The 288,358-nt window shown below is 36.3% G+C and overlaps 2 long non-coding RNA genes across 2 annotated transcripts; both read left to right on the forward strand.

Moving 5' to 3' along the window:
* Positions 1–90,104: 90,104 nt before the first annotated feature.
* Positions 90,105–207,600, forward strand: LOC145544982 (uncharacterized). The gene is made up of 3 exons (XR_014081776.1): positions 90,105–90,205; positions 203,021–203,091; positions 204,880–207,600. It is a non-coding gene; the product is annotated as an uncharacterized LOC145544982 (long non-coding RNA).
* On the forward strand, positions 90,330–124,224 carry LOC145544983 (uncharacterized). Its single transcript, XR_014081777.1, has 2 exons — positions 90,330–90,381; positions 122,544–124,224. It is a non-coding gene; the product is annotated as an uncharacterized LOC145544983 (long non-coding RNA).
* Positions 207,601–288,358: the final 80,758 nt, after the last annotated feature.

Consider the following 288,358-nt stretch of genomic DNA (forward strand, 5'->3'; position numbering starts at 1 on the left):
GCTAAGAGAGCAGCATTACAGAACAATGACCTAATAGGGTTTGCCACCTTAGTTCCACAGACTAATTTGCTAGAAACTCCTTCATATACTGAAGCTGAGACTCTTAAAAGTAAGGATGAGGGCTTTCAAGAAGATCATATGGGGTGGTTCCAAAAGGAGGGACTCCTTTTTCTGCCTGGGAACCTCCAATGGAAGTTGATTAACTCCTTACATGCTACCACTCATTTAGGGGAAAAGGCACTCCAAAGATTACTAGACAGATCCTTCAGAGAAACAGGCCTCCAAATGACTCTAAGGCAAGTGGTCTCCTCTTGTCCAACTTGCCAATTAAACAACCCCCAAGGAGCTCTAAGACCCCAGCTGGCCCAGCCCATCCAACGATGTGGGGCCTACCCAGGAGATGACTGGCAGATGGACTTCACACAGATGCCAGTTCCTCAAGGGTATAAATACCTATTAGTCATGGTAGATACATTCACAGGATGGATTGAAGGCTTTCCCACTGGGAAAGAGAAGGCTGAGGAAGTGGTAAAAAAACCACTCCATGAAATCATTCCACGATTTGGTCTGCCCAAGTCATTACAAAGTGACAATGGGACATCATTTACTTCTAAGGTCATCCAAGAGGTCTCTAAAGCATTGGGCATTACTTATCTCCATTGTGCCTGAAGGCCTCGGTCTTCAGGAAAAGTAGAAAGAGCCAACCAATTCTTAAAATCAGCGATAAAAAAGATAACCCAGGAGAACTCCCTGGGATGGAAGGAGGCTTTGCCAATAGCTCTCCCCCGCACCCGTATTGCCCCTAAGGAACAGGTTGGTCTTAGTCCTTATGAGATGCTATATGGGAGACCTTTTGTTTATGTCAATGACCTTTTCCTAGATCCAGAGGCTCAGACCCTCCAGTCTTATACCATGGCCATTGGGCAATTCCAACAGGATATACGCTTGTGGAGTGTGAACCAGGACCCAAAAGATCCAAGGAATCACCACGATTTGCTCCAGGGACTCAAGTCCTAATTAAAGTCTGGAAAAATGGGTCCCAAAGGCTCAACTCCAGCCCACATGGAAGGGCCCCTACCCTGTAATACTTTCTACCCCCACAGCAGTCGAGGTACCAGGACATGACTTCTGGATTCACTACTCACGAGTCAAGCCATAGAAGAAAACAGAACAGGACATTCAATACACCTGTGAGCTCCTGGGAGATCTCAGATGCCTATTCAGAAGTATAAATGAGTGCCATTCTAATGAACACCCCCAAAATCTAGTTTCTGGGGATAAGATTTCTCAGGATAGCTCTAAAGAGCCAACACAACTTGGCAGGGGTTGTACTCCAAAACAGACAGGAAATAGATATTCTGATCCCTGAACAAGGAGGGACTTCAGCCATCCTGATGATGGGAATTTAGGTTGGCTAATGCTCCTACTAGTCCTTGTTATGCCATATTGATACTGCTTATGATTGCTCTATGTATTATCAATTGTCTAACCTGTTTTGTCTCTGCACAAGTCAACAAGCTACAACATGCAGTGGCAGTTCAACAAACATGTATAAAACTACAGCCGACCACAGAAAATATCACTCACCCTTAGATGGACACTGCTCTAAGGACTCTGTGGCCTGAGACTAGCAAGAGGGGGAGACCCAATACCTCTCACCTTCCCATTTCAGCAGAAAGCAGCCAGAAAGACCTCGATGCCCCTATTCCCAAAGAACTGGGCCTCCCATCTCTTGAGAGGGGAATGTTAGGTAGTTAGAATAGGGAAAAGGAGTCCAGAATGGCGGTAGCTAAAAGACAAGGAAGGGAAAAGCCTGTGAAAACAGAACAAAGGAAGGTCCAAGGACCGGAGTGGGGACCTCAGGTAGAACAAACAGCACTCCTGGCTAGCCCAGTTTACATAGGGCAGACCCAAGGGGAGGAAAAAACATATAAAAAGAGGGGCCAAAGGGATCTCTCTCTCCCGCGTGGGTGCGCTTGTTCTCTCTCTCTCTCTTTCTCTCTCTCCTCTTCACGTCTTTGGGTTGGCATGCCCTCACGCCTCGAGGATGTATTTTCCTATTATTTTCTAAATAACTGAGCTGTAACACGGAGCTGTAACACTGATCTAAGAGCTATAACACGGTCTGTTCGAGACCTGAGAGCTATAACATGGTCTGTCCAAGACCCGAGAGTTATAACACGGTCTGTACAAGCGCTATGACACGTTGAGGGCTCTAACATCAGTCGCTTCAAATCTTTTTGAGACAAGACAGAACTGAGGAGAATACACTCACCTGACAGTTTTACCTTCAGTGACTATTTTGAGGACTCAGTGAAATATGCAATGTATTTAAAAGTATTTTTATGAAGGATTAAACAAACCTTAAATACACTTACTTTTCAAATATAGATAAAATAAAGCTATAATAAATAGTCTCGCAAAGAAAAACTTTTTAAACAAGGCTATGCCTTTGTCAATCACTATCCACTCTATATTAGAGTGAATACATAAAATACATAACACATTTTATACATAACACATGCGTTCTCTGGTTCATTCCTTCTAATGAAAGCCCATCATTGTCTACTATTGAAGAGTAAATTGATGGAGTTAAAAAGAGCTGAATTACAGTTGACATTTTCATGAATTGTTATAACTGTGATGATAATAGTGCTTTCATGAAGAAGAAAGAAATTTCCCCTTCATTGCATCCACATACTGTTCTGTATCTTAAAATTTCCAAAAACCTACTTCAGAAAAGCTCAGAAATATGAAAATTCTTTCTAGTTTCAGTATGACCAAAGCAAAGGCATGTGAATGCATGTCAAGATGATGAATGGAGACATATTACATCTGTTTAATTTATTTCTGCATTTAAATTGTAAGTTAACAACTATTTATGTCGATTTTACTTATCTTGTTCTCATTTGTGTTTATTAATACTTAAGCTGTTTGCAGTACTTAGATTTCATATGCATGTAGTTGATTTCACTAAAGGTCTTTATCAGTTGTTATCTTACATTTTTTTTCCTTGGAGCCCTCCCTTTGTTATACTTACCTGATACCTGATGCATTACTGTATTTATATATATAGTTTATTTGTTTTAGAATATGAATCAGTCCCAAATTGATACAATTAAATTCCTTCTTTAGAATTTTAGTATATAGGGGATTAAGAAATAAAAGGCTCTCCAGTATAAAAAGTCCATGATATAAAACTTTGTTCTTCTTGATAGCTGTGATTCCCACATGTCAAGTATGGGAGGTAATGGAGATATGCCAGAGACAAATAGAGACAAAGATGAAATGGAAAGGCTGTAATGTAAATCTTGATTCTTGAAGCTACCTTCTTTTTTATGATTTGGTTTTCCAACAGTTATACATTTTAAGAGTCAATATACTTGTCTGTTCTCCTTCATTAATTTAGTTTTGTTTCTGTTATTTGCAATGGAATTCTGGTTAATAAACTGTTATAGAGGTAGCAAATGAGCATACGTAATTTAGCTTCCAAGATTGTGCCTTATGTTTTCTCAGTTTACATATTCAGTCTAATGTTTTGGTTTCTTTCTCTAGAATTTTTCAGTTTTATAGCATTGATATCTGTAAGGTTTTGAACAGTTGAAACAGGAGATAATGAGACTAAGCAGATAAAAGGAGGTAAGTCTCCTCTAAGTAATAAGATTTATTTTCTCATAAGATTTATTACCTTAAAGGTCTTCTTCTTTAAATATAATCACACTAAAATGATTCAAATAAGCTGACTAATTTTGTAAAACACATACCCTAATTGCCTTTTTAAATTTCATGCTGCTGGAAGGCAGAGAATGTGCCTTTCCAATTCTTATATGGCTTTATATCAGATATAATAGTCACATAATAAACGTTTGTTGAAGGACAAGAGCCATGTGGATGTGGGAACTTGAGTTTGTGACAAAAGTCACACTTTAGAATCACACCTCATATCTGATGCTTAAAATCCTTTAAATATTGATAAAATAAAAATTCAGTGTTAATTGGAATTCTCTATTTTGACTGTCAGTTCTCTCATTTAAAACATAAAAAGTGGTTAATGTATAATTTATTGAGTAACAGCAAAAGCCATCCCAAAGTGTTATGAATGTGTTTAAACAAGTCCTGGATGAGAGGCTGAGATGTAAAGACTTTTAATTTTGTGGTTTCAAGATCAAATTCAGCAGTGTGCCTGTGGGTTTGACCACTACTCATGCAGGAGCTTTGAGGATTTTTGATGATGCAGAACAATCAGTGGTGAAAGATCAAAGGCTGGAACATTGAGGGCAAATACGGGTTCATGAATTTTAAAGGTGTTCATGCTTTAAATAATTTCAGAATGAAGCTGCTAGGACTGGTGAAATGGGCATTCAAGGAAGCCAATTTACTTAATCTTTAGACAAATAGGAAAAGATAACTATAGCCCAAAATATGGATGGTTTTTCAATTTTTTCAAACTAACTGAAAGACCTTTAACCAGTTCAAGGAATAAAAATGCTTGTAAAGGTTGCTTCTTAATTCCTGATAATTTCACCTTTTAACTTAACACCATGAAAAAATTAATTAGGGAGCATCAAAAAGCAAGAATGTGGTGCAGCCATCTTAAATACAAAATTGTGTTAAACCAGTTTTCTGGGATTGGTGTGATGTTACTGCATTTAATTTCACATAAACTTGAGAAAGTTTTATGTAATGTAGTATGCTCTTACTTTTAGAGAGGGTTTAATATGGTTTTTGTGACAATATCATTGTGTAAGTGGGCAGCTGATCAAATTATAGGTTTAGGTTTCCATTGAAGAAAACTCATCCTTAGGATACTCTTGACTGCACATTTTAACCAAAAGCTGAAGTTTACCAGCTCACTTTCTTTTCCAAGCTCAAGCTATGAATGTTTCAAAGAGATAAAAACAAGTTAGGCCATAGAGTTAAAGGTCACACATACTAGTGAAAGGAAGAAAGAGGTTGTGCTTTCTTTTGTTTTTCCTTTGTGGGTTGCTCTTATTTGTTTATCATCTCTCCTTTGCCTTTCTTGTACTTCCTTCATGAGATGGCCTGGAGGAGTCTCATACTAGGAGGGACAGTTCACTAAGGTCTAAATGATTAGCAACATAGGGCCCACAGACCACATTCATCCTGTTCCACATCAAGTCTGGCTATGCTAATTGGTTTTTGAATCACCTGTGTCTGCTTTCAAGCTACCAAGGCAAAGTTAATGGTTGCAACAGTGTCTTATAGCCCACAAATCTTTGTTTACATTTATTATCTGGACATTTACAGAAAATATTTGTCAACTCAGCAGTGCTGGGTTCAGGTGGAAGAAGTATAAACTGAGAATTTTAAGCTGACTCTGCTCTGGTTATTAGTTTTTTCTATCTTGGATTTTCTGTTGAGACTTCCTTTGCTAATAGGGTGAGAAAGTTTAAATATCCTAGTACAGACTTCAGGAACAGTGAGAAGAGTAGACATGCTTCTAGTCTTGACTTTAAGTTAAACATGCCCAGTAAGGTCTTAAACTAGTTCCACATAATTCAAAACGGTGCACTCTGTAGGGGTAAAACGGAACTCTTCATGTACAACAATAAAATTGAACATTTGCCCAGCATTCTCTCCGTATAAATCCTTCATGGATCTAATGTAGAAGAAGACTCAGAGTCCAGTCACATTCTCTAGCATCAGTGATCTAACAAAACACACTGCTTCAAAATGAATATCAAATGAACCTCACATATCCGATCTTTTGAGCTTGTTCATACATAAGGAACAGAAACAAAAAGGTCAATCTGCTTAGTAGCAGAGCTCTAAAAATAAATCAATTGCAATTGCTTTTTTTTTTTTTATTTGACTTATGTCAGATTGTTTTAGAATGAAATCCCGTTTAAGTTGGAGAACTACCTTTACTTGTGGGATTTTTGGTGTTTGTTGTTTTTTTGTTTGTTTTTCATTTATTATCCCTCTGCACAAAGATTGCAGATAAGTGCTGTTTCAACTTCAGACTCTGTGTCATAATGGTATATTTCCTAACAGCCAATCACAACACATCCATAAAACTTGTCTTAATGAGATTTTGCTTTGAGCATGATCTGTAATTAGGTAGGAGGTTACCATTGCAATTCCATCACTGTGATTTTTAGGTAAGTCTCTTGGGGCTCTTTTGGCCTCTGGGTTTCCAAGCTTCATAGCATACATTGAACATTAGGTAAGCTTCTGCTGATGCTCAGGCGCATGCACACACACACACACACACACACACTATGGTTAATATTCATCAACATTTCTGTAATTAGCAAATGTGTCTGTGCTGAAAGTTTTATTCTTATTTTATTATTATTTCTTTCTTTTTGCACATATTGGCTCTTTTGATGTAAGTACAATCCAATCTAGAGACAGAAGTAAACAGCAGATGCCACACCAGAAGTGAGCTGATGACACCATCTGCTTTTTGCAACTCTCTCTTGGTCACTGATTTCTCTGAGAGGTTTTCTTGAAGATAGTCGGACAATCTAATGGCATGTTGTGTGACATATGGAGCACTATTTCATTAGTGACTTCAGTATGCTGGAATTGAGAAAACAAGGAATGTGGAATCAGATATACAGATTAAGAAGTCTTGGTTGGTTTCTTCACTGGATAAATTCATGTGTTCTTTCTGTCCTTAGTCTCCTAAACTGTACAATAATAACCAATGTCATCGAGCTGCCTAAGAGGTGCTATGATAAATAATTGTTTAATACTGAAAGTGCTAGAAACTATAAGGTGATATTTAAAAATAAATTATAATTATTATTTTTTACAATTATCTTAGTGGAAGTCAAATCATTTCTATTATCAAAAAGGAAACTTTTCACTCCAGCCCTAGTGATATTTACATCACTTCTGTGAGCACTGCTTAAAACTCAATAGACTCTGATTTTTGAGGTGTTAGACTTTTGTTTGAAGAATTTGCCCACATTTGTTTTATATCAGCATCTTATCTCTGTAAGAAAAATTTATAGGATTATGGTACAAAATCAATGAGAAAGAGAGATATAATAGATCCTTTGGAAATAAAAAATTAAATAAAAAATATTAAACTTCTTTATCAATTATAAAGCCCATGTTAAAGTGGTAGCTCCTATATCTATCAAATAAGTATGGAAGCTATTAAACAGAGGTGAGTATTTGCATTCTTGACATTTGTAGAAGCATACACTAATAAATATAAGCAATAATACTTATGGCTCTCAACATTATGTTAAACTCATCTTCTGTAATGAGATGAAAAAAGCATAGCATCGTGGAAAACATTTCCTTATTCTCTCCATAAATTTTTCCTTTGATTTTTAGTCATAATTGTCTCTTTGATTTTTCCCTTGGCAATACCGTTTTTGATTCATGAGTTTGGGAAAAGCTTCCCTGATGTGCCCGTACCTTTTCCTGCATGTATTCTCAGTGTTCTCTCTTTTTCTCAATCTCTTTACTCTCTCGCGCGCTTTTTTTACTTCTCCCTTTCCGAACGCCTGCCAGCTGTCTTATTGATCAAGACAGTCCCTCATAACTCTCAGGGTTGGATGGACAAAATCCAATTGATTGGCTAAGGGCTTGATTTAAGGCTGAAAGTAAACAACAAAACCAAAACCTATTTGCACCTCAGTCTAGGTTTCAGCACTTTCGATAGTCTATATTAACTACACATAAAGCTGATCCTTTGATACCTATCATACTCTCATTCTAGTTTTCCAGTGATATAGAATCATTAAGTGGCAGATTTTAATTAGTACCTTGAAAACTCCAACAAATGATTTCAATATCAAAGTGATTTTCATCAGGTTGAGAGAAAGAAGGATAGCAGGGCAGAGAGGTTGGTAAGTGAAAGAATAGACTAAAGATGCAGAAGTATCTCTGCACAAGATATTTGACTCTGGTTTCGTCTAACCTGGAAATTAGTCAAAATAGTCACAGTGACTATTGTGTTATCCCTTCTTTCCCCTTGTTTAAAGTGAATTTTATTGTGTTTATCCTGCTCATCTTTCATACTGTATATTAACAGACACAGAAACATATATCTTGAGCCATGGGCATTACAACCAAATGTGACCACATCCCAAGTGGTTGGGCTTTGAGCTGGAAACATGAATTAACTGGAACCTTGATGATACTCCCTTCAGGGAGGGAACAAATATGTTCATATATGAGAAGGACTCTCACCACTGTCAGGTGATCAAAGCACAAACTGATGAGAGTTGTCCCCCACTGACAACCATTATTTACTCTTTCCCTTAGTAATAAAATCTCCAACTTATATCTGGACCCATAAAAAAAATATTCCCCTGCCTTTATCACAGGTAGCTGTGACCACTGTACTAAATTGTGACAAATTGTGAGTGGAAGTAGTAGGTGCAAGGAATATCCTAAAAGGAAGGAGAAGCACATCCTTCTTTTGTATTCAGTATGTACTCTGAACTTCATTTGTCTCATTTGTAAATACAAAGGACATTTTCTAGAATAATATCAAAAGTCATTACCAAGTCTAAGAAGTCTGAAGTGAAGTGAAGTCGCTCAGTCGTGTCTGACTCTTTGCAACCCACTGTCTAAAAGTGAAAGTGTTAGTCATTCAGTCGAGTCCGACTTTTTGTGACCCCATGGACTGTAGTCCACCAGGCTCCTCTGTCCTTGGAACTCTCCAGGCAAGAATACTGGAGTGGGTTGCCATTTCCTTCTCCAGGGGATCTTCCCGACCCAGTGATTGAACCTGGGTCTTCCGTCTTGCAGGCAGTCTCTTTACCGACTGTGCCACCAGGGAAGACCTATCACTTTCTGATAAACCTTTAAAATCTACCTCAGAAAGATATAGCCAGAACTTGCCACTGATAAGTTTTGAAGTAGATGAAGATTTTTCAAATTAATTTTTATTGGAGTATAGTTGCTTTACAATGTTGTGTTAGTTTCTACTGTACAGCAAAATAAATCAGCCATACATATACACACATCCCTTCTCTTTTGGATTTCCTTTCTATTGAGGTCACCACAGTGCAGTAAGTAGCATTTCTTGTGCTATACAGTATGTCCTCATTAGTTATCCATTTATAGTATCAATAGCATATACTTGTCAATCCCAACCTCCCAATTCCTCCCATCTCCCCTTCCCAATACCCCCATTTGTTCTCTACATCTGTGTCTCTATTTCTGTTTTGCAAATAAGATCATCTACACCAGCTGTCCCCAACCTCTTTGGCACCAGTGACCAAATTGTGAAAAACAACTTTTTCACAGACAGAGCGAGGATGGTTTTGGGATGATTCAAGTACATTACACTTATCATGCCACCACTGTTCTGACAGGAGGCAGGGCTGAGATGGTAATGCAGGCAACAGGGAGCAGCTGTAAGCACAGAGGAAGCTTCTCTTGCTCACCAGCTGCTCACTTCCTGCAGTGTGGCCCAGTTCATAACAGGTCACAGACCGGTAACCAATGTATGGCCCAGAGGTTTGGGACCCAGATTCCATTTTTCTAGATTCCAGATACATGCATTCATATATAATATTTGTTTTCTGACTTATTTCACTCTGTATGACAATCTCTAGGTCCATCCACCTCTCTACAAATGACCTAATTTCATTCCTTTTTATAGCTGAGTAATATTCCATTGTGTGTGTGTGTATACACATATATATATATATACACATATATATATACACATATATATATATATGTATATACTCACACCACATTTTCTTTATCCATTTCTCTTAAATGTTGGAGAGTGTGTGGAGAAAAGGGAACCCTCATACACTGTTGGTAGAAATGTAAATTCTACTATGGAAAACAATACAGGGGTTCCCTAAAAAACTAAAAGTAAAACTACCATATGACCAAGCCATCCCACTCCTGGGCATATACCCAGAAAAACCATAATTCAAAAAGATACATGCATCCCGATGTTCACTGCAGCACTATTTACAATAGCTAAGACATGGAGACAACTTAAATGTCCATCAACAGAGGAACGGATAAAGAAGATGTGGTAGAGACGAAATTTTTTAAAATTCCAACAACTTTCTTTCTTTGGTTTTATCGTTCTTGTAAAGTGTCACATTCCCGATCAGAAAGGAAGCCTGTTAAGTTATTTCTAAGAGTAGTGATGGTAGAGGAAATAAGTGAATTCACATCAATGTGTTGGTGACATTCTGCATTAATCCTCTAGAGTGTTTGCCTTTTGAGGAAAATTAATACACATAGACATACTACACAGACATCTCCTTCTTTTAGAAAGCTTGCTTTATGCCATTTTGCTTTTACAAAAGAAAAACATTAGTATCTATTTTCACTAGCCAAAACAAATCTGAGAAAAGATTTTCACTTCTATGAAAAGGAAAACTAATTCTTCACTTTAAATCATTTTGGCTTAAAGGTTTTCATAGAAACCTTCTACTTTTGAATACCAGGGGATATACACACACCACACATGTATTGTCTCCCTGTACATATACATATATGCATATGCATACACACATATATAAGACAGGAAAATGTTTGCCTTAAAAATTTAACTTCACATGATATAATTTTACACATTCTATTCACCCGGAATAGTAATTTGAAGTCCACATACAATAGTAATTTGAGGGCTTTCCTGGTGGCTCAATGGTAAAAAAAAAATCTGCCTGCCAATGCAGGAGACATGAGTTTGATTCCTGGTCCAGGAATATCCCACATGCCACAGGGCAACTAAGCCCATGCACCAGAACTACTGAGCCTGTGCTCCACAGCCTGGGAGCTGCAAGAAGAAAAGCCACCACAATGAGAAGCCATTGCACCACAACTAGAGAAAAACCTGCAGATCCAGCACAGGTAAAAATAAGTAAATAATTTTTTTAAAGTAATTTGAGATACCTGTATTTTCTTCAATTCCTCAAATCATAATTTTGTGGTTACAAGCTTTAGTCAATAAGTAGCACTGAATACCACAGTAAGTCAATTTATAACAAATGACAGTAAATGCATCTAAATAGCACACTTTAAAAATCTGTGAAATAACTTCAATTCATTGCATTTGAATTTCATATCAAAGTAATAATTGTGAGTTCAATGAGAAAGATATGCTTTCTCAAGCAATAGAATTGTATGTTATCCCATTCTACTATTGTATACCTGCCAATTACTACATATTAAAAACGTTTTCCTGTATCCAAATATAGGCATTCTTTTTATGCTCACAGTTTTCTATCAATAGCTACTTTTGCAAAGATTTGATCATGTTTCTAGTATTACAGTTAGAATCAAATTTTGCATATTTAACTTCCTATAGTAATTATTGGAGAAGGAAATGGCAACCCACTCCAGTAATCTTGCCGGGAGAATTCTATGGACAGAGGAGCCTGGCAGGCTACAGTCCATGGGGTTACAAAGAGTCAGGCATGACTGAGCAACTGTCACTCACTCACAGTAATTATAGGATGATAAATAGAACTGAAGTCTGTATAAGGAGAGGCGTGCATATTAATTTTTTAGAATTTATTAATAAAATTAGCCTCTGGTATTAATTGCATTCTTTCTAGGATATAGTTTGAAATAAGAATATGCAGGATTTGATCCATTGGTGTACTAGCTGTAGCTATTATATTGATTGAAAGCTTCCAGATGAATCACTCTTCAGTTACAAGGTGTTGACTGGATCAGAGACTGATGATTTAAATAAATAAAGAAGGAGAAATTTCTGAGCACAGAATTAGTGTCAGAATCAATGAATTGTTCCTGCTGAGTATTTGTTAGTGTACCTAGAAATATAAAACTAACTTTAGAGACAGCTGTGATGTTCCAGGGAAAGTTGATGAAAAATTTAATCCTTTGCTCCAAATTTATATTTCCCTCTGTGACTTGATTTGAATATTAGAAGTAGAAATTTAAAGTATATTGGTAATAATCTGCCCTACACAGGTACTGCTATGCTGAGAAATAGCATCTTCATGTTAGTGGCCGAGATGCCAACGACATTCATCTGTTGATTTACCAAATGATCACTTTGCATCAGGACTTCAGTTTCAAAGCAAGATTCTACATTAAAGGAAAATAGAGCACTCTAGGGAAGTTCTAGTGAAAGATGATACTTATCAAAACATTTTGATAACAACTGTCCCTGTATGGCTATGATGGAAAACATGGCAAAGAACCAGTGTGCTGGTCATTCTGATCTTTGGATGGAATTTTCATTTTTTTAACTTGATTTTGTTTATGCATCAAATAATCCTTTTATTTTAATGACAGTACTATGCAAGATAATTGGTGGATATAACTGATTTTATCAAATCACTGCATATTTTAAAAAATACCTAAAACTCTAATACCACTTGAGTAAATCACTGAATCAAAGTATCACATATCACTTGTCAGCAACGAAGGAATGTTGATTTTGTTTAACATTTGGGGTTTTTTAATTGCCTCTGCTTCATTAAGATTCTCCTGTTTTCACTATAAATTTTAAAAATACTCAACAATAAACTTTCATCCCAATTTGTGTTTTTTAAAAATACTTTCTGGTCAAGAAAATTTCTGTTGGCTGCATTTCTTCAGTTCATTTCAACAGATTTTATTTTTTTCCCCTGACATTCCTCAGTTCTAATTCCATCTAATTGGCAAGTCCAGAGAGAGTACAAAGATTAGTTTTGATGTTTTAGATAAATTAAAAATGCTTCATTTGACCCTAGGCACCTGGCAAAGTTATGTATTTGGCAAAGAGCCATACTGATCATATTTTAGAAACTGTGATGAAACTATTATATTTCTTAATTTCAGAGACAAAAGAATATAAATTATTATAAAAAGTGTATCTCAAATTATGATGACAGTTTTAGAACACTTTTCCTGATTACGGATCACATAATTCCATTAGAAAAAGCTTCTTCGTAACTGCTTTATATTGTTTGTAGTTACGTTGTGGGAGATGTGATTTGACACATGGTGCATTTGAATATAGGAATTAGTAAGTTAGATTTTAATGAGCCTCACTGAATAAAATGATATACTATGTTTTGAGTGCCATAGAATTTCCCTCTAATATTTTCCTTTATGTTTAAACAAATTGCTCAAGGAGCTTAAAAGCTGTTCTGCTTGATTGCAGTTATATGCAAGCAGGAAGGCTATTACGGAAAGTTCTTTTTGAAAGGCGTTAGCCTTTTTATAATATTATATTTGAAAAAATTAATAGGAAAATAAATTAAAATGTTTTAAATTATTAGGTTTCATCTATCTCTTTTATGAAATGTCTTATTTTCATTTCGTGTTCTTTTTATGTTTTAAAGTGTGTATTACAATTTTAGTCTTCTCATTTCATTAATCCAACCTATAACACAGAGGATTCCAGAAAAGAAATGTCTAAGGAAGGCAAAGGAGCAACGAAGATTTTAGGTTTCAATTGTTTTTCTTTGCAGCAAAGCTATTCTCTATAGAAACTTCTGTGTTTGTGAAGGCTTGGGGGATCTGTTGGCATCAATATTTATTTAAGCACTCCTTTGACATTCTTATTTGATAAAATTATTTGTGCACAGACCCAACGAGGAAAACACATTTCTATCATGATAATAGTAAAGAGAATACATTACCATCTAAGAAATTTTATTCAAGGAAACTTGGAATCAACCTAAATATTTTTTAACAAGGAAGGTGATGAATAAGATTTCTGTACTCGATTCATTCTCATTGTCCCCTTTCCATCCTCACGCCAGGTAGGAATGACATCTTTGAGGAGCAAAATAATGTATTAAAATTAAGTCACTTGAAAAGTGAAAGTGAAAGTCACTCAGTCGTGTCCGACTTTTCACGATCCCATGGGCTGTAGCCAGACAGGCTCCTCTGTCCATGGAGATTCTTCAGGCAAGAATACTGGAGTGGGTTCCCATGCCTTCCTCCAGGGGATCTTCCCAATTCAGGGATCGAACCCAGGTCTCCCACATTGCAGGCTGATTCTTTACCAGCTAAGCAACCAGAGAAGCCCCCAAATACTGGAGTGGGTAGCCTATCTCTTCTCCAGCTGATCTTCCTCACCCAGGAATCCAAGCAGGATCTCCTGCATTGCAGGCGGATTCTTTACAGGGGAGCTACCTGGGAACATGAACCGTTAATGAGGGAAATATGGTTTTGTCCTAGATGTATGCCTAGACTTAACAATGTACTATCATGATGAAATGGGTCAAGGGTTTACAATTTGTATGAGTCAAGAGTTTGAGCCAAAACTTGAGATTGAAGGAGTGACAGTATGAAATAGAATGAAATGGATAGTGGGACAAAAAGATGAAGCCAATTGCAGGAGTGAATAAGACATGCTGATCAAAGACAAGGGTCAGGGCAATTTTACTGCCCATATTAAACGAACTCAGCTAAGAATACAAAGCAAATACAGAGAAACAGCGTATAAATCTTCTTACTACCCCTTGGACTCCAAGTCGGAGAAGGCAATGGCACCCCACTCCAGTACTCTTGCCTGGAAAATCCCATGGACGGAGGAGCCTGGTAGGCTACAGCCCATGGGGTCGCTAAGAGTCGGACACGACCGAGCAACTTCACTTTCACTCTTTCCGTTCATGCACCGGAGAAGGAAATGGCAACCCACTCCAGTGTTCTTGCCTGGAGAATCCCAGGGACGGCGGAGCCTGGTGGGCTGCCGTCTATGGGGTCGCATAGAGTCGGGCACGACTGAAGCGACTTAGCAGCAGCAGCAGGACTCCAAGTATATTAGTAGTCTAGGATTATCATAGGGTTATTTCTGATAAAGACTGTCATTTGATCTATTCAAATATTTTAGGAGTATTCACATAACTGTCTTCTGTCAGTGATGACATGAACATTCTGAAGTTAAGACATTTCCAAGTCTGTTTGAAAGTTAAAAACAGAAAAAACACAAATTAAATTTACTTACTAAATATATTAATGAAAAAATATTATGCTTTGCTTTATAAAAGCATGTATTCCTAAAACTATCCTCTTGGTATTATAAAAATCAAATTTAGTTGCAATAAATCACTCAAGTAACAGAGGACTCATCTCCCACTTGTCTTCATTGAATTGTGGGATCAAGTAACATATCTGATTTTTATTTATGTGTGTATGGTCAAAGGAATATTAGACTGTGAATATGGAGATCTGGTGACTTTTCATGTATTTGTGACATTACAAAAATATTTAACTTATTTTCCTCAGCTTTTCATATGTTTTTAGATCCCCTAGATGCTCATTTATTAATTTATTTCACTTTGTTTTAACATGGAATTCAAGTAGATCATTTAATTATAATTTTTATTTCACATATAGAATAAATTATTAAATAAGCTTATTTAAATTTTAAATATATATGTGATAGTGTTTATGCAAATTTATTCATGTTTATATATAGAAAATCAAATACTTATACAGATAAGGTAATATTCTCACATATTTTGTGTTAAGACTTCTGGTATTCTCTTATTTAAGCATAAACCTGGAAGAAATGTAAGGCATGATATACCTTCTAAATCAGACTTCATATGTTTTAGACATTGGGGATAGAATACATCTAGCCTCAATTTGCACATGTGGTTCACTGGAAACAATTTATTTGTAACCTTAAATACAGTGTCTAGTACATAAAGAGAACACAAAAGGTATATATATAATGCTATTGATCATCATCATCATCATAACAATAATAATGATACTTATGCTATTCTTTTATTATTATTATTACTGGTTGACTTCTATGAAGAACTCAAGGCTCTTGAACCCTGGTCATTTTATTTCCTGATACCTATCTACTCAAATGTAGAAATGTTAATACACATTTATAGGATCATGGTCAAAGATATTGGTTATATTCCAATTCTAGATGAAGAGCTTTTAAGATCTAGTACAGTTCTAATATATTCAAGCTCTTTGGTTCATTGTCATTCTCTCTGTCCTAGCTGAAATATGGGGTGATCAAAGGGCATGAGCCCCCCTGAGTTCTGGGATATACTTCTTTCCTAAGATCTGTGAGAGATAATTTAGATTAACTCTGTGTTAAACATTAGGGAAAATATGAACTTTTCTTTTCTCCTTAGACTTTTTCTTGCCATCAAAACGGTGAGTTTTATAGACAAAATTTAGAGGGAAAGAGAGGAATCCATTAGATCTATTAGAATAAAAATCTCAGGCCTACTTTCTCAGCAGAAGAGTTTTTGTATCTATGGAGTCCAATTCAGCTCACTCACCTTTGAGATTTAGGCTCACATGGAAATAAGAATAAAATATTCCTTCCTTGCTGTCCTCTGAATCTACATCCCCATAAAGATACATGTGCTGTAATTGTTGTCTTAGGATAAATTTCAGGACCTTCTCTTATAAACATTCCATCAGGCCCAGGATTATAAAACTTCATAGATAACATATTCCCTTACCTATTTCAATCCGGTCAAAAAAGATCCTGCTGTGATTTATGTCAGAATGTTTTGCCTATGTTTTTCTCTAAGAGTTGCATAGTGTTTAGCTTTACATTCAGGTCTTTAACCCATTTTGAGTTTATTTTTGTGTATGGTGTTAGAGAATGTTCTAATTTCATTCTTTTACATGAAACTGTCCAGTTTCCTCAGCACTACTTATTGAAGAGACTGTCTTTTCTCCATTGTGTATTCTTGCCTTGTTTGTGATAGATTAGGTGACCATAGGTGCATGAGTTTATCTCTGGGCTTTCTATCCTATTCTATTGAACTGTATTTCTGTTTTTGTGCCAGTACCATACTGTCTTCATTACTATAGCTTGTTAGTAGAGTCTGAAGTGAGGGAGCCTGATTCCTCCAGCTCTATTCTTCATTCTCAAGATTGCTTTCGCTATTTGAGGTCTTTTGTTTTTCCATACTAATTGTAAGGTATTTTGTTCTAGCTCTGTGAAAAATGCCACTGATAATTTGATAAGGATTGCATTTAATCTTTAGATTGCTTTGGGTAGTACAGTCATTTTCACAATATTGATTATTCCAATCCAAGTACATAGTATATCTCTGCATTTGTTTATATCATCTTTGATTTCTTTAATCAATATTTTAAACTTTTCTGTACATAGGTCTATTGCCTCCTTCTACTTTTAGCTATTTTCTTCTCTTTTTTGCAATGGTAGATAGAATTGTTTCCTTAATTTCTCTTTCAAATCTTGGCTTGTTAAATAAGCAGAAGACCTAAAGAGACATTTCTCCAAAGAAGACATACAGATGGCCAACAAACACAAGAAAACATCCTCAACATCCCTAATTATTAGAGAAATGCAAATCAGAACTAAAAGAGGTCTCACCTCACACCAGTCAGATTGGCCACCACACACACAAAAAATCTGCAAACAATAAATGCTGGAGAGGGCGTGGAGAAAAGGGAATCCTTTTGCACTGTTGGTGGGAATGTAAATTGATATAGCCACTATGAAGAACAGTATGGAGGTTCCTTAAAAAACTAAAAATAGAATTTCCATATGACCTAGCATTTATAGAGATATGAATGGACCTAGACACTGTCATACAGAGTGAAATAAGTCAGAAAGAGAAAAAACAAATATCATATTTAATGCGTATATGTGGAATCTAGAAAAATGTTTTGGATAATCTTATTTACAAAACAAATAGATTACACAGGCATAGAGAAAAATGTATGGACACCAATGGGGTAGGACATGGGTGAGATGAATTGGGAGATTGAGATTAACATACATACACTATTGATGCTTTGTCTAAAATAGATATCTAATGAAAACCTACTGCATAGCTCAGGAAATACCACTTAATGTGCTATTCTGACCTAAATGTGACAGAAATCTAAAAAGGATGGGGTATATTTATATGTATAGCTGGTTCACTTTACTGTAGAAAATGAAACAATATTGTAAAGCAACTACACTGCAATAAAAATTAATAAAATTTCTTTTAAAAAAGAAGGAGATGACAAATTATGAGGTTTCTACAAAATTTACTTGGGAGGTTATTGCAGGAGTTCAGGACTACTATAAGAGGTCATTTAGTTCGTGGAATTTAGAAGTCATACTGTGGAGTCAGGACTGAGATTTAAGGATTTGAAAATCCTAATTCAGGGTTAGGGCAGTTGTGCTTTGTCTAAGGTCATGGGTAGAGTAAATAGCAAGACATTATGACATCTATACCAATGAAATATAATTACTTAAAAGAGAATCTTAACCAAAATAATCACTTGATATTTTCCTTATATCTTTGTAAATAATAAAGGTTAGAATATGCAAATAACTTCAATGCCAAGGTCATTGTTCATAAGATAAAGCAACTAGAATATCTAAATGACACTCTTGATGTTTTCTGAGAAAAGTAGACTCACTTTAATGTATATTTATTGGTCTCAGAGTAACAACTTACTCAGTGAAGAAAAAATTGCTGTGAAAATGTCACCATCATAAAATGTATGATATTTTATTTTAGCAGATTGAAAATGGCCCCAAAAGCATGGGGCGATATTGGTGAAAATGAAGAGTCAACTGCTGTGGCAAATGTGCAGTGCAGTTGGTGGCAGAAAGAGGATCATGGTATATACAGATTGTTAAATACTTTTTCATAGAATTAAAAGCAGCGTTTGATGACAAAGATTTTGTTAACCTATAAGGCACTGAAAAAAAAGATGTGTGTATTTTTAATGCAATTTTTTTAAAAAAGACTTATAATGAACTTCAAAGGCTTCCCTCGTAGCTCAGTTGGTAAAGAATCTGCCTGCAGTGCAGGAGATCTGGGTTCAATTCCTGGGTCAGGAAGGTCCCCTGGAGAAGGGAGTGGCAACCCACTCCAGTATTCTTGCCTGGAGAATCCCATGGACAGAGGAGCCCAGCAGGCTACAGTCCATGGAATCACAAGAGTCAGACACGACTTAGTAACCAAACCACAACCACCACAATGAACTTCAAGAGAAAGAGAACAGGAAAACAATAAAATATTGATTAATATTTGTGGAAAACATTTGAGATAAAAAATGAAACATCTCAAACAATGATATTTTGAGTGAAAAATGTGTATTTTTTCAAAGAAACACTAATAAAGACTGGGTTTTTAAAATAGCAACAGTGAAACTGATTTTTTTACTTTATTTCATTCAAGTATACAACCATCATTGTATCTTCAATTGAGAAATTATGATAAGAAATTCATATATCCTTTCTCATGCTAGTTGTCCACTCAATTTCTTTTAAAAATAAAGGTTTCTCTTAATAATAGTAATAGTAATAATAATAAAACTTAAAACCCTAACCCTATTTGCTGGAAATCTCAATGCAACGTTATTAAAGTACAGCATTTTGCCATGTTTCCTAAATGTAGGCACATTGAGTCTTGACTCTTGGGTAATGAACACCTTAGAAGCTGATTATTTCCTTAGACTTAAATATATTCCTAGAAGATGATTAAAATCATTCTGGAGAGTAAATATTACAAGGAAATCACACTTCTAATTACGTTAAGTGGGACTGGTAAAAGCATATGTTTATAAATTAATACTATTTTTTTTTTAGTTTTGTGTTATCTTTATAACTTGCTACAGACTAGATGTCTGTGTCTTTCAAAATTAGTATGTTGAAACTTAACTCTCCATGTGATAGTATTTGGATGTGGGGCCTTTGGGAAGTGATTAGCTTATGAGGAGGGAGCGTTCATGAATGTAAAATATGCCAGAGAGCTACCTCCCTTCTACCATGTGAGTGTACAGTGAGAAGAGAGTGGTCTATGAACCAGAAAGCAGGTTCTCAACAGACATCAAAGTCTCACTAGACTTTATCTTGAACTTTCTATCTTAAACTTCTTCCAGAACTATGAGAAATTAATTTCTTTTGTTTCTAAGTCACCAATCTACAGTATTTGCTACAGCAGCCCTAACAGATAAAGGTAAAACTATAAAGGCAAATTCAAATTACAATAAATATATGAGGAATAGAAAAACTATTATCATTTGCACGGAAAGAAGATGTCCAGTGTTATTATGCATTTAGAAATAAGGCTATATATAAAAGTACAGGTAAGACTTGAGTTATTTGAAAAAGTCTTAGCAGTAAAGTGCTAAAAACATACATCAAAGAATCATGTACATTGGATAACTCTATCACTTCCTAATATTTAGTGAACTTGGTTGGTTATTATTTCTGAACCTCAACTTTTCTTTAAAATTGAGATAATAATGTATATATTGCTGGCTTCATTGAAGGAATAAATGCAACAGAATACATAAAGCCTGGCCAATTTAAGCAGCATAGTATGCATGTAACAATGCTAAATATTTTGCTCACACATGATATAGAAAAATTTGGTCTTTAATCTGAAAAATTATACAATATAAAAAAGAGAAGTTAATTTTTGCCCTGAAGTTTCATTGAAACTTTTAAATATCACTTGAAACATCATTCAATGTACATGAATTTATGAGTCATTATTTAGAATGCTGAAGCTGAAGCTCCAATATTTTTGCCACCTGATGCAAAGAGCTGACTCATTGGTAAAGACTCTAATGCTGGGAAAGATTGAAGGCAGGAAGAGAAGAGGGCAACAGAGAATGAGATGGATGGATGGCATCACTGAATCAAAGGCCATTAGTTTGAGCAAATTCTGGGAGAAGTGAAGGACAGGGAAGCCTGGTGTGCTGCAGTCTACGGTGTCAAAAATAGTCAGGTACGACTTAGCGACTGAACAACAAGTCAAAACATGTCTTCTCTGACGAATAAGGCACACCTGGCATATACAGGTGAGAAAGAGAACAAAATTCTAAGTCCCTTTCTTTTATTATAATTTAAAAAAATTATTATAATATAACTAGGAAGGCCTGAAAGAAGACATGGTTTGATAATGATAAAATGGTTGGAATGATAAATAAAACAACTTATAAGTGTGATGGTATCAATGGTTTTGTATGAAGGGAGGGAAGATTTTGAATTCTCAAATCTTGGTCTGGAAATTTGAAGAAAATATTGAGATTTTAGATGGAAAAAGTGAAATTTTTTAATATGCTAAGTGTACTTAACTGAAAATCGATCAGGAAGAATAAGATGGTAAGTTGATAATCTAAGGAGCAGCAGAAGTAGAACTAATTGTTATTGAATATATTCAATATTCCTGAGGCTATAGTGAGCTACTTTATACCTTATCTCATTCAAGCTTCATAATAGTATATTATTAATGGCCTTCACCTTGTAGAAATGAGAAAGATATTACATTATATAGGATACACAATTTGCCTTGAAGCCAGATTCTTGAATTGTCATTTTAAATTAAGTATAATAGTGTAGAAATTATACTTTGCTTTGTAAAGCACTAATTTATCAATATCATATCAAAAACATACATGTATGACTTAGTGCCTCACCCATCTTATCTAATTCATGTTTGCACATTCAAGGAATCAATTTACAGATAAAACTGAGCAATGAGACATATTCACCCAGACAGACACATGGATAAATTGATAGACATTTGTACATACCCAGGCATGCAAGCATGCAGAAACACATGCGCACATACAAATATCATTCTAACTTCGACAATTTACTTTAGAAGGCAGCTGCCCCTTAGAGAGGAGTTTCAGTTACAATGACTACAATACAACCACTAATCACAATGTCATTTAAACCTTACTTTGAAAATGTGTATTTTATTCTTAGGATTGAGAGAATAAGCATGTTTTACACTAGCTTCTTAGCAATGACCAAACAAAAGAAAGGTATTTCAATGTGACTCTTCAGATAAAAATAGTTATGAGCTGCCCAAATACCCTGATCTTCTTCCCTCAGGCCCTGTACTGGAGCACCTTTTAAAATTATATACTATTAGTTGACTTCTGCATTTGAAAAAGTTGAACTCATTTTTCAACCAAATTTAGTTGACTTTTTTGCAGTTCCTCAACCTATTTTATTCACTACAGGATAGAGAGGAAGGAAACTTTGACTTAAGACAAAATGATCCCTAAATACTGTCAGAGCTGCAAGCTGCACAGCAACAGCAAGTGACCCCATCACAAATCTATTCAATGACAAGAGGAATAGAGCTGTCTTTTGTTTCTTCCTGCCCTCACTACTTGCTGCTATTGTGAGCAGAAAACTTTACAGATAGAAGGCATGACAAATATACCTTGGGGCTATGATCCTATTGTACCTATAAATCCTTTTCACAATTTAATTAGAGTAGAGATGTGTGTAAACCTACGTGACTAAACTCTCATGGGTTTGTCATCTGACAAACCCTAGTCTATTTTAATCTTATTTCATTAGTCTATTGAACATATTTACAGAGGAAATTTAATAATCTTAAACTATTTAGAAATACTTTATCGTTAGGATTTCTCATCTCTTTTCATTTATCTAATTTCCATTTCCCGTAGAAATTGTCATAGTAATTTCATTTGGAATCAGTTCCTTGGTCTGATTATGATTCTGCAGGTGTTATATAGTAACTTAATAATAGTTCTTAAGCAGTTAAGTCACTGGAGCTAATTTATAGTGGAAATGCAGATGGAATAATATATTGCTGCTCCACTGAATTTCAAAAGAATTCATTATGATTAATAATATTACAACAGCAATAGGAGGAAGTAATGATGATTTGCCACAAATTGTAAGGACTCATTGAATAGTTTTAATCTTGCTATATTTAAACATTGAACTGAAAGTAAATTCAGTAATACTCAGTAATGAGATTTGGGATTCATAATAACGTCATTAATCATAACTAGGTTTTGTAAATTTTATGGCAAAGACTACATGATATCTGGTGGATTTGATTTAAAATATTTTACAGATTTTAAATTAAGCTATCTGTGTGAGATTTGAAGTCTGTGGTGATTAAGTCTTTACAAAAGCCATATTTGTTCTAAGTGATTGATAGGTTTAATTCTCTCTAGTGACTATTCCATATTTACAACCAAATTCAACTATTTCGTACAATTAAGAGAAGTAGAGAGCTTTTGGGAAAAAGAACAGTGTTCTAACAAAAAATACATTGACACCCACTTTTCTGTTTCTTAGGCATCCCTGGCCCTTGGAGTCAATATTAAATTTAGATGCATTTTGAAAAATGAGTTCAAGTAAATGAATAATTGCTAAGTTTCTAGCTCCACATTAAAGACTTGGGATATAAATATAAAGAACTCAGGCTGCTCACTCTCATGGAATTCCCAATAAAGCAGATGCAGAGCCACATACAACTAGATATAACACAATATAAAACCTTCTCTCCTGTAAGCTGGAAAATACTCCAAAGAAAGAACAATTCTTTCTGCTTGAATAGTTCACAGAAACTTCATAGATAAGATAACATTTTTAGGCAGACTTGATGGATGAAAGGAATTCCAGCTGGTGGCATGGAAAAAATGTGCCAAAAATATTAGCAGAGAAATGATAATGCTCAGTGACCACAGCTTTTGGAAAGATCTCAGATTTTTCTTGTATTATGTGTGTTTCAGTTGAGTTGTCCGTAAACTATGTTACTTCTGTGTTATTGTGATAATTTGCACATATCTAACAGAATTATCATCACTGAACATATTGGAATAGTCAAGATCACCTTGTGATATTGTAAACACATTATTTATTTTGATATGAAATACTTATGATGATAAAGTTAGAAAAATAGAGAAAATGGAATAACAGGTTCAACAGAAAAGAGGTAAGATGCTTTATCATTGACTGGTCAAGATTATGGACTAAGTCCCATTATCCAAAATTAAGACATATGGGGAAATAAATAAGTAGGAAAAAATAAGGGATAAATAGGCAATATGTAAAATTGGTAGACAGTAAGAAGTCAGCAGTAAGAGGCTTAAGCTTGACAATAATGAACAGGCCGAGCCTTGGTAGAAGCAAAGAGAAGTGAATTCTCAAGGGATGGAAAGTAAGTAAGAGCGGCAATTCTTGGGAACTAATCAAGCAAGCCTTCCAGATTTATGAGCATTTCGATGACAGTTGAGAAATTCTTAAAGAGCTTCCCCAAGAAAAAAGTAAGAACAATTCATAGTTCTGAAGAATAGCCTAGAAGTATATCATAAAATGTCACCTCAGAGGCCCCTATGGTACCATGTCTTTTTAGAAGGTGATAGTTAAAAAATTCTATTAACCTTCAAAACTGTGAACATGAATGTTGTATTTGAATTTAAAAAGGTTAAAAAAAATGCTAGATCCTTTGCTGGATCAAGGCAATACTGATTAATTTACTTGAAATGATATCTGGTGAGCCAGAACAAATTTCCATCCAAATCTTCAATGATTGTTTTTACAAATAGCTTTTAAAAAAAACCATACAATCTGTACATAGAATGTAAGAGATTAGTGTTCCTATAAGAGTATTTTTAATATATATAAAAAAGGAAATCTTGAGACTTGACCCAATTCTTATAAAAAAATTAAATAAAAATTTTAAGATCAGTTGTAGTTGAAAGAGCTTTCAGGAAGAGGTTCTGTCATAGTTAGATTATAAACTGTACAAAGTCAGGACTTTTATTTTGCTATTCTTTCATTCATTGCCAATAAATGTGTGTTAGTTGAACAAGTGGAAGTGTAAGTAAAACACTATAAGACTAATTATACAGAAAAAAGTAACTTTCAAATAAGACCACAGCCATTATATTCCAAATAAATAAACTCTGAACATTATTCATCCTTTGAAAATGCTAAAAAGACTCTTTCCATTCCAGGATTCCTAAGTTAGATAACAATTGTGCTTTAGAATCAGTTGTCCTTGTATTAAAGCAAATATAAGACAAGCTAATGATTTTAAATTTGTCAATACCAGTCCTTCATAAAATATACCTTCAGTGATAAAACAAAATGATTTCTCCACATCACTGAAAGCTATAGAACATTTATTTATTGCTTCCAAAGTTTATGTTTACGTTTGAATGAAAAATGACAACTATTTCCTAATAGTCATATGCTTGTATCTTTACTAATGTATTCAGAATATAGTTTAGTTCTATTTCTGGATAATTATAAAGTCTATCACAAGGACAAGCAATAAAATTTTCCTGAAAATGTAAGATTTGGATTATTTAATAATAATATTCTCTATGCTATTAATAGTTTATTGATTGCGAATTAATTGATTGCCGTCTGTAAGCACATTAGCCTATGTGAATGAAGGCAACTCTGACTCAAACAGTTACTAAGGTTAGGTTACTTAGTGGCATATTCTTTTGCCTTCCTGGAAAGAGCTTTGTTATCACCATTAATACATAGCACAATTGAGGAGCTGTTTTGCCCAGAATCTAAATGTGCATCATTAATGAACCTAAAATGAACTCAAGTTCCCAGATGTCAGGAAAATCGCATTTTCCTGATAATGTGTCTCCAAATATACCAGGCAGATGCATTCACTTGCAGCCTGTTTTACTTCATTTCAACACTTTGGAGGAGGAATGCATCAATGTGGTTTACCAGTAGATCTACATATTAGTATTTTTCTATTTTAACAAAGAAATAAAATATAATAACTATGCCACATGCTATTTATGATGGTTTTAGTCTAGAAGATTTATACAACAGTCAACAGATATATCTTTAAATAATACCTGAAAAAAAATTACTAAGTGAAAATGTACATAAGAAAATTCTTTTCAATTGTCCCAAAATTTAAAAGTAATCTTACAAGCATTAAGTAATAATAAAACTGGAGTGGAGTGATAAAAGTTAACTAAACTTATAGTTTTGATCACTTTGTAATATATACTAATATTGAATCAGTATGTTGTGCACCTGAAATTAACATGCTGTTACATATCAATTGCACTTCAATTTAAAACATATAAATAAACAAAACACATTTGTGTGATTAACAGACTAGAATCGTCTCTTCTGTGATCCTACTGATCAGTGTGCAGGCAATATGAATGACAAGTGTTTGTAAGTGAAATGATTAGGAGAGAAGTTGATTTGAGTTTTGTTTTCTTCTAGTCTTAAAGTGAAATGAAAGTCGCTCAGTCATGTCCAACTCTTTGCGACTCCATGGACTATACAATCCATGGAATTCTCCAGGCCAGAATACTGGAGTGGTTAGCCGTTTCCTTCTCCAGGGGATCTTCCCAACCCAGGGATTGAACCCAGGTTTCCTGCATTGTAGGAGGATTCTTGACCAGCTGAGCCACTTGGGAAGCCCTCTAGTTTTAAGGGTAACCTCTTTTCCACTTAGATTTTAAGATGTCCATTTTATTCACAAATACATTTCTTTTCAACTTTACTTTTCATAAAGAGAAAATATGTCTTCTCCCTTTATGAGAGAAGAAAACAAATCACTGGACCACATCTTCTTTCTATTCCAAATAATATTTGGGGGAACTTTTTTTCTCACAATAGTGAAACATAATTTAAGAATTATAAGGTTAAAATGTTGTTTTGCTTTCTAAAATAACAAGAAAATGTATTAACTATTCAAAATTTGAATGTAAATTTCACAATTTCAAGAAGGATTATTTTCATTTCCATTATTTAACCTTTAATCCTGGGCAAACTTGGGTTATCATATGTTCTTCCTGATGCATTTAAAGTGATTTTGCAAAATTTTAGTGTCCACTATTGGAAAGTGAATTCTATGAGAAAATGACTAAATTCAACCCACTTTCTATCAACAGGATGAAAAGCTTGAATATGAGGAGTAACAGCCCAAGTCCTTCAAAATGTTACACAGTCATATAATTTTGGAATGACAACTTCTCAAAATAGGATGTTAAAGTAGGTTTCCTTCAAGAGATATAAACCTTTATTTTATTTATTTTGTATTGGAGTATAGTTGTGTTAGGTAGGAAGTTAGGCATGAGCAACGAGGGGTGACCTCGCTGAAAAAGATTTAAGGTAGTCTCTAAACCCCACCCCTGCTGCTGCTGCTAAGTCGCTTCAGTCGTGTCTGACTTTGTGCGACCCCATAGACTGCAGCCCACCAGGCTCTGCCGTCCCTGGGATTCTCCAGGCAAGAACACAGGAGTGGGTTGCCATTTTCTTCTCCGATGCATGAAAGGGAAAAGTGAAAGTGAAGTCGCTCAGTCGTGTCCGACTCTTCGTGACCCCAAGGACTGCAGCCTACCAGGCTCCTCCGTCCATGGGATTTTCCAGGCAAGAGTACTGAAGTGGGTTACCATTGCCTTCTCCAAACCCCACCCCTGCTGCTGCTGCTGCTAAGTCGCTTCAGTCGTCCCCGACTCTGTGCAACCCCATAGACGGCAGCCCACCAGGCTCCGCCATCCCTGGGATTCTCCAGGCAAGAACACTGGAGTGGGTTGCCATTTCCTTCTCCAATGCATGAAAGTGGAAAGTGAAAGTGAAGTCGCTCAGTCGTGTCCGACTCTTCACGACCCCATGGACTGCAGCCTACCAGGCTCCTCCGTCCATGGGATTTTCCAGGCAAGAGTACTGGAGTGGGTTGCCATTGCCTTCTCCGAAACCCCACCTCAGACATGCCAAAATGCAGCCTAGGAGAGCTCACCGATATGCTACAAAATAACCGAGACTTTTCTAACTCCAGCACATGTGCTCTAGGTACACAGGGATACAAACTAACTACAGGGGCTTTTCCAACTCTGACCTATGCACCCTTGATGCATAGTTGTATCCTCAAATGATCTTAGGCAGCAGGACCCCACTAAGGGTTCATGAATATTCTATACATACATACATCTGATTACAACAGACTGAATTATGGGAAAGACATGTGCATAAGAGCCTGTTGTTATTTAAATTGCAACTGTTACTCAAAACTGTCAGTCCACGCCCAGCTAGGTGAATATTTAAAAGCCCTGTCTTGAAAATCTCTGTACTACATCATTCTGGAGCCAGTGCCTCTCTTGGCTTGGCCTACCTCTCTACAGAGGTACTCTTTCTGTTCTTTCTTCAATAAACCTGGGCCAGTGCCTCTCTTGGGCTTCCCTGGAGGCTCAGACAGTAAAGAATCTGCCTGTAATGCAGGAGACCAGGGTTCAATGCCTGGGGCAGGAAGATCTCCTGGAGGGGGAAATGACCACCCACACCAGTAATCTTGCCTGGAGAATTCCATGGAGAGAGGAGCCTGGTGGGTTACAGTCCACGGGGTTGCAAAGAGTTGGACACAACTGAGTGACTAACACATACACATACACACAGACACACACACAGTGCCTCTCTCGGCCAGGCTCACCTCACATTTGAAGTGTTCTTTCTTTTCTTTAAGCAGCTTTGTGGCTCAGACGGTAAAGCATAGACTTGTTTTTGCTATGGGTAAGATCTCAGATTCTTCTTTGTGTCCTTACCAAGAACTGAGGCCTAAAAAGGAGGGTCTCCTTCTACCCTCTCCCTACCTGATAATAGCTGTCTTACAATATGTTAGTTTCTGCTGTACAGCAAAGTGAATCAGTAGATATATACATATATTGACTCTTTTTCAGTTTTCCTTTCCATATAGGCCACCACACAGCACTGAATAGGGTCCTCTGTGCTACACAGTTGTTTCTCATTAGTTATTTTATACTTGGTGGTGTATATATGTCAATCCCATATCTCCCAATTCACTCCACCTTCCCTTCCCACTTGATATCCGTAAGTTGGTTCTCTGCATCTGTGTCTCTATTTCTGTCTTGCAAATAAGTTCATCTTTACCGTTTCTTTAGATTCCACATATAAGCCATATTATATGAAATTTTTCTCTTTCTGACATACATACTTCAATCTGTATGAAAGTCTCCAGATCTATCCATGTCTCTGCAAATGGCATTATTTTATTCCTTTTCATGACTGAGTAATACTCTATTGTATATATGTACCGTATCTTTATCCATTTCACTGTTAATGAACGTTTAGTTTGATTCAACATTCAGCTGTTGTAAACAGTGCTGCAGTGAACTGTTGTATCAGAATATATCTTTTTGAATTGTTTTATTCTCCAAGTACATGCCTAGGAGTGTATTGCTGGGTTATATGGTAAGTCTCCATATAAGATTTCTCCATGAGAAACCTTCATATTGCTCTTCATAGTGACGGTACCAATTTACATTCCTAACATGTAGGAGGCTTCCCATTTCTCCACATCTTCTTCAGCATTTATTGTTTGTAGATATTTTGATGATGGCCATTCTGACTGGTGTGTGGTGATACCCCATTATAGTTTTGATTTGTGTTTCTCTAAAAATTAGTGATATTGAGCATCTTTTTGTGTGTTTTTTTGCCATCTGTATGCCTTCTTTAGAGAAATATCTATTTAGATCTTCTACATATTTCTTCACTGAGTTGTTTGCTTCTTTGATACTGAGCTGCATGAGCTGTTTGTATATTGGAGATTACCCCTTGTTGGTTGCTTTGTTTGCCTCTTGATGAGGGTGAAAGAGGAGAGTAAAAAAACTGGTTTAAAATTCAGCATTGAGAAAACTAAGATCATGGCATCTTGTCCCATCACTTCATGGCAAACAGATGGGGAAACAATGGAAACAGTGGCAGATTTTATTTTCTTGGGCTCTAAAATCACTGCAGATGGTGACTGCAGTCACGAAATTAAGAGATGCTTGCTCCTTGGAAGAAAAGCTATGACAAATCTAGACAGTATATTCAAAAGCAGAGACATTACCTTGCCAACAAAGGCTGATCTAGTCAAAGTTATGTTTTTTTCAGTAGTCAAGTGAATCAGTACAGATGTGAGAGTTGGACCATAAGGAAGTCTGAGCACTGAGGAATTGTTTTCAAATTATGATGCTGGAGAAGATTCTTGAGAGTCCCTTGGACTGCAAGGAGATCAAACCAGTCAATCCTAAAGGAAATCAACCCTGAATATTCATTGGAAATACTGATGCTAAAGGTGAAGTTCCAATACTTTGGCCACCTACTGCAATGAGGTGACTCTTCAATACTGGAAAAGATTAAAGGCAGGACGAAAAGAGGACGGCAGAGGATGAGATGGTTGGATGGCATCACTGACTCAATGGACATGAGTTTGAGCAAACTCTAGAAGATGGTTAAGGACAGGGAAGCCTAGGGTGCTGCAATCCATGGGGCTGCAGAGTCAGACACTACTGAGTGACTGAACAACAACAACAACAAGAACAGGTAACCATAGGTGTGTAGGTTTATCTCTGGGCTTTCTATCATGTCCCATTGATATTTATTTCTGTGCAAGATAGTTGCAGGGGTGTTTATTCATAGTTTTCACACCTGTAATAAGAGATGTCAGATTCATTCCTTAGTTGCATGGCACTTGAGGCTCAGTTGTGGTTTTAGCCCCACCTCTGCATTTGGGCCTCCCATGGGGGTTGGCTCCCAAGGCTGCCCTAGAGCACTCAGTTCTGCTCCACTGAGGACAGGGCATGGAGGTAACACAGATGCCAGAGTCACTGAGCCTCGGGGGAAACAGGTGTGTAGGGATCAGCAGCTGTGAGAAATCCAGCCCCATCAGTGATAACATAGTGGTGACCACGGGAATGAAAGATTAAGCCCTGGTGGGAGCCTGTCATTGGTCCTGCCCAATGGCACCCAATTGCCAGCCCTAGCAGGGGCCTTTTCTATTGTCCAACTATAAGTGCTAAGGGGCTTCCCTGGTGGCTTAGTGGTAAAGTATCCACCTGCAGTGCAGGAGACAGGAGATGAAAGTTCGATCTCTGGGTCAGGAAGATGGCCTGGAGGAAGAAATGGTAATCCACTCCAGTGCATTTGCCTGGGAAATCCCAGGGACATAGGAGCCTGCTACAGCCTATGGGGTTGCAAAGAGTCAGACATGATTGAGCAAATAAGCAGGCATGCAGGCACATAAGGTTAAACCCTGGCAGGGGCCTTTTCTAGAGTTCAGGCTCAGGAGTAAGAGAGCCAGCCCCAGCAGGGGTCTTTTCTAACACTTGGATACAGGTGAGAGAGGGTCAGCCCAGGTAGGGACCTTTTCTAGAGTTCAGCCACAAGTGCAAGAGGGCCATCCCCCTTGGGGGCCTTTCCTAGTGCCTGGGCTGGGGGGGGGTGTGGGTGGGAAGGGGCCAGTATGTGTGTCTGGAGAGGCTAAAATGACACCTCCACTCCTTGTGCTTCACTTAATAATGGTTCCTTGCTTCTATGGCAGTCCGAGTTTCCTCCATAAGCATTCCCAGCTTTGTATTTCCTTACTCCTGGCCCCTCATCCTGTCTCCTCACATCCGACAGCAGTCCTTTTTCAAAGTCTGATCTCCAGACCTCACATTCCAGCACCCAGCACCCTTGTGCACCAACAGACATAAGTCCCAGGCTGGGGTGTGCAGGGCTATGGCACAAACTACTTGTGTAGGTCTTACTCTGTTCTGCCTGCCACAGACTAGCCATTTCACTCTCCTCCAACAGCCCCAGATGCTCCTCTTCTGTCCCAACTGATTTCCACGCTGGTAAAGGAGTTTCCCTGGATACAGAAATCTCTCCACTACTTCACCTGTGGGGGCACAGGTCCCATTCTGCTTCCTGTCCTCTTCTTTTTCACTTCTTCTTTCTTTCATCCTACCCAGTTATGCAGGAATCTTTCTTGTCCTTTCTGGTGTCCAAGGTCATCTACTAGTGTTCAGTTGGTGCTCTGTGAGTATTGCTCTGTATGTAAATGTATATGTATATATATATTCTTGATACATTTGTGGAGAGAGATGGCCCCCAGATCTTCCTAATATCCTGCCATCTTGCTTTTTCTTATACTTTTATTTCATTCAAGCTTAACTATTATATTGTCATTGGTTACAATTTCAGCTATTTTCAGCTGTAAACCTTGGGACCTTTGAGATAATTATATCAGCTTTAACTCTTGATATGACTCACATGGCACCAAAAAGTTGTCTTATTAACTACAAAATTCCAAGGGAGAAAACATTACTCTTTCCCTTAATATGAAATTAAATGTTTATAGAGAAGCTAACCATTTGCATGCAGTGGCAAGGCAGAGGGCCTGTGTGATAATCATAGTGTCAAATTTCCTGTGAAAATCTCTTCCCAGGAGTCCAGAATGAAAATTAGGAACAGTTTTGATAGAATCTCTTGATTGATCAAAATTTCAAGACTAAATCTGTAGCTCTCTGGCATGATGTGCTGATAGATTTTCCAACTCAAAGATGAGCAACTAAGCTCCATAATTATTGGAATGAGCAAACCTTGGAATGTACCCACCCTGACTCAAAGGATGGATGCCCACTCATATCACTTCTATTTAACATGGTATTGGAAGTCCTAGCCATGACAATCAGACAAGAAAAAGAAATAAAATTATGCAAAGTAAAAACAAAGAGATGAAAAGACATGCAAATGATTCTGTACAGAGAACCCTCAAGTCTCTACCCAAAAATTGTTATTAAATGAGTTACAGAAGGCAGCAGGATGCAAGATTAATATATAAAAATTGTTGCATTTCTATACAATAATAATGATATATCAGAAAGAAAAACTTTTTAAAACCTCATTTAGAATTGCATCAAAAATACCTGGGAATAAACTTGTCCAAGGAGGTGAAAAAACCTATATGCTGAAAAGTATGAAACATTGATAATGGAAATTTAAGATGATTCAGAGAAAGAAAAAAAATAGTTGTTCTCTTAAGTGGAAGAAACATTATTTTTAAAATGGCTACACTGTTCAAAGGATTCCACAAATTTAGTGCAATTCCCATCAAAGTATCATGGACATTTTTCACAGAACAAAACAAATAATCATAAAATTTATACAGAACTGCAAAAACTCCAAATTGCCAAAGCGATCCTGAGGAAAAAGGAGAAAGTTGGACATGTAACCATCCCAAGCTTCAGTCTACACTACAGAGTAGATTACAAAACTATAGTAATCAAACCTATGGTAATCAAAACAGCAAGGTTTTGACATAAAAATGGACATATAGACCAAAGGAACAGAATTACAAAGTCCATAAATAAACCCACACACCAATTGTCAACTAATCTATGACAAAGGAGGCAAGAACCTACAATAGAGAAAGACAGTCTTCAACAAGTAGTGCTGAGAGAACTAGACAGGTAGGTGTAAAACGATGAAATTAGAATATTTTGTAAAACCATTCACAAAAATGTTTTAAAGGCCTAAATATAAGACATGACACCATAAACTTCTAGAGAAGAACATAGGCAGAACCCTCTTCAATATATATCATAGCCATATTTTCTTTAATCACTTTCCTGAGGCGTAAGAAATAAAAGAAAAAATAAACAAATTTAATTTAATCAAGCTGAAAGTTTTGGCAAGGCAAAGGAAACCATAAACAAAGCAAAAGCATGGATATGGTAGAAAATATTTGAAAATACTGTAAGCAGCATGAACGGAATGGGATATTATCATACTTAGTGAAATAACTCAGACAAAAACATTACTAAATGATATCATTCATCTGTGGAATCCAAAAAATAATGCCAATGATTCTATGTACAAAATAGAAACATCTTTATAGACATAAAAAACAAGCCTACAGTTATCAAAAGGGAGAAAGAGGGAGAGAGAGACAAATTAGGGCTATGGGATTTATAGACACTAGCCCCTGTATACAAAATACTTTGTAATAAATTATAACCTGAAAAAAAACTGAATCACTATGCACTATACCAGAAACTGACACAACCATTATTATAAATCAACTACATTGAATAAAAATTGCAAATAGTTCATCACACTGTAAATTTTCCCTTAAATATGTATGCATATATGTCACCCTGCTTATTTAACTTATATGCAGAGTACATCATGAAAAACGCTGGGCTGAATGAAACACAAGCTGGAATCAAGATTGCTGGGAGAAATATCAATAACCTCAGATATGCAGATGACACCACCCTTATGGCAGAAAGTGAAGAAGAGCTAAAGAGCCTCTTGAAGAAAGTAAGAGGAGAGTGAAACAGTTGGTTTAAAGCTCAACATTCAGAAAACTAAAATCATGGCATCCAGTTCCATCACTTACAAAGATGCTTACTCCATGGAAGGAAAGTTATGACCAACCTAGACAGCATATTGAAAAGCAGAAACATTACTTTGCCCACAAAGTTCCATCTCGTCAAGGCTATGGTTTTTCTAGTAGTCATGTATGGATGTAAGAGTTGGACTGTAAGGAAAGCTGAGTGCCAAAGAATTGATGCTTTGAACTGTATTGTTGGAGAAGACTCTTAAGAGTCCCTTGGACTGCAAGGAGATCCAACCAGTCCATCCTAAGGAGATCAGTCCTGTGTGTTCATTGGAAGGACTGATGTTGAAGCTGAAACTCCAATCCTTTGGCCACCTGATGTGAAGAACTGACTCATTGGAAAAGACCCTGATGTTGGGAAAGATTGAAGGCAGGAGGAGAAGGGGAAGACAGAGGATGAGATGGGTGGATGGCATCACTGACTCAATGGACATGAGTTTAAACTCTGGGAGTTGGTGATGGACAGGGAGGCCTGGCGTGTTGTGGTCCAGGGGGTTGTGAAGAGTCAGACACGACTGAGCGACTGAACTGAACTGATATGACGTGTGTGTGTGGTGGGGGGTGGGTATATATATTTGCATAGAAAACCCGAGAATTGGACTTACATGAGATTTTTTATTTTTCTATTTTATGATTTTCTATTTTTGAACTTTATAAATAAACTGCACTATTATTGAAAAGACGAGATTTGACAATTTTAATGTATAATCTTTTCCATCTAAGTGAATACTAACACAATATAGACTTGTATGATCTCTTTACTATTAGTCTCAAAAATTAATCATAACATTGCTTTACAGTCAGCAATATGTGGTATCTTTTCACGAATGCTTATATCAGGCTGCACAGACACACACACACACACACGTACACACACACATATGCAGGAACACTACATATCCTTTTCGAACCACAATATATTAAAAACAATTTCCTGAGGATCAAGATAGTAAAAGATTAACAGGACTTTAGAATCATATGATGCTTTAAACTTGACTATTTTCTACACTATTACCTTTTGGAAGTTATTTTTCCTTTTAAAATAAAATCTGTGTGGTTATAATCCAGCCTCTTAAAAATCTGAATTTATACTGTTCTCATGAGGTTTAAATTGAGATATATACTTAAAATGCTTAGTAGAATGTTCAGCATGTTATAAACAATAAATGCTCACCATTTTTGTTGAATAATGACTACACATGCTATACCGTGCTAGGACTGTGGGGGGAATGAAAATAATACCACAAGATGATTTTTTTTTCCAATGTAATGTTGGAACCAACACTTGTAAAAAATTAGAGAGAATATAAAATTCTATTTTAGTGTGCCAATCAGCATGCATGGTGGAAATCTATTAACACATTACATATTTTGTTTCTTAGCTATTATAATAAAAAGATAAAATTGGATATTATAATACACTGACTTTCCTGATCATCTACCACTCTAGAAAGTGATGTTTATTTTCAGGTGACACATTTATCTATTTATGTAATATAATTTGAAATCTTTGGGCAGTGAGGGGATGCTGCCCAAACATGAAAGATTTCTCCACATCATCATTTTCTGAGTCTTGAAATCCCCAACTGCTATAATATGCATTATTTGCAATATCAGAGTTAGAATTTCAAAAAAGTGGAAGTGAAAGCCACTCAGTCATGTCTGACTCTTTGCAACCCTATAGACTGTAGTCTGCCAGGCTTCTCTATCCATGGAATTCTCCAGGCAAGAATACTGGAATGAGTAGCTGTTCCCTTCTCCACAGAATCTTCCCAACCCAGGGATCGAACCTAGGTCTCCTGCATTGCAGGCAGATTCTTTACCATCTGAGTCAACAGGGAAGACTTATCAGGGTTAGAATTTCACAAATACATTAACTTGCCAACATTTCTATACATCAAGAAATTACCTATCATTGTTATTCAGACCTTTGTCTCGGCCAATTTGAAAAACAATTTATCAAAGAATGTCTTCCTTAAGTAATCTTTCAGAATAAAGTTATATATTATCTTTTTATAAAAGAATAACTCTAATATAGCTGAGTGTCATAGGGAAATAGACCTTGACCAGTTTCTTACTGGGATACATTGACTACTTTGTTCTTCTCCAGAGTTTGGAAAAGGAGAGAAGCAGGGTAAGGAGATGGATGAGGTCATGAAATAATGTGTTCCTGTGTAATTTTGTTCTTTGTTGATACATCTCTCTTGTGTCTTGATGACTGTCACAAAATAGAATCAGCTATTTGTGGAAAGCATATCATTATATGTTTTAGAAGATTTTGAGGCAATTCAAGCAAAGAATAAAAAAGTGAATTGGTATATATATTTATATATATGATGGTCAGTGAGATTTTGTCATCTTATCTGAAAGGTTAAGATTATATAAAATTCTACTTTTTTTCTGCTATATGAACTTTATGATATTCTATAAATTCTCTTGACCTCCTCTCTTTTAAATAAGGTTTTAGTTTCCTACCACAGGAAATATTTTGAAAAGCTATCATTATCCTGAAATACATGCAAATACCAGAGTTTCATAAACCAGTTTGAGTCAATTGCAATTATTATTGTATTTAATCTTGGCAGAGTAATCAGCTGTAAGACTCTACAAGATCCCTACACCTCTCAATAAGGAAATTATTCTCATTTGGAAATTCTTAACTGTGAATTAACAGCTTTGAATCATAGAAAAGTAAGTAGATTATGCCAACACATGTGCAAAATCCGAATTAAATATAGGAGTGTGGATAAAAATGGTTCACAATATTTTGCAGTATAAACTTTTAATTAACAACAATAATAGTGAACTTCATCCCATAACAGTTTGAAATAATGAACTGTATTAGCCAGCTCTGAGGACTATGAAATTGACACTGCATCCACCTAGAAACAGTCATCTCCAAGTCTTACTGAATTATTATGAAAGCAGCAATGTGTAGGTGAATCTAAGTATTATTTAGTTGGCAAATTAGCCAACTACTTAAGATATATTTTTACTGAAATTAACTAACCAATGTTTCTATAAAAATAATATAATCTATTATATACTATCTAGCATGGATAGACTATATACTATCTACTATGGATGTGAGAGTTGGACGGTGAAGAAAGCTGAGCGCCGAAGAATTGATGCTTTTGAAGTGTGGTGTTGGAGAAGACTCTTGAGAGTCCCTCAGACTGCCAGAAGATACAACCAGTCTATTCCTAAAGGAGATCAGTCCTGGGTGTTCATTGGAAAGACTGATGTTGAAGCTGAAACTCCAATTCTTTGGCCACCTCATGCAAAGAGTTGACTCATTAGAAAAGACCCTAATGCTGGGAAGGATTGGGGGCTGGAGGAGAAGGGGACGACAGAGGTGAGATGGTTGGATGGCATCACTGACTCGATAGACATGGGTTTGGGTAAACTCCGGACATTGGTAATGGACAGGGAGGCCTGGCGTGCTGCGATTCATGGGGTCGCAAAGAGTCGGACAGGACTGAGTGACTGAACTAAATTAAAATATTTGAAAAGAGCATTTTGTACAAGACATTTGTACAAGATCAGATACTTACAAAGATTATAATACAAAGTATTATACATTGGCGGATAGATGGGTGGTGACATATATAAATAGTGTATATTACTTCCACTCTTGCATCTCTTGGTTTTTATTGGTATATACATCTATCAGTACATAACAATACACTGCCTAGATTAATAAATCAGATATATACAAAGATGTCGAATCAAAATATTTAGAATTTTGCTAATAAGCAACAAAAGTATTTTTCCCTTTCACGAGAGAAACTAGATATGAAATATTGAACTTGTGAGCTGGTGTGGCTTTTATTATTCGCATTTCTTAACCCATGAATGTATCACCTTTCTAAACCCAAACAAGTAAAATAAAACTATGAACAAACACATAGCAATATAACTGAAATTTATAGCATTATATGAAATAAAATGGTTACTAGAATAGGCAAAAAAATCTAAAAAGTGACAAGTAAGAGGAAAAAATCCCAGAAAGTATTATAGGTTGCTTATTCAATACATCAAGACAAATAAATGTAATGCTACTTCAACATTATCAAAGAATTTTTAAAAAATCTAAAATTTCCAACACATTATTAAATGCCAACATGACTCTGAAAACAAAAGTTGATTAAAAGCTAATGTATATATACAAATATACACACATATACATACCCTCAGGGCAATTACAATCATTGATGTAAATGAAAAATCCAGTTTAGAATTCTAACAATATTCTAACAGTACATTAAAATATGACACATAATCAATTTGTTATTATTCTAAGAATGCAAAAATACTTCAGTATAAATATTCTTTAATCAAAGAATGAAAAATTCAACATTATTACCTTACTTTATGTAAAAAGTATACTTAAAAATTAAATTATTCTTAACAGAATTTTAATTAAAGGTAGATTTTTTTAAATATAATTAATTTTAAATTATACATATGACAAATCAGGAGTCAATAGTAAATTAAATGACAAAACACCAGATGCTTTCTTCTGAAGTCAAGGGTATGATGATCTTAGATGTCATTCCTTTGAAAGTCAATTACAATGAATAATAGCATGACAAAGATAGAAGTATAAATTTTGGAAAAGAAGAAAAACTACATACACTCATACATTCACATCTGTACTGACAGAAAAATGATGTGTCACAAAATATATATTTGCTTATTTTTCAATAATTAATGTTTTGTTGAATATTATATCACAGTTATCTTTGGGTAAAACAATCTTTTATAATACAATAAAACTGCACTATAAATATAAATGTTACAACAATAGAATTTTGGATAAAAGAAATTATTTTAGTCAACATATATCAGATAAAATTTCATGGAAGTAGTCAAAATTAATTTGGAATTTAAGAATAAATCCCTGAAAGCAATATAACATGTATGCCTATTGTTGTGACCACAATAGAAATTCAGTTTATTTGAGGATTGAATAGGATAGTAACATTTTGCAGTAAACAATCCAACTAGTCTTACAGTTGTTCTCTAGTGTGTTTCCTTGACTATACACAACATGAGATATTTGAAGGAAATTAATTTATGATAAATGCCAGGTCTACTTTACAGAATATTTCTATAATATCCAAAGTCAGAATATCTGAAATTTCCCTTGATCTTTCTGTATCATCCTTAAGAAAGAGTGCTGAATCTTAACATTTTTCCCTGTGCCTGAATCAAACTCAATATTGCCATAGACATTTGTACCACGTGGTATGTATTTAAATCGTTTGATGTATTTCAGACTTGTTTGACTTATTTCAGTCACCTTCTTTATTTTCATGTTTCAAATTCAGTGAGTCAGAAAGTTTTCCATATTTTATCTCCTAAATATGTCTCCAATGCATTCTTCTCTAGTTGCAGGATCTCTATCAATTCAGACTCTAATAATATCATATAGCATTCCACAAATCCATCCATTCTACAGAACTCAATCGGTTTCATCTTTCAATGTAGCAATTTCAATCATGTCACTCAACAAATTATTATTTCTACTATTGGAATGTGGGCATGGGCTCTTTTTAACATTCCTGCCTACCTCCTTTTTTTAATCTTTTCAATTAACTTTTCATCACTTAACCTACATTAAATCACACAAAATTATTTATAATTCATCAAACTGGCCATGGTTATAAAACTTGCTCCTTTGCCCATGAGAATTCTTAGGATATTCTTTTTTCTTAGCTACATATATTTTTGCCCAATTCCTACTAACTCTCTAGGTTTTACATTATATATCATTTCCTTTGAGAAGCAGACTTCCCTATTTTTTTTAAAATAGCATATTGTAAATACCAATAACACTCATTACATTCTCCCCTGGATTTTAGACTCTATATAAACAGAACCCTATGTCCTATGTGTACCTCTATTTCCAGCAAACAGCTGTGGGATGATGCAGTATAGTGGTTTAACAAATATGAAGACAAATGAAGGTTGACAGGACTGGCATGTTATTGTCAACTATTTATTTGATTAAAAAGTCAATAAGGGATAATTGAAAGATTAAAGACTTAAGTAAGCAAAGTAAAGAAACTCACATGTCAGTTACACCATTCAACTATCTGTCATCAACATTTTGGCACATATTCAGGCATTTATTTATGCAAACCTTATATTAAACATGTAGCTTACAAGGCATATGTAGAAACTGTTTAATTCACTAATGATAATCAAATAAATATAAATCAATACTGCACTGGGAACTCTAAAAGGAAAATCAAATTTGGCAATGGATCTAAAATCTAATAATACATTGTTGTTATTGTTTTAGTCACTAAGTCATGTCTGACTCTTTTGTGACCCCATGGACTGTAGCCCACTAGGCTTTTTTGACCATGGAATTTCCTAGGCAAGAATATTAAAGTGGGTTGCCATTTCTTTTTTCAGAGGATCTTCCCAACTCAGGGTTCAAACCCATGTCTTCTGCATCAGATAATATATAGCATTGGTAAAATGTAAATATAGAAGTATGTAGAGTATACAGAATCAAATTAATCTTTCCCTTTTGCATGTTCTCTGTCTGCTCTCTTTCCCTCTATATCTATCTATCTTTCTATCTTCTCTTGCAAGCATGCATGTATGTATGTGTATGTGTATATACACATACACATATATATGTGTATGTTGTTTGTTGTTTAGTCTCTAAGTCTTGTCCAGCCCGTTTGCAACCCCATAGACTGTAGCTTACCAGAATCCTCTGTCCATGGGATTTTCCAGGCAAGAATAGTGGAGTTGATTGCCATTTCCTACTCCAGGGGATCTTCCCCACCAAGGGACCGAATCTATATCTCCTGTGTCTCCTGCATTTGCAGGTAGATTCTTTACCACTGAGCCACCAGGAAAGCCATATATGCATATATGTGTGTGTGCATATATATAACTTTCAGCCAGTCTATTCTTCCTCAGTAGCTTTCCTTTAGTCTTTAGTTCATTTGGCTTTTCATTCATTTGGGTTGGCCAGAGGAAGAGAATAATAAGTATTTATGATAGAGGGAAAAGGAACATGGAAGGACGAAAAGATAAAAGATGTACACACAGCGCTTGATAATCCACACAATCAGGTAAAGATCCTCACCCTGAGAAAATATGCTTATCCTAGTTTAGGCTTCTGCCCAGCATTCAGAGTTCAAAGGCTTCTACCGAGCAAAGCACTTAAAGTAGATCACCTTACTCATCGATTTGTGGCTTCTTTTTAAAGATCTCACAATCCCAGAGTTTTGTTGTCAATGTAGTAAATCAAAACTGAGCTCCTCCTGTCAGTACCTAGGGAGCTGTCAATTACCTTGCTGTCATTTAGCCTTTGCTAATTGCAAAATAAAGTCTGCTGCCCTTATTGCCCTCCCAAAGGGCTTTCCTCTCATCTATATAGCACATCCAAGGATTTTCTATTGTCTATTTCACTTTTTAAAGTTGAAGGAATCTGATTTTTTTAGAACTTAGAAGCATGGTTAGAGAACAGCTTTGGGTCCTCTTTAAAGGTACCCTTCTTTATGTTAACAGTCTTTATGTAAACAGCTAGCTAGACTCTTGTGAGGATGGGTTAGGTGCTGAAGGAGTAGTACCATAAACCTTCTTCTTACCTAGTCATTCTGCAAGTTAAGCTTTATTCTATTTTGAAGAAGTTCTTGTATATTTTTCTTCTATTTTTTGGTTTCTGCTCTCCCTGTTTCCAGCTGGTGCCAGATACAGAGATGCAAAAATGCAAGGAAAATGATGTTTTTAGTGTTTGCTTCAATCCAGAAGCAGATGTCCTTGAATTCCTCCAAAAAACACAACTCTAGAAAAGCTATCAGTACAGCTTTAAATATAGAGGAAATTTAAGCCATTTCTGGTAAACATGTGCTGTGCTGTTCTTAGTCACTCAGTCATGTCCAACTCTTTGTGACCCATGGACTGTATGTAGCCCAGCAGGTTCCTCTGCCATGGGGATTCTCTAGGCAAGAATACTGGAGCGAGTTGCCATGCCCTCCTCCAGGGGATCTTCCCAACCTAGGAATCAAACCCAGGTCTCCCACATTGTGGGTGGATTCTTTGCAGTCTGAGCCATCAGGGAAGCCCAAGAATACTGGAGTGGGTAACCTATCTCTTCTCGAGGGGATCTTCTGGACTGAGGAATTGAACCAGGGTCTCCTGCGTTGCAGGCAAATTCTATACCAACTGAGCTACCAGGGAAACCTTCAGGTAAACATATGGATAGCTAAATACTGATTACATGCAGAATGAAGCTTTGCATTTTCCATGCAGTTAACAAAATTTTCTAACAGTCATAAAATGCCATGCTGCTGCTGCTGCTGCTAAGTTGCTTCGGTCGTGTCCGACTCTGTGCAACCCCACAGAGGGCAGCCCACAAGGCTCCCCCATCCCTGGGATTCTCCAGGTGAGAACACTGGAGTGGGTTGCCATTTCCTTCTCCAATGTATGAAAGTGAAAAGTGAAAGTGAAGTCGCTCAGTCGTGTCCGACTCTTCGCGACCCCATGGACTGCAGCCCACCAGACTCCTCCATCCACAGGATTTTATGGCAAGAATACTGGAGTGGGGTGCCATTGCCTTCTCCGATAAAATTCCATAACAATGAATTAATAAAAATAGCATCAGTAATAGTATAATAATGATGATGAAAATGATGATATTGGTAATGATTTTGAGTACTTATTGCATTCTCAAACTATATTGTGGACCTTTTGTTAATTGTTTTGGCTACATTGTCCTCATTTCTCAGAACAGCCACAAGAGTTGAAATTGCTCTGTTTTTAAAAATGACAATAAATTGAGGTTTAGAGAAAATTAATAGCTGACCCAAATTCTCAAGTTCATCTTTCCTGGTCTGTGTATTATTCAATATATCTCCATTCTGCTGGAACTTTTAATAACTTTCATGTAATTTCAAATTGGAAACAATTTTAGAGATTGCGCATCCCGTATTCACTCCTTTTAGGGAAAGGAAATTCACAGAGTTAAGTGATGTGGCCATGGTCTGTCAACCAGGAAGTTCAAAGTAGTACACAGCACAGACTTCTTTTCATGACATTTAAAATGGCTCCAAAAATTAGGACTCATAATTTGATAACTGTGAATAAGTATACAGAGTAAAAGTGATAGAATATTTTAAATCTCTGAGAAGCCAGTGTATACATTCAGTGTACACCATGCTACCTTTTTAGTTCATAGACAAAAGCAACATATTTCACAGTATTCAATTCTGAATATTTTTTCTTCTCCTAGTACTCATGACACTAATAGTATTATAAATAGTGAGGAATCAATTTTTATTCTATTGCAAATTCCCAAATGCTCCTTGTTGGCTTCTTTCCTATTTAAATGATAAGCACACTGGTCCTTATTCTACAACTACTCTATTGATTTATGAGAAGTTACATAAATTCAGCAATATTCATGGCATAGTTTACAAATATGATAAATATTATAGAAATAGCTATTATCCTTAGCTCAATAACTTTTGAAAAATAATTGGTTTGTGTTATGAAACCTGTAATTTCTCACCAAAGGAAAATACCCTGAAGTAATTTCACACCATCTTCATATATGTTCTGCCAAAAGTTATATAAAGTCAAACCTCCCAGCGTAAAGCTGTAGCAATGTAATTAGATTTCTATTTTACAACTGAATATACTGATTTCATTGGAAGGTGTTTAATCATATATTTTGCTTATAATGCTAAAATGTCACATTGAGAGGGTGATAAGTTGAATTACAATTAATTACACCATTTAGGGGAATAATTGGGGCAGAAGCAGTATGAAGTTCCCATTGAGATGTAAATGAAGCCCACTAAGTTTTAAGACCACTGATTTATTTGCTCTTTAGAACCAACCCCTTTATTCAAAGACTTGCAGAGTGAAAAATCTGATGACAGTTCAAAGCAGCATGTGAGGGCAGCTAGGCAATTTGATGGTCCAACATTTCAAAGTTCTTGAACTGGAAACAGAAAGCAATGCTATTTGTGGTGGGACTGATGCTAGAGGAGAGAGTAGCTAAGATAGACTCCCAGGAGCACTTCCTTGAAGTCTGTGGTGAGGATGAGTTGTAACTGCTGTGCCTGTATGTTTGCTGAAAGCCAACTTCGTCACTCAACCTACCCAAGTCAGACTATCATGAGTTGGAGTCCTGGAATATGCACCTCTGATAAGCATAAGAGTATGCACCTAGTCAATTCTGAATGCAGAGTGAAAGTCTGACAAGCATTGGTCCCTAGATTTTGATGGCAGGCTATCGATGAGAGAAAACCAGATGATTAACAGGTGCTAAATCCCACAAGGGATATCAATGGAGCTTCATTGGGAAAACAAACCACTGCATCAGGGGAACTGGGAGAGATTCAGATAAGTAATTAGCTTCAGAGGCATCTGTGAAGCAGAATAGGTGCGGGCAGGGCGCTAGTCTCAGGTTTGGGTCGAGTTCTGTTCTCAAGGAAGAAACAGTTATCAGCGTAGCCCCTTGTTTGAGAAATATTGGTCCAAACCTGTGTAGTAAACAAGGAATAAGGAGTCAGCTTGAAATGGAGAACATAGGGCCAGAGTTTAACCATAAGAATTGTTTTTAAATATGTCAACAAATACATTCAATCATTCGATTGTGGACTTTTCAGTTTTCAAACTGACATAACAGAAAAGAACAGAAAATAACATGTCATCCCTCCAGAAATAAGTGGAGAAAACAGAGAACAAAAAATCAATAAGATTTAAATTGTAATGATAAACTTTTTAACAGTTATTTACTTTTCTATAAAGTGAGAACTGATGATTATAGGATAGTGCTATTTCATAGCACAAGCCATACTGTTTTATTGATCCAAGAAGAAACGGAAGTCTTTATCGTTGGGGGTCACCATCATTTTTCTTTCATGGCCTTTATTTAAAATGCAGCACAGAACCTGGCTGTTTTTCTAGCACTTTCCCAGAAGTTAGCCACTAAAGGAAAAACTCAACCGTTCTCAACAGATTTTACCCCAGAAGATTTGTCAGTAAAAGAGGGCCCTAATAGTATTTCCCGGAAAATCCTGGTCAAATCTACTCATCCAATTAGATTAGGGAGGTCTGGGGAGGATGAGGATGAGGGTATAAAAGAAAGTAACAGAGTATGTCAGTGCTGGCACCCACTGTGAGCCTCTCAGCAGAGAGAAAATCTCCTCCTCCTCCTGTTAATATAGCTCCTAATTAATGATACTCTGAAGTAGCCACTCTCTGCTTTATAAATATTGTGTATAATTCATTTATTCACTCAACACTTTTTAAAACCTCCTTCTGTGTGCCATGTGGTAGTTTAGGCACACCCATATATAAGACTGTTGATGTGTCTAACTTCCTGGCATTTAGAATCCTTGATGACAAGCTTTGTTTGAATTATCATGCCACCTCTCAGTGAAAAATATTTACCATATGAAATAATGAAATTAGTATGATGAAAAGATTTGCTAGAGTTAATTCTGTGGTTCCTTTTCCTGCCTTTCCTTTAAATGGTAAGCCAGAATATTGAGTGAGGATTTCTTTGTACCAAAATTTGATGCCTATGTACCATTTGGACCATATCAAAATGAGAATATTTTCTGTGATACTAAAACAAAGAAATCGGGTTTTGACTCCCTCAGGTGGATGACATGTATCTGGTGAGATAAAAGCTAATCTTATTGCATAAATAGTGGTTTATTTTATGGCAGTTGGAAGGAAACTGATAGCTGACAAAGAAAGGGTTGGAAGATCAATGGCATTGAATTAGCCTATGATTTCTATGATCTTAAAATCATAGGATAAATAACTAAATGTCTTGAAAGTACTAATAACAAAGTGTTAACAATTTATTTTATTATGTTTATATAATAGGAGAGTAGCCTGGTGGGCTATAGTCCATGCAGTTGCAGTCGGACATGATTGAGTGACTAACAAAACACAGACCACTTGTCCCTAATTCCAGTTAGATTAAATTGCTGGGTTTATTGATTTTTAAAATATTCTTAAGCAGAAGAAATCTTTTGTCAGAAGTTTTAGCTCTCCAGTGCATAATACAGAAAATATGTATCATATTTGATATCCATATTCTCCTGAAGGTAGATATGCTTTTACTTTTTCCATTGGCTAAAGTTTTCAGATGGAAGGAAGTCTTTACAGGTATTTGGAACACTCTGCCCAAGAAAATACTGCCTTTCCTGTCAGACAGGGAGAATTGCAGACCATCTCACTTCTGATGAGCTCTAATATATATTTTCGAAGGTAATGCTCATTTCTATTCTACCAGTGCTAATACAACCAGATAACCCATTTATGCAATTTTATACTTTCCTACAAGATGGATGAGTAAGCTTAATGTATAAAAGATGACAAAATGAAATATAGAAGTCTGGACAGAACAGAACAACCATACAATTACTAGCATCTGTCAATCTTTCCCTATCATTTGTCATTCACTCTGCTACTAAATCTCACAGTTGAAATTATATGTCATAGAATAAATGTGATAGAAAGCTACTTTCTAGCTTTTCTTAAATGAAGAATCAATGAAACATGCATTGAGAAAAAAAATACAACTGGTATTGCTGAAGATGCTTGTCATGTTCGCATCTTCAGGGTGGAGGAAAATGTACTCTTCAAAGTAGCACTTGTTCAGAACATAGTACATAAGGAGAATAATTTCCAGTTCCTTAGAAAAATGTCTTGTCATCTGTTCAGATAAATGCACTTTCTAATGCCAAATCATATGATTATTAACACATTTGCTCTAGCATATTTGTATTTTTTATTCTGACATACCAGAATATTAACAGTAATTTAGCAGATTTTTAAACATTTTGACATTGTTATTCCTGAAAGTTAATTTTTTTTAAGTTAGAAACATCCTGAGAACACTAGAAAGTTTGAAAATACCAAATAATAGTGTATTATTACAAAATATAGTGTATTTTATAATATTAACCAAACCCTCACTATGTCTATAGGGCTTCCCAGGTGGTTCAGTGGTAAAGAATCTACTTGTCAATGCTGGAGACCCTGGTTTGATTCCTGGGTTGGGAAGATCCCCTATAGTAGGAAATGGCAACCCACTCTAGTATTCTTGCCTGGAAAATTTCACAGGCAGAGGATTCTGGCAGGCTATTGTCTATGGGGTCACAAAGTCAGACATGACTGAACATATGTACACTATGACTATAATCACCTTGGCATGTGTTTTTGAAATATCTTTATATGTATTCTCTATTTTCTAGCATTCAAAATTGATAAATTGATAAACTGAGTGGCACTGTGAAGAATGACCTGTTTTTACAACTATTGCATGAACTACGTACAGATGTATGTTGATAAATATCAAAAAAAACAAACGAACAAACAAAAAACCCTGATTAGTAGCACTAGCTGATTACTGTGATGTATCCTCCCACAATGATGGGTCTCCAGCTATCAATCTAATATCATGATGGCGGAGAGGGAAAGAAATGTGCAATTGGTCCTATCTTTGAGCACACCACTGGACTCATTTAAGAAAAAGTAGCATATCATAGGCTTGGGGAGCTCATCACTTTTTTTAATACTAACCAAATCTCTCTTTCTGGTAGTGATTTCTTAAGTAGGACCCCTATTTGCCATCCATGCGGTGAGAAACAGGCCACTTTGCTTTTAATGCCTAGTTTAGGCAAGGCGGATACATCTCATTTGTTCACTAGGGATTTGAGGACAAAACCTAACAAGAATTTTAAAAGGAGCATTTTCTGACCAATGCTCTGTGATTTTCTAGGGAAGGTCTGGCAGTGGAGGGCAGTTGTTTTCAGAAATTACTAACCAGTGTGAAACAGAACACGTACCTGCCATATTCTTCCTTCCCTTAGTATTCCTTATATTGAGGATTTTATTTAATATCACTACCTTTTAATTTTCATATCTCAAAAAAAGAAAATAATTATACCCACACTAAAAATCAAAAGATGATTTTGAGGTGAATGTTATGAGTTAATTATGGAAGTACACCTCTAAGCAGAAAATATTAAACAGATATGAGGAAGATTTATTATTGGACCATTTTTGGCAGAGTCCTTTATAAAAGACCTTGAAGTATCTTTATAATGATATAAATAACCAGCAAGTTTATAGGAAGCAATGAATCAAATTAGTATCTTCTTCTCATTCATTTGTTTTTATTGTTGTTATTCAATTTCTAAGTCACGTCCAACTCTTTGCAACCCCACGGACTGAAGCACACCACGCTTCCCTGTCCTTTACTGTCTCCTATAGTATGCTCAAACTCATGTCCATTGAGTCGGTGATGCCATCCAACCATTCCGTCCTCTACTGTACCATTTTCCTCCTGCCTTCAATCTTTCCCAACATTAGAGTCTTTTCCAATGAGTTGGCTCTTCTCATCAAGTGGCCAAAGATTGGAACTTGAGCTTCAGCATCAATCCTTCCAATGAATATTCAGGGTTGATTTCTTTTAGGACTAACTGGTTTGATCTCCTTGCTGTCCAAGGGACTCTCAAGATTTTGTAGCTAATCAAATAGCGATTAATGATCTCAGTTCAGTTCAGTCTCTCTGTTGTGTCTGATTCTTTGCAACCCATTGACTGCAGCACGCCCAGCTTCCATCACCACTCTTGGAGCTTGCTCAATTAAGTGATTTAAAAATAATTAAATATAAATTTTAGAGATAAAATAAGTCACAGAAAAATTTAAGAAGAGGTAGCTTCTTATTTTGTTTTTGTTTTGGGGTTTTGTTTTCCTAATAGATTTTGAATTCTTGGTCATTCATGCCATGTTGTATGGATTTTCTTTTTTTATTATCTCTAATTTTGGGGAGGAAATCGTATTTCTTTTATTGAATTATAGTTCTTATTATCATAAATATGATCCTTTTATTGAAAATTTGTTTGTATACCTTTTATATTAAAGAGTAACAAACTTTTATGCAATCTCCAATTCACTTACAGATATACTCTGTTATCTTTTCTGCTTTAAATGAATGAAAGATGTTCTTCTAGAATTTTTTCCTTTGCTTCCTTAGCACACAATTAACCTTGTGAAGAGTCTTTTAATAATAGCAGAATATGTCTATATCAAAATTCATTTTAAGTAATAAAATCAAAAGAACAAATGCAATCAAATTATGACCTAATTAGACCTGGCATCAGTGGAAAGCAAAACATGTTGTTCTCAATTTAAAGAAATCCAGTAAAATATATGAATAATAAGGTTGGATAAACTAATAATTAGTTAAGAGACAAATCATTATTATCTATCAGTAGTTATTCTCTCATTTCTTATATAACTCTATGTAGTCTCTGTTTTTAGGTTTTGTAGCTGTCTCCGCCTTCTCCATAGTTCTCTGCATGTTGGTACGGCTCAGGCTCAGAGAAAATTGTTTCTCTACCCACACATACCATTATTTTTCTCATCCAGCTCTGTGGCACTAAAAGGCATCAATATGCTGATTTCATTGTGTGTGTTTGTGTACATGTGTGAAGTGGGTGCCTGTGTAGATAATTTTCTCAGTGGAAACCTTCCCTTTGAGCTAGCAACTTCGCCATTCCCTTTGGATGTTCCCACATCAATATTAATAAATTCAAAATGGTGCTCTTGATTCAACAACTCTTTTCATTCGTAATGGCACCAGCAAATATCCTTTCTTAAAATAAAATGCACATTCATGTGCATGTATGGCACATGCTGATTCATGTCGATGTATGGCAAAACCCACCACAATATTGTAAAGTAATTATCCTCCAATTAAAATAAATAAATTAATTAGAAAAATAAAATGCCTAGCTGTACTGATTTTCTATACCCACCTTCCAATTTTTTGTGCATGTCTGAAATCTTTTGCTCATCTTCTGTTGGGAATAATGTGTGATTCTTAACTTTTGATCAAGTTAAGTGCAAACACCCATAAACTTACTTGCCTGGTGGCAATCACAATTTCCTGCATAGAATTCACACAGCATGAAGACATGTTATTGCAAACTAATTCTGAAAGATTGCAAATATTGGCTTATTCTCAATTAAAAAAAAAAATCAGCAGGTAGAGTATTAACCAGAGTATTAACCACTGTAGTCATCCACACTTGAATCAGCAGCCTGTTGATAACCAAAATATCTGGGGCTGCATTTCAATGCCCAAGGCATTGAAATATGCAATAACTACAGCAAACTGTTATTGGATTCCTGGGTCCTCACAAACATAACTCATGTAGAGGTTTTTTTCCTTTGGAATATTGATAATGTTGAGACCAGGAAAATATGACATTTCATTTTTCTTAGTATAATGGTTGTCAATTGGTGATTCTTTATTATATTTCATAATGATAGAGCAAAGTAAAGGATAGGCAATATGTTTTCTCTTTCAAAAGTCTATAATAAGAAAACAAATAAGGATTAGAGTAAAAACTTTTTTTTATCCAAATGTACTGAAAACAGTGGGATGCCCTTTTATGCTATGTCTAGGAAAGAATTGAAAGGCTTACTGAGCCAGAAACATAAATGGCCTTGATAGCTCTAGAGTTGAAAACCTTTATTTACATTCACTCAGTGTGAATGTGAGCTTCCATATGGTCAAACCTATGGATTATTAGTCTGTGGGGAGGGTTAATATGTTATCTGGCTTTTCTCACACAAATTATATTCTGATGGTAACCATTAGCTCTCTCATAGTTTTCTTTCTTTTATGAGACTTCCCAAACTTTTCTCCCTCTTGGCCTACAAGCAGATTTCTTCCTCTACTAAGCTAGTTCACCATGATCAACTCTGAACGCAAGGTCCTTTCTTTTCTAATACAGAAAAGTAGTGCTTTGCTAAGGCATTTCTTCAGAAGCATTTAGCTGTTTGAAATTTAGATACGGGAAAGAAAGAACCAAAGCACACGTTTGGCTTAAGTTAGAGGATTTTATTGCTTAGTTATGTTGGTGATGATGAATGATAATAGCTCTAGTCATTTTTCTTATATAACATGAAAATATATTTTTCAATGTCTGCTTTCACATTTATTTCAATAGTCCAAATTCTCGTTTACTAATATGGTCTCAAACTTATGGGCTCTTGTATTCTAAGCAATGGGTCTGAATAAAAGTAAAACTGATGAGATACTACAAAGCACTTAATCATTTCTGTCATTAACTCAGTCATTTATTCAATCAATTCATGTTTCCAGATACCATATCTATAAGGTATACTAACTACTTTCAGCAGAAAGGGAAATTTAAACATGTCTGGGAGTGCCTGGTAAACTGATAAACAGATCTTCCTGTAGTTGGTTTGCATGAAAGCATTTATTTTGAAGATGGTTAAAGAGGAGATTTTATGGATACTGGTATCTGGTGACTGAGCCTAGGAAGGAGTTGGTGCAGAATAGCATATTGTCCTCCCTTACCTTGTGACATGAACTGGGTCTGAGGTCTGAAAAAACAGAGATGAAGAAGAACTGCATAACCTATTTTCATGTAACCTCATATTTGACACTGAGAGACAGACTAAATTCATGTTTTCAGATAATATAAAATGACACAGAGCGGGAGAGAAGGGTTTTGCTCTCTGTTCCACACATGTAATACAGTATTAAGATTATCATAACATGTGTGATTTCATGGTGACTTCCAGTGATTCGAACAGAGTCAGAGACCAGAATGTTCAATGGTCAATGAAGATTCTTGACCTCTACCAAGTACTCAGCAGTTGCTCACCTTAATAATAGCAGTTTCCACCATTATCAGGTATATAATATCAGACATTCCTTGGAGACTCTCAGAAAAGCCTGGATATACTTTCATGTCACTGAGATCCTGCATGAGCAGAGGTAGGAAAGAACAAGTGGAAAATCTGATAATTTAACTCACTTCAATCTGCAGATTGCTGAAGCCTAAAAAAGACAGGTCTCACTTTCTAGAGGTAACTTAGATTTTAGGTATTGAGCAAAGAAAAGGCATACCTACATGACATGAGGCCAAGGTGCACATTTAGTAGGGGCAGAGGGCAGGACAAATATAGAAAGGGTTACAAGTTATTAGGAGATGCTATAATAATTCAGAAAGAGAGAGTGATATGTGAGCACAGAGGATGAATATATAATCCATACTTATATGACAGTTTGGAAAGATATAGGCAAAAAATTAGAGAAAGCATAAAAAGCACTGCAGCAAAAGGATTAGCAAGGCATTCTAAGGTATAGTCATGGATGTGCAAAAGCTTGGTAGTGTATGAAGGAGATTTTTAATTAAGGCATAAGCAATAGATAGGTAAATAGATAGATCAATAAATAGAGCAGAGAGATAGTAAGATAGATAGATAGATAGATGTGAGTTTAGAAGACAAATAAGGCTCATGTCATAAACATATCTTGTATTCTTTACTGGTGTCAGGTCCAACAAGGCTAGGGACCGCATCTCTCCTATTCACTGCTATACTTCAAACAATATCACTGTTACTGGTAAGCAGCAGAAATCTAACAAATAGTTGTTGACTAAATAGATAACTATATAGTAGGGTGATCGAAGTTTATCTTATACCCAATGTAAACCACTGGATAATAGCAGGCAGGGGAGAAGTCCTGTGATGGGAAGAAAATACACAGAGAAACAGTTAAAAGTTTCTTTTATAGGTGATAGAATTGAGCATATTTATGCACTAGAAAGAAAAATCCAATAAGGAGAGAGAAGATGAATATTTAAGACAAGAGACAATTGTTAGAATAAGTATCTAAGAGGAGTGAAGAAATATATCCAAAATAATGGATGGAGGAGTTTGCCCTGGACAGACAGAAGGATACCTCCTCCACTTGAGAGGGAAAAGAAAAAAGGTGACAGTGAGCATGGAGGTTGATCTTATGACTGGAAAGATGAGATTGGGGCAAGACAGGAAGTTGGGAATGAACCCTCCTTATGTATTCTATTTTCTCTATGAAAAAGATGAAATAGTCTTCTCAGAAGTTCAGGAAGAGGCAAAAAAAGAAAAGTCAGAAGATTAACCTGATCAGAACCAGGTTGATGGATGGGGAGAAGTTACTGAATATCTTGGCTAAAGCTAGAAATAAGATCAGTGCTGGAAATTGTCTGAGTGTATTATTTATCTTCTGTAAGTTTTATTTATAAAGAAGTAAATGAAAAGGAAGTGGATCATTGTATAGGGAACACACATAGGATGCAGAACAAGCTTTTTATTTGGAGCTTACTTTGTGTAGATTAGTATGTATAAGACAATGGGAGTTCAAATAGTATAAAGAAATATCTCCCTTGACATTGTACATGAGTATGACTTACACCTCCCCAAGTTAACTTTGAGCTCTTTGAAAAAAAGGGTTTGTAACTTATCTAAAAATCATTGCACCTAGCCTGCAAATTCACTGCTTTGGACATCTGCTCATTTTTGTTTCTAATTCCTTAATAAAGGAAGAAGAGTGATGTAGTAATGGTGGTGGTGGTGGTTTAGCCGCTAAGTCGTGTCCGACTCTTGCGACCCCATGGACTGGAGCCTGCCAGACTCCTCTGTCCATGGGATTCTCCAGGCAAGATACTGGAGTGGGTTGCCATTTCCTTCTCCAGATGTAGTAATAAATGATGTTTAAGATCTCTTTCAGGTCTAGCAATATTCTCAGTCAGGGTGCTTTTCTTCTCGTCTTATTCTTGTTTCTTTTTCTCATTTTTTCCCTTTTTTAGAAGAATAAATGTGTAAAATTAATGATAATGGTATTATAAGGCATTGAGACATGTCTTACTGTGCCTCTATGCAAAAGACTAAGTCAAGGTGACAATGTTTTGTACCACATGATACCATCTTAGCCATTAAATGAGAAGCAGGCACTGAACTCAAGAGTAACCATCCAAAAGCCACTCAGCAACACTTATTATTTGGCCTCAAAGTATGAGCATGTTCTAAATCTAAATATTCTATCATCTCTTACAAGCCAGAACTACTGTTATAAAGGAAAAAATAGGTTTGGGAACTAAGTCTCAAAATATTTCTTAAAAGAGTTGTAAAGAATCACTGGTTCCGTGATGGAACAAGCACAAAATTGAATATATAAGAGAGAAAAAGTATAAATAAGCAGAAAAATCCATATGGAAGATAAAATAGGATGAAATGCCAGTGTGAACTAGAGAATGTGAAGAAGACTTTCTGCAGTCTATATGAAGCAAATTTCTAGACTTTGTTCCTTCTGTTAATAGCATCTTATTTCCTTTGTATTTGTGAATATCATGACGTTTAAAGGCATAGTCTACAGAAAAAAATTTCTTGGGTTTGAATAAAAACTCTATTATTCACTAAACATGTGCTCATTGGAAAGTTAAACTTTCTGGCATCAGTATCATCATTCATAAGAGAGAAATAATAATAGTTATGATGGTTAAATTAATAGTAGAAAACACAACTGAGACCCTGGGTAGAGCTTTTGCTAAAGTCTGGGCATCTCTATCCTCAGTTTCCACAAGTATCTCTGGAATATTTTAAGTACTACGGTCTGAATGGTTGCATCACCTTCCCACCCCAACACATGTTGTAATCCTAATGGCCACTGTAATGAAGTTAGGAGGTGGCACTTTTGGGAGGTGACCAGTTCAGTTCAGTCACTCAGTCATGTCCGACTCTTTGAGACCCCATGACTTGCAGCACGCCAGGCCTCCCTGTCCATCACCAACTCCCAGAGTTTACCCAAACCCATGTCCATCGAATCGGTGATGCCATCCAACCATCTCATCCTCTGTCATCCCCTTCTCCTCCTGCCCCCAATCCTTCCCAGCATTAGGGACTTTTCCAATGAGTCAACTCTTCGAATGAAGTGGCCAAAGTATTGGAGTTTCAGCTTCAACATTAGTCCTTTCAATGAACACCCAGGACTGATCTCCTTTAGGATGGACTGGTTGGATCTCCTTGCAGTCCAAGGGACTCTCAAGGGTCTTCTCCAACACCACACTTCAAAAGCATCAATTCTTTGGCGCTCAGATTTCTTCACCGTCCAACTCTCACATCCATACATGACCACTGGAAAAACCATAGCCTTGACTAGACGGACCTTTGTTGGGAAAGTAATGTCTCTGCTTTTAAATATGCTATCTAGCTTGGTCATAACCTTCCTTCCAAGGAGTAAGCGTCTTTTAATTTCACGGCTGCAATCACCATCAGCAGTGATTTTGGAGCCCAAAAAAATAAAGTCTGACACTGTTTCCTCTGTTTCCCCATCTATTTCCCATGAAATGATGGGACCAGATGCCATGTTCTTAGTTTTCTGAACGTTGAGCTTTAAGCCAACTTTTTCACTCTCCTCTTTCACTTTCAGCAAGAGGCTCTTTAGTTCTTCTTCACTTTCTGCCATAAGGGTGGTGTCATCCACATATCTGAGGTTATTGATATTTCTCCCAGCAATCTTGATTCCAGCTTGTGTTTCTTCCAGCCCAGCGTTTCTCATGATGTACTCTGCATATAAGTTAAATAAGCAGGGTGACAATATACAGCCTTGACGTACTCCTTTTCCTATTTGGAACCAGTCTGTTGTTCCATGTCCAGTTCTAACTGTTGCTTCCTGACCTGCATACAGGTTTCTCAAGAGACAGGTCAGATGGTCTGGTATTCCCATCTCTTTCAGAGTTTTCCACAGTTTATTGTGATGCACACAGTCAAAGGCTTTGGCATAGTCAGTAAAGCAGAAATTGATGTTTTTCTGGAACTCTCTTGCTTTTTCGATGATCCAGCAGATGTTGGGAGGTGATAGGGTTATGAAAATAGAGGTATAATGAATGGGATTAATGCTCTTATAAAAGAGATCCCACAGAACATCCAAGTCCCTTCTGCCATGAGAAGTCTAAAATTCAGAAGAGGGCCTCACCAAACCATACTGGCACCCTGAACTCCACTCCCAGCCCCTATACCTATGAGAAATTCTATTGTTTGAGCCTACACAGTCTGTGGTGTTTTGTTATAGCAAACATAGTATATATTTGCTCAAACTAGCTTGTGTTTAGCTTTATGTATTTGCCAAAGGTGGGCTTCCTTGGTGGCTCAGATGGTAAAGAACCCGCCTGCTAATGCAGGAGATGTAAGTGACATGGGTTCATTACCTGGCTCCGGAAGATCCCCTGGAGAAGGAAATGGCAACCTACTCTAGTATGCTTGCCTGGAGAATTCTGTGGACAAAGGAGCCTGGCAGGCTACACTTCATGGGCTCATAAAGAGTTGAACATGTCTGAGTGACTAATACAACAATACAACATTTGCCAAAGGCAGAGGTGGGGGTGTGGCTGACTCTGAGTAATAAATCTAGGTTGTTTAAAATTTTTCAAGTATGTAATTTTTTTTTCAAATGTAAGATAGCAGGATAAAGAGATGGGACATCTCTACTACTCTATCTGTCTTGTAGAAAGATGCAAGAAAAGAGAAGACAGCTGTGGAAAGAAGCCATTCTCCTAAAAGACATGTTTTTGGCACCAGATTATTAAGACAGATAAACTCTAGCCTGGTGTGCTAGCAAGCTAGTGAAAACCTAGAAGCACTTTTGAAGCCAGTAACTAACTGGGGGGTGTGGTAAGTAAGGGCTTTGATCCCAATGCTTCACATTTCAGAGCAGTGCATCCTGAAATGAGCACAATCAACATCTAATGACCATGAGAAAGTATTCTAAGTGCTTCAACTTAGATCTCAACAAATGCCAGAGGTAATGATTAGGTTGAAAGTACCATTAAAGAATTAAAGGAGTGGAGGAACTATTACTTTATATTTTTGTATTAAATTTTGTTTCCTAAATTTTAAAAAATTGTTATGGAAATCAGAGAATTGTCCCCTATGGTTAGATACTGATATTTAAGTGTTCTTACCCAGTTAACACAGTAGGCTTGTCCTTTGCTGGCCTTCAATTTCTTTGGGGTACAATCATAATGAAATGATTAATGTAGTTATCAGATGCTGTTTCACTCAATTACAAGTAGTTGCCACATAGTAAATGTTATAAAATGTTCATATTCAGTGAGTTAATATGATCATTATTTACCTTGTTACATTTGAAAACACAATAGTGTTCATTAACTCCCTACTCAACAAGAATTAACCTTGTTTTAGACACCGCATACTGGTTATATGTGGGAAAATAGAGAGATGTGACCATGAAAAGGCAATGGCACCCCACTCCAGTACTCTTGCCTGGAAAATCTCATGGACAGAGGAGCCTGGTGGGCTGCCGTCTATGGGGTCGCACAGAGTTGGACACGACTGAAGCGACTTAGCAGCAGCAGCAGACAATGAAAATCATAGTCGCTGCCCTAAAACAGAAACTCAGATGGTAGTAAAACAAAAAAGACTCTTTCTCAACTATGCCTCACTCAAAAATTCATAGCTGAGAATAACAACTAGGCAACATCAATAGAAATCTCCATTCACCTAAGGGCATTTACTCCTACTGCATAAATTCTGCCAAGGTGGAGACAGTAGGGCTTTGCAAATTAAAACCATTTTTAAATATAATAATTTCATATTAGCAAGATTTGGAAATACATAAGTAACATTTAAAAAATCAATTAAAAAAGAGTCCAGGGTTCTCTGTACAGTAATGGAATGCATAATGTGAGTTTTGATAGAGGTAATACTAAAAGTCAGGTACTTTAAGGAGTCTTGATTTCCTTAACGTGATAAATCTTTGGGAAACTGAAATTAAACTGCCTTGGAGGAGGCATACTGGCCTTTTGGTAGAAGATCACTTTTTAAAAAAAGCTTAGAAGCATATCTGTTAACAAAAGAATTGTATACAGTGAATTTATATTTTCTTGCATCATCAGTCCTAAGTCTGACTGTATTATATGTTCACAAATATTATTATGAAATAACATCTGCCATATTTCTTTTACTTATCTAGTTATCTGATCCTTAAAAGAAAGTCTGCTATCAGCCTCCAGTGATTCACTCAAAGTCTTGTTGCATTTAAATACAAAAAATAAGAAGCCCCAGTGAGAAGGATAATCATCAAAATAATATAAATTCTTAGAATATTTCTAACATTTATGTTATTTCACTCTGAAAATCTGAGTGATGCAAAATGGCAAGTATTTTTAACCACATAAAGATTTTATTTTAATGCCATCAGTCTCTTTCAAGGGATTTAAATTAAATAGAAAGAAGAGAGGAATTTGAAATCTATTACACTCATGTCAAGGTTGATTAAAAAAAAACGCAAATTTGCATAATTCTTGACCTTTTATGGGTGAGATGTGACCAACTAGGGGAAATTGAGTTGAGTGATGAAATGTGACCTATTCCAGATGCTGCTGCATGTGTATGTAGATCAAGCACAGATCCAGTGAGACCGAAAGAGCATGGGTGAAATCCAGAGTTGAACAGAAGGGTTTAAAGTTTTAATTTGAAAGAGATTCAGGAGTAAGTAAAAAAACAGGGTAAATTATGAAAGCTAATGTTTAAATTAACTTGCAAAAATAGAATGCACTTTTAACCCCTTACTTCAAAGCAAGTGAAATGAGGTATTAAAAGTTGTACATTTTATTCATTTTTCAATCTTATGCTTACTACTGTGGCCCTTCTATGACAAGATGAAAAGCATTTCTCAAACAATTTTTCTTAGGCTCCAAATGCAGATAAGTAAATTGAGGCTCTGGCAATTAAATAATTTACTTAAAGTCACACATCAAATTAAATAAAAGTTCATACTTAAGTCCTTTGACTATAAATATTATCTTCTTTATAGGATAGTACCATTACACTCAAGAATCCCAGTATCTTTTTGACTTTGAGTGGGAGGCCCCAGGAGAAAAACACCAACAGATGACTTGGACAGTATTACCTCAGGGGTTCAGAGATAGCCCCCACCTGTTTGGGCAGACCTTTAGCCGGGATCTCCTAGATCTGGACCTGAGACCTAATGGGAAAATATTGCAATTCGTAGATTACCTACTAATCTGCTCTCCAGATGAGAAAAATGCCCAACAACATGCAACGCAGGTTCTAAACTTTTTGGCAGAAAGGGGATATAAAGTCTCCCGTGCTAAGGCACAAATGGTTGAGACAAAAGTCACTTCCCTGGAAGTTCACATTACACACGGGTCTAGGAGGCTGTCCTCTGATAGGGTACAAGCAATCCTCCATTTGCCCTCCCCCATGACTCGAAAACAATTGCGAGCTTTTCTGGGGCTAACTGGATATTGTAGAATCTGGATACCCAACTATGGTCTAATTGTTCAGCCCTTATATGAAAGCTTAAAGGGATGGAATGATTCAATCCCACTGATGTGGGGCACTCCTCAAAAGAAGGCAGAGGTTACACTAAAACAAGCCTTAACTCAGGCACCTGCCTTGAGGTTGCCAGACCCCTAAAAAGCATTCCAACTTTATGTCCATGAAAGAGAGGGAATAGCCTTGGGAGTATTAACTCAAAGGCTAGGGTCTGAGCCCCAGTCTGTAGTTTACTTATCCAAGAGACTCGATCCAACCGCCCAAGGCTGGCCCTCTGCCTTGGAAATCTTGCAGCTATTCCAATCATGATAGAAGATGCTTTAAAACTCTCCTTTGGGGGCAAACTAACTATTTTTACCAGCCACCAAGTAAAACCACTCTTAAATGGGAGAGGCCATTTATGGATGTCTGATCAAAGAATCCTCAGATATCAAGTAATGCTGATGGAAAATCCAGGCCTCACTATATCCCCTTGTGAGATTCTTAACCCAGCCACCCTCCTGCCTACCCTTGAGGGCTCTCTCCCTTTTCACTCTTGTCTAGAAACCTTGGGCCACTGGAAAAAACCCTGAGAGGGATTGTCAGAAGATCCTCTGACCAATCCTGAGGAAATCTGGTACACTGATGGAAGCAGCTTTGTCTTGGATGGAAAAAGAAGAGCTGAGTATGCAATAGTCTCCAATTTGAGACCCTAGAGGCTAAGCCTCTGCCACCAGGTACTTCAGCCCAATTAGCTGAGCTCATAGCCCTGACTTGAGCTTTAGAACTGGGAAAAGAAAAAAGAGTAGCCATTTACACTGACTCCAAGTATGCCTTTCTGGTGCTACATGTACATGCAGCTATTTGGAAAGAAAGGGGCCACTTGACCACCCGAGGGTCCCCAATCAAATGGTGATCAAATTCTTAGACTCTTAGAGGCAGTCCATCTGCCCACTGAGGTTTCAGTCTCCCACTGTAAAGGACACCAAAAAGGGAGCATGGAAGTGGCACGAGGAAACCAAGCAGCTGATCAGGCAGCTAAGAGAGCAGCATTACAGAACAATGACCTAATAGGGGTTGCCACCTTAGTTCCACAGACTAATTTGCCAGAAACTCCTTCATATACTGAAGGTGAGACTCTTTAAGCTAAGAGTGAGGGCTTTTAAGAAGATCATACAGGGTAGTTACAAAAGGAGGGACTCCTTTTTCTGCCTGGAAACCTCCAATGGATGTTTGTTAACTCCTTACATGCCACCACTCATTTAGGAGAAAAGGCCCTCCAGAGATTACTAGAAAGGTCCTTCAAAGGAACAGGCCTCCAAACAACTGTAAGGCAAGTGGTCTCCTCTTGTCCCACTTGCCAATTAAACAACCCCCAAGGAATTCGAAGACCCCAGCTGGCCCAGCCCATCCAACAATGTGGAACCTATCCAGGAGAGGACTGGCAGATGGACTTCATCCGGATGCCAGTTTCTCAAGGGTGTAAGTACCTATTAGTCATGATACATTCACAGGATGGATTGAAGGCTTTCCCGCCCGGACTGAGAAGGCTAAGGAGGTAGTAAAAACACTGCTCCATGAAATCATTCCAATATTTGGTCTGCCCAGGTCATTACAAAGTGACAATGGGACATCATTTACTTCTAAGGTCACCCAAGGGGTCTCTAAAGCATTGGGCATTACTTATTATCTCCATTGTGCCTGGAGGCCTCAGTCTTCAGGAAAAGTAGAAAGAGCCAACCAATTCTTAAAATCAGCGATAAAAAATGTAACTTAGGAGACCTCCCTGAGATGGAAGAAGGCTTTACCAATAGCCCTCCTCTGCACCTGTATTGCCTCTAAGGAACAGGTTAGTCTTAGTCCTTGTGAGATGCTATATGCGAGACCTTTTGTTTATGTCAATGACCTCTTCCTAGATCCAGAGGCTCAGACCCTCCAGTCTTATACCATGGCCATTGGCTTTAAGTAGTCCATTTAATTCCAGCAAACCATTAAAATGAAAAAGACCATTTATTTCTGCCTGCATAGGAAGATTGCCTACAATTCAGAAATGCTTTAATAAACCCAAATATACAAGAAAATGATCAATATAGAATGGAGCAGAAAAATCCAAATTGGCTGTCAGTTCCCACCTCATTTTTTAGACTCTTAGAAGTACATCATGAACAGTCATGTTTCTTAGTTTATACTTGTATTTTATTGATATTGTATTCTTGTGTTTATATTGTATTATTCAAAATCATACCTGACAAAGAAAATGACTTGGGGATTGTTTCAATCATCTTCATGTAATCCTACTCTGCATATCATTTCTGTGAGATGAAACAATATGAGGCCATAAAAAATTTTTAAATTTGTCTGTTTTCATCATGACCTAGTTTATAGATAAAAATCCAAAAAAAAAAAATCCAATAAAAATAGTGATATTGGGTCCACATGGAAGTTTCACTCTTAATTGGCATGCACCTATTATCTTTGTATATGTTTTAAGATGGGAAGCAACAGAAATTGTTCAACACCCATTTGAAAACAGCAGAATGATTCCCAGTGTAACTACCCAACACCTGCTGCTTATGATCATTATCTGAATTAAGATTCAACACATGGTTGGTTACCTAGACAATTATGAGTTATTTACAATTTTAAGGAAATTTATCATGCTAAAATGTTACTAATCTCATTTTAGAAAAGTAGAAACATACGATGCAAAAGGAACCTCCAACTAAGAATTAACCTACTGTGGTTCCTTTGAGACATGTTGTCTCAGCTCCCAGATGCATTATTAATTTAATAACAGTTGCTTTTGAGTGTGAAATATATTTACTGTTATCACATATTGACTGAAATTTGTTTCTCAGATTCAGAAATTCTTCATTTTAAAAATATGTAGATTTTATTCTTTTTAGAACTAAGGAACAATGTAGTACATGTCTATGAAAATAAACAACAGAGATTTATAGCAGACACTGTTACATAGATTTCACTGTTCTACACCCCCATTCCCTTTTTCTGAGATGATTTATATGCATGGTAGCCATGTGATAACGTTTTTACTTATGAGACTTTTGACTTAGAAGTATGTCTGTATTTGACATACTCAGCCAGAAGCCTTTCTGCACCACCTTCTTCCTAGGGGCTTCCCTGGTTCAGATGGTAAAGCGCCTGCCTGCAATATGGGAGGCCTGGGTTGGATCCTTGGGTTGGGAAGACCCCCTGGAGAAGGAAATGGCAACCCACTCCAGTACTCTTGCCCAGAAAATCCCATGGACAGAGAAGCCTGGTAGGCTACAGTCCACAGGGTTGCAAACAGTCAGACATGACTGAGCGACTTCACTTCCCTTTCTTCTTCCTGCCTTAAACTGGGATGTGATGCTAAAGTTAGGGAAGACTTTTTACAATCGGAGGCCAAGGACCAACACAGTCAGGTCAGTAAATCAAAAAGGAGCATAAGACTTACATATTAGGGATATTGTGGAGCCACTGAATGAGCGCTAAACTGCTCTCAATATTTTTATATAGAAAGGTAAACTCCTACTTGTTTAAGCTCATGTTGATTGGATTTGCTGTCACTTGCATGCTGATCATTCCTAACTATATTGTTTACTCTCAAGTTAATATGATTAAAAAACTGAAATGAGAATATTATATTTAGATTTGTATAAATAGATAATGAAATGGAGGTTTGACAAAATAAGAATTATTAAGTTTAGAAATAATATAAGGATTTTTCTTCTGAATTTTGGGGAAATTAATATAACATCATAGACATTCAAAGTATTTTAAATTTAGAATGAATATGCACTTGAGTCTTCCAAAATCTTGTAACTTCAAGCAGCTCCTCTCATAATTTTCCTCCAAAAATACATTTTTTTTACCTTTTATCAAATTGTGGACACTCTTCAGGAAATTCTTTAAATTTTTGTTTGAAACTATTACATATATATGTGATGAATTCCCAATTAGAAAACTGGTAAGAAGATTTTTATTAGAAAAATGTAAAAGTTGTATATATCTAAAAAGTTCCCAGCTGTGAATTAGTAGGTGGGATAGTTTCCTTAAGAGTAAATTGAAAAATTGTTTCCTCTGTTTTAGAAAGTATTCCCAGAGAGCTTTGCTTTCCACTTAGAGTCCCAGTGGGATAGTATTTCCTTTCTTTCTTCTTCCAACACCATAGAAAAGGAAGAGAAGGAATAGGATGCCCCTTCCAGAGACCTTGAGTGACAGTAAGGCAAACAAGGGTCATCACTTTAATTAGCTTTAATAAACCAAAGCAGAGTGTGAGATCCCCTCCTGAAACAAAAGTTGTCAGCCGCTGAAAGGATGTTAGTGGAAATTCTGCTGTGTCAAAAGTCTTGCTGCATGATTGAAGTTTTTGTTAAGGAGTTCAGGAAGTTAGAGGCTGCTGAGTAATGTATGAAAGGCAATCAAAACAGGAGATGAAATCAGATGCTTTGTTTTTTGTTTTCAGCTAAAAGCTAGCTTTTTAAATGGCATAGTCTTAGTATATTACGGTAGCTTTATTAGCACACCGTATGCTTGACACTTTTAATGATAAAAGAGAATATTAAAAGACAGTACGAATCATTAATAAATGCCCGGTAAAGAATGAATCTGTCTCATTTCACCCAACTCACATACTTGTTCAGACGTTTTGAAGAGGTGAAAACAAATAATTCAACCACTGATCCTCTAAGGTCTCAATTCATAGTCTTCCACTTGGCTGGATCTACTAAGTCGTGAAATCCTTTGCCCCTCCATTCACATTGTAAGTTTAAGTTTTATCAACTGCTTTATCATCCAGAAATATGACTGATTAGTTATATTTTAAATAATGTTAGCTTTAGATTTTCACTGGACTCTATCCTTTGTCCTTCAGCAATACCACATGTTCTAAAATGTTCCTTCAGCATATTGATTTGAATTTTCATTGTTTGACTTGAACTCTTAAAGAGTGTACATTTAAAAATCTATTCTTTGGAAAGCTAAGCATGAGTATTTTCTCTCCTGGTATCAATTAATAAATGGATTGGGCTACAGGAGATTTAGAAACAAAGGAGATTCTCATAGACTTTAACTGGAAATTTAGTAGGTGGATTCCTTTTCGAAGTCTGATGTGCATAAAGACTGCAAAACCTAGATCAGAGGTTTTCCCTACATAAGGCAAATTCTACCCATTTCTGGGTTACTCTTGTGTTTTCCTTTTGGAAGTTCCCCCTCTTCTACAGAGACAAAAACAAAATTACTTGTCTGTGCTTCTAGTTCCTGAGAGTAGGCATATAGTCCACTGTGGTCAATCTGAGTACTTTTGGTAGGTAGTAATATGTAAGCTATCTCTTGCTACTAAAATTTCACAAGTTGAAGACAATGGAAGCCCAGAGTGACCTGACACAGTATCCTAGCACAAACAGTAAGTTTGTTTCAGAATGAAATCAATAGACAAAATCTGAGCCAAGGGATGAAGGAAAAAAAGATAAATTATATTTTTTGCTCTCTTGGATTGAGCTATATCTGGAGCAAGTTTTAATCCTTGGACTTTGTAGTTAAATGGGCCATTACGTTCCTTTTGTTTTAGCTAATTTGATTTTGGTTTCTATGATTTGCAACCATAATAAACTTGAAAAATACACTGCCTCATCCTCAATTTGTAAGGTAATCACAGAGGACATTTTAAAAACTAGATCATGGGGACTATTTTGATCTCATATTTATCTGAAAGTCAACAGCCAGTGGTAGAAAGAAACTGCTCCAAAAAAGTGTTTCTCTGTTGTCTCTGCACAAAGCAAAGGAAAGAGATCAAATCCAAATTTGGGAAGAGTGATATGGGTTAGTAGGAATTAATCTGATTTTACTTATGTGGTCATCCCTACTTTATAAATTCCATGTAAGAATTATCTTTAAATAAATTATTCATTATCAATTGTTACATTTTCCTGTTATTAAGAAGTGATGTTTACTTTTATAACCAAGGGATGCATAATATTTGGTCGAAGTCAGAATGCTAGAGCTTATTACATGTATAGCAGTGTGGGGAGAGAGCAAATTAGCCAAGAAGGCATGTTCAGGCTCTCTCACCCCCACATTTTGGAAATAATGACTGTAACAGCTGAGATTTTTTAAAGCACTGCACATGCACGTCATGAGGTACTTGCTTGCTCATGAGCTACTTTGTGCTGTATGCATATATAAGCTCCACCTAAAAAGTGGCAGCATTACTGCTGCCTCATGGCTGTGTCCCTTGGGTCAGCCATGAGAGGAGAGAATATAGTGTGTCTGCTGCTACTGCTGCTGTGTCAGCCAGGAGAGAGGTTGTGTTGTGTTAGGTTATGCTGTGGCTGCTGCTACAGCTGCTGCATCAGCCAGGAGAGAATAAACATGCCTGCATTTCCTGTGGCTCCTAGAATCTTCTTCCAGCTTCTTAGCTCTAGCCTTCCCTACCCTGGGTTCAGTGAACAGTGTGAACAATGTGAACAGCAAGACAACCGGCATCACAAATAGGATCAGCAATATATCAGGTACCCACACTTCACCTGGTAACAGCATATGAACTCTTCAGTACTAAGTAATGTGTTATACATTTATGCTTTAACAATTAGAGCTCTAAAGAAGAAGTTTCACAATTCGCCTGTAGTCAGTTTAGTCTCTCACTTTCACCAGGTGATTTTTAAAGCAGTGGTTTTCAAAGGAGAGCCAATACATCTCAGGGAATGTTTAGAATTATGCAATGGGGTCCAGAAAGAAAATGCATGAGTTTCTATTGATTATTTTTCCATTCATAACTTTTAATTTTTCTAAGTCATGATGGAATATCAACTCCAAAATCTTAATAGCTTAACATAAAACCTCTCTCTCTCACCATGTTAATATGCTTGTTAAAGTTTTTGATCCACAGTACTAAGAGACCCAGGATAACAGTCACTATTTTTTTTGTGTGTGATCCTTTAGCTTTATGTTTTTTTAAATTAAATTTTATTGAATTATAGTTTATTTATAATGTTGTGTTGGTTTCTTCTATATAGCAAAATGAATCAGTTATATAGGTATATATGTATATACACTCTTTTTAGATTCTTTTCCCAAATAGGTCATTACAGAGTATTGAGAACCATACAGTGGGTTCTTATTAGTTATCTACTTTATATATAGTAATTGTCTATTTTATATATAGTAGTTAATCCCAATCTCTCAATTTACCCCTCCCCTCTTTCACCCTCAGTATCCATAGTGTTGTTTTTTATATCTGTGACTGTTTCTGTTTTGTAAATAAGTTCATTTGTACCATTTTAAGACTAGAGATCTCTTCAAGAAAATTAGGGATACTAAGGGAATATTTCATGCAAAGATGGGTACAATAAAGGACAGAAACAGTATGGACCAAACAGAAGCAGAAGATATTAAGAAGAGGTGGAAAGAATACACAGAAGAACTATACGAAAAAGAAATTAATGACCCCAATAATCACAATGGTATGATCACTCACCTAGAGCCTGACATCCTAGAGTGCAAAGTCAAGTGAGCCTTAGGAAGCATCACTATGAAAAAAGCTAGTGGAGGTGATGTAATTCTAACTGAGCTATTTCAAATCATAAAAGATGATGCTGTTAAAGTGCTGCACTCAATATGTCAGAAAATTTGGAAAACTCAGCAGGGCCATAGGACTGGAAAAGGTCAGTTTTCATTTCAATCCCAAAGAAAGGCAATGCCAAACAATGTTCTAACTACCGCACAATTGCACTCATCTAACATGCTAGCAAAATAGTGCTCAAAATTCTCCAAGCTAGGCTTCAACAGTACGTGAACCGAGAACTTCCAGATGTACAAGCTGGATTTAGAAAAGGCAGAGGAACCAGAGATCAAATTGCCAACATTCACTGGATCAGAGAAAAAGAAAGAGAATTCCAGAAAAACTTCTGCTTCTGTTTCATTGACTACCCTAAAGCCTTTGACTGTATGGATCACAACAAACTGGAAAATTTTTCAAGATATGGGAATACCAGACCACCTGACCTGCTCCTGAGAAATCTGTATGTAGGTCAACAAGCAACAGCTATAACTGTACATGGAATAATGGACTGGTTCCAAATTGGGAAAGGAGTACGTCAAGGCTGTACGTTGTCACCCTGCTTATTTATCTTATATGCAGAGTACATCATGTGAAATGCCAGGCTGGATGGAATCTAGACTTTTGGGAGAAATATCAATAACCTCAGATATGCAGATGACACCATGCTATGACAAAAAGAGAAGAGGAACTAAAGAGCCTCATGATGAAGGTGAAAGAGGAGAGTGAAAGGTTGGCTTAAAAGTCAACATTCAAAAAACTAAGATCATGGGATCCAGTCCCATTTCTTCATGGCAAATAGATGGGGAAACAATGGAAATAGTGACAGACTTTATTTTCTTGGGCCCCAAAATCACTGCAATGGTGACTGTAGCCATGAAATTATGAAATTGAAAGACAATTGCTCCTTTGAGAAAAGCTATGACCAACCCAGACAGCGTTATTAAAAAGCAGAGACATTACTTTGCCAACAAAAATCCATCTAGTCAAAGCCATGGTTTTTCCAGTAGTTATGTATGGATGTGAGAGTTGGACCATAAAGAAAGCTGGGCACTGAAGAATTGATGCTTTTGAACTGTGATTTTGGAGAAGGCTCTTGAGAGTTCCTTGGACTGCAAGGAGATCCAACCAGTCCATCCTAAAAGAAATTAGTCCTGAATATTCATTGGAAGGACTGATGGTGAAGCTGAAACTCCAATACTTTGGCCACCTGATGTGAAGAACTGACTCATTAGAGAAGACCTTGATGCTGGGAAAGATTGAAGACAGGAGGAGAAGGGGATGACAGAGGATGAGATGGTTGGATGGCATCACTGACTCGATGGGCATGAGTTTGAGCAAGCTCTGGGAGTTGGTGATGGACAGGGAATCTTTTCGTGCTGCAATCCATGGAGTTGTAGAGTTCAGCAGGAATGTGTGACTGAACTGAAATCTTTTCAGATACCAGACCACTGAGGAGAGCCTGCTGAGGTGTAGTCATGGCCCTCATGGCTTAAAGGAATGAGTTGATGGATACCTTTTGGGCTTTTGAACTTGTTCTTCCCCCCATTTCTACTTTGTATGTGACAATGGGCAAAAGCCATGTTGAAATCATAAAACATTCACAAAGGTAAATGTAGAAAGGCTACAGTTTACTGTCTGAGGCTGCTCTAGGAAAGCTGGAGGAAACAGAGATGTCCACCTAACTAGCACCAGGGTTAATTCATTTTTATTTATGAGTTAGAACTCTGATATGCCTGCTGGGTGAGAACCCTGAAACTCCAACTTAAGAATTGATTTTAAATGTAAGAGCTAATTTTTCAGGGTATAAATCACTGATTATAAATATATAAGTATAGGAATTAAAAAAATAAATGTTGTACACATATTTACACAAATACTTATTCAAGATGAGGTGGTATACCAAGGTCTAAAACACGAAGAAAAACTAAAAATTCTTAAAGTAGTCAGGCAACTCAACAAATGGGAGATTAAGTTCTGAAAGCATGCAGATAAGGCAGCAATATTTGGAAAATAGGACTCTAAAATCAATTTCCTTAAAGGGGTAAAAGAAAGAATAGCATTTATGTGTCATCATAGAAAATTATGAAAAAATAGGTAAATATGAATCAGGAATAAATTGAGATATAGAAGTACCAGACAGAAATCTCAGAAATTTTAAATGTTATCAGAAAAAGAAATAAATGTAATATTTTGAATGGGCCACTGAAGTAGAAATAATTATCAAACTGTAACATAATAATGAAGAAATGACCAAAATGGAATATAGAAAAAACTAAGAAAAACAGAATATAGTTTAGATTTGTCGACATATCAATAAAATAATTTTTCAAAAGATGAAAGAAGAGAAAATGGTAAGATAATATTTAAAAAATAATGACAGAGTTATTTTCTGAATCAATGAAAGAATTGAATCATCAGATATAAAGCCAAAGAATATTGATGAGATAAATAAAAATAATCATAAAATAAAAATAATGCGATAAAAATAATGCATTGTGAAACTACCAAAAAAGCAAAGATTAAAAATAATTTTAAAAGCTATTAGAAAGAAAAATCAGAATGTCTACATAGGAATAAAAATTATTGATGTAATTCTTTCCATAGTAATCAAAACTGCCAAAACCATGGAGTATTATTTTCAGAGGTTTGAGAGGAAATCTTAGCCAATCTTGAATTCTATACTCCACTAAAATACCATTTCAAAGTGTGGTTTAAAACAAAACATCAGATTTTAAATACTAAAATTATTTTTAATAAACAAATGCTCATGTGAATCCAGAGGGAGGACTATGATATTAGACGTGAAAGGGACTTACAATGTTGAAAATATAATTATATATATATATATCAGTTCAGTTCAGTTCAGTCGCTCAGTCATGTCCGACTCTTTGTGACCCCATGAATCGCAGCATGCCAGGCCTCCCTGTCCATCACCAACTCCCAGAGTCTACCCAAACCCATGTCCATCGAGTCGGTGATGCCATCCAACCATCTCATCCTCTGTCGTCCCCTTAACAGTAACATAAAATATGGATGGGTGAACCTAGAGAGTAAAGTCTAAAGAGGAGGAAGACAGGTATTGTAAATAACTTTAGATTTTTATATTTCAGTGTGTATAAAAAGGAATTGATAGAATGATCATCCTTGTAAAAGCAACAGACAGATTTGATACAATTGCTATCAAAGTATCAAGGGTATTTTCACGGAACTAAAACAAATAATTTTAAATTTTTTGTGTCAGAAACACAAAAAAAATCCCAATAGACAATACAATCTTAAAAAGGACAAACAGAGCAGGAGAAATCATGCTTACTGACTTCAGACTATCCTTCAAAGATATGGTAATGAAAACAGTATGGTAATGGCATCAAAACAGACAGAACAGTGGAACTGTTCTGAAATAGTTAGAGAGCCCAGAAATAACCCAGGCACTTATGGTTAATTAATTTTTGATAAAGGAGGCAAGAATATACAATGGAGAAAAGACAGTCTCTTCAGTAAGTTATCCTGGGACAACTGGGAAACTACATATAAAAGAATGGAATTAGGATCTTCTCTAATATCATATACACTGATAAACTGAAAATGGATTAAAGATCTAAATGTAAGATGGGAAACTATAAAACTCTTAGGAGAAAACATAGAGCATTCTTTGACCTAAATATTAACAATAGGCTTTTGGATATGTCTCCTAAAGCAAAGGAAATAAAAGCAAAAATAAACAAATGGGACCTAATTAAATTTAAAAGCTTTTGCACAGCAAAGGAAATCTTTGACAAAACCAAAAGACAGCCTACTGAATGGGAGAAAGTATTTTCAAATAATATGACTGATAAGGGGTTAATATATAAAATATATAAACAGCTTATACAACTGAACTTCAAAAGAGAAAAAAAAAAAACCAAATAACTCAATTAAAAGTAGACATTTTCCAAAGAAGACATACAGGTGGACAACATACATGTGAAAAAATGCTCACCATCATTAAGCTCTTAGATATACCAATTAAAGCCACAATGAGGTATCACCTCACTCCTGTCAGAATGGCTGTCATCAAATGACCACAAACAACAAATGTGGGAGAGGATGTGGAGTAAAGGGAACTCTTGTTCACTGTTGGTGGAAATGTAAATTGGTACAGTCACTATGGAAAACGGTACGTAGGCTCCTAAAAATAATAAAATAAAAACAGAACTACTATGCGATCTAGCAATTCTACTCTTGTGTATATATACAGGAAAAAGAAAACAATAATTCAAATAGTTATATGCATCCCAGTGTTCATATAAACATCATTTACAATGGCTGAGATATGGAAGCAACCATGTTGACTAAAGTGTCCATCAACAAATAAATGGACAAAGAAGATGTGATAGATAAATAGATTGACTATCTAGATAGATATTAATGGGATACCACTCAGCCTCAAAAAGGAAAAACAATTGTCATCTGCAAGAGTATGAATGCACTTGGAGGGTATTGTGATTAAGGAAATAATTTAGACACAGACAAGTACTATATGATATCACTTATATGTAGAATCTGGAAAATAAAACAAACTAGTGAGTACAACAAAAAAGAAACAGACTAACATATAGAAAATAAACTAGCCTTTACCAGCTATGGGGTTGCAAGAAAAGGATAAAGGATTAAGAGGTACAAACTACTATGTATAAAATAAATAAACTATAAAGATATTTTGCACAACATAGGAAAAATAGCCAAAAATTGATAATAACTATAAATGAAATACGGGCTTCCCAGGTGGCCCTGCAGTAAAGAATTCACCTGCCAGTGCAGGAGACAAAAGAGACATGGGTTTGATCCCTGGGTCAGGAATATCCTTTGGAGCAAGAAATGGCAACTCACCTCAGTATTCTTGCCTGGATAATTCCATGGACAGAGGAGCCTATTGGGTTACAGTCCATAGGGTTGCAACGAATTGACATGACTGAGCAACTGAGAACATACACATATAAAGTAAAATATAACCTTTAAAATTGTGAAACACCGAGCTGAACACCTGAATCTTATAAATATTGTACATTAACTATACTGCAATAAAAACAAAGACATTGAGTGGGATTCATTCACTTATTTGGTACATAGCTATTTAGTGCTTAATATGTGCTGGGCAGTGTCTTAAGTGCAGAGGAATTTCAGCCTGTACTCTTAGCTGAGGAAAAATTATGAAGTGTCAAATATTCTTAGTCACTAGCTGGAAAAGGACAACACCAGCTTAAACCTGTGAGGATAATTGTGAGAGAATTCTGATTCCTATAAGGAAAAAATCAGGAAATGCTTAATACATTCTAAGATTTGTGCTATATTTGATCATGGAGACTGGTAACTGGTTCTGGTGTAGAAATTTCCATAAAGATGTGGGAAGAACTAAAAGAACTTGGAGTAACTGTGGTGCAGCATACCTAGAAAGAATATGGGGCATTTCTTGGCAGAACCCAGTGGTTTTTTTCTTTTTTCTTATCAAAGAGAAAAAAAAATGCTATGCGACTGACAGGAAGGCACTAGAAACAATCTTATTTACCTTCTAGGCTATAATTATGCTCATTTGTAAGATTATTGTTCTTTATTTTCATTTCCAATAAGAGCTCCACTGGGCTGCACTCCACAGGCATACAAACCCTGTGCTTGCCGAACTTAAAGACTGAAGAAAGAGCCCAGAGTCAGTAACAGAGACATCAGTGGTTTAATGGATGGGGGAATTAAAAATCTGAAGCAAGATCGTGGAGAGACTTTGTGCAGCAGATGATGGGCAGGACGTGCTGTCAGTCTTCACTTCTGTGGGGATGGATGGGGTGGGTGTTTACCAGTTATCTGGAAATTGATGTCAGGTGGGCTCATTAGTTATCAGGGAAAACAGTAGAGGGGCACGTCCCTCAAAACCCCTATGTTAAGAACAACCAGTAGCCGGGGCCCGGGGCAAGCACATAGGAAGGTCAGTCTTGCATGCCATGACAGTAGTGTGTAGGCGAAGCAAGCACTGGTTGAGCAGGGGATGTATAGAGAGCAAGAAAACAGCCATTTTGAGTTGCCTGACTATAGAAGTTCCATTAATAATATATAGATTGTATTGTGTAAATGTATGTTTTGAACTGTTCTCATGAAGTTGAATTGACTAATGAGTTGAATAACTAGCAATATGCTGTCAAATTTGGGTCGTATTTATTTCATTATAGCAGTCTTAGAGAAGTGTGAGGTAGAAGAAAGGCTATATGCTTGGATATGAGAATTTCACAATTAGGTGACAACATGTGGTGAATGAGATCTATTGCTACTTTATTAGAAGTTGACTCAATGTCTTCTGGTCAATTGCTTATTACATGCCCTTCAATGAGTGCCTCATCATTCCCAGCAGAAGGCAGTTCAAGGAACTGAGCTTTTCCTCAATATAAGAATTCTGTCTTATCCTCCACACATACAGACAAAAAAAGATAACAGATCAACATTTTTCAGTTTACATAGACATGGTTACAAAAGCTCATGAAGTTTAGTAGAATTCTTTTTGGAGCAATTGTAACAAGAAAGAACATATCTGACTCCGTATTAGATCTGTTTTTTTACTTTAACTTTTGTGCACTGTTACCGGTGCTTAGTTGTGCTGGCTCTGCATCTTTTGTAAAAGAATGTTGTCTAATAGCCTGAAATACATAGGATAGCTGATTCTTAGGGTTCTGACCTGTAAGAGTCTATTCATAAAGAGATAAATTTGCAGGACAGAGAATAACATTTGTTTTATTGGAAGTTTGCAGTAATATCATGACCTGACCTAAGTGGACAGGTACAAGAACAAAGGATTCTGACACTAAGTGTGCAATAACTAATCACACCCATCTCTCACCTTGCTTTTTTTGCCACTTTATTTTTTTAGTTGAAGGATAATTGCTTTATAGAATTTTGTGATTTTCTGTCATACATCAACAAGAATCAGCCATAGGTACTCCCATATCCCCTCCCTTCTGAACCTCCCTCTCATCTCCCTCCCTACCTCACCCTTCTAGATTGTCACCGAGTCCCTGTTTGAGTTCTCTGAGTCATACAAAATTCCCATTGGCTATCTATTTTACATACGGTATTGTAAATTTCCATGTTACTCTCTCCATACATCTCATCCTCTCTGTCCTCCCCTCCCCCCACCGTGTCCATAGGTCTGTTCTCTATGTCTGTTTCTCCACTGCTGCCCTGAAAATAAATTCATCAGTACCATCTTTCTAGATTCCATATATATGCATCACTATATGATATTTATATTTCTCTTTCTTACTTCATTCTGTATAAGAGACTCTAGGTTCATCCACCTCATTAACTGACTCAAATGTGTTCCTTTTTATGGCTGAATAGCATTCCATTGTATATATATACCACAGCTTCTTTATCCATTCATCTGTTGATGGACATCTAGGTTGCTTCCATCTTCTAGCTATTGTAAAAAGTGCTGCAATGAACATTGGGGTACACGTGTCTTTTTCAATTTTGATTTCCTCAGGGTATATGTCTAATAGTGGGATTGCTGGGCCATATGGTAGTTTTATTCCAAGTTTTTAAAGGAATCTCCATACCATCTTCCATAGTGGCTGTATCAATTTACATTCCCACCAGCAGTGCAAGAGGGTTCCCTTTTCTCCACACTCTCTCCAGCATTTATTGTTTGTAGACATTTTGATGATGGCCATTCTGACTTGTAGGAGGTGGCAACTACAAACTGGCATTGTAGTTTTGATTTGCATTTCTCTAATAATGAGTGATGTTGAGCATCTTTTCATGTGTTTGTTAGCCATCTGTATATCTTCTTTGTAGAAATGTCTGTTTAGGTCTTTTTCCCACTTTTTGATTGGGTTGTTTGTTTTTTCTGGTATTGAGATGTATAAGCTGCTTGTATATTTTGGAAACAAACCTACCTAAGGAGACAAAAGAACTTTAAATGGAAATGAAGGAGACATGGGTTCAATCCCAGGGTTGGGACCATCCTCGGCAGAAGGAAATGGAAACCCACTCCAGTGTTCTTGCCTGGGAAATCCCATGGACAGAGGAGCCTGGTGGGCTATAGTCCATGGGGTCACAAAGAGTCAGACACAACTTAGCAACTAATCAACAACAAAAAAGATGCCCAGCATCACTAATTATCATAGAATTGCAAATCAAAACCACAATGAGATAGCACCTTACACCTGACAGAATGGCTATCATCATAAAAAAGTACAAAAACAAATGTCACTGAGGATATGGAGAAAAAGGAACCCTTGTACATTGTTGGTGGGGATGTAAATTGCTGCAGCCATTATGGAAAACATTATGGAAATTCCTCAAATCATTAAAAATGGAACTCTCATATGATTTAGATTTCTACTTCTGAATGTATAGCCAAAGGAAATATCTCAAAGAGATATCTGCATTACAAATTCACTGCCGCATTATTCACAGGAGCCAAGATATAGAAACAACCTAAGCATCCATCAAAAAATGAATGAAGATTCACATATATAAAGTGAAATATTAGTAAACTATGATAAAGAAAAAAATTCATGTCATTTTCAATAACATGGATGGAACTTGGGGGGCGTTCTGTTAAACAAAATAAGACAAAGATGAATATTGTATGGTCTCACTTCTTTGTGAAATCTAAAAGAGAATAAAAGAAAAAAAAAGAAAAGAAAAAAATGCATAGAAACAGGGAATAGTAAAGTGATTGACAGGGGCTATAGTGTGGGAAATAGCAGTTTAGGATGAATAATAACTGAGGGTCTCATGTATAGTGTGGTTACTATCATTGATAACACTACTGCACAACTGAAATTTGCTAAACCAGTAGCACTTAAATGTTCTCATTGAAAAAAAAGAAGATAAGTATGGCAGATGATGAATGTGTTAAATAACTAAATAATGGGAATCCTTTTACAAAGTATGCATATATGAAATCACCACTTTATGTTATAATTTTATTTGTCAATTATACCTTAATAAAGCTGAGATTTTAAAATTAATAAAACTAAAATTAAAAAAGAGGTAACAGTAATTATGAGATTCCTAGTGTCTTACTAATGAAAGTTGTATCAGCTTCAATAATTTTGCTTACTGTCATAATAAAACATAATAAAATGTTATTTTTGTAGCTTACCAAAACAGCAAAAGAATATTTCAGAGTAAAAAAAAACATATGAAGTGTAGTTACTTCTTTGAAGAATTGTGGGGAGAAGCCAAGCCTTAATGATTGTATAAAGTAAAATAAAATTTTGCTTAATAACAAATAGCACTAAGAATTAACAGAGAAAAATAAGGATGACTATAAAGCTGTATTAATTTCTAAGCACAATCCTAATGCAACTGATCTCTTGCCTGAAAAATGTGAAAATCTTATAAGTACAAATGAGTACGGTTGAGGTTTGAGAAGAATAAACCTCTGGAAATATTCTTTAGGAGAAAATGTACAATGCTGTTAATGATTGGTGAAGAGTTACCTGAAAATCTGCTGAGATGAAATATAAAAATAAAACTGTATATTTATAGAAAAAAATATGGTTTTCTGCATAACTGAGTTATTGGTCTAAGAGTCACACCTAAAACAATTTTTTTTTTTTTTTAGAGACTTACTCTTGCAGGTGCTTTGCAGGAACTTATCAATATTTTAATATATCTAGAAAGCAATCAGAGCACATATTAAGCCAGGTAAATGTGTGGTCCAAACAGTAAATGTTGGTTCTGGTCAAAGAAGAAGAATCCAGAGCCATAGGGATAAAATATTGTTGGATTATTCTGTATTTATGCAGATCCAGATATTTCTGATGGATTTCTCAAAATGTCTTATTACAAAACTGCTTAAACTTTTAATTAATCTAATTTCACTCATTCTGATCCCATGCTCTCTAAGCAACCGTCAACTTACAAAGCTCAATCAAAAGAACTTCAAATATTTATGATCTGTCTGATTATGACACTCTCAGACCTCAGTCCTGACTTTTTTTTTCCTTTTGGTTCCCATTCAGTTTGAATATAGTGACAGGTTTTTTAAAATTTTTTTGTAAATATGTAAATATATTGGTGGACCTGTTGGTATAAATGTTTTTTCACTGTAAGTTTGATGATTTAGCAAAAGTAAGCCTCTCCACAGGTGATTTTTGTACATGGTGAAGTCTGACATCTATTGCTCTAATTGGCCATCCCTCTGGAGAAAGAATCAATGTGAAACAAGAGTCATTGGTGATATCCTCAGTTACACTTTCCTTAGTTTTTTTCTTCTTTCTTCATAAGTTAAAGTTTCTTTTAGTCAGTCTTGAATTATAATCCCTTTGTGGTAATGACTCATTCCAAACACTTTCAAACAGAACTGCAACCGAATCAATAAATCAATGTAATTAAACCACAATCATAAAGAATATTACTCAACATTATAAGAACTGTAACTACCTGCCCTGATGTATGTTCCTCTTGGTCTCCTATCCTGTGAGTAGATACAATTCTCAAGTGAACAGTTTTAGGAAATATCTTGATAGAATCTCAAGATGTACTTGAGCAACTGGTACACAGTAATGATGACTGTGACTTAAGTCTCTCTGGGGGCCAATCTTAGGGCCATAAAAAATGCTTAACTCCAAGAAAGAAAACACAAAAGAAAGCAAAATAGCTGGTGAGGAGTCTACAATAATAATGTGAGATACCAGAATTTTCTCTCAGTTTTATAAAATAACATGTTTTTAGCCTACTCAGGCTAAAAGAGAACTACCTTGTTTTGGATCATGAGAGCAACAGAGGGCATTTGAAGTTTCCTTATTTTCCTCAACTTTCAGACTTTATAACTTGAATTATTTAAGCTATTTTACAGTACAAATAGTCTACATATTTCTTGCATATTGAATTTTCTCCACTGGCTTGCGTTGAATTTAATTTTGTCTTTCACAGCACATCATTTAGAGTTTCTGTAGCTGTAACCATTCCTCATTTGTCTCAGGATCTCAAATAGAAAGCATTTTGAACAATTATATAATATAGATTCCAAACTTTTACAAAACTGCTTCAAAATGCCATTTTTAGATGGTTTCTATTGTACCTTAAAACTAAGTTGTTACAGTTTAAAAGTGTACAAGGGCAGTGTGACAGTTCTATATACTATGGAAAGAACTAAATGGATGATGATAATAGCTTTTTTCAGCCAGAAAACTGTACAATAGATTGTTCTTCTTTACACATAACTGAAGGTAGACTGAAAAATACCGACTGCGTGATTTTTTTTTTCTTTCTTTCTTTTTTGGGAGGGGGGAGGGGGTTTCTGAGCCTCATTTACCCTGATGAGTTGACAAAAGCCTCAGACAGTACCTGAGCTGGAGAAAGACTGGGAAAGTGTGTCCATAGGTGGAAAGCATGACCCTGAAACAAACTGTGAATGAGTCTGTGGGGCAGCTGAGGCACAAGAGAGTCCTTTGGACTGAGCATACAGTTTATCTTCTTCTCAGCTTTAAGGATTTCTGGGAGGAGTAAAGTGTTAGTAATTGTATGGTCTTTTCTATCACACAGATGCTGACATTTCAAATTTGAAAGGCTATAATAACTGATAACCTGGGAGATGATGTGACAGGTTTAGTATGCAGACCTGTTAGTAGGAGGATTGAGCATGGTTATGTTCTCTTGGTCTTTGTGGTGGTATCTATGCTATGTGAGAGGTGAAGGGATCACCGGGGTAATCTATAACCCAAAACTGTTAACTGCCAGGGATAGCAGACTTCAAAAGTGCAGCATTGGACTGCCCTAAATGAGAGGAGGTGGGAGGAATCACTTTATTGTCCCATCATTCACGGGACACAGAGCAAAAGAGAGGTACATATCTTGAGTTGTCCTGGGATATTGCAGATTTTAAGAGTAATAAAGTAACAGATTACTCTGGCCATTTTTTCATCTTCTTGGTTTTCTCTATAGCCATCATTTGGGCTCTGTTCCTGTCTCAGGAAACTTCCATTTTTTCACTCCTCAAGTTAACCCATGTTCTTACATGCTGGTAGTAGAGGGAAGTTTTATATGAGAAAACCCTGGTTCTTTCTCCCTGGAATCCCTTTGTCCTTGAGAATGCAGTCACTAACCCCCGTTTGTTCTAAGAGAAGCCATCTACTGCCTGGTAACCTCAGAGGGGAACAGTTTAAAGACATTGAAACAACATTAAATAATTAAGGCACACAAACAAAATACTCTTCCTAAGCCCAAAGACTAACAAAAATAATAGATGGACAGTATATTCAAGCTAACTAATAAATGCTATCTGCCCTGCTCTCTGATGGAGAAGGAAATGGCAACCCACTCCAGTATTCTTGCCTGGAGAATCCCAGGGACGGGGGAGCCTGGTGGGCTGCTGTCTATGGGGTCTCACAGAGTCGGACACGACTGAAGCGACTTAGCAGCTGCTCTCTGAGGCTATAAGCCCAGCCCAATCAAAGAGTTAACTTACTAGACTGTAGCAGATGTCAAACCTAAGCAGCAACTTCAGAGAAGCTTATAACTGTCCTCTTTGAAATTTACATTCAAAAGCTTGTGGTCACAGGGAAAAGAGTTTTTTTACTAGCCAGTCTTCAGATTAACTTATGAATTTCAATTTTTTTCTGTTTTTGGATCACACTTTCCCCTTGAATAGTTGGCAAGGTATCCAAAATGATTAGTGTCACTAGAGAGCCAGGGTTTCTACTCCCAGGAATGTGTTGCTTCAATAAGACAACCTTATCTGAATGTAGTACAACATTCCTAAGCCAAATGCATGTAAGTAATGGTGTGTGGGGGGTGTGGGGGGTGGTGTGCTGTCAGTAGATAGGGAGTATCACTGTAGATCAAACATTCTTTTTCACTGCATGATAGAATTAATTGTTGTTAATACTTCTTTGAGGACAAAAGGTAAGGTTAGACTCAATGAATAGCTGGAAAACATAGCATCATCTCTGAACTCTCCTTTACCCTCACAACCACTTCTCTTCATTGCCACTGAAAAATAAGCCCCTCCTGTACAATAGATGCCATTAAAAATTAGGACTCAGTGTGAGAGACACTGAAGGATTGAGAATTTTCCACAGTGCTTCATGTGCCTTTGTTTTGGCAACTGTTTCTTCCACCACCTCTTTTACATGACCATAGCTCCTAACTGCTACCTCCTACTCCTCTTGACAAAATTCATGTTGCATAAACAATGACTGGTGATCTACACAAATAATTCCTTCTCAGGAACCACTCTTGATGAACTATTCCTGAAACTAGTCAAACTACCATTTGTCCTGCCGGCTATGTGTGTGTGAGTATGTGCTCAGTCATGTCCAACTCTGCAACCCTGTGTGCTATAGCTGGCCAGGCTCTTCAGTCATAGAACTTTTCAGGCAAGAACACTGGAGCAGATCGCCATTTTCTACTTCAGGGGATCGTCTTAACCCAAGGATCAAAAACTGCACTGGCAGGCAGATTCTTTAACACTGTGCCACCTGGGAAGCCCACCCTGCCTGCTAATCCTCCTTAAACACTTCAATCCTTCTGCCCCAAGTTAGGATGTTTCTTTGGAGCCTTCTCATGCTTGGCATTTTCAAATAAAGGCTTGTTTTCATGATGATTCATTTTCTTCCACTCAGCATAAAACACATGCTTAATATTTTACCCTCTTTGAATTAATCACCTTTGCAGATCTTCAATATCACACACTCTGTCCTTTTGAGATGATATTGTGGTCTTCCTCATCTTCAAATGTATATGTGACTTCTTTTCAAATGCATATCTTAGTCTGTTTTTCAAATAAGCTTTGAAAGTTTTTGCTGTGAACCCCAAAGCAACTCTGAGAGACTGAAAGTTGGGGGTCTACTCATGTATGAAAGGAAGCTGCAAAAGAGATGCGTTATTGAGAGAGGTATTGTAGATGCCCAGTTCCTGGCTGGAAGGATTATTTTTTTCCTGTGTGCAGATCCTTAGCAAATATTACAAGCCATATATCAAAAATTTTAATATGTGGGCCTTTTTTTCTCCTATAACCATCATTGCTGACTTTGTTCCATCTGAAACCATCATTCACCTGAACTCTAACTGTTGCGTTCTAAGCGGCATTTTTGCTTTTATACTGGCCCCCCTCTGCAGCCTATTTATTTCATAGCAATCAGATTATTCTCCTTAAAAATGTACAAAAGAATGTGTCACTCTTCTGCTTAAACTCCCAAGGCTTCACACCACAGTACTCTTTGTGTTTCCTGGAAACAAGGATCTCATTTTTTTCTCTGCCCTTGATAACACCCTTGTCATCCTTACTCTCACATCCTCTTGAGACTGATTTCTTCTTGCTATTCAGGTCATTATTTAAAAGTTCTCTCATCAGAGGTGTCCCCTGGAATACTGAGTCTAAATTCATACCTCTCCCCTCAGTCACTTTTTACCATATTATTGTGTCCTTTAGTTAACTTTTTGAAATATGTATCATTTGTTTAATTATTTTTAATTTTAACTTGTATAATCACTGTCTTACACTAAGAAATTTTGCTGTGTGGAGCAAAACCTTGCCTACAGTGGTAACACAGTGCCTAGAACAGAATTGATGCATAGTCTGTGTTCAGTTGAATTTTTATTTAAATTTTTTTTATATCTAACCTTTACTTTTGCAAAGAGAACAAATCCAATTTCTCTTCTCTTAAAGTACTGTAGATTAAAATTGCAGGTTCTTTATGTATGTGCTGTTTATGACATTTTCTTCCTGTTGATGGAATTTTCTTCATGTACTTTTTATAAATAGATTTTAAAATTCATGTTAATTGTAGATTTAAGTTTATTTTATTTGCTTATTATTATTATCATTGGCATTGTCATTATTATTAAACATGTAAATGAAGCTTATACTATTTTAGGAATTATTCTAAGAAATTTACAAATATCAGCTCACTTACTAACATCCTTCTATAATCACGTAGATAATATTATCCAATCTTACACACAGAGAGCAGGAAGCTCAAAGAGGATAAGTAATGTTCTTGATCACACTGGTAGTAAATAGAAGAATCAGAGTTTAAACCCAAATTCAGGTAGTCTATCTGGAGAGTCCAAATTCTCAAATGAATAAATAGGTCAAACCCCCAAATGGCATATATTTAAAATACTTTCTCATATATTCATTTCTTTTCAATCATGCTCTTCAGAGAATTTCTATTTCTTAAACAAAGAATATCCACTTCTTCAAGGGGAGAAAAATATGGCTTAGAATACAGGGGTTACTGCTAATGTTTAAATCATGAATTTAACATTTTTGGAAATGCAATAATCACAATAATTTAAAATATAGGCCCCATTGAGAAAAATATTATTTTTCTAAATTCTCAAAATCCATTTTTACTAAGATCAGATATCAAAGATAGGCTCAGCAGACAACAGTAAAAAGTAGCTGGGGATTATTGCTTAAGGTTGTCCCCTTCCAAAAGTAAAGTCTCAGGAAATACATGAAAATCTTAACATTGGGATCAGAGTCTCTTGCCCTTAGTCAAATCCTGTATCAATATGGCATTCTGAAGAACAGAGAGGTAGGTTAGAGAGGTAAGGGCTACGTAAGGTGTCTAGGTTGTTCAGCTAGAGAGCAACCCTTCATAATCTGTAGGTATCAATAGTTGCAGAAAAATAGACCTAGATATCTCAGAATTTAGGGGCTTCCCAGGTGGTACAGTGATAAAGAATCCACCTGCCAATGCAGGAAATGCCCGAGGCACAGGTTTGATCCCTGGGTCTGGATAATCCCCTGGAGAAGGAAATGGCAAACCACTCCAGTTTTCTTGCCTGGAAAATTCCATGGACAGAGGAGCCTGGCAGGCTACAGTCCATTGGAATGCAAGGAGATGGACATGACTAAGTGCGTGTGCGCGCGCGCGCGCACACACACACACACACACACACACACACATCCTGGAATTTGAGGCTATGGAATTCTTGAAAAGAAGTGGTGGGTTAGAAAGGTCTGGGATAGGAATATAGAAGTTGCAAAAATGGACTTCTTGACATCAGTCTCTGGCATGTGGTAACAAGCCACCCACAAGGAACAGGCAGAACCAGTCAGACCGGACCCTGACACAGTGGACACCGGACCCTGACACAGGCGACACCGGACCCTGACACAGGCGACACCGGACCCTGACACAGGTGACACCGGACCCTGACACAGTGGACACCGGACCCTGACACAAAGTGAAAAGACAAAGGCAAATTTAGACTTTGGGAAGATTGATGGAGGCCCAAAGGACGGCATTTGGACCAAATATGTCTCTAGCCAAACACATTCATAAAAACCTCCTCTTATATCCAGATTTGAGGAGGGCAAAATGTAAACTTTATAGGGAAAAGAATAGCCCAGTATGATTGTTTTTAATTCCAATGATCTTTTATTAACAAGGATCTGAGTTAATTTGAAAGACCCAACTTTAACTTGGGAGACCTGGGGAGAAAAATAGAAACTCAGGAGAATCAGATCTTTTTCTTATAAAAAATAAAGAGAAAGGATTTTGGGAGGGTGCTCACACGAGATGTAGCATATGCACATTTAAAATTCTGTTATCTAAGATAACTAAGAAATCACAGAGGAGATGTGAGTAAACAGAGGAGATCGTTAGGACTCCCTTGAATATTGCATTTAAAAAAAACATTGCCAGCCTTTAGGCATAGTGCAAAATATTATAGCAATTTGAAAAGATCAAGATGACAGTCAAGCATGTAAAATCTGTTGAAGTGTATTGGTTATACAATCATATTCTATTTCCATGTATAAGAACATATTGGAAAGCAATGAAAGTCTATGAATAAAAATAGTCATTTCCATCCATAGGAGGACCAAAGAAAAACTGGCTCCAAGCTTTGAGAATGCATTGGTCTGTCATAGTCCTTTCCCTGTCTGATAAAGCGGCAACATGAATGTGTTCATAAATTATACATCTGGCTGGCATATTAGTGAATACTTTTACAACTAACTCTCACCATTTGAGTATCTCTTAAGGACGGTATTTACAGTGTTCTTGCGATGGGTCAGTGGGAAAGAAATGCAGCACGTTTTATTCTTATTCCAAGAGAGTTTCATGAATAGAAAATTGACCCTTTTCCTAATTGCTCTCCTGTAATCAACTGCCATGTGCAACTCCATAACCTACACCATTCTACAGAAGACATGGCAAAGGTTGTGATTTTGTTCTACATCCAAGACAGCTCACAGAGCTTTATTGTTTCTTCAGTGAATTGAGTCATTCACTGAAAATACATACATTTACTACGCTTCAGATATATTATCTCAGGTATTAATCTCCACTGCAACCAAAGTGAAATATGGAAGAAAAACATAAGCCACACCAACAATTGCAGAATCTTGTTTAACCAATCACTTATTATGTTTGAACAGATGCACTGATAGAGGAGACAATAAAAAAAAAAAACAAAAACCTCAAATCTGGTTTGATCTTAAGGTAAATTAACGTCATCTTTGATGACATTCTTTACAAATGGCATTCTTTATAAAATGACTTTTAAAAAAAAGCTACTTGAATTGGTGATATGCACATTTATTTATGTTTAACCCAGCATCTTAAGTGAAAACTGATACATAAAACATCTAATCTTATTTTATCTTATAATCAAATGTAATCTTTATTACATTTTTTTCTTAAACTCTATCATTCCTAAAAGCAGAATCATGAAAGTGTCATAGAATAATGGGTCAGAGTCTTCAATGTGTTCAGAATGAAAAAGCTTCACTCAGAAGCTGGAGTAACTGTGAGCAGTTTCATCTCATCACTGATGTATTACCAGTTGAACTTTTTTAAGGGAATTCTTGATTTATTTATTTTTAATTGGAGGATAATTGCTTTACAGTATTGTGTTGGTTTCTGCCATGTTTCCCCTCTCTCTTGAACCTCCCTCACACTTCCCACCCCATCCCACCCCTGTAGGTTGTCACAGAGCCCCAGATTTGAGCTCCCTGTATTGTACAGTAAATTTCCAATGGCTGTCTAATTTTACCTATTGTAATATGTGTTTCCATGCTATTCTCTCCTTTTATCCCACTTTCTCCTTCCCTCCCTGTGTCCACAAGTCTATTCTCTATGTCTTATTTCCATTGCTGCCCTGCAGATAGCTTTATCAGTTCACCTTTTTAAATAAGTTTGCCACTGTTGTCACCATAAGACAAACAAGGTAGGGGCTGAGGTGATTAAATTCACTAGGTGTTGACAATCAATGCCTAACAGCTTTGTAAATGAGCAACATCTGAGTATCAGACTAAACTCTTGTCTTTCTTGCAGAGGTGTTTGCCATGTAGCTCATGCTTGTATCAGTAGTCAAATCATGTACATTAACTCAGTCAATTTATTGCTTCTGCCTGGGACGTAGTGGATTTCCAAATGTACCATTTTTATAATTGTTTTCTAGGCCTGAAGGCATGGCAAGGCATCGGCAATGCCTTTCTGGCAGCTTATTGCTTTCTCTTTGTAGAATTCACTGTTTCTGACTGGCTTAGCACTTTATATATAACACTTTTCTCTGTTATACAGTTTGCCAGGTCTCAAGCCACATTGGAGCCAAGAAGGAAAAAGACAAAACAAAACGATGAAATGCAGCTGAACAGTTTTGCTGACATCTTCTTTTCTCATTTCATTCACAGAGTGTGAACCCCTGGAGTTTTACAACCAGTTTGAAATTCAAAGGCAAATGCTGAGGGCACACCATCAGGAGAATTGGCACCAATAAAAAAGTTTGTCAAAACTTTCTTGGCACTGAGACCATGGGATGTTTCCCTGTGCAACTGGAAAGCTGACACCATTCATGCACAAGGGCTGACCCAAAGGAAAGAAGTCAGATCCAGTGAATTTCTGTCCTTGCAATTACCATATGACTTCAACATTGAAGTCTATAAAAAATACTATTTTTCTCTGACATGTGTTCTGTGGCATTATATTCTTTATTATGAGAGGTTTGTCCTCTCATACTTTCCTTACAACTTGAATATGCATTTTGGAAGCCTACTATTGATTTTGAATTTCAAACGAGATCACAAGCATGATGCATGTACTATGACTCATTCTTAAGTGTTCTAATTGTATAAACTACATCCTTCAAAGCATACTACAGACATATTAAATATTAACAAACAGATTTAAAAGAGCAAGAAGAATGATATCTTCAGGATCACTGATGAAATTGTAACTGATCCTCTATGTCTACATTGAAAAATAAAGCTAAAAAGCTGGCAAGCCTTTCATTTTTAATATTAAACTTGAACACACCAGCTCTAATATTCTAGAAGCCCCATGTTAAGAATCAGTGGAAATCAACTGCACTTCCATATTCATGATTTTTTATAATTTTCACCTTGCTTCAAATAAATAAAATTTAAATTGTTCATCGAATTTTGTAAAATTTTTATCAATAAGTTTATTTCTTTTAACACAATGTAACCTTCTATCTCCTAATAATTTGAGAAAGAAATGATCATTATTCAAAACTTTTAAATAAAACCACTTCCAGTCACTACCTATCATATGATTCTCTAATTTTGCTCAGGATACTTCTCAGACTCTTTAATCATTCTTTTGCTTATCTTATCATCTGTCTCCTCTCATTAAACTTTATGTTCCATCAGTACAAGGCCCTTTTTCTTTAGCATGTTCAAAGCTGCAATCCCTCCCCCTAGGACCTAAAAGAGTAGCTGATACTTAGGCGGTAATAGGGAAGATCTATTGAATGAATGAATACAGAAATAAACAAATAAATGAATAAATAAACTGTTCAGTGTGAGGTTAATCAACTAAAATCTTGTCCACAGGTAATTTTCTAAGCTGAAATTGATTGTTTCAGGGCCCTGGAACAGAATGTTACTTCACCATTTTTACCATCTAAAAACAACATTCAAACAGAACTGATCAGCTAGGCATCAAATATCATTTGGGTTTTTTTTCCTAATATTACTCATCCATATAGGGGGCTAAGATATTAAAATTACTGAATTAGTCATTTTTCTGTGACTATCAGAGGTGTATGAGTAATCAAGAATAGTACTATCCAGTAGGATTATAATGTGAGTTGCCTGTGTAATTCAAAATGTTTTTGTAGCCACATTGATAAATGAAAAGAAAGATGTGGACTGAATGATAGTACTCCTCACCCTCACAATTCATATGTTGAAACCCTAACCCCCAGTAGTTGACACTGGGAGATGAGGATTTGAGGAGGTAATTAGGTCTAGAAGAGATTATGAGGGTGAAGCTCCCAGGTGGTAATTATGACCTCGTAAGAAGAGGAAAAGTCTAGAGCTCTCTTCTTCATGTGAGGATACAACAAGGAGGTGGCTTACTTACAAACCAGAGAGAGGGCTCTTACCAGACAACTAATCTTCAAGCATCTTGATCTTAAATTTCCCAGCCTCCAGAACTATGAGAAATAAATAATTGTTGTTCTAGCCATTTCAGTTCAGTTCAGTTCAGTTGCTCAGTTGTGTCTGATTCTTTGCGACCCCATGAATCGCAGCACGCCAGGTCTCCCTGTCCATCACCAACTCCCAGAGTCCACTCAAACCCATGTCCATCAAGTCGATGTTGCCATTCAGCCATCTCATCCTCCATCATCCCCTTCTCTTCCTGTCCTCAATCTTTCCCAGCATCAGGGTCTTTTCAAATGAGTCAGCTCTTCGCATCAGGTGGCCAAAGTATTGCAGTTTCAGCTTCAACATCAGTCCTTCCAATGAACACTCAGGACTGATCTCCTTTAGGATGGACTGGTTGGATCTTCTTGCAGTCCAAGGGACTCTCAAGAGTCTTCTCCAACACCACAGTTCAAAAGCATCAATTCTTCAGCACTCAGATTTCTTTATAGTCCAAATCTCACATCCATACATGACCACTGGAAAAACCATAGCCTTGACTAGATGGACCTTTGTTGGCAAAGTAATGTCTCTGCTTTTTAATATGCTGCCTAGGTTGGTCATAACTTTCCTTCCAAGGAGTAAGCATTTTTTAATTTCATTGCTGCAATCACCATCTGCAGTGATTTTGGAGCCCCCAAAAATAAAGTCAGCCACTGTTTCCCCATCTATCTGCCATGAAGTGATGGGACCGGATGCCATGATCTTAGTTTTCTGAATGTTGAGCTTTAAGCCAACTTTTCACTTTCCTCTTTCACTTTCATCAAGGGGCTTTTTAGTTCTTCTTCACTTTCTGCCATAAGGGTGGTGTCATCTGCATATCTGAGGTTATTGATATTTCTCCCAGCAATCTTGATTCCAGCTTGTGTTTCTTCCAGCCCAACGTTTCTCATGATGTACTCTGTATATAAGTTAAATAAGCAGGGTGACAGTATACAGCCTTGACGTACTCCTTTTCCTATTTGGAACCAGTCTGTTGTTCCATGTCTAGTTCTAACTGTTGCTTCCTGACCTGCATACAGGTTTCTCAAGAGATGGGTCAGGTGGTCTGGTATTCCCATCTCTTTCAGGATTTTCCACAGTTTATTGTGATCCACACAGTCAAAGGCTTTGGCATAGTCAATGCCAGAATTTACTAAGACAGTAAAAATGCAATTAATTTCAATATATTTCATTTAATGCAAAATTTTCAAAATGTTATATAATCACATAAAAAATTACTATTACTGATGACTGTACTTCCATTTATCTACACTAAGTCTTCAAAATTCAGTGTGCATTTAATCCTCCTATCTGATTTCCATGTAGACTGTGTATGTGCTCAGTCACTCCGTTTTGCCTGACTCTTTGCGGTCCCAAGGACTGCAGCCACCAGGCTCCCAAGCCCACTTAGACTAGTTACATTTAAGTGCTCCACAGTCAAATGTGCTAGTGGCTATCATGTGGGACAGGGTAAAATTAGAATAATGGACTTGTTATTGAGGCTAGACACTCTGAAACCTTGAGAACTAATGGAGGAGTCTTCAAGGATTAACCTCTGTGTTTAATGTTGAGCCAGATGTTTCTAAAAGTCAAACTGATTGACACCTGGAGAAGACTTTCTTTGTGGACGAGAATGAAGAAAGAGTGGAACACGGGACAAAATGCAGCATACCTACATTTCTCACCTCCTCCAAGCTAGATGCCACAGATGGACAGGCTTCACCATGGACCTACTCACCCATGTGGTCCAAAGCTCAGAGCTGCTGAAGGAAGAGAACTGAGGGGAAGTGAGGAAACTGCAGGTTCAAATGCTGCCTCACACATACAAGGTGAGTTAACAAATCAGCGATAACACGTGCTTGCCAGCTGCCATAGTGTTTGAAGCCCTCATCAAACTTTAAAGCATAAACATACGGCTACTTCTGCCTTCCAAGTCACATGTAAAATGTCTTTTGTGGCCAATGGCAACCCTGTGCCATACAGAGAATGAATTCTGGGAAGTGAAGTTCTAGTTAAACTAAACTGATACAGTATCAATGTGCCACTGGCAGGGGGGGAAGCCTACTCCAGTATTTCCAAGTCCTATTAAAACTGAAATTATTCTTTGAAAACATCACCTCAATGATATTACAACAGAAGTGTTTGAAGCAGATGTTCTAATGAAAATTCCTGTAGGGCAGGAAGAGTTTTTACACTGAGAAATTAACACCTATAGACTTTGTATTTCTCCCATCCTCTGCTGCTGCTTTTTTCCTTAACCTGAAACTATAGATGCAGACACACACACAAAAATCATTCACCTGCAGAGATCCTGAAGAGTATAAAGAATCATCAACAGAGCCCAGGAAGGATTGATGAGTGCTAATTGCACTTGAAGTAAAAGTCTCATAGACTCTTCAGACTAGAAGTGGTTTTTCAAGTTATCAGATTGAATTTCCAGATGAGGAACTGAGACCCAGAAACATAAAGTGAGTAACCTCCAATTTGTTTATGCAGCAATTCAGCAAAAACTAGGACCCTGTTTTCCAGAGACCTAATATACTATGGCTGAAATAAAATGAGATGAGCAAATAAGATTAGTCAGTCAAATAAGGATTGTTTTCCTGGTTAAATTTAACATACTACACAAATGTAGTTATTATTTGTAGTTATTGTCCACAACACTGTTAAAAACTTAACCTGTATAATGAGTATAGTGCATTGTAAGTGACAAGTAACCTTAAGGAACATCCTACCAGGGAAAAGATAAACGTTCAAGATAGGTACTTTTAATCGCAACAAACAGATTTAATATGAATGATTAAGGTTATATAACTTTCTCCCCACTTTCCATCATTCTTATTTTCTTTCCCTTTTACTTTCTTTATTCTCTGTTTTCCCACTGAAAGAAATCTTGACAGAAAGGTCTTCACTTACCCAATTTTGGGTTAAATTTGAAGGGAAGAAGTGAAACTATTCCGAACACTCGAGATGGAAACAGGGAGCAGGAGAATGTGTGTACCTTGATGATTTTAGTTTGTCTTTTGTGCTCCTGTGTGCTGGCTACCTAGAGCAGATGTGCACTTGAGACATGTTCGGGCAAGGATACAGTCTGAGGAAAGTGCCAGCCATTCTCCCTCATCTCCCAGGAAGTAGAGACAGGGTCTTCCGGTTGAGCAAGCTTGCCTGTGAGGTCACCACTGAGGGAAAAGCGGCCTCATAAGGAACATTGCGGGCAAACCAGAAGTCAAATGGAAGTCAAAGCCAAGCCTAAGATGATCTGCACTATCAGAAACTGAGGTAAGATAACATCAGTGATGATATTTACCCCAATAGATCATGGTAACTATAAAGAGACCGTTGCAAGCTGGAAGGATCCGTTACCTTCAACTGGATTGGTTACGTTACTTCTTAGTGCTTCAGTATTCTATGAGTAAACTGAGGATCACTGTACCCATATTGAAGGGATTTTGAAGGTAAGATTCGGTTTAGTTAGGTTACTTAGATTAGTAAACTTACATATTTTTTCATCCCCTAATGTATGAATCAAAATGAGTACATTCTCAACCATGTGCTATGAGTATGATGAGGAAGTATGATGAATGTGATCAGGTATGCAGGGTGATGATAAACTCGAATAGTTTTTTGTTGTTTGTTCCTCCTACATGCAATGAATTCGTAGGACTTGATGGAGAGAATGAATAGAGAGAAGTGTGTGAGGGCAAATAACATTGAGAAGGCCAAATTCATAAGAAACAAAAAGAACTAGACAAAAGTCAAAGAATAGGTTGACTATAAGCACAAATATGCTTAGAATGCAGGACTATATGAGTATATATATTCTACTTATAAAGAAAATATTAACTTGTTATAAAAACGTTATGAAACACAAACAAGGCAAACCTATCCTATAATATAAAACCTTACCTGCACTTTTTCCATGTAAGAACTTTTATATAGTTAATAAACACTCTTTATATGATTGGATATCCTTTTTTTCAATAACATTACAGAACAAACATTTATCGTTATTGTTTTAGTTGCTAAGTCATGTCCAACTCTTGAGACCCCAGGGACTGTAGCCACTATTCTCCTCTGTCCATGGGGTTTCCTAGGCAAGGATACTGGAGTGGGTTGCCATTTCCTTCTCTGGGGGATCTTTCTGACCCAGGGATGGAACCTGAGTTTCCTAGATTGGCACACAGATTCTTTACTACTGACCACCCGGGAAGCCCAACAAGCATTTATAAGCCACTTAATAAAACTTTTTAAAATATCATTTTAATGACTACATAACATACCATGATTGACTTTGTTTCTTTCAAAGAATTTCGTTATTTAGGGACTGTGATGGTCTTTTGGTTTGTCAACTTGGCTAGGCTACCATCTCCGATTATTCACTACACATTAACCTAGATGCTGCTGTGAAGGTATTTTGTAGATGTGATTAAAGTCCATAATCAGTTGATAGTCACAGAAAATATCCTGGATAATCAGGATGTATCTGATTTAATCAGTTAAAAGGTCTTAAAAATAGAGCTGATTCATCACCCTGTGGACAGTAGCCTTGCCTGTACCCAAAGCTTCACCCTGCTCTTCCTGGAAGTCTGCCCTATAATACAAATTTCAGATGTCTAACCAGCCCCTTCTATTGCAACTGTGTAAGCCAATTCCTTGCAATATTTCTTAACATCTATCTCCCACTGGTTCCACTTTTCTGGCTGAACTGCACTGATACAGGAAGGAAATCTTACTTTTTAGAAATAATATTGCCATGGAATATAATTTGAAGTAGTAAATAAATGACCAAGAAAAGCTCATCAGCCTATTGAATGCATGGAGTGCATAGGAAAAAAGAACCTGGAAATTTGAAATCTCTCAAGACTATCTCTAAGTACTAGATTTGAAATGTCAAAGAAAATGGAAAGTCATTGGCGTGCTAATATAACTTTGTTTTGTGAGTGAGGAGGGGACAGTGAGAAAGAAGAGGAAAAAGAAATAGCTCCTAATTGATGACCATAAATAAGTTTTTCAAACTTAGAGTTTTGGGATAACCAGGATTTTCCTCCTACCACCATAAATCCTGAAAGTATTGTAGCCATGCTGATGTGCTAGCTCAGATGGAAAGGTTTCCACATCTACTTGCAACTGGACCACATAGATTGCCTATCCTCTCATGCTGGGTTCCTAGTTTTGATGAAAGACAGAGCATAAAATATCTTGCCCCTGGAAATGCAAATAAACTTACACTGACTGAGGTGCCCACTCACAAATGATAAATGGAAGCCTTGAAATGTTTCTTCTAGTGAATTACGTATTAGAATTACACTTTCTATTTCTGGGAACTTCACATTCTCATCTATTGCCTTGTTCAACATTTGCAGCCTCAGGCTGCAGAAACTGATTAGGAAGAAAGGCCTCTTGGAGATTTGAAATGTTTCCGTATTGACTTCTTTTCTTTTCTTTTTTTTTAAAAAAATAAGGAAGATATAGCTAGCAGAGAAATATGTAGTATGCACTCTTTATTTAATTGCAGCTGAGTCATATCTTGTTTTCTCTTTTTCACAGAAGCAAACTATGAATAATCCATGCTTCCTTCTCAGTTACACTCAGCTAATATATATTGGGTGTTACTCATTTTAAAGGCAAAAGGGAAGAGAAACAACATTAGGCAGTAGGCACTTTGTCCTTTGTTGCATGTGTGTTAAGTCCCTTCAGTAGTCTCCATGTATGACTCTTTGCGACCCTGTGGATTGTAGCCTGCCAGCCTCCTCTGTACACAGGATTCTCCAGGCAAGAATACTGGAGTGGGTTGCTATGCTCTCCTCCAGGGGATTTTCCGAACCTAGGAATCAAACCTGCATCTCTTATCTCTCCTGCATTGGCAGGCGGGTTCTTTCCCACTAGTGCCACCTGGGTAGCTAACATCAAAAAGAATTCTCCAAGACAAGTGTCATAGATAAGAGCACCGGGGCTGCAGAAATTGTGTCATATCCAAGGCAGAAACAGGATTTTAACCAAGACCTGCTCTCTTCTTGCTTTGCCATGCTGCTACTAAAAGTTATACATGTGTTCTAAAGAAGTCACATTTGAAATAAGTCCCATTTTAGTAAATATGCTTGTGAACAGTCTAATAAAAATAATCTCCTGTAAACTCCTTTTGTGGAATAAATTCCATCCTTATTGGCCTTATCCACACCCTTTTCCATGTATATTTTTTTAATTTTGAGAAAGATATAAAATAATCTTTTTTTCTCTTCATTAAATGTACATCCTAGGATTTGATAAATACAGGTAAAGATCATTTGGTGAAGCTAAACCAAAGTAGTAGTAGTGCTCACAGCTCTCACATGCTTTTGCAGCATCTACAGAGAAACAATTTTCTACCCTTAAGGATGTTTAATTAGATCTATGACATGGTCCTAGGCTACTTATACCAAATACCTTATCTATATAAATAACTCCTCTCTTCCTGCCCCTCTTCCCATAACGCAGATTAATCACAGAAATATCTGAAAAGAAAAATAAAATGAAATTAATGGTATAAAAGAAAATTTGGAATATGATTGTGTGAACAGTCTTCTAATCTCATTAATTTGGCTTTTCATAGGTTTACAGAATAGAACTGTATTCACTTATGTTTAGCAAGTTTTTAAAATAATCAAAAGACTATATACCAGGAAATGCTTTTATTTAAAATAGGAAGTGTTGGCTCAATAAAGATAAGAACAAATAACCATAATGAAATGTTGATATGTAGATATATTTTATATATAATTAATATGTCTAAATATCTGGCTCATCGGCATGTATGTTTAAATCAATATGTACTTGACTTATTTTTAGATGTAATGTACAGATTGCTTAGTTTAATAATCTAAAGAATTGAGAATAACTGAAAGAATTATTTTGCATTTTTGTATTTTTAAAATCTAGTTTCCACTTAAAACATTTAATTTCTGTTATGTGATAAAAATAACTTCCCTAAAGAAAAATGCTTTTTTTTTTTTTCAAAAGCTCATTTTGCTAAGTTGTAGAGTACTAAGTTATCAATTGTTTTTGTTTTTGCTCTTTTTCCCTTTGTGAACAGATGAAAACAGAACAGGAGAGGTGTAAAGCCCTTTCTGATACCTGAGGATCCCTAAGGGTTCTTTTATTTGTTGATGGCTGGGATTTTCTCATTTACATTCTTTCTGAGAACAAACCATGTAACTGTCATATCATATCTGTGTCTGGATAAACTTTTGCACTAGACTGCTGTGTATGGATTAACTCATGGTGATTATTGATTCAGATTTCCTACAGCATTTTTTCTGAGCAGAAGATAAAAACCAGACTCTTCCATTCCTTATCATAACAGCACCCAGGCCAATTTCTGGAATCATTACATGTTGGTTATAATAAGAAAGATGTGATATTTCTTTCTTGAAGTTAAATTCTGAATTGCTAATAGTTCAGAAGAAGTTAGGCTGAAAGTTTGCATTAACTCAGAAAGCTTTCTAACCATACAGGAAAAACAATTTTTAGGACAAGGTTTAAATTCTTTAAAAATGTTTAAATCTTTTGATGCAGACTGAAAAGTATAGTTTCATATAAAAATTTGGTACGACAATTATAATTATTTTCCTTTCAAAAAAGCAAATTATGGATTTCTAAGGGAGGTAGCAGTGTTAGCCTAATTTTAACATTGGTTTTTGTTTGAATGTTGTAAAACATACTCTCTTTAAATATTTTTTTATTCTGAAATTTAAATCTCTTTCATGTAGTGCTCTGCTCCTCCCCACCCCCAATCTCAGCCTCTAAAGCAAAAAGAAGGAATACCTTGTCACAAAAATCTAGTGAATTTGCAGCTCCAGTCTTGAATCTCACACCTTGGAGGACCCCAATCTGCTGTTCATTTCACAGTGCCATGTGAAAAATGAAAACTCAATTTTTCAGACTTGTTATAGAAAGTAACAATATAATGCCACTAACAAAGAAATGGTATTGAGTTTTACAAAATAAGATTTATTCAAAAATATGCAGCTGGATACTATGTTTTTCCCTGTTTTACAAATAAAAACAATTTAGGGCACTGACCCTGATTATTGATATCTCTTGTCGTTAATAATGACAAAACCTTAATGTAAAAAATGCTCATTTTGAAAATATTGTATAGTGTTTAAGGATACCATCTCTGAAGTCAGAATATTTTAAATCCAAAATATATTAATACTTTAAATCTAAAATTTATTACTTTATATGTGATCTTGAGAAGGTTACAAACCTTTCCTAAACCTCAGTTACCCATGCCAGTGAAATGTCACTATGAATCTCATTGAATGAACTGTTGTGACAATACAACAAGAAAATGACTTTAAATCTTTAGCATGAGAATTTAAAGACAGTAATTGTTTAAAAGGGTTAGCATGTATTTACACCCCTAACCTAGTGATAAAAATTAAATCATTTGCTGATGAAAGGAATTCTTGTTCCTAAAACATTCAATCAATTTTAAGAGAGACCTATTTGGTTACATTTATAGATTATTACTTTAATGATACTCATCATACAGGAATTGACCAGATAACTGACCAGAATATTTTGTCCGAAGTGGGGCTATAAGAGAAAATTTTAAATATGCAGTACTGACTTTGGTACTAGGTATGAGTGGGTAAAGGGTAAATGAATGTCAAGGAGGCTATTGGTGAAGCTGAGAAGAAAGACAGACAAAATGAAGCTGAAAAAGAAGGGAAGAAATTGTTATTGGAGGTTGAAATACATAGTGATGAGTATTTTAGTGAAATAATTGGCAAAACCGTACCCTGTTGTTGATTAGAAAACATAGAATATGCTTAATGAGCCAGAGAAACTGAGATTTCCAGGCTGGGTATTATAAATTTGATATTTTTTAGCTGTGTGTATTAAGGTACAGGAAGAGAAACCAGAACTAAGAAAATTTTCAGTTCACAGATGGTGTTAATAGTAAATATAGAGGACACAGGACTTGCTTAGTTTGAAAAGACAACTGTATGTTCTCCAGTCCTTCCCATTAGTAAAATAGTCTCAATGTAAGAAGTGGACTCACAGTAAGGATTAAGTCTAGGATAGCTATGGTGGTGGTTTAGTTGCTAAGTCATGTCTGACTCTTGCAACCCCCATGGACAATAGCCCTCCAGGTTCCTATGTCCATGGGATTCTCCAGGCAAGAATACTGGATTGGGTTGCCATTTCCTTCTCCAAGGATAGCTATAAGATCCTCTTAATAATTTAGAAACATTTATGGAGTTACCACATAGACACAGTCAGCTTCACAAAATGTTTTCTAAGTACCTAAAAGCCTCTGTTCCAACAATCGGTGCAAAATAGAGAGAAGTCTGTTTCAGAAATAATTGTAGATACAGCTTTTGAAACATGGTATAAGCAGTTACATGCATATGAAGCTCACATTTTTAAGGGAGTAGTATCAAATCTCAGACTGAACTAAAAGGGCCAGAAGTAGTTCAAAATGAAAAGATATCTCTATGCCCCCATAGACATTTCTATGACCAAAAAGCAACTTGGGAAGATAGCCTCAAAACTGATCATTTCTTAGAAAAGAAAAAGTGTATCTCACAGGGTGGAGCCAAAAGTCTCCAGAGATAAAGAATTCAAAAGTCATGCTCCCAGTTATTAGAAACAGACTCTAATCAGAAGCATTTTCTGTCTCTGGAGTGGGAAATCCTGAGAACTAACACCCAGCTATTTTCAGAATTGTTGTGTACTAGTGACTGCCTCTCATTTCTTAACTTTTTGAACAAGAGTGCTTATTGCAGATATCCTGTACTTGTCTCATCACTGTTCAGTTCAACAGCTCAGTCGTGTCCGACTCTTTGCAACCCCATGGACTGCAGTACTCCAGGCTTCTTGTCCTTCACCAACTCCTGAAGCTTGCTCAAACTCATGTCGGTGATGCCATCCAACCATCTCATCTTTTGTTGTCCTCTTCTCTTCCCACCTTCAATTTTTCCCAGCGTCAGGGTCTTTTCAAATGAGTCAGTTCTTCGCATCAGGAGGCCAAAGTATTGAAATTTCAGCTTCAGCATCAGTCCTCCCAAGGAATATTCAGGACTGATTTCCTTTAGGATGGACTGATTTGATCTCCTTGCAGTCCAAGGGACACTCAAGAGTCTTCTCAACACCACAGTTCAAAAGCATCAGCTTTCTTTATAGTCCAACTATCACATCCATACATGACTACTGGAAAAATCATAGCTTTGGCTAGATGGACTTTTGCTGGCAAAGTAATATCTCTGCTTTTTAATATGCTGTCTGGGTTTGTCATAACTTTTCTTCCAAGGAGCAAGAGTCTTTTAATTTCTTGGCTGCAGTCACAATCTGCAGTGATTTTGGAGCCAAAGAAAATAAAGTCTCTCACTGTTTCCATCTATTTGCCATGAAGTGATGGAACTGTATGCCATCATCTTAGTTTTTTGAATGTTGAGTTTTAAGCCAACTTTTTCACTCTCCTCTTTCACTTTCATCAAGAGGCTCTTTAGTTCTTCACTTTCTGCCATAAGGGTAGTGTCACATCCGAGGTTATTGATATTTCTCCTGGCAATATCGATTCTTGGATTTGATACAATCATCACTGTATATTGGCAATATTAAGGTATGTGACTTAGCTTTTTAGTTTATGGATTCCTGGAAAAACAGGAACACATTAAAGGTATGGCAAATAAGAAATATTATCAATATCCAGAACTGCTACAGAAAAGGAACATGGACTTCAAGACCAATGCCTTGATTGAATAAGATATTGAAGTTTTGACAAAGTACGAATTTATTTTATAGATGGATCAGGGCATTAATCATTGTACTTAGAGAGTAGAGTAGGGTAAAGTGTTTTGCATTACTCGGGGCTTCCACTTCTGAAATATCATGGTCAAAGGGATATCAACACACATGACACAAGAAACGATATGATAAATGATTACATCTCTGAGCTTGCCAGCTGTCACTATGTTAAAAAAAAATCACACTCTTCACACTAAAGATCACATGGAGAGATACCCTATTATCCCAGCCATCCCCACAAGCCCTGTCCAGCTGAATGTAGCTGCCTGAATAAACCCAAGTGAAATCAGCAAAAGAAACTTTCTTCCAACCCACAAAATCAATTAACAAATATATGTTTCTTGTTTAATCCTCTAAATTTGAGAGTAGTCATACAGCATAGATAACAAATTCAATTACTAATGCCATAAATTCTAACTCCAGTGTCTTATCTCACAAATGTATGCCATTGGTTGCAAAGAGTCTAGAATAAGAATAATAAAATAATTCAGGTTCTTAAAAAAGAAAGAAGAAAATACAAAAAGAAACAAAAGGGGGAAGACATTTCTTTTTTTTTTTCTTTTTTTTTATAAATTTATTTATTTTAGTTGGGGGCTAATTACTTTACAATATTGTAATAGTTTTTGCCATACATTGACATGAATCAGCATTTCTTTGTTACTAATTGTATGACAGTGAGTAAGCCATGTAGCCTCTTCTTTTTTTTGTTTTTGTATCATTTTTCTCATTTATGGATTAATAAAACATATTTTACTCATTTAACATTTTCTCACTTAAGGGTTAAGTGAGGTAATATATGTGAACCATTCTAAAAAATATAAAACAGCCAGGATAGAGGTGTTTGTGAAAGTGAATAGTAGGAATTTCCTTATTGAAAACACATTTTAAGCACTGAGTCTAGCACATCATTCCCTAAGCATGTTTGGAAAGCTAGTTAGGATGTATCTAGTTTGAAAAGTAATGAGTTTTTAAATCAATAATGCAAACAGACAAAACTAAAAAAAAAATTTTACCAATAGTAATCGATTTGAGAAACTATACTGTTTTGTTTCAATTAGAAAAAGAAAGACTCTTGATCCATATTTTTGAAATCCTGAGGCTTTCAACAATTCAGGGCATGCATATTTTCACATTTTAAATTGTGCCAAGATCCCTCCATAATTAGTGGAAATTTATGTCACATTCTAAAAGTTAAAAATCTTAAGTAACAAAGAGGTCTGTAATGCTTTCTTTCTCTAGCTAAACCCATGACCCCTTAATCAGTCATAACTATTTCCCTGGAAAAATACTATGAACTCTTCCTTGTGTGTGTTATTTGTAATCTCTTGAAGTAGGTTGATTCATAAGCACAAGATCCAATTTCTCTCTACTGCTGTTTATCATGATGCGTAATATTTCATACTTGAATACGACTAGGCCCTTCTGCCTCCAATGAGCACAGGACAAAACTTGGAGGTAGTTTGTTCATACTTGGATGTAAGAGAAACTTAGTCCCCACTCCCAGATTGCTCACCAGATTGGTGAGCATTAGTGTCTTTTTTCTTTTCTGCAGAGCATTTCTTATAAATAGCAACACTTCCCCCCTCCCCCCTTCTCCTCTTTTCTCCCTTCCCTTCCTCCTCCTCTTCTTCCTTTCCTTCATTTTCCTCTTTGATATTCTGAATCTGTGTTCTTTTTTTTCCCTCAAGAGTCAGAATAAAGTCCATCAATATTTTAAAAGATATATCTTTCAGAACTTGAGCAGTATTGGGTGCCAAAAAAATGCCAATCTGTTCCCTGTTCTCCACTGTGTAATAGCCTAGTAAGTGATTATATGTACAGAGTCAAGGGAGAGGGGATTATGTTAAAAAGTAAATAGGATAAATATAGATTCACCAAAGAATGTTTGTTCAGGGAGTAGCATGATATTACAAAGACTTAACCACCTCCACCATGAAATGGATCAGGACTTTATGGTCCTTGCCCCATGTCCTCAGACTGCTTTTTGTCTGTGGAAAAACTTAAGCCAAAGAATAAGTTAAATCAGAAAAGTGAGAAAGTGAAGAACAAGACTTAGTAATAATAGTTTAGTCATTGAGCATAGTCAAAGGCCTTTAGTCCCTCTTCCAAACTGCCGATAATATTCTGAGCCATATACTATGAGCTGTCTTTTAGATACTGAAACCATTACCAGGTGAAAGATGTTAATTGCACAGGGACCAGACTGTAGCCATGACATAAGTTGCCATAATTTCAAGAATTTGCCTCAAAGAAATGGAAACAAACTGACCCTGGAACTAAAGACTAACTGCACTTAAAGCAATCAAGATGACACTGATCAGGGTACAGCCTGACTTTCAGAGCTAACTGTGCTTCTTCTACATAGCCCCCTCCCTGCGGTTGTCAGTGTCAGGCAGTCGGCTTTTGGACAAAAGTCCCCCACCCAGACTGCTGGCATCCTAAATAAAAGAAGCTTTCCTTTACACTAACCTTGCCTCGTTATTAGTTTCAGAGCAGCAAGCGGTCAGCCTCCCAAGTTTGTTAACAACCAGGCTCTGCCAGAATATACATGGCAAATGATTCTTCCTCCCTTTATTCCTTATTTTAAATGTAATTTCATCAATGGCCATTTCTACACATACTTGAAAGGTCTATGTGATCAATATTCTAGAGATTATTAGATCAGTATCCCAGAATACAAGAATCAGAATACTAGATCAGTATTCCAGAGATTAAAGTCAATTACTACTTCTTACAAATTATCTTGCTATATGAATAAACACGATATGACTGCACATGCCTCCTACTTAAGTCAAAATAAAGCATATACAATGGGAGAACAGCAAGTGCATAGCCCTTAAGCAGTCATAAGTTACAAACACTGACTAAGACAATATTTTTGGCCTTAGTTAAGTTTTGCTAAGTGCTTTTTACTAAGTGCTTCCCCAGTGGCTCAGCAGTAAAGAATCCATCTTCAATGAAAGAGATGTGGTTTCCATCACTGGGTCGAGAAGATTCCCCAGAGAAGGAAATGGCAACCCACTACAGTATTCTTGCCTGAAAAATCCCATGGACAGAGGAGTCTGGCAAGCTACAGTCCATGGGGTCACAAAAGAGTCAGACACGACTTAGAGACTAAACAATGAGAAATGACATTATAGTGCAGGCTGTGGAAACTTTAGTAATTAGCACTAAAAGAGAAAGAATCTTTCGATATATTACAGTGGTGATAAGAGTAGCTGATATTTATGTTCTAGGGGCTGTTTGAAGAACTTTACATGAATAGTCCTATTTAATCATCACTGAAACCCTAGGAGGGAGACATATTTTCTTGATTTTATAGCTAAGGAAGGAAAATGAGACTCAGAAAAATTAAAAACTTTGTGCAATCTGGAAGATGGCGTCAACTACCAATGTGCCACATTCTAAGTGTTTGATTTTTAATTAAGTCAATAATTATAGGAGTAGTAGCTGTCCAACATATGTATTTGCAAAAAATCTAAATTATTACAATAATTTATAGTGAGTTTTATCATCTTTTAAATTATGTTGCAAAATTATAACCAAAGTAATACTAAGTGACTAATCTAGTTTTTATTAAAATTTTATATCAGGCTCAATTTTAATTAGTATACTATATATGTGTAAATCATTCTACTATACCTGAAAAACAGTTTATTTTCATATTAAAATTAAAATTGTGAATGAAAAGAAGGTCTGTTTGCATTTTTGCTTGCATATCACACACAAACACACATACATTTTAACCCAAGTATTGTTTCAAAATTTTGGTCTGAACTAAAATTATATTTAGGGAAGAAATTCACAATATAATATGAGCTATAGTGATATACAAATATTCAAAAGAAGGTTTCAATATTTGTAAATACAATACAAGTAGGTAATATAAACATCTGTGAATATTTAGTACATTGTTACAGAAAATGCTAATTTAAAGGAAAATATGTAGTATCACATAATGAAATGTCAGCAAAGAAAAAAAATAATCTCCCTTTAGTTACAACTTTGGACAGGTTTGTGCTTTCCCATCTATCACCTTAATCTTTCTGTATCTGTCATATCACCAAGAGGTACTGAAATTAGTAGCCATATCTCACACTTCCTGCATGCCATTGCTTTCCTTGCCTCCTCCCCTGAATTATTTATAGACTGTTTGCACCCCTAGATATAGAGCTACTTTTCTGACACAGACAATGTAAGGCCATCTCTTGTTATTTACATGCTTCTTCATACCAAAGAATGCCATGTAAGAGTAAGATAGAATGTTTCATAGGGAAATAGATGCTTTAACTTGAGGAGTTTTTTAAGTTGCAAAATTTAAAAAGTTGAATTGACTACTATAAAGAAGTAATGAATGCTTTTAAAATAGCTTATGTGATAGACTTAATTGTCACAACAGGCCAAAATTAATTTGTAGTACATACATACACCAGTGTTTGAGAGGTTGTAAGAGCACATATATGCTCCTAATCTCAACATCCAGGTGGCAGGATAAGAATGGGTGGGTAGTCACTTAGGAAGTGCATGGTAAAAGCTGTTTACCAGCCAGTATAGAAGCAGTTTAATATTTTAACAAATGGCATGATTGTACCAATTCTACTAGTATAATATCAGCTCTGAGTGTATAAAGCGCTTCTTGAATCACTAGGAGCCTTCTAAATGATTTTAATTAAAAGTGAATTTTCTAAAGGATCATTCCATCTAGTTTAATCATTTATTGTACTGCCTTTTAAAATGACATATAGGGGAAGTATTACATATATCAAGATGTTTGAATCACAGTGTTCAGTTCAGTTCAGTAGCTCAGTCATATCCGACTCTTAGGGATCCCATGAGCTGCAGCACGCCAGGCTTCCCTGTCCATCACTAACTCCTGGAGCCTACCCAAACTCATGTCCATCGACTTGGTGATGCCATCCAATCACCTCATCCTCTGATGTCCCCTTCTCCTCCTGCCCTCAATCTTTCCCAGCATCAGGGGCTTTTCAAATGAGTCAGCTCTTCACATCAGGTGGCCAAAGTATTGGAGTTTCAGCTTCAACATCAGTCGTTCCAATGAACACCTGGACTGCTCTCCTTTAGAATGGACTGGTTATATCTCCTTGCAGTCCAAGGGACTGTCAAGAGTCTTCTCCAACAACACAGTTCAAAAGCATCAATTCTTCAGTGCTCAGCCTTCTTTATGGTCCAACTCTCACATCCAAACATGACTACTGGAAAAACCATGGCCTTGACTAGACAGACCTTTGTTGGCAAAGTGAAGTCTCTGCTTTTTAATATGCTCTCTAGGTTGTTTATAACTTTCCTCCCAAGGAGTAAGCGTCTTTTAATTTCATGGCTGCAATCACCATCTGCAGTGATTTTGGAGCCCAGAAAAATAAAGTCTGACACTGTTTCCACTGTTGTCATGAAGTGATGGAACCAGATGCCGTGCCATTAGTTTTCTGATTGTTGACCTTTAAGCCAACTTTTTCACTCTCCTATTTCATTTTCCTCAAGAGGCTCTTTAGTTCTTCTTCACTTTCTGCCATAAGGGTGGTGTCATCTGCATATCTGAGGTTATTGATATTTCTCCCGGCAATCTTGATTCCAGCTTGTGCTTCTTCCAGCCCAGCATTTCTCAATGTACTCCGCATATAAGTTAAATAAGCAGGGTGACAATATACAGCCTTGATGATCTCCTTTTCCTATTTGGAACCAGTCTGTCGTTCCATGTCCAGTTCTAACTGTTGCCTCTTGACCTGCATACAGGTTTCTTAGGAGGCAGGTCAGGTGGTCTGGTATTCCCATTTCTTTCTGAATTTTCCACAGTTTATTATGATCCACAGTCAAAGGCTTCGGCATAGTCAATAAAGCAGAAATAGATATTTTTCTGGAACTCTCTTGCTTTTTCAATGATCCAGCAGATGTTGGCAATTTGATCTCTGGTTCCTCTGCCTTTTCTAAAACAGCTTGAACATCTGGAAGTTCATGGTTCAAGTATTGCTGAAGCCTGGGTTGGAGAATTTTGAGCATTACTTTACTAGCGTGTGACATGGGTGCAACTGTGCGATAGTTTGAGCACTCTTTGGCATTGCCTTTCTTTGGGTCTGGAATGAAAGTTGACCTTTTCCTGTCCTGTGGCCACTGCTGAGTTTTCCAAACTTGCTGACATATTGAGTGCAGCACTTTCACAGCATCATCTTTCAGGATTTGAAATAGCTCAACTGGAATTCCATCACCTCCACTAGCTTTGTTCGTAGTGATGCTTCCTAAGGCCCACTTGACTTCACATTCCAGGATGTCTGGCTCTAGGTGAGTGATCACGCCATCGTGATTAACTGGATTGTGAAGATCTTTTTTGTACAGTTCTTCTGTGTATTCTTGCCACCTCTTCTTAATAACTTCTGCTTCTGTCAGGTCTGTACCATTTCTGTCCTTTATTGAGCCCATCTTTGCATGAAATGTTCCCTTGATATCTCTAATTTTCTTGAAGAGATCTTGAGTCTTTCCCATTCTGTTGTTTTCCTCTATTTCTTTGCATTGATTCCTGAGGAAGGCTTTCTTATCTCTCCTTGCTATTCTTTGGAACTCTGCATTCAAATGAGTATATCTTTCCTTTTCTCCTTTGCTTTTCACTTCTCTTCTTTTCACAGCTATTTTTAAGGCCTCCTCAGACAGCCGTTTTGCTTTTTTGCATTTCTGTTTCTTGGGGATGGTCTTGATCTCAGTCTCCTGTACAATGTCATAGTTCATCAGGCATGTCTATCAGATCTAGTCCCTTAAATCTATTTGTCACTTCCACTGTATAATCATAAAGGATTTGATTTAGGTCATACCTGAATGGTTTAGTGGTTTTCCCTGCTTTCTTCAGTTTAAGTCTGAATTTGGCAATGAGGAGTTCATGATCTGAGCCACAGTCAGCTCCCAGTCTTGTTTTTGCTGACTGTATAGAGCTTATACATCTTTGGCTGCAAACAATATAATCAATCTGATTTTGGTGTTGGCCATCTGGTGATGTCCATGTGTAGAGTCTTGTCTTGTGTTGTTGGAAGAGGGTGTTTGCTATGACCAGTGAGATCTCTTGGCAAAACTCTATTAGCCTTTGCCCTGCTTCATTCTGTACTCCAAGGCCAAATTTGCCTGTTACTACAGGTGTTTCTTGACTTCTTACTTTTGCATTCCAGTCCCCTATAATGAAAAGTACATCTTTTTTGGGTGTTAGTTCTAAAAGGTCTTGTAGGTCTTCATAGAACTGTTCAAATTCAGCTTCTTCAGCATTACTGGTCAGGGCGTAGACTTGGATTCCCATGATACTGAATGGTTTGCCTTGGAAATGACTAGAGATCATTCTGTCATTTTTGAGATTGCATCCAAGTACTGCATTTCGGACTTTTTTGTTGACCATGATGGCTACTCCATTTCTTCTAAGGGATTCCTGCCCACAGGAATAGTAGTAGATAAAATGACCATCTGAGTTAAATTCACCCATTCCAGTCCATTTTAGTTTGCTAATTCCTAGAATGTTGATTTTCACTCTTGCCGTCTTCTATTTGACCACTTCCAGTTTGCCTTGATTCATGAACCTAACATTCCAGGTTCCTATGCAATATTGCTCTTTACAGCATTGGACCTTGCTTCTATCACCAGTCACATCCACAACTATCGATGTGACTTGTATTTATTTTATTGCACATGAATTACAATGTGCATTGCATTTATTTTAGCCTGTTTGCCCAACTCTTACTATGTGGATTTTAACATATGGCATTTGCAATATCCGAAGTATATGTTCACTAAAGTTCTATTTGAGAAGCACAATATTGCTTAAGAGTAGAATGTATGTGTGTGTTAATTGCTCAGTCATGTCTGACTCTTTGCAACTCCATGGACAGTAGCCTTTCAGAGTTTGGCCATGGAATTCTCCAGGCAAGAACACTGGAGTGGGTTGCCATTTCCTTCTCCAGGTTATCTTCCTGACTCAGGGATAGAATCCGAGTCTCCTGCATTGCAGGCAGATTCTTTACTGTTTAAGTACCAGGGAAGCCCTTAAGAGCAGATTAAAAATTATCGATAGAATTAATGTTGATTATTTTTTTAATTATTAATTTTTTTATTGAAGGATAATTGCTTTACACAATTTTTCTGTTTCTGTCAAACCTCAACATGAATCAGCCATAGGTATACATATATCCCCTCCCTTTTGTAACTCCCTCCCATCTCCCTCCCCATCCCACTCCTCTAGGTTGTTACAGAGCCCCTGTTAGAGTTTCCTGAGCCATAGAGGAAATTCCCAGTTGACTATCTCTTTTACATATGGCAATGTAAGTTTTCATGTTACTCTTTCCATACATCTCACCCTCTCCTCATTTCTACCCATGTCCTGTAGGTTTTTCTCTTTTTTAAGTAACTGTTTCCAAATTAAAAAACAAACAAACATAGAATTGAAATAATGCACAAACATGTAAAATGAACTATTTTTCAGTTTGTACCCATATAAACTTTGGTAAGATTTTACTCCAATTAAAATAAATAGCAATTATTCAGGGTATTACCTCTAATAAGCTTTCCATGGATAAAAGGAGGATTAACTTAAAGAGTTTAACTTTCAGCTAGAACAAGAAAATACAAATATACTTAGATCTGAAATTCAAAACAAATTTGAAGAAGGAAGAGATATCAGAAGGTACTACATGACTCACCAAGAAATAAAAGGTACACAGATTAAGCAAGTTGGCTAGTGTCAAATGATATAGAAGTGGGATGTCAGAAATCTAAAATATGAATGAAAATTAAGCATCAGAAATCACTTAAAAACATTAATCAGAGGATTTCCAGGAAAAAATATTGAGTTTAGATCAACTTTCTAATCTTCTATCACTCCATTAAAAGACTTCTGGAGAAGCCCAAGGGAATATAAGATAAAAAAGAATCATCCACATGACTAAAAACTTAAAAATGTGTCCTTGGATATTGGATGCTATGAGATGAAATTAAAAGAAGGCAAAAAAAACTACTCTCAAGTCATCTTTTCTGTGTGAGAATGAAGAAAATAGAAATTCTAAAAGCAAGGAAAGATATCAAAGATGGGACAAAATTATTATGATGTGGATTAAAAGCACACTGAAAATAAACACAGTTTAAAAGAGATGGTGTTATAAAGTCGAAAGACAGGAAAACAACAGAGAAACTAGTCACAAACAATAAAGTCAGAGTCATCCATGCAGACAGTAAATTCTCTGATTTAGTGTACAGGTTTGATAGCTCCAGTATTAAGAAGTAAAAGTCAGAGACGAACACTCTGAAAGAAACAACTTGATGAGGAAGTTAGAAAATAGAAATCTAATATATGGTGATTAGAATCCCTAAAGAGGAAAAATAAATAAATACTAGTCAAGCAATTATCTCAGTTTTCATAACATGAAACATTCTTGAGCAGAGGAAAGATTTGTTTCTAAATAAAAAGAATCATCATTTACCTTGAAACATTAACTTTTTTTTTTAACCCAACTTTTATATCTGGATATTCTCAGTTCACATACTGCTGAATTCTAGATTGAATGGTTTAGAGTATAATCTTACTGCATGTGAAACGAGCACAATTGTACAGTAGTTTGAACACTCTTTGGCATTCCTCTTCTTTGAGATTGGAATGAAAACTGACATTTTCCAGTCCCGTGGCCCCTGCTAAGTTTTCCAAATTTGCTGGCATATTGAGTGCAGCACTTTCATAGCATTATCTTTTAGGATTTGAAATAGCTCAGCTGGAATTCCATCACCTCCACTAGTTTTCTTCATAGTAATGTTTCCTAAGGCCCACTTGATTTCACATTCCACGATGTCTGGCTTTAGGTGAGTGACCACATCACTGGGTGTTATCCAAGTCATTAAGATCTTTTTTGTATAGTTCTTCTGAGTATTCTTGCCACCTCTTCTTAATCTCTTTCGCTTCTGTTAGATCCTTACTGTTTCTGTGCTGAGACCATTCTCATTTTTTTTTTTTCCCCTTTATTCTGTTCTTTGGCCGAGATTTCCACCATTCTGTCTTCCAGATCACTTATCCATTCTTTTGCCTGAGTTATTCTGCTATTGCTTTCTTCTAGTTTTTTTTTCTTTCATTTTAGTTATAGTTCTATTCATCTCTTATTTGTTTGTTCTTTAGCTCTTCTAGATCTTTTTAAAACTTTTCTTGTATGTTCTTGGTCTGTGCCTCCAATCTGTTTCTGAGATCTTGAATCTTCTTTACTATCATTGTTCTGAATTCTATTCCAGATAGAATTATTGTCTCATTTTGTCAGACTTACTGTGTTTGTGGCCTTCTTTTCACAGCCTACAGGATTTCAGTTCCTCTTGCTTCTTGAGTCTACCCATGATGGGTGATGACATTGATCCCGAGAATTGTGCTTTAGATTTGTTTTGTGGTGATCAGAGCTTGTCCTAGATATTGAGCAGGGCTTCCCTGTTATGCTGTGGTTGCCATTGCTCTGCTGGAGGCAGTGTCTGCTCCCTAGTTGTTGGAGTAGAGTCCTCATATCTGTTTCTTAACTGTGATTCTGATCTGTGGTGCAAGGTAGGCAGGATTGGAGCACTGCAACTGGGAGAGAAGCCACTGAGTTTTCCTACTTTGGTGTTGTTCACTTGTGAATGTGCTCAGTTGTGTCCCCTTTTACCTGTTTTGTGTATTCCCAAAGTGTACTGTTGGCATTGCTCTCTGTCTTACCTTAAGTGTTGGTATGCCAGCAATCGGCCCTGGTGCCTCTCAGGTATTGGTTTCACCTTGCCACAGGCACAAGTCCACTATATTTAGGTCCTTCTAGTGCAGGAGTTGTCCATCTGGACCCCCTGTGGGAGCTATGGAAGCAGCTTGAACTCTGGTCTGGCTTGGTCTCCAGGTATAAGAGCCCACAGCTGCTAAAGCCAGACCCATCCCAGGTGCAAGAGCACTTGCTCTCCTTTCAGATGATTCACAGGAGCTGAATTTAGGAAGCCATTAGCAGAGGTGTAACTCTGCAGTTTGTGCAGCCGTAAGGAGAAATTTGAGCTCTTCTTCCTTAGTCACAAAACCCCTGGGGCTCAACAGAGGTTCATTCCCTTCTCTGGGTGAATTTCCTAGGGAGGGTTGGAGGGAGCTATCTGCACCCTCCTGGGACTGTGGGTCAGGTCCAGGCACCCACTGGTGTATTTCCTAATAGGGAAAGCTATCCATGTGCTCCCAGAGTAACAGGGCAGGTTTATGCATCCATGCTCTGCCTTAGAACTCCCTTCGACTGTGCCCTGTTGTCTGGTAGCTCTCACAAGGAAAGAAGTTTTTGCAGTGGTCCTGCCTCTTTCCTCATGCACCTCCCAATAATGGTGCATTTCCTCTCTGTCAGGCCCAGGCTTCCTCCCAATACACCTTACTTGCCACAGACTGAACTCTTCAGGCTGTTTTGCACATAACTCTGATCCTTTCCCTGGGACTGAGCTTCAGAATCTGAGCTTCACCATCCAACACCCACCCTCACCAACAGTGGAGTATCTCAGGTTGGAGAGAACAGGGTGGATGTGCCAACTCTCTGTGGAGGTTACTCTCTATTTTGCCTTCTACAAACCAGTTGCTGTTCTCCCCCTTTGTAGGCTCCCAAATTCCGTCTTTATCCAGTCTAATTCTGTGATGGTGAGGAGTCTTCTCACATGCAGGTAGCTTTCCTCCTTCACAGCTCCCTTCCCAGTGCACAGGCCTTGTCCAGATTTCTTCCTTTTTCCTTTTGTTTTAGTCAGTTACATGGCAGTTTTCTTATTTTTTCAGACATCTGAGGTCTTCTGTTTCTGAGTAAATCGTTCCACTTGTAGATATATTTTTAATGTTTCTGTGGAGGAAGGTGAATTCTGCTTCTTACTCCCCTACTATCTTGATCCTGACCCTCCTATGTAATTTCACTTTAATGAAACTCTAGAAATGCAAAATTGTAGAAATAATGAAGAGATTGTCTGATCTCACAGAGAAGCTGGGAGTGTGAGAGAGGTGGCTGTAGCTTTAAAAGTGAAATGAGAATCTTTGTGGTGAAGGAAATGTTCTGTATTTTGACTCTATAGATATCAGTAGTCTGGAAGAATTATTGCATTATAGTTTTGTAGGATGTTTACTTTGGGGCAAACTGGGTAAAGGGTACATGGTATTCGTCTGTATTGTTTCTTAAAATTGCATGTGAATCTACAGTTATCTCAAAATAAAAAGCTTATTTAAAAAAAGGAAAATCCTTGTTAGTCACCTTTGAAGGATAGCAGGGAAAAATTTATTTTCTTTAAAAGAAATAATAGGAAAAAAAAAGCTCATCTTTATCTTGACTTTCCTATATGAACTATAACACTAATAGTAGATGAGTGAAAATTCTCTTCATAGAAATATTCCAATTAATAAAAAAGAATTATACTATCATCATTCTTCAACCCTCAAAACATCAGTGACTGAATATCAGTGGTTGTTATCAGCATCAAGCAAACACACATAATATGCTTCCTGAGGAAATAAAACATCATCTGTATGCTTGACAAAGTGACTAAAACTAGTCTATCAAGTCTCTGGATTCAGCTGCCTGTTTTCAGGAAAGACAGGAGGCAAAGGAATGTTGAACTGCAGGGTGCTTGTGAAATCAGCAAAAAATCCATACTGTAGGAGACCCAAATGAAATGTAATTTTCTAAACATAACTGGGAAGAGAAAAATAAAAGATGGAGCAAGAATCTGCTGATTGAATGTAAAATGCATATCACATTTTTAAAATCTGAACAAGGTTAAACTATAGTGTCTCAGGAAGTACACATTGATGTTAAAACTAAAAAAAAAAACTCATACAAGAAAGCAGTTGCTATGAATGTCAAGAAAGCACTTAATTTGATTGAATTGGTGCACTTGAACAAGACCTGTAGGAGGCTGGCAAAATTCTGTTTCTTGACTTGGGTTTTTGTTACAAGGATGTTCATTTTATAATATATAATTAAGTTCTGCACTTCCCAGGTGGAGCAGTAGTAAAGAATCAGCCTGCCAATGTAGGAGGCATGGGTTTGACCCCTGGGTTGGGAAGATTCCCTGGGGTAGGAAATGGCAACCCACTCTAGTATTCTTGCCTAGAAAATTCCTGGACAGAGGAACCTGGTGGGCTATAGTCCACGGGGTCACAAAGAGTCGGACACAACTGAGTATGCACAAAACCCAGCACAAGTTCTGCACCTATTTTTCTTTTAACTAAATTTTTAAGGAAGTATTTTATAGTGAACATTTCTCCACATTTTAAAAATGCTTTGAAATCTTTGTTTTAAACTAACATAACATACTTTTATAGGATATACAATACTTATATAACAATTTGCCATAATAGAACAATTGTAGCATTTCTAGTTTTTAATTATCACTCATAAAGGTACAGTAAGAATGATTTCTGTTTAAAAGATGATCTTTAAATATTGATTGTGTTATAGTTTCAGCCTCAAGCAGGCTGCTTCTTTGTTAAATGCCCTCAAAATATGGAAAAGATAAAACTTTGATGACCTGAACATCTTTCAGTGTATCTCTTTATGTAAAATTTAAGTAATTCATCTAATGATTTATAGGGATTTTTTGGTGTTAAGCCAGTTAATAAGATGTTATTACATTCTGAGAGACAAATAAGCCATCTTTATCATATAAAATTAAAAAGTATTAATATTAGAAGTGAGCTGGACAAATAGTAGAACAGATCTCTGTATTATTTGTTTCAACTGCATGTGACTCTATGATTATCTCAACATACAAAATTGTTTTTTTAAAAAAATCATAGCTTGTTATTTTTCAGAAACAGCCTATGATTTTCAATACCTAATATTCATTAGCATCCTGAAATGCTATAAAAATTAACAAAAAATGCACTTTGATGGTACAAAACTAACATACATATTTAGTACGGGGTAATATTTTTTATGACAGCTGTGCTTGTTATAGTTTAAAAAATTATAATCAACCCAGGTGTTTTTCAACAAGTTTATGTTAATTTGTATTACATCTGTAACATGGAATGCAGACAGAAATGAAAGAGAATGGATTATTGATAAACACAATAACCAAGATGTCCAGAGAATTATGCTGAATGAAAAAAAACTCCAAAAGTTTACTTATTATAAAAATCCTTTAAATAAAATTACAGAAATAGTGAAGATACTAACTGATCTCGCTGATAGACTGGAAGTATGAGAGAGGGGGCTGTAGATAGAAAAGTGAAATAAGGAAACCTGTGGTGAAAGAAATGTTCTGTATCTTGACTCTATGAGTATCAAATGAGAGGATAAGTCATCCTATCTCCAATATTAATCTTTGCATAGGCTATATTATTATATCCCCTATCTCCTCAAATATGGTTAAGTATAGTCTATGCTCAGATCTGCATGGAGAAGAGTTCTTTGTAGATTTGTAGTGGAAGAATTCTTCAACTTTTCTGTGTTTTAGAAATATTTTTCCATCAATTAAACTGATATTCAGTATATAAGAAGATGGTGATTTAATTTGTCAATATTATTTACAGCCGCATGGCCAATATTGTATACAATTTCAATATATTGAGAGTAAAAAAACTAATTATGCATTTATTGCTTACACAATTATGAGCTAATTATACCACTAACGGAAAATGTCTTTCATCGCAGTTAGACTTCAATAAAGATATTCTTTATAATCTTTACTTGGCATTTAGTGTGCATTAAATGTCTTCATAAATATAAATTCAATGCTTTCTTGAGAGAGCCCATTTAAAATAATAAATTCATGTGACAATGATCTTGTTTAGAAAATATGAATTTTAAATACTGAATAGATTACAACCTATGCTGATTCCTTGGAATCACTATTCTTTCATTATAGTCAAAACTTAAAGTCCTTCTTCCCAAGACAGTATTTCTGTTGCAACTTTTCAGTTACCTTTCAACTTAAAAATACCAGGTAACTAGATTGTGGTTGTCTCAAAAGTTATTTTTTCCTTTTCATCTCTGTGCTGTTTTAGTGGAAGTTTTAACATATTATTCAATATAAAGTGTGCTGTAGGTGGATCAGTTTTACATAGTATAATTAGTAGAAACATATTCTATGGTTTAATAGACAATTAAAACTGAGAAAGAAAGAACACTTGTATGTTATAAATTCCTAGTAAACCAATATGATAAAATTGGTAGTAAAAAAGATTTCCAAACATATCATTATTGAAATATAATTACTCTAAACAGATATTATTTATAAATAAGAGAAATTTAAAAATAATTAAACAGGTAAACCTTAATACGATTTTGATGTAGCTCTCTAATGCCTTATAAGGAATAACACTTGTGTATATCACTATAAACCATATATTAATAATTAAATCTCTCCAGTACTGAACACCCCTTAGAAAAGAAAGGGAAGAAAATAGGATCAAGCAGATCTTAATGAGTCAGACTTGCTTTCATTTGTTGGAGTGTTCATTTATTCATTCAACAAATACATTGAAGTTCTGGTTTGTGCTGAAATTTGCTGTAGTATATGGTAATAAGAACAAAACTGAGTCCCTATTGTCATGGAGCTTACAATATCTTGGAAAGAGAAAGAAATGGATATTTACTAGCCCAGTGGTGAGTGCCACGAAGGAGCCTACAGAAAATTATCAGAGAAATGGGACAGGGTTGGGGGAGTGGTGAAATATGGAATAATTAGGCCAAACTCCAATATGGTGAAAATTAAGCAGGGATTTGAAATGAATGAGTTAGCTACATGGCTTGAGAGAAAAGCTTCAGAAAGAGGAAATGGTAATTAAGGGCATGCAGCATTGAGGGACAGCAAGAAGGCCAAGTTCAGCTGGAATAATGGTGAACAAGGTAGGGAGGACAGATCATGTAGGATAGGATAGAACATGCTATGAAAGTTGGACTTTACTCATTAAGATGGGAAACAGATATTTTAAAAGAGAAGATACACTATCCATCTGACATGCTACAAAACTAAAACTCCAGCTTCTCAAAGCTCTGGCTTTTCAAAGCTATTCTCTGGTTTCTATACGGAAAAATACTGCAAAGCTGGGGAGAAAGTACAAGGGTGTAAATAGAGAGTCTGGTTAGGAGCTAAATGCAATATTGCAGGCCCACAATAAAGGGGCTTCCCTGTGACTCAGATGGTATAAAGTTTTCCTGCAATGCTGGAGACCAGAGTTCAATCCCTGGGTTGGGAAGATCCCCTGGAGAAGGAAATGGTAACCCACTCCAGTATTCTTGCCTGGAAAATCCCATGGATGGAGGAGCCTGGCAGGCTATACAGTCCATAGTGTCACAAAGAGTTGGACAAGATTGAGCAACTTCACTTTCTTCTTTTCTTCTTTCAAGGTAATGGCAGGGGACACCAGGGCAGTTGCTGTGGAGAAGGTTAAAGAGATCAGGTTCCTGGCATCTTTAGAAAAGTATTTTGATTTGCTGGGAAATGAGATATAGGTATATAAAAAAGAAAAGTTGATAGTCTAATATTTTGTGCTTGAGTAACTGGAAGATTTCCTTCAAGCTAAGCTTCAAGAGTACATGACCGAAAACTTCCAGATGTACAAGCTGGATTTAGAAGAGGGAGAGAAACCAGAGATCAAATTGCCAACATCTGTTGGAACAGGAATTCCAGGAAGCATCTACTTCTGTTTCACTGACTACACTAAGGCCTTTGACTTTGTGAATCACAGCAAACTGTGGAAAATTCTTAAAGAAATGGAAATAGCAGACCACCTTATCTGCCTCCTAAGAAACCTGTATGCCGGTTAAGAAGCAACAGCTAGACCCGAACGTGGAACAACGAACTGGTTTAAAATTGGGAAAGGAGTATCACAATGCTGTATATTGTCACTCTGCTCATTTAACTTCTATGCAGAGTACATCATGTGAAATGCCAGGTTAGATGAATAACAATCTGGAATCCAGAGTGCAGGGAGAAATATCAACAATCTCAGATATGCAAATGATACCATTCTAATGACAGAAAGTGAAGAGGAACTAAAGAGCCTCTAGATGAGAGTGAAAGTGGAGAGTGGAAAAACTGATTTGAAATTCAACATTCAAAAAACTAAGATCAAGGCATCTGTTCCCATCATTTCATGGCAAATAGAAGGGGAAAAGTGGAAGCCATGACAGATTTTATATTCTTGGGCTCCAAAATCACTGCAGATGATGACTGCAGCCAAGAAATTAACAGACACTTGCTCCTTGGAAGGAAAGCTATGACAAACCTACAGTATATTAAAAGGCAGAAATATCACTTGGCTGACAAAGCTCTATAAATTCAAAGCTATGGTTTTCTAGTAGTCATGTATGGACGTGAGAGTTGGACCATAAAGAAGGCTGAGTGTCAAATTTATGCTTTCAAATTGTGGTGCTAGCGAAGACTCTTCAGAGCCCCTTGCACAGCAAGGAAATCAAACCTATCAGTCCTCAAGGAATTCAACCCTGAATATACATTGGGAAGACTGATGCTGAAGCTCCAATAATTTGGGCACCTGATGTGAAAAGCCAACTCATTGGAAAGACCTTAATGCTGGAAAAGGTTGAAGGAAAAAGGAGAAGGGAGCAGCAGAGGATAAGATGATTAAATGAAATAACTGACTAAATTAACATGAATTTGAACAAACTCTGGGATATAGTGGAGGAGAGAGGAGCCTGGTGTGCTGCAGTTTGTGGGGTCCCAAAAGTCAGACGTGACTTAGTGACTGAACAACAATAACAAGATGGTCACCTAATCTATGACAAAGAAGGCAAGAATACATAATGAAGAAAAGATAGTCTCTTCAATAAGTGGTGCTAGGAATACTGGACTGCTGCTGCTGCTGCTGCTGCTGCTAAGTCGCTTCAGTCGTGTCCGACTCTGTGCGACCCCATAGACAGCAGCCCACCAGGCTCCTCTGTCCATGGGATTCTCCAGGCAAGAGTACTGGAGTGGGATGCCATTGCCTTCTCCGGGAATACTGGACAGCTGCATGCAAAGTATGAAATTAGAACCTTCCATAACACCAAACACAAAAATAAACTCAAAATGGATTAAAGACCTGAATGCACCACCAGACATTATAATACACTTAGAGGAAAACCTTGGTAGAACAGTTTGACATAAATCACAGTAAGGTTTATTTGACTGACCTTAGAGAATAATGAAAATAAAAACAGAAATAAAGAAATGGGATCTAATCAAACTTAAAAGTTTTTCCCACAGTAAAGGAAACAGATGAAAAGACAACCCTCAGAATGGGAGAAAATATTTGCAAATGAAGCAAGTGACAAAGGATTAATCTCCAAAATATACAAGCAGCTCATGCAGGTTAATATTAAAAAAAAAAAAAGAAGAAGAAGAAAGAGGGAAACAAACAGCCCAATGGAAAAATGGGCAGATATAGATAGAAATTTCTCCAAAGAAGAAATACAGAGCTAACAAACACATGAAAAGATACTTAATATCACTAATTATTAGACAAATGCAAATCAAAACTATAACAAATTATCACCTCATACCAATCAGATTGGCCATCACCAAAAACAAAATTCTGCAAACAATGCTGGAGAAGGTATGGAGAAAAAGGGAACCCTCCTATACTTTGGATGGGAATGTAAATTGGTACAGTTATTATAGACAACAGTATGGAGATTCCTTAAAAAACTAAAAGTAAAAGTACCAAATGACCCAGCAATCCCACTACTTTGCATATACTCTAAGAAAACCAAAACTCAAAAAACACATGTACTCCAATGTTCATTGCAGCACTATTTACAACTGCCAAGACATGGAAGCAGCCTAAAGTCCATCAACAGATAAACGGATGAAGATTTGGTGAAAGTCAAAGTCGCTCAGTCATGTCCAACTCTTTGTGACCTCATGGACTAAACAGTCCATGGAATTCTTCCTCCCAGCCAGAATACTGGAGTGGGTAGCCTTTCCTTTCTCCAGGGGATCTTCCCAACCCAGGGATCAAACCCACATCTCTTGCACTGCAGGCGGATTCTTTACCAGCTGAGTCATAAGGGAAGCCCAAGAATACTGAAATGGGTAGCCTATCTCTTTTCCAGTGGATCTTCCTGACTCACGAATAGAACCAGGGTCTCCTGCATTGCAGGCGGATTCTTTACCAACTGAGCTATCAGGGAAGACCAGATGAATGGATGAAAATTTGTTACATACATACAATGGAATATTCAGTTCAGTTCAGTTCAGTCGCTCAGTCGTGTCCGACTCTTTGTGACCCCATGAATTGCAGCACGCCAGGCCTCTCTGTCCATCACCAGCTCCCGGAGCCTACCCAAACCCATGGCCATCGAGTCGGTGATGCCATCCAGCCATCTCATCCTCTGTCGTTCCCTTCTCCTTCCGCCCCCAATCCTACCCAGCATTAGGGTCTTTTCCAATGAGTCAACCCTTCGCATGAGGTGGCCAAAGTATTGGAGTTTCAGCTTCAACATCAGACCTTCCAATGAACACCCAGGATTGATCTCTTTTAGGATGGATTGATTGGATCTCCTTGCAGTCCAAGGGACTCTCAAGAGTCTTCTCCAACACCACACTTCAAAAGCATCAATTCTTCGGCGCTCAGCTTTCTTCACCATCCAACTCTCACATCCATACACGACCACTGGAAAAACCATAGCCTTGACTAGACAGACTTTTGTTGGCAAAATAATGTCTCTCTGCTTTTAAATATGCTATCTAGGTAGGCCATAACCTTCCTTCCAAGGAGTAAGCATCTTTTAATTTCATGGCTGCAATCACCATCAGCAGTGACTCTGGAGCCCAAAAAAATAAAGTCTGACACTGTTTCCACTGTTTCCCCATCTATTTCCCATGAAGTGATGGGACCAGATGCCATGATCTTAGTTTTCTGAACGTTGAGCTTTAAGCCAACTTTTTCACTCTCCTCTTTCACCTTCATCAAGAGGCTCTTTAGTTCTTCTTCACTTTCTGTCATAAGGGTGGTGTCATCCGCATATCTGAGATTATTGATATTTCTCCCGGCAATCTTGATTCCAGCTTGTGTTTCTTCCAGCCCAGCGTTTTTCATGATGTACTCTGCATATAAGTTAAATAAGCAGGGTGACAATATATAGCCTTGACGTACTCCTTTTCCTATTTGGAACCAGTCTGTCGTTCCATGTCCAGTTCTGACTGTTGCTTCCTGACCTGCATACAGGTTTCTCAAGAGACAGGTCAGATGGTCTGGTATTCCCATCTCTTTCAGAATTTTCCACAGTTTATTGTGATCCACACAGTCAAAGGCTTTGGCATAGTCAATAAAGCAGAAATAGATGTTTTTCTGGAACTCTCTTGCTTTTTCGATGATCCAGCGGATATTGGCAATTTGATCTCTGGTTCCTCTGCCTTTTCTAAATCCAGCTTGAACATCTGGAAGTTCACGGTTCACGTATTGCTGAAGCCTGGCTTGGAGAATTTTGAGCATTACTTTACTAGCATGTGAGATGAGTGCAATTGTGCGGTAGTTTGGGCGTTCTTTGGCATTGCCTTTCTTTGGGATTGGAATGAAAACTGACCTTTTCCAGTCCTGTGGCCACTGCTGAGTTTTCCAAACTTGCTGACATATTGAGTGCAGCACTTTCACAGCATCATCTTTTAAGATTTGAAATAGCTCAATTGGAATTCCATCACCTCCACTAGCTTTGTTCGTAGTGATGCTTCCTAAGGCCCACTTGACTTCACATTCCAGGATGTCTGGCTCTAGGTGAGTGATCACACCATCATGATTAACTGGACTGTGAAGATCTTTTTTGTACATTTCTTCTGTGTATTCTTGCCACCTCTTCTTAATATCTTCTGCTTCTCTTAGGTCCATACCATTTCTATCCTTTATTGAGCCCATCTTCGCATGAAATGTTCCCTTGGTATCTCTGATTTTCTTGAAGAGATCTCTAGTCTTTCCCATGCTATTGTTTTCCTGTATAATTGATGATTTTGAACTGTGGTGTTGGAGAAGACTCTTCACAGTCCCTTGGGCTGCAGGGAGATCCAACCAGTCAATCCTAAAGGAAATCAGTCCTGAATATTTATTGGAAGGCCTGATGCTGAAGCTGAAACTCCAATACTTTGGCCACCTGATGTGAAGAGCTGATTCATTTGAAAAGACCCTGATGCTGGAAAAGATTGAGGGCAGGTAGAGAAGTGGATGACAGAGGATTTGATGGTTGGATGACATCACTGACTCGACAGACATTAGTTTGAGTTTCTCTAGGAGCTGGCGATGGACAGGGAGGCGTGGCGTGCTGTAGTCCATGGGGTTGCAAAGAGTCGGATACGACTGAGCAACTGAACTGAACTAGTGTTTTTGAGATTCCAGACTTACTGAATCTCTCTAGGGTATTAGAGAGTGCCTTACTATCAAAGAGTTTGTTTGGATGTTTAATTAATTAAGATGTAATAATTCCTTAGTGAAAAAGCCAAGGAATACAAGTTGATAACTTATTTACATGCTTTCACTTAAGACATATAATAAAGAACCTATCATAGAACCAACAAAAGAAAATATTATGTTGACATCAAAAACCAAAGTCAGAGGAAATATTGAAGAAAAAAATTGTAGGTATAGGAGAAGATAGAAAAATAAAATAATTGCAAAATAAAGTTCATGTAACTGGAGGTATGTGTGTTGTGTGCTTAGTTGCTCAGTCATCTCTGACTCTTGTGACACCATGAACTGTAGCCTGCCAGGCTCCTCTGTCCATGGGGATTCTTCAGGCAAGAATACTGGAGTGGGTTGTCATGTCTTCCTCCAGGGGATCTTCCTAACCCAGAAATCAAATCAGGGTCTTCCGCATTGCAGGCAGATACTTTACCATCTGAGCTACCATGGAAGCCCAGCTGGAGGTATATTTCTTGTTTTATCCACAGTTCCATATAGAGATTACATTATTTCATGGGCCAAAATGTTATTACCTTGTATGTTCCTTTGTCCAGGCTAATTTTAAACTCTTGAAACAATATTAATTTTTCCAGCAAACAAAATGGATGACCCAGAGGGATGGGATGGGGAGGGAGGTGGGAGGGGGGTTCTGGAAGGGGAACACATGTACACCCATGGCAGATTCATGTCAATGTATGGCAAAACCAATACAATATTGTAAAGTAAAAAAATAGATAAATAAAGAAAAAAAATTCTGCCATGAAGATCCTACTCGGATATCATATTCTAATCAGAGTCATTCCTGATTAGCTTAGCAATGTGGATCTCTACCAATGGTTGGGCCCCTGCAATCTTACTACCCATTGACTTCTGGGCCCTCTCTAAATATTAATTTTCCTTTTCACACAAATTGATCTTATCTCTTAAACATATTATGTATAATGTATAATGCTGGTGCTATTTCTTTATAAATCCTTTTATGTACTCACTTCAGAGACTCTCATATATTAGATATCAATAATTTGGCTTTTGTCTAATAAGCTTGATATTGTTGAATCTCTGGAAGAAAGAAGAGCCCCTTCTAGTTGACCTAATAATAGTGACTGAAGAAGAAGGATGGTGAGAGTTGTTTTATTCATGCCCCTCCTAGTTCAACTAAGGATTTCTTCAATTTTCTGTTGATCAACGCAAGATATAGAAACTCTTTTCTAAGCTGAGTTTTTGGAGAAAAGATCTAAATGTTTCTAGAGGTAAAATGAGCCCTAATTATATCCTGCAGTGTGCTTACTCAGATGTTTAGCATCCTAGAATTTCCCTACCCTTACCAATTATGTGACATTTCCCTCAATAAGTGGCCCCTGAACAGGATGATATTGAATTTCACCACTTTACTCCCCCCTAAATCAGGTCACCAAGGCAATGGGATGGGATTCCAGTGCTAAGCTGTAATCATCTAGGAAGTCAAGAGTATAAATCTATGTATAATTTCTTCAGTACAGTAGTCCACACTTATCTGCAACTTCCTTTTGGTTTTAGTTCCTTGCAGTTTTGGTTATCATTACCATTTTATCCATAAAATATTAAATGAAAAATTCCAGAAATAAGCAATTCATAAATTTTAAATTGTGCACACTCTGAGGAATGTGATGAAATCTCCCACACAGGAGGTGAATCATCCCTTTGTACCACATATCCTATCTATTAGTCACTTAGTAGCCATCTCAGTGATCGGATGAACTGTCAGAGCTTGTGTTCAAGTCACCTCTACTTTATTTAATGATGGTCCCAAAGCATGAGGGTAGTAATGCTGGAAATTCAATTATTCTGTTACTATGCCTAATAGTAGTAGTAGTAGCAGTGTTAGTCGCTCAGTCGTGTCCGACTCTTTGCGATCCCATGGACTCTAGTCCGCCAGGTTCTTCTGTCCATGGGATTCTCCAGGCAAGAATACTGGAGTGGATTGCCATTCCCTTCTCCAGAGGCTCTCCCCAACCCAGGGAACAAACCTGGGTCTCCTGAATTGCAGGCAGAGTCTTTTACAGTTTGAGCTACAGGAAAGACCTACTGTGCCTAATTTATAAATTAAACTTTACCATAGGTGTGTACACATAGGAAAGATCATAGTAGATATAAGTTTCAGGCATAACCTGGAAATCACAGGATAGATCCACCTTGGCTAAGCAGGGGAACTACTAGTTAGAAAGACAGGACATGGGTTTCAGAGATACTGGCTTCCCAATAAAGGTCTTCACCAAATTCAATGAGGGTTAAAATATCTTAGAGAAACTGTTAGAAATCAAGTTCATATTTGTCATCCAACAATGTGGTGTCCTGTTGTCTCTTTGAGTCTTGAATTTATAAGGAACTTAGTCACTTAAATCAGTGTAGGCCATAATATTTCCCTCTATAATCATTGTTTAATCCTGCCTTACAGGCAATTTCAAGCAGTACACATCTCCTAAATGTTCTGTTTGTCTCTGATTGCTTGGAGCATTACTTGCAAATGTAACCATGTCAGTGATTTCTCTCATAGCTGTTTATTCCTAGTCTAACCAAAGAGAATCCTCACATGCATGTAATACATTGTGTCTCTTTCAAAAAGGAAACACAAATCTCCACTTTTAAAAATTGTAAAGCCTCAAATTATGGGAAGGGCTGCTTTAATTTTGACTTAAGGAGACTATTTAGGATCTCTATACAGATCCTAATGGACACACTTTACGTTTGTTTTCAGTTTCCAGTATTTCTGGCTAGAGTTGAGTTCTGCCTAGAATTAACTGATTACAGAATCTAAATGCATTCTCAATTTTAATTTCACATTTTAAATTGGTTTCACATTAATGTGCTTGGTGGGAAGTACACATTTCTCTGGTCCATTCTTTCAAGGACTTCAGTAATGAAGTATGCCTGGAGGTCAGTGTCTAGTGAAATTATCAGAATTTTCAGGCTCATATTCTTTGCTGAAGTCCAAATGAGCCTAGTGGCCTTCAAAATACCCATATAATTATCGTAAGATGATTTTTCTTCCCAATAAAGTATCCATTTCTTTTTTAGACAACTTGTGTTTACTTCCTGAATATTTATTAATAATACACACTATTTCTGAGAAAAATCTCTGTAGACTTTTGAGTAAAAAAATTGCAGAACTTTGCAATTCAATATTGAATTATTACTGAATAATTCAATATTCTTACTATGGTTTTACTTAAAAATCTTTAAAAAGAAAAAGCAAATGATGACCATGATTTTTAATCTTGATATTGCATTCAGAAATTCAACCTTTGAAATTAACCTAATAGATTGATATCTGCCATGGACAGTCAGAAGCAGCTTCGTTATTAAAATTCACCTGATATTAGGCATTTTACCTCCAGTCTAAAAATAGCATCCATTTTCTTTTGGCTTGTTTTTCATAACTTATCATTTACATTCTGGCTAATTTTTTTTTAGGAAACTTATACTGCTCAGATTCTATGAAGCCATGTTTCAGCATTATCCATGTCACATGCCAAATGCTGAAGTGATGCAAAATTTTGGCCTCTCTTCAACTTATTTCAACCATTATCCCCAGCAGTACTTGTATGATGAGTATTAGATAAGATTTTAATACTGCCAGAATGGAATGATGTTGTGAAAGTGCTACACTCAATATGCCAGCAAATTTGGAAAACTCAGCAGTGGCCACAGGACAAGAAAAGGTCAGTTTTCATTCCAATCCCTAAGAAAGGCAACGTCAAAGAATGCTCAAACGACCACACAATTGCACTCATCTCACACGCTAGCAAAGTAATGCTCAAAATTCTCCAAGCTAGGCTTCAACAGTATGTGAACCGTGGACTTCCAGATGTTCAAGCTGGATTTAGAAAAGGCAGAGGAACCAGAGATCAAATTGCCAACATCTGTTGAAGAACCGAAAAAGCAAGAAAGTTCCAGAAAAACATCTATTTCTGCTTTATTGACTATGCCAAAGCCTTTGACTGTGGATCACCACAAACTGTGGAACATTCAGAAAGAGATGGGAATATCAGACCACCTGACCTGCCTCTTGAGAAATCTGTATGCAACTCAGGAAGCAACAGTTAGAACTGGACATGGAACAACAGACTGGTTCCAAATAGGAAAAGGAGTACGTCAAGGCTGTATATTGTCACCCTGCTTATTTGACTTATATGCAGAGTACATCATGAGAAATGCTGGGCTGGATGAAGCACAAGCCGTAATCAAGATTGCTGGGAGAAATATCAATAACCTTAGACATGCAGATGACACCATTCTTATGGCAAAAAGTGAAGAAGAATTGAAGAGCATCTTGACAAAAGTGAAATAGGAGAGTGAAAAAGTTGGCTTAAAGCTCAACATTCAGAAAACAAAGATCATGGCATCTGGTCCTATCACTTCATGGCAAATAGATGGGGAAACAGTGGCAGACTTTATTTTTGGGGGCTCCAAAATCACTGCAGATGGTGACTGCAGCCATGAAATAAAAAGATGCTTACTCCTTTGAAGAAAAGTTATGATCAATCTAGACAGCATATTAAAAAGCAGAGATGTTACTTTGCCAACAAAGGTCCTCCTAGTCAAGGCTATGGTTTTTCCAGTAGTCGTGTATGGATTTGAAAGTTGGACTATAAAGAAAGCTGAGCACCAAAGAATTGATGCTTTTGAACTGTGGTGTTGGAGAAGACTCTTGAGAGTCCCTTGGACTGCAACGTGATCCAGTCTGTCTATCCTAAAGGAAATCAGTCCTGGGTGTTGATTTGAAGGACTGATGTTGAAGCTGAAACTCCAATACTTTGGCCACCTGATGCAAAGTACTGACTCATTTTAAAGACCCTGATGCTGGGAAAGATTGAAGGTGAGAGGAGAAGGGGACTACAGAGGATGAGATGGTTGGATGGCATCACCGACTCAATGGACGTGAGTTTGAGTAAACTCCGGAAGTTAGTGATGGACAGGGAGGCCTGATGTGCTGCAGTCCATCAGGTCACAAATAATCGAACATGACTGAGCGACTGAACTGAACTGAGAATGGAGTCATTGGCAAAGCCCTTTCCTGCCCACCCCCCACAAGTTTTACTATCTTTCCACCTTTTATAAAGCCAGTTCTTAATAAATCATTTTGAAAATGAAATAATTTAAGATTTTCTTGGTGACTCAAGTTTTTAATCAACACAATGTAAATAAGGGAGTTAGGGACTTTCCTTCTCTCTTACCCTCCTGTTCATAGCACTGACCATTTCATAATGCTTTTTATTTCGTTGCACATCTTTTCCCCATGAAAGTGTTAGTCACTCAGTTGTGTCTGACTCTTTGTGATCCCATGGACTTTAGCCTGATAGACTCCCCTATCCATGGAATTCTCCAGGCAAAATTTCTGAAGTGGATTGTCATTACCTTCTCTGGGGATCTTCTTAATCTAGGGATTGAAGCAGGGTCTCCCACATTGCAGGCAGATTCTTTACAGTCTGGGTCATCAGGGGAGACTTTTCCCATATTAAACCAAAAATAATTGAGTTTGGGGACTACATTACATATGGCATTGTTCCTACTACTTATAGTGAGTATTTTAAGAATCTGTAAAATAAGCAATAGAATGTTTAAAATGCTGTAGGTCCAGTGGAGGTCAATAGATTTCTAAGTTCATAAGAAATTTGAATGAAGTTATATATCTGCAGAATAATGATGATTGTAATTAATGAAAAAATCAATCAAATTCTTTCTTTGCTTAAATAGGACAAGAGAAGTAATTAATTTCTAACATAGTAAGAAAAATAAAGACACGACCTATTTAACATCTAAAAGAGCTGTTCTTGCTGTTCTTACTGTTCTAAGACTAAGGACATCACAAAACAGCTTCTAAGAATAAAGAAGCTAAAGGTGGTCAAGTTTTGCTTTGTTTTGTTCTTTTTTGATTTTTGATGGAGTTCTTAAGTCCAAGCTAGGTTATATCCTGAGACAAGTCCAAAACTTCTTTCAATGACTTTTTTTTAAAATTGAGCTGAAGTTGATGTAAAATATTATATGTTTCCTGATGGCTCAGTGGTAAAGAATCCACTTGCCAATGCAGGAGACACAAGTTAAATCCTTGGGTCTGGAAGATATCCCCTGGAGGAGGAAATGGTAACCCACTCCAACATTCTTGCCTGGGAAATCCCATGGATAGGGGATCCTGGTGGGCTACATTTCATACAGTTGTAAAAAAGTCAGACACGACTGAACAACTAAATAACAGCAACAATAATATCATGTATTTCAGATGTTCAACATAGTAGCTCACATTTTTTAGAAGTTATAGTACATTTAGAGTTATTATAAAGCATTCGCTATATTCCCTGTGCTGTACAATATTCCTTGTAGTTTACTTTAAACATAAAAGTTTGTGCCTTTTAATCCTCTACCCCTAATTTATCCCTTTTCCTTCTTTCCTCTTATGACAACCCACTAGTATGTTTTCTCTGTGTCTATGTGTATCTCCTTTGTTATATTTATTAGTTATATTCTTTTTTACATTCCATATATAAGTGGCATCATACAATATTTGTCTTTTTCTGTCTGACTTATTTCACTTAGCATGATACCCTTCAAGTCCATCTATATTTTTACAAATGGCAAAATTTCATTCTTTTTCAAATTTCATTGTTTTATTTTTTAATGGATGAGTAGTATTCCAACATATATATATTGGATGTATATTACGTATAGCTCTCCAGTTTTCCCGGCACAACTTATGGAAGAGAATTCTTTTTCTTCACTGTACATGCTTGCCTCTTTTGTCATAGATTAATTGAGCATAAGTGCCTGAGATTATTTCTGGGTTCTTCATTCTGTTCCATTGATCTACGCATCTGTTTTGGTGCCAGTATCATACTGTTCCGACTACTATAGTATAGTCTGAAATCAAGGAGAGGGTTTCCTCAAGTTTTGCTTTCCTTTTTCAAGATTGATTGTTTTGACTATTCACGGTTTCTGTACAAATTTTAAAATTATGTTTCCATACAAATTTTATTTATTTTATTTTTTAATTAATTTGTTTTTTACTTTACAATATTGTATTAGTTTTGCCATACTTTGACATGAATCCACCATGGATGTATATGTGTTCCCCTTCCAGAACCCCCCTCCCACCTCCCTTCTCATCCCATCCCTCTGGGTCATCCCGGTGCACCAGCCCTGAGCACCCTGTATCATGCATCAAACCTGGTCTGGTGATTCATTTCACATATGATAATTTACATGCTTCAGTGCCATTCTCCCATATCATCCTGCCCTCACCCTCTCCCATAGAGTCCAAGATACAGTTCTATACATCTGTGTCTCTTTTGCTGTCTCGCTTACAGGGTTATCTTTACTGATTTACTAAATTCCACATATATGCGTTAGTATACTGTATTGGTGTTTTTCTTTCTGGCTTATTTCACTCTGTTTAAAATGATTTGTTCTTTTGTTATTGTTCAGTTGCTAAGTTGTGTCTGACTGTTTGTGACTCCATGAACTGCAGCACACCAGGTTTCCCTGTCCTTGACTATCTCCCTGAGTTTGCTCAAATTCATGTCCGTTGAATCGGTGATGTCACCCAATCATCTCATCATCTGTTGCTCCCTTCTCCTCCTGCCCTCAATCTTTCCCAACAGCAAGGTTTTTTCTAATGAGTTGGCTCTTCACATCAGGTGGCCAAATATTGGAGCTTCACCTTCAGCATCAGTCCTTCCAATGAATATTCAGTGTTGATTTCCTTTAGGATTGACTGGTTTGATCTCCTTGTTGTCCAAGCCATTGGTATTTTGATAGGAATTACATTGAATCTGTAGATTGTCTTGGGCAGTGTGGTATTTTAAGAATATTACTTCTTTCAATTAATGATCACAGTATATCTTTCCATCTATTTGTGTTGTCTTTAGTTTCTTTCATCAGTGTCTTATATGAGTACAGTTTTTTACCTCCTTTGAATGATTTATTCCTAGTATTTTGTTCTTTTTGATGTGATTGTAATAGGATAATTTTCTTAATTTCTTTTTTTTTTTTGCTTGTTCATTGTTAGTGTATAGAAATGCAACAGATTTCTCTATATTAATTTTTAATCCTGAAACTTTGTCAAATTCACGGATGAACTCTAGCAGTTTTTTGGTCCCATCTTTGGGATTTTCTATATATAGTAACATGTCATCTGTAAACAGTGACAGCTTTAATTCTTTCTTTCCTATTTCTATGACTTTTATTTCTTTTTCTTTTATTACTACTGTGACTAGGACTTCCATTACTAAGTTAAATGAAAGTTGTGAGAGCAGGCATCCTTGTCTTATTTCTGACCTTAGAGAAAATACTTTCAACTTCTCACTATTGAGTATTAGGTTAACTGTGAGTTTGTCATATATGACCTTTATAATGCTGAATTGGGTTTCCCTGGTATATTATGTATTATATCCTTTTTTTCTATAGGTGGTGAGTTCTTTATAATTTCCAAGTTTGGGATAAAAACTTCTAACTTCCCAATCTGTGAATTTATCCTTCTCCCAAGTTCTTTGCTTATTTTTAGAATCACTTCCTTAAAGTCTTGCCTGGTTATATTGCCTTTCTCCACCTCACTTAGTTCTTCTTCTACTGTTGTATCTTGTTCTTTCATTGGGAACTAGTTCCTCTGCCGCCTCATTTTGTCTAATTGCTATTTTTATCCATCTGGTGGTTGGCTATGTTTCCTGAACTTGAAGAAGTAATCTTTTGTGGTAGAAGTCCTATGTATCTCAGCAGCACACTCCCTTCTCATCAGCAGAGTTATATGCTCTAGGGGTCCCACTATGATGGTTGTACAGGTGTTTTTGTTGTGAAAAGCTGACTATCTGTGCAGTCTGGTAGGCTTGGTTGGACCTTAGTCCATTTAGTTCCCAGTCCTGTCTTATGTAGAAGCTGCCTGCCATGGCTTGGCTGACTGAGGAACTCCTAGGTGGCCCTGGGGCTAGTGCTGGGTTACTTATGAGTGGAGTCAAGGTTCAGGAAAACCCAGGGCTGCTTCCTGCCCACTGGTGGGTGAATCCAAGTCCTAGGACTAGTGCCAGCCTACTGGCAGGCAGGGATGGGTCCTGGTTACAGGGCCTAAAGGTTCCAGAACAAGTGTTAGATTTCTGTTGGGTGGGGCTGGTTCTGGACATAGTTGGCCACTGGCCCAATGTGCCTTAAGACTTTGTTGGCCTGTTAGTGGGGCAGGTCCCAAACCTAGCCCCACCCATGCTGGATGTGGCCTGTTAGTGATTGGGGTGGATTCACAACCTGTGGGACTGTGGTTTACTTTTGACTGGTATCTGCTTTATTGAAAGCTTTATTATCTAGTAGAGTTACACACCCTTTGTAGATACTTTTAAGTAGTTTCCTGGGTATTCTTGCATATTTTATTTCTGCATATGACACTTGGTATTAACTTATCTGGCCATGTAAAATATTAGTTTGTTGGTATTTGTTCTGAACGAGGCAATTTCCAGGTGGCTCAAGTGGTAAAAAATGCAACTGCCAAGGCAGGAGACACAAGAAATGTGGGTTCAATTCCTGGGTTGGAAAGATCCTCTGGGGTAGGAAATGGCAGCTCACTGTAGTATTCTTGCCTGGAGAATTCCATGGATAGAGGAGCCTGGCGGGCTACAGTCCATGGGATCACTAAGAGTCAGACATGACTGAGTGACTAACTCTTTCACTTTCATTATGTATCCAAATTATAGCTTTTCATTTGTTAAAGCTTGAAGATATTTTAACAAATGCTATGCATGGAATAACTAAAAATAGACAAGTCTTGTTTAATCTACTGAAACTCTAAATGAACCTTAAGGTTGTATCATAAGAAGCTGAGATTGTCAAATTGATAAATTTCAACTAAGCCTCGGTAAGTTCAATAAAACTTAAAAAACAAGAAAGAAAAGAAAGTCATCAAGCTCATGTTTCAGTAGCCCTACTTAGAAGCACTAATAAACGGACTTCTCAGTAGGCAAAATACTCTGAAATCTTGGCATACAACAATTGTAGAGGTTAAACACTCAACTACAAACCCCATACATTTCCCAATATTCAAAGCAGTACAGGTGTTGTAGTATATTGAATTTAGGAATGAGATTGAGAAGTCAAAAGAATAGATTTGTGGACAGCAGTCATTCATTCTTTTTGTAGTTTTAAAGAAGACCAACTGTGTGAGTTCATGTTCTGTGTGTGTAAAAAGAGAGAGGAAATATTACAAATTAAAAAGAGACCAAAGAGACATAACAACTGAACACAATGTGTGACCCAAGTTTGTTTGTTTTTTCTATAAGGACATTATTAGAAAAGCTGGAACATTCTGAATAAAGCCTCTAGTTCAGATAATATTATATCACTATTAATTTAATCATTTGGCTATGTTATACTATGCATATATAAAAGAATGTCCTTGTGTTTTAGGAAATACACACTGAAGTGCTTAGGGGTAAATATTCCAAAAAGTAGAAAGCAGGAAAACTATAAAGCAATATGACAAAATAGTAACTTTTGGGAAGTAAGAATTAAGGATACATGGGAATTCTTAGCTGATTGTACTTTCCATAAATCTCAAATTTTGTCAAAATAAGCTAATTTTTTTAAAAAAAAGATATACACAAAAATATCTCTGCCTATTATAAATTTTAATTTGATGTATGAACCATGGTAGTTACTTAACATCTGCTATAATTGGTACTCAATCAAATCAGAATTATAGCAAGACTGCACTTTATGTGTATAATAGTGTAGAATAAAATATGTGCTTTTTATTATACAGAAAAAATTTTAGAATAAAATGTAATTTTATGCAATCCTTATGATCATGTGTAAATGCTTTATGTGAATGTCATATAATTTAATATTCCTAATGGAATGTTTATAAACTTATATTCATCAAGAGCATTTCCCTTGATGGAAGTAACTACAAAGACATCTGTAGTCAGAACATTAAACTCCTCCCCTTTCTTTTCCTCCTCTTCCTTAGACCTCTTCCACTGTCCTTGGGCAAAGCCTTTGGAATGGACCATAGGGTTGAATGATAGGGCTTTCTCTGTGCCAAACAAAGGGATAAAAACTAGATCTGGAGATGTGGGTTGCAACGAAGAGTGAGGGGAAGCAGAAGATATCTTCTTTGGGCTCTGTTTTTCTTCTATCAAGATGCCCTGATTTTCTTGGGGACACTCAAGCCTAGGAAACCTTGTGTGTGGTTTTGTTAGGCCAGCTCTGTCCTTAGGCTAGAAAGTCAAACTAGTTTTCCCATTGTTTGCTGCTTTGCTTCTTGTACTCACCTTTTATTGTTGTGTAAGTGGGTGTGGTTCTGAGAAGATAAGAAGCTATTTTTCCATTTTGGTTCTAGGACAATGGTTGATTCTAGTGTAGGTATTCAGATTTGAGGGTAGTGTTCCAAGGGACAACTGACTTTCTTTTTTATATTTAAATTTTCTCACCATCTGTAAGAAGTGTTACCTATAGGTGGATGGAAAATGAGGATTCAAGCATCCTCAGCAAATGTTATCTTTCAATTCTAACACAACATACAACATTGCAAAAAGAAGCACTTTTGAGAAATTGATAATTCTCTAAAGGGTCTTCTTGTAATGCTTGCAGAAGTGTTTTTAAGATGCTTAAATGAATGTTGCTGTGTTCAATTTACATAGCCTGCTGAAATCTAATTCAAACCATAATCAACAATGACACTGTGTGAAAGTAGAGAGAGAAAGAGTTAAGCAAGTGCTGTCTGATTCAAAAGGTACAATATGGGAACATTTAGTTATAACTAGAATATTATCATATAAATGTGTAGATTAGAGCCAAATTTGATGAAGGATTTTGAATCAGGACCAGTCCAATCAATGATCCTATAATCTGGCAGAATTCCTCTGGCAAACATTCGTCATCTTAAAAAGATAAAGGATTTCTGCTGAAATGATAACTAATGGGTATTAAATTCTATAAGTTAGGTAAAAATAAATCAATTATAATTTATTTGCAATTAAAATTGCTAAATGGTCAATTCTGCAACCCACAAATTGGCAAAAACAGTTTTTAGCCCACATCCTGGGTAAGAGTTTCGTGAGCCTCCCAACTAACGAAACACCTGCACACTTATCCCAGGATGTGCAGTACTGCATTTGGGAAGATTTCCTCACTTTCTACTTCATTTATTTGTTTTCTTCCACATCTTTTTACCAGATAATAATAAAAAATGAAGACAGAAATCATTGATGCATTAAACATTCTAGGGAACTTCCTGTCAGTATTTTAATGACTGACTGCTGTAAGGATTACAATATCTTCGCTTAGCCCTCACAGTATGGGAATACACACCAAAGGGACATATTGTCCTTTAGGCTTGAGTACCTTGAACTGATCTGAATACAAGGGGCATAAAATTTGTAAAAGCAATATTATTTTAATGGAATTAAACATACACTGCTTAAATATTGATAAAATAGTTCAGCTAAAGATTATCTGCAAAATATGGTGCTTAGAATATTTATTTGAAACCTTGCCAATTATATCAAACTGTCCAAATATTACTTTGTATAAAAAGCTCAAAAGTACTGGTGTTTATCTTGTTCTCTTTGACAGCAGAAATATTTTAAAAGAAAATTCATACAGATCTTAAAGTTGACCTTAAAAATATTTCTTATAATAATGTATTTTTCTGAACAAAAGCAGATATTAGAGAAGGGAGGGATGTATATAGGAGTGAAACTAGCTTACTTTATGCCTTTCCATGACTAACATGTTTTTGGCATTATACACATGCATATTATGGACAGGCTGGCATATATGAGGCTTATGTATGTAAGAATATTTCAGTAGTGAAAACTGTGAGAATATGATAATTAGTTACCAAGTGTTACATGTTATTATCTACCTTTTAAATTTGTTAATATAAACTGTCTTTACATGAAAAGGTCACATGTCATTTTTTAAAAAAAACAGAATATATGAATGAGGTTAGAAAGTTAATGTTAACCCAGAACAAAGCTAGTAAATCTGGAAGGAAAGGTAAAATTGGAACTGAAAGTTTGGGAATCTGAACTTGGTATCCTCACTCTTTGCATTTGTTACAAAAAATTTCGAGCTTCATTAAAAAAATAGAGGAAATCTTGTGTATTGTCATATGTGAAACAGAGCACCATTCCATGTTCGATGCATGTGACAAGGGCTCAGGGCCGGGGCAATGGGATGATCTGGAGGAATGGGATGGGGAGGGAGGTGGGTGGGGGGTCCGAGAAGGGGAACACATGTAAACCCATGGCTGATTCATGTCAATGTATGGCAAAAACTATTACAATATTGTAAAGTAATTAGCCCCCAACTAAAATAAAAAAAAAAAAAAAAAATAGAGGAAATCTTGCATATGAACTCCCATATGCCCATTACTCAATTTCAACAAGCATCAAGATTTTTGCCCCATTTTTTAAATCTATCACATTTTTTTTTTCCTTTGCTGAAGTAGTATAAATCTAATTTCTGCTATCATATCATTTCACCTCCAAATTACATCTATATTCATTTTTTTCAAAAATATAGGACATGTTTTAACCTAAGAATAAGTCCATTTTTATCCCTAAACAAAAATTGGCAATATTTGAAGCATTGTATATCTGGTCCATAATTCAATTTCCCTGATTTTTTAGTTGATTTGAATCAATATCCAATCCACACATTGCATCTGTTTGCTATGTTTCTTGTTTCTTTAATGCAGAACAGCTCCCTTACTTTTTCTTCTATATCATTGACTTGTTGGAGAAATCCAATTAGTTGTTCTACAGCATGTTCAACATTCCAGATTTGTATATTGAATTCATTTTATGTCATTTAAGTTGTTCTTCTATTTTCTCATATTGCCTGTAAATCTGACAGGAATTGAACTATTAAGAAAAAAATACTTCCAACAGTGCAAACAGTGTCAGACTTTATTTTTTTGGGCTCCAAAATCACTGCTGATGGTGATTGCAGCCATGAAATTAAAAGACGCTTATTCCTTGGAAGGAAGGTTATGACCAACCTAGATAGTATATTGAAAAGCAGAGACATTACTCTGCCAACAAAGGTCTGTCTAGTCAAGGCTATGGTTTTTCCAGTGGTCATGTGTGGATGTGAGAGTTGGACAGTGAAGAAAGCTGAGCACTGAAGAATTGATGCTTTTGAGCTGTGATGTTGGAGAAGACCCTTGAGAGTCCCTTGGACTGCAAGAAGATCCAACCAGTCCATCCTAAAGGAGATCAATCCTGGGTGTTCATTGGAAGGACTGATGTTGAAGCTGAAACTCCAATACTTTGGCCACCTCATGCAAAGAGTTGACTCATTGGAAAAGACGCTAATGCTGGGTAGAATTGGGGGCAGGAGGAGAAGGGGACGACAGAGGATGAGATGTTTGGATGGCATCACCGACTCGATGGACATGGGTTTGGGTAGGCTCCGGGAGTTGGTGATGGACAGGGAGGCCTGGCATGCTGCAATTCATGGGGTCGCAAAGAGTTGGACACGACTGAGAGACTGAACTGAACTGAGGTGGTCCCATGTGCTGTATAATGCATTAGAACCAGGCCTACAAGCCTAGAAGAAAGGGTGTCATCCTCTTTGCAAACATGACATATTACCTTCCTTTACCCTACTCTATAAACTTTATCTCTAGGGACAATTGTTAGCATAAAAGGCTAACCAAAGTCCAATGTGTGCAATGGATTGTTTTGTTTTGGGGGGTGAAAATTATTAGAAATCAGTAGTAAATGGAAGTTTAGTACCAACCTATTTACTCTATCATTTCACCAAATAGTACAAATCAAATCTGATGTTCAATTGCCACAGAGACCTGGCAGACAGTCTGAATGATAAAGTCCCTTGAGGAGACTTTGGCAGAATGACAAGAGTAGATACTGCTCAGCAGGAAGATAAGCTGAGTATGACACATACACACTGGAGATTGCAGTGTGGATTTGCCATTTTCTTCCCAGGAAACAGTTGCCTCATTCACAGTGTGAAAATAGTAGAAGATATAAGATTAAAAAAAAAAAATGAAGCATAAGGAATAAGGCAGAAAGATATTTGCTCCATAGTATTGTCACACGTGCATTTGGATACACACAGTTTTTGTCTTACAGAAAAAGACAGTTTGACTTTGGACAGAGTTGAAGGGTTTACTTTGGAGTCATCAAACCAAATGAGGTGACTCTAGTGGGATAAATAAAAGAGAAGCAGAAGTGTGATATTTAGATATGCATTCGTAAGACTGACAGAAATTTGTAGAAAGAAGAAAGAACTTGAAGTCCATCCTTTGGCTCTTTATTTTGATTGCTAACTTATTCCACAGGAAGATATCCTTCTCCTAACTCAGAAAAAGTGTCCAAGAATCAAGGCACATTTTGTCGCAATTCAGGAGTTAAAATGTGTTTAGTGGTTCAGAAATGTATTACATTGACTCTTGAGAGAAATTTGATGAGAAGAAATTCTTGTTCTTGGCACCCCTACTGAGTTTTTTTTTCTTAATTTTACAAAAGTATAGTTGATTTACAACATTGTGTCAATTTCTGCTGCACAGCAAATTGACTCAGTTACACATATGCATATATATATATATATATATATATATTCTTTTTCATATTCTTTTCCATTTTGGCACACCTTTATCAAAGTATTTGTGATCTTTCTTTTAGTTTCAAGTATGACATTGATTTAAGCCAGGGAAGTGCATTGCTAACTGTACTGAAATTTAGCCAGTCACTGCAGGCAATTTGTTGTTGTTGTTTACTTTTCCGAGTTGTTCATAAGCAGAAACTTGAAGTAAACTGAGCAGTTAACAGAAGTTAAAAGACAATGAATTCGTTTGTGTGAGCTGCCATAACAAAGTAACACAAACTGAATGGCTTCAGCAACAAATGTTCACAGAGACTAGAAGGCAGAGGCCAAGGTGTCAGCAGGGTTGGTTCCTTCTGAGGGCTCAGGGGATGAATCTGTTAGACGATTGTCCAGGCGCATATGGTGGTTTGCCAGCTATCTTTAGGGGCCCTTGGGCTGTTGAAACATCACCCTACTATCTGGCTTCGTTTTCACATGATGTTCTCCTGTGTGTGTTTGGGTCCAAATCTCTCCCTTTCATAAGGACATGAGTAAAATTAGATTAGGGGCCTACCCTACTATTGTGTCATTACAGCTTAACTGTGTACATCTGCAACCAGTTATAACTAATTGCAACAAGGACCATATTTCCAAATAAAGTCATATTCTGAGGCACTGGGGATAGGACTTCAACTTATGAATTATTGGGGGAGGACACATTTCAACCTATAACATCCAATGTATCATTTAGACTTAGACGATAAAATGTTTGAATTTCTCAACCTCAGTTTTACTGATACATTGGATCTGCTGATTCTTTGTTGGGTGGCGGTATGGGCTGTCCTCTGCACTATAGAATGTATCATCCTGCACCTCTACCTTCTAAAGATCAGTAGCACCTCAACCCCCAGTCATGGCAATCAAAAATGTCTTCAGATATTACCAAGAGTCTCCTGGGATGGAGGGATGTCCCCAGCTGAGAACCCACTGAATGATTAGATAGCTTTTAAGTTATTTCTATATGTCTACAGATATGAAAGTTATCATGACTCTGAAGCAAGTTAGCTCTCATTATTCCCCTTAGCCATAGTAATGAAAGAAGAGTTAACTTGTTTTTCAAAGTGGTAAGTTTGTATTTTTAATAAGGTAATTATTTTTATATCTAGATAAAAAATATTTTTTTCTAAAATGCATTTCTCTATTTTCTCATCTGTATCTCTCTGCATTTTTGTTTTGATCTTATAAAAATGAATTGAAAATGAAGTGAGGTACAGGCAATGGAAGGAACTGTGTTGACGGGAAAATAAAGCAACATATACTTCCAAATCTACATAAAATAAAATATATAAATTGTATGTGTGTGTGTGTGTGTGTGTGTGTAAGGGGATACTTAGATGGACCAGCCAAACAATTGGCATAAAAATTTGGTTTTATCATCAAGTGAGTCAAGAGAGGTAGAATCATACACTTATTTGGGTATTGTAACTCTGTTTGGGCATGGATTATTTTATTAAAAAAAATGAACAGCAATTATAGATCAATTTTCAGAAATAGGCAATACAATTGATTGTGTTAAAGCTTCTTAATATAACCCTCTAAAAACTGGAAACTCAAATAGAGAATCCCTGTATGCATATAATTAATATAACGCTTCAAAAAATAGGCCTAAATAAATTCTGTTGATTTGAAAGAAAAAAATCCTTATTTCTTGCACAATTGTTATTGAAATTTTTTAATGTGTCTTTTAGTAAATCTTGATAAAATGAGTACAATATTACTTCCCTGCCTTGAAAATATACAAAGAAAGAAGAAAGGTAGACATCCTTTGGCCAAACAGTCTCAATATCTCTCACCCATAAAGAAGTGATGGGGCCAGATTCCATGATCTTTGTTTTTTTGAGTGTTGAGTTTAAGCCAGCTTTATGTATGTGTTTGTTCTCATCTAGCTCAATCCATCAATTTTATGACCCTAAAGATATCATTTCAACTTAAAACTTGAATCTATGAAATCATTTTAGTTTAAAGAAACATGTATCAGAAGACTTCCATTCAAAATTATGACAAAAATATGTGGCATCTTTATGAAGGTCAAGAATCTGAACCCACAAGGGTTTTTTTAATTCATACATTCAACAAAAGTTTCTGCCACTAACTGACTGGCACTGTTAGAAGCAAATTATGTCTCTTATCTAAACTGATACCTTGAATATTGCAAAATGATACTTCTTTTGCCAACTAAAAGAAGTCTTAGCATTAGTTAACCTGTCCAAACCTCACTTTCCACTTCTATAAAATAGAAAAAGTAATTTTTGCTTATTGCATAAGCTTATGTAAGTATTTTAAAAAGATAACGTACTTTGTTTAAAATTATGTTTGGCAGAGTAAGCATTAATTAAATGTTACCTATTATTATTCTTGCTACAATTATTCTAGTAACTCATTCACTCATTCTCTAAATAATCATCATGTCGTATATTCCCAACTCTAACAAATGAGTAATTAACTTTACTTGTATCTGCTTAGGTCCATCCATCTCCAAAAATATAATAGATAACATTAAATACTAGTGCAACTGTTTTCATTGCTGGGTGGTGTTGAATCCTGCCCCCATGGCTCAGTTAATTTCTGCAGACATTTTTGATTGTCAAGACTGAGGGTATGTGATATTGTTATCTATTGGAGAGAAGCCAAAAATATTCTTAAATAATCTTCAGTACACAGGACAGAACCCATAACAAGGAAATATCTGGTCCAAAATTTTAATAGTGTGGGATTTGATAAACTTGCACTAGAGAGATATTTACTGATACATCTTAAAGAATTACTATTATGAAAGAGGGTAAAAAGAGATAATCAGAAAAAGGAGATATGTCTAGAGAAAGGCCAAATGACAGTCACAGGCTGTTTTTATTTGCACTATATATTCCTCAAAGAAGTTTTCATTGTCAAATGAATTGTTTTTCTTTGGACTATAGAAGTTTGACTTTCAAAAGAAAGCTTTTAGAATCAGAATAAATCTATCATTTTAACACCTGACTAAACTGCTGAAACCAAAATAAATTAAATCCCCCAGTGGATCACTAGCCATGTGTGCCAGTCTGCTTCTAAAATTAATACATGTAATGTCATGCCTTGAAACCAGTTTCCATACTTTTTCTCTGGGACATATAATACATCAAACTTTAAAGGTCCCTAGACATCTATGAAACCAATTTTTGTGTAAGGCTCATCTGTTAGCATTAACTATTTACATAAAGACTAAATTGGTTATCAAATTTGCAATCTGAGCACCTGGATGAAAACTTCACATTATTTTTTTTTCACTCTTTGTCTCACTTTGTCAAACAGGAAACAAAAAGCAGTCTCTGGTTTTCAAGACAGTGGAAGAATCTGTGAAAATCAACCAGCCATTTGTTCTAGTATGCTACTGTTTTTAGCAGACGTAATTGTTTCTTGGATCTGAAGTTCTTTCATTTCTATTTTTCCTCAAAGACCTGCAGTAATTTATATGCAACTTAAAAAAACAAATGTATTTTATTTGTAGATGGAAGGCAATATGTTTGGAGACATGATTAGCCATTGACCCCAAAAGCAATCAATGAAAGAAAAGCAACAGCACTCACAACCTGGGAAAAAGATACCAAATAAAATAAGGTTATATCTCCTTTCTCATAAAAGAGAATCATGAGGCTCTTAAGTGATCATTTATGGCCATACTATTCATATAATATGTTATAGTTTCCTCTTGTCTTTTACTTCATGTATTTTTTGCTGAACTGGAGGAAGAAGCCATATGCTGTCATGTTTTATAAAGATACTGTGTTCAGAATCTACACACTAGGTTTTATTCTAATTTTGCTAATCACTTCATTTATTTCTCTATAATACTGAAGTATAAATCTGTGTGCAAGTGTTTGTGTGTGTGTCTAAACATCCTTGTGAAAGTTTCCATTAATTTTCTATTTTAATTATTTTCTTACAATACCTAGGATGCTGACCCAGAAGTTTAAAACATAAGTGAAAAATGTGCTCGATGCAATGCTTAGCCCCATTGATTTTTTTCAGGGCATGTACAATAGAATAGCTTTCCATTTGAGTTCACGAAAATAATAAGATTTCAGGTCCCATTGAATAATTTTTGAAAAGGAGCTAAGAATCCCAGGAAAGAAGATTTTAAAAAAAAAAAGACAACATCAGATGATGATAAAGGGGTATTTTACTAACATTTTTAGGAGAAACAGGAAGCTGTGTGAAATTTAAGAGCGATTAAGAGAGTCCTTGATGATAACTACAACCTCACTAGTTCAAAGAAACTATAAAACAAAACATAAGTTTATCACTAAGACAGAATTCAAGTACTACACAAATGGTATATATATGGGACCTTCTATTTATAAATATATGACATCTGTTTCTCCTACAGTTCCATGACTGATCACTCTAAATGCTTAAGTCTGAATAGGATATTCATATTTAAAAATAAAAAGGAAATAAACAAAATTTATTAATTAAATAAGCCACAAAACTGGGATAGTGAAAGAGGAAAAAAGCAGACCGAACAATTAACTTTCAATATGAAGCTTGGTGGGCCAAAGTGTTTAAAAATCAACATATATCATCAGGAACCAATGATGACAGATCTGTGGAAATGAATAACAGAAGATAACTGTAGGCATTTGACTCTCAATTTTAAAATAATACACTTAAAGTTTACTTTGTGTTTTCTGCAGATTTATCCCAGGCCTAAAATGATTGCTTACAGCTGACAGCTTGCTGGAGTCCTAGTGATTTCAATAATTATCTCTATTGAGTTAGCATATTGATCTGTAGCTGCAAGCCATTTCAAAATTCCCCTTTTATCCTACTAGAGGTAATAGAATTAATGAGCCTCTTTGCCAAACATAGCAGGAACATTGGGTACACAATTAGGTCACAATATGAAACTGAAAAAATAAAGAAAATTTAAGCTAAAATAAATTTATATTAGGCAATTTTTTTCTGTTTAATTTGTTAAATATTGACACGATAACTGGGCTTCCATGGTGGCTCAAACAGTAAAGAATCCACCTGCAATTCAGGAGACCTGGGTTAGATCCCTGGGTCGGGAAGATCCCCTGAAGAAGGAAATGGCAATCCACTCCAGTATTCTTGCTGGAAAATTCCATGGACAGAGGAGGAGCCTGGCAGGCTCAAATCCATGGGGTCACAAAGAGTCTGGAATGACTGAGCAACTAATACTTTCACTTCCTTTTCAGGCATGCTGTTAAAACAACAACCAAAGAAATCAGATTGATTGATTATTGCATTTTCAGACTATCCTGTGCTAATATGAGTAGTAAAGCAGCTCAAATACAAGTAATTTTGAGTTAGAAAAGTACCTAGTAATTTTTTAAAAATCATCCATGGTTCTTACATTTGTGGTAAGTTTCTGAGTTCCAGTTCTGCATCAGCATGTCTGAAATAAAATCTGGGGCTTTGCTTACTTTCTAGCTGTGAGACTTTGTTTCAGTGTCCTTGTCTGTAGAATGGGTATAGGATTGTACTTTCTTCAGGAGATTCTTCTGAGGAGTCAATAAGAAAGCAGGTCATGGGGAAGGTGGACCATGGGAGACAATACCATTATACAGTCTATAAGTTTCCATCCCAATAGACAAGTGGTTAGATGCCTCAAGGAATGGTTCCAAGTGAACTCTTAAAAAATAATTTTGGTTCAGAAAGTATATTGCCTATTGTTCAAAATCACAAATTAATAGAATGGGAATATGTCCAATCACAGATTTTAAAACATTTGTCCAGAGGCATTCACTTTTACTTTGAAAATAATTACACAAACCTGGGGATACAGGCTATTTGATATGATGAAAAATGAGGGAAATTATAAAATTTTTCACTCCAATACAAAAAAGGATATTTACTTGTTTCACTGGGCACTTTTAATTGTTTATAAGAAGGATTTTCAAAGATATCTAATAATAAAAGACCTAAAACTATAGGATAAATGGAGTAAACAGGCTAAATATTTGAAGTAGATACTATTAAGGAAAAAATTCAAAACTAGATATTTCTAACTAAATTGGTATTTTGCATAAACATAGGTATTATTACAACCTGTGCCTTAAGTGTCCCCATTTACAATTAGAGAGAGCTATACCCTTAATAGAGTTCCGAAGAGGAGCAAGGAGAGATAAGAAAGCCTTCCTCAGGGATCAAGGCAAAGAAATAGAGGAAACCAATAGAATGGGAAAGACTAGAGATCTCTTCAAGAAAATTAGAGATACCAAGGGAATATTTCATGCAAAAATGGGCTCAATAAAGGACAGAAAGGGTAGGGACCTAACAGAAGCAGAAGATATTAAGAGGTGGCAAGAATACACAGAAGAACTGTACAAAAAAGATCTTCAAAACCCAGATAATCATGATGGTGCAATCACTCACCTAGAGCCAGACACCCTGGAATGTGAAGTCACGTGGGCCTTAGGAAGCATCACTATGAACAAAGCTAGTGGAGGTGATGGAATTCCAGTTGAGCTATTTCAAATCCTGAAAGATGATGCTGTGAAAGTGCTGCACTCAATATGCCAGCAAATATGGAAAACTCAGCAGTGGCCACAGGACTGAAAAAGGTCAACTTTCATTCCAATCCCTAAGAAAGGTAATGCCAAAGAATGCTCAAACTACCGCACAATTGCACTCATCTCACATGCTAGTAAAGTAATGCTCAAAATTCTCCAAGCCAGGCTTCAGCAATACGTGAACCGTGAACTTCCAGATGTTCAAGCTGGTTTTTAGAAAAGGCGGAGGAAACAGAGATCAAAGTGCCAACATCTGTTGGATCATTGAAAAAGAAAGAGAGTTCCAGAAAAACATCTATTTCTGCTTTATTGACTATTCCAAAGCCTTTGACTGTGTGGATCACAATAAACTGTGGAAAATTCTGAAAGAGATGGGAATACCAGACCACCTGACCTGCCTCTTGAGAAACCTGTATGCAGGTCAGGAAACAACAGTTAGAACTGGATATGGAACAACAGACTGGTTCCAAATAGGAAAAGGAGTACGTCAAGGCTGTATATTGTTACCCTGCTTATTTAACTTATGTGCAGAGTACATCATGAGAAACGCTGGGCTGGAGAAAGCACAAGCTGGAATCAAGATTGCCGGGAGAAATATCGATAACCTCATATATGCAGATGACACCACTCTTATGGCAGAAAGTGAAGAAGAACTAAAGAACCTCTTGATGAAAGTGAAAGAGGAGAGTGAACAAGTTGGCTTACAGCTCAACATTCAGAAAACTAAGATCATGGCATCTGGTCCCATCACTTCATGGGAAATGGATGGGGAAACAGTGGAAACAGTGTCAGACTTTATTTTTGGGGGCTCCAAAATCACTGCAGATGGTGACTGCAGCCATGAAATTAAAAGACGCTTACTCCTTGGAAGGAAAGTTATGACTAACCTAGACAGCATTTTAAAAAGCAGAGACATTACTTTGCCAACAAAAGTCCGTCTAGTCAAGGCTATGGTTTTTCCAATGGTCATGTATGGGTGTGAGAGTTGGACTATAAAGAAAACTGAGCGCCAAAAAATTGATGCTTTTGAACTGTGGTGGTGGAGAAGACTCTTGAGAGTCCCTTGGACTGCAAGGAGATCCAACCAGTCCATCCTAAAGGAGATCAGTCCTGGGTGTTCATTGGAAGGGCTGATGTTGAAGCTGAAACTCCAATACTTTGGCCACCTGATGCGAAGAGCTGACTCATTTGAAAAGCCCCTGATGCTGGGAAAGATTGAGGGCAGGAGGAGAAGGGGATGACAGAGGATAGGATGATTGGATGGCATCACCGACTCGAAGGACATAGGTTTGGGTGGACTCCGGAAGTTGGTGATCGACAGGGAGGCCTGGCGTGCTGCGGTTCATGGGGTCGCCGAGAGTCGGACATGACTGAGCAACTGAACTGAACTGAACACCCTTAATTTAAAGAATCATGGTTTTCAAAAGTAGAGAGGTTTCCACTGGCTTGCCACTGTTTTTTAAAAGTAAAAACAATCAGACTGCTATTTCTTTACTTTGAGTAATTGCAGTTTTTAAAAGTAAGGTAGGCATCAGTGACTGGAAAAATTGCAGAATCAGTGTCTGGAAAAAAATCGTTTTTGATCAATTTATCATCGCAATAAGTTTGTTTTTGACTTACTCATTTGCAACCACCCTGCCCCAAGAAAAACACACTCAGTTTATTTGCAGTCAAATCACATGCTTTCCATGCAGTAGGAATTGAGCAGCTGCATTTATTCTTGCTGCAAGTGCAAGGCTGGCCCAAGAGCAAGGGCCCTGTGATAGTGGGTTTCCAGCAAAGAAACAGTGCTGGCGGAGGAGGACACTGCCTCCTATAGCTAAGAGCTTCCACTGCAAGCACAGGAAAGGAACTGTCCCACAGAGAGGCGATTTGACTGCTGTTTCTGCTGACTGCCTCTAACAACTGCTAGATACCTGAGGAAACAAAATAAAATGACAGAGCACCTAAATTACTCCTTGTCTCTGGGACTGGGCCTGAAATACTCAGGGAACAACGTACCCAACTGCTGACAGAAGTCAGATGTGCTCTTTTTGTCTGGGTCACATCTTATTTATAAAACCAACTTGAGAATAATAATTTGGTATATGAAAAGATATAGGGAAGTCCAAGGGAAGTCCAAAGTCCAAGTCAAAGTCCAAAGTCCAAGCCAAAAACACTGACATATCCTCCTTTGAAGTCAATTTGCTTTAAAAAGGAAGTTTTTTTTTTTAAGTCAAATTTAATTTTAGATTTATACTAGTTTTAAAATTATACCACGTTTACAACAAATTTAAAGTACAAACTAGGCAACAGAAGGCTGGCTATAACATAAAACGGTATACATGACTTAAACATTTAAATAAGAGGTTAAGATCAATGAAAATAATAAAGACTGAAGAACAAATAAAAATATGAAAAGACTGTCATTGATATCTACATAAAAATAAGATACAATATGGAGAAGGAAATGGCAACCCACTCCAGTGTTCTTGCCTGGAGAATCCCAGGGACGGCAGAGCCTGGTGGGCTGCCATCTATGGGGTCGCACAGAGTCGGACCCGACTGAAGCGACTTAGCAAGATACAATAAAATGTTTTAAAAGTCATTCACTGTAGAAATAGTTCAGATTTTACATTATTGTGAACTAGGCAAAATTTTATATCCTTAGCTATATTAGTGGCTAGATTTTTGAAACCCATGATAAAAGAAAAAAAATCAGCTTCCTGCCCCCCACCCTCAATGGTTGCCTTTTACAGAAAAAGTCTATTATCTAATTTCCCTTTGTATTCTAAATATCTAAAGACAAGGTCAAAAGTATGCAAAGTTTTAAAAGATAATGATTGTAGAACAAGAACTACAGCCAAATTTTAGTTCATACAATATGAGATTTGGCAAATTATAGCTTGTGTACCAAACTTGATCCACAATTTGTGTAAATAAAATTTTACTCTAACATAGCATGTCCATTCATTTACATGTTGCATATGGCTGCTTCCTGATTATGACAGAGTAACTGCAATGAAGACTGTATGGTCTGCAAATTTAAATTTTTACAGTGGTAAATATTAGGTATTTCCTATCTGGCTTTTTACACAAAAACTTTGCCAATCCCTGATACAAAATTTGCTAACCTCTGATCAAAAGGGTATATAAAAATTTAGAAGGATTACCTCATATTTATTTTCCCTATGAAGATATTATACAAAATAAATTTGGGGAAAACCCTGTAAAACACAAAGTATAAATAACTGTGATGTTATTATGAAATCTATTGACATGTAAAAATTTTCTAGAACAGAGGAGGCTAACAGTATAATATATACTTATTATTGTAAGCAATTGAGATAATGTGTGTGTAAATGCTTTGAACTCTGGAACAAGCTAAACAGATTAATTAAATTATCATTAGGCACAAGACCATTAATTAGAGAAAAAACTTGTTCACAATATACTAACATACAATTTAGTCGTTAAATCATAGAGCAGGCATGGTTAATTTTACCTTTCCTTACTATTAATAACATGAATCTTGGCCTGACTCTTTTGATTTCAAAGAATTGGGAACCAACCAAGTTAGTCCCATGGTTCTTATCCTGGCTGCACATTATAGTCACCTGGAGAGCCTTCAAACAAAATACCAAGTGCTGGTCCTGTATCCCAGATCTATTAAATTAGAACCTCTTGTTGATTTTCAAAAACTCACCAGATACTTCTAATATGCAGCCAGGTTCAAGAAGCATGAACTATTGAAATAAATATATAAATAAAAGGAACTGGTTTTTACGGTAGACATGGGATGAAGAGGTAAATTTCATGGGAAGCTAAGACTAAGATTCATAATAGCCCAGGGATTCATGGAACTTTGAATTAAGAAAGTTCCCACAAGAATAAACAGGCACATAAATGTGACTCAGTCCCATTTCTCTTGTCAACTTTTCTTCAGGGTCTATTCTCCCATAAATTTTTGGTCGGTAGTTCGGAGTTCTCATAGACCTGCTACTGCTACTGCTACTGCTGCTAAGTCGCTTCAGTCGTGTCCGACTCTGTGCAACCCCATAGACGGCAGCCCACCGGGCTCCCCCATCCCTGGGATTCTCCAGGCAAGAACACTGGAGTGGGTTGCCATTTCCTTCTCCAATGCATGAAAGGGAAAAGTGAAAGTGAAGTTGCTCAGTCGTGTCTGACTCTTAGCGACTCCGTGGACTGCAGCCCACCAGGCTCCTCTGTCCATGGGATTCTCCAGGCAAGAGTACTGGAGTGGGGTGCCATTGCCTTCTCTCATGGACCTCTGGTGTTAATTCCAATTTATGGCAAAATTACAATAATCTTTTATTTTCCTATACCTAATTTCTTCATTTTTTTTTTTTTAAATTCAATCTAACCAACAAAAAACCCTCAAGGTAAGATAGCTTTTCTCACTGTTTTTATTTCATGGCAGATTGTTAGTTACTGGGCATTTTTTTTAATTATCCGTCTTTGGTCATGTAGCCAGTGTTTCTGGCTGAAGGGGGGTTAATTAAAGAGTGCCAGTGCCAGCCAACAGGCACATGAAAGGTGCGGAACACCATTAGTTACCAGGGAAATGGAAATCAAAAGCACACTGAGATATACTGTTACTTCAATTAGAATGACTATTGTCAAAGAGACAAAAAATAACAAGTGCTGGGTGAGGATATGGAGGAAAGAAAACTCCTGTGCACTCAAAAAATTAAAGATAGAGCTACCATATGTTCCAGCAATTCTACTGCTGAATGTTTATTCAAAGGAAATGAAAACAGAAAGAAATACTCCTATGCTCACTTCAGCATTATTTACAACAGCTATGCATTTAAGCAACCTATGGCATTCAATTGGTGAACAGATGAATAAAGAAATTGATGTAAATATATACAGTGGGATATTAGTCAGTCTTAAAAAGAAGGAAATTTGCAAAAATATGGATGGACCTTGAGGGCATTAAGCAAAGTGAAATAATACAGACAGAAAAAGGCAAATATTGTATGATCTTGCATATATGTGCGCTTCCCAGGTGGATCAGTGGTTAAAGACTGCCTGCAATTCAGGAGATGTAGGTTCAATCCTTGGATCTGGAAGATCCCCTGGAGGAGGGCATGGCAACCCACTCCAGTATTCTTGTCTAGAGAATTTCACGAACAGAGGGCTCTGGTGAGCTACAGTCCATGGGGTTGCAAAGAGTCAGACATGACTGAAGCAACTGAGCACACATGCACTCTTATAGGTAGAGTCTAAAAAACTAAACAAAAAACAAACTCGTAGAAATGAAAAACAGATTGGTTGTGCCAGAGATAAGTGGGCAAAACTGGTAAAGGTCATGAAGAGATACAAACTAGTTATAAATAAATACATCCTGTAAATGTAATATAATGTGTGTTAGCCATAGGTAATAAGACTGTATGGTACATAAACAGGCAGAAGTTTTGCTGAGCAGAAGATCTTTTTAAACCTCAGAAAACCAGTGAAGTTGCTCAGTCGTGTCCGACTCTTTGCGATCCCATGGACTGCAGCCTACCAGGCTCCTCCATCCAAGGAATGTATGGTACATATGGAAGTTGCTAACAGAGTAAAGCTTAAAAGTTCTCATCATAAGAAAAAAATGTAACTGTGTAGTGATGGATGTTAACTAGACTTATTGTGATCATTTTGCAAAACATACAGATTTCAAGTCATTATATTACACATTCGAAATTAATAAAATATTATGTGTCAGCTATATCTCAATTAAGGAAAAAAAACTGCTAGGGCCAGACTGAAACCAGTTAGTTACGTATAGCTAGTGTCCACCAATGCCTTCCTCACTTAGTGTTTTCTTTCCCGTATCTTTACTTCTTTCATTTATTCTTTTCTCTCTAAAACAAAGTTAAATACTCTATAACCATCTTCATATCTCTAACATATTTCAACTGGCGTTAGAATATTCAGCTTTCTTGATTAAAACATGTATTACTATGTGCATGCATGTGTGTGTGCTAAATCGTTTCAAGTCCAACTCTTTGCAACCCTATGAAATGCAAACTGCCAGGTTCCTCTGTCCATGAGGTTCTTTAGGCAAGAATACTGGAGTGGGTAGCAATTTGCTTCACCAGGGGATCTTCATGACTCAGGATCTAGCCTGTCTCTCTCATGTCTCCTATATTGGCAGGTAGGTTCTTTGCCACTAATGCCACCTGGGAAACCCCATAGTTATACCAGCCACTAATGAAAATTAGAGCAAAATGTCTAGCAAAGCTAGATTTTTCTTTTTTGGTTCTCCACATTAGACATATGACCCAAAAAATCATATTTAGATAACTTTTGAAGAGGATTGTTATTTGTTATCAATCCAGTATAGGTAATACTGAACTGTTATTAATAGTTCCATTTTATAAGCAACTTTTATAAACTTCTACATTACTTAGCCTAGTCAAAAGTTGTCATTTTTTAAAAAACACTCTTTTCCCACTAAACTTTGTCAGTCTTCTTTTTATCTGCTAAGCTTGGCAATGGTTTTCTGAAACTGCAACTAAATTTATTCTTTTATACAGGGTTATTTAGCATTCTCGAATCAAGAGAAATAGACAATCACCATAAAACAATGTACTTCAAAACAAATATATAATGTTTATCTCATTTTTTTTTTTTTTTATTTCCCTCACAAATGTCTTGGGATTTGGAAGGGTGTTTTTTCTTTCGGTAATAAACCATTATCTTGTCAGAGTGGATAATAATTCCTTTAGTAGAGTTGTCTAAATATCCCCAAGTCTTTTTCTTCATTTCACTTGGATAGCTTCAGCACTTAGACATTAGAATAAAATAGCAAGAAACTAAATATAATGGCTCATGTTTTGGCAAGGGCTCAACACAAGCTCTGTAAGTGAGGTGCCAGTTCCTCAGTCATCATTTGAAACACATTTCATAGACCTGAGCAGCACTATTTGTTTAGAATCAAGTCAGTGGTAAGACTCAATAATTTTGTTTCCTTTTCAAATGAGTTATATGGAATCTTTTAAATCTGAATAACACTCTTCTTTTATCGGCATGTTCTACACCAAGTGATTAATCCTTACACAGTGGCAGTTCAGTAGGCCATCATAAAAGGCAATATATTTTCCTCAGTGATCTGAACCTGTCCTCTTTTGGGAGGAGTGAAAGAGTAAAGCAAAAAACATTTTGCTCACATCTTCAAGTCACTTTTTATGTTAAATGTGTCTTTTTCTGTCTCATGATATTCTATTATACCCTGAATCATATTGCCAGTTCTTCTCAAGAACCCCAACTTGATATTTTCAATTGAATGTGGAAAAGGCATCTCAAGGAATATTACAGTCAAAATAATACTCTTTGTTTCGTTTGTTTCGTTTTCTTTATGAGAGGCAAGGCGGAATGAAGGTGAAAAGCAGAGGCTGGCAAACTATGGCCCATGGGCCCAATATGGCCCTCTGTTTGTGTATGGCCCTTGAAGTAAGAGTGTTTTCTACAGATAAACATTTGCAATCTAGGATATGATAGGGAACATTGAAATCAATTTATCTGGAAAGCATCTTGATTTGGCTAAATTACCTTGGGCTAGTTATGCAATCTCCCTATGCTTTAACCACTTCACAGCTCATATGCTTAGAAAATAAATAAATAAAAATAAGAAACCTACAAAGGCATATGCCTAGATGGTAATTGCAGTTTTCAGTGGAAAAATTGCAAATAACTTCTTTTTCCCACATGATTTTTTGGATACAAGACATTTGCAAAAGTTTCTGTAGTAAATAGATAATTGTTCTATAAAAATTTCATATCAAATGTCCTTGGAGAAAATGGATTAGCATCAAATTTTTTTCTCGGGAAAAAAGATTTAGGTGAATATGTATTTGAAATTTTAAAAATATTAAAGCAACTTAGCTATATATATTCTTATTTGTATCAGAAAATATTCAAACCTTTTGGGAAAACAAAACATACAAACATAGGGTCATACTAGACAAATTTAACAATTACTTTAAGTTTACAGTAAAATACATAAAGTCATCCAATGTTAAGAAAAAGGAATATCTATATATGATATATACACTATTAAAAAAGCTAAACATCTCTAGATCGAGTTTGTTTATGATTCAAATTTGGCTTCTGCCATTTAACAGCCCTTACCTTGGGTACTTGTAATTTATATTTATTTCTTTTTTTTTCCAAAATAAGGGAAAATACAGTATTTTCTTAATAGGCATGTTTTGAGTACCAAGTAAGATACATAACGAAAAGATTTTAGTACAGGGCCTAGAATGCAAAATGCTTAATTGTCATTCAAACCCAATTTATATAAAGGTATTATTTCTATGTGTACATCTTTGTTTATCAAGTATGAAATAGAAACAGTAGCAAATCAGAAAGTTAAATCATTAAGAAGCAAACAATTGTTTGCTATATTCCTTATTATTATAAGTAGCATGTCACGTAGAGTCAAAAATATCAACTCAAGTCCTAGCTTTGCCACTTCCTTAATTTATAACTTTGGAGATCATTAGATTTCTTTCAAACTTGGTTTCTTTAAATCTACAAAATCAGTACATACCAGTTGTTTTCTTATTTCACAATGTCAGTGAGAAGCAAATTAGATAAGGCAATATCCTTTAAATTATAGATAGTTGTAGCAATTTTAATTGCTTGGCAAATCTTAAAATTGCCAAATACTTGGCAAGTCTTAAAATTAAGTTTGTATTGCTAATAATTTTAAATCCAGGGTGTTAAGCCTGCTCTTGTCTGTTCCTTAATTTACCCTAGTCTACCAGTATCTGAAAAAAGTGGTCTTCAAAATCAGAATAATAAACCTGCTGAGATTCTGAGAGCCAAAATGCTAATTATTTCTTGACTTAACGTGATGCAGAAACTTTCAAAGTGAGATCACTGCTGCTTTAGGCTTGCACACTGCATCAGTCTGAAGGTATATGACAAACATTCTAGTCCCTTCAGTACGAGAGTTCAGCATGGGAGCCAGATGAATGTGATTAACCCTGCTTTGTTTCCAGAAATGCTACTTCCCAGGTTAGTATAAAATATCATATTCTTATATATATCAAACCAATTCTCAAATATGATTTTCCATTATCCTCTATTCTGAATGATCTACCTCACACTTCAAACAACTAAATTCTATGAATCTGTGATTCATTAATGTGAACAATCATGAGTTAATCGAACTAGCTCTGTCTCTCTCTCTGTATATATACATACATACATATACATCTTCAAGTTAGTCACTCTACCTTTTCACCATTGCCAGATGAATGCGTTGAACCCTAGTTGACTTTCAAAGTCATCTACACAGTACTTAATAATTGATAGCTGTTAAAGATCCAATTAAACAAAATATTTTATGGAGGTTCTTTGAGAATGTGTAAAGCACAAGTGACCTTATAAAGCATGGTGCAATGAAAATAGCTAATGTTCTGAGACATGCCTATTAAAGATGTATGAAGGGAATAGAAAAGTAAGAGGGAGTCCAACACATTTGTTTCATTGGTCAACTCTGACTTGAATTAACCTTTGAAAACCTCTCTTCTTTTCCTGCATAAGTTCTACGTATTTACATTGTTGGACAAACCTCCAATCTGGTAAATTTCTGTTTGCAGTCACTTCAAGATGCAAACAAAATAGAAACATCAGTATTTGCAATTTACTTTAGCTTCTAAACCAGATTAATCAAAGAACATATGGCAATGAGAAAGGCAGATAAGAATTTCTCCTTTTAAAATGCTAGAACCCTACATAATAGTAGAATTTCAGTCTCTGCAGAAAAATGATAAGACAAAATCTGAGGAGAACTAATACTTGCAAATTCATGCATCAATTTAAAGCTAATAATAATTTTAATCAGTGTTTAAATGATGAGTAACCTGATCTGGTAATTATTTCAAGTTTTCTAACTTGACAAAGCTCTCTCTGGAAAATGACCTGGTTCTTCTGCATACTCAATATGCATAGTGATTATACTGATACTTTAAAAACCAGGGGTTGTGGCAGACTCAAATAATTCAGGTATTCATTCGCCCTCTCTCTCTTTCTCACCAACACAGCATATTCTTAGCTCTTTCATGATGTCTTATTCTCGCCCCCAATAAAGTGCTGCTGGGACAGGTGGCTTAGAGTTCTCCAAAGTTTAATCATACTTCAACATTCTGTAATGTTGGCACAAGATACAACATTCTGCAGCACAGATGCAGGAAGTTAGAGGTAGGCTTTAATTGTCAGTACAAATTTTAGGGCTTGAACATTCTTCTGATAATTTTTCTTCAGTATTTTTGCTCCCCGTGTCCTTTTTATGGTAGCATAACCTGCTGGCCATTGCTGTGTTCATATTTTAAATCATGGTAAGGTCTCCAAAGACTTGTTTTATATCTGTTGAGTTCATCCTATTTAGAATAAAGTAATGCTGCCTCCTTAGCCTATGTATTTGCTAACCATGGAGTCTTTATATAATTTGCTTCTATGTTTTCACAAAATTACATGTACAATTACTATCCTGAAAAAAATTTAGAACAGGAAACTGTGTGCTTTTTGGTGATAATTGTGCTCTCAACAGAAGATCTATGTGCAGCCTTTTCTAAATTATGCTCTTTTTTTCCTGAAAGTCTTCAAAAGATGCAATTGAACAGAAAGGGCAAATGTGATTCAAGTTCAAAATCAAAGGAATTCAATTTATAACATCTGAAATTTCAATAACTTTAAAAGTTGTTCATTAATTTTGGTCAAAATTAAATTGAGCAGATTTTTGAAACATTCCATTTCAAGTCAAATTTCCATCTCCAAACATTCCATTTCCAAAATTTCAAATGCTTATTATAATAAACTACAAATTCTAAATTTATAGCAAGTTTAATCCTTCTGCATTGTGTTTTCCCTAATTCAATCAACTCTATTCTGTAGTTATGGGAAGTTTACCACATGGCACTAAAATAAAGATTAGCGATGGTCTGGATTATTATTTTTGTGAAGGAGACAAAGATTATTTGGGAAATAGATTAAAAAGTAAAAGTATGAGTAGGAGGAAAGGTTCAGTCACGTGTGCGTGCATGTGTGTGTATGCATACTTTCAGCATGACTTTCAAGGAAGATTATAATCTGTTTCCTTAATATACTTATGAAATGTGGAAATATAATTCAAAAGAATGCATTGGGAAAAAAAAGTTAACATTTTCATCTCAAAACCAATTCAGGTTTGGTTTTTTTAAAAAAGGCTTGGGGAAATCTAATTTTATTCAGTAGTACTCCCACCTGAGGTAATATTGCATAAGCTTAAGAAAGTGATAAATGTAAAATGATGTCTTGCAACAGTATGCCTATGTATTTTTTAAAACAGTTCTTCAGTGAGCAATCTGATAATTGCCCCATTTACTGAAAAATATATAGTGGAGATAAAGCATTGAAGGCTACAGAGGAAGCTAGGGAAAGGTTTCTTAAGAATTTAATTTAAAAGTAGATTTCAAAGTTGACATTTCCTCCCTCAATGAGAGTTTGAAGCAAATTGTGACAGAAGACACAGATATATTTCCTTTGAAAGGCACCTGTCAAAAATAATTTTGCAGAACAGCTCTCAGCCACATTCTTCAGGCCAGGGAAGTATATGCGTACCTTGGAGGATACCATCTTATCTTCAAGCAAGGTTACCCTTGGTCACACAGGCCAGAAATGAATCATTCTGCGCATTTCTCCCACAAGATGAAATGGCATCTTAGATTTGCTTGATGCTGTTTCTTCATATTCTCTAAGGAATATATGACCATAAAGTTATTCAGCTCTTTGGGGAAAATTTTTAACATAGACAAAGGGAACTTTTGAATATTCTATCTGAGCTTTGGTATTTTTTGGTATCTTCCTCTCCTAACTTTTGCCTTTCCTGATTGACAGATTTAACCGGTCCTTGGGGAATGTAAATATCACCTACATTCTGAAGCCTGCCTGTGCAAGAACATCTAGTCCCCAGATATTCTAGGATCTGATAAATCTTTATAGTTAATGTTGATCAATGTTATTTAGCTCCTATTGCATTCTACTATGTTTCATTCAACACATATTGACTTAGCACCTATAATAATAGTTAGCATTAACATTTTATTGAAAAAGTATCATGATTCCAAGTATCACAATGAATAATCTGTATCATTTCTTTTAATTTTCATGGAAGTCCTTTCAAGTATTACTAATCCAATTCAAAGGGGAACTTAGTTATTTTCCTACTGCTAATTGGGTCATAGAATTGCTTTTCTACACAGACCTACTGGACTTAGAACCATGATTTTTTCCCATCTTTATATTAATATACAGTAATGGACCCAGAAGTTCCAGAAATAAAAGACACAGTCCTTCCTCTCAGAAACTGACATATAATGATGGAAATTAATTTTGAAAAATATATTTTAAATACAATGTAAGATTAAGTCATGCCTCACTTTTGTTTGATCATTTTTGGGGATCTTAATATCTTCAGCATCTCAACTTCCCTATAAAGAATGCTAAATACATGTTTGTTGAATGGGTGAGTAAATACCATTGTGTGCGTGCTAAGTCACTTCAGTTGTGTCTGACTCATTGAGACCCTGTAGACTGTAGCCTGCCAGGCTCCTCTGTCCATTGGATTCTCCAGGCAAGAACACTGGAGTGGGTTGCCTTTCCCTCCATCAGGGGATCTTCCCAATCCAGGGACAGAACCCACATCTCTATGTCTCCTTGCATAGGCAGGCTGGTTCTTCACCACTAGCGCCACCTGGGAAGCCAGTAAATAACATATGGTACTAATTCACATTTTGCAACAACTGAGTTTGACAGAATAACATTCTCAATTACATAATATGAAGCTGCAGGTAATGCTGGAAAATCCTGGGGCTGTGATTCAGGATAGCATATTCAATATAAAGAAGGGAGGTATAACATAGGAACAAAATATTTGGCAGAGTAAACTCCTGATCCAAAGCTAGGAGTCTCTGTTAATATTGCCTTTTGATTCTTCTCCCATTTAATAACAGAAAGGAGTTTATTTCTAATTTACCCACTTCAATCATTTTCATAGTTGTCATAAGCTCTGAGCCTCCATTTTTATGTTGATGAAAAAGACAGATGATGCCAGCCTTATGCATTTCATATAAATTAAATCATATGTGTGAGATACCAATTACAGCTCCAGGTACTTAGTTTGTGCTTAATAGATGTTTGGTTTTTGTGAAATGGGATATAATAGATCTTTCCTACACACTCTGGCAATGTCACAGATAAATATAGGATGGTGTAAATAAGCTCCAGCTTTTCATAGTGAAGAAAAGTGATATACTGTAGCTTTCTCTCTTGGATTCCTCAAGGCTAGTTGTAACAACATTCATTAGTGAAAGGCAGAAGAACATAATGGTTAAGAACTCAGATGCTGAGCTAGATTTCCTTTTTCAAATCCTGTCATTATTAATTACTATTTTGTGACCTTCAAAATGTTAAGTTTTCATGTTTTAGTCCAGCCATCTATAAAAGGAGGTCACCAGTTGTGCTGGATCTGCCCAATCTGTTGTATTAAATGAATGGGGTTTAAAACAGTACTGGCATGCAGTGAACATCTTAAAAACAGACTGATGGGCATCATCTCTGTGGGCAGCAAACTGTAGTAGTAGATTCATGCTCTGAAGTTCAAATTCTCTTACTTGGTGTGTTTTAGAACTCAAGATTTAAAGCAAAATATTGAAACCATAAGGGTCAAAAGGCTTAAAAGAAGTATATTAATGACTAGGAATCAGGAGCTTAATGGGAAAGCTCAGCAGTTTCCCTTCGTTGGAGCATCTACTGTGATTAAATGCCAACACAAAAAATAATGGAAGACTCTTCTTGTCATAGAGGAACTTGATAAGTATACACCTACACAAGTAAATATATAAAAAAGGAACATAAATATATTTTTAAAGTATAAACCCACTGAAGATTAGCATTTTATGAAAAATGAACTAAAGACGATGAGACATTTAGGTTAAATCTTGAAGAGTTACTAGTAGTTCTCTAAAACAAGGTTGACTAGTAATAAATGCTGTGCAGTGATATGTCCAGAACAGCTCTATGGCTGACGGGATGAATTGGCTGCTAAATGCCAGCCCATGATCTGATCTGATCATAAACCTATGAATATTGCCCTGTTCTAGTGTGTGTGCTTAGTCTCTCAGTCATGTCCGACTCTTTGCAAACCCCTGGACTGTAGCCCACTGGGCTTCTCTATCTGTGGGATTTTTCAGGCAAGAATACTGGAGTGGGTTGCCATTTTCTCCTCCAGGGTATCTTCCCCACCCAGGGATTGAAACTGGGGTCTACTGTGTTTGCTGCATTGCAAGTGGATTCTTTACTGCTGAGCCATCTGGGAAGCCTGCCATTGTAACTGTAATTTGGCATTAATAGAATTGAAAATATGTCCTAATCTGGGTGCATTTGTAGCACGGTAATAGGAAGTAAGCAAAGTGAATATCTGTCAGGAAGCAATCTGAATTTTACACCGCGTATGTGGTCAGTTGCACTGGAGTTGATTGTCATTTTCCTCCTCCAGGGAGAAGAAAACAGTAGATGACATTTAAATCACTGACAAAACTTAAGAAAAAATCCTGAAAAGTAGAGAAATTTCTAAATGATAAAATGAAGATAAGACAGGACAGTGGAAATGGCTGATGACCTATTGCAAATAGGCTGATGCTTATTGCAAATTAGAGACAAGTACTCCTAGGTATTAAAATCTGGCACTAAAATTGCCAACAACAATTTCTGATTAGGATCATTGGTCTAACTAATACAAGGGGCCCAAAGAAGGCAATGGAAAATTTAGATAATGGTTCATATTTTGATACAACTAACTAAAATTTTAAGCATCTCTTAAAGATTATATGGAATACTGTAGGTCAATGAATTAGAAAAGATGAATTTCTCCAGAACTCAAGGAGAGATTAGAAGATAAATATTATGAGAAAGCCATAAAGAGAAAAACTAGGATAGTTGACTTTCAAAGACACATATGCATGAAATAAGAATTTCAGGAAGAAGGAAGAAAACAGAAATTGAGGGGGCCATAATCCAATTCATCATAAGATATATTATCCCTGAGCCCAATGATAGCCTCAATTTAGAGAGAAACCTCTTACTGAGTATAGTCAAAACAAATGAAAAGAAATATGTAAGTAGAAATATAAATGTACACTAATTTGATGTGTATCAAAAAGAAAAAAATACTGATAGATTTTTATTTTCTTTGTTTAAAATATATAAAGTAAAATAAAATATTTGGATACATAGTGTCAATCTATAGTCAAGATAAGTGACTATGTATATGAAGTGTTCTTGCAAATTAGTATACCTTTATTAATAAAAATATATTCATACTAAATATGAAATAAGGACAAGAAATATAGAGAGGTTTTGTTTCATTTTTGTTTTGGATTTTTATTTGTGTTTTTTGTTTAGAGATACAGACATTAGTTGTATAAAATGTGTTGTGGAAATAAGAGTTCACATTTCATATTTTTTAGTATATATATAATTTCCTGCTTCTTAAAGAATCCTGTCTCTAAAATGGAAAAAAAGAGCATTTGCCAACCAGAAACTGGGTGGCTATTTCCCTCTGATTCCCAATGCTTCAGTTTTTTGCTTGTTTATTTTTTTGAATTGAGTATAATTCATATACCATAAATGTCACCATTTTAAAGTGTATGATTCATTGGGTTTTAGTATAATCACAGTCATACTATCATCACTATCTAATTTCAGAACATTTCATCACTCTGAAAAGAAATCTCAAACCTATTAGCATTCATTCCTCATTCCCCTTGTCTCCCAGGCCTTGGGAACCACTAATCTACCTTCTATCTTCATGTATCTGACTATTCTGAACATTTATATAGGTGAAATCAAACAATATGTGAAATTTTGTATCTGCTTTCTTTCATTAATAGATGTTTTCATGGTCCTGCATTTTATAGCATGCACCTGTACGTCATTTCTTTTTATGCAGAATAATATTCCAATGTATGACCTTACTACATTGTGTTTTCCATTATTCAACTGGACTTTTGGGTTGTTTCCACTTTTGGCTATTATGAATAATACTGCTGTTAACATACCTGTATATGATTTGATGGACATATTTTTAAATGTTCTGAAGTGTATGTATCTAAGAGTGTAATTGTTTAATCATATGGTAAATATGCTTAACTTTTTGAGGACAAGGCAACTGTTTCCCACAGTGGCTGCACCATTTTGCATTACCAACAGCAGTGCATCAGGGGTCCAATTTCTCCACATCCTACCTAACACTTGTTAAAACCACACTTGATCAAAACCATGCCCAAGAAAAAGAAATGCAAAAAGGCAAAATGGTTGTAGAGGAGGCCCTACAAATAGCTTAGAAGAGAATTGAAAGGCAAAGGAGAAAGGGAAAGATATACACATCTGAATGCAAAGTGTCAAAAAATAACAAAGAGAGATAAGAAAGACTTAAGTAAACAATGCAAAGAAATAGAGGAAAACAATAGAATGGGAAAGACTAGAAATTTCTTCAGGAAAATTAGAGACACTAAGGGAACATTTTATGCAATATGGGTACCATAAATGATAGAAATGATAAGGATGAAACAGAACCAGAATCAGAAGAGGTGGCAAGAATACACAAAAGAGCTATACAAAAAAATTAAAAACAACTTAATGATCTGGATAACCACAACGGTGTGGTCACTTACCTAGAGCAAGATATCGTGGAGTGTGAAGCCAAGTTGACCTTAGGAAACATTACTAAAATCAAAGTTAGTGGAGGTGATGTATTTCCAGCTGAGCTATTTCAAATCCTAAAAGATGCTGCTGCTAAAGTGCTGCACTCAATATGCCAGCAAATTAGGAAAACTCAGCAGGACCACAGGACTGGAAAATGTGTTTTCATTAAAATCTCAAAGAAGTGCAATGTCAAATTATCTTCAAACTACCACATAATTCTGCTCATTTCATATGCTAGCAAAATAATGCTCAAAATTCTCCAAGCTAGTCTTCTACAATACATGAACCAAGAACTTCCACATGTACAAGCTGGATTTAGAAAAGGCAGACAAACACAGATCAAATTGCCAACATCAGCTGGATCATATAGTAAGTGAGAGAATTCCAGAAAAACATCTACTTCTGGTTCATTGACTACACTAAATCCTTTGGATGTGTGGATCACATCAAACTGTGTAAAATTCTTAAAGAGATGGGAAAACCAGAAAACCTTACATGCCTCCTGAGAAACTTGTATGCAGTTCAGGAAGCAACAGTTAGAACCAGACATGGAATAACGGACTGCTTCAAATTTTGGAAAAGAGTATGTCAATATTGCATATTGTCATCTTGTTACTTAACTTACATGCAGAGTACATCAGGTGAAATGCTGGGCTGGATGAGTCACAAGCTCACACCACCCTAATTGTAGAAAGTGAAGGACTATAAAGACTTTTGATGAAGGTGAAAGAGGTGAATGAAAAAACTGGATTAAAAGTTAACATTAAAATATCTAAGATCATGGCATCCATAATTGAAAGGGAAGTAGATGGGGAAAAGATTGGAAATAGTTACAGACCTTATTTTCTTGGGGTTCAGAATCACTTTGGACAGTGACTGCAGCCATGAAATTAAAAGACACTTGTTAAAATTCTCCAATCTAGTATTCAACAGTATGGGAACTGTGAAATTCCAGATGTTCAAGCTGGATTTAGAAAAGGCAGAGGAACCAGAGATCAAATGCCAACATCCGTTGGAGCATAGAAAAAGCAAGAGAATTCCAGAGAAACATCTACTTCTGCTTCATTGAATACTCTAAAACCTTTGACTGTGTAGATCACAACAAACTGAAAATTCTTCAAGAGATGGGAATACCAGACAACCTTATTCTGCCTCCTGAGAAATGCAGGTTAAGAAGCAACAGTTAGAACCGGACATGGAACAACAGACTGGTTCCAAATAGGGAAAGGAGTACATCGAGGCTGTTTATTGTCACTCTGCTTATTTAACTTATATGCAGAGTACATCATGTGAAATGCCAGGCTGGGTGAAGCAGAAGCTGGAATCAAGATTGCCAGGAGAAATATCAATAACTTCAAACATGCAGAAGACACCACCATTATGGTGGAAAGCAAAGAAGAGCTAAAGAGGCTCTTGATGAAAGTGAAAGAGGAGAGTGAAAAAGTTGGCTTAAAACTCAACATTCAGAAAACTAAGATCATGGCATCCAGTCTCATCACTTTATGGAAAATAGATGGGGAAACAGTAGAAACAGTGGCAGATTTTATTTTCTTGGGCTCCAAAATCACTGCAGATGGTGACTGCAGCCATGAAATTAAAAGTCACTTACTCCTTGGAAGAAAAGCTATGACCAACCTAGGCAGCATATTAAAAAGTAGAGACATTGCTTTGCTGACAAAGGTCCAGCTAGTCAAAGCTATGGTTTTTCCAGTAGTCATGTGTGGATGTGAGAGGTGGACCATAAAGAAAGCTGAGTGCCAAAGAATTGATGCTTTTGAAGTGTGGTGTTGGAGAAGACTCTTGAGTGTCCCTTGGACTGCAAGGAGATCCAACCAGTTAATCCTAAAGGAAGTCAGTCCTGAATATTCATTGGAAGGACTGATGCTGAAGCTGAAGCTCCAACACTTTGGCCACCTGATGTGAAGTTATTCATTGGAAAAGACCCTGATGCTGGGAAAGATTGAAGGCAGGAGGAGAAGGGGCGTAAGAGGGTGAGATGGTTGGATGACATCACTGACTTGATGGACCTGAGTTTGAATAAGCTCCGGGAGTTTGTGATGGACAGGGAAGCCCGGCATGCTGCAGTCCGTGGGTTGCAAAGAGTCAGACATGACTGAGCAACTGAACTGAACTGCTCCTTGGAAGAAAAGCCTTGACAAGCCTAGGCAGTGTATTAAAAAGCAGAGACCTCACTTTGCTGACAAAGTCCATCTAGGCAAAGCTATAGTTTTTCCAGTTGTCATGTATGGATGTGAAAGTTGGACCATAAAGATGGATGAGCACCAAAGATTTGAAGCTTTCAATCTGTGCTGCTGGAGAATACTCTTGAGAGTCCCTTGGACAGCAAGGAGATCAAACCAATCAATCCTGAAAGAAATCAACACTGAATATTCATTGAAAGGACTGATGCTGAAGCTGAAGCTCCAATACTTTGGCCACCTGATGCAAAGAACAGACTCACTGGAAAAGACCATGATGCTGGGAAACATTGAGGACATGAAGATAAGGGGGCAACAGAGGATGAAATGGTTGTATAGCATCACCAACTAATGGACATGAGTTTGAGAAAACTCCTGGAGATAGTGAAGGACAGGGAAGCCTGGTTTGCTTCAGTCCATGAGATTGCAAAGAGTCGAACATGACTTAGAGACTGAACTACAACTATAATAGCTTTATTTCGGTTCTTTTAGGTACTTCCTTATTGTTCTCTATAGTGGCTGCACCAATTTACATTTCCACCAACTGTGTAGCAGTGTTCCCCTTTGCCTACATTCTCTCTTCCATTTATTTGTGTGAGGTGATAACTCATTGAGTTTACTTTTTAGGTTCCTCATATATGTAATGCTGTACAATACTTGTCTTTCTTTGTCCAGTTTATCTTGCTTAGTATAGAGTGCTCATAGTCGATTCATGTTGTCACAAGTAGAAAGATATTCTTTCTCTGGGCTCAATACTTATTGCACTGTATGCTGCTGCTGCTAAGTCGCTTTAGTCATGTCCGACTTTATGCGACCCCATAGACGGCAGCCCACCAGGCTCCCTGGGATTCTCCAGGCAAGAATACTGGAGTGGGTTGCCATTTCCTTCTCCACTGTATATTATACCACATATTCTATCTGTTCATTTGCTGTGCATTTGGACTATTTCTATATCTATTACGAGTAATGTTGCAATAAACATGGTGGTGCATATAATGTAGTCGAAATCCTGGTTTCATTTTTTTTGGGTACATACCCAGAGTGGAATCGCTGGATTATATGATAGGTCTATTCTTAACTTTTTGAAGAACCTTTATATTGTTTCCATTATAGTTCAATTTTGCATTTTCACTGACAATGTACAGAGGTTCCCTTTCCACCACATTCTCACCAGCACCTGTTTTTTCCTCTCTTCTTAATGGTATCTCTTCTAACAGGTGTGGGGTGACCTGTCATAATGGCTTTTATTCGCATTTCCCTGATGATTAGTGATGTTGAGAATATTTCCTGTGTTGGCCGTTTTTATGTCCTCTTTGCAAAAGTGCCTGTTTAGTTCTTTCATCCATTTTAATGGGACTTTTTTGTTAAGTTGACTGAGTTGTTTCTATATTTTTGATATTAATCCTTTGTCTGATAGATCATTTTTAAAAATGTTCTACCATTCTGTCATTTTTTTCCTTTTGTTAATTTCTTTATCTTGCTGTGCAAAAACTTGAGTTTTGCATCACCCCATTTATTGATATTTGCTTTTGTTGTGTGTGCTTTTGGCATCATGTTCAACAAATCTTTTCTAAGACCAGTGTCAATGAGCTTCTTCCCTATGTTTTATTCTAGGAGATTTATGGTTTCAGGCCTGATGTTTAAGCAAATGGTATGAGATAGTGTTCCAGTTTCTTTCCAGTATTCCCAGAAAAGAGACTACCCTTTCTGCATTGGGTACTCTTGGCTCCTTTGTCAAATGTTAGTTGATTGTGTATACCAGCATTTAATTCTGAGCTTTCTATTTTGTTCCATTGGTCAATATGTCTATTTTTGCACCAGTACCACTTTCTTCTTACTATGGATTTGTAATGTAGTGTGAAATCTGTAAGTGTGATGCTTTGTTCTCTTTCTCTCAGATTTGCTTTGGCTATTCAGAAAGAAATTTTGTTCCACACATACTTTTAGAATTGTTTCTTCTATTTCTGTGAGAAACATTTTTTTAAAAAAATTAAACTTTTCCTTGCTCCAATGATATGCCATTGTCCCAAGCAGTTGCAAAGTTTAAAATAATTGACTCCAAATGTTTTTTGATACTCCGCATGGGAGAAGTTTTAGCCTTCACAAGCTAGAGTCAGGTCAATTAAATACAAACTTTTGAATAGACACTTCTAGGTAACGGCCAAACTTTTCAGATAATAACAATTATCTGAAATATCTAAATTATCTGAAATGACAATACAAGGCTTTGGAAGATAATGCTTTATTAGAACATAAATAATTTTGCTAGTTTGCACTAAAGATTTTAGAGGAGGAATAAGAAAATGGATCTAAAATATTCTGGTTTAAATTTTTTCATGTTACCATTTTTGATATAATAAATTCATCATAAATATAGAGCATATATAAATTTAATATATTAAATATAAGTATAAATTATTTGCTACTGACATTTTTTATAATGCAAAAAAGCATAAAGAAACAGAAATATTATCTTTTAGCATACCCTATTAACCCTCACTCCCCAATTGTATTCCCATAAGATATTTTTCAATATGCAGAAAACTAGTCTACATCCTAAATATCAAAATCAGAATTTGTGTTTAAACAAAATCCTCAGGTGGTTTATGTGCATGTTATGGATTGAGAAACATTAATATAATATAGAGGCAACCACTATTGAAATTTTGATGGGTACAGAGGTGTTTTTTCTCCCCCAGTATGTTATATTTTGCATATTCATACAATTTTATACTATATTATGAATATTTTCTTATATCTTAAAAGTTATTGATACTATTTTCTAATTTTATTTTTAAATATGACCTACTTTTTGCAAAAATGTAGCAAATAGAGCACAAATTGAAAACAACCTGATTCTTACCACTTAATATAAATTTTGATGCACATTTTTTCAACAATATAAATTTATTAATAGATTGCTGTATGTTATACAGTATACATATAGAATATGGAATTGTATAGTAAAGTATTGTAACATGCTTATTTAAATGACACTTTTCTTGCTATAATGTTTCATTTCTACGTTATAGTACCTCCTGTAAACATGTTCTCAATATTATGTTCCATAAATCATTAGCATTATAAATTTATTTTAGTATTGAATCTTAAGAAATGAGTTTTTAACCACAAAATTATCCATTATTAATTTTCTTTTTTTTTTTTTTGGATCTTCAAATGCCCTGTAAAAAAAGGGTATAAAAGAATGAATGTGTATTATTATGGAAAATATAATACTGATTCCAATTTTGTAAAACAAGGGAAAATCTGATATTTCCTTCTGTATTGATAATTTGACTTTTTCTGTCGGTATATTTGTACATATTTTTGCTTGTAGTGACACTTTTAAAATAGCCATGGTTAAGTATGCAAATTTCAACAAAGTTCTTTTCTAGAAATGTGGTGAACTCTTCATTTGCATATTCCTGTATTTTTTTCAACTGAGAATATTTTATTAATTACATATGCTTTTACCGTATGTATTTATAAAAAATACATTCTTAATTAATTATATATTTTTTCTTATGAATATCTTATTCTTGTATACATTTGTACTTTTTTCCTGCATTCTGAAAACCATCACAGTTTTGACCTTCATATGAATGACTCGGTATTGCAGTGTCTATTTTGTGCTTCATAATCTTCAGTGCAATTTTAAATGTTTCAATGGATATTTTAATTGCCCCAAATTCACCTTTATCTGTTTCTCCTTTAATTTTAGTCTATTGTCTTGTTATCTCAACCTTGATATCTTTATATTGTTCTCATACATACTGATCCATTCTAATCAACCTTTCTAACAGTGTGGGTATGTGGATTGCCTCTTTTCACACAGCTTGTGTCCTTGGAACTGTTTGATCAACACCTTCAAATTTGAAACATAAAGTACATTTCTGTTGACAGTCTCTTGAATGCTTCCCTCTCTTGAAGCTGACTTTATCATGTGGGAAATAGCAGTAATAAAATGACATGGTTCTACTCTCTTTTCACTCCTGCTTGGAATTATAGAAACTCAAGGTTAAACATTCAGCATTCCTCGATTCTTTAGTTATGTTGTTAAGCCTACAAAAATACTCTATTTTTAGTGAATGAATTTTCACTCCTGAATTTCTCCTGTCAGTTGATATCTCTCATCTATCTATATCTATATCCATTTATCTATTTGTTTGTGTGTGTGTGTGTGTGTGTGTGTGTGTGTGTATCAATCTATTATCTATCTCTATCATCTATCTGGCCTTCTATATTTGGGTGGATGGATTTTATGGCTGTGCATTACAGTCATCAATAGGGAGCTGAAAGAAAAGTCCTGATTTGGAACAGAGGAAAGGAGGGCTGTTTAAGAAATTACCATAAACATTAGAATGACATCAGGTCAATGGTAACGGATCTGGTCTTTCTAAACTAAGGTGGAAAAGCTGAGATTAGATTTTCTTATAATTCCTAGTTGGCTTTCAGAGACGTGTCAGCACTTGAGTTAACCAAATAAGTTCCCTCAAGTTATGGTTTAAAGGAAAACCAGATACACCAGCAGAAGTTTGACTTAATCTTGTCTTTTTTTTCAGAATATAATGATATTTTACTCTTGGCTATATTTTAGTAAATATTTTAGTGGAAATGTGGGTGACAGAATATCCAGACTGCTAGTGAAGTGAAAGTGCTAGTAACTCTTTCTAATCGAACGGACTGTAGCCCACCAGGCTCCTCTGTCCATGGAATTCTCCAAGCAAGAATATTGGAATGGGTAGCCATTCCCTTCTCCAGGGGATCTTCCCTACCCTGGGATTGAACCAGGGTCTCTTGCATTGCAGGCAAATTCTTTATCTTCTGAGCCACCAGGGCAGCCCTCCAGACTGCTAACTCACTATCAATTCAAGTCAGAAATTATTTCTGGGTCATGTAAACCACATCAACATTCTTGTATCAAAGTTAACATTTATTTTAATTTATTTTATTTTAAATGTATGATCATCAGTGAGGTTTTCCCACAGAGTAAGTAGATGAGATTCCACCTCCAATATATGATAAATCTGAAGCTGAAAAGACTAACATAAAATATAGATAGTATATCCTTCCAAACCTTGTCCAGAGATTGAGTTTTGAAGGAATAGTGTCTTAAGAAGTGGATTATTTGATTATCATTTTCTTTACTTGAAAAAGTTAGACTTAATAAAAAATAACCTGGATACTCTGTTAGTCTTAGTGAGGAAACCAGCAGTTAAAATGCTTTAATTTTTTTCAGACTAAACTGAGTTTGTGGTTATATTTAGTTTTTATCTCACAAAACAATTAAAATTATGCTTTGTACACCGTCTAGGTACATATGATATGAGTGGCAATACTTAATAGCTGTGCTGGCAATACTTAAGATCTCTTCATAAACTTGTCATAAGCTGCCTATTATTTTCTCATATATACAACTGGATTAAAATGTGATAAAACAAATCTAAATTGAAAACTTTTTTTTACTTTGTTTTAAATAGAGTGTGATGAGCAGTTAAGCTGATTTCTTATAGGGTCAGTCTAAAGTCTGATGAAGATTCCTTTCCAAGAACTGTTCCCATTTATTTCAGATTTTTTTCCTAGCCCTATGTTGATCAGTGAGGCTTTTGACATTTACATAAAGCAGAAGGCATTTTCATTCTTTCAGAGCCATTCTTTTAAGAGAAAGATGCTACAGCTTGGAAAACATTCATTAAAAGCACATCTAACATGAACGACTTGTCAATGAGTTACAAAACTAAGTAGAATTCACAGTGTACTTGGAAAATAGAAAATGTCTTCAGTGCTTGGGTTTAACTTGAGAAATGAACTACTCTAATTTTTAGCAAAACATATTGTACACAGGCTGCAACGTATTTGCATATTTTAAATACTTTTTAAAAAGTTGCTGAAGCTGAAACTCCAATACTTTGGCCATCTGATGTGAAGAACTGACTCATTGGAAAAGACCCTGATGCTGGGAAAGATTGAAGGCAGGAGGAGAAGGGGATGACAGAGGATGAGATGGTTGGATGGCATCACCGACTGGAGGGACATGAGTTTGAGCAAGCTCCGGGAATTGGTGATGGACAGGGAGGCCTGGCGTGCTGCAGTCCATGCAGTCTCATAGAGTTGGACACAACTGAGTGACTGAACTGAATACTTTTTAAGAATGTTTCACCAAATGATTCCTTAATGGAATTCACAAGTTGAAAAATAAGGCAACAGTTTTAGCCCCCGGAATATCAAACAGGCAATGCATAAAAAAACAGATATTATAGTAACAACTGTCATGATAATGAGAAGGATTCAATGTAGTGTTTTTGTTTATTTATAACAAATAAGCATGACTATCTTCATGTGTTTCTTGAGTGAATAATATTTATCCTTTTTGCTGTATTTATATGAAGCATGGGTATTGTCATTGAATGTGCCCCAAATTATCCTAAAATGTTGCATTAGTAGAAAAAATGGATAAAAGTCACACAAATGAACATAATGTTTATGTCATCCATTTTTGCTGGTTTTAAATTGTATGATTTTGAGATAACTCTTTGTTCAAATTATTCATGAATGGCTACTTTATTTGCAAAAATGATCTTTGAGAAAACAGACTGAGTGCTTTATTACTAGATCTATGCTAGATTTGTGCACACAAAAATTTGCCTCAATTTATCCCTTTATCAAGAACCATTTTTCTCTCCATTTACTCTGATAGCAATTAGGTTGAACAAAAAGAAAAACATAAGTGCAGCAAATCTAAGATGGTACTGCAACTGTTACAATCAACTCTCATGAGTACCTAGGTGGTCTGCAGTTTTTTTTCATCATTTACTTATGCCTTGCTATATCTCAGGAAGATAAATAAATTCCAGAAGAATACCTTTTTTCTTGCACGCCTTTTCTCATTGACTTTCTGTCCTAATTTGTACTTATTTATATGCTTTGTATAAAATTCCAGGAATACTGATGTGCCCTTTGGATTTTGATCCTGAGGTATAGCTTATTCTTGTTTTTCCCGATTGCTTAGTTGATTCAATTTTTACAACAATTTTATTTATCAAACACACATAATGTGACTAATACTGGCCCACATGCTGGAGGACCCAGACCCCCAAACTCCAAGACTTTACTATCTTATTTACTTTTTCAAATGAGTTTTATCATAAAAATTGTTATTAAATTTAAATACATATTTTTTAAAAATTAGCATTTATAGTGATTTCTTATAGTTTCCTCAGTTGAAAACAACTTTACAAGTCTATTTAAAGACAGTTTATTTTAAAAGGGATTATTCAAAAGGGCATCATTCACACATAGTACGATAGATCTAGATCAGTTCAGAAAATTGCTGTTGGCTTAGTAAATTGAGAACTCATAAAGATAAACCATATGTGAATCCATATCATGTACTATTTGCATTTCTCATCTTATTTCAAAAAGTCAGTACAAGATTGAGAAATACAAAATAAAAACCCACCTCTTTGGTTTTGACATTAATGTCACAGAAAAAGCTTTCTTGGTTTTTAACATACTTGTCTTTTTTCTTATAAGAACTTCATTACTACTTATAATACATTGCCATTTGCTTTTAAAGAAAAAACGCAAATGCCCTGTAACAAATACTATATACAATACCAGCAATATTTTGTCATTTTAATTTATCGTTTCTATTCTATTGTTTTAGAAGTTCAGCTTGTTATGACTCATATATTTGGGATAATTCCAAGCATTTATACAGCCTCAAGAAGGGGAGAAAAGTCAGCAATATGTTGATATATTGGAAATTACTGTTTTATTAATTTATAACTTTTAAAGCTATGCCAATATACCTATTGATTGTTATCTGTCTGATTGATATAAAAATACTATATTTGTACGTCTGTGATTTTGGTAAATATGCCCAGATTTGTTCATAATTTTATTTATGAGATGATCAGAAAATCCAATGTCCTTTACTTTTTCATAGAATGAAAATCAGCATGGCAGGAATTGCATCATGCACCAAAAAAAACACAAAACGTGCTAAGGATGTGGCTCACCTCCCCAGGTTCCCAATTAGCCACCCTATGGGGCAAATAATGTCATGCTAGAAATATGTAGGAGTGAGTACATGAAGTTAAAATGCTAAATCCTAAGAGATACTAACGGGCTTGTCCACATAGAAAAAGTTGTAGCAAATAAAACATCTACCATATGTTTCACCAACCATTTATTTCAACAACGAAAGCCAGTAAGACAGCCAAAACAAAGATGATACAGCTAGATAACATGGAAAGTTCATCCTAGCAAATATTAGATAGTCAAGCAATATAAGTAGTTCTCGCTACTTACTAATGAATATTTAGTAAAGAACAATAACTATAATATTCTTCTTACTTACTCTGTTATTGAGGTTGACTAAATCCCAGTAGCTATTCTCCCTTCTTTCTTTCACAGCACTAGAATTTTGCAATTTTTAACTGGAAACAATTATTTAAATAAAACTGTGATTAATTTCTCATCAATGATATAAAAACACAAGATAAAACTTCCAGTGAGCATTACTTACATGAAAATTTACTTTGTCTTTTGCCTATCTTAAAATAGTTTTACATTCTCATGCAAAGCTATGCAAATTACTAGATATATTTTGAAGTTATAAAACCTCTCCAAGCCTCAGCTGGTTTAATCATAAACAGCTATAGTAATATCACCTACTATATATGATTTTCATGAGAAATAATTTCAATACTGTATATAGAAGCTTATCTTAGTTAAAAACACATATTAGATGCCCAAAATTTATATCATAGATATACGTGTATTTATAAAATTGCAGTTACATGTTTTTTTAATTACGAGCTATAGAAAAGATAGTGGAACATTAATATAGGCTAGAGTTTAATACTTTGTGTTTGTGTGTGTGTGTGTGTGTGCTCAGTTGTGATCCCATGGACTGTAGCCTGCCAGACTCTTCTGTCCATGGATTTTCCAGGCAAGAATACTGGAGTGGGTTGCCATTTCCTCCTCCAGTTAATACTTTATAGTGGTGGTATAATTTTATACACACACATATGCTCACACATACACAATAAAATTTAATTCCAAAATATCTATTGTATAAGTCAAAGTTAACTCTTCTATAGGTAAGATTTTACAATTCCTGTAGTCTAACAATGAGTGCCTATATATCAACTAAAGCTAATCTGATTAGCAGTATAATTTCAAAAGCAAATCTTTCTATTACTGGAAAATAATTTTTTCCCATATTTTTGTTAAACAGCCAAATTTAAGAATTTTAAATATATTTAAGCTTATGAATAGTTTATGGACTATCTTTTCTTTAATATCACATTGATTATTTTTGATATATGTATATATAGTTAATAAATCACATAAAATATTTTCATTGATACATGAACATAATTTTATAGTCAGCTTTTTAATTTAGCATATTTCTTTACTTAGAAGTATTATGTACTAGCAATAGCTCAAGAACTATTGAAGAGTTGAAAGTAAAAGCACCCCTGTCCTGACTATATATATATATATTCTGTTTTAAGCATATTGTAAATTTTAGGTGGCCTTTGAGTCTTACCTCAGTGAAAGATAAATTAACTTAAACTAGAAATTATTAAGGATTTATATAATTCCCTATTCTCTTTTTAACACGAAATTATGTATTAAGAAAGAATTGTAATCTGCCTTTGTATTCTGTGGAAAACTAACTGTTGGTGTGCCATTTATTGCTTTTTAGCAAACACTATAAGATACACAGTTTTCTGCCTGACATAATTCCTTTAGTTTTTACCAACAAAAATATGCTCAACTAAAAAGAACAATGAAATGATTTTTATTTCAAATCGTTATCATATTTTCTTTGTCTATTTTCAGCACTTTGCATATCATATAATGGTTTTCTGCTTGTTTAAAAATGGCTTCTTACCACAAACTTTTTAACCAATGTAAAACACATGAAATTAAAATGGTTTCTAAATGTTCTTAGTTCCTAAATCTTCTAAGCATTTGTTTGCATGAATATTCTTATTCTCATAAAACTTATATAGATAATGAAGAGCCAAAAGGAAGAAAATATTTTATGCTATTGTCATTACTCTATAATGTAAGCCAGTTTTTGAAAAGGGGACAAAACATGTGAGTTAAATTTAGGTTAAAATGTCCTATGACAGATATACTGATTTAAGTAATTGAGAATTGCACTGAAGATAGATAGGAAAAAATAATAATAGAAGGTATTCATAGAACATTTTGATATTCAAGGAGTTTTTCTACACAGTTTTTCTATACATATTCATTTAATCATCACAGCCATCCATAGAAATAGTTATTTGTGTGTCTGTTTTTTAGATGAGAAAAATGACTCAAGGCGAATGGCAGCTGGCCTACCTCTAACATTATAGAAGTGAGGTAGCGAGAACTCAAGCTCAAGTGGTCTGTCTCTAATCATGCTTTTTACCAATATATTCTGTTGCCTCTTAAATGTTTCATTTCCTCTAATTTTTAAATCATTTACTCATGTTTGTTTTTAAGAAGTTAACATTAGAGGTCACACATCATAATTAAAAACAACAACCTTGGTGCAAAGTGTTTAGCCCTAGCACAGTGAATTAACACCGCAATTAAATGTCAGAGAACTGACTTTTCTCTCTAGCAGCAATGTTATCTAAATAACCTAAAGAAACAACCTACAAACACACCTAGGAATTCTAAGTAAAATGTTAAACTACATTCTTATAAGCACTGAAGCTGAAGCTATAGTATGGTATTATCGATTACCAGAGGCTCAAAAGAAAAGGGAGTTAGAAGTAAAAATGGCAAGTTAATATTAAAACTAAAGCAACCAGTGCATAGCTGCTGAGCTTATTAAGCAAAGGGCTTGTTTTCTGGCAGCTTGGGTTTTAATAGTGGCTCTGGAGACAGAAAACAAGACATTAGGTTAAATAGCATCAAGAAGGTAGGCGTACACACACACATACACATACACACACACACACACACACACACACACCACAGTGAAGCTGAACTCTCAAAGTCCTCCATTCTAACTGAATTGGTGAACTAGAAAAATTGTTCCTGCTGGCAATGGTGAAAAACCACAAGATAATTAGCTTATCCTGGCCTAAGGTCTGGTAGGAAAAAAAATCTCTTCCGTAAAAATTCACAGTCACAGCCTGCTCTCAGCATTTAGGACTCTGATTTCACAATTGGTCCAGGAAAAATTGCTAATCAATAAGTTCAATAAAATTCCCTGACTGAATTAAGCCTCAGTACTCTTCTGATGTGCAGATCCTTAACCAGTCTTCATAGAAGTCTCACAAACAATCCTGAGAAACCAGAGCTCACCATTTAAAATTACTAAGTACATGAATACGCAAGCCACATTGGGTGAGAACCATCAGGAACATTTATAAAAGAACACAAGCACCAACAGCACAGCGTAAAGATAATAAAATAATTGGATGAAGAATATAAAACTATGTTTAAAAACATTGACAGAATCGAGAACGATAGAAAGGTGAGTGAACAAGTGAAAAATGGGCAGAAGACCTAAATAGACATCTCTTCAAAGAAAACACACAGATGGCCAAGAGGTACATGAAAAGATGTTTACCATTGCTATTAGAGAAATGCAGATTAAAGTCACAATGAGATATCTTCTCACACCAGGCAGACTGGCTATCCTGAAAAAATTTAACAAACAATAAATGCTGGAGAAGGTGCGGAGATAAGGGAACTCTCCTGCCCTGTGGGAATGTAAATTGGTGCAGCCACTATGGAGAACAATGGGGGGGGGTTCCTTAAAAAACTAAAAATAGAGCTACCATGTGACCCTGCAATCCCACGTCTGGGTATATAGCCAGAGAAAAACATGACCCAAAAGGGTACATGCACCCCAATGCTCATCGCAGCACTGTTTACATTAGCTGAGACAAGGAAGCAATCTAAACGTTCATCAACCGAGGAATGAATAAAGATGTGGTACATATATACAATGGAATATTACTCAGCCATTAAAAGAATGAAAAATGTCATTAGCAGCAACATGCTGAACCTAGAGACAGCCATACTGAGTGAAATAAGTTAGACAGAGAAGGAGAAATATCATATGACATCCCTTATATGTGGAATCTAAAAAGAAATGATAGAAATGAGCTTACTTACAAAAAAGAAAGAGACAGACTTAGAGATCAAACCTGGGATGAGGATACAGGAAAGGGATAGTTTGGAAGTTTGAGATGAGCATGTACTCACTGCTATATTTAAAATGGACAGCCCATAATAACCTACTGTATAGCACATAGAAGCCTGCTCAATGTTATATGGCAGGCTGGATTGAAGTGAAGCTTGGGGGAGAGTGGATATATGTTTATGTATGGCTGAGTCCCTTTGCTGTTCACCTGAAATTATCACAACATTGTTAAGCGGTTATGTCCCAATACAAAATAAAAAAGTTAAAACAGAGAATAAGGAGCTGTGAAAAAATATTTACAAAAGAAAACATAATCATTTAATTTAATGAACTGTTAGTAAATATGTACAGAAATAAAATAATAGAAATATGACAACATGTCAATATATTTCTTTTCCCATTTTCTTCTTCTTGAGGCACAACATCATACACATACACTTCATTGGGAAGCATAATACCAGGGAAGTGGAAGAGAAAAAGGGAAGTGAAGCAGGGGAAAAGCAACAAGAGATATAACCAAGTGGATTGCTGAGGAAGCTATAACGTCATGACAAGTGAAATGATTGGTCTCGCCTCAAACAGGAGGAGGAAGAGAGGAGAATTGATCTTGATCACTGGATTTCTTCGATTTGCCAAAGTTTATGACCTAAGGAGTTAAGCCCATATACTTTCCAGTTGCAGATGTACAGATATCAAATAGATCCCACAGAGTCTTATGCCTCAGAAGCCACCAGAAGCCCTGAGGTGAAGACAAGAGGGACAAATGAGAGGCATGATGTTAGTACCACTTGATATTATTCATTGAAACATTCAGTGGTAGAAGGGCTTGGGAGAAGAGGCCTCAGAAGATCCCCCAGGCCGTGGGGATGGTGGTCATAGTGACCTGGCTCCAGGACAGAGAAAGAAGCAGCACGTACCATCTATAAAGCCTCTGGACCACAATGTGAGGCAAAACACATCCTGGATCTAGCTGTCTGTGAACTGTCTCCTGAAAATCAATATCTACAAATACTCCCTGTGTTAGACGACAAGGGTAGTCTAATGTTCCGCTAATTGATGTCATATGGAGGTGACCTCAGGCTTCCTAGGTCACACTAGTGGTAAAGAACCCACTTGCCAGTGCAGGAGACTAGAGACACAGTTTTGATCCCTGGGTTGGGAAGATCACCTGGAGAAGGGCATGGCAACCCACTCTATATTATGAGGAAAAATGATCTATTCAAATAAAGAAAATTTACCAATAAAAGATTTTCAGTAAAAGAATTATAAAAGTGTTTTCTGTGAAGAAGAAACAATCATATAAGAAAATATCGAGATATAAGACTAGTGAGTAAAACTACTGAATAACAGGTGAGAATATAAACAAAATAGAGTGTATATGATAATAATACAAATGTTTATAATGAAAATACTGGAAAAAAGACAAAATTGAAGTTAAATACCTAATTACAACATTCTATACAATGGAAGGGATTTATAAAAGCTAAAATACTATATATTTTCTGAATTAACTTTACAGTGGGGTAGGGACAATAGAGGATTTTCCAGGTAGCTCAGTGGTAAAGGATTCACCTGATAAGGCAACAAGCACAGGAGATGACAGTTTGATCCCTGGGTCAAGATGATCCCCTGGAGGAGGAAATGGCAACCCACTCCAGTATTCTTGCTTCGATAATTTCAGGAGAGAAAAGCCTGGTGGGTTCCATGGGTTCTCCTGGTGGGTCCCCATAGTCTGTGGGGTTGCTAAGAATTGGACATGACTGATCGACTGAACACACAGATAACAGATATCTGTTGTTCAGTCACTAGGTCTTGCCCCACTCTTTGTGACCCCGTGAACTGCAGCATACCAAGATTCCCTGTCCTTCATCATCTCCCAGAGCTTCCTCAAACTCATGTCCATTGAATTGCTGATGCCATCCAATCATCTCATCCTCTGTCGTCCCCTTCTACTCCTGCCTCCAATCTCTCTGAGCAAGAGGGTCTATTCTAATGAGTAGGCTCTTCCCATCAGGTGGCCAAAGTATCAGAGCTTCAGCTTTAGCACCAGTCCTTCCAATGAATATTCAGTGTTGATTTCCTTTAGGATTGACTGGTTTGATTTCTTTGCAGTACAAGGGACTTTGAAGAGTTTTCTCCAACACCACAGCTCAAATGCACAAATTCTTAGGTGCTCAGCCTTCTTTATGGTGCAACTCTTACATCCATACATGACTACTGGAAAAATCACAGCTTTGACTATACGAACATTTGTTGGAAAAGTAATGACTCTGCTTTTTAATATGCTGTTTAGCTTTGTGATAGATTTTCTTACAAGGAGCAAGCATCTTTTAATTTCATGGCTGCAGTCACCATCTGCAGTGATTTTGGAGCCCAAGAAAATAAAGTCTCTCACTGTTTCCATTGTTTCCCCATGTATTTGCTGTGAAGTGATTGGACTGGATGCTATGGTGTTAGTTTTCTGAATGTTGATTTCAAGCCAGCTTTTTCACTCTCCTCTTTCACATTCATCAAGAGGCTCTTTAGTTCCTCTTCTCTCTCTGCCATAAGGGTGGTATCATCTGCATATTTGAGATTATTGATACTTCTCCCTGCAATCCTGATTCCACCTTGTGCTTCATCCAGCATGTGTTTCGCATGACATATTCTGCATAGAAGTTAAACAAGCAGGGTGACAACATACAGCCTTGACATAATCCTTTCCCAATTTGGAACCAGTCTACTGTTCCATGTCTGGTTCTAACTGTTGCTTCTTGACCTGAATGCAGGTTTCTCAGGAGACAGGTAAGATGGTCTGGTATTTCCACCTCTTTAAGAATTTTTCAGTTTGTTGTGATCCACACAGTCAAAGGCTTTAGCACAATGAAGCAAAAGTAGATGCTTTTCTGGAGTTCTCTTGTTTTTTCTATGATCCAGTGGATGTTATCAATTTGATCTCTGTTTCCTATGCCTTTTCTAAATCCAGCTTGAATATCTGGAAGTTCTCAGTTCACATACTATTGAAGACTAGCTTGGAGAATTTTCAGCATTACTTTGCTCACATGTGACATGAGTACAACTGTGCAGTAGTTTAAACATTCTTTGGCATTGCCTTTCTTTGGGATTGGAATGAAAACTGACCTTTTCCAGTCCTGTGGCCACTGCTGTTTTCCAAATTTGCTGACATACTGAATGCATCACTTTAACAGCATTGACTTTTAAGATTTGAATGGCACAGCTATTCAACCTTTAATATCCAATAAATACTCAGTGTTGATTTCTTTTAGGATTGACTGATTTGATCTCTTTGCTAATATTAGATATAGGTATTGTCAAATCAAATATGAAAGCTTGCATGCTTAAGAATAATTACTAACAATTGAAAAATAGATTATAAAATTTCTACCACTGGGAAAAATTAGATAAGCTATTAATCTAAAAGGAGGAAGAATTTTTAAATGTAAAATAAGCAGCTTAGAAAATCAGAGTATGGAGAAAACTTACATTGGCAGAAACAATTCCAAATATATGTTATCAATTTAATGTAATTAGATTAAACTCTTCAGTTAAAAATAGTGATTTTAGACCTCATTCTAAATATAAAAATTATATTACAACAATATTTCTATGTTTATATTATTATAGAATTTAAAAAGAACACAAAATGTAGAATTATACAATATTTGAATGTAGAGGGACATGGCTAAGAATATTCAGAATAGCAGTATTTATCACAGTGAAGTCACTCAGTCATGTCCAACTCTTTGCTATCCCATGGACTGTAGCCTAACAGGCTCCTCTGTCCATGGAATTTTCCAAGGAAAGAGTACTGGAGTGGGTTGCCATTTCCTTCTCCAGGGGATCTTTCCGACCCAGGTATGGAACCCAGGTCTCCCACATTGCAGGCAGACGCTTTACCATCTAAGCCACCAGTGCAGTTCATTTCAGTCCCTCAGTTGTGTCCAACTCTTTGCAACCCCATGGACTGCAGCATGCCAGGCCTCCCTGTCCATCACCAACTACCGGAGTTTACCCAAACTCATGTCCATTGAGTCGGTGATGCCATCTAACCATCTCACCCTCTGTCGTCCCCTTCTCCTTCTGCCTTCAATCTTTCCCAGAATCAAGCTCTTTTCCAATGAGTCAGCTCTTCCCTTCAGGTGGCCAAAGTACTGGAGTTTCAGCTTCAGCATCCGTCCTTCCAGAGAAATGCTCAGGACTGATTTCCTTTATGATTGACTGGTTGGACCTCCTTGCAGTCCAAAGGACTCTCAACAGTCTTCTGCAACACCAAAGTTCAAAAGCATCAGTTCTTTGGTGCTCAGCTTTCTTTATAGTCCAACTCTCACATCCATACATGACTACTGGAAAAGCCATAGCTTTGACTAGAAGGACCTTTGTCGACAAAGTAATGTTTCTGCTTTTTAATATACTGCCTAGGTTGGTCAAAGCTTTTCTTCCAAAGAGCAAGCATCTTTTAATTTCATGGCTGCAGTCACCATCTGCAGTGATTTTGGAGTCCCAAAAAATAAAGTCTGTCACTATTTCCACTCTTTCCCCATCTATTTGTCATGAAGTGATGGACCAGATGCCATGATCTTAGTTTTCTGAATGTTGAGTTTTAAGCCAACTTTTCCACCCTCCTCTTTCACTTTCGTCAAGAGGCTCTTTAGTTCTTCTTCACTTTCTGCCATAAGTGTGGTGTCATCTGCATATCTGAGGTTATTGATATTTCTCTCAACAATCTTGATGCCAGCTTGTGCTTCATCCAATCCAGCATTGCTCATGATGTGCTCTGCATATAAGTTAAATAAGCAGGGTGACAATATACAGCCTTGACGTACTCCTTTTCCGATTTGGTACCAGTCAAGTTCTAACTGTTGCTTCCTGACTTGCATACAGATTTCTCAGGAGGCAGGTCAGATCATCTGGTATTCCCACCTCTTTAAGAATTTTCCACAGTTTGTTGTGATCCACACAGTCAAAGGCTTTGGCATGGTCAATAAAGAAGAAGTAGATGTTCTTCTGGAACTCTCTTGCTTTTTCGAAGATCCAACAGATGTTGGCAATTTGATCTGTGGTTCCTCTGCCTTTTTTAAGTCCAGCTTGAACATCTCCAAGTTCATAGCTCATGTACTGTGAAAGCCTGGCTTGGAGAATTTTGAGCATTGCTTTGCTATTGTGTGAGATGAGTGCCATTGTGTGGCAGTTTGAACATTCCACTGAGGTATGACCTAAATAAAATTCTTTACAGTTATACAGTGGACATGAGAAATAGACTCAATGGATTAGATCTGATAGATAGAGTGCCTGAAGAACTATGGTTCATGACATTGTACAGGAGGCAGGGATAATGACAATCCCCAAGAAAAAGAAATGCAAAAAGGCAAAATGGTTGTCTGAGGAGGACTTATAAATAGCTGTGAAAGCAAGAGAAGTGAAAGGCAAAGGAGAAATGGAGAAATGTACCCGTTTGAATACAGAGTTCCAAAGAATAGCAAGGAGAGATAAGAAAGCCTTCCTCAGTGATCAGTGCAAAGAAATAGAGGAAAACAATAGAATGGGAGAGACTAGGGATCTCTTCAAGAAAATTAGAGATACCAAGGGAATATTTCATGCAAAAATGGGCACAATAAAGGACAGAAAAGGTATGGACCAAACAGAAGCAGAAGATATTAAGAAGAGGTGGCAAGAATACACAGAAGAACTATAGAAAAACGATCTTCATGACCCAGATAATCACGATGGTGTGATCACTCACCTAGAACAAGACATCCTGGAATGTGTAGTCAAGTGGTCCTTAGGAAGCATTACTGTGAACAAAACTAGTGGAGGTGATGGAATTCTAGTTGAGATATTTCAAATCCTAAAAGATGATGCTGTGAAAGTGCTGCACTCAATATGCCAGCAGATTTGAAAAGCTCAGCAGTGGCCACAAGACTGGAAAAGTCAGTTTTCATTCCAATCCCAAAGAAAGGCAATGCCAAAGAATGCTCAAACTACCTCACAATTGAGCCACCAGGGAAGTCTATTATTTCTCATAGCAGAGTATTTATACACAATATTGTCCCTCTAAAGATAAGGAAAAATAAACTGTGATCTTTTCATATGTATGTATTATATAGCAGTGAAAATGAATGAATTACACCTATATATGTCAAAATGAATGAATTGTACAAATACAATGTTATGCATAAAAGTTGGAGAATAATGCATATATTTCAAGTTTATGTACATGTATATTAAATTACGTGGTTTATGGAAATAAATATTCTACAAAATATGCATGTATACATACATATATATATATATTTTATATGATTACCTTCATAGAAAGGAAAATTCGATGCAGTTGAGAACGTTAGCAAGGAGTATCCAATAGAAATTACAATGTTTTATGCGTGTATTTTATGTACATGATGCTTTTCTTTATTCTTTCTATATATCAGAAATAATTTAGAATGAATATTAATCAATAGGGAGAACAATCAGACTGCTGTGTAAATGTCTGGTTATGTCAAGAATTTGAAGAAATAGTTGTTTGTATTGAAGAATACAATTATGTGAAAGCTAAGCAATCTGATTAATATTCCAAGTATTTAGTATAATAAAATTTGTTTAAATTTAAAGTTCATTTGAACATAATTTTAAATAAAATAGTAATATATTATTCACAGTCATTTACATTTTTTATGAATGTGCAGTACAAAAATAAAGATGTACATCTTTCTGAAGACCATAACTTAATTGGTCTATAAACAGACTTCAAACTTTTCCACAAATTATTCTCCTCTTTCCTTAAGCTACCCATCAATTTTTTCTTAATCCTCTAGTGTTCTCTTGTTCCTTTGACTAACATGCAATGAATTTTCTGTCATTTCTGTATCATTTACACATTAACCTCTTTATCAGCCTCACTGCACTCTTTGACACATTTGCATTAATAATGTTGACTGTGATAAAAGAAGGTGTATCCATCACTTTTTCAAGAATTTATGCTAACTTTGGTTAAGAATTTATTTTGTACCATAAAGCACTTCATCAGATGACACTCACAATACCCTGACATGCTTTTTTGAGAACTAAAATTCACTCTGTACATTTCCATTTATTAACATTGTAAAAGTTAACATAGTGCAGTAGAAAATGCACAATATCACACATGAAGTGTTCTTGTTGAGTTGTTGTTGAGTTGAATTATACCTTCTAGTTTTAATGTAGTTTACAAGAAAAAGCACAGAATGAAAATCAAGTTAAACCTCACCACAGGGAAGTACTCAACCAAATTCAGCATGTGGAACATTCTATAGGACACATAGTCTGGCTTCTCCAATGATAAGTTTCATAAAATATCAAAAGCAGAGTCTCTTAAAACCCCTTAAGAGATATAATATTCAAATGCAATGGGAAGCTATGTTTGGTTTGGTTTAAAATAAATGAAATGTTAGGAAAATAAAACATTGAGGTAATTAAGAAAAAGAGACTATGGATTTAGTATTAGATATCACAGAGTTTTTTTGTTTACTTTATTAAAAACATAATATTATGGTAGTTGTTTAAAATATTGCTATGGTAGGTGCTTATAGTAAAATATATGCAAGATTTGGAATTGTTTTATGCTTTTACTGGAAGTGGCTCTGATTCTTTCAGCTAATGTTACCATTCAGAAATTTTATTATTTCATTTCATGTTTAAAAATAATATTTTGGATTCCCTTAGGTTTTAGTAGAGTGCTATAACCACTGAAGACAATGAAAAATATTTAAATAAATAAATGAGTAAAACAATATTGACTATAGATAAACAAAGTATTTGCTTTCTAAGCAGCACACACACTATATATATAGTAATAATATCAATCTATAATAACTATATAATATAGATATAATATATAAGATATACAGCAAGATATAATACACAATAAAAGTAACAATATCTTAAAATACCTATGCTAATATGCATATGTATATATTACAATGTGTATGTGTATATATATACATGTATATATGCATATACTTATCCTTAAGTGCCCATTCTTCATATCAGAAGATCTTTTTATAAGAAATGCTTGGCTTATCTAAAAATGAATTCTGTGCACAAAATAGAGAAGGTAAAATGAGATAAAAACTATAAAAACTAAGCAATGTCATTCGACTAATAGTAAAGTTTTTTTATTTATTTTATATTCTAATAAACAATATTTCTAAATATGACAGTACTATGCTCAAACAATATAATTAGCCTTCGAAAATATTGAGGAAAAGATACCTAAAATCTACTTTGTTCTGGTCATTTGCTATTGTCTTGCAGCCAAAAGCCTCCTTTAGAACCTCCTTTTCATGTGATTCTGCAAAATATACTTCCAACATTTCCTAAGTCTGTTGGCATTTCATTCAGTTCAGTTCAGTCGCTCAGTCGTGTCTGACTCTTTGCGACCACATGAATCGCAGCATGCCAGGCTTCCCTATCCATCACCAACTCCCGGAGATTACCCAAACTCATGTCCATCGAGTCAGTGATGTCATCCAACCATCTCATCCTCTGTCATCCCCTTCTCCTCCTGCCCCTAATCCTTCCCAGCATCAGGGTCTTTTCCAATGAGTCAACTCTTCGCATGAGGTGGCCAAAGTATTGGAGTTTCAGCTTCAACATCAGTCCTTCCAATGAGCACCCAGGACTGATCTCCTTTGGGATGGACTGGTTGCATCTCCTTGCAGTCCAAGGGACTCTCAAGAGTCTTCTCCAACACCACAGTTCAAAAGCATCAATTCTTCTGTGCTCAGCTTTCTTTATAGTCCAACTCTCACATCCATACATGACTACTGGAAAAACCATAGCTTTGACTAGAAGGACCTTTGTTGGCAAAGTAATGTCTCTGCTTTTTAGTATGCTATCTAGGTTGGTCATAACTTTCCTTCCAAGGAGTAAGCGTCTTTTAATTTCATGGCACAATCACCATCTGCAGTGATTTTGAAACCCCAAAAAATAAAGTCTGACACTGTTTCCACATATATTTCCCATGTCATTCTATTAAATGATGCTAATTGCAGGAATGAAGTAGAGATTATAGTGCATATAAGTGGATTTCTTTCCTGTTTTCTAGTAGTTACTGTCTATTAATATACTGTTCCAGGAGCAGATGACCACTGACTCCAGGCTGAATCTTCTTTCAACCCTTAAAACCCAGGTTTGTCATGTCTTTGTGGCATTTGGTATACCAAGCACTGCAGGCAGCCTTGCATTGGCTATGTGGTCTAAGCACCAGTAAGGGTTTTCCTCAGAAGCCCAAGCATCTCTTCAGTGTTTCTCCCCATGCCTGCCCTGCTACTCCAATTAAATCTCTGCACTAGTGGACATCCAGAGGATGAGACGTTTGGATGGCATCAGCGAGTCAATGGACATGGGTTTGGGTGGACTCCAGGAGCTGGTGATGGACAGGGAGGCCTGGGAGGCTGCTGTTCATGGGGTCGCAAAGAGTTGGACACGACTGAGGGACTGAACTGAGTGGACATCCATCATGCTACTCCTTCCGTTCAGTTCAGTTCAGCCACTCAGTCATATCCAATTGTTTGTGACCACATGGACTGCAGCACACCAGGCTTCCCTGTCCATCAACAACTCCCAGAGCTTGCTCAAACTCATCTCCATAGAGTCGGTGATGCCATCCAATCATCTCATCCTTTAAGGTCCCCTTCTCATCCTGTCTTTAATCTTTCCCAGCATCAAGGTCCTTTCCAAATCACTTCTTTGCATCAGGTGGCCAAAGTATTGGAGTTTCAGCTTCACCATCAGTCCTTCCAATGAATATTCAGTACTGAATTCCTTTAGGATTGACTGGTTTGATATTCTTGCTGTCCAAGGGATTCTCAACAGTCTTCTACAACATCACAATTCAAAAACATCAATTCTTCAGCACTCAGCTTTCTTTATGGTCCAACTCTCATATCCATTGGAGAAGGAAATGGCAACCCACTCCAGTAATCTTGCATGGAGAATTCCATGGACAGAGGAGCCTGGTAGGCTTCATTCCATGGGGTTGCAAAGAGTCAGGCATGACTGAACAACTATCACTCACTCACATCCATACACGATTACTGAAAAAACCATATCTTTGACTATATGGACCTTTGTCAGCAAAACAATGACTCAGATTTTTAATATGCTGTCAAGCTTTGTCATAGCTTTTTTTCCAAGGAGCAAGAGTCTTTTAATTTCAAGGGTGCACTCACCGTCTGCAGTGATTTTGGAGCCCAAGAAAATAGTCTTTTACTGTTTCCATTGTTTTCCCATCTATTTGCCATGAAGTAGTTGGACCAGGCATCACCGACTCAATGGACATGAGTTTGAGCAGGCTCCAGGACTTGGTGATGGACAGGGAAGCCAGGCATGCTGCAGTCCATGGGGTCCCAAAGAGTGAGACATGACTGAGTGACTGAACTGAACTGAATTTGACTGGATAGCCATATCTTCTTTCTTTGAATATTGAGTTTTAAGCCAGCTTTTTCACTCTCCTCTTTCACTTTCATCAAGAGGCTCTTTAGTTCCTCTTCTATCTGTCATAACGGTGGTGTCATCTGCGTATATGAGGTTATTGATATTTTTCCTAGCAACGTTGATTCCAGCTTGTGCTTTATCCACCCTGGAATTTTGCATGATGTACTCTGCATATAAATTAAATAAGCAGGGTGACAATATACAGCCCTGATGAACTCCTTTTCCGATTTGGAACCAGTCTGTTTTTCTATGTCCAGTTCTAACTGTTGCTTCTTGACTTGCATACAGATTTCATAGGAGGCAGGTAAGGTGGTCCGGTATTTCCATCACTTTAAGTATTTTCCACAGCTTGTGGTGATCCACATAGTCAAAGGCTTGGCGTAGTCAATAAAGTAGAAGTAGATGTTTTCTGGAACATCTCTGGCTTTTTCAATGATATAAAAGATGTTGACAATTTGATCTCTGGTTCCTCTGCCTTTTCTAAAACCAGCTTGAACATCTGGAAGTTCTCAGTTCATGAGCTATTGAAGACTAGCTTGGAGAATTTTGAGCATTACTTTGCTAGCATGTGAGATGAGTGCAATTGTGTGGTAGTTTGAACATTCTTAATTCTTTGGGATTGCCTTTCTTTGGTATTGGAATGAAAACTGACCTTTTCCAGTCCTGCGGCCACTGCTGAGTTTTCCATGTTTGCTGGCATATTGAGTGCAGCACTTTCACAGCATAATCTTTTAGGATTGAAATAACTCAACTGGAATTCCATCACCTCCATTAGCTTTGTTCATAGTGATGCTTTCTAAGGCCCACTTGACTCCATATTCCAGGATGTCTGGGTCTAGGTGAGTGATCACACCATCGTGGTTATCTGGATCATGAAAATCTCTTTGTATAGTTCTTCTGTATATTCTTGCCACCTCTTTTTAATATCTTCTGCTTCTGTTAGGGCCATACCACTTCTGCCCTTTATTATGCCCATCTTTGCATGAAATAGTCCCTTGGAATCTCTAATTTTCTTGAAGAGATATCTAGTCTTTCACATTCTATTGTTTTCCTCTATTTCTTTGCATTGATCACTTAGATATACTTTCTTATCTTTCGTTGCTATTCTTGGAACTGCATTCAGATGGATATATCTTTCATTTTTTCCTTTGCCTTTCACTTTTCTTCTTTTCTCAGCTATTTGTAGCACCTTCTTCAACAACCATTTTACCTTTTTGCACTTCTTCTTGGGGATGGTTTTGATCACTGCCTCCTATACAATGTTACAAACCTTCATCCATAGTTCTTCAGGCATACTATTTAGCAGATCTAATCCCTTGAATCAATTTGTCACTTCCACTGTGTAATAATAAAGGATTTGATTTAGGTCCTACCTGAAATATCTATTGGTTTTCCATACTTTCTTCAATTTAAGTCTGAATTTGCAATAAGGAATTATTGATCTGAGCCATAGTCAGCTTCAGGTCTTATTTTTGCTGACTGTATAGAGCTTCTCCATCTCCCACTGCAAAGAATACAATCAATCTGATTTTGATATTGACCATCTAGTGATGTCTATATGTAGGGTTGTCTCTTGTGTTGTTGGAAGAGGATATTTGCTATGACCAGTGCATTCTCTTGGCAAAACTCTGTCAGCTCCTACCCTCTTCATTTTGTACTCCAAGGCCAAACTTGCCAGTTACTCCAGGCATCTCTTGACTTCCTATTTTTGCATTCCAGTCCCCTATGATGAAAAGGACATCTGTTTTTGGTGTTCATTCTAGAGGGTCTTGTAGGTCTTCATGGAACAATTCAACTTCAGCTTCTTTGGCATTAGTGATTGGGGCATAGACTTGGATTACTGTGATATTGCATGTTTTATCTTGGCATCAAACAGAGATCATTCTATTGTTTTTGAGATTGCACCCAAATACTGCATTTCAGCCTCTTTTGTTGACTATGAGGGCTACTCCATTCTTTCTTAGGAATTCTTTCCCACAGTAGTAGATATAATGGTCATCTGAATTAAATTCACACATTCTGGTCCATTTTAGTTAACTGATTCCTAAAATGTTGATGTTCACTCTTGCCATTTTGTTTCACTACTTCCATTTACCTTGATTCATGGATCTAACATTCCAGGTTCCTATCAATATTGTTCTTTATAGCATCGGACTCTACTTCCATCACCAGTCACATCCACAACTGGACTACTTTTTTGGCTTTGGCTCAGCCTCTTCATTCTTTCTGGAGCTATTTCTCCACTCTTCTCCAATAGCATACTGGCTATGTACTGACCTGGGAAGTTCATCTTTCAGTGTCATATTTTTTGCCTTATAATAGTCTTCATGAGGTTCTCAAGACAAGAATAGTGAAGTGGTCTGCCATTCTCTTCTCCAGTGGACCACGTTTTGTCAGAACTCTCCACCAAGACCCGTTTGTCTTGGTTGGCCCTACTATGGCATAGTTCATAGTTTAATTGAGTTAGACAATGCTGCGATCCAAATGATTAGTTTGGTTAGTTTTCTGTAATTGTGTTTTCCTTTCTGCCCTCTGATGGATAAGGATAAAAGGTTTGTGGAGGCTTTCTGATAGGAGGAACTGGCTATGGAGGAATCTGGTTCTTGCTTAGTAAATCTTCAATCCAATTTTCTGTGGAGCTATGGTTCCTCCCTGTAGTTTGGCCTGAGGCCAAACCATAGTAGAGGTAATGGCAGTAATGGGAACTTCCTTGACAAGGACTTGCCAAGACTTTTGTGTTCAGTGCCCCTGACCCCACAGCAGGCCACTGTTGACACACGCCTCCATTGGAGACTACTGGACATTTAAAGGGAAGTCTGGCTCAGTCTCTTGTGAGGTCATTGGTCCTTTCTCCTGGGCCCTGGTGTGCACAATGTTTTGTATGTGCCCTCCAAGAGTCTGTTTCCCCAATCCTGTGGAAGTTCTGTAATCAAATTCCACTGGCCTTCAAAGTCAAATTCCCTGGGGGTTCTCAATCCCTTTGCAGATCCCCAGGTTGGGAAATCTGTTGTGGGCCCTAGAACTGTAACAACAGTGGGAGAACTTCTTTGGTATGATTGTTGCTGCTCATAGATTTGGTTGACTCCATATTTTGACTTTTTTTCGCCAGCTCTAGAGGTGAGTGCTGCTATTGGCAGTTATGAATTTCTAGGTCATTTCAGAGTTCTTTTCTGATCTTTCAAACTTCCAAAATCAAGGTAAAAAGATTTCCTTTGTTTGAAGTATACAATGTTTTTCTGAAACATATTCTAAGTGAAACATATTCTAAGATGGGGATCTTAGTACATATTTATACCTTCTATAATTTCAAATTATTATTTAAATGAACAAAGAAAGGTAATACTTGGCAATGGTGTTGGCAAATAATGTTAGCTCTAAATCGAAATTTGTGGATAATATTTTGGGTTCAGGAAAAAGAGTGAAAGAAGGGCTAAAAATAACGTGAAATTCTGGAGTTATTGGGCTTAATCAAGAAACTCTGAATGCAGAAGGAATGCCTTTCAGTGGAATTTCCATAATATTACATAATCTGCTGTGCTGTGCTGTGTTAAGTCACTTTAATTGAAAGGACTGATGCTGAAGCTCTAATACTTTGGCCACCTTATGTGAAGGGCGGACTCATTGAAAAAGACTCTGACGCTGGGAAAGATTGAAGGCAAAAAACTGAAGTTGGTGGCAGCAGATGAGATGGTTAAATAAATCACTGACTCAATGGACATAAATTTGAGCAAATTCTAGGAGATACTGGAAGACATAAGAGCCTGGCATGCTGCACTCCATGAGGTCACAAAATGTCAGAGACTACTGAATGACAGCAACATTGTTTATGGCTGCTTTTGCACTATAAAGTTACTATTTAGCCCTTTATTGAAAAAAATTGGCAACATGTTTGACAGTATATCCACAAGTAAAATGTGGTGCTATATGCATTGAACAAAGTTTATCTCCAAAATTAATTCCAAATATTAAACCTGGTGCAAAAGTTTACACAGATAAGACATTGAAAGTTTCGTTCACCACAGATTTCATTTGGGGAGGTGCAATAGGCTGAACATGAAAGGTGAAGTCCATTGCAGTAAGTCGTTGCTAATGATGGATATCATGACATCTGGAAACTTAAGATATCACAGAAATGATATTAATAATAGTAATAATATATTGGGTTAAATCACAGAAATAAAAGAATCATTTTGTCCTCTAAGGCTAGCACACATTGAAAAAAGTTTGCACAGACAACTGAAGATTTAGACTGGCAAATTGAATCTAAACTTTTTTTATCTCTCATGTCATGGAAGATATAAACAACTCAATGCAATCTGTAAGAGAATTCTTGATAGTGTAAAAAATAGTCATACATCTATTAGAATAAGAAACCATTTTTTCTCACTGGGTATATGAACTGGCTTCAGCAGTTTAAAAAAAAGGGGGGGAAGTCTTTGAATTCTATATTAATATCCACTTAGAAATGGATTTAAAAGATTAAAATTTTGTGGTATCTGTAATTGTCCTTCAACATAATTCATAAGAGCATAATATGTAACAGAACAGGCAGCTAGGACAAGACAATACACTTAGTGAGGGAAACTGATTCAGGTGGAAATGTTACCCAATTTAAAAATACAGTGGAGACAGTAAATAGAAGATCACAAATTGCAGGAAACTCAGTTATTAATTAATTAAAGGAATTCTGAAATTTAGGTAAAAATAAAGATAAGTAAGAGAAAGAGTGGAGATAATTAAATGGACCTTTATGTATTAACAGTCCCTAGAATTCCAGACTCAAGGATTTACTACTTATTTGACAATTTCACTTGAATATCTAATAAGGATCTCAAACTTAACAATATCAACACAAAATTCTTTATTTGTATCACCCAAATCACCTCTGCCTCCCTGGTCCAGGTCAATATCTTCACTCATTTGAACTGATATGAAAGCCTCCTTGCAATCATCCCTGCTTCCAATTCTGTCCTTCAATACATTCTCCACATGGCAATCAGAGTGATCGTTAAAAAATGTAAATCAGATCTACCACTTTCCTACCAAAATCCTTAATTAGTTCCTTCTGCAAAAATAAACTGTAGGAATTTGAAGGCAGTGGTGTGGTAGATTTTAATTTCATGAGTACCCCCTTAAAACATGTGGGCAAGGATAGCAAAACCTCAAACCCACACACAGTACGTAAAACAAAACTAAATGGTAACATGTTCCTACAAACCTCAAAATATAATCAAGTGGTGAAAAACTGCTAAGAGCTAAAGAACCAGATTTATCAGCATTTGTGCAGAAGGAAGTACAATGTCAAACAAAACTGAAAAGAGCACAAGAAGTCCTCACTGGAAAGCATGGTGAAGCCATTTGATGATGGCAGCTGAGAATGAGATGAGTTTAATCCAGTCCAATTAGGAGGTGAGTGAAGAGGAGGTGAGTAAAGGATTCAAGTGGCCATCTCACCCTTCAGATAAGCAGAACATCACATAAGAGGATGTAAATAAACATGCATAAAACCGTTAAAGAGAGCAAAGATGACTCAAAACAGGTGAGCACAAAGAAAGTCAGGGAAATCTGAAAAACAACTTTTTGAGTTGAAAAATAACTAAAATATAAAGCAAAATGTATGTTTTAAGGAACTGAAGATAGGATCAATAAACAGTAATATGGATGTTAAGAAATTATCCACAGTACAGTTGCTGCTGCTGCTGCTGCTAAGTTGCATCAGTCGTGTCCGACTCTGTGCGACCCCATAGACGGCAGCCCACCAGGCTCCCCCGTCCCTGGGATTCTCCAGGCAAGAGTACTGGAGTGGGGTGCCATTGCCTTCTCCCCACAGTACAGCAGAAGTCTCTAAAGAGATTAAAATAAAATATGTCTAATTGTTCAAGAAATAGAGGACAGAGAACATGAGGGAGAGATAAATGCAAAGTGATATGACTTCACATTTTTATAACTGAATAAAGATAGGAAAAATTAGATGCAGGCATCCTATACACACACAAGACATGACATAAAGAAAGCAAACTCCACTGCTAATCAAACTGGAGTAAATCTCCTGAACACTAAAACAATGGGTAAAATTGATCAGTGGGAAGCAACTAAACACTTATAAAGAAATCACAACTGTATCAACTCTTAAAATACTAGGAAAAAATAGTGACAACTTAGAATTTTTACTCAGCTACACTATCATGTTAAAACCAACAAAATAACCAAATCAAATAAAAATAACATCTTCAGACAAATCCAAATCTACCAACCTAGTTTTGCTGAACTATTAATACCTCCTGTATTGCCTATGGAGAATAACATTGAATCTAATAAGGATGGAACTTTAAACTGATACAAACATAAATTGCTATTATATATTAAAACATTTTTAAGGTTTACATCATTTGCACCAGAAATTTTTTATTTATAAGTTTTATTCTAGTAATTTTGCTATGGATATGTGCAAATGTTTGCCTATAAGAAAATTTTATTTTCCTAATATTAAAATCAGAAATATTATTGACATTCAATAAAAAGGTACTTGGAAAATATTAAAATGTTATATCATCTTTAATCATGTTTTTATAGAGAGATATCTGCCTAAAAGCCTGAATATGTATCAAAGTTATATTATTTTCAAATGAAGTCTACACTACTTTATAAAGTTTGAATATAATTTTATTGAAATGTTACCAGAGGCATATCCTTCAAAATATTAAAATTATTTTTGTGAATGGAATTTCAAGTTGCATTTTTGTGCCTGACTATATCTTAAAATTAATTCTACAATTAACATTTGCTTTTATACTCAGAAGAAATATTATCAAAAATAAGTGCTATCTTTGGGTATAAATATAGCCTCAGTTTTTGAAACTGTGAACACATAGAACTTGAAGAAGGCATGTAAGAGCATGAACTAGCTGTTTTTATTAGCTTGTGAGTGAAGGAAGTGTTAAGAGAGCTTTTCTGCATTGGACCATGACCTTTAATCTCACATGTTTAAGTGCAAAAATGTGTGAAGCAGGAGGAGAAAACCTGAGAAGAATAGGATACCCAGGGAAATTGAAGGCAGTTTATAAGGCAACTGTGTGTATTCTAACTATCTCAAGATATGATAACTTATCCAGAGGTCTGCAATGTAAGTATATAAATACTGACTTTTAGTAAATGCTATATTTGATGATTGCTACTGTTTATTTTTTTATTTAACTTTTCCTTGCAAATAGAACTTGTAATAATTTTTTTTGAATGACCAAGAAAGAAATTAAGCTACTAGTTTCAACTGAGATTATAAATGGATTCCAAAGTACCAAAAATATGTGATATCTTATCATTTTTACTTAAAATGAGTCCATATATGAATATAATTCTAGGCATAGACATTATACTGAAAAGTGATAGCTGCAGCTAAAAGATATTTTCCCTTTTATATAACTTTTCCAATTGGCAAATCTGCAATTTTTCAGTGTTACACAAAATATTGTATTGATTTTTAAGTACAATGGTCAGGAATCACTGATGTGTTTAAACAGACAGGGTATGTACGACATACAGTCATCTCCCCCTGCAAACAGCATCAAAATTGCAACTAGCTATTGAACAACCATCCACAGGAAGATGCTGAAACTCAAAAAAAAAAAACAGAAAAGAAAAGATGCACCACATCCAAAGATAAAGAAGAAGCTTCAGCAAAATGGTAGGAGGAGTGCAATCATGACAAACTCAAATCTCATTCCCACAAGGTGGGTGAACCACAAACTGGAGAACAATAATATAAAAGAAGTGTTCCCACTGTTGTGAAGGATATGAACCCCACATCAGTCTTCTCAGTCTTGGAGTCCGGCCAAAGGAGAAGGAATTCCCAGAGAATCTGACTTTGAAGGCCAGCAGGATTTGATTGCATGACTTCCACAGGACTGAGGGAAAGGAGACTACAGTCTTGGAGAGCACAGACAGAATTCTGTGTGCACCAAGACCCAGAGGAAAGGAGCAGTGACCCCATAGGAAACTGAACCAAAACTACCTGCTAGTGTTGGAGGGTCTCCTGTGGAGGTGTGGGGCAGTTGAGACTCCCCACAGGGGCAGGGGCTCACCACAGGGGCAGGGGCACTGGCAACAACAATCTGGAAAGATCCCGTTTGGCATAAGCCCTCTTGGAGTTCACCATTAAACCTACCAGGCTTCCCTGGTGGCTCAGAGGGTAAAGAGTCTGCCTGCAATGCAGGAAACCTGGGTTTGATCCCTTGGTCGGGAATATCCCCTGGAGGAGGAAAATGGCAACCCACTCCTGTACTCTTGCCTAGAAAATCCCATGGACAGAGAAGCCTGGTGAGCTACAATCCATGGGGTCACAAAGAGTCAGACACAACTGAGGGACTTCACCTTCACTTTCACTTTCACTTTTCAGAGCCTGTAGGCCCCAGGGCTGAGTTATCTCAGGCCAAACAAATGCAAATGAGAGAGCACAACCACACCCATCATCAGATAATTGGATTAAAGCTTTACTGAGCAAGGCCCTGCCCACCAGGGGAAGAGTCATATTTTCCCAGAACCAATCCTCATTTGGAAGCTTATTAAGCCTCTTAGCCTCCTCCATCAGAAGCAGACAGAAGAAGAAAGAAGAACCAGAGTCCCACAATGGCTAAAACAAAACACACATTACAGAAAGTTAATCAGGATGAAAAAGCAGAAAGTATGTTCCAGAGAATAGCAAGGAGAGGTAAGAAAGCCTTCCTCAGGGATCAATGCAAAGAAATAGAGGAAAACAATTGAATGGGAAAGACTAGACATCTCTTCAAGAAAATTAGAGATACCAAGGGAATACTTCATGCAAAGATGGGCACAATAAAGGACAGAAGTGGTATGGACCTAACAGAAGCAGATGATATTAAGAAGAGGTGGCAGGAATACACAGAAGAACTACACAAAAAAGATCTTAACGACCCAGATAATCATGATGGTGTGATCAAGCACCGAGAGCCAGACATCCTGAAATGTGTAGTCAAGTGGGCCTTAGGAAGCATCACTATGAACAAAGCTAGTGGAGGTGATGAAATTTCAGTTGAGCTCTTTCAAATCCTAAAAGATGATGCTGTGACAGTGCTGCACTCAATATGCCAGCAAACTTGGAAAACTCAGCAGTAGCCACAGGACTGGAAAATGCCAGTTTTCATTCCAATTTCAAAGAAATGCAATGCCAAAGAATGCTCAAACTACCACACAATTGTGCTCATCTCACATGCTAGCAAAGTAATGCTCAAAATTCTCCAAACTAGTCTTCAGTAGTCTGTGACCTGAGAACTTCCAGATGTTCAAGCTGGATGTAGAAAAGGCAGAGGAACCAGAGATCAAATTGCCAATATCTGTTGGATCATCAAGAAAGCAAGAGAGTTCCAGAAAAACATCTACTTCAGCTTTATTGACTATGCCAAAACCTTTGACCGTGTGGATCACCACAAACTATGGAAAATTCTTCAAGAGATGGGAATACCAAACCACGTGACCTATTTCTTGAGAAATCTGTATGCAGGTCAGGAAGCAACAGTTAGACCTGGACATGGAACAACAGACTGGATCCAAATAGGAAAAGGAGTGTGTCAAGGCTGTATGTTGTCACCCTACTTATTTAACTTATATGCAGAGTACATCATGAGAAATGCTGTGCTAGATGAAGCACAAACTGGAATCAAGATTGTTGGGAGAAATACCGATAACCTCAGATAGGCAGATGACACCACCCTTATAACAAAAAGCCAGGAAGAACTGAAGAGGCTCTTGATGAAAGTGAAAGAAGAGAGAGAAAAAGTTGGCTTAAAACTCAACATTCAGAAAATGAAGATCATGGAATCTGGTCCCATCTCTTCATGGCAAATTGATGGGGAAACAGTGGAAACAGTGACAGAATTTATTTTTGTTCTCCAAAATCACTGCAGATGGTGACTGCAGCCATGAAATTTAAAGACGCTTGCTCTTTTGAAGAAAAGTTGTGACCAACCTAGACAGCATATTAAAAAGCAGAGACATTGCCAACAAAGGCCCATCTAGTCAAAGCTATGGTTTTTCCAGTAGTCATGTATGGATGTGAGAGTTGGACGGTGAAGAAAGCTGAGCACCGAAGAATTGATGCTTTTGAACTGTGGTGTTGGAGAAGACTCTAGAGAGTCCCTTGGAATTGAAGGAGATTCAACCTGTCCATCCTAAAGGAAATTAGCCCTGAATATTCGTTGAAAGGACTGATGCTGAAGCTGAAACTTTAGTACACTGGCCATCTGATGTGAAGAACTTACTCACTTGAAAAGACCCTGATGCTGGGAAAGATTGAAGTCGGGAAGAGAAGGGGATGACAGAGGATGAGATGGTTGGATGGCATGATCGACTCAACGGACATGAGTTTGAGTAAACTCCAGGAGTTGATGATGGATAGGGAGGACTGGCATGCTGTGGTCCATGGGGTTGCAAATAGCTGGACATGACTGAGTGACTGAATTGAACTGAACTCGATATAATCCCAGAAAAACAACTAAATGAAGGGATCATATGAAATCCCAGAAAATGAACTAAATTAAGTGGAGATAGGTAAACTACCAGAAAAAGAATTCAGAATAATGAAAATGAAGGTGATCCAGGATCTCAGGAAAACACTGGAGAAGATGCAAAAAATGTCTAGCAAAGATCTAGAAGAACTAAGTAACAGACAGAGATGAATATTACATTAGAAGGAATCAACAGCAGAATAACTGAGAGAGAAGAATGGATAAATGACCTGGAGGACAGAATGATGAAAATGAAATTGTCGTAGAAGAGAATATAGAAAAAAGAATGAGATAGACCTAGACCCCTCTGAAACAAAATTAAATGCACCAACATTTGCATTATTGGGATCCCAGAAGGAGAAGAGAGAGAAAGGACCTGAAAAAATATCTGAAGGGATAACAGCTAAAAACTGTCCTATATCGGAAAGAAAATTGTCAACCAAGTCCAGGAAGCACAAAGAGTCCCAGGCAGGATAAACCCAAGGAGGAACACACAGAGATACATAGTGATCAAACTGAAAAAATTAAAGGCAAAGATAAAATATTAAAAACAACAGGGGAAAATGACAACATACAAGGGAACTCCCATTAGGCTAATAGTTGATTTCTCGAGAGAAACTCAGAGAAAGCCAGAAAAGAATGATAATGATATATTTAAAATGATGGAAAAGAAGAACCTACTACCAAGAAAAATGTACCCAGCAAGACTCTCATTCAGATTTGATGGAGAAATTAAAAGCTTTCCCGACAAGCAAAAGTTAAGAGAAATTAGCACTACCAAACAAGTTTTACAACAAATATTAAAGGAACTTTTCTATGCAGGAAACACTAAAGAAGGGAAAGACCAACAGAAAATAAACCCAAAACAATTAAGAAATCAGTAATAGGATCAAATGTACCAAGCAAAAGACATAGACTTGTTGTGCATGTATGCACTTCCACTTACCACATCACTCTGCTTGACCCCCTAGATTGTAAGTAATTATTTTATACTGTTAGATAATCATGTTCCCATTATGGCTTACAATTGTAATTATCTTTTATTTTTTATCTTGCTATTGATTGTGAAAACTGATAAATGTAATTTACTATTGTGATCATGTAACTAATACTCACTTAAAACCATTTTGTTATGATTGGGCAATAGAAAAATAACAGAAAGTATATTTCAAATAATGAAAAGGAATAACTTAAAACCAAGAATACCTTACCAAGCAAGACACTCAATCAGATCTGATGGAAAAATAAAAACCTTTACAGACAAGCAGAATTAAGAGAATTCAGCACCACTAAATCACAGAACTGAAGCAACTTATCATGCACACAGGCAAACCAGTTTTACAACACATACTAAAGGAACTTCTCTAGGCAAGAAACACAAAAGAAGGAGATCTACAAAAATAAACCCCAAACAATGAACAAAACAGTAGTTCAGTTCAGTTCAGTCGCTCAGTCGTGTCCGACTCTTTGCGATCCCATGAATCAAAGCACGCCAGGCCTCTCTGTCCATCACCAACTCCCGGAGTTCACCCAAACCCATGTCCATCGAGTTGGTGATGCCATCCAACCATCTCATCCTCTGTCGTCCCCTTCTCCTCCTGCCCCTAATCCTACCCAGCATTAGGGTCTTTTCCAATGAGTCAACCCTTCGCATGAGGTGGCCAAAGTACTGGAGTTTCAGCTTCAACATCAGACCTTCCAATGAACACCCAGGATTGATCTCCTTTAGGATGGATTGATTGGATCTTCTTGCAGTCCAAGGGACTCTCAAGAGTCTTCTCCAACACCACAGTTCAAAAGCATCGATTCTGCGGTGCTCAGCTTTCTTCACCGTCCAACTCTCACATCCATACATGAACACTGGAAAAACCATAGCCTTGACTAGACGTACTTTTGTTGGCAAAGTAATGTCTCTGCGTTTAAATATGCTATCCAGGTTGGCCATAACCTTCCTTCCAAGGAGTAAGCGTCTTTTAATTTCATGGCTGCAGTCACCATCAGCAGTGATTCTGGAGCCCCCCAAAATAAAGTCTGACACTGTTTCCACTGTTTTCCCATCTATTTCCCATGAAGTGATGGGACCAGATGCCATGATCTTAGTTTTCTGAACGTTGAGCTTTAAGCCAACTTTTTCACTCTCCTCTTTCACTTTCATCAAGAGGCTCTTTAGTTCTTCTTCACTTTCTGCCATAAGGGTGGTGTCGTCTGCATATCTGAGGTTATTGATATTTCTCCTAGAAATCTTGATTCCAGCTTGTGTTTCTTCCAGCCCAGCGTTTCTCATGATGTACTCTGCATATCATACATGTCAATAATCACCTTAAATCTAAATGGATTAAATGCACCAACCAAAAGACATAGACTAGGTGGATGCAAAAACAAGACCCATATATATGTTGTCTACAAGAGATCCACCTCAGATCTGAAAGTAAGGAGATGGGACAAGATATTTCACACAGATGGAAATCATAATAAAGCTGGAGTAGCAACACTCACATCAGAAAAAAATAGACTTTGAAACAAAGACTGTTATAAGAGACAAAGAAGGACACTACATAATGATCAACAGTTCAATCCAAGAAGAAGATATAACAATTATAAATATATATGCACCCAATATGGGAACACCTCAATATGTAAGGCAAATACTAACAAACATAAAGGGAGAAAAGTTGAAAGCGTTCCCTCTAAGATAGGGAACAAGACAAGGATGTCAACTCACCACTTTTATTCAACATTATTTTGGAAATCCTAGCTACAATACAGCAATCAGAGAAGAATAAGGATAATGGGAACCCAGATTGGAAGAGAAGTTAAATTGTTTTCAGATGACATGCTACTATACCTAGAAGATCCTAAAGATGCTACCAGAAAACTGTTAGAACTTATCAATCAATTTGGTAAAGTTATAGCTTACAAAATTAATACACAGACATTTGTTGCATTTCTATACACTAACAATGAAAGATCAGAAAGAGAAATTCAAGAAGCAATACCATTTACCATTGGATCAAGAAGAATAAAATAGGGAGGTAGGAGGGAGTTTCAAAGGGAGGGGATATACATACAACAATGGTTAATTCATGTTGATGTATGACAGAAATCAAACCAATATTGTAAATCAATCACCAATCAATTAAAAATGAATAAATATTAAAAAAATTAAAACATGACAAAGAAAAGCTTAACAACAACAAAAAGAATAAAATACTTAGGAATAAACCTACCTAAGGAGAAAAAAAATCCGTACTCCAAAGCTAGAGGAAGTTGATGTAAGATATCAAAGAAGACATAAAAAGGTGGAAAGACATGCCATGTTCATGTTTTGGAAGGATTTATATTGTTAAAATGACTATATAGATTCAATGCAATCCCTGTCAAATTACCAATGGCATTTTTCACAGAACTAAAACAAAAATCTCAATGTTTGTATGGAGACAGAAAGACCGTGAATAGCAAAAGCAATATTGGAAAAGAAAATCAGGAATTGAGAAATCAGTCTTCTTGTATTCAGACTATACTACAAAGCTATAGTCATCAAAACAGTACTCTACTGGCACAAAAATAGAAGTATAGATCAATGGAACAGTTTAGAAAACCCGGAAAAAAGCCCAGGCACTTATGGTCAATTAATCTATGACAAAGGAGGCAAGACTATACAATGCTGAAAAGACACTCTCCTCAACAAATGTTGATGGGAAAACTAGATAGCCACATGTAAAAAGCAAATGAAATTAAATTATTACTTAACTCCATACACAAAAATAAGCTCAAAAGGAATTAAAGATCTAAATGTGAAAACCAGACACTATGAAACTCTTAGAGGAAACCATGCACAAAACACCCTTTGACATAAATCACAACAACATCTTTTTCAATCTGTCTCCCAGAATAATGAAAATAAAAGCAAAAATAAAGAAATGGGACCTACTTAAACTTGAAAGGTTTTTGACAGCAAAGGAATGAAAAGTCAATCCACAGATTGGGAGAAAATATTTGCAAATGATGTGACTGATAAGGGATTAGTATCCAAAATTTACACACAGTTTATGATGCTTAATAGCATCAAAACAAACAACCCTCTCAAAAATGGGCAGAAGACCCGAATAGACATTTCTCCAAAGAGGACATAGAGATGACCAATAGACATATGAAAAGATGTTGAACAATATTAGTTATTAGAAAAATGCAAATCAAAGCCACAATGAGGTATTACTTTACACTGGTCAGAATCACTATCATCAAAAAATCCACAGAAAACAAATGCTGGAGAGGGTGTGGAGAGAAGGGAACCCTCCTGCCCTGTTGGTGGGAATGTAAATTGGTACAGCTTCTATGGAGAAGGTTTGGAGATTTCTTAAAAACCTAAAAGTAGAGCTACCATATGATCCTGCAGTCCACTCCGAGGCATATAGCCAGAGAAAAACATGGTCTCCAAAGTTATATGCACCAAAATATTCATTGGAGCATTGTTTACAGTATCTAAGATATAGAGGCAATCTAAATGTCCATCAACAGAAGAAAGGATAAAGAAAATGTAGTGTGTGTGTGTGTGTGTATAATGGAATATTACTCAGCCATTAAAAAGAATGAAATAATGCCATCAGCAGTAACATTGATGGAACTAGAGATTGTCATAGTGAGTGAAGTAAGTCAGACAGAGAAGCAGGAATATCATATAACATCCCTTATATGTGGAATCTAAAAATAAATGATACAAATGAACTTACTTGCGAAACAGAAAGAGACCCACAGACTTAGAAACTGAAATTACAGTTGGTGAGGGGAAGGGATAGTTAAGGACTTTGGGGAAGTCATGTACATACTACTACATTTAAAATGGATAACCAAAAAATACCTATTGCATAGCACATGGAACTCTGTTCAATATTATGTGCCAGCTTGGATAGGAGGGGAGTTTGGGGGAGAATGGATACATGTATATGTATGGCTGAGTCCCTTCACTATTCACCTGAAATTACCTCAACATTATTAATGGGTTATATCCCAATACAAAATTGTTTTTGGTGTTAAAATATAAAAATAAAAATAAATCTTATAGGAGGTTTAATTTATTCAAACATTCTGAAGCAATTATGGAGCCCAGATACGTTCTAGGTTCTAGAGCTTATTTCTGCCTTAGGATTCAAAAGTTAATTGTGTATGACTGCATACTGTTCAAATAGATGTGATTCTAGCACTATAGAAGGTAATTTCCATCTGCAAAACTCTAGCACTATGAGGTTCAAAATTTCTGCATTGTATCCACAGCATTTATTATTGCTAAAATGTAGAGTTTCACAACTAAATTACTACTTTTTATGTTATAAATTCAAAAATGTAGAAATTGCAACTAGGAGGTAAATTTGCTGTCTTCAGGAAATGTTCCTCATCACACTGACCTCATTTATTTATATAAGGCCAGAGCTTCTATCATGGGCTGACATTACTAGAAATTGGACAGGTTTTGTAGAGACGCTGTCACTGGGAGGAATGTCCATTTTATGTCACTTTGGTTAGAAAAAAATCTAATAAACTATCCTTGGAAAATAAAGTGTTAGTCTTTTTTTTTTTTTGTCCAACACAATATTTATTTATTTATTTATTTATTTTTTAATAAATTTATTTATTTTAGTTGGGGGCTAATTACTTTACAATATTGTAATAGTTTTTGCCATACATTGACATGAATCAGCCATGAGTTTACATGTGTTCCCCTTCCTGGACCCCCCACCCACCTCCCTCCCCATCCCATCCCTCTGGGTCATCCCATTGCCCCGGCCCTGAGCCTTGTCTCATGCATCGAACATGGAATGGTGTTCTGTTTCACATATGATAATATACATGTTTCAATGCTATTCTCCCAGAATGTCCCACCCTCTTATTTGCAAACATTATTAAATTATAGTTTGGTTTAGGAACATTAAGTACTAATATTGATGAAATATACTGAAAAAACTATAGCCTCAAACCACGGAGAGTATCTACTTTCTTCATGAAGGAAAAATATATACACATTAATAATATCAGTGCAGCTGGTAAGTCACTGACTAACTTCATTTTTATGATTTGCTGTGGTTTATGAGTTGGCAGAGACACATAGTTTCTTTCAATCCTGCTTTGTCATTATTAAGGATCAAAATCTTTCAGTGATGGATAGAGCATGCAACATTGCTGAGACATCATTACACACATTTGTTTCTGAGACTCTTCAGCTTTTGACAAAGTATAGTTTTTTAATCTAGCAAAGCTGAATCAATCACAGTGAATGTTCATCACTGAACACGATAGACATAGTCCGGAAAAGTGAAAGGTGGTAATGTTAACTGGTTAAAAGCATGCATTAGGGAGCTATGCTTCCTGACTTATCATTAAAATATATGAGTGTTAGATCTTGGTTTTCTCACCTCTCAAATGGAGATAATAATGGTATAGAAATGCTTTGAAAATCAAATGAGAAAATCTGTAAAGGCTAGGTACACCATATAAGGTTTTGTTTTGAAGAGGAGGCATACTAATAATCACTGTGAGGTACGATGCATAATGTAGGATTTTCTGAGCAAGATGGGTACATGATTATTCTACGTAAAGCACTCTTAGCTCAGTGCTTGACACTCAGTAAAAGTTCAATTAATGCAAAAAAAAAAAATTGCTGTTGTTCAATTGCTCAGTCATGTCTGACTCTTTACAACTCCATGGACTGCAGCACGCCAAACTTCCCTGTCCTTCACCATCTCCTGGAGTTTTCTCAAACTCAAGTCCACTGAGTCAGTGATGCCATCCAACCATCTCATCCTTTGTCATCCCCTTCTCCTCCTGCTTTCAGTCTTTCCCAGCATTAGGGTCTTTTCCAATGAATTAGCTTTTTGAATCAGGTGACCAAAGCATTGGAGCTTCAGCATCAGTCCTTTCAATGAATACTCAGGATTGATTTCCCTTAGGATTGACTGGGGGTTTGATCTCTTTGCAGTCCAAGGGACTCTCAAGAGTCTCTCCAACACCACAGTTCAAAAGCATCAATTCTTCAGTGCTAAGCCTTCTTTAGTTAACAAAGATTAGTATAATTTTTAAATTTTATCTATTTACCTGTTGTTTGAAGAGAAAACCCCTTTTTAAAATATTTTGAGCCAAGAGCAACTAAGAGCAAAATTCAACCCAACCATTGTCCTAGGAAATTTACTCATAGGTAGAGCTACCAAATAATCATTCATTTGTGTAAGCAATGTTTACTTTGCATCCTCTACTCCAAGTATTGGAGTAGATACTGTAGACAGAGCAAAGAGTAGACAGTCCTTGCCCCTTGGAGCCTACTTTTTAAATACACTCAAGGGACAACAATGTTTAGGCAACTTTTTAAAATTTTTATTTACTTTTTGCTATATGTTATTTTTTATTGAATATAGTTGGTTTACAATGTTGTGCTAGTTTTAGGTGTATAGAAAGTAAATCAGAATCTTTTCAGATTCTTTTCCCATATGCTGCTGATGCTGCTAAGTCGCGTCAGTCGTGTCCGACTCTGTGCAACCCCACAGATGGCAGCCCACTAGGCTCCCCTGTCCCTGGGATTCTCCAGGCAAGAACACTGGAGTGGGTTGCCATTTCCTTCTCCATACAGGTTATTGCAAAATATTCAGTATGGTTCCCTGTGCTATGCAGTAGATATTTATTGGTCAAATGCTTCATATATACTAGTGTGTATAAAGAGGCAACCAATGGTATACATCTGCTTTTCTAGCAGAATTTGTGAATGAGGCTTGACTGAGAGCTCTTAGAATTTTAAATATCACTGCTCTGGGTAAGTTACTCCTCTTTTCCATGCTTCTTTCCTACTCTTCAGGTCAAGACTGGAACTGAAGTATGAAGATATTCTACTTGTAGAATATCTTCTATAAGTTATCTAGGTTATCTAGGGTCTAGGACTCACATAAGTAAGAGTGACCTACATTTATGTATAATCCCCCAAATCTCAATGACTTAACAAATAAATGCCTACTCTTTACTCATGGAACTTTAGTTACTGGTTGGGCATACCTCTAAATTTGACTCAGAGATTCAAGGTATTTCATAATCTGTTGGTCCTGGGTAGTTGCAAGAGAGCTGGAATATGTGTGAGGAAATATAAATATTCAACTAGCAGCAAAAAGCATCATCTACATGGCTGTATTATCACATGGAGAGCAAGTTAACAGAAATGGCATTATAGTTAAATTAAGCTTAGTATTTGAGCAGAAACTGTGATGAAGAATAGTGGTGAGAATTTCTAAGGGTGTGCTTTATTAAAGAGTGAAGAAATGTTTGAGAAAGAAAGTTATCAAAACTGCTTAAAAGCAGAGCTATTCCTCAATATTAATTCAAAAATATGAAATGGAATATTAAAATGGATAGTTTTTAAAGGATTCAAAAAATTGAGGTACATAAGATTTTCAAATACTTCACTAATTTTCTAGGTCAATAATATAATTTCATGCTTCTGATGTTTCAATACCAGATTGAATCATCTCTCTTTCATAAACTCACTTTCTTAGACACAAGTTCATTGATAAATGACTTGACAGTGCCAGAAAATTGACAAATATATTTTGTGTAAAGAACAATATTTATCTTGTTCAAAAAACAAAATCTGCACATTCAAAGAATGTCTTTGGCATCTGTGATAGAGCCAAACATTGCATTCGTTTTGCTGATGCATGGTATTTGTGTCAATGGAGGAAAAATTTTTTTTTCCATCAACACATCTTATCCTCTGACAGTCTGAGAAAATAATTTAATGTGGCTTTCAACAGCAGTCTACAGTTCTACAGTGCAGAACCTCAAGTGTTCAGAATGATTTTGAAGCAAACCTTGAAAAGCAAACATAGGAGCTGTGCGTGTCTATGTGTGGGTTATATGTGTGCAGGTGTACTGTTTGGAAGATAATGACAAGAGAGATAAATACCACAAGGGACAGTTTTAATGTCAAACCTCATATCTAGGTGAAAGAATTATTATTATTTTTTTAGAAATGGGGGCAAAGACAACCCCCATTAGTTGGTAATTTGAAAAGGCAAATTACCAACTCATTTAATTTCATGCTTCCAGCAGCTGTATTACCCTAAATTTTGGCATGAGTAAATGTCTGAATTTTAAAAACTAAGCTGTATGTAATAATTTTATCATTAGCTCTTCATCTTAATATCAATACAAACATTTTTAAAAGTGGAACTGAACTGCACTTAATTAAGAACATAGCACAATAGATTATCTCTCTCAGGGGATAAATGGTGTTGTGCCTTCTCAATTTAAAGCAAAAACAAAGTGTTAAGAAAATATATATTTCTTTTGATGCTTAACATCTAAAAAGACACACACTGCAAAAATTTGAAAGCCAAGATGCTTGCTTTGGAAAATTCTGCAAAGTTTGATTTTACAAAATTAGCAAGAGTTATTCAATAATAAATAAGATTTTCATGCCATGGAAATTTTAAAAATATACAATAATTTAGAAGATGATAGAATGTTCTTGTGGAAACAAATTTCCATAGGAAAACAGCAGAAGTTTTACTGTACATTCAGGGATTCATAATGATTATGTAGACTTCTTCTTTAATTTGAAGGATGATTTTATTCCAGTTTCCCTGGGTAGATGATATTAGCTAATTACTCTTCTATCATTTGCTATAATTGAGATGATGTTTCAGGCTACTGTCTTTCACAGGAAGACAAGAAGGCAGCAATGATGCAAGCTACCCTGTGGTGGGCTCCCATGACAATGGGAAATTCTCAGATGTAAGAATTTAGCATAAATCTATTTTAAATTTAAATATCATAAACCTATTTAAATTTGGAATATTACAGAAGATTGATTTATTAAAAATTCTGCAATTTTGTAAAATATTTGCAATATAATTATCAGTAATTGCTTAGTAAGTTGACATTGCTGCTTTGTTTTGGAATGTATAGATAGGCACAATATTTATAAATATTGTGCACATAAATATTTATATATATACCACATAGTATATATTATTTTATAAACAACTAAATATAAAAATATATTTGTTTAACAAGGCTCACATTAAAAGCTAGAGATATTCACTGTTTCATAAAAAGAACTTACACAGTTTATCCTTCCCCTCCCCCTTCCCCCACAGTAACCATAAGTTTGTTTTCTATATCTGTATATCAATTTTTCTGGGGGGTCACATTGTATGACTTATGGGATTTTAGTTCCACATTTAAGATTGGAATTGACATATACAGGCTACCACATATAAAACAGATAACTCATAATGACCTATTAAAGAGCACAGGGGACTCTACTCAGTACTCTGTAATCACCTATATGGGAAAATAATCTAAAAAGTAATGGATATATGTATAACTGATTCACTTTATTGTACACCTGAAACTAACACGATATTGGAAATCAACTAAAAATTGATTGTAAATTTTTGCAATTTATACAATATTGCAAATCAATCAAAATTTTTTTAGGAAGAACTTGCACAAGTATTCCATGAGTAAAATGGTTGAGTTCAGCAGGAACTACTTACATCAGATATTACAGAATAATCACATTACAAGCTTTAGTACCATGCCAAGTACATTAAAAATATTTTTATAGTATAACAATGTGTGGTAAATTTTCATGATTTTCTTTGTGGTCAGTTCCTTTTTAAGTATCTTCCTTCATGGGAAGTTTACATGATGCAAGATACACTCTCTCTATAGATATCTGAAAGCATATATTTTGGACAAGCATACACCATTCTTGAAATTTGCACATAGGTAGCTCAGAAAGTCTGATATTGGACAATTGAATGTTAATATTCCATTTGGAAGCTCTATCATCCATCATCCACGAAAGTACTTTTCCCCATGGGAGTCTGCTCACAGACTTAACTGAATAAAATGATAGAAAATCATCCAAGTGAAAAGCTTCTCTCAAGTAATAAATGACAATAATATTAAGCAGAGGCAAAATTCAGAAAACCCAGCAATCTGTAATAAATGAAAAGTAATTAACTTTGAAAATAGTATTTGTGCGATTTTTATCACTCCAAGTAATTCAGCAGTCCCTCAATTTGCCTCAAAGCTTTTATTTATGTAAAACATGTTAAATTTATATGTGTCTACTCTAAGAGTCAGAAAAATGATAAGATCCTATAATAAAAATTACTGGCATGGCTCAATGTGTAAAGAACATCAAACAGTGAATTAGAATCAATTTAAAAATGCGAAAAAATATTTTCTTATTTTTAACACTGAATATCCGAATTAATTTACAGAGTGAGAACCAGCCTAGGAAGCAAATGTGTAAGTTGAGGTGTTTGCTTTAAAAGCAAACAAAGGAAAAAATTTCCTCCTTATATACAACCCCAATTCCACTTGGAGAGTGAGAGAGAGAGAGAGGAGGGAAGGAGGAAAGGATGGAGGGAGAAATATAATTCATCATTTAGTCTTTTTATTTGATATCTTGGCATATTTTTCATATTTTTACAGCAAAGTAAATGACTTTCCTGATGAACTCCATTTAATTTAATAATTATTTTTTTTCTGTTTTCTGACTTGCAGTCTAAGGCAAACAAAAAGAGAAGGAAACTCCAGCTGAATCACATAGAAACCTTAAATGGTAATGCTGCAGTTTTTCTTCCATATTCTTTAGTTTCTGTGCATTTTGTGTGGGAATGAGCCTTTACAAGGAACACACATAGGCAGAAAGCATCCTTAACGGCATAAGTTCATGAATCCAATATCTAATCCTTGACCTCAAGTATCATATTTGATATAGTGATGAAGTAAAACACATTTTTGGAGTGAAACTTAGATGAGAAGAAAGTTTACATTTATTTTAGAAACTTCTAATTCCATCTCATTTTATTCTTTTACCTTCAACGAAACAATGAAAAAGCTTTTCCTTAGTCATACAAAATAAGGCTTCTAAGGAGTTATTTGCTATGCTGATGCATGTTGAGTGGTGCCAGAAGTGATTTTCACCATGGCCACAGCAGTATTCCAATTAAAACACTAGCATGAGACTTCACCTATTACCCTCTCTGCTTTGAGTGCTGAAGAATTGATGCTTTTGAACTGTGGTGTTGGGAAAGACTCTGGAGAGTCACTTGAACTGCAAGGAGATCCAACCAGTCCATCCTAAATGAGGTCAGTCCTGAATAGTCATTGGAAGGACTGATGCTGAAGCTGAAGCTGAAGCTCCAATACTTTGGCCACCTGATGTGAAGAACTGACTCATTGGAAAAGACCCTGATGCTGGGAAAGATTGAAGGCAGGAGGAGAAGGGGATGACAGAGGATGAGACAGTTGGATGGCATCACCAATTCAATGGACATGAGTTTGAGCAAGCTCCAGGAGGTGGTGATGGACAGGGAAGCCTTGCATGCTGAAGTCCATGGGGTCACAAAGAGTCGGACATGACTGAGCGACTGAACTGAACTGAACTGCCTTAATAGTTTAAAGTAATAGTAATCTAAGTGCATCTTCCTAGAGTTTTGGTTTGGGGGAGGGAATGAGAAAATATCACACCTTATGTGACACTGCAGGCTGTAAGACTAGAAAGAAGGGAGCTGTATTCATAGAAATCTGTTAAGTGAGGAAAGGTGTTCCCTAGGGACTAAAGTAAACAGCATTAGAGGCCAAGAATAAGGAATGCCTGATGGCAAGTAAAGCCCGTGACTTAATTGATTGTCTAGACACTGCCTCAGGGATGTCTGACATCAAAGAATATGAATCCACAGCATTAGAACTCATAGGCAGTAGTTTAACCATAAGAGAGATGGGGAAGTTACAATCAGATTCCTTTATCTAGAAAAACTGGGAGTGAAAGATAAAGAAACATGAGGACAAGGAAGAAGAAAGGGGCAACATGACAAAATGTGGAAAGGGCCTGGGGTCTGTATAGAGCAACAGGAACAGCAGCCGAGTTAAGGATTTTCAGGACAACCTCAAAGTAGGATCCGAATGACATAATTCTGTCTATGCTGTAACATTAAAGACATAGAAAGTAATGTTTTAAATTCCCTTACTTTAAGAAAAGAAAATGGTCATAAATTTGGGCATAGAGTAGGATAAACTAGTTCAGAACTTTAAAACAAAAATTGATTATCAATGTGTCAATTTATGTTTCAGAAGAAAACTCAATAAGATAGGATGGAGATCTCTTATCTAAGTGACAGATCTCACCAGATAATCTGCGCTACCTGTACACCTCCTTGTCCACCTTTGATTAAATTGGCAACACTGGAGTCACTCTCTGTTTCTAGTTCCCTGGAGGAAATGCTAATAATTTTGATTTGGTTTTGTACTCCTCTAGCCATCAGCACAGATTCACATATCACCCCAGACAATGGAACGTGGCAGCAAGATATTCTGCTGACTGTATTGTTTTTTGACCATGATGTAACTCATTAACATCCATCTTCTTCAGGTCAATACATAACATTGTGCTGATTCTTGGAAAACATTTCTATTGTATAGCATGTCTTGCAGATATGTCTGAAGGGAATAGAAATCAGCAAGCAGAAACTGGTAGCTTGTGAGGCATTCTGGGCCTGGTTGTGCAGGACATGTTTTGAATAAGCAACAAGGGTGTGTCAGCTGGTTCTTTCTTATCTTTCTAATTAGAGATCCTCAAAATCCATAACAGTAAACGACTCTTCAGATTGACAAGGGAATCTGATTGAAAAGGATCCAAAATTTTTGTCAATGCCATCATAAATAGACCTTAGCACGATTTCTTTAAAAAAATTTTGGCCACAAGTGTACATAATTAACTGCAGTTCTGACTCAGTATATTATAAGTCTGGATCCTTAGAATAGAAATTCATATTTTGGATGACATCTGTAAAATGGTATTCCTTGGTCCTAAGGTGATATTTAAAGATTCTATAAACACTCCTTCTGTAATTTTATATGATATGATATGGAGATGAAAAAGATAGCCCACTAAGCCTTGCATCAGAGACAGGGGAGCATGTGTACACAATTCCCTCCAGAGCTGACTTTCAATTCCCTCTTACAGGAGACTGGTGCACATTTGGTAGACCAGGCTTCACTTTTCATCTTGCATTATTTTGTATTTTAAAAGCCTCACTCACGTCAAACCTTCTTTATCATTTGGGTTGAAGTTATTGATAATTACATGTAAGCAACAGAAGTAAATCAGGACTGTTCTGCACTAATAAGTTTACCACAGTTGAGATAATTCCCTGAATGCTCCTTTTTTGACATTTAATGATATTTATCGTCTCCATAACCAATAAAATGGAAGTATATGCATTCCCATATGTCCTGTGTGTGTGATTTAAGAAAGATATGAAGATATGGACATTTTAAACCTCTACACTGAAAAATATGAGATTGTCATTTCTAGATTATATGCTTTGAAATATCATTATGCATAGTCGAAATTTCATCTGAAGCTAGTAACAGAGCTTTGAATCCAGTGACCTAAACAAGTAGTGACTGCACACACATACACACATATGTGCATATATACATATAGAAGTGTGTATATAAATATATTCATATATACACAAATTTATGGATCATATATAAACATATAAGTTCTAGGCTATGTACATGTATACATATGTGTGTACATGTTGAGTAAAAATAAACTATTCTTCAACTGGGAACTGAAGTAATTGTTATTGTCTCTATATAAGCAAGTAAACTATTTTTATGGAAGTCTTTATACTCTTATGTTGAAAAACTAACTTGCCTATGTTGCTGTTTAGTTCAAAGTGGCATAGTTAAACAAAGAAATACATTAATAAATACTACTCAGAGATAAACTAAACATTGGACAAACAAAAGATTTTGTTTAAGAATCATTAACAATTACAAATTAATAAGGGAATAAGTATAGATACTTCATATTGGGATCATAAGGCATACAATGAAGAAAAAGCAGAGAAAAAGTTTGGGAGATGGAAGTGATCAGATTATTGTTCTATATTTCTGTTTCACTTAGTGTATCTCCTCCTTGCTATGGTATATTTCTTCTTGTGCAATGAATGGAAAAGATGCTGTATCCCAAATGTAAATAAAATGATGATTCCATTATAAGAGAGGTAAGAAAGATAGATTCCCTTCATGGAAAATCAATTCTCTAAGCTCGCTCTATATGGATTTCTCTCATCTGACAACTAAAATGTAGCATGTAGAGAGAAATGTGAGATGACATAAGGGTCTTCTCAGGTCATTCCTAGAAAGATTTGGAGCTGTTAATGGGGTCCTCCTGGTGTTGATTTAGTAACATCTAAAATGAAAGAACAACTTCGATGAAGGATATCAAGATGATAAAAGGAAAATCAGACATTTAATCCTTGAAAGATATTTGCATCACTGGCTTTTTCCAGAAGAGAGTAGCAGTCCTTTGAGTTCAAGGATATTTACCCACTATTTTTTTCTTTTTCTGAGTGCACCTGGAAATTATAACATGCAAAGCCAAGGATTGCAAGGATTCCTTTCAATTAAGGAATTGGATTGCAATTCCATGAGGTCTTAGAATTTATTTTTTATTCTGCTACTATGGTCTGAAGATTTCTATATTTCCTTTATGTACAAATACATCTTTTCCCCATTTTCATCCTTCAATCTTTTATCCTCTAAATATAGTGAAAACTTGCATGATATGCCAAGATTTTTTTTCCTCACCAATATTTTTATTTGATGCCTCTCCTCCACAGTTTAGACGTCACTTACTCAGTGTCTTTCCTAGCCACCCAAGCTCTAGTAGTCTCAAAGAGTCCTGAACTCAATGCAATTTTTCTCATTTCCTTTTTAATCTCCTGCAAATACTGTCTTATAAGTTCCTTGTTGCTCATCATTTGCAGTTAGAAAATATTTAATGAACAAATTAATCAAAATTACTAAATTTAAACTGCACTAATCATATGAATCAATAAACTAATGCAATATATTGCAGCTTATCTCCAAGATAGTTCAAAAGTGTACTCAGCTTTTGATATTCACCTAGAGTGTTGCTTCCTTCCACATTGTACCAGAATTGGTTTCTGTGACTGATAGAATATAAAAACAGCGTAGGTAATGTTTCAGATAATATTATCAATAACTGAAGCTTCCCTTTTGATCATCCTTTCTCTCTCTCTCTCTCTCCCTTTCTTTCTCTCTAATTATTTGCTCTTGGGGAAGTTATGTTGCTGCTGCTCAGACACTAAGTCATGTCTGATTCTTTGCAAACCCCATGGACTATCACCTGCCAGGCTCCTTTGTCCATGGAATTTTCCAGGCAAGGATACTAGAGTGGGTTGTCATTCTCTACTCCAAAGGAGAAAGGAAAATCATGCCTAAATTGTTACTTGAAAATGGAATTGAAAGAGATATTTTTCATATTTTTGTGCCATGTTGATTTTCCACTTTGTCCTAGCACATAAATGTTTCCAATCAAAGAAAGCATATTTCTATCTCTGTATCTCCTCTGTTTTCCTGGGCTTATTATTCCCAAGGAATATTTTCAGAGATCTAGCCACCTAGCCATGGCCTAAGAGCACTAAATTAATCTAGGCATGCAAGTAGTGAAAAAAATGAGCAGTTCACTCCCCTCCATAACCTCTAAGACTGACTGATCTCTGATCATACAGTGGTCTCACAGAATGAATAAACAAGATTTTCACTAAATGCTGATACTAAGCATTCTTATGGGTAAGGGTAAGGGAAGGACAAACCTTCCATATCCTCTGTACAAACAAATGCTAGTAATGCACAGGTAGATACTGCTGTAAGGAAGAGGAAACTGATTAGTTAGGTCTGGGACAGAGCAGAACTATGTGAAGTGCAAGCACAAATGTCCCCTTTGAGTGAGTGGACATAAGCCCTCTGTTGCTTTTATTTAACCAAATTTTCTTTGTATTTCAAGCTGGTTCTCTCAAACTTTTACTATTTTGGATAAAAGGTGTCTGACCCAAAACTTGCTTAGATGAACTTGAGTTTCTGGTTTCACTGACATGCCTCAGTGAAGAGCTACAGTTATTCCTTTGTGGTGAGAATCAAACCTTGCCTGATATGATCTTAAGTAAAAGAAAAGATAAAATGTCCTACACAGATAGCATAATCCCAGATACACAAAGTTTTCAGGAAATCTCTCTGTGAACTTGGCTGACAGCTCCATGGAGCATCGCATATTTCAAGTAAATGACTATCTACACGGTGTGACCATAAGGCCTTTCACAGAATTGTCACTGTTTACTGTTAAGTGAAACTGAATTGGTTCTCCTTTGAGACAAAGTTTGCTTAAGGAAAGCAGCTATTAGCAACCCAGAAGGGTCATCAATGATTCCAAACATCCTGAAATGTTAAGGTAACACTTAAAATAGCAATGACACTAAGTAGTCACAGAGATATGCCTATCATGTGTTCTTCCTCCCAAACAGTTCTCATATCACATATTGGAGGTTCTTATTAGGATTTAGATAGCTGAGTTGGTAAAGAATCCACCTGCAATGCAGGAGACCCCAGTTCAATTCCTAGGTTGGGAAGATCTGCTGGAGAAGTGTTAGGCTACCCACTCAAGTATTCTTGGGCTTCCCTTGTGGCTCAACTGTTAAAGAATCCACCTGCAATGCAGGAGACCTTGGTTCTGTCCTTGGGTTAGGAGGATCCACTGGAGAAGAGAAAGGCTACCCACTCCAGTATGCTGGCCTGGAGAATTCCATGGACTGTATAATCCATGGGGTCACAAAGAGCTGGACATAACTGAATGACTTTCACTTTCATCTTTTTCTTTCACTTTCCATACATCTTTTGATTCTACTAATCATCCTGCCTTCAGAAAAAGCAGCAACCAGAATCTCTATAATATGCTTTATTCTATCATTCTATCCCCATCAGTTATTTTTAAGTATCATATACTGGATATGTGAGAAAAATGCACAACATTTGCTAATTTAATTAAGATAGTTGCCTCTAGTTAACAAACGAGAATGAAAAAGTAAGCACAAGGCTCAGATGCTTTGATCCAGAAGTCTTCAATTTGCATTTGTTCTAGGAATAAATGGAGAAGCCTTTCCTGCTCACTTCATGTTTCAGATCCACATGGTGTGTTCACAATTATATTTTCTTTAAATTATCCTCTGGCTTAATCATATATGCCTACCTCATTGTTCTTTAACATGGTTTTCTATCATGAAATGTATAACTTTAAGAATATTGCAAATAACCAGATTATTATAAAAGGTAAGAAGGAGGGACCTTTGTTTATTCATATTCAGGAGTGTGCAAATATATATGTGTGTGGTGTAAGTAAGAGAGAAAAAGAGATTCATAAAATTATCAACAAATATAAACTTTTTCTTCACTTGAGTAACTTTTTTCTATGACCTAAAATATTGCTCAATACAGCTTTCAGTTCATGATATATTAGAGTTAATCCGTGCTTACCATCCAAGGACTATAGAAAAGAACACAGAATTTTGAAGTGTGGCTTAGGGCCAAGAACATGAGTTATTTGTCAGAGCTATTTTTAATGTGTATCAGTGCTTTGTAATGGATTTATTACTAGGGAAATTAGTTAGAGGGAAAGACTTATTGAATTTCACAAAAACATAAGTATAATTGAATCTATTATTCACTTGGTATAAATCCAACTTTATTAACAAGTGGGCATCATTCAATTTTTCAGGTTTTCCAAAGGTCAATATCCTTTCCTCAAGGATGGTGAAAAGTCATTAGTCTTCCAGTCATTATTTGGATGGCTTAAGGCTGTGACAGAAGGAGAGTTATTTATTTGACTTTTTTTTGATCATCATTTGTAAAATGTGGAAAGCATTAAAGAGATTTCTAGAGTAAAATAATAATAGTTATTATTTTGGATGCTACACACTATACTATAATATATAATATTTGTGTTTAATTTATCTTTTATTTCATTATGCATTACACAAAGGGACAAAGTCTGATAATAAATGCGTACTAAACAAAGCTGCATGTAAATGTTTTATAGATATTTAATCATCACGACTGGGCTTTCCAAGGGGCGCTAGTGGTAAAGTACACACCTACTGATGCAGGAGACATAAGAGACGTGGGATTGATCCCTGGGTTGGGAAGATCCCCTGGAGCAGGGCATGGCAACCCATTCTGGTATTCTTGCCTGGTGAATCTCCATGGACAGAGGAGCCTGGTGGCTACAGTCCATAGGATTGCAAAGAGTTGGACATGACTGAAGCTATTTAGCACACAAGCACACATGCAATCATCACAACAACCTATGGGGTAAGTTATTACCCTAGAAGTTATTATAACAGTAATTTATTAGTGTTATTCCCATTTTATTGACAAAGGAATTAAAATTCAGAGAAGTTAAGCTAAACAAGATCACTTCTCTTGTGAGTGTCAAACCTGGAATGAAACATCGACTCTGGAAATCCCAGCTCTTTTAGCACCAGTATTTCCATTGCTGACTCATTAGCCATGATTATCTGGCATGTTAAATATGTAAAAGTGAACTGATGGAGTTAGCTTGTCTTTTATTCAATGATATATTCTAAATATCTGGGTTTGGGATTTAACTGAACCAAAGTTGTAATTCATAACATATTGTGCAATATCTGAGCATAATTTATTTTTAAAAGATGGTATACTGCATGGGATGGTGGAGAAAGGCTGGATGTAAACTTCTGAGCCTAATCTGGGCTGTAGACTCTCCAGAGGATGTCAATGTTGAGAACTTGGGGGAGGAATTTAGAGTTATGTTTCCAAAGGTAGGATCCAAAAGCCTCTTGCTTCTCAATAAATTTTCTGTGAATATATTGACATAAACACTTAGGAGAAAACATCCCTGAAGGATTCAGAAGATGAATTTTAAGAAAAAGAGAAGGAAGAGTGAAGAGAAATTGGAAGAAGAAAGAGGAGGTGGAGAAGGAGGAAGAGAGATAAAATGCATATGAGTATAAACATTAAGCCACTACTAACTGATGTTCTTTTGCCTGGAGTGAATCTTGCAGCTCCATAGAGAATGTACTTCAAGTTATTGAACATAGCCAATGGCTAAAATAAGCATTTTGAGTATAAATATATCTCTGTTGGGTTTTATTTGTTTAGAAATAGAGATAAGCTAGTGTTGGCAGCTTTTCAAATATCTAAGACAGAGACCAGGCAGCTCAGTAGTAACTGAGATAAACATCAAGAACTTTTAGTGTGACATGACCCAGCTTATAGACTTCCCAGGTGGATCATAGTGGTCATTACTAGTGGTAAAGGACCCGCCTGCCAATGCAGGACACTTAAGAGATGCAAGTTCAATTCCTGGGTCAGGAAGATCCCTTGGAAGAGGGTGTGGAAACCCACTCCAATATTCTTGTCTGGTGAATCCCATGGACAGAGAAGCCTAGTGGACTACAGTCCATTCGGTCACAAAAAGTCAGACACAACTGAAACGACTTAGAAAACACACACAACCCAGTTTATGCATCTCTTTCTTCATTATTGTTCTCAGTTAACTCATTTTCTCTTTTGTTTTTCCTGGAAAAAATTATTTAATGGCTTAGGGCCTATGCTTAAATCTTCTAGGAATGCCCACCGATCATGATTCACACTAGCCAAAGCAATAAAAGACAAAGCTTTGTCCAATCAAATCAAGAAAAGAGAAATGGACTATTTTAATGGTTGGTTCTATGTCAAGGTGAATTAACTTTTACTGAGGGAAAATTGGGGATGTTACCATTGATACTTTATCAACAAGTAGGTTAAGGAACCAATGCTTTCTTGCTTTTAGCATCAGAGACTTCAGTTCTGTCATGAAGTTAAGGCATACTGATTTATATTGTGGGAGAAATATCAACAACCTCAGATATGCAGATGATACCCGGTAATGGCAGAAAGTGAAGTGGAACTGAAGAGCCTCTTGACGACAGTGAAAGAGGAGAATGAAAAAGCTGGCTTAAAACTCAACCTTCAGAAAACTAAGATCATGGCATTCAGTCTCATCACTTCATCACAAATAGATGGGAAAAAAGTGGAAACAGTGACAGATTTTATTTTCTTGGGCTCTAAAATCATTGCTGATGGTGGCTACAGCCATGAAATTAAAAGACACTAGCTCTGTGGAAGAAAAGCTATGGCAAACCTAGACAATGTATTAAAAAGCAGAGACATTACGTTGCCAACAAAGGTCTGTCCAGTCAAAGCTATGGTTTTTCCAGTAGTCATGTATGGATGTGAGAGTTGAATCATAAAGAAGGCTGAGCACCAAAGAATTAATGCTTTCAAATTGTGGTGCTAAAGAAAACTCTTGAGAGTCCTTTGGACTGCAAGGAGATCAAACCGATCTTAAAGGAAATCAACCCTGAATATTCACTGGAAGAACTGGTGCTGAAGCTGAATCTCTAATCCTTTGGACTCCTGATGGGAAGAGCCAACTCATTGGAAAAGACCCTGATGCTAGGAAAGATTGAGGTCAGGAGGAGAAGGGAGCAATTGAGGATGAAACAGTTAGATAGCATCATTGACACAATGGACGTGAATTTGGGCAAACCCCGGGAGACAGTGAAGGACAGGGAAGCCTGGCATGCTGCCATCATGGGGTCACAAAGAGTCGAATGTGACTGGGCAGCTGAACAACAACAATAATTTGTATTTGGTGTCAAGTGACACAAGCTATTTCCCTTCACAGATATATATGCACCCTGGTACTCTGGGTACCATGAAATATATTAGCACAATGATAATTTCCTCCTCAAAATATTGCCACTGTGTCATAAATGTCATCCTGATACTTGAGGCATGGGTTACCACAGTTAGGTGGGATTAAAAGCATCTGGTTGCACTTTATTTTATTTTTCCATTTTCATGTATATTTGAAGAATTTAAACCACTTAGTATTTGAAACAGTAAGAAGAGATTTAAAAAATGAGTTGTACCTGCCATGTCCAAAAATCAATGCTATATACTCTGTTGGGGAGCTAAATTGAAAACAGCAAAGATTTAAAAGCACTAGGCAAAATTCTCTTAAATATAAATATAAAATGTACCATATCTATTTTGAGTTGGCTTCTCTGATAGCTCAGTTGGTAAAGAATCCACAGGCAACGCAGGAGACACAGGTTTGAGTCCTGGGTCCGGAAGATCCGCTGGAGAAGGGATAAGCTACCCACACTAGTATTCTTGGGCTTCCCTTGTGGCTCAGCTGGTGAAGAATCCGCCCGCAATGCAGGAGACCCAGGTTTGATCCCTGGGTTGGGAAGACCCCCTGGAGAAGGGAAAGGCTACCCACTCCAGTATTCTGGCCTGGAGAATTTCATGGACAATCCATGGGGTTGTGAAGAGTCAGACATGACCGAGAATGACTTTCATTTTTATTTTGAGTAAAACTTCATATATATCTAGGATCAAGAGATAGTAAAGATAAAAATTAGCACATGTTTTTCAAGCTAGCAGTTCAAAATTGAACGATTTAAATTTATAAGGAATTTAGATCTGATAGTCTCATGACTTGTTTATGATAAAAACATGCAAAATGTGTACTATCAGGTAGCTTACAGCATGAAGTATCCAGTTTAACGCAGTTGTTTCTAGATAATTGATGACTTTGTCTAATATTTTCACGCACATTTTTTCCATTAGAAAAATATGTTTCATTAGCTTTTTGTTGACCACAAGAATTTCAAGGTTTAGGAGATACTTGTCATTAAAAATATGTTACATGTATTTGTGCTAAATACGGAATTTATTCTTCTACTAAGGGACACGGAACATTTGGATTTAATGCTTCAATTTTTTTAGAAGTAAATATGTCCATTTTCTTGTAACTCATAAGTATAGTGTTTTTTTTCTTTTATTTTCATTTTTTTTTGTTTTTACAGTTTTAGTTATTATGTTCCTTTCTATTGTTTTCGTACTCTTGAAAATATCATTTCTAAAGGAAAATATATACTGAAATCTTACTATAATAGAGCACTAATAACATGTCAAATACTAAGGGTTTCTTAGGTAAAGAAAACTGATGCGAACATCTTTTTCATAATGTAATAAATCATAAAGTGAATTAAATGGGCATAAGTTCTTTATTTACTGCCTCTGAGCCCAGATTAGAATATAAAAAGAGATTATTCCCATTTAAAGACAAGAAAATAATAGGAAATGGCAAATTCAGTTCTTCAGAAAGGGAGTGTGATCCTTAAGAACATTCAAAACTTTCAGATGCATCAATAGCATCTATTTGAAAAGTACTACAGAGAAAAATTTTGAAATTATGCTGGCTGAAAATGATAAGTGAAATAAAAATCTGAATAAAAATGGACTGGTTAAAAATATTCCATCCACATTTTGAAAAGCCTGGATCTGTGGCAGTCCCACATCTCGTGCAGAACTAGTTTCCTGGAAAACACTGGCCCATGTGCAGGGTTTACATCACTAACCATAGTTTTAATTAGTGTTGAAGGACACCAGATCTTTCTCTGCATTAGGCCAATCCATGTGTCCCTTTTCAGAGACAGAGCATTCCTCCTTTGAGGGTCATTCATTATGTTCAGTGGCACATGCTTGCTTGTTTCTGTCCTCACTGTAGTCAGGGTACACAGTCATCAGTGAGGAGTTTTCCATCCCAGTCTTCTGGGATTACAAACTCCCTGCAACATGTGCATTAGACATCAATATGGTCCATGAAAGTACCACACATATATAATAAAATGGGTTATGGCAGAACTTGCTTTAGAAACTAAATGCTATATTTACTCATTACAACCAAACATTCTAATTAATCTTCTTTGGATTTCACAAACACCTCATAAATTTGCTATGAAGGTGAAAGCTACTGACCAGTTCAGTTCAGTCACTCAGTCATGTCCAACTCTTTGCAACCCCATGGACTGCAGCATGCCAGACTTCTCTGTCCATCACCAACTCCTGGAGCTTGCTCAAACTCATCTCCATTGAGTCGGTGATCCCATCCAACCATCTCATCCTCTGTCTTCCCCTCTCCTCCTCAATCTTTCCCAGCATCAGGGTCTTTTCAAGTGAGTCAGTTCTTTGCATCAAATGGCCAAAGTATTGGAGCTTCAGCTTCAGCATCAGTCCTTCCAATGAATATTCAGGATTGATTTCCTTTAGGATTGACTGGTTTGATCTCCTTGTTGTCCAAGGGGCTCTGAACAGTCTTCTTCAACACCTCAGTTCAAAAGCATCAATTCTCTGGCATTCAGCTTTCTTTATAGTCTAACTCTCACATCCATACATGACTACTTGAAAAACCATAGCTTTGACTAAATGGACCTTTGCTAGAAAAGTAATGTCTCTGCTTTTTAATATACTGTCTAGGCTGGTCATAGCTTTTCTTCCAAGGAGCTAGTGTCTTTTAATTTCATGGCTGCTGTAACCATCTGCAGTGATTTTGGAGCCTTCAAAAATAAATTCTCTCACTGTTTCTATTGTTTCTCCATCTATTTGCCATGGAATGATGGGACCAGATGCCATGGTCTTAGTTTTTCAAATGTTGAGTTTAAAGCCAACTTCTTCCCTCTCCTCTTTCACTTTCATCAAGAGGCTCTTTAGTTCTTCTTTGCTTTCTGCCGTAAGGGTAGTGTCATCTGCCTATCTGAGGTTATTGATATTTCTCCCAGCAATCTTGATTCCAGCTTGTGCTTCATCCATTCTGGCATTTCTCATCATGTACTCTGCATATAAGTTAAATAAGTAGGATGACATCATACAGCCTTGACGTACTTCTTTTCCAATCTGGAACCAGTCTGTTGTTCCATGTCCAGTTCTAACTGTTGCTTCCTGACCTGCATACAGATTTCTTAAGAGGCAAGTCAGGTGGTCTGGTATTCCCATCACTTGAAAAATTTTCCACAGTTTGTTGTGATCCTCACAGTCAAAGGCTTTGGCACAATCAGTAAAGCAAAAGTAGATGTTTTACTGGACCTCTCTTGCTTTTTGCATGATCCAACAGATGATGGCAATTTGGTCTCTGGTTCCTCTTTCTCTTCTAAATACAGCTTGAACATCTGGAAGTTCACAGTTCACTTAATTTTGAAGCCTGGCTTGGAGAATTTTGAGCATTACTTTGCTAGCATGTGAGATGAGTACACTTGTGCAGTAATTTGAACATTTTTTAACATTGCCTTTCTTTGGGATTGGAATGAAGACTGACCTTTTCCAGTTCTGTGGCCACTGCTGAGCTTTCCAGATTTGCTGGCATATTGAATGCAGCACTTTCACAGCATCATCTTTCAAGATTTGAAATAGATCAACTGGAAAACAATGAAATTGAAAAGCTCCTGATAGGATCTGGAAATTCTCATTAAGTCTACTGTTGTGCATATTCTTTTGTTTTTTTTTTGCAGTATTACTTTTGAAGGCTTTTACATATATATGTATCAAATTTAGACATCAGTGCTTTGAAAGTAGCCACAACAAATATGAGAACTACAGGTATATAAGTAGCAATTCAATGTGAAAATAATTAATATAGCAAAATGAGTGAAGAAACAAAATTTTGTTTTCTAAAGTGGGTTGTCAAATCATTTGACATTTGTTAGTGGCTCCTAGTATTACTATTATATACCTTTTTTACTATTATATATGTTATCTAATGGCTAATATTACATTAATATGAGGGTTTAAAGGCTCTGAGAATATAAGTACTGACACTCAACAGTTGAGTAAATGGAAAGGTGGAAAAATTGCATTTCATGAAGGTAACAAGGAAAGGATACAAACCTAGGCCTTCAACTCCAAAGCCTCTTATCTAAGTCACATTTCTACACTTTGATTATTACATTCATCTCTAGAGTTCATGTTTACTATGCTACAGCCAGAACTGGAATAGACTGAAATATCTGCAGTTGACAACACATTGAAGTATACACAAAAGTACAGATAATAAATGTACTCCACACTAAAGAGTACAGGTTTTATAGTTTAGCCACAGGCTTGATAGTTTTAGATAATGATTTCTAGAAATCTTGTTCAGGAATTAATATTTATTGGGTTGGCCAAAAGATTCACTCATATGGAAAAACCCAAATGAAATTTTGGGCCAGCTCATAGAATTAATACTCCTGAAATGTATGAGACCATTTACAACATCAAATTGTTTCACACTTTTTCACCACAGATTTTTGACGAGACTTTTCAGCAAACTGAAAATCCTCTATGTTGTACCCTATGAGTGAGTTCTTTTTCTTGTTTCCATGGTTTCCAGGGTGTTTAGTCCAATGACTAGTCTGACTGAAAACCCTAATGAGCCAGTTTCCTTTTGGTTGCTTTGGTTGCTTTTGTTGCTTCTCACACACATCTTCACACACACACACACAGACAATCTCTGTGTATCTCTTAAAGCATCATTAATTAAAGGAAAAGTTGATGTCTCTATTGATAAGTAAAAAAGGTAATATCCAGTTTTTATCTTAATATCCTGAGTAAATAAATAGTCAAATATTTGAATTAAAAATTTTTTAATTCAAAGGTTAACTACTATCACATTCTAGGTGTTTCTCCTTAATAAATAAGTCAAGTAAGATAGTTTTAGTATAACAACATGGTCTTGACCCCTGAGCCCCATGGTGAGAAACTTTTGTAAACTTTGGGAAAAGATTTTGCTGAAGATGGGTTGAGGAAGGGAATGATAGTGATGATGTTTTACATGTTTACAATGCTAACATGTTTGTAAGACATGTTTGTAAGAGGATATATATATATATATCCTCTAATCTGATTCTCATAACACATAGTCTCTAAACATTGTAATATATCATTTTTTCCGTTTATACTTATACATGAGAAAACTGAGTGGAAAGGATATCAAAAATATTTCCCAAAGTCCCACTCTCCTTGTGACAAAACCATAAAACTAAGCTTTTAGTTCAGGAAATCTTATTGCATTAAATATTTAATTTTCCTTCCATTTGAGTTCTCTGCCCCCACACTTTGCAAAATTAGTATCAATACCACTAATAATGAAGCAAATATTGAAATGATGGGGATTCAAATCCAGACTGGATGATTTTTTAAATCAATACTTCTAATTACAATTGTAACTATTCTGAGAAAAACAACCTCAATGAGAACATTTTTACCAGTTATCTTATTTGAACCAATTGATCTTTACAATTAAAATTATTTTAATATAATAATTTATGTCTATTTAGCCTTGAAATATCATTAGTGTGTATAGGAAAACACTGTAATAATAATCACTTTGTTTCAGTGAATTCCAGTGCTCTCTGTGGTGGTAAAAGACGTTAATTTTGATAGCAAAAATATGTCAGTGGCATTTGCTTCAAGGTGGGTGATCTGAGTTTATGCTTATAGCATTCCCCTTCTCTCCAAAACTTCACTGAAAATAACCAGTGGTATAGAAAAACAGAGAAAGCAAACTATACAACTGTAAGAATCTAGGACAATTTTATCATACACAAGCCAGAAGCTTTTCAGAATTTCTGCAAGTTATTAAGAAAGAGAAGCTGGATTTAAGGAAGGGTCAAATGATTCATTGTTTACAATGAATAAAATAAGACCCCAGAGGGAAAATAAAAGAGTAAAACAATCAAATGATTTTCAATGCAAACCTCTAGCTTAGAAACAAAGGGTGAAGTTACAAAAAACACTTCGGATAATCAGTTGAGACTAGATGTAGATATGAATATGTTTTTCTGTAAACTCACTAGGTTTGTGAGTTCATACATAGTAAAAATGTCTGTGGTCATTCTATATAACTTATTGCTACAGGGTTGGTTCCTCTGGAAGCTCATTCAGGGACAGAGCTTAATGTTAGGATTAAGAAAGACAGCAGTTTAGCAGAAGGAGAAGTTACGTGATTAAGAAGGTCCATTTATAGATTTGGCCAACTCAGTGGGAAGGCCTGGATATGGCCTTCTATATCTGAGTTGTCCTGAGTTTACAGGCCTTTATTACCTCATTAATTGTTCACTGTAAGTAGATCTTCCTGGGAAGGGCTGTGGCCTTGGATAAACTGACTTTCTGCAATTAAGACACTTCCTGAAGGAGCTGACACCTGAAGTATGCTTGCTGACAATACTTTCAACAACCAAGCTATAGGTCCTTCCTTGAAAGGAGACATGGGAGGACAATAAAGTGATCATCACACTTACCCAAGAACAAAAATAACACCAGTTTCTGATGACAATGGTCATGCTGGGTAGAGAAGGAAACACAGAGCCATCCATGACTACAAAGAAGACAAACTGGTCCAAGATAAGGATGACTGCCACAGTGGCCTTCATCTATAGTTTCTACTGAACTTTGCTGATAGAAATAACAAGAATTCAGTGCTAGAAAAATGACACTTTAGAAAAGCTAAGCTTTTCCCTTCTTTATTACATGACTGTGAAATTAGAAGAGTTACACACATGCAGAATTCCTCTTAGCTACCAAATTATGATAGTCTACAGACTATCATATGGAGAGATAACCAAAGAGAAAAAATAGAACAAGTCATATAGAGAGATCTGGTAATTCTAAAGAACAGAAAATATCTGGGGAACAAAAGCAAATATATTTCAGAAAATAGAGTTGCTGGAAGGACCACTAGAAAATTGTCATTTTTCAGGGAGATTTGAGAAGACTTTGAATTTATTAATTTGGGAAACAGGAAGATTGGAGAAATGTTTTCTGATATGGTTAGAAAAACTGCAAACATGAAATAATGCAAATAATGTGCACCGAATAAAACATGTAAAATCAATTTATAGCCTTGAAAGGAAAGTCTAAAAATATTAATTTCAGCAAGAAAGAATGGCAACATTAATAGGAAATGATAAAGATAAGAGGAAGAGAGATCAAAACTAGGAAAATGCAATATTCATGGAATATGAAGTCCAAAAGTAAAGAGCAGAGTAACTGACAAAGAATAGTAAAAACAACAAACAAAAAACGATCTTTGAAGATGAGAAAACCTGTTTCATGTTTATTTTTCTGCTTTATATATTTTATAATTTGATAGAGTACATTTGTATTAATTTCATGACAAAAACAGAGAATGAAATATAGAATAATATTTTGAAGAATAGAAAACTTAGTTGTCATCAGAGTTTTTCTCTTAAAATGTGCATGTATTCTTGGGTAAGAAAAAATAATAGCCCTAGAGTATTGCTTATGCAGTCGTGCAGTCTTAGTATTGTGTTTCAAAGATTATCCTCCTGCCAAGAAAATTTAAAATCAAAGATTTTCAAATCCATCACCTTTAATCTACAGTCCTCCATCTGCTTGAAGTGTGGAAACAATATTAAAAATGTGCCCTTTTAAATCTATATTCAGACCTTGTTAATTGATGATATATATTTAACCTCTTATTTCTGTGCATATTTATTTATCTTTAGACTCTATTTTTGGAATTAACCATTTAACACTATATCATTGGGCATTTTATGTCTAGAAAAAAAGATCCTATTTCCATGTAATTCTGCAACAATTAAGAATCTGAGGGCTGGCAACAAAATTACAATAGTAAAGGGTTTCATGTCTAATTTTAGTGAGCATATATACACAAACTCTTTGATACTTTGTATTTTCAACAATTTTCATTTCAACTCCAGCTTAAAAACTGTTCAAGCCCAAGAGTGCTATGCTTACATTTCCTTGTGGGAGAAGCACAGTATAGATGCTAGAGACATGGTGGCACGTTCATCCTTTTTAATTTTAGAACTGAGAAGTCAAACTAATTGAGACCTGAACTATAAAGACGTCTATGAAACAAAGGCCTCTGTTCCAACTCAGGGTCATTATGAACTAGTAATAGAAGCTTTTTAACTTGTAGACTAGGATAACAATAATTAAGACTTTCTTTTTCCATTGCTGTCACATTTCCCTCTAGTTCCTTTAAAAGCCAGAGATTTCTGTGATGTGGAACACGGAGATTCCAGAAAATAAAATACATGTTTTACTAATATTTCATAATTTTAACTTATTCAGTTCAGTTCAGTCACTCAGTCGTGTCCAACTCTTTGTGACCACAAGGACTGCAGCACGCCAGGCCTCCCTGTCCATCACAAACTCCCGGAGCCTACTCAAATTCATGTCCATTGCATTGGTGAGGCCATCCAACCATCTCATCCTCTGTCGTCCCCTTCTCCTTCCTCCTTCAGTCTTTCCCAGCATCAGGATCTTTTCAAATGAGTCGGTTCTTCACATCATGCTGCCAAAATATTGGAGTTTCACCTTCAGCGTCAGTCCTTCCAATGAATATTCAGGACTGATTTCCTTTAGGATGGACAGGTTGGAACTCCTTGCTGTCCAAGCGACTCTTAAGAGTCTCTTCCAACACCACAGTTCAAAAACATCAATTCTTTGGCTCTCAGCTTTCTTTAGTCCAATTCTCATATCCACATATGACTACTGGAAAAACCATAGCTTTGAATAGATGGACCTTTGCTGGCAAAGTAATGTCTCTGCTTTTTAATATGCTGTCTAGGTTGGTCATAACTTTTCTACCAAGGAGCAAGCATTATTTAATTTCATGGCTGCAATCACCATCTGCAGTGATTTTGGAGTCCGCCAAACCCCCACCCCAAAAGACTCACACTGTTTACATTGTTTCCCTGTATTTCTGCCATGAAGTGATGGGACTGGATGTCATGATCTTAGTTTTCTGAATGTTGAGCTTTAGGTCAACTTTTTCACTCTCCTCTTTCACTTTCATCAAGAGGATCTTTAGTTCTTCTTTGCTTTCTGCCATAAGGATGGTGTCATCTGCCTATCTGAGGTTATTGATATTTCTCCTGGCAATCTTGATTCCAGCTTATGCTTCATACAGTCCAGCATTTCACATGATTTACTCTGCATATAAGTTAAATAAATAGCCTTAACACAATATACAGCCTTAACACACTCCTTTTCCAACCTGGAACCAGTCTGTGGTTCCATGTCCAGTTCTAACTGTTGTTTCTTGACTTGCATACAGATTTCTCAGGAGGCAGGTCAGGTGGTCTGGTATTCCTATCCCTTGAAGAATTTTCCACAATTTGCTGTGATCCAAACAGTCAAAGGCTTTGGCATAGTCAATAAAGCAAAAGTAGATATTTTCCTGGAACTTTTCTTGCTTTTTCCATGATCCAATGGATGGATGTTGGCAATTTGATCTCTGGTTCCTCTGCCTTTCCTAAAACCAGCTTGAACATCTGGAAGTTCATGGTTCACATATTGCGGAAGCCTGCCTTGGAAAATTTTGAGCATTACTTTGCTAGTGTGTGAGATGAGTGCAACTGTGTGGTAGTTTGAACATTCTTTGGCATCACCTTTCTTTGGTATTGGAATTAAAATGGGCCTTTGTCATTCCTGTGGCCACTGATGAATTTTCCAGCACAACATCATCTTTCAAGAATTGAAATAGCTCAGCTGGAATTCCATCACCTCCCCTAGCTTTGTTCATAGTGATGCTTTCTAAGGCCCACTGGACTTCACATTCCAGGATGTCTGGCTCTAGGTGAGTGATCACAGCATTGTGATTATCTGGGTCATGAAGATCTTTTTTGTATAGTTCTTCTGTGTATTCCTGCCACCTCTTCTTAATATCTTGCGCTTCTGTTAGGTCCATAACATTTCTGTCTTTATTGTGTCCATCTTTGCATGATATGTTCCTTTAGTATCTCTAATTTTCTTCAAGAGATCTCTCGTCATTCCCAATCTATTGTTTTCCTCTATTTAATTGCATTAATCACCGAGGAAGTCTTTCTTATCTCTCCTTGCTCTTCTTTGGAACTCTGCATTCAAATGGGTATATCTTTCGTTTTCTACTTTGCCTTTAGCTTCTCGTCTTTTCCAGGCTATTTGTAAGGTCTTGTCAGACAACCATTTTGCCTTTTTGCATTTCTTTTTCTTGAGGATGGTCTTGATCATTCAGTTCAGTTCAGTCACTCATTTGTGTCCGACTCTTTGTGATCCCATGGACTACAGCAGGTCAGGCCTCCCTGTCCATCACCAACTTCTGGAGTTTACTCAAACTCATGTCCATTGAGTCGGTGATGCCATCCAACCATCTCATCCTTTGTTGTCCCCTTCTCCTCCTGCCTTCAATCTTTCCCAGCATCAGGGTCTTTCTAAATGAGTCAGTTCTTTGTATCAGGTGGCCAAAGTATTGGAGTTTCAGCTTCAGCATTAGTTCTTCCAATAAATTTTCAGGACTGATTTCCTTTAGGATGGACTGGTTGGATCCTCTTGCAGTCCAAGGGGCTCTCAAGAGTCTTCTCCAACACCACAGTTCAAAAGCATCAATTCTTCGGCACTCAGCTTTCTTTATAGTCCGACTCTCAAATCCATACATAACTACTGGAAAAACCATAGATTTGACTAGATGGACCTTTGTTGGCAAAGTAATGTCTCTGCTTTTTAATATGCTGTCTAAGTTGGTCATTGCTTTTCTTCCAAGTAGCAAGTGTCTTTTAATTTCATGGCTCAAGTCACCATCTGCAGTGATTTTGGAGTCCAAAAGTATACATCTGTCACTGTTCCTCCATCTATTTGCCCTGAAGTGATGGGACCAGATGGCTCCAGTATAATGTCATGAAACTCCATCCATAGTTCTGCAGATATTCTATCAGATCTAATCCTGTGAATATGTTTGTCACTTCCACTGTATAACTGTTAAGGGATTTGATTTAGGTCATACCTGAATGGTCTAGTGGTTTCCCCTACTTTCTTCAATTTAAGTCTGAATTTGGCAAAAAAGAATTCATGATCTGAGCCACAGTCATCTCCTGGTCTTGTTTTTACTGACTCTATAGAGCTTCTCCATCTGTTGGCTGAAAAGAATATAATCAATTTGATTTTGGTATAAACCATCTGGTGATGTCTATGTGTAGAGTCTTCTCTTGTGTTGTTGGAAGAGGGTGTTTGCTATGACTAGTTTGACCTGGTTTGTTTTGTACCTCAAAGCCAAATTTGCCTGTTACTCTAGGTAGCTCTTGATTACCTACTTTTGCATTCCAGTCCCCTATAATGAAGAGGACATCTTTTTTTGTGTGTTAGTTCTAGAAGTTCTTGTAGGTTTTCATAGAACTGTTCTACTTCAGCTTCTTCAGCATTACTGGTCGTGGCATAGACTTGGATTATTGTGATACTGAATGGTTTGCCTTGGAAATGAACAGAGATCATTCTGTCATTTTTGAGATTGCATCCAAATACTGCATTTTTGGGGACCGCACAGAAGCAAGGCCGAGAGGAGCTACCCCATGCCCGATGCCAGGGGCGATGGCTGAGAGGAGCTACCCAATGCCTGAGGCCGGGGGCGGCAACCGAGAGGAGCTACCCCACGTCCAAGGAATGACAGCTGCACGGGCACAGGAGGGTCGAGAGGAGATACTCCACGTTCAAGGTTAGGAGGGGTGGCCTTGATAAGAAACCCCTTGTCCAAGGTAAGGAGCAGCGGCTGCGCTTTGCTGGAACAGCCGTGAAGAGATACCCCATGTCCACGGTAAGAGAAACCCAAGTAAGATGGTAGTGTTGCGAGAGGGCATTAGAGGGCAGACACACTAAAACTGTAATCACAGAAAAATAGCCAATCTGATCACATGGACCACAGCCTTGTCTAACTCAATGAAACTAAGCCATGCCGTTTGGGGCCACCCAAGAAGGACGGGTCATGGTGGATAGGTCTACAGAATGTGGTCCACTAGAGAAGGGAATGGCAAATCATTTCAGTATTCTTGCCTTGAGAACCCCATGAACAGTATGAAAAGGCAAAAAGATAGGACACTGAAAGACGAACTCCTCAGGTCGGTAGGTGCCCAATATGCTACTGGAGATCAGTGGAGAAATAACTCCAGAAGGAATGAAGGGACGGAGCCAAAGCAAAAACAATACCCAACTGTGGATGTGACTGATGTTAGAAGCAAGGTCTGATGCTGTAAAGAGCAATATTGCATAGGAACTTGGAAGCTAGTCCATGAATCAAGGCAAATTGGAAGTGGTCAAACAGGAGATAGCAAGAGCGAACATCGACATTCTAGGAATCAGAGAACTAAGATGGACTGGAATGGGTGAATTTAACTCAGATGACCATTATATCTATTATTGTGGGCAGGAAACCCTTAGAAGAAATGGAGTAGCCATCATGGTCAACAAAAAAGTCCGAAATGCAGAACTTGGATGCAATCTCAAAAACGACAGAATGATCTCTGTTCGTTTCCAAGGGAAACCATTCAATATCACGGTAATCCAAGTCTGTGCTCTGACCAGTAACGCTGAAGAAGCTGAAGTTGAACGGTTCTACGAAGACCTACAAGACCTTTTAGAACTAACACCCAAAAAAGATGTCTTTTTCATTATAGGAGACAGGAATGCAAAAGTAGGAAGTCAGGAAACACCTGACGTAACAGGCAAATTTGGCCTTGGAGTACAGAATGAAGCAGGGCAAAGGCTAATAAAGTTTTGCCAAGAGAACGCACAGGTCATAGCAAACACCCTCTTCCAACAACACAAGAGAAGACTCTACACATGGACATCACCAGATGGTCAACACTGAAATCAGATTGATTATATTCTTTGTAGCCAAAGATGGAGAAGCTCTACACAGTCAGCAAAAACAAGACCGGGAGCAGACTGTGGCTCAGATCATGAATTCTTTATTGCCAAATTCAGACTTAAATTGAAGAAAGTAGCGAAATCCACTAGACCATACAGGTATAACCTAAATCAAATCCCTTATGATTATACAGTGGAAATGACAAATAGATTTAAGGGATTAGATCTGATAGACAGAGTGCCTGATGAACTATGGATGGAGGTTCGTGACATTGTACAGGAGACAGGGATTAAGACCATCCCCATGGAAAAGAAATGCAAAAAAGCAAAATGGTTGTCTGAGGAGGCCTTACAAAGACCTGTGAGAAGAAGAGAAGTGAAAAGCAAAGGAGAAAAGGAAAGATGTTCCCATCTGAATGCAGAGTTCCAAAGAATAGCAAGGAGAGATAAGAAAGCCTTCCTCAGTGATCAATGCAAAGAAATAGAGGAAAACAATAGAATGGGAAACAGTAGAGATCTCTTCAAGAAAATTAGAGATACCAAGGGAACATTTCATACAAAGATGGGCTCGATAAAGGACAGAAATGGTATGGACCTAACAGAAGCAGAAGATATTAAGAAGAGGTGGCAAGAATACACAGAACTATACAAAAAAGATCTTCATGAACCAGATAATCAAGATGATGTGATCATTCACCTAGAGCCAGATATCCTGGAATGTGAAGTCCAGTGGGCCTTAGAAAGCATCACTACGAACAAAGCTAGCGGAGGTGATGGAATTCCAGGTGAGCTATTTCAAATCCTAAAAGATGATGTTGTGAAAGTGCTGCACTCAATATGCCAGCAAATTTGGAAAACTCAGCAGTGGCCACAGGACTAGTAAAGGTCAGTTTTCATTCCAATCCCAAAGAAAGGCAATGCCAAAGAATGCTCAAACTACCACACAATTGCACTCATCTCACACCCTAGTAAAGTAATGCTCAAAATTCTCCAAGCCAGGCTTCAGCAATACGTGAACCATGAACTACCAGATACTGAAGCTGGTTTTAGAAAAGGCAGAGGAACCAGAGATCAAATTGCCAACATCCACTGGATCATCGAAAAAGCAAGAGAGTTCCAGAAAAATATCTATTTCTGCTTTATTGACTATGCCAAAGACTTTGACTGTGTGGAACACAACAAACCGTGGAAAAATCTTGAAGAGATGGGAATACCAGACCATCTGACCTGTCTCTTGAGAAACCTGTATGCAGGTCAGGAAGCAACAGTTAGAACTGGACATGGAACAACAGACTGGTTCCAAATAGGAAAAGGAGTCCGTCAAGGCTGTATATTGTCACCCTGCTTATTTAACTTATATGCAGAGTACATCATGAGAAACGCTGGGCTGGAGGAAGCAGAAGCTGGAATCAAGATTGCCGGGAGAAATATCAGTAACCTCAGATATGCAAATGACACCGCCCTTATTGCAGAAAGCGAAGAAGAACTAAAGAGCCTCTTGATGAAAGTGAAAGAGGAGAGTGAAAAAGTTGGCTTAACGCTCAACATTCAGAAAACTAAGATCATGGCATCTGGTCCCATCACTTCATGGGAAATAGATGGGGAAACAGTGGAATCAGTGTTTATTTTTTGAGCTCCAAAATCACTGCAGATGGTGATTGGAGCCATGAAATTAAAAGACGCTTACCCCTTGGAAGGAAAGTTATGACCAACCTAGGTAGCATATTAAAAAGCAGAGACATTATTTTGTCAACAAAGGTCTATCTAGTCAAAGCTATGATTTTTCCAGTGGTCATGTATTCATGTGAGAGTTGGATGGTGAAGAATGCTGAGTGCCAAAGAATTGATGCTTTTGAACTGTGGTGTTGGAGAAGACTCTTGAGAGTCCCTTGGACTACAGGAAGATCCAACCAGTCCATCCTAAAGGAGATCAGTCCTGGGTGTTCATTGGAAGGAGTGATGTTGAAGCTGAAACTCCAATACTTTGGCCACCTCATGCAAAGAGTTGACTCATCGGAAAATACCCTAATGCTGGGAAGGATTGGGGGCAGGCAGAGAAGGGGACAACACAAGATGAGATGGCTGGATGGCATCACCGACTCGATGGGCATGGGCTTGGAGAGACTACGGGAGTTGGTGATCGACAGGGAGGCTTGGTGTGCCATGATTCATCGGGTCAAAAGAATCAGACACGACTGAGCGACTGAAGTGAACTGAATTGAACTGTATTTTGGACTCTTTTGTTGACTATGATGGCTATTCCATTTCTTCTAAGGGTTTCTTGCCCACAGTAGTAGATAAAATGGTTATCTGAGTTAAATTCACCCATTCTGGTCTAGTTTGGGTCACTTAAAATGTCAGTGCTCACTCTTGCCATCTCCTGTTTGACCACTTCCAATTTGAATTGATTAATGGACCTAACATTCCAGGTTCCTACTCAATATTGCTCTTTATCGCATCATCAGACTTTATTTCCATCACCAGTTACATCAACAGCTGGGTGTTGTTTTTGCTTTGGCCCCGTCTCTTCAGTCTTTCTGGGGTTATTTCTCCTCTCTTCTCCAGTAACATATTGGGCACCTACTGACCTGGGTATTTCATCTTTCAGTGTCATACCTTTTTGCCTTTTCATACTATTCACGGGCTTCTCAAGGCCAGAATAATGGACACCTTCTATTTTTCAGTGGAAACAATTCAAAACTCCAACCATTATACCAGTCTTAAATAACTTCTTTTACCCAGTTAAACCACTTATTCAGACAGAATGAAGAATGAAGAATCTTTCCCTTATTCTTATCATTTTTAAACAAAGATTACTTGAGCAGTACCTTGGGGCTTCACTGGTAGCTCAGCTGGTAAAGAATCTACCAGGAAACGTAGGAGATCCTGGTTCGATTCCTGGGTCAGGAAGATCTGCTGGAGAAGGGATAGGCTACCCATTCCAGTATTCTTAGGCTTCCCTGGTGTCTCAGCTGGTAAAGAATCTGCCTGCAATGCAGGAGACCTGGTTTTGATCCCTGGGTTGGGAAGATCCCTTGGAAAAGGGAATGGCTACCCATTCCAGTATTCTGACCTGGAGAATTTTGGCCTGGAGCAATACCTTATTTCACACACAAAAATAATTTAGAGGGAGCCAGGTTATCTGACAAACAAATTCAAATTTAATTTAAAAATAAATGGAGTATCATTAGATGAAAGTATCTGATTTCATAATAATTAATAAAATATTCATTCTAAAAAGCTGTACAACCTCATAGAGAAAATAAGAATACAGAATAAATATAAGGATGGGTGAACTTAAAGGTATTATTTTCTACACACATATTCCATTTTACCATATCATTAAACATACAAAGATCAGATGAATGGTTTCAGTATTGTTGGTTCCTATATTTTCACCTGCTATTTATTGCCAATAAAATATGATGCTTCAATATCCTGCTCGGGGAAGATACTGATACAGATATGCCTGCAAGAGGGATTTCCCTTCCCTGATGACGAGTCACAAGTACTATATATCAAATCTAATGGCACAGCTTAGACAATAAAACATATGTTCCAGGAGCACATTTAATTAGGACAGAAACTGTTAGTGTGCAAGAGAGCAGAGCAGAATTAATGGCACGGTTTTTCTCTGTGGGCTCTGAGTGGTTAGTTTTCATGTGATTAGAAAAGATCTGTCATGTACATTATACTATCACTCTTTTATCCTGTTACCAGGACTCTCTTAATTTGGGTGTGCATTCTCACTCAGACAAGTTTTTCTACCCTGGCTTCAGCACTTTCCTACTTCCCCACATAATTCAACTTACTTTTGTAAATGGTAATGAGGTTGCATTTGAATGATGGAAATGAAGTGAAAGGTCAACTAATTGCAGTGCTGTAACATAGGAATCTGGCACCTAGAAAGACAAACACATGACAGGAGAGGAGGGAATGATTGGTTTGGAATTATGGGGGAAAGGTTAAAGAAAAAAGACTTACAATTAATGTTTCAGGAAGCAGTTTTGTTTAGATATTTAGTTGTAGCATTTCACAAGTTGTTGGTGAGTTCTCATCAAGGATTTTCTACAGTTATAATTCAACAAGGAAACAAAAGGCAGGGGTAAAAAGTAGCAATCTGACAGCAGAGATGCCTAATACAGTCCTCTCTAAATATCCCCGGGGAACTGGTTCCAGAACATACACCCCTATATCAAAATACAGAGGTTGATCAAATCCCTCCTTCAGTCCTTGGTTTCTCCAGGTTCCTGCATCTGGTGATTAAATGGACTGCAGATCATAAACAAAGTATCTTTCTGGTGGTTGGTTGAATCTGCAGATGCAGAACCCACCAAAACTGAGGGCTTAGTGTATTACCTATATGTATTACACACACACACACACACACACACACACACACACACATATTTATATAAATAAATATACAGGGCTTCAGTGGAGGCTCAGGGGTAAATAATCTGTTCACAATGCAGGAGACCTGGGTTCAGTCCCTGCATCAGGAAGATCCCCTGGAAAGGAAATGGCAATCCACTGCATATTCTTGCCTGAGAATCCCATTGAGAGAGGAACTTGCTGGTCTACAGTCCATAGGGTCGCAAGAGCCTGACACAACTTAGTGACTAAACCACCATAACCACACATACATATATATATGTGTGTATGTGTGCACTTACGTAAAGACAAAGTGTAAATGCCACTTGAAAATAAACATATTTCACTAAAAGAGAACTTAAAATGAGTGTCAGCTTCTGGATCATTCTTATAAATGAAGAATGTCAATCAATTTGTCTCTTCATGATTGAAATTTCACTATTTATCAGATTTACAAGTTTGCAAATGCAGTGGTTTATTAGGAGGATCCTGAAATCTTCATTTTGTTATGAAACAATTCTTATTTAAAAGGAAAAGGGAGAAGATAAATAATAACAGGGGAATATTATTCAAGTTTTCCTGGTTTCACTGTGGTAGGCTGGGCTTTTTGTTCTGTATTTTGAATAGTAGAGAAAAATTCACCAGAAAGGAAAATTCGGGTATCCTATTATTCTTATTACTTAGGGAGAATTTTCTTTCCAGTTTTGCTCAGGTTTACCTAACAGCTGAGCTCAGCCTCATTAGTTAAGGTTCAAATTCTGTGGCAAAGTAGTTGCTCTTTTTCTGTTTACTAAAAGAAAAAAATCCATGAAGCAGCTAGGAAAAGTGTTAATGCACAAATTAACTGGAAATAAATACAAATTTTCAACCTGGCTTAGAGATAAAAAATAGTCCCAAAGGACCGCATTGATTATCTTCATCATATCAATATTGTATGTAAGTGAGGCTATATGGCCTCCTAGGCAAATCCAAGGAGAGAGTTCTATCAAGCAGGAGGGGGAGTGAGGCAGAAAATGATTGGGGTAGCCGCCTGGGAGTCCAAGTTCAGTGAGGTGTGAGACTCTGGCAGTGAGGTGCTCAGTGCTTACCAATGAGGCATGCAGCCCCTAACGAGTGGGTCTCCACAGAGTCACATTCAGAAGTTTTCATATTCTTCCTTCACACAGATAATTTTCCCTGAGTGATTTAAAGTCTTCTAGAAAAGCCTTGTATGTTAGAAACCAATCTCCTTAATGAAAATTCAAACAGGTTTTTATGCTTCCTGGCAATGTGGTTTCTACATTTTTCACAGATCAGATCAGATACATTCTGCAAGTATGTATCTGCACCCGTCCACAATAGAACACACACTCTTTCTTTACATGAAGAGATCCTGTAAGCTATTCAATAGGCCAAGGAATCTGTGAAGTTAATGAAAGATCTAGATGAATGCTATTCAATAAAAATACAATGGGAGACATACATGTGAGCTACATATAGAATTTTAAATTTTCCATCAGTCTCATTGAACAATTTTTTAATTGCAATTAAAGTCATATTTTACTTAACCTAATATAGCTAAAATATTATATTTCACAATATAATTAGTAAAAAGTTTAAATGTTTTACATTTTTTCATATTAAGTTTTTGAACTCCATTGTGTATTTTTTCCATTACAGCACCTCTCAAGTCAGACTGGCCATATTTCAAATGCTCACTAGCCTTATGTCTAAGGCTGTAGTACGTGCTAACACAATTCTTGGTTCTAGACTTAGAAGAACATGGTGTGAATATACAGTTTACCTTTGACAATGTGGAAGAGGGGTACTGACATTCTATGCAGCCAAAAATCATGTGTAATTTATAGATGGCTTTCTGCATATGTTTCTCAGTAACTGCAAATTCAAGCAACCATGAATCATAAAGTACTGCAGTACATGTTTAGTGGGGGAAAAAAAAAAAGAAAACTACGTGTAAGTGGACCCATGCAGTGCAGTTCAAATCTACTTAATTGAAGAATATGTAAGAACATAATATCATAGTTATTTGTTAAAAGAACAGCCTGAGTGGCTAAGGAATACAGGTGGCTCTATTCCTTTTCATCTTTTAAATTGTATATCATATCTTAATATTATTCAAAAATAAAATCATACTCTTAAATTAAATCACTGTGTCATATTGCACATCCCACCACCACTGTTACTCAACACTGTATTCGCTTCTATTGCTCTAAAATTCTTCTTTTTAGAGTTTTTCTCCATTATTTCCTTAGTTTTATCTTTGTCTTACTTTCCATTTGTTCAAAAAATTGAATACATTTATGCACTTTAACAAACACCATATAACGGAAAGCAGATTGGAATTCCCTTAGGCATTGTATGTTTAGAAACAGGAAGTTTTTATTTTCTTATTTGACTCTAACCCAGAGCAAATCATTGTGTATAAACGCGTTCTAAACTACTCATTATTTTCTTATATTCAGGTTATTAGTTTAAATTTTTGAAATAAGAAGACATTTATCTCAGTAAAGTTTTCATGAAATCTTACCCAACTGGGTATCTTAAAAGCATAAGAATGTAGACAGGATGGGTATAAAATTTAACCAACATCTAGAAAATGCAAAGAAGAAACTAAGTCCGTAGGTGTAACTCAGGTTTCTCTGCTTAAAGTCATTAATCAATGTCCAGGTTTTATGACATTTCTTCACCTCTATTCCTTTTGTGAATTCCCAAAGGGTGCCCAATTTGGGCTTGAAAGTGAAAAGTGAAAGTCGTTCAGTCATGTCTGAGTCTTTGTGACCCAATGGAATTCTCCAGGCCAGAATACTGGTGTGGGTAACCTTTCCCTTCTCCAGGGGATCTTCCCAACCCAAGGACGGAACCCACGTCTCCTGCATTGCAGGTGGATTCTTTACCAGCTGAGCCACAAGGGAAGCTCAAGAATACTTGAGTGGGTAGCCTATCACTTCTCCAGCAGATCTTACCAACCTAGGAGTCGAACTGGGGTCTCCTGAATTGCATGTGGATTCTTCATCAACTGAGCTATCAGGGAAGTCCAATTTGGGCTTAGAAAGACACTTAACTGGTATGGTATCTTTATGGACATCATGTGGGGCTGCTGTTTGATCCCACCAGAGGCCAAAGAGCACCACCGTGTTAAGAGCACTTACTTGCTTACTCGGGAGCCTCATTGCCCAGGTACACGGTACATGTGACCTGGAACCTTGGACATAACTCTTCACTTTTTGTATCTTAGTTTATTCATATCCAGAATAGGAAAGTGAAGTTGCTCAGTCGTGTCTGATTCCTTGCGACCCCATGGACTGTAGCCTACCAGGTTCCTCCATCCAAGAGATTTTCCAGAAAAGAATACTGGAGTGGGTTGCCATTTCCTTCTCCAGAATAGAAATAGAAATTACATATTAAGGACCTGCTGTGTGATTTAAATGAGGAAATTTATGAGACATATGTATAATAATAAGTAACTCAGTAGGTCCCAATTATTCATTATTTTTCTCCTATTCAACCTTCATCTTTTTTTTTTTTTAATATTTACTCTAAGATTTGGGCTTTCTCTGTGGCTCAGTGGTAAAGAATCTGCCTGCAAAGCAGGAGCTGCAGGAGATGCAGGTTTGATCCCTAGGTTGGGAAGATCTCCTGGAGGAGGAAATGATAATCCACTCTAGTATTTTTCCCTGGGGAAAAGTTCCATGGACAGAGGAGCCTGGAAGGCTACAGTCCATGAGATCACAAAGAGTTGAACATGCTGCTGCTGCTGCTGCTAAGTCGCTTCAGTCATGTCTGACTCTGTGCGACCCCATAGACGGAAGCCCACCAGGCTCCCCCGTCCCTGAGATTCTCCAGGCAAGAACACTGGAGTGGGTTGCCATTTCCTTCTCCAATGCATGAAAGTGAAAAGTGAAATGACTGAGAAACTAAGTACAATCACGAGCACTCTATTTTCCCTGTCTTCAAATTTTTAGAGAGGTGACTCCTTAACACTCTTAAGGCTCACAGAGGATCTCTCCCCCTTTAGTAGCATACTGAACTTTTTGGGAAAGAGGTGCTGAAGATTAGTGCTATGTTCTGCAGTTGTCAATATGCTATGATTGTGTTGTCTACAGATGAGGGGAAAATGCTCCCTGCCCACATTTTCTTTCTTTTTTGGCTTTGTGGCATGTGAGATCTTAGTTTCCTAACCAGGGAATGAACTCATGCACCCTGCATTAGAAAGAGAGAGTCTTAACCACTGGACTGCCAGGGAAAGTAGCCTGCCACATTTTCTGTAATAGTGTGTTGCATACGTAAAGGATGCCTACCTTGCTTCTTAAGTCCATAGTCTTGAATGAAGTTACTTCTCTGAGTATTTTGTACAGCCCCTACATTTAAAGATCTGAGAAATATTAACTCATGTAAATTAATACAAAAAATAAATTGAACCATTTTCTCTCTCTTTAAAGGCCAAGGCAAACGCAATTTTTAACCATGAATAACGATACAGAATTCTGTTATTTCTATTACATCTTAAATTAAAGACTCACATGCCTTATTTAAAAGCTGAATTTTCATTTCATGATGAGACATATTTTTATATTGGTTTTCAAGGTGGAGTATTCCTTTGAGCAAAAAGAGTATTTTTAGGGTTAATAGGCTCTGTTCTCATTAAAACTAAAACTCATGAACGATTTTAGATATCACCTAGGGGAAAACACAGCAAATGCAAACTGCCAACTCATATATATGCATTCTAAAATCTCAATCAAGCACAGTGAAGTCTTGTCAGGAAAAACAATTACTCTCCTGATTTAAAGAGTGCATTTTTTCTGTCCCTAGTGACAAAGGAAACATTTAATTATTAAAAGCTTATGGTCCACAGTTGACATCTAGTTTAATTCATCTCTCCAATTATATTATAAGATACTCTCCTTAAGAAAAAACTCTTAGAACTTTCAGAATGGCTTCACAGAAGGTTAAAATAAATTACTATTGTCTCAATATTTTTCAGTTAAAAATTTTCTAGTTACCAAAATCTAATCAGCATCAATTGGCATGAAAAGCCGAGGAGTTGTAAGATGGTAAAAAAGTGTTCTGAACTGGCTTTATGAAGACTTGTTTCCATTCCTAGCACTTCCATGAAGGCTGTGATGTTAGCAGAGATACGTAGCTTTTTTCTATTTTTGGTTTCCAGATAGAACAACTATAGACTTCGCCTAAACATGCTTTATGGTCCATTATAGAGGCAAACTATTTATTTCTTTTCTTAAACAGTTTTCTGTGCAGTTGATCCCTCTATGATAAGAAAAAATTTACAAAGTGCAATTGAACAATTAATAAATGGCCAACTTAAACAATAATAAAATAATTCTAAATGCAAGCACATTTCATAAATTCTGGATTTGACAATGCAATGCTGATTAGCAAAGAAAAAATGCTGATGATAATTCACATTGGCATGAACACTGCTGAAGAAAGTGTGTTTATTAGTAAAAGCTTTATGGATTGTAACTTGTAAAGATGCATTCAAAGCAGTAAAATTTGCTATTTAATTTAACATTTCTCCTTCTACGAATTTATACTAAGACAATAGGCACATTTACAAAGGTGGTTTACATTTGTAGGTAAGAATATTTAGCATAGCTGTTCAAAAGAGAAAAATATGAAGTATATAAACAAATATTAAAGAACAGGTGATTAGTTACATGGATGTTGATAGGACTCTGCACAGGATAATAAGAGTTAGGAATGTGGTATTTGAAATCAGAGAACCTGTTTCATTTCAGGTCTCTGAAGTTTCATAGCAAAATTTTTTCCTGAAAATATTTTAACCACTAAATTTCTGACCCTTTAAAATGGTACTAAATGTAGTATCTTTATCAGAAAATTGTTATGAGACTAAATAAGACATGATATATATTGTGCCTTGAACTCTTAATTCTCAATTTTGATATAAATATACACGATGAACACTCCTAGGCATTCATTAGCAATGATGGTGCAAAGTTAGGTCAACTGACATAGGAGGTAATTCATAATTAATTGTTGAATTAAAAAAAAACTAAAAGTTAGATAGCAGCAGAATAACTTTAAAGTAAAATCTTATTTTAACTGTAAATAGGAAAGGAAAATGAAAAATCTGCATATAATTTTAACTTATATAGTCTAACTTTTCTATGATATTCACACATTATTGTATAGATTTTTAGAAAAAAATTTACTCTGTTAAATTGTGTGTAAGCCTAAGGTTGAGTAAAATTATGATATTCATGAAATTTAAAAAAATATAATTTATAATCATACTTAATTACAATGAAATGACTGAAAGATAATATATTTGAGTTCTAATCCAAATTGTATTTATATAGTTTGAGAAATAACTTGGGATAGAATCATACAAGTAATAAAATATGCTTTTTAAATTTTTGGACAACGTAGGGATTGTGATAAATCAAAATGACTCCAAATTTGGCTATAAACCCATGAAAATTTTAAATACTGTTAAAAATGTCTTTTAATACATTACTGATCTGGTAAAGTGGAGTAGATGCCAAAAATGAAGAAAGAATGAAAGGAATTACAGAAGTGGGATCTGAAAACCAAGGTGTAGTATTTATCTTTGAAGAGAGGATTAGAAAAAAATTCCTTTCATTACCCATAGGAAGCTTAGCTTCTAAAAAAATAGATCCCTAGAGTCTCACTGATGGGGAACTTAAAGGAGGAGATCTATGAAAAGTGCTTCAGTGAACACTGGGGAGCATGTACCTTTTTGAATTACAGTTTTCTCCAAATACATGCCCAGGAGTGGGATTGCTGGATCATATGGTAGCTCTATTTTTAACTTTTTAAAGAGATCTCTATACAGTTCTGAATAGTGGCTGTACCAGTTGGAAGCAATCTAAATGTCCATCAATAGATGAATGGTTAAAGAAAATATGGTACACATATTTAATGGAGTGTTACTCAGCTGTAACAAAGAAGGAAGTAATGCCCTTTGTAGTAACATGGATAGATCTAGAGATTATCATACTAAGTGAAGTAAGCCAGGCAGAAAACGACACATATCATATGACATCACTTATATATGAAACTTAGAAAGAAAAGATACAAATGAACTTACTTACAAAGTAGACTCACAGACATAGAAACTCATGGTTACCAAAGTGAAAGTGAAATTTGCTCAATCGTGTCCCACTCTTTGCAATCCCATGGACTATACTGTCCATGAAATTCTCCAGGCCAGAATACTGGAGTGGCTAGCTGTTCCCTTCTCCAGGGGATCTTCCCAACCCAGGGATCGAACTCAGGTCACCCACATTGCAGGTGGATTCTTTACCAGCTGAGCCACCAGGGAAGCCCAAAGGAGAATGGGGCAGGGAATAAATTAGGAGTTTGGGATTAGCATATGCACACTACATATACATGATCAACAAGAACCTACTGTACAGCCCAGGGAACTGTATCAATATTTTGCAATAACCTATAAAGGAAAAGAACCTGAATATATGTACATATATATTTATATATATATATATATTACTGAATCACTTTGCTGTACAACTGAAACTAATACACAACGTTGCAAATCAACTATACTCCAATTAAAGGAAAGGTTAAAAAGGTTAATTTAATTTTATGTATATTTTATAATATAACAATAAATATCTTTTCTAAAAGATAAAAATAAAGGAGGAGAGATATATTAATTTGTAAAAATGTGCAGTCAGCTAAAAAGAATTACATTTTACAGACAACAAGAAAATATTGAAATTTCAAGAGAGTGTAAATTTAGCTTATAGGAAACACAACTAGGACATAACATAACAAAATATAAGAATTTTAATAATTTAGGAAATACGGGTAGGGATAACAATTATAAAGAAAGAAAAGGGCACAAAAAATGAAAAGGAAAGTGTTTGAAATTAATGTCTATTCACAGGAGAATGGTTAAATATATTATAATATTTTCAAACAATGGCAATTTGGAAAGAAGTAAAAATGAATCAATCCGAGCTTTATGAATTAAAAGGGACGTTGTGCAAAGATGACACAGAGCATATTTCAGTATGGTTTCAAAAGTGTAAAATTAAAAACACCTGAAACAATGTCATACATTGCTTAGAATTACATGTGTAGGATCAGTGTCAGCAAATGCATTTAAACAAGAAATTCAGGGTGATATAGGAAGATGGGAACTGGAAAGGGACACATTCAGGTCTTTAAGTGCTTACTAATGCTTTTTTTTTTCTCTCTAGATCATTAGTAGACATGTTACTCTTTATACATTTTGTGTTTCTGAAATATTTCACAAGAATCAAATAATAAAAATAAAAGATAATTCAGGAGCTAAAGGTATATCCAAGAGGATGGTTACTTAACATTAGAAAATCTAAATATTCTATTTTTCACTGCTGCCTAATAAAATCTAATCTATACTGTGGAGTTTATACATATATAAGAAAGAGAGAAAGAAAAGGAAGAAGGTAATGATGTGGAGTGGGGTTTATCAATAAGATGTTAAGAACTGTATGAAGGGTCATATTACTTAATATAAATTTCAATAGAATACGAATATCACAAAAAAGGCCAAGAAGAGAAATTTTTAGGACTAAAAACATGAACACATATAAATATGATATTAAGAAATCCTAATAATGGGCTTGTTTGCCTTACTCTTGACTTCAAAATTAATGTTTCTCTTTGATCATTGTATGTGATATTTGATGAATTTTATAAAGACAACCTTTTCCCAAGTGTATGAGTACACTTATCTTGTTGATACTAGTATTTGACTTGATATATTTATGGTCAGAGTACAACAGGATTCTACATCTAACTAGCGATGAGCCTGTGATGTAAAATTCCTGCCATCTTACTAACTTTTTATATACCTCCTCTATTATTAAGAGATTGATGTTTGAATCTCCCATTAAGACAGTGGATTTTAAAATTTCTCTTCACAGATGCATCACATTTTAAATCATGTATTTAAAAACTCTTATTAGGTGCATAGTAGTTTGAAAAATTCTAAGATGCCACACCTGTGAACGGGTGATTCATAGGTGCTCATTCTGTAGCCACAGTGAAACTTGAAAGTCCCAAGCAGTACCACTGCTACCAACCTCAGCTGGAAATTGTCAGAAACTTGGTGTCTTCCTGTGTTTTCATCAGGAAATCTTACTAGAAAATAACTACTTTCCCTTCTTTCACACTTTCAAAATTTTACAGGGATGGGCTTGGCTGATAATCCCTCATCTGGACCCATGAATATAAAAGGATACTAGAAAATGTAGTTTCAGGCTTTCAGAAAATATTTCATGTTAAAATTACATTAATGCAATATTTATAATTGATAACCCAGGTCTGTGTACTACCTTGCTGACTCAATACCCACAGAAATTGTCTACCTTCACTTAAATATGTAAACACTATATACAAACAACAGTATTCTTTCACCAAACTTAATGTAACTACCCATTACACAACAAAAATGTGCATACTCTTTCTCCCAAAATAATGTGAACAGAAATTCTTGGAAGTGATCCTATGTGATGAATATCTGCAATATTTATTCCAGTTCCAGCTCAGTCATGATCTCCCTATGATGTATCAGTGAGGATAGAGAAGGTTTTGGCTTAGCAGCAATTAAACCCCAAATATCAGTAGCTTAAACAAATGAAAAGTTTACTTCTAAGGCATGGTACATTTCCATGTATATCAATGAGGTTTTCTGCTTTATGTCTTTCTGACTCAGGCTAAAAGAGGCAACGTTATCTAGATTATTGGTAGTCAAAACAGCAAGCAGAAGAGAAAATGAAGAATGGAGCATCAGTTGAATGCTCAATTCAACAGGTCACCTCTATCCATATTTGATTGATCAGATGAGGTCTCATGTCCATGTCGAACTCTAAGTGAGGGGAAGTCTGGTCTTACTGCATTCCTGAATGTAGACGGAAACTACAATATCAAAAGAGGACAATAATATTTAACACAATAATCTGTGATAGAAAATTAGATTTTTCAAGCGATAATAACCAAGGAGGTAAACAAAAAATAATCTTAGATATTTCCACTCCCAAATACTTCATTACCACATGTTGTTTCATAATTTTAAACATCATAAAGTATGTTTTATTTTCAACAATTATTTTATTTATTATTCAGTCAAGATTTGACATGTCATTATTTATGAAAGAATGTTGCAAAATGGTTGGCTTTTCCTCCTCACCTTCTCCTTACTCAACATTTAATTTTATTTTTTTGTTTCTGTCTCCCTAACATTATTAAGTAGAACTAGAGATATTAACAAGTCCAGCTGTCATAAAGCTATTGTGGATGTAAAGTTATATCTTATCTTAAGATATTTTCCATTTTTCAAAGAATATATCCAAAGAATGAGACCAATTGAGCATTGATTAATTTTATATTGGTCTCTTCTAACATTTTAACTGAAATCAGTGATTTAACAAATGTTCAATTTTATGAAAGAATTTGGTAAGAGTATTAGAAAACTTGAAGGATACATTTGAACATTTAAGTAAAGCTTAGCTGTCCAATCCAAAATATAATTTAAAAAGTAGAAAAGCAAAGAGGTTTTAACACTTGTCTAGAGGCAAGATAGGAGAAGGCAATGGCACCCCACTCCAGTACTCTTCTGCCTTGAAAATCCCATGGACGGAGGAGCCTGGCAGGCTTCAGTCCATGGGGTCGCTGAGTCCGACACGACTGAGTGACTTCACTTTCACTTTTCACTTTCATGCTTTGGAGAAGGAAATGGCAACCCACTCCAGTGTTCTTGCCTGGAGAATCCCAGGGACAGGGGAGCCTGGTGGGCTGCCCTCTATGGGGTCGCACAGAGTCGGACATGACTGAAGCGACTTAGCAGCAGCAGCAGCAGCAGAGGCAAGATAAAGTATAGATATATTCATTGCATGGCTAGAAATGTATTCCATAAACTTTTTTTATTGTTTCACATATAAGGACTTGAGGAGTCATGAGAATATTCTTGAAGAAAAACAAGGCTATCATAGTGCTTGTTTTTAAGCAACACAATAATAGTCTTCAGAAATGAAGTCTTTTAAAGCCCTGCCTTCAGTCATGGTACAAGTTTTCTAGACCTCCTCCTCCCTTCATCTTCCTCCTTTCCCATCCATCATGCAACACATATCTCCAAATACCTAAGAAAAGAAAGGAGAATATCTTTCACATATTTGGACAAGAAACTTGAATAGAATTTATCTATGAATGTATCAGGTATTTTTCTTACAAAGAGCACTCCAGGGACAGAGATTGAAGGACTTGGAGAAGAAAGAGAAAACAGAAGATACAATAAACTTATCTTTAATGACTTTTTATTTCTTAAAGAGTAAACTGTTCATTCAGACACATTTTAGTAAAAAAAGTAGAAAGAAATATCATAGGTGGACAGGACAAATAGAACCAACCCCCCCTTTTTTTCCTATGTGAAGAAAGCTGAACATATTGAAGGCAAAGACAAATGTTCTAAAGGTAGAGATACTTTGAATAGAAGAAAATTAGGACAAACTTTGTTCAGTTTTCTTAAGTACTTGAAAGGGGTTTAAAAAGAGATGACAGCTTGAAAGAGAATAATCACTTTCTCTTCTAAAATGGGAAGAAAGCCTGAAAAGATAAGGTAAAGTGATAAGTATGTACAGAAAAAAAGTACAACAAATATGAGATTTCTTGTTAGACGTTTTTGTAAAGCAAGGGATGATACCTTCTGAGAATGATGGGCAATGTATTCAATAAAGACATTACTGCAAAAAGAAAGATACAGTCCTAATTAACTACAGTGAAGAGTCTGTCATGGAAATAATCTTAAATAAACCCACAATCAATAGGTAACAGCAGCATCTCAATTGAACTTACAGGATCTAAAATTGAATTAGGTCATGATTTCATCTCCTTTGCCAGATCATAACAAAACTGAATATCATTGAATGAATGAAAAATGAGTAAAGTGCCATCCCCCAAAAGTAGTCAGTTTAAGTTCAAAGGAAGAGAATGCTTCCACTTTACTTTCCTTTTCCTCATCTCCTCAAAATATGCCAAAGTTAGGCAGGAACTTGGGATCTAATTCTCAATTGTAATATCTTTTATACAATTCTCCTGTAAAATAATAGAAAGTTTCCTATCTGGGCCCTGAAGCTTGAGGACAGTGGGTGGTAGACAGATTGGGGGGTCTGAATGGCCTTTATTATTTGAACTCACTGTGCCTCCTCCACTAAGTCCTCTGCTGTCATGACAGATTGCTTTCTTCTTGTTTAATATAAAATTTACTCAGATGGCTTAAAGTCAGCCATCAGGTTAATATTTTCCAGACTTGTGAGACTATAATCCAGTTTGTCAAGGAAGGCCTCACCACATAACTCTCTACCTGTGTTGAGGTATTTATACAGATTATGCAAATAGGAAGACAAAAAGTCCCACTTTTCCTGAAACTAAGAGGATTCCCAGGAGATCAGACTTTCAATGCTAAAACTAGGAAAGGCCTATGACAATTGAAATGATTTAATCACCACTCAACATATAAATTGCTTTGTTCATAATCAACCATCACAGGAAAATATTTACTTCTAGATTGGTTTCAATCTCTCTCTCTCTCTCTTTGGTAATCCCTCTGGAAAAGGTGCTAATGACTGAATCAATAGTTAGGCAGCAGCAGGGTGATGGCATGGGGAACAGTCAATATAAATGACTTACACTTGGATTGTCAGGACCAAGGTGATTGAAAAAAAAAAAAAAGCCTCCTCTTATACTACACTATGAATTGAGAAGATAGGAAATTTACTTAATATAGTGGTTTTATGATATGCTAATCATCCCACTATTTCATCTGTCATAAACCAAGTCAAGTCAATTAGATTCTTGATGCACAAACAGACAATAGCAAGTTATTTAACATATCTCTTGGAATTGTGTCTTAGAACCTTATTTAGAAAGCAAAATACTATCTTCATTCAAATTGTGAGGAAGGAATCCATAGAAGAGCTTCACAGACTGCTTTCCCATCTTCCCACTATGTCCCTAAAAGTGTCTTCTAGCTTCAGAGTACTTCAAAGATTTATTCATTCTTTTAAAACTATCAAGGTACAGAAATCTATCTCTCTTAACAAAAGCATTTTTATTCAGAAGTCTACCCAGCCTCATCAAGGGGGGCTTCTTGAAAATAAAGCTGCCAAGCCAGAATGCTTTCTTATGGTTTTCATTGTCAAAAGAACTTTCATGATTGAGGTCCAGATTTTCAAATAAGCATAAGAAGCCCCAGGCCCCAGTGATACTGAAACAGGATATTTCTTAAGTACTTGATTCTTTTTTATTTTTTATTTATTTATTTTTTTAAATAAATTTATTCATTTTAGTTGGGGGCTAATTACTTTACAATATTGTAGTGGTTTTTGCCATACATTGACATGAATCAGCCATGGGTTTACATGTGTTCCCCATACTGAACCCCCCTCCCACCTCCCTCCCCATCCCATTCCTCTGGGTCATCCCATTGCCCCAGCCCTGAGCGTTTGTCTCATGCATCGAACATGGAATATTACTCAGCCATTAAAAAAAAAATACATTTGAATCAGTTCTATTGAGATGGATGAAACTGGAGCCCATTATACAGAGTGAAGTAAGCCAGAAAGAAAAACACCAATACAGTATACTAATGCATATATATGAAATTTGAAAGATGGTAACGATAACCCTATATGCGAGACAGAATAAGAGACACAGATGCATAGAACAGCCTTATGGACTCTGAGGGAGAAGGTGAGGGTGGGACGTTCTGGGACAATAGCTTTGAAACATGTATATTATCATACGTGAAACAGAACACCATTCCAAGTACTTGATTCTTTTCAGTTAAAACATTAGCTGCAACATGCATGACTTTATCCTCTTACCACACGTGAAGTTGACTCAACTGACACTTCTGACCCCCTCTCAGTCCTTTCCGTAGCACATTCTTTCTGTTCCCTTCCAGTCAGTTGTCTCCAAAACTCCACAGATTTAGAGTCAGTTATAATTAACAAGGGCTTTCGTGGTGGCTCAGCGGTAAAGAATCTGCCTGCAATGCAGGAGACTCCGGTTGGATCCCTGGGTCCAAAAGATCCCCTGGAGGAGGGCATGGCAACCCACTCCAGTATTCTTGCCTGGAGAATTCCATGAACTAAAGAGCCTGTCAGGCTACAGACCATAATTAACAAAGTTCCTTTCGGGAGACTCTTTCTACAGTGAGAGACCCAAAGGAGTAAAATTATTCCATATGCATAGCAGTGTCAACAAGCTTATTCATATTGAGTTAAAACATGTAAAGAAATTAAAGAAGGAGTCCTCGGGCCTAGAAAAGAAGATAAAGACCTAAAGTCCTTGAGCCTGGAAAAAGAAGATAGGAACTTCAAGGGCCCTTGATGAACCACCTGACTTCGTGGATGACAAAATTGAACTTTAAGTCCCATCCCGATACTCCGGGCAGATTGCATCAGCCCGGGATCCTCCACCCCGGGCCCAGGACCGCCCCCTACTCCTGCTCATCCGCCTGACTAACCTTCCCATATTGCTTCCGCAAACCCTCCCTTTAAATATGAATCCTCCCTGATCCCGCGAGCGCTCAGCCTGGTCGTTAGACCAACTGTTGCCCCTCCTTGCCTGAATAAAGGTAACCTGTCTCCGTTGAGGTCGTCTTCCTTTCTTCATTGTCTCGTCTGGAACTATACCTTACATTTTTGCCTCGTCTCGAACTATACCTTACAGTTAAAACATGCAAAGCACTTAGAAGAATGTCTGGCACATAGCAAGTGCTCAAAAAATGTCAGCTATTATTACCTGTTATTAATACTATATTATAATAAATTAATGTTTTCTTAATATTTATATGGTTCAAGAACATTAAAAACATAGAAGTTGCGTGTAGGAGAATATAAAATTACCTGGAATCATTCTGCTCAGAGAATTATTCTTCTCAGATAATATTTGTATATTTGAAATTATTCTATATAGTGAATTTAAAGCTCTTTGTTTTTATTGTTCCCCTATTTTATATATTCACTTTGTGATATGAAAATATCTCCTGCCATTAATAAACAAGAAATGTCACAGCCGTCAGCGATTTCTGATGTGAATGAGGGCTCCCCAAACTGTGATCCAGCACATGCTGCCACCACCTCATGGTGGTTGCTGAGGAACTGGGGGAGTGGAAGAAGTAAGGTGAACAAGGAAACAGGATTGGCTCCAGGCAGCTGAGGTGCATATGAAAGGAATGAATTTGGTGAGCCCAGAGGCTTCCATCTTCCCATGCACAGAATGCTAAATTCCTTGATACCTGATCTTTGATGTTCAGACTGCCTGCTCCCTTTGTTGCAAACTTGTATATAGCCTGACTTTCCCCTACCTCCTTGGAACAGTTTTCTCAGAGCTACTGAGATGCCTGCCATCTCTCAGGTTTAGAGTCCTAAACATTTCAGTTAAATAAAATAACTCTCTAACTTCAAGTTGTGACTATTTTTTTTAGTTGACAACTTGATGTCTTTGAAATGTTTTATCAGGGAGTTGTAAAATGATGTAATTAATGAATTCCTTAATAATGAATATCAGCTTTCCCCAAATTTTATTATTTTGAACAAGTTTGGGTGTTATTCTTTCACCTATACTTTTCCTTTAGATCAAAATCTGATGGAGACTACTGGGGCCAATGGCTACAATTTTAAAAATGTGATTCATACTATAAAATTAATCTGAAACAATTTTGCCAATTTTCTTTCATCTGTGTAGTGCCAAATTTCCTAAATTCTCAAATTCTTATAAATGTATGAAGATATCCATAAATATGGGCTTCCCAGATGACCCTAGAAGTAAAGAACCTGCCTGCCAATGCAGGAGACATAAAAGATGCAGATTTGATTCCTGGGTAAGTAAGATCCCTTGGACAAGGGCATGGCAACCCATTCCAGTATTCTTTCCTGGAGAATCCCATGGACATAGGAGTCTGTCAGGCTACAGACCAGAGGGTTGCAAGGAGTTGGACACGATTGAAGGAATTGATCATCATCCATATAAACATAAAACTGGAATGTCCTTTTCATTATAGGGAACTGGAATGCAAAAGTAGGAAGTCAAGAAACACCTGGAGTAGCAGGCAAATTTGGCCTTGGAGTACAGAATGAAGCAGGGCAAAGGCTAATAGAGTTTTGCCAAGAGAACGCACCGGTCATAGCAAACATCCTATTCCAACAATACAAGAGAAGACTCTACACATGGAAATCAGCAGATGGCCAACACCAAAATAAGACTGATTATACTCTTTGCAGCCAAGATGGAGAAGCTCTATACAGTCAGCAAAAACCTGACCGGGAGCTGACTGTGGCTCAGATCATGAACTCCTTATTGCTAAATTCAGACTTAAATTGAAGAAAGTGGGGAAAACTGCTAGACCATTCAGGTATGACATAAATCAAATCCGTTATGGTTATACAGTGGAAGTGACAAATAGATTTAAGGGACTAGATCTAATAGAGTGCCTGATGAACTACAGATGCAGGTTCGTGACATTGTACAGGAGACAGGGATCAAGGCCATCCCCATGGAAAAGAAATGCAAAAAAGCAAAATGGTTCTCTGAGGAGGCCTTACAAATAGCTGTGAAAAGAAGAGAAGTGAAAAGCAAAGGAGAAAAGGAAAGATATAAGCATCTGAATGGAGAGTTCCAAAGAAGAGCAAGGAGAGATAAGAAAGCCTTCCTCAGCGATCAATACAAAGAAAGAGAAAAAAACAATAGAATGGGAAAGACTAGAGATCTCTTCAAGAAAATTAGAGATACCAGGGGAACATTTCATGCAAAGATGGGCTCAATAAGGGACAGAAATGGTATGGACCTAACAGAAGCAGAAGATATTTAGAAGAGTTGGCAAGAATACACAGAAGAACTGTACAAATAAGATCTTCATGACAGACATAATCATGATGCTGTGATCACTCACCTAGAGCCAGACATCCTGGAATGTGAAGTCAAGTGGGCTTAGGAAGCATCACTACAAACAAAGCTAGTGGAGGTGATGGAATTCCAGTTGAGCTATTTCAAATCCTAAAGGATGATGCTGTGAAAGTGCTGCACTCAATATGTCAGCAAATTTGGAAAACTCAGCTGTGCCACAGGACTGGAAAAGGTCAGTTTTCATTCCAATCCCAAAGAAAGGCAATGCCAAAGAATGCTCAAACTACCACACAATTGCACTTATCTCACACCCTAGTAAAGTAATGCTCAAAATTCTCCAAGCCAGGCTTCAGCAATATGTGAACCATGAACTTCCAGATGTTCAAGCTGGTTTTAGAGAAGGTAGAGGAACCAGAGACCAAATTGCCTACATCTGCTGGATCATTGAAAAAGCAAGGGAGTTCCAGAAAAACATCTATTTCTGCTTTATTGACTATGCCAAAGCTTTTGACTGTGTGCATCACAATAAACTGTGGAAAATTCTGAAAGAGATGGGAATACCAGACCATCTGACCTGTCTCTTGAGAAACCTGTATGCAGGTCAGGAAGCAACAGTTAGAGCTGGACATAGAACAACAGACTGGTTCCAAATAGGAAAAGGAGTACGTACCTCAAGGCTGTATATTGTCACCCTGATTATTTAACTTATATGCGGAGTACATCATGAGAAATGCTGAGCTGGAAGAAGCACAAGCTGGAATCAAGATTGCTGGGAGAAATATCAATAACCTCAGATATACAGATGGCACTACCCTTATGGCAGAAAGTGAAGAAGAACTAAAGAGCCTCTTGATGAAAGTGAAATAACAGTGTGAAAAAGTTGGCTTAAGCTCAACATTCAGAAACTAAGATCATGGCATCTGGTCCCATCACTTCATGGCAAATAGATGGGGAAACAGTGGATACAGTGGCTGACTTTATTTTTTGGGGCTCCAAAATCACTGCAGATGGTGATTGCCACCATGAAATTAAAAGACGCTTACTCCTTGGAAGGAAAGTTATGACCAACCTAGATAGCATATTAAAAAGCAGAGATGTTACTTTGTCAACAAAGGTCCATCTAGTCAAGGCTTTGGTTTTTCTAGACGGTGGACCCTGGTGGGCTTCCATCTATGGGGTCGCACAGAGTCGGACACGACTGAAGCGACTTAGCAGTAGCAGTAGTCATGTATGGATATGAGAGTTGGACTGTAAAGAAAGCTGAGTGCCAAAAAATTGATGCTTTTGAACTGTGGTGCTGTAGAAGACTCTTGAGAGTCCCTTGGACTGCAAGGAGATCCAACTAGTCCATCCTAAAGGAGATCAGTCCTGGGTGTTCATTGGAAGGACTGATGTTGAAACTGAAACTCCAGTACTTGGGCCACCTGATATGAAGAGCTGACTCATTTGAAAAGACCCTGATGCTGAGAAAGATTGAGGGCAAGAGGAGCAGGGGACGACAGAGGATGATATGGTTGGATGGCATCACTGACTCGATGGACATGAGTTTGGGTAGACTGCAAGAGTTGATGATGGACAGGGAGGCTTGGCATGCTGCAGTCCATGGGGTCACAAAGAGTCGGACATGACTGAGTGACTGAACTGAAACATAATATTATTGATTTAATCTTTGTTAATAATTGTATTTAAGCTTTTTAATTGGTATTTGGAAACTCTTTTTAATCTTAGGATAGATGATTCACTCAGCCAGAGGTAACGTAGCAAAGCCTAGGTCTTGAATGCCATGACTGGAATTCTCTCCAGTTTAGCAAGCAGAATTAACATGTCAGTAAGCAAATTTCCTGAAATACAGTGGTAATAAGTCGGGTCATTCACTCTATTTTAGGAAACCTAGTTTGACATTGTATGTAAAGTAAGCCAAAGAAATCAATGAACAAAGTCAGGATAAATGCACATACAGATATATTGAAGTAGTGGTCTTTGAAATATTTAACTTTATCCCTTGTGGGTTGCTTGGGACTTTGCTGAAAATCATGATGTGAGATTTAGTGATTGTTTGTTCAGCTGATTGACAAGCATTACATTGAATAAGTAATTACTTCTCATTCATCCGTACTTCAAGAAAACTGGTTAAATCTAGAGTAAGTCACTTAAAGTTTAGGGGTTTAATGTTCGATTTTCCATTGATTTATGTCAGATTTTACTCTATTAAAAAAAATTTGACCATAAAACTCTCCTAATAAGGATGATTTGGGTTTCAATTGGAGGATAAAAAAATGAGAATAAGAGCCAACTCATTTTATTACTAAGACAAGACTGATTTCTTATCAGCATAATCACCTTACTTTCAGGATGCAGATCTCAATGTTGTCAAAATTTAAAGGTATCTTGGTCTTAGACATAGAAAACCAATTCTTTTAAATAGTAAGTTTCTCTGATCTTTAGGAAACAAAAATAAAAATTCACCAACAAAGTTGTTGACAAGAAATATCTTAACATATTATTTAAATCTAATCAAAACACAAAAGTTTAAATCTAAACATATTATGTTACATATAACAAAATTAATGTTTTGTTCAAGAAACCACGACTTATATTGAATAGCTGAATAGAACTTATTGTAAGACAGTGGTTAGCTAAATAATTAGACAAATTATTGCAAATGCTTATTTGATTAGTTTATGTCTTAAATTCCAAAGTATAAGAAGTTAGCATTTGAAACCCTGTCAGAAATACCAAAAGGATACAGGAGAGTTTGCTGGGAATCTTGCAGGACTATGAAGGTCTCTTGCACACAACAGAAATCACAACTTTAACAGCACCAGATAGAAATGTCAGTATACTTATTCTATCTGATTCTGAGCCCCTGTACATTCCCTTGCTAAGATATTCTATCTTTCAAAAACAGAAAATATTAGTTTATGGCAAAATGAGGCTCTGGTTGGCCTGCCTAATTATCACATTATTATGTTAGAAAGTGTAGCTTTAAATGTTGACTCTTCCAACAGTTACTTACATGATTTGTATTAGTAGTTTAACCTCTCTTTGTTTTAATTTCCCCCAAAATAAAATGGAGATGTAGTTCTTCCTATTTTATGGACTTGTAGAGAAATTCAAGTAAAACACTCATTTCAGTGAAATATAACCTTAATTATTTTTTCTTCAGAAAGTTTGTTAAAATCATGAAAATACTTTTTAGTGTCCTGACATTGCATAAATGCCAATTTCACTTCAAACTGTTTATCTGGAAAAAAATTATGATTGTTTCATTATGTCACTGATGCCATAAATTGATGACATACATTTGTAACAAAAGCTATGCGAAAAGGATATCACAAAAACCATCTTAAAAAATAGTGGATCTAGAGGCTTATGGAACAATCTGTTCCAACCTCTGGAGATGTAATGTCCATATTCTCAGAATCTGGCATGAACACTAAACACTGAATTAACGTGAACTTTCAGTATGCTTTCATCTCTTATATGAATTCTACGCTCTATAGTTTATGTTTGATTCTAATAAAGCTCTCTAATCTATTCTCTTTAAAATAATTAAAAAATTACAGGCATGATAAGTGGAGACTATGGTTTGAATTGAAAGATTAATCTGATCATTCGTTATCCCAAATGATTTTACGGAAGAAATATACTAATGAGTAGAAGTTGATTCTAGAAGGATGAGATAAAACAGACGGACGTTTTAAGAAATATCTGTAAACTACACTGCAGAATAGACTGATTTGAAGGCAGGACCTGTGATTTACTGCTTAAAAGAAAAAATCTCACATGAATTCACTGGAAAGAGTGTCCAAAAGACCCATGGACACATCTAACTTAGATTAGAAATTTGATGACTGGTGATGAAACAGCTGCAGAAAGAGAAATGGGGTAATTAAACAAATTACTAAAGACTATGAGAAGTGGTCAGACACCAGAGACAACACACATCATTCTCACCCCAGTGCCAAGGATCTTCTTTTGACAGAATGACTGGTGGTAAAAAAAAAAAAAAAAAAAAAAAAGAATAATAACAATGGCTTAAAATAGATTCAAGAGAAAGGCAATGGTGTCAGTCAGGAAAGAACTAACTACTATTCTGCTGATACACAAAAAAAGGAATACAGAAGTTTAGTACAAAAGTGAAGCTTCCTATAAAAATAGCAAATAATAAACAACAAAAATAAATTACCTGGGCAAACATCTTTCAAAAATGAGCCATAGTACTAATGTTATTTAAATATTCCCAAATAAAATAGAATAACAACAGATGAACAGTCAAATAATACTGTTAAATAAAATATTGATTCTTTCTATATTAACGAATGAATTTAATGTGATACAAATAAAAGCTTCAGGTTTTATTGGGGGGAGAGTGGCAATTTAATGAGATGATTTCAAAGTACACTTGGAAAAAGTAATCAAAGGATATCTAACAAAGATCAGAAGAATAATAATATGAGGCACCAGACTTACTGCACACAACAAAGGAAAAACTCAGGAATTAAAGTGTAGTACCAGTACAGAAATAGACAAAAAGACCTAGAATAAACAATAACAAATAAGACAAATGACACTTTATAAAAGAAAATTTGATATCAAACTATAACAAAATATGTTATGAATGAAAATATTTCGCATAATATATTAATTACTGATCTCATGCATATAAAACACAATCAATGGAAATACACTGAAGTAAAAGAAATATTTTGCTTAAAGAGCAATTATCATCTAGAGCTAAAATCTATGATTTCTCATCATCACTATGTGATATTTACTAGGAGAAGTATAAAAATATGCCAGAAGTTTTCACTTTACATAAGAAAAGTAAAAAATTATTAATTGTGAAATGAAACACTTTCTGCTCTATGCTCTACTAGTTCAGTTCAGTTCAGTCTCTCAGTCATGTCTAACTTCTTGCGACCCCGTCGACTGCAGCACATCAGACCTCCCTGTCCATCACCAACTCCCAGAGTTTACCCAAACCCATGCCCATTGAGTCAGTGATGCCATCCAACCATCTCATCCTCTGTCATCCCCTTCTCCTTCTACCTTCAATCTTTCCCAGAATCAGGGTCTTTTTTAATGAGTCAATTCTTCCATCAGGTGGCCAAAGTATTGGAGTTTCAGCTTCAGCATCAGTCCTTCCAATGAATATTCAGGACTGATTTCCTTTAGGATGGACTGATAATATCTCTGTGCAGACCATGGTACTCTCAAGAGTCTTTTCCAACACCACAGTTCAAAAGCACCAATTCTTTGGTGCTCAGCTTTCTTTATGGTCCACCTCTCACATCCATACAAGACTACTGGAAAAACCACAGCTTTGACTAGAGGGACTTTGTCAACTCTACTAGTAGATAAGCCTTTTCCAAATGCAAATTTCTGAGCCCAGCTGACTCAAGGCCAGCAATTTGGAAGCCATCAGCTACTTCCTCCCTAGTTAGCCCTCAGGAGCTGGGGGATGTGAGAGGCAGCCATCTGCCACATTTACTCTTATGGTAAACAAAAAAGGAACATTTCAGATGAATCTCATTTAATACCATAGTGAAAGTCGCTCAGTTGTGTCCAACTCTTTTTGACTCCATGGACTGGTCAATGGAATTATCCAGGTCAGAAAACTGGAGTGATAGTCATTCCCTTCTCCAGGGAGTGTTCCCAACCCAGGGATTGAACTCAGGTCTCCTGCACTGAAGGCAGATTCTTTACCAGCTGAGCCACAAGGGAAGCCCAAGAATACTGGAGTGGGTAGACTATCCCTTCTCCAGCAGATCTTCCTGACCCAGGGATTGAATGGTTCTATGAAGACCTGCAAGACCTTCTAGAACTAACACCCAAAACAGATGTCCTCCTCATTATAGGGGACTGGAATGCAAAAGTAGCAAGTCAAGAGATACCTGGAATAACAGGCAAATTTGGTCTTAGAGTACAAAACGAAGCAGGTCAAAGGCTAACAGAGTTTTGCCAAAAGAATGCTTTGGTCATAGCAAATTACCTCTTCCAACAACAGAAGAGAAGAATCTACACATGGACATAACCAAATAGTCAATACTGAAATCAGATTAGTTATATTCTTTGCAGTCAAAGATGTAAAAGCTCTATATAGTCAGCAAAAACAAGTCCCAGACCTAACTGTGGCTCAGATCATGAACTCCTTATTGCCAAATTCAGACTTAAATTGAAGAAAGTAGGGAAAACCACTAGACCATTCAGGTATATGACCTAGCTCAAATCTCTTTTGCTTATACACTGAAAGTGACAAATAGATTCAAGGGGTTAGATCTGATAGACAGAGTGCCTGAAGAAATATGAGTGGAGGTTCAGAACATTGTACATGAGGCTGTGATCAAAAGCATGATGAAGAAAAAGAAATGCAAAAAGGCAAAATGATTGTCTGAGGGGGCCTTACAAATAGCTGACAAAAGAGAGGTGAAAACCAAAGAGAAAAGGAAAGATATACACATCTGAATTCAGAGTTCCAAAGAATAGCAAGGAGCGAAAAGAAAGCCTTCCTCAGTGGTCAGTGCAAAAAAAATAGAGGAAAACAATAGAATGGGAAAGACTAGAGATCTCTTCAAGAAAGTTAGAGATACCAAGGGAACATTTCATGCAAAGATGGGCACAATAAAGGACAACAATTGTATGGACCTATCAGAAGCAGAAGATATTAAGAAGAGGTGGCAAGAATACACAGAAGAACTGTACAAAAAAGATCTTCACGACCCAAATAACCATGATGGTGTGATCATTCACCTAGAGCCAGACATCTTGGAATGCAAAGTCAAGTGGGCCTTAGGAAGCACCACTACGAAAAAAGCTAAAGGAGGTGATGGAATTCCAGTTGAGATATTTCAAATCCGAAAATATGATGCTGTGAAAGTGCTGCACTCGATATGCCAGCAATTTTGGAAAACTGATCAGTGGTCACAGGACTGGAAAAGGTCAGTTTTCATTCCAATCCCAAAGAAAGGCAATGCCAAAAAAATGTTCAAACTGCTACACAATTGCACTCATTTCACATGCTAGCAAAGTAATTCTCAAAATTTTCCAAGACAGGCTTCAACAGTATGTGAACCTTGAACTTCCAGATGTTCAAGTTTGATTTAGAAAAGGCAGAGGAGCCAGAGATCAAAATGCCAACATCTTTTGGATCATCAGTAAATTGAGAGGATTCCAGTAAAAACATCTACTTCTGCTTTATTGACTATGCCAATGCCTTTGACTGTGTGTATCACAACAAACTGTGGAAAATTCTTCAAGAGGTGTGACTAAAAGACCACATGACCTGCCTCCTGAGAAATCTGTATGCTGGTCAAGAAGCAATAGTAGAACCAAACATGGAACAGCAGACTGGTTCCAAATCGGGAAAGGAGTAGGTCAAGGCTGTATATTGTCACTCTGCTTATTTAACTTATATGCAGAGTACATCATGCGAAATGCTGGGCTGGTTGAATCACAAGCTGGAATCAAAATTGCTGGGAGAAATAACAATATCCTCTGATAAGCAGATGGCACCACCCTTATGGCAGAAAGTGAAGAAGAACTAAAGAGCCTCTTGATGAAAGTGAAAGAGGAAAGTGAAAAAGTTGGCTTAAAGCTCAACATTCAGAAAACCAAGATTATGGCATCTGGTTTCATCACTTCATGGTGAATATATGGGGAAACACTGGAAACAGTGACAGACTATTTTTTGGGGCTCCAAAATCACTGCAGATGGTGACTGCAGCCATGAAATTAAAAGATTCTGGCTCCTTGGAAGAAAAGCTATGACCAACCTAGATAGCATATTAAAAAGCAGAGACATTTCTTTGCCAACAAAAGTCCGTCTAGTCAAAGCTATGGTTTTTCCAGTAGTCATGCATGAATGTGAGAGTTGAACTATAAAGAAAGTTGAGCATGGAAGAATTGATGTTTTTGAACTGTGGTATTGGAGAAGACTCTTGAGAGTCCCTTGGACTGCAAGGAGAGCCAACAAGTCCATCCTAAAGAAAATCAGTCCTAAATATTCATTGGAAGGACTGATGCTGAAGCTGAAACTCCAATACTTTGGCCACCTGATATGAAGAGGTGACTCATTTGAAAAGACCTTGATGCTAGGCTTCCCTGGTTGCTCAGAAGATAAAGAATCTGCCTGCTGTGTGGGAGGTCCTGGTTCGATCCCTGGGTTGGGAAGATCCCCTTAGAAGGAAACGGTAACCCACTCCAGTATTCTTACCTGGAGAATCCCATGGACCAAGGAGCCTGGTAGGTTATAGTCCATGGGTTCACAAAGAGTCAGACATGACTAAGTGACTAACACTTGATGCTGTGAAAGATTGCAGTCAGGAGAAGGGGACAACAGAGGATGAGATAGTTGGATGGCATCACTGACCAGATGGACATGAGTTTGAGTTAGCTCCGGGAGTTGGTGTTGGACAAGAAAGCCTGGCGTGCTGCAATCCATGGGGTTGCAAAGAGTCAGATACAACTGAGCAACTGAACTGAACTGATGAATCATTTCCATTGTGCCTATAACCCCTAGTCTTCTGGGTTAGTGGATAGGACAAATGGACAATTAAAACTCACTTGGCTAAAATTACAGATGCTTATTCCTTACTTTAGCCTAAAGCCCTTCCACTGGTTCTACTTAATCTCAGATCCACTTCTTTTGGCAAACATCATTAGTTTCCCTTTGAGATTATTACAGGGAGACTGATGAGACTGGATTTAGTACTATATGATCCTATATTACTTAAAGGAGGTATATTATTGCAAGGGTATAATCAAAGTATTGACAAACCATTCTAACCTGGCTTCTAAAGCTTACTGCAGTAATCTGTCCTTAAATGAAGATCAGATATCCCATGACTTGCAACCATGAGATTATGTATATAGGAAAAGACATCATTTAAAGGACTCCCTCCAACCTAGATGCAAGGGCCCTTATCAGGTTCTTTTAACTAGCTCATGCACTGCAAAACTAAAGGGAAATGAAAAAAACCTAATAACCCTAGAAAATTAAGCTGGGTGCCTATGAAAGCTACCAGTATATCATTTCTCTTAAAGACAGTGATTGGTATGGAACAGATTGGGTTAGACATCTAGAAATACACTGGCTGGTATCTAATGGGACTTAATATTTTTGTGGGTTCAATCTAGGCCCTGGCTTCTGCCAGGAAAGGTAGGAAAGCATACTTTAAGTTTCCCTTGAGCTCAAGGCCACTTACATACAAACTTAGATGTGATTCCAGCAAATTTACCATCAATACAAGCCTGATGGACCAAGAGATCTGCATTTCACTGGTATAATCACTTAGCAGTTATTTTGTGCTTTCAGTAGGACTGGAAAATGCTGTTTCTCACATTGAAGTCTTAACAGATTTCACTCCAAAGGCCTTAAATGGTAGCAACCAGGCTATTGGCCTACTAAATTCTGAGGTTTCTATGAGGAGAAAAGTTGTATTACAAAATCATATGGCCCTTTATATCCTTACAGCATCACAAGGGAGCAACTGTGTTATAATTTAAACTGAATATTGTGTTTACATGCCATATGCATCTTCTAATGTAACACATTTGATGACTCACATGAAAACTAAGATTGTTGCCTTAGATGATCCAATTCCTAGCCTTGGTGATCTTTTAGGAAGGTGGTTTGGTTTTGGAATTTCAAGGCTTAAATCCCTACTTATAATTTTAACAACATTATTAGCTGTATTGCTTGTAATCTGCTTATTTTATAATATTGTTATCTGCTTATACATGATGTATAACCAGGGCCCTGGCCAATTTGATGACTGCTAAACATCTTGAAGATATAAGTCACTTTTATAAAGCAGAATAATTATAATAGTGTGATTCTAGTTATGTGAAGAAGCAAACAAGGGAAATATCTCCTGGATCCTATTATGTTAGAAGATAGAGGACCTAGAGAATCTTTTATTATCCATCAATAGGACTAATCCAGAAATTAACACTTGAAGTGACATATCAATAAAGAACTTTTGCCTGATCCGGGATGAGCCTCCCAGTGCCATGGGACAAAAAGAAACAATGGTCATGAAATATCTCCCAATAAGGCTGAATTTCTGACCATGAGGAGGGGCTGTGAAATGAAATATTTTCTACTATAGCTCTACTGGTAAACAAGCCTTTACCAAGTGCAAATTTCCAAGCCCAGGTGAAACAAAGCCAGTTATTTGGAAGCCATCAGCTACTCCTTCCCTGGTAACCCTCAGGAGCTGGGGGGATGTGAGAGGCAGCCGTCGCCACATTTTCCATCTCTTATGGTAAACAAGGAAGTAGTATGTGAACAATGAAGAAAGCAAAATTGGCTTGAGAGAGCCAGATGCATATAAAATAAGTGATTTCAGCAAGCCCAGAAGCTTGCATCTTCCCATGTGTAGAAGGTTGCTAAATTTCTTCATGTGAGAGACTTATTTTCTCTTAATTAACATTAATCTTTTCCTATTCAAATTACTTTCCCCTTGCTGCAAACTTGTATCTAAGCTTCCCTCATAGCTCAGTTGGTAAAGAATCCACTTGCAATGCAGGAGACCCTGGTTCGATTCCTGGGTTGGGAAGATCCCCTGGAGAAGGGATAGACTACCCACTCCAGTCAGTATTCTTGGGCTTCCTTTGTGGCTCAGGTGGTAAATAATCCACTTGCAGTGTGGGAGACCTGGGTTCAATTCCTGGGTTGGGAAGGTCCTCTGGAGAAGGTAAAGGCTACCCACTCTATTATTTTGATCACAAAGAGTTGTACATGACTGAGCGACTTTCACTTTAGGATGTATATATTTCAAATCACCAGAGACAAAACAAAAATTTAACTCCAAAATTCTGATAGTGGCCAGTATTAGAAATGTGATAACAAAAATGCATCACTTTAGGAAATTTATAGTGAAAGAAGGTATACTGTGGTGCAATGTCCCTGAAAAGAATTTGATAAATTCCAGCATATATTGATGGTTTTTAACTAAATAAAATACCTTTTAAATAGAAATTGAAGGCTAAGTAAATATCATGTAAAGATGATCTATCACACAAAAAAGCTAAAATTCTACATCATGGAGACCTTCTCATTAAAATCAATGAAAGAAAAAGATATCTGACTTATCTACTGTTATGAAACTACTAGCCAAGGTAATTGAATAAAAAAGTGCTTTCAAAAAGAGATAACAAAATTGGATTAAAAAGTTAAAGCAATGAAAAATTACCTTGAAATCACATAAGAAACAACTGCAAAAAGATTAGAATTGTTCCAAGTATAGTATAAATAACCAAAACTACATTTGGCTACATCAAGATTATACAATTAATGCTATATTCCTTTAGTTCATTTTTGCATTAAATTTTTCTTCCATCAAAAAATATTTTGTTAAAAATTTGAATGAAAATATATTAAAATAAAATAAATATCTAAATAAGATTTTAGAATAATTTTTATAAGATACAGACTAATAAAGCCCTATAATTTTTTAATGTGTAAGGCTTTTAATAATTTCCTTCAATGTTTACAAGTATTATTAATATACTATACCTCATTCCTCTTTATTTATATAAAAAAAGTAGTCTGCTTTTGCTTAGCACTAGAAAGTCATGAGCCATAATTCTTCAATGTGAGTGAGGTTATTAGAAACTTACCTTAAATAAATTTACCTTATTCATATCCTTTTCTCACACACATACAACAAAGCAGACTTTACATGCATTACTTTTAAAAATATCCACAATGTCTATCCAAAATATAAATTATTATCTCCTTTTTTTTTTTTTTTTAAACTGGGAAAACACAGACACCTGGGATTCATGGGAAAGAAGTACTGAGATTTATGACCATTACCTCTCACTAAGTATCCACAGAGACAGAGTTGAAAACTGATGAGGGATTTTGTGTAAAAACTATATTTTGTTACCATCTTTCAAGTTCCATATATATGCATTAGTATACTGTATTGGTGTTTTTCTTTCTGGCTTACTTCACTCTGTATAATGGGCTCCAGTTTCATCCATCTCAGTAGAACCGATTCAAATGTATTTTTTTTAATGGCTGAGTAATATTCCATTGTGTATATGTACCACAGCTTCCTTATCCATTCGTCTGCTGATGGACAACTAGAAAGATGGTAACGATAACCCTATATGCGAGACAGAATAAGAGACACAGATGCATAGAACAATTTTATGGACTCTGAGGGAGAAGGTGAGGGTGGGACGTTCTGGGAGAATAGCATTGAAACATGTATATTATCATATGTGAAACAGAACACCATTCCATGTTTGCTGCATGAGACAAGGGCTCAGGGCCGGGGCAATGGGATGACCCAGAGGGATGGGATGGGGAGGTGGGTGGGGGGTCCAGGAAGGGGAACACATGTAAACCCATGGCTGATTCATGTCAATGTATGGCAAAAACTATTACAATATTGTAAAGTAATTAGCCCCCAACTAAAATAAATAAATTTATAAAAAAAAAAAAAATTCCTGAATGTCCAAAAAAAAAAAAAAAACTATATTTTGGTGAAAATATCTTTGAAGAATTGATTTATAATCAGTTGATTTCTAGCTGTATTTTAAAAATAGACACTACAGGAAAAGCTGGATTATTGTTCCTGTCCTGCCCCCCAAATGTTATTGGTATATCTTGGCAATGCCAACAATAATGCTCTGACTATTAGAATTACATATAAAAGATTTCCCAATATAGTTCCATTTAAAAGTTTGTCCTTGGAATGATTCCAGGTTGAGTTCCACTTCACTCTAGCTCCCTCTTATCCCAGTCATAAATAAAACAAGTAGTAGTGGAAGATACTGATTTTTGCATGAATATTAAGTCTGTACCTCCTATGTAAAGGCAGTCATTGTTATTTCCATCAAGGGATATATTCTAATATTTCTTCTTTGCTAATAAAATTGAAAACCAGAAAGGTATTATGTGACTTTACATCTTATGTCAATGTATTTGGGAAACAAGATAGCATTGATAGGAGTATATTCTCTCCTCATGCCTTTTATTTTTCATATGGAGGGACTGTTAGGGCCTGAGCCTCACATCAGATTGATCAAATAAAATAAAATAAAATAAAACTTGATGGTGAGTTCCATACACTGCACACAGGACAGACAACAATGAAGTACATGACCCAAACTAATACTTCTGACCTTTACTTTCCCATTGCCTACTCATCAATCATTCTTGCCCATGAGAAGAAGAATAAACTTTATATTTGGTAATCTTTGCATAAGGCATTGAGCATGCCTGACTTAGTGATAGCATTCTTAGAAGCCAACATATTCCCAGATCCACATGTTCTGATCTCCTCTCTGTCATGTGATAAGGAGGCTGCTCCTGATGGGAAAATCTATCCTTTTCCTGTGCCGACGAGATGGATTACTAGCATGCTCATTTGTCTACAGATCTAAAGTAATTTTCAAAATAGCTCTATCAGTGATAAAATTCATATTTTATCCATCAAGTTAACGCATTTATTTTTCTATTGGATCTGGAAATAGATGAGAAGAGTGAAAGAGTGACATTTGCTCAGTCATTTCCGACTCTTTCTGACCCCATGGACTCTAGCCTGCCATGCTCCTCTGTTCGTGGAATCCTCCAGGCAAGAATACTGGAGTGAGTTGCCATCCCCTTCTCCAAGAGATCTTCCTGACCCAGGGATTGAACCCAGGTCTCCTGCATTGCAGAGAGATTCTTGAGTAGAGTGGCTGTTATTTATATACCACCCCTTCCACATACTCCAAGAGTATAATTCCCATTTTACTTTACTTTTGCAGCTGAAAGTTAAGGAAGTGAAATGACCAAAGTCACACAGCAAGTGTGTGAGTGCATGTCTGGGGTGATCGTGTGTGTTAGGGTTTCTGGTAGAGGTGATGAAATCAAACTAAAGTACACACAAGAAACAGATTTTAAATTACACGTTGAGCTTGTTTCTCATTCAAGATTAGGTAGGTGCACAAAAGTCACAAACATGTTTTAAAGCTAACTTTTTCCATAAGAGTTAGGTAGGTCACATGTTTGGCAGTTAGGATCACAGAAACTGAAGTCAAACATATCTAGTTTTAATTCCTGCTCAGCCATTTGCAAGTGGCAACTTATTTAGTTTAGGCAAGTTACAAGTGGCAACCATTTACAAGTGGCAAGCCATTTACTTTAGGCAAGTTACTGAACCTCTCCAACTTTAATTGGCTAAAATGAGAGTTCACCTTATGAGCTTTGCATAAGGATTATGTGAGATTACTCTTGTAATACCTTCAATACAGTGTTTGGCATATAGTAAGCAATAAATATCAGCTACTATTATCATGCTTTGTAAGGAAGAACTGTCACCTAGAGACAAAATAAGTAATGTGTTTACTGTCATAAAGCCACACGATGTTTGAAAGGAGCTAATATAAATTGGTTTTAATATTATTCAACATCACGCCCATCTTCATCCCCATGAACTTCAGTCAGAGTAGTTCCCAGGAATTTAAATTCAGATTTGGTGCCTTACCTCCTTCTTCTATTTATCAGTTCTAATGTTACCTTTTACATGAAACTCTCCAAGATCATCAGGGGGTGCTTACTCTTTCATTAACAAATATAGCTCGCATCTCTCATGTAGTCTAATCAGAGATTTCTTTGGGTTGAAATGAATTATGAAGGATGAGATGGTTGGATGACATCACTGACTCTATGGACATGAGTTTGAGCAAGCTCTGGGAGTTGGTAATGGACAGGGAAGCCTGGTGTGCTGCAGTCCATGGGATCATAAAGAGTCGGACTTGACTGAGTTACTGAACTGAACCGATGAATATCTTTCAGTTACTTTGCTGGATTTTACGACCCCGGGGAGCTGTCTTATTTCCTTGTTTATCATATGGCTTTCCATAGAATAAGCAGTTAATCAGTGTTTGCCAAATAAAAAATAAATCAGAGAAACTACTAATATTTACTTAGAAATCACTGTATTTCTCAAAAACTTGAAATAATGAGATTGTAGAAACAATTACAAGGCTAAATTAATTAAAATTCCATAGGTCTCATGTAAAAAGGAAATAATTCTCTAAGATGAAAGTTAATTGGTATGAAATAAATTTAAACCCAGGTGGTGTTTCTATTATAGCCAAGTATCAATTATATAATCCTTCCAACATTTTATGGACACATTTATATTGGGCAATGAATACTCAGCATTCAGCTATGAGTTGAGGTAAACTTTTCCTAATATTATTGCTAGCTCACACAAAAAGCCCCAAGGGCTACTAATAAGTTTTGGAACCATCATATAAGCTGTTTTAAAAACATACTAGATTGTAATAAAGATTGAAAAGAGAATAGTATATAGAACTATTGGCAAGGGTTGATAGATTTGCCTTTAAAAAGCTATTATATTCTTTTCACCCTATATGTCTTCCTAAATAATATCAAACAAGTACTACATATGTTTAATATAACTTGTAGTCTGAGACTTTTTTAATCCGAACTTATGGATAGATTGATGATACATAAATTTAACTCACATTTAGAATGGCATCACTATAAATAATAAAATAAGTTAATTAACTGTGTAAATTAATGCATGAATCATTTAATGCTAGAGTTAGCACTACACTAAATTTCAGGTTTAGAGAAGATACTTGATTCATACTTCTTCCAAGGAAGTCATTAATTTCAGGATTTAGATGACATTTTTATCTTTTCTCTATTTTCTAGGCTAAGATCTACATTTGATACTATCACTTTGCATGGAGGATGGCAAATTATTAGCAGTTTATTTTCATAGAGGGCATTCTGTTCTCCTGAATAGAGATAAGACTACTGTAAGGTAAGTGAAGCTCTCATCGCCATACAAAATTTCAGAAATAACAAAAAACATGGTAACAAGATAAATGCTATGTTTATGCAATATTAAAAAATCAAATCAGCAAATCATGACCCATAAATTGGGTGCCTATTTTGCTAGGAAGGTTTTGTTAGAAGTAGCAATGATAGGTAAAGTGTATATTCAGTATCATGGGGTTTTAGGCAAAGAATCTTGCCGATATTGATTAAATTATATCATAATATAAGTCAACACAGTGCAATATGTTGATCTGTTCAAGTGATGTTTGAAGAATATAGAGTGAAGCAGAGTTTTTTCTTTAGGAATAGTAGAAAGTAGTGATTATTATGGAGATTATAGACTTTTTAATATTTATTTATTTATTTGGCTGCACCAAGTCTTAGTTGTACATGTGTATCAGGATCTTACTTGGGACATGTGAGATCTAGTTCTCTGACCAGAGATTGAACCTGGGCCCCCTGCACTGGGAATGTTAGAGTCTTGGCCACTGGATGACCAGGGAAGTTTCAAGATTATAGATTTTGAAAGCCTTTCTCTTAATCCAATTAATGAAATGTGGCAATTACTGCACCATCACTTTGACAAATTCTTTTAATTTAGACTACTTTCACTGCACTTAATTATGTAGTCTTCTTCAGTTCCATATTCAAGAATTGAACACCAAAAGAAAGCCAGAGATGTAAATCCTTCTAATTTGATGAAAAACTAAAAATGATTGTAGAAACACAAGCATATTTGAAACATACTAAGAGCCTTAAATAGTGAGATTTTTATACGAACTACAGAATCAAAGTTATCTCAATAAATAATCATTTATTAATGATGACTATACCAAGAGGTTTATTGATAAATTCAGATAATATTTTAGAGATTAAAAAAATTAGACCAGAAGTAAGCTAAGTACTGGTGGACAACTGTTAAAACAGATTTTTCATTCAAGAGTCCATGGTCTTTCTAACAAAACATGTTGCTGAAAATAACTTTATAAGTTATGTAATGCAACTGCTTTTTTTCACCATGAACAAAGGGATTCTTGTCCTGATTACAAGCAGAATGAGGGTTATAGTAATTCCTCTGACTAACCAGGACAGGCATTTTCTCATTGTCCATGATAGTAGAAATGCAATTGCCTCATCCAGGTCCAATTTACTGTAGATATATTTCTCCATGATTGCTAAAATGCTCAGATATACCTTTTCTATATCAGGAGCCATCATACTCAAAAATGCCCAGAGTAAGAATTCATGTCTGTTGCCAATGACAGACTGATGTTGGGGTGCTAAGAGCCCAGCCTCGTTGCATAAGATGGGATAGCTGAGGCTCAATTGAAACACTAGAGTTCCCTGTGTGATCATGTTGAACCTAGATATTTATTTATTTATTTTTGTTTTAAATTCCCCATCCCTTAACAAGCAAAATCTTGGTAAAATCTTTTTAGCCTCATCACACAAATGAATAATAGCAAAAATGAAAAATATGTCCTCCATACAAGCATGCAACTTAAAAGCATCTGTAGAAAAGTGACAGGGGAAAAGTAAGTCAGTTTAAAACTTTTTCTTTTAATTAAGTAGTATTCCTTACCTATTATGAAAATATATGAGTACATAAAATTATTTTTAAAAATGAGCTGCAAATGTTGTCTTTCTCTAGATATTGTTATTTTCTTTTTTTAAAATTAGATTATTTTCTATTTTTTAACTTTACAATATTATATTTCTTTTGCCATACATTGACATGAATCCACCATGGGTGTACAGGTTTTCCCCTTCCAGAACCCCCCTTCCACCTGCCTCCCCATCCCATCCCTCCGGGTCATCCCGGTGCACCAGCCCTGAGCACCCTGCATCATGCATTGAACCTGGACTGGCGATTTGTTTGTTATTTTCTTTGTCTTTTTAATATTTTTATTAGATTTAAATTGTACTACATATCACATTTTGTATTCAGCTTTTATTTTTTAAAATGTTGGCCTGATGGCTCTGAATATATTGACAGTTTACTCCCTGAAATTCTCAACTTGCTTGTATCAGCACTTTTCATACTTCCTTTCTGTGACCAAAGAAGAAGGATGTATCACCTGTCAAATACCAACTGAGGCTCATTCTTACTTAACTTTTCAGAGATTACACTTTGTTTTTTCCTCTGTGTCTTCAATCTCTAATGATTATTTCCTTGGTTATTCCCATTTATGAAAAATATAATACCAGAAAACTCTCCCTAGTCCAAGGTTTCATCCAGTTACTTCTCTCTCTGTATATCTCATTAGGCCCAATCACTACCTCTTTTAAACACGTGCTTTCTGTTCATAGCATCTGGGACATAACATGTTCCTGAATTTTCCCATACAAACTTGGTAACTTTTGAAAAGAATGGTTCTTCCCCTGGTTTCCATTTTTTTAATGTGAATTTCTAACACAATCTGCTTTTTTCATCACTAGACCTAAAGATTCAACTGCTATTGGCTTGTCCTTTTGGATGCTTCACTCTCATTTCAAATATAATCTGTCCACACTGAAATCTACTCTGCCTAACACATCTCATAGACATGTGCTAGACATTGTACTAAGTAGTACATATACATGCCATAATATAGATACAATATATAGTCAACAAACAAAAATGACAAACATATGCAAGATAGTGTCTCTGGACTCACTGAGATTTAGTTTAATATGTAAAAACAATGTTACATATAGTAATCATTAGTTTCAAAAGTGTTAAGTAGAGAAATTAGAAGATATATAAGAGAGAGAAGCAGAGCTGGATGAATTAGTCACCCTGGCTTCAGACTATATTGCAAAGCTACAGTAATGAAAACAGTATGGTATTGTCAGAAAAACAGAAATATACATCAATGGAACAGGATAGAAAGCCCAGAAATAAACCCACACACCTATGGTTAATTAATGTACAATAAAAGTGGCAAAGCTATACAACGGAGAAAAGACAATCTCTTCAATAAATACAAAACCTGGACAGTTACAGGTAAAAGAATAAAATTAGAACATTTGCAAACACCACACACAAAAACTCAAAGTGGATTAAAGATCTAAATGTAAGACTGGCTACTACAAAACTCTTAGGAAAAAACACAGGCAGAACAATCTTTGACATAAATCACAGAGAAATGTTTTCAATTCATCCCCTAGAGTAATGGAAATAAAAACAAAAATAAATGGGACTTAATTAAACTCAATAGCTTACAGCAAAGGAAATCATAAACAAAAGAAAAGACAACCCACAGAATAAGAGAAATTATTTGCCAATGATGCAACCAACAAGAGAAATGTCCAAATATAGAAACAGCTCATGAAGCTCAAAAAAAAAAAAAAAAAAGCATAATAGATATTTCTCAAAAAAAGACATACAGATGATGAAGAGATACACGAAAACATGTTCAGCATTACTAATTATTAAAGAAACACTGATCAAAACTACAGTGAAATATCACCTCCCACCAGTCAGAATGGCCATCATCAAAAAATCTACAAACAATAAATGCTGGAGAGGGTATGCAGAAAGCAGAACCCTGCTACACTCTTGGTGGAATGTAAATTGGTACATCCACTATGGAGAACATATGGAGGTTCAGCGATTGCACTCTTAGTCATATATCCAGAGAAAAACATAGTTTGAAAGGCCCAATGTCATTGCAGTACTATTTACAATAGCCAAGACATGAAACCAATGCAAATGTCCACATACAGATGAATAAATAAAGATGTGGTACATATAGACAATGTAATATTACTCAGCCTGGAGAAGTATTATACTAAGAGATTATCATAGTAAGTGAAGTAAGTCAGATAGAGAAAAACAAATATCATATGGCATTATTTATATGGGAAATCTTAAACAATGATACAAATGCACTTATTTACAAAACAGCAAGCCACTCACAGACTTAGAAAATGAATGTGTGATTACCAAAGGGGAAAAATGGATGGGGGGGGGTGAAGGATAAGTTGGGAGATTTGGATTGACATATACATGATACTAGATGTAAAATAACCAACAAGGACTTACAGTGTATCACAGGAAACTAGGCTTAATGACTACAATAACCTAAATGGGAAAAGGTTTTAAAAAGAATACATGCATACATATGTGTAACTGGATCAGGTTGTTGTACACCTGAAATTAACACAACATTGTAAATCAACTATAGTACAATTTAAAATTAAAATAAAAAATAAACAAACGCTATTATTCAGTTCAGTTCAGTTCAGTCATTCAGTCATGTCCGACTCTTTGTGACCCCATGAGCTGCAGCATGCCAGGCCTCCCTGTCCATCACCAACTCTTGGATCCTACACAAACTCATGTCCATTGAGTCAGTGATGCCATCCAACCATCTCATCCTCTGTCATCCCCTTTTCCTCCTGTCCTCAATCTTTCCCAGCATCAGGGTCTTTTCAAATGAGTCAGCTCTTCGCATCAGGTGGCCAAAGTATTGGAGCTTCAGCTTCAAAATCAGTCCTTCCAATGAACACCCAGGACTGATCTCCTTTAGGATGGACTGGTTGGATCTCCTTGCAGTCTAAGGGACTCTCAAGAGTCTTCTCCAAAACCACAGTTCAAAAGCAATAATTCTTTGGCACTCAGCATTCTTTATAGTCCAACTCTCACATCCATATATGACTACTGGAAAAACCATAGCCTTGACTAGACGGACCATTGTTGGCAAAGTAATGTATCTGGTTTTTAATGTGCTGTCTAGGTTAGTCATAACTTTCCTTCCAAGGAGTAAGCGTCTTTTAATTTCATGGCTGCAATCACCATCTGCAGTGATTTTGGAGCCCCTAAAAATGAAATCTCTCACTGTTTACGCTGTTTCCCCATCTATTTGCATGAAGTGATGGGACCAGATGTCATGATCTTTGTTTTCTGAATGTTGAGCTTTAAGCCAACTTTTTCACTCTTCTCTTTCACTTTCAAGAGTCTCTTTAGTTCTTCACTTTCTGCCATAAGGGTGGTGTCATCTGCATATCTGAAGTTATTGATATTTCTCCTAGCAATCTTGATTCCAGCTTGTGCTTCCTCCAGCCCAGCATTTCTCATGATGTACTCTGCATATAAGTTAAATAAGCACAGTGACAATGTACAGCCTTGACGTACTGCTTTTCCTATTTGGAACCAGTCTGTTGTTCCACGTCCAGTTCTAACTGTTGCTTCCTGACCTGCATACAGATTTCTCAAGAGGCAGGTCAGGTGTCCTGGCATGCCCATCTCTTTCAGAATTTTCCATAGTTTACTGTGATCCACAGAGTCAAAGGCTGTGGCATAGTCAATAAGGCCATAGAGATAGATGTTTTTTCTGGAACTCTTCTTGGTTTTTCGATGATCCAGCAGATGTTGGCAATTTGATCTCTGGTTTCTCTGCCTTTTCTAAATTCAGCTTGAACATCTGGAAGTTCACAGTTCACCTATTGCTGAAGCCTGGCTTGGAGAATTTTGAGCATTACTTTACTAGTGTGTGAGATGAGTGAAATTGTGTGGTAGTTTGAGCATTCTTTGGCATTGCCTTTCTTTGGGATTGGAATGAAAACTGACTTTTTCCTGTCCTGTGGCCACTGCTGAGTTTTCCAAATTTGCTGACATATTGAGTGCTGCACTTTCACAGCATAATCTTTTAGGATTTGAAATAGCTCAACTGGAATTCCATCACCTCCACTAGCTTTGTTTGTAGTGATGCTTCCTAAGGCCCACTTGACTTCACATTCTGGCTTTAGGTGAGATATCACCCCATTGTAATTATCTGGGTCATGAAGATCTTTTTTTTACAGTTCTGCTGTGTATTCTTTCCACCTCTTCTTAATATCTTCTTCTTTTGTCAGGTCCACATCATTCATGTCCTTTGTTGAACCCATCATTGCAGGAAATGTTCCCTTGGAATCTCTAATTTTCTTGAAGAGATCTCTAGTCTTTCCCATTCTACTATGGTAATGTGCAAAAAAAAAAAAAAACCCAAAATTATGGTTAAAAATAAAGAAATTCTGTAGACCACTCAAAGAGAATTTTTCATAAATTTTACTAGGTTAAAAATCACAAAAACAATGGAAAATTTAAATTAAAACTCTAATGAAAAGTTTTAAGAAGACTAAAATGATAAGAAATTTGTTTGTTAGTAATTAAAAAAAATTTATAAATTAAGCAATGTTTCTTAATAAAACACAATTTGACATATTTAAATAAAGGAGAAGTAGAAAATCCAGGTAAATAAGTTGCTATGTGGGAATTTTGTTGAAAAAAGTCTGAGAAAAATTCAATTTTTTTTACAGTAGTTAAAAGTATTTTTTCTGTATCTCTATCATCTATAACTATAATCATGATTTGGAGAATATGATAGGCAGGCCCATTCCTTTTACAGAATAGGAACAATAGTACAAAGTTCTATCTGGTAACTATATGTTTAAATATGTAAAAGATAAACATAAAGATAGCCAACTGGAAAATAAGATATAGTATGCCTGTCAATTCAGTTCAGTTCAGTCACTCAGTCATGTCCGATACTTTGTGACCCCATAGAATGCACCGCATTGGGCTTTCTTGTCCATCATCAACTCCTGGAGCTTACTCAAACTCTTGTCCATCAAGTCAGTGATTCTATCCAACCATCTCATCCTCTGTCATCCCCTTCTCCTCCTGCCTTCAGTCTTCCCTAGCATCAGGGTCTTTTCCAATGAGTCAGTTCTTGGCATCAGGTGGCCTAAGTATTGGAGTTTCTGCTTCAGCATTAGTCCTTCCAATGAATATTCAGGACTGATTTCCTTTAGGATGGACTGGTTGGATCTCCTTGCAGTCCAAGAGTCTTCTCCAACACCACAGTTCAAAAGCATCAATTCTTCCATGCTTAACTTTCTTTATAGTTCAACTCTCACATGCATACATGACTACTGAAAAAACCATAGCTTTGACTAGACAGACCTTTATTGGCAAAGTCATGACTCTGGTTTTTAATATGCTGTCTAGGTTGGTTATAATTTTCCTCCCAAGGAGCAAGCATCTTTTAATTTCATGGCTTCAGTCACCATCTGCATCTGTTAAATGGCTATGCCTCTACACACAACAGATAAACTTTTTACTATATTTACATGAAACTGAATGTTCCATAACTGAAAACTGGCAAAATGTCCAATACAATTGAATTTGATACTGTATACATGGATCCGAGCCATGTGCTGGGAAGATCCCTTGCAGGAGGAAATGGGAACCCACTCCAGTATTCTTGTCTGGAGAATCCCCATGGACAGAGGAGCCTGGCGGGCTACAGTCCATTGGGTCGCAAAGGGTCAGACATGACTGAAGCGACTTAGCCTGCATGCACTGTACATACTGGGTGTTGATGGGTACAATGTTTATAGGTAATATAGATTGATAAAAACTAGAGTATATTTTTAAAAATGGATGGTTTTTATTCCATATATTTATGACTGTTGCTTCCATTTCAGCAAAATCACTAGGTATGTTGCTTAAGACAAATTTCAACATAAATGTATTGACATTGATATTAAACAAGACAATCTTTCTCAAGGTATTGTGGTTCTAGGTTTTTTAAAATTTTTATTATAAATTGCTATTATAAGTGCTCAATTTTTACCTCTTAATGAAGTTGTAACTATGGTACTTAATTTCTTTTTTTTCCCCAAGATTTTCAGTGTGACATAATGCTGAAAAAGGAAGAAAAACAAAAAAATAGCAGCATGTTGTTCAGTTGACTATCACTCTTATTTTGAAATTTAGAAAAATAATTTTTTCTAAAGTAACTTAAAACAATTTTATCTTCTCCAAAGTGAAATAGTCAAACTTGTTTGTTTTCACTTTTTTTTGTAAGCCATGCCAGAAAATTCTAGATGGTATCAGTTCAAAATTAATTTGATTTTCTTCCAAAGAGCACAATTGACTTCTAATATATTTTTTGCCATATATATTATATTAAATCAAATTATTACAGAATTTATATGGTACTACCATTGTGGATCCAAGAGGGGCTTAAAGGTAAAATTTTGTGTGTGCTTCACAAGATATTTCATCTTTGGGCAGATTCCAAAAGCATAATGCATAATATTTGAATTTTTCCAAAGAATATCACTGCTATTAGCTCAGTAGCAAAAACAATAGATTGTACATGGAAAAATAAAGCACTTGATATTCTGTCAAAATTCTGGCTTATACATTTTTCCTTGTTCTTGATAATATTTACATTATTCAAATAAAGCTAAAATTTTAATTTTTGAAAAAAATTAAATGTTACATAATTTTTTAAAGTAAAATAATTCACAATGCCTGTGTTTAAGAATCTACCTAGTTGTCAATATAAAAATTAGTATCATGTCTTACTCATGTCACTTGTTGAATACATATATATATATATGTATACATATACAAATTTGAGGAAATATGAGTTTTTAATATCACAGAGTGTCTGCCATTGAACAGTTATGACACACTGACCTGTATACGAGGAACACACAGAGAAGCAAGAAGATGGAAACTTGCCCCTTCTGGGAAGTGATTATGCCAGAATCTATGGGACTCTCTAAGAGAAAAGATTTTGCAAGTTAATTCATCTAGGCTCCGTTGTTGCTTAAAATTTTACTGTTCTGTTGTGGACAGTGGTGAAATTCACACACCTTAGAAGCATTCATCTCTAGTCACGTTTTGTTTTGAGGATTAGGATGAGAGTTGTAGGGAAATGTCTTATTGATGCTGGGTGATGTTAGTGTCATACATCTTGCCCAGGCTTTGGAGTGGTAATGAGGAAACTAAGAAAAATGCTATCATCTTGAGGATGAAATATTGAAAGAGAGAGAATTGGGTTTTTGGGTGATATCATTGAGCCCCTGAAATAATCACCTCTAGAACACATGTACCTCCAGAATTCTTATGTGAGAAACCAAAAGTCCATTGATTTAGACCATGTTTACTTAGCATATCAGTCAGGATTCAAAGAGCAAGTAAGAAATTGCTTTCTGTATTTCAGGCATAAAGATTTTCATGTAGCAATTACCAAAGCAGTTAAATATGTGGGGAAATGGCAGTCCAAGAAATCACAATTCAACATGTCAATCTGAAAAGCTGAATGTGAGGGTCTCAGCTTTCGCAGGAAAGCTGCCACAGTTCTCAAGAATCTGTAGCAGTTTCCATCAAGCGTCTAGATAACATTAACAAATCAGATGTTCTCAAGAGCTTACTGGTAAATGACTGGAAATGTCCTAACTTCCCTGTTCATCTGGATATAACTGCCTTCAGAAAACCAAAGGCTACCTTTGTCTTCAGCTTCTGAATCTCACACAATGATATCTCATTAGAAGAATCTAATCTGTCACCTGGGTGGAAAGGGACCCCGGGTGACATGTCTAGGGGGCTGCTTTTTGAGCGTGTGCACATGGCAGCTGCCATGTTGCAGGTTGTCTACAGACAATTCAACATGCTTGAGCTTTCTTTCATTTGCAGCAAAAAGTACCCCAGCAAAACACTAGAAGTATTGAAATTAAATAAAGAAAAGATAAATGACAATTTATTTTCAAGCATGTCTATCATAGTAATAAAATTAAAGTATTTAAATGTCATAGTGTTTTAACATGCAATATGTTAAAGCTATCAAATGTTTGACAAACCATGATGGAAAAAAAATCTCTTGATACACCATTAATTAAATTTAATAATATTACATTTTGTTTGTATATATTCACCATGTATTCAGGTGTATTTTTTGTTATTCAAAATAAGTATGTGTTATATTTTAAGAAGTTTATTGGATGGGAGGAATTAATTTTTTATCCTACTTGGTTTTCTTATAAAGATATGCTTCTGAAACTGTACTAAGATTAATTTGTTTCAGAAATGCTTAATATATTATTAACACTAGTAATAAATATAAAATTGGGGGGGGCATGGTTTCTTATAAATACACAGCAGGTAAATACTGGAATGAAAAATTTTAAAAGCTAGACATTTATAACTTAAATAAGCAAGACCATTTTATACAAAATTTAAAATCTTTAATAACAAATACGAAAATTTAGCATCTACTATCAAGAACTATAAATAAAGCTAAGATCATTTATCCAAAATTTATCAAATAACTGCTGGCTGTATTTGAATGCACTGTATGCAAATAAAGCTATAAATGTAGATAATATTAAATTTCTTAATATTAAAAAATATAACCTTAAAATTATATATAATATATATGAGGTTAAATATATTGTCCATATATGTGCATAATGAAACTATGACAATCCAAATTGCAAATTTAATAATATCAGTATACAAATACTGATAACATAATACAGTAATAAAAAGTCAACTTCAATTCTAATTTTCTAATTTCTAAGGTAGTTGGGTGACCATATAATTTACCACTCAAATAGGTCATGAAAATTCTGTTAAGAGAACATAATGGGTGCTGTTTAATACTGTGAGTTCCTAGGTTTAAACAAGAATATATGTCCACTGTATGGATAGGAAATGATTTCATAGAAAGGGTGCTATTTAAACTGGATCTTGAAGATTGAATCTTAAAGGAAAACTTCCATACATATAGAAAGGTAATTAATTTTCCAAGAGAGAAAGAAATCAGTCCCTTTCTTAATGGCTCTTGAACGCATATTAAATACTTTGAGACTGTTGATTTTAGAGATTATTAGACTTGAAGATGTACTCATCCCACAATTTCCTATTCAAACACCTTTATATAATGCTATTATTTGAAATAGTTGATATCAATCTATTATCAGTTCAGCTCAGTAGCTGAGTTGTGTCTGACTCTTGGAGGCCTTATGGACTGCAGCATGCCAGGCTTCTTGGTCCATCACCAATTCCTGGAGCTTACTGAAACTCATGTCCATTGAGCTGGTGATGCCCTCCAACCATCTCATCCTCTGTCGTCCCCTTCTCCTCCTACCTTCAATCGTAAAGTCTGCTTTTTAATATGCTGTCTAGGTTTGTCATAGCTTTTCTTCCAAGGAGCAAGTAAGTTTTAATTTCATGGTTGCAGTCCCCATCTGAAGTGATTTGGAGCCCAAGAAAATAAAGTCTGTCACTCTTTCCATTGTTTCCCCATCTATTTGCCATGAAGTGATGGGACCAGATCCCATATCTTCATTTTTTGAATGTTGAGATTTAAACCAGATTTTTAACTCTCCTCTTTCACTTTCATCAAGAGGCTCCTTTTTTCTTCTTCACTTTCCCCCATAAGGGTGGTGTCATCTGTGTATCTGAGGTTATTGATATTTCTCCCAGCAATCTTGATTCCAGCTTGTACTTTATCCAGCCCAGCATTTCACATGATGTATTCTGCATACAAGTTAAATAAGTAGGGTGGCAATAAACATCCTTGATGTGTTCCTTTCCCAATTTGAACCAGTCCATTGTTCCATGTCCGGTTCTAACTGTTGCTTCTTGACCTGCATATAGATTTCTCAGGAGGCAGGTAAGGTGGTCTAGTATTCCCATCTCTTGAAGCATTTTCCACAGTTTGTGGTGATCCACACAATCAAAGGCTTTAGCTTAGTCAATGAAGCAGAAATAAATGCTTTTACTGGAATTCTCTTGCTTTTTCAACGATCCAGTGGATGTTGGCAATTTGATCTCTGGTTCCTCCGCCTTTTCTAAAACCAGCTTGAACATCTGGAAGTTCTCGGTTCAGGTACTGTTGAAACCTCGGCTTGGAGGATTTTGAGCATTACTTTGCTAGTGTATGAGATGAGTGCAATTGTGCGGCAGTTCGAACATTCTTTGGCATTGCCTTTCTTTGGGATCAAAATGAAGACTGACCTTTTCCACTAAAATTTTGTTCTGTTAATCTTTAAACAATTAATCACATGAAAAATGTAAATGAATTGGGAGAGAGCACCCTGGTGTGACCCCTCAGTGACTCATATTTTGATTTTGCAACTATCTATTTTAATGAGAACTTGCTCAGGAATTCAACCCCTTTTAGCTGAACTCCAATTATTCTATCTGTACAGTGTCTTTTGTGCCATGTTCATTCTTCCCATTCACTTGCCTAGTATATCATTATGATTGGGAGTGATAATATTTTAATTAGTTTTCTATCATTTACTGAAAACTTGATGTCTGCCAAAGGAAAATACAAAGTTCTAGTTCTGTTGCTTTGCATGCATTGTATCAACCAGGAGAAATACTGTGTTAAATTCTATTTTCATTTAAGTAACTTTCTTCAATCTTAAGAGAAAAAAATACACACACATATGCAAACATAAACATGATTTTATGTTGACAGCTATGAGTTTCAGTTAGGCCACACCAGATTATATGATAGCACACAAAACCCTCAAAACCTTAACAGCTGACACAACAAACTTTTCTTCCTCATGTAACTTGCACACTGAAGGTTGCTTTGCTCATTGCACATTCTCTAGGACCAAGAGCATTGAGACTTTAGCTCGACAGCCTTTTGGCTCACTGTCATAGTGGGTAAGGGCTTCTGAGGGTCTTGCACAATCTGATGCTCTGGCCTTGTAGTGACACATGCCATTCCCGACACCACTCATTGGCTAGAAGAGCACTCCCTCTCCACACATACTGGAAGGTTCAGCTTTTCTTACATCAGGTTGTGGTCAAAAGAAGGCCTGGATATCAGAAAGTACCTCTAAAAGTTTACACTGGGCAATGCTGTTGGCTCAGAAACTATAAAAACGTTTGCTTCCATTAGTTTCAGATACAACATCATCACGCTTGTTGAGTGATTTGGTTATCATTAGAAAGATTGTTGCTGTTCAGTAGCTCAGTCATGTCCAACTCTTTGTCGCCCAATGGACTGCAGCATGCCATGCTTCCCTGTCCTTCAGTATCTCCTGGAGTTTGCTCAAACTCATGTTCATTGAGTCGATGATGTCATCCAACCATCTCATCCTCTGTCACCCGCTTTTCCTCCTGCCTTCAACGTTTCCCAGCATCAGGGTCTATTCCAATGAGTCAGCTCTTTGCATCAGGTGACCAAAGTGTGGAGCTTCAGCTTCAGCATCAGTCCTTCTAATGATATTCAAGGTTGATTTCCTAAAAGATTGACTGGTTTGAATTCCTTGCTGTCCAAGGGACTCTAGAGAGTCTTCACCACCAAAGATTGAAAGCATCAATTCTTCTGCACTCAGCCTTCTTTATGATCCAATGCTCACATCCATACATGACTACTGGAAAAACTATGTGCGTGTTTGTGTATTAGTCGCTCAGTTGTGTCTGGGTCTTTGTGACCCCATGGATTGTAGTGAAACCATAGCTTTGACTATATGGACTTTTGTCAGCAAAGTGATATCTCTGCTTTTTAATTAGAAAGATTGTTAAAACTAAAACTAGTTGTAATTCAATCAAACTAAATTGAAAATATATTATTTGGAATCAAGATGGGGTAAAAGTTCAGAGAGCATTGAAAACTTTTAGGTATATCGATGGACGTGAGTTTGAGCAAGCTCTGGGAGTTGGTGATGGACAGGGAAGCCTGGTGTGCTGCTGTCCGTGGGGTTGCAAAGAGTCAGACATTACTGAGCAACTGAATTGACTGAGGTATATCTGGAACAGAAATTATAAACCAGATTTCTCTTAAAAGAAACATTTAGCTGTAAAACCAGTGAACTCAGTTATTTGTTTCCAATCACTGACATTTCCTAAACTACTGAATTATCTTCATTTTCACACTACAGCACAAATCCACCATCTTTTCAGAGCCTTCTCTACTAGAACTAATCTAATTCTCTTTGGTTATTCAGTCTAACAAAGATCTAGAAAGATCTCTCTTTAAGCATCCCACCTACATTTCCTAGATGTTCATTGTGTATTTTTTTTCTTCTTACTTTTGATCAGTACTATAAATATAGTACTCCCCAGACTATAAATATTAATGCTATCTTGTCAGGGACACCATCTGCCCTGTTAATTTTTGGAGCCTACCACACAATGATTGCCTTTTCCAACTTCTGAATTCCTCTGTGTCTTTGGCGTGTCTGTAGCTCTGCATTGGCACTTTGGACCCTTAATACAAACCTTCCAATACTCTTTTGATAATACTTATTGGATGCTAAATCATTAAATGCTATTAAATATTTCATGTAGGGTATTAAACAAATTGTCTAATAATAATAGCAAACTTATCTAGCACTTGCTACTTACCAGATAATGAAGTTTTATACATTTTTAGTTCATTTGGCCCCAAACAATCACTTTTTGAGGCAGATCCTATTATTATACTCATTTTACACATAAAGGAATTAAAAACACAAAGAATGACCTAAAGGCCCAAGCTCCAATAGGTAACAGATTGTAGAGCGAAATCCAACCTCAGTCTGACTTGAGAGCCTGTGTTTTTGCTCATTAATCTACATTGGAGTAATCATTTTCCCAGTTTTTGTTTGCTTGTTTCCCTTCTGTAATTGAGGAAAAAAATGAAACCAAATGATTCTCTAATCTCACTTTTCATTTCATGTATCCATGTATCCTTATTCATTATAAGGTAATGGAAACTGTTTTAAATCAAAACTTTTAGATACAAGAATTTTTGCATTTTCTACTCAGATATAACTGACAGAGGGGACACAAACCTCACTTGTAATGCTCTATGCTGTCTTATGCTGTCATGTTGTTGTACTTCAATGACAAGGAATGATAGCTGTTTAATAAGGGAGGTTTATTCATTGTAGTTTCAAGAATTCCATGCCCAAGATAAGTGGAAACCTCAAATGTTGTAACCAAGAGAAAGTTAGAAGTCAAAGGCATTTGAAGTAACCACTTATAAATATGTTTCTGTAAAAATTCGAAATTTCTAACTTTTTTTAGCGCTTCAGTGTCCTCAAGAAGTAGTTAGATATAGAATCAATTTCATAGTCAAATACATATAAGAAATTTAGATTAGGCAAGTTTCTTAGAATCTTTACCATGATGATAGAAATCATATACTTTTCTTAGAAGGAACAGACTGTCCAATTTACTGTGGAAAGTTTACTTTTCTCATCAAGCATCTTGCATGAAACAAGCTTCAGGAAACATTGATTTTGGAGTTAAGGAAACATGACATCAAAAACAGTGGGTTCATTTTAAATGCCTCAAGAATTTTAAAGAAACCATCAAATTTTAACTCTCTTAATAATATAACTTTCTAATCAAAAGTGTAATTTCTCTGTGGCCTGATACATATAGCTATACTGCCCAAAATTAATAAATCTTTAGGTATATATATATATGTATATATATATATACACATATGCATATATACACATATATGTATACATATACATATATATGCATATATATATATATATCTTACTCAAATATATATATGTATAATTATTGTTACATTTTATATATTCCAACAAAATACAAACTCAATTGACAAAAGTAGTTACCTTTCTAGAATGTTTATGAACATGAATATCCATATTGGAAAACTGTCTGTAATGAATTTATCCATGTTCTCAGAAGCATATTTGATAAGGGTAGGGATTGGAAAGAATCATGCTAGGTAGGGTGAAAATACTGTGAAATATAATGTTCACTTATTTTTCCCCCAGGCTACAACTCACTGCTATAAAGGTCAACAGTTATAGTTCTCAGTGGATTCTTAGAATGTAGAATGAGGAAGTTTGAAATGATTTGTTCTGTCACCTGTTCCCAGAAATCTGACATAATTTAATATGATGACTGTTCTCCTTTACCTCATTAAATTGGTAAAGGAAAGCTGGATAGAATCCCAAGTTATTTATGACCAACTACTTATAAAATATGAGTTGGGAATTTTAAACTCTACTTGCCACAACTGTCTTTCTGTTCCCACCCACTAGCCAAAATCATTCATATGCACATATAGAAAACCTGGGGCAAAATCCCGCTAAATAATCACAAGCCAAGACAAGTATAAATAATCACATCATAGCTTACTATGTAACACCACCTTTAACTTTTAGCAAAACAATGATTTAAGAAGAGTTACTATTATTGTCAAGGCTCAGAACCAGTGGATTGCAAAAGAAGAAAACAAAAAGGAAACATTCAAAGTATGAACAACAAACAGTGAAAAAAGAGGAGATTAATTAAAAATGTTCAAATAGCACTCCAAGCTAGTGGCTGACAACCTGGATTCTTAAAGGTTAAGTACACAGTAGTAAGAGGGACCTGCAAAGTATATTGTAGAGTTTTAGAAACCAAATTAGAAGTCATCTATCACAGGTGTGCCCAAGAAAATAAAATTCTACATTTCATTGCTTTTGCTTAGAATTAGTTTAAGCCCATGCTATGTAATACTGACCATGGGTATCAGAAATTGTGTGTATTTAATTGATTGAATTTTTAGAAAAATAAATAATTGTCACTTAAAAGAAAAATACATCTTACAAAAATTCTTCATAAGTTGTGACAAATGGAGAGGTTTATTATACATTATTAGTAAATACGTTTATGTTTACTATATGTATAATGTATACATTTGTATGTATGCTTCCCTGGTGGCTCAGATGGTAAAGAATCTGCCCGAAATGCAGGAGATGAGGGTTTGATCCCTGAGTTGGGAAGATACCCTGGGGGAAGAGAATGGCTATCCACTGTAGTATTCTTGGCTTGAGAACTCCATGGACAGAGGAGCCTGGTGGGCTACAGTTTAATGGGGTCGAAGAGTGACTAACACACACATATATGTATGATATGTATGTGTATATTTATAATTCAAATCCAGAAACAGAATGCAAAGAAAGAAGAGACAATTTTTATGCAGAAAGGACTATACTGAAACAAACAAACAAAAAGAAGGTTTATATCTTGCAGAATTTCCTAGTGGAATAAATAAAATGGGCATAAGAGCAAAAATCTAATATACACTAAGATGTAGTGACATTCTGCAGCATTTCTGATAAATCATCTTATCATATTCAAAATCACAGGGTTTTGTTCCTAGTCTACTAGGAAAGGATGCCATGGATGCTTATTCAGATCTGTCATATATAATCTTATCTGCCAAAATTTTGAGACTAAAAGATGAGCTCATGTACAAGCTGACAAGAGGTGGTAATGAGTCTCGGCTTTCTTGAAGGTTGTTTAAAGTTTAAGTCCCACCATTGTGCAGATGCTGTCTGAACTGGCTTGGCAATTTTTATAATGACAGCTGCTGTCAGGTGAGAGGGTAAATTATTCAGTTCAACAGGGAATGTTGTCAGTAACAGTAAAAGGGTGCTAGATATAAAGGTGGCCCCAGATAGTGTAGAGAGTGACTTGTGTAAACTTATCAAATCTCTCTGGGAATCCTGAGTTGTTTCATTCTTAAATAAATAAAATAATCACTTCTACTGATAAGTATACTTTCATCACATGGAAAGTGAAGTGAAAAACTTAAATAGATTAGCTGAAATAGGAAAAAAAACCCAGACATGTTGATCTGGAGATTTTGACCCTGACATTTCCAACTCTGATGATTCCTTATAAATGATATCGCTGCCAATTACTATTGTTAGTAGCAGTAGAACCAATACTAATATGTGTATATGTATATATACATGATGTATATGTACATGTATATGTACATGATGTATATATTCACAAATGTCTACAATTTTCAATTATCTCTCTTAATTGAAGTGGTCAAGCAAACTAGGTTGCCAATTTATACTGGAATTTGGATAATTATTTTCTCTAGGCAAGACAGGGTCGAAGATGTCAGAAGTTGCTCAAGAATTTATATCTGACTGCAGTATCCCAAGCGAATAGAACTGGAATTAATGTTAGTCTTTGGTATAAATTTAAAGGCTTAGGGCAATTTTAGAGAGTTGTTACAGTTGTTGCTTTATTTTATTTTTTTATTTAATTATAATTTTGTCTTCTCAGGTTTTCCTTTTTAAACATCTATTTTCAAAAATTTTACCTAGAGACAAAAGTAGGTCTCCATTATCAGGAGAGAAATGGACAGATTACTCAACACCAACAAGAACAAGGGCCCTGGTAAATGCTAAGTTATACAGCTTGAAAGTCCGGGAGATAGATAAGTATATCGCTGGCCCTGCTCGCAGCACTGGTTGTCTTTCTGTATCTCACTGTGTGCACCGTTCACTGAACCCCTGGTAGGCAAGGTGCAAGCTAAGAGGCTGGAAGAAAATGAGAGGAGCCCTGGGAACTGCAGATGCGTTTAATCTCTCCTGGCTGCCACGGCAGCCATAGCAGCAGATATAACATAACGCAACATAAATGCACACAACCTTTCTGGGCTTTTCCAGATAAAGCTTATATATACTTACAGAATAAAAGGAGCCCGTGGTCAAGCAAGTACCTATTGACCCGCATGCTGTAAGCGATCTCAGCCGTTACACAACTGTGCAGTCATTGTTTACAGAGCCCAGGGAGGGAGGGCGTCAGAGTGTGGGGTGAGAGAGCCTGACTGTCGCCATCTTGTTAATTTTCCACAATAAGGAATGATAAACAATAAAAGAAAAGGATGTTAAGAATCAAATCACACTGTAACTATTGAAAAACAGCATATATAGTTTTAAATCAAATTCAAGTAGACTTCTTTACTATTCACTACCTTATGTCAAGATTGCTGTTGGAATCTGACAGCAAGGTCTAAATTATAGGAAGGGTCTCAGGGCTCCTTCCGTGTCTAAAATTCTCAACCTGCTGGTCACTAGCTCTTTGTTCTCACAGGGCTCCCTCCATTTCAATTTCCTAAAGGACTTTAAGTCTTTGAATGATTATCAAATTGTGAAGATTATAAATTCATTATTGAAGAGAAACACTACTGTACATTTTTTTTCCTTTTGTTTTAGTCTACAGTAGAATCTGCAAACAAGCTGTAGCTTAAAACATACTGTTGCTCCCTCTCCACAATGAAACACTAAATCAAAATTCCCTGGAAACTGAAATTAGACACTAGTGTTTTGGAAAATTCTCCAGGTGATTTTAATGTGTGGCTGTAACAACCAAGTGTTAGTATCTAGATGATTCTTAGAGAAAATAGTGTACTTGCAAAGCTTTTGTACATGAGAAAACTGGATGATTTAATACCAAACTGCAAAAGCACAAACATCACAATAATTACTCCTCTTGCAAGGCAGGGTCAATATCCTTAAAGCACAGATGATATTTTAGAACTAAGTATTATCAACAATGGTGTAATTTAAATAAAGTTCATTTGTTGAAACACTCAAACACGTTTTCCATCTGACCATTTACAGGCATTTCATTTATCTAGCAAAAAAAAAAAAGCAAGAGTTCTACTGAACTTTAATCTTCTTATGCCATTTTCTAAAAGGAAAAAAAGGCAACAGAAAACAATTACATTGAAACAAAGCTCTGACCTCAATAATCACACATTGAAAATACTTTTATCTGCAAAAAGCCATTAGGAGAAACTGTGAACAAGGTGAAAACAGCTTTTGTGTGTTTTGGATAGTAGTAACTCAGCAGGACTACTAAAGTAAGCCCTATTAAATCTGTCTCACATTCTATGATTCTTGCTCTTCACAGAGTAAAAACTCTGACTCCTGGTTTCAAAACTTTCTGTTCTCAACCCAGAATACAATAATATAGCCATCTATCTGGCTTTTGTGAGCCTTATACTTGTCATTAGGATGTGTTAGACACTATAGGAATCCATTACAAATATACCAAGTTATATTTTATTTACAGAAATAGTAACTAATTTCTGATGACTTCTAACATGCCAAGGGATTGGCTAGACATTTGAAAGAAAGACCAGGAACAAAATAGGTTTAGCTTCTCCATATTACCTCTGTGCCTTTTTCACTCTCACCTTCATTAATAATAACATCTTTGCTTCTTACTTCATAACAAAACAAAACTCACCAGTACTACCTTTTCTGGAAAACTGTAGTTCCTGAAGTCCTCTCTTTCCCTGAATTTTCTTCCCCTTCCTCTTATAAACCTTTCTTTTAGCTATCTAATATCTGAAAAGAATAGAATCCTTTAAAATATATTAAAATTCTTAGAAAAAGTCACAAAACAAATTTAAAAATTTAGGAAACAAACAGGAAAATTTGCCACACTGACAAAGTATGCATCATTTTGCTTTGTTTTTGAATTTGTGTCATATTCATAAATAATTTTATATATCTTTTCAACTGAATCTCCTTTCTCCACAATCTTTACTTGTCTCTCTCCCAATAACCTGAGGTCACACAGCTAGTTAATTGTGGGAATAAAACTCTAATCAAGCTCAGTTTGACTCCTAGTTTGCTGTTCCTCACACCCTCCCCCTCTCCCTGCATTTTCAGGGTCTGGTGATGTCTTTGAAGTTGTGCTAGAAATTTAGAGCTTTTATAGAGGTTTGACCTGAGGACATTCAGCTAATCATTCCTCTGTATTGAAAAATTATCCCTTCTATATGGCAGGTTTATCTTACTCCCCAAACCTGTAGCTGCAAGGACACATGGCACATGGAGAGAGACTGATAGCACTGTCTCTACTGTCCATGAGTGCAGGAAACTGTGCTTAGCTACAGAGTAACAGCTGTGATAGTCCAACCATTGCCTGAAAGGTGCAATGGATGTAAAAGAGTAGCCACCCGGCCCTAAGGAATCTATCAGATAAAAAGTATCTCTGAAACCTTCCTGTGTTTAAGATCCATCCTAAAAAAGAGAACCCAGATAATTCTGTAGAGTAATTCAACCTGGGGAACTAGACACAGATGTATGCAAAACTTGAACACTAATGAAGGTGTGACAACAGAGTGAAATGCACGTAGAAAGTACTCTAGCTTTAGAGCTAGAAAGACCGTCATAAAAGGATATTGCTACCAGAAACTAAGTGCTAAGCAAGAATGGAAGAATGAGAGGGGATACCCAATATGTACTAGCATCATGAAAGAGAAGGAAGATACTGCCCTATCAGCACAAAAGTAGGGGGAGAAAAGGAGAAATACTCAGACTTCTCCCATTCTTACCTCCTCAGTATCCTACCAGTGACTACACTGAATGTAATAGGAAGCTGTGGAGCAAAGGAACAGAAACGGAAATGAGTTTGAGAGAAAATGAGCAAGTGATTGACCCAACCTCCAAACTACTCACAATTTGATTCTGAAGATAAAGTATTTAAAGAAGATCGAATACTTATTATCTTTGTTCAATAATATCCAAAGACATATTCCCACCTGGTTCTAATAATTATTATCTCCACGATCATTCTAACTCAACCACAATTTTTTTTCAGGGGAGTAAAATGAGTAAATGAATTCATTTTAACTTACTATGGGATCAATTTAATGTCAGTGGGGCTGTCAGAAAGACTCCATTCACATAGCTATGTCTCTTGACACTAAAACCTTCTGAAGAAGACATTTATGTTAGATTTCCTTTAGATGTTCTCTAGATAATTGAGATCTTTCACCGATATTTATCTTAAGTGTAATATGAAGTTTAATTCTTGCATATTACATGCAATTGTATTTTGCATTTCTTCTATTCAATTAAAATTTTATTATGTGGTATCATGTTCATTAATTCTTCACAAAAATTTCTTTCCAACCTAGTAATAAACTCTTTGTGAACAGAAATAGTGAGTAATACGTCAGTGTCAATGGCACCTGAACCAGTAATATGAATATAGTGATGAATCAGGGTTAATAAAATATTCCCCCTTTTTTGCTTATCACATACATATATCAAAATGTACAGAGTGTGAGAGATGATCTAATGTACATGAACAAAGACATCATAAGGCATTATTGAAATGATCAAATGACATCATTAAGTTCAGAATATTTAGGGAAACACATTATTCTACGTTGATTACTTAACAAATACTAATAGTTATTATAATGTTAATAATTACACAGAAGAGTTTACAGGGAAATTACACAAAAAAGTTTTCTGTGAAAATGTAAATTTACTTTGGAATTTGTGGAGTTATTAGTAAATAAATATTAATTGGTTTATATTATTTCAATGTAATCCTGAAAACTGACTCATGTGATAACAATGAATATTCCTGTTTTAGAGGTGAGGAAAGTTGAGGTACAGAAATTTAAGCAAACTTCCTTATATTAAATAAATACTAAATTATGACATTAGTTTGAGAACTCTAATTTGTTACTTTATTTGAATGTATTTGCTCCTTACTCCTGTGTCTTATACAAAAACTCTAAGGTAGTTAGTCTATATATTATGCTAGTAAATTTATTTCTAGTAAATTGTTTATACAATCTTTCTTGGTTAAAAAAGATGTAGTATTTATTTTGTGTACTTAGTCTTTGAAAATAAAGGGAGATGAAACATTTTAGGAATGAGTTGTAGAGTCCACATAACAATCTTATTTTGTACCCAGTGATCACATAATGAACTTCACTGTACTTCACTAAAAATATAAAGTATATATGATTTGAAGATTTTTATTTCTGTCAAAACTTTATTTCAAGGTTGCAAATTGATCTACTAGTCAAGGGTAAGTTAATTGCTCTGAATTAGTAGTATAGCAACTCTCATTAACACCAGTTAACAACTGCAAATGAGATAGAGAAACAAAAGAGACTGGCAGGTCATTCTGTCAAGAATACTGTTCTTCAATATAGTTTCCGGTTTGTTTTAAATAAAGTTGACATCAACTTTAGCTTGTAAAGTAGGGCTATGCTGTCTTGCCAAACATCTGAGGAACATTGCCACTCTGATATCGAGCAGTTGGGGAATGCAGATTAATAGTAAAATTCAGGAACTCCTGAGCTAGATGAACTGAATTTGAATCTCAGTTTCTCAACTCATTGCATCACCTGGTCATGTCCCTGAACCATTCTTGGCCTGTTTCCTCATCTACAAAATGGTCATGGATATCATAGAATCTATCTCACAGGGTGGTCATTAAGAACAAATGAATTAATATATGTTAATTACATAAAGGAGTGTCAGGCACACAGTATACTCTAAACAAAGCTACCTGATATCATTATACCATACAGGCATTTGAAACAAGGCCATACATTTTCTTCCAACAGTAAAAAACAAGATAGACTTCTCCATGAGCTTTCCTTTCTCAGTGGATGCTGAGGTCTGTAAAACTCAGACTCTCACAACCTGTGTGAGACTAAGGGATAGGCTGAGGTGGCTTCTTCTCTTATCTCAACTAGCTTCAGTTCAGATAGGCTAGAGAGTCTTAGGGGTTTCTGGGAATGTATAATTGATTTTTTGTTTAATGGAACTCCAATGGAGATAAAAGAGCTTTGCTTCATCTATACTAGTCAAATTGTGGTGTTGGAGAATTTTGAGAGTCCTTTGGACAGCATGAAGTTCAAACCAGTCAACCCTAAAGGAAATCAACTCTGAATATTCATTGGCAGGACTCATGCTAAATCTGAAGCTCTAATACTCTGGCCACTTGATGTGAAGAGCTAACACATTGGAAAAGACCCTGATGCTGGAAAAATTGAAGGCAAGAGGAGAAGAGAGTGTCAGAGTATGAGTTGGTTGGATAGCATCATGGCATCAGCTTGAGCAAACTCCGAGAGAAAGTAAGGGACAGGGAAGCCTGGCATGCTGCAGCCCATG

The sequence above is a fragment of the Giraffa tippelskirchi genome, chromosome 4, assembly GCF_054371585.1.
Source record: "Giraffa tippelskirchi isolate mGirTip1 chromosome 4, T2T-mGirTip1v1.2.pri, whole genome shotgun sequence".
NCBI classification, from domain to species: Eukaryota; Metazoa; Chordata; class Mammalia; order Artiodactyla; family Giraffidae; genus Giraffa; species Giraffa tippelskirchi.